The sequence below is a fragment of the Neopsephotus bourkii genome, unplaced genomic scaffold, assembly GCF_033783945.1.
Source record: "Neopsephotus bourkii isolate Nb327-2 ecotype Australia unplaced genomic scaffold, CSIRO-AGI_Nbou_v1 NB_398, whole genome shotgun sequence".
In the NCBI taxonomy this organism is placed as follows: Eukaryota; Metazoa; Chordata; class Aves; order Psittaciformes; family Psittacidae; genus Neopsephotus; species Neopsephotus bourkii.
In genome coordinates, this window is record NW_026900902.1 from 2248649 (window position 1) to 2468758 (window position 220110).

General features: G+C 41.5%; 2 protein-coding genes and 2 long non-coding RNA genes across 9 annotated transcripts; 1 reads left to right on the forward strand and 3 right to left on the reverse strand.

Annotated features, from left to right (window-relative positions):
* Positions 1-3521: 3521 nt before the first annotated feature.
* CLYBL (citramalyl-CoA lyase) lies at positions 3522-173931 on the reverse strand. Of its 6 annotated transcripts, XR_009724879.1 has the most exons (11): positions 173839-173900; positions 108062-108166; positions 84644-84833; positions 31527-31715; positions 27858-27959; positions 25985-26078; positions 24432-24599; positions 19191-19315; positions 16926-16981; positions 4068-4167; positions 3522-3946 (listed from the first exon to the last, which is right to left on the reverse strand). XR_009724879.1 is itself a non-coding variant. In XM_061349299.1 (10 exons), exons 1-9 carry the CDS (start codon positions 173892-173894, stop codon positions 4072-4074), a joined length of 1125 nt encoding a protein of 374 aa, XP_061205283.1. In that variant the 5' UTR covers positions 173895-173900; the 3' UTR covers positions 3522-3946; positions 4068-4071. The 6 variants fall into 6 exon arrangements, 5 of the variants coding, with proteins under 5 accessions (XP_061205283.1, XP_061205284.1, XP_061205282.1 ...); XM_061349299.1 differs by lacking the exon at positions 16926-16981; XM_061349300.1 differs by having other exon boundaries at positions 3522-4167.
* Positions 146518-151701, forward strand: LOC133210140 (uncharacterized). Its single transcript, XR_009724876.1, has 3 exons — positions 146518-146702; positions 149768-149830; positions 151562-151701. It is a non-coding gene; the product is annotated as an uncharacterized LOC133210140 (long non-coding RNA).
* Positions 173932-190290: 16359 nt separating the features above from the next.
* Positions 190291-217787, reverse strand: TM9SF2 (transmembrane 9 superfamily member 2). The gene is made up of 17 exons (XM_061349304.1): positions 217461-217787; positions 213312-213379; positions 212057-212150; positions 211203-211330; positions 207303-207432; positions 204774-204898; positions 203802-203913; positions 202345-202424; positions 202143-202251; positions 201887-202019; positions 201536-201655; positions 199253-199310; positions 198451-198610; positions 196787-196938; positions 195658-195769; positions 194848-195019; positions 190291-190969 (listed from the first exon to the last, which is right to left on the reverse strand). The coding sequence occupies exons 1-17, from the start codon at positions 217593-217595 to the stop codon at positions 190902-190904; spliced, it is 1956 nt and encodes a 651-aa protein (XP_061205288.1). The 5' UTR covers positions 217596-217787; the 3' UTR covers positions 190291-190901.
* On the reverse strand, positions 191273-194819 carry LOC133210161 (uncharacterized). The gene is made up of 2 exons (XR_009724880.1): positions 194510-194819; positions 191273-193936 (listed from the first exon to the last, which is right to left on the reverse strand). It is a non-coding gene; the product is annotated as an uncharacterized LOC133210161 (long non-coding RNA).
* Positions 217788-220110: the final 2323 nt, after the last annotated feature.

A 220110-nucleotide genomic window follows, 5' to 3' on the forward strand; every position in this document is an offset into this window, starting at 1 on the left:
AGTCAGATGCCAGCCCCCCAAAACGGCCCACAGCCCTCCCTGACCCGGGACTCCCCTCTGCGGATTTCACAGGGAAAACCAGAAAATAATATGCTGCCCTCGGGGGCTCTTATTCCCTTCTCCTCCTCTTCCTTACCTTTAAAATAGCAGTTAAAAAACAGGTCTGTCCCGGGACTTTGTCAATCCCTGAACCTGAGGAAAATGAAGGTGGGAGAAGAGGTTTGGGGCAATGTGATGGTTGAAATGTGGTAAAAAAGAAAAGTTTTCTTTCTTCTTTTTTTTTTAATTTTAATTCTTCCCCCCCACCCCCCCACCCCCCCCAATTTGAAATCAGGAATTACTGCCTGAGGAGCAGGTACTCCATTTTACTGGCTCGTAAAAGAAAAAAAAAGAAAAAAGAAAGAAAAAAGTTTTCAAAGTCTAATTTCCACCAGATACATTTATTTTCCGTTGAAAGCAGAATTAAAACAATACGTGCGAGTAGGTACCCATTAAACCTGAGCCACCTTTGGCTGTTAATCACGGGAGAAAAGGATTAGGAAAGTCAGCAAAGGAGCAGTGCGTTTTGAGCGTCAAACCCCAGATTTCAGGAAGAGTCAGTTCGGGGGCGGACTGAAGCAGCCCAAGAAACAAGGAAGGACCCTTAATAAGAGTTAAAATTCAGTGTCGGGTTACTTCTCGATATTGCAGGGAACATGCCGTTCCTGGGAGGGATTTGTGGTTGTGAAATGCATCCCTTTGCTAAAATACCGTTTGATGCTTGTGTCGGAGAGGAAACCAAAACAATCTTTTCCTTTCAAGCCCCGATTTCAAAACAAAACCAAAAGAAAAAGAAACGGAAAAAAAGGCTCCACAAACCCCAACAGCAACAAAAAATCCCTCTACATTTCAAACTGCAGCTTTGAACAGCTTTCCTAGCGGTATTTGCTTCCAACCTCACATGCGGAGTGTCCCTGTGTTCCCGAGTTCTCCCTGCCCTCCCTTCCCCTGTTTCTGCTGCTTGGATGGTAGGTTCAGAAGCAAATGATCTGCTAAATAATTGCTAGAATTTTGGAGAGAGGAAAAGAGGAAAAAAAAAAAAAAAAAGGGAGAGAGGGCATTAAAAAAAAAAAAAAGAAGGGAAAAAAAATAAAGAAAAAGACGAGAAAATTCGCACCAGCATTCAGGTGCTAACCTACTTATTTGAAAGTAATTTCTTTTCCATTTTGCCCGTTTTCCGCCTTTAAAACAGAACGGTGAAAGAAAGAATAAGTGCTTTAGCATTTCAGTGTTGTGCTCTGGTAATTACTTTTTTCACTTTTCCCCTAAGTTCCACGGTGAAAACCTCACAGGGGGGTCTTTGCTGTGGCAGGGCTACAGTTCCCAATCCCGAGCGCAAGATCTGCAATTACAAACCCATTCGGTGCCCTTCCCTATCATTAATATGCACAAAATCCTGCTGCTAATCTTATAATCTGTTTTGTTTCATCAATTGCTTGCCCAGCACCAGGCGGGAAAGGAAAAGAAGGAAAGAAACAGAAAGAAAGAGGTGAAGAATAAAGCCGGAAAAAAAAAAAAAAGAGAAAAAAAAGAAAAAAAGAAAAAAGAAAGCTTCCTAAAGTAAACGAAAAAAACCCAAATAAATTGGATTTTAATTTTTATAAAGCAGAAATCTTTACACGGAAGCAGGATTTTCCGCTGGGGGAAGGGGTGTCAGGGAAATTTAGGGAGAAATCCGAATACATCCAACATTTTCTTTGCATATTCGATTTCCCCGCGGCCGGCTCACAAAGTTCCCCGCGCAGATCCGCAGGCTGCGGAGGTTGCGCGTCAGCACCTCGGGAGAGCTCATTCATGTCACTGCTGCTTCTCGGATGGTTTAAGGAGGGAGCGGAGGAGCCGGGCGGGGTTCGGGCTCCTCCGCCGCCTCCCGCGCTGCCCTACGCGGCCGCGCAGCTCCCGCGCGCTTCTCACGCGTGGGCATCCAGACTCCAGTGCGGCAATGAAGACGTTCATTTTACTGAAATCCTCTCCTTTTTCCCCCCCATCCCCCGGGGGCTGTATTAAGGGAATAAACCAATCTACGCCACACGGGTTCCTATTGAGATTAATGACAAAATTATGCAAAAAAAGCAAAATAGATTAAAAAAAAAACACCCAGCCCCAAAATCTCATATATCTTCTTCTCCGTGCCCTGCGCCAGGCCTCGCCTCCGCCTTGCCTTGCACCTGATGATTTATTAACGCAATCTGTGGGGATGAGTACACATGTGCCCCACTCCGGCTTGTCCCAGCTCATCTTCTAAAGTAATTGTTTCTCATTAGTTCTGATAATGTTTTAATAGCGTTACCCATAATTTACTCAGCCAAGAATTAATAATGGAGGGTGCACGGGGAGGGGTGTGGGGGGGAAGGGGCAATAGAACCAGGTAGTCTTTAATTAATCAGATTATCCTGGAGGTCCCCGCGCTGGAAGGGATCACCCGGCGCGCCGCCCTCGGACAGGACCCTTATTGGGGAGGGGGGGGAGTCGGGGTTTTGGGGTGTGTCGGTCAGCGCTGTTCACCCCCAAAACCCCGCGGAGGGTCCATGGGGTGCTGGAGGGGGGGTGTCTGCAGCTGCTCCATCGGTACCATCCTCTCTGGGCGGCCCCGGGAGGACTCCCCTCTTCACCCCGGGGCTTCCCCTCCACCTTCCCCCGGGATCCCTCTCCTTGGTGATTCCTGGTCGGTGGTTTGGGCGCTCCTCCCCACCCCCCCACCTCTTCTTCCCTTTCTCCTTCTTTCTTCTCTTCTTAATTAAACCCAAAATAACCCAAAAATGTTTTAAAGTGCTGCTCAGAGATGGAGGGGAAACACGCTAAGCGAGCAGATGGGAGGAATGAGCCACTGTGACTCCCTACATAAAATGGCCATGGAGGCGGTGAAAAATGAAACTAAAAAACAACTGTTTTCTATTTACAAATTTAAATAAACAGAACAGCCTTCCCCGCGGTGTTTGTCTAAGTGCAGCAGCGTTGCTGCTGTGTAGGTCATGAAAAGGTTGGTGCATAGTTTAAAACTTCCCATTCTGTTAATTTCTTAAAGAACAGTCGTTCATGGTCTGAGCACAAAAGCTCATGATTTAATGAGGAACAGAAACAAAATCTCTGATTGTTGGTGTTTCAAACTTCATTGGAGTCCTCTGGCAACCACAAGTTGATCCTCTGCAGCTTCAATACCCTTTAGCCCTCCATATAAGAGTACATGCTGAATAGAGGACAATGCCTGGTTGTTATGTTTATTTACCCTTACTACAAGCTGGGTTAACCTCTTCAAAACAGCTTTACTAAGCCCGTTAACCACACGGCCCACATGATCTGTAGCCGTATCCCTAATGTGATGTAAATCTGACTCGAGACCATATGCACAAGTTCTGCTGCATTGTGTCTCCGAAAACTACAAGTTTATTGCTGTCCAGCCCTTCCCAGGCTGGATGCTTCCAGGAGGAAACGCTCTGAATAGCAACCACTTAAAAAAAGGGAAGAAAGTCAAGAGTCCTGCGTTGTCAGAGCAGTATTTTTAATGGCTGTTGAACATTTACAGAAGGGGGGGAGGAGAGCGAAGGGAAGGGATGCGAAGCCTGCACAGGGTAATGATTTTCATCTCGATTATTTCAACTGGTCCGTAATTATTCAAGGCTTTGCCCTTTCTGCCAGGAGTTCTGTGCTGGAGCGGGAAGAATTGTAGATACAAATAGAAGTGATTGACTCGGTTTTCATCCACTTTTTTTTAACAGAGCTCATAGCTTATGTTTTGCCTTTCTCCTTCAGTGAAGTCATTGTCCCATATTCATAGTAATTATCATGATGTCATACAGTTGATGATGTAACTTCGTTGTAGGTTATGAGTAGTACATGGGCTGTGCAGAAGTGAGCAGTGGGAACAGTTTTAGCAATTAGCAGTTCTGGCAAGCAGGCTATGACAGATCTGCAAAATGGAAATGGATTTCGGCTTAAGCTTGACATCTTAAATTTTTTTTACCTCCCCCCAGTATTATATTCATCTTTTAAAACAGCTACTGGGGCCCCATGGCGAGAGCTTCATTTACCAGCTCATTTTTTCTTGATGGCTGTGGCAAGCGTAACAATGTTCTGTGCCTGCTTCAGTAATGGCATGTCGATCATGCTTCCTTGGAAAGTAAATGCTCCCTGGAAAAGAGAGAATGCAAACTTCCTGAGAGGACCTCTAGAAATTGTAGGTGGCTCATCTTTTTCTTTAAAAACACATCCGCTCGCCAAGACACATCAGCTCCCTCAGAAATCCTGAACAAGTTTTACACGACAAACTAACCGAGATGGGCCAACTGCATTTAAAGAAATGCGGTGGGTGCTGACTGCTCCACGGAAGAGGAAAAAGAGGGAGAAAAGAGAAGCCCAGTGTGCAGCCTGCTTGTTTTGACCTCTCTAGCTGGCACACATCAAGAGGCAGCGAGGCCGTGCATGCCAGCTGAGAGTCTGGCAGACGTTGCGCCGGGGACTTAGCTCTGCTCCCCACATCTAGCATTATCACCTTACAGTGCTAGGGCTGTGCTTCTGAGAGGTGGAAGGAAGATTTCCTGACTTGGGGATGGGCTGAGTCTCCATCAGGTCTCCAGTGCTAAAGACAAGCTTGGCCTGTGCTTAGAGACAGTGGCTGGGATGAAAGATGGAAAAAACTAAGTGGCTGGTATGATAATATTGCCCAAATCAGCTCTGGAGCCAAGGTAAAGCACACCTGAGCACTGCATATAGGGTATCTCCTCAAGCTGATGCTAAACTAGCTAGTGTGGCTTTGTGGTGGCTATCTGAGAGTCGTGGCAGGTTTCAGAAATCACTTGGTATTTCTGGGGATTTTGTGTTAGTACCATGGTGACAAGCCCAAAATAATTAACTATGAATCACAGTTAAATCTTAAACAGAAGACATGTTCTAAAAAGGGCTGAACCTGACTCGTTCCTTTGGATGCTTTAATCCACACGTATGTTGCTCAGGTAGGATTCTGAAGATTAAAACCGTGCATCAAGACATGCCAAAGTTCAGTAGGCAAAAAAAAACCAAAACCCAACATCTTATTTGTAATTCTGACAGTACTGGACAAAATCCCCATACACAAATATGCAATCCTTTCTCTGAAGAATTCAGAATTGAAAGCCTGGCCCCAGCGTTGGGGAGGGTGTCTCTGTGAAGCACTGTGCACCCTTTTAATGTCCTGCTGCAATTGATACAGGATCACAGGCTGGCCTTAGATTTGACAGTGAGCAAGGCCAACCAAGAACAGGGTAAGAGCGATAGTGGTGTGTGTGATCGTGTGTGCGATTGTGCGTGCATAGTGAGAGAAATGCAGAGGAGAACAAGACGTTTCTTGTTTACTGGTTTTCATTTAAGGCTCAATAATCACTAGAGGATTCCAGTGAGTAAAGTGAAAATATAACCCAAATGTACAAAAATGTTTAGGAAATGTGTTGCTCCAGTGACATATCTCGCTTGACTGAAGCAGTATTAATTAAATACTAAATCACATTCTAGAATGGTTAAGACAAAAATCCACCTTGAACAGTAATCTAGCACAAATCAATACTGTTGCGTGTAAGAACATGATGTGTTAAAGCCATTAAAAACCTAATAGTTAAAACTATCATTTTATTCAAAGTAGAATTTCCTACTATAGCTCACACTATTTTAGGTGGGTTTGGGAATAATGGACTGGCAGATATTTAAGGGTAGATGCTTCAGCACAAATTTCTTGTTTACAGAGCAACCAATCAACCCTACATTATTACCCAACAACATTAATACGACTATTGCTATTACTATTCATAATAATACACCAGTTTTTATCTTAGCTACATCTCATCCATTTTCACTTATACTTTTAAACCTTTAAAGAAAATGTAGCCACAAACAATGCAATTCATTAGCTATTGTGAAAATAAATTCGTAAATAAGTAAACATTTTACGACATGGGACTTCTTCAGACTAATCCAGGTCTATGCAGTGATCTCAAACAGCAAGATACATTTTTTTCACTGTAAGAAAAGCATGGTTTAATTGTGCCTATTTTTCTATAGGCATTCAGTCAAATAACAGCTATTGCTTAAAAGAGAAATTTGCACGTGGGATGACAGTGACAGCAGAGATATGTTAGGGTCTGGAATTATCCTTCCTAGGTCTGTGAAATGGCTGATTTAGGAGCACAGCTATCCTAAGTACCTGCAATAGTTTGCAGAAAGAGCTGGGTGCTGAGCAGTGGCAATTCTCATTGCTGTGGTCTGAATCATGATCGGGAGGGTCTTATCCCTCCTACTGACTGTATACGGGATGCTCTAAAGTCAGGTACCTCTGCAGGTGCCTAAATTGGAGCATGATGAATCTGGGTCAGAATGTCTTTTTAGAAAGCAGGAGTTAATTAAGTAGCATGCCTGTCCTCTCTTCATTAAAATAACATGTTCAGAAAGGAAACCGGGATAATAGTACTATGTGTTAGTGTGTGTGTGGACACACGAGCACTGAACCTCTTGAGATCTGTCATATGTTCTCTTCTTGTCAGCATGCAGCTGTAGTTTGGGTTGCTAGGAATTTGAATTCTTGAAGGAAAAAATGCTTTTTTGTTTCCCAACACCAAAGGGTAACACGAAGAAGTTGGCTTCTCTTCCTGTTCACTCTGAGGCTTATTTTCTCCCTGCTAATTTGTAGTGTTGAGCTGAAGTCCAGAAAAAGAAATGGATTTTAATGCCATTGAATATACTTTATTCACTGCCTCTCTTTCCACCCACAGGTTCCAACAGATAGGAAATACCAGTAATTACAGCTTTGTCCCCATGCTCTTTTTTTTTTAATTCTGCTAGATGAAATTTGCCTTTAACAGTCTTTTGATTTTTTCTTACATGAATATAAAGAAAACAGGACTTTCTATAAACACCATTTGCTTTGATAGCATTAATCTGGGGATTAATTTAGTCATAGACCTAAATTTTCTTTTTGGCTAATTTTCTTAATAATCTCATGCTTCCAGCCTGTACTTAGACTTCCAGTAGTTCAGCTGTGGGACCAGGGCTCTGTTCCTAAGGATGATTGCAGTGTGAATGGGAGCAATGGCAGGTGTGTGGTGTGAGGCTGGGGTTTGCATCCATTGTTTTTGGTGGCTGTGGTTCTCACTTGCCATGGAACCATATAAATCATTCAGAGGGAGCCTTTTCTGAAACCTGTAAAAGGACCCCAGCTCCAGGCGAGTCAAATGAGTCAGACCTGCCCTGGGAAGAGACAGACCTTCCAGGTAAAGGCTGATGGAGTTGCTGGGGGAAGCAGCATCCAGAAGGTAGAACCGCAGCTGATGAGGGCAGCTTTTGGGAGATGATGCATGGGTGCAGTAACCTAGCTGGGATGAGAAGTGAGGGAATGGAGGACAACTGTGGCACTTACAGAACAGAGTGGCTTGTATTTGCACAACCTTTGGCTTCCCTCAGCCTGATTGCTGTATGCCGCTGTCAGGGAGCCATCAAGGAGGAAAGTGAACAGGCAGCATTTCCCATTTGGGTCATCATGCAGACTAGCTAAGAGTCCTTCCCGGTTGACTGACAATTGAGGAAAGACTCAAAGGTGTTTTCTTCTGGAAAGCTCTGTGAGAGCAGAGCAACAAGAGGAAACAGACAGACCCATCCAGCTTCTCTTCTCTCTGCCCGGTTATTGCAGCTGCCCACAAAGCTCACCAAGTAATTATTTCCCCATCTCCATCTCTTGTATCAGACCACCTTCTCTAGGCTGAATGGTGGAGGACCAGTACCGTGCAATTTGATGCATCCCCCAGGAACCACGTAGTACGTGAACCCGACAAATCCACAATGACATTTAATGTTCTGTTAAAAGAGTAGTAACATTTTAAAAAACATAACAGCTATTTATGCAAGATGCAGGCCATGCTGGGTGAAGTCTTAACAGCTCTACTTTGAATTTCAATATATCCTAAAGTGCTTTGAGAATGGAACAGAGAAGGCTTTTGGCAAATACAGGAAACAGCTGGAAGGGAATTAAAATTATAGAAAACTGCTAGGGTTTTTTGTGTGTTTTGGGGTTCTTTTTTTTTAATTTTATTTTATTTTTTTCCATAAGGGAATGGTAAAAAATTATAGCAATGGAAAAAAAGAAAATTGAGCATGGTCAGCCCTGAGTGATAGACAGATCTAGACTACAGACAGGAGATGAAATGGAGTTGTGCAGTAAGAATAACTAATGCAGTGATTTTCCAGGTAGCTGTGGAGAGACCAAAGAGGTACAGAACTAAACTTTGTAACACATCAGTTTGGCAGAGCTTATGCTTGTACCTTATGAACCTCCTTTTGGCTAAAAGCAGACACTACCGAAACCAACGCAGATTTAGCCAAGTTCAACATGTAAATGAGGGCTCTTCTTTGACAACTTAGAACATATCTCTGGCCATGTGTTGCCATAGATCTTGAACATGCCTCTTGTCATCTCTATATAGTATCCTTAAAGATTTCCTTTACCTATAAGAAATGACATGTATCAAGTTGCAGAAAGAGTTTTAAGTTTTGGTCTGTTATTTGCCATGGCCAAAACATGAACATGTTAATGCAGTCTTCCCAGGAACATGAAGACCTCCTCTTTTTGTGCGTGTCTATGCGTGGCAGCATCCAGGAACATTTGATCTGTGAAACTTTTGGGAGTAGTTAAGAACTTGGTAAATCTATTTGATCGTCTCATAAACAGAGTGTATACACACACACACACACACACATATATATATATTTTTTTTCCCTGGCAAACATTATTTTACCTTTCTAGAAGTTAAATGGATGGGATTCAGTGTCCATGATTTCTGTGTCATCTGGGGATCAGTATGTTCTGGTGGAACCAGGAAAGGGGAAGAAATGATAGAGACAATTCTCTTGCTAGTGTTTCTCATGTGTGGTAAAATTGTATTTAACTACAACAGGGGATGGACGGGATCACAGGTGAGGTACCCTTTATGTTTTTACAGAAGACCAGGGAAAAGTAAAGTTTCACACTTCTTCATCTGTCCTGAAACCCTTTTATATAATATACAATGTTATGTGGGGTTTTACTCCCATTATCTTTTGTCTCCTTATGTGCCACTGGGTTAAGAAGAGAAACAAGCTATCATGATACAGAATGTTTAGGCACCTCGTAGTTATGTGACACAATTCTCCCTGAGCTGTGGATTAAAGCACATGAGTTAATTAAAGTAAAATAATAATTGTTCTGGGACATGTGGGACAGTGATCAGATGAGCTAGTCCCCTTGGGCTGACAAGATGGAAGAATTAGACGTATTTTTGCATCTGGGAATGCTTGTGGCTTTTTCCTCAACATTTGCTCCATCTGTGGTTATCTGTGCCTCTATCTGCATCCATACTAATGACTGCAATGAACTCTTACTCAGGGTTACTGAAGACCCTCAGTTCTTAGACCACTGAAAACTATTAAGCACCTGCACTGGTACTGAATGTGAGGATTTGCTCTCCTAAGGTGTAGCTGTAGCAAGTATATGCATTTTGAAGTACCAGTTAAGTCCTGTAAATTCCAAAAAGCCTACCTGCTTCCTGTTTGATGGCAGATGGGATTCCAAACATGAGCACTGTTTGTGAGAACTCTGTGCTCTGTTTTGGGAACCAATGCTGTCGTTATTAATTACCTCAATCATTGGCAAGCCCTTGTTAATAAACCTTTGATTTGATGCCCTATGATGTTCTATGAGATCTCATCATACACGTAGTCAACAACTTTTAACTCCCATATGACAGTGGCCAGGATTTTCATAAAAATATATTTATAAAGATTACATTAAGCCTATGGCTTGGCTACAGTAGAAAGAAAAACATAAATTGTCTTGCATTGGATGAAAGAAGGCAGCCAATAGCGCTATCTTCATTTCTTGTGTGTGCCAACGGATAGGCTGTCCTGGGCCACTGTGTAGAGACACCCAAATTTTTCAAAAGCAGTTTACTTTGGAAATCTAGTCAGGAAATTCAGATGGCAGGCTTGGAGGTGCAAGGTGAGTAGGTGAGGCTTTGGCATGGGGTACCTGGGCCAGTGAGAGAAAAGGAAAAGCAAGCTAAGGTCATGTGCCCTGAAATTGCAATAAGGACAAGAAAACACCTATTACTGAATTTTGAACAAAGTATAGGCCTAAAATAAGGGTTATCTAATGCTTATGGAACTGCAAAAAAAGTATCTCTGCCACTAGTTAGCTGACTGTTGCTCAGAAGACAAGCACACTCATGAGTGAAGACAGGTCCTTAGATGGCACTCTGTTGTCACAGGGTTAGACATACTGCCCTGCTGATGAAGATCTGGTTTTCTTCAGTTACTTCTCTAAAGAGTTTAGCCAGCAATATTTTCATTTGCAAACCAAATCCCTGCAATGGGTGTGTGGCAGTCTGGTTGTCTCCTTGTCCTACTTCTGCGGGAATGTGCATCTAGGACCTAGGGGAAATGGTCATGGAGGCACCAGTGAGGCAGCCACCCTTCTCTCCTCCACCTCCTTCATCATTAGGAGATGTCACGAATGAAACAGAGCTCCCACACTGCTCTGATAACGCAGGCCAGAGGCTGTGTGTGAATACGGCCATTGTCTAAATAAATAATTATGTAAGAAACTCCCTTCCAAGCCCTGTGACCTGTACCAGCATCCACAGGCAGATGCCAGGCTAAAAGGACACGAGCAAAATGGCTGATGCCAGCTATCGAATGCAAACTTTGTTTACCTTCCAAAGGGGAAATGCAGAACCCATATAGACAAGCATCTTCAAGTTCAAGGGTGCAAGAAATCTTTGATGCAGAGTTGTCCGAGAAACATTAATTCTTTCTAATGGTAATTCAGTGGCTCACCTACTTCTAAACCCCAAAGGTCTAGTTATGACTTTTTGGAGACCACAAAAATATGTTGAATAAACCCACTAAAATCTGCTTACGTATGAGAATATTATCTCTAATCCTGCACAACATTAACTGTTACAAGCAAATAAGAGTGTTGTGTTCTGGAAGAAGGGCAGATTTGCTCTTCTGAGGAGGGAAGGAAGCAGGTGGATAGCAAAGGGGCCCTGTAAAAAGCATGGCATTCAGGAAGATAATTCCCCTTGGATTAATGAAAACACACATTGTTTAAGAGACCCCCTGCAGAGGAAATTTGGAAATCTTTGCCTTGGGGCTTAAAAGGAACACTTGGATTTGCTTACAGGTAATGAACAAAAGAGGAGAGAGTCCTGGTCACAGCAAATGGTGTTGGGTCTGTGCCGGGGGCGGAGGGAGGAGTGATTATCCTGACTACAAAGGAATGACTTTCTCTTGAAACAGAAGGTTGAAGCCATATTTTTGGGGAAGTCAAGAGTAGGAAATAAGCTGGCAGCTGTGATGGTGCTGAATGCAGGTTTAATTAATTTTTTTCTTCTGCAATTTGTAGCCAAAGTGCTGTCATAAAGAGCTGGGTCATGATTCCACCTTTTAGTGATGAACTTCCAAAGGTTAGTGAGCTGCTAGGAGATGTTCAATGATATCTGGGTTAACTGAGCACATTTTTCAGGCTATGACAAGATAATGTCTCACTATCTTCTCTGCTGAGGCCTGTCCCACCTCCAGATCAGATTGACACACAGCTGTGGCCTTCTTTTACATTCTGCAGTATGTAGGAAATGCCCAAATAACTAATGCAGTCACATATGAGAGACTAAAGACCTCACAGAGAACAAGTTACGTGAACAGAGCTTTCTGGGTTACATATTTCTGTACCTTCTCCTTTGGACCTTTTGACAATCGCCACTCTTCTGTAGCAACATTATGGGAGGAAAGACAGTTATATACAAAATCTTTGGGGAAAATAAATTATCCCTGAAAAGGTTTTTCAAGAAATGTATTTTTGCTAAGAGGAGATGCTTTTGTAGGTCTCTGTGATCTGTTGAAAGAAGGGATCCATGGGAGGGAAGTTTCTGAAGCCATTTTGTTGATATGAAGTAAACATTAAGTATCACTACCTTTTGTTTCTTTTTATCACTGTAAACTTCCACCAGAGAAGAAAAAGTTAGTAAGTGCAGAGGATAAATCAGTTTGTAATGCCAGACGCAGGCCTGTTTCTATGAGACAGGCTTCTACCTCTAGGAGCGGACGGAAGGACACAAAAGGTCGAGAACAAAAGAGCAACAACCTCATGAAAGAGATTAATTTTTACCTCAAATAACTCCCTAGCAGCAGTACAAGAACTCTGACAGAAAAAACACTTTCTAAAGCTCAACAGGTAGGAAGGACTTTGTGATCCCTCAAGTCCACAGTGGGGCAGGAAAGATGAAGAACAAGGACCTACAAGGTCCTTTATTTCTCCTCCACCTGACATTATCATCCACAGACCATGGGTAAGGGTCCTGCCCCGCTGTGTGAGCCAAAACCACTGTTTTTCCTTTTTACAGTCCCCCAAGCTGCCTGAACCACTAGGCACAGCCATTCTGGCAGGGATACATCCAGGGATCCTGCATGGTCCAGCTTCAGAAACTCCTTCAGGACACTAAAGTCTCTACCAGCTCTCACTGAGCAAACAACCTGTATAAGAGCCCTGAATGAAAGGCAGACATGACGGGTTTTTTACTGCTGTCTTTGCATCTTCTTTAGTTTCCTTCTCACTGTAGTTGTTGCCTTCCTGTGTGCTCCTTTAGAATAGGAAAGCATTAAATTAAAGAAACAGGAGAAAGTCCTAGAAATCAGGAATATTCTTCATTGGTTTCCATCCCCCACCTTATAACGTATCGGGAGCGGAAGAATCCTAGAGAGCACACTTGCTGCTGCCAAGCAAATCTTTATTTTAAAGCACAAAAGCAGCTTCCTGGACAAACATCTTATCCAACCATGCATTTTTTCCCCCCCTAGTGAGCATCATGGTTATTATATGGAAAAATGAAAAGTAACTAATATTAAGATTTCAGTATCCTCAGATGCCCTTAATTAAGTCATTTAGAATTAACTTGAGGCTTATAGTCATGGAAGTAATTTGTTAAATATAGACTAGAAAATTTCATCTGGAAGTAAATGACTACAGGATACACAAAAGGCATTTGACACTGTAAAATACAACAGAGGAGAGAAAAGTAATAACAGCGAAACTTGTTCTGTCAACAAGGATGGAATTGCCAGTATTTTTGTATTGTATATTTTTTCTAATTTCAGATTCATTTTCTGAATAGGATTGAACAGCCATTTTTTACTGCGATTCTCTATTTCAGCTGACAGAGCTCTTGCAGAGAGCTTCTCCCTGTCCCTGAAAAAGCCAGCCAGCACAGACAGGAGTGAAGAGGCAGCAAGACCGCTGCTACTTAAATTAACTGAAACAGTATTTTGGGTGTACAGGCTTCTGAATTCCCTCAGTAAGCCTTAAAAAGAGCCATCTGGTCAGAACATTACATCTCTGTTTAGATCCTTCTTTGGAAATTGAAACGAGGCTCTTGAGTGCTTGTTAATGCTTTTTAAAGGAGGATTTGGAAGGTGAGTAGCTGCCTTGATGGGTTGCTTCGTGTGGAGCAGGTTTTGGCAGGACAGCGGGCAGGTGTCTGCAGCAATGGGTCTCCTCACCCCATGCTTGCAAAAAAGCATTGACTGCATTGGGAGCATGCTGGTGTGGCATGGCCCTTCCAAAAACAACAGCATTTACTCTCTCTTAGCCAATGCCTGCATGCACCTCTGTGAACTGACAAGGATAAGGGGGTTGTGCCTTGCTGAGGAGAAACCCAGAGAGGTGCCAACCCATACCCTCTGCAGGGCTCATATCCCCTGGGTCAGGAGCTGCCTCCTCCAGAAGCTACTTCCAGGTGGAAAGGCTATGGAGGGGCACAGCATCCATCTTTCTGCTCCCAGCTCGTGGAGAAGCTTCTCCTAGTGGGAAATGTCAAAGCGCCTTCCAAGTCCTTCTCCCCCTGAGTTTTGGACACAGGTCTTTAATGAGTGGAGGAAAACAGATTAAGAGCCACCAAAAGCCTGCTGGGGAGTGGAAGGGGGGACTTGGCAAGAAAATGTTTTGTATGAGTTTCTGCCCTGCTTAGGAGCTTTTGCAGCCCCGCATAGTGAAATCTGTCTCCTTCTCTCCCCACCTGGCATAACTCCCTCAGGACTGATTGCACCAGCATAGGAACCAGTATAGCGCAAGCAATTAGCTATTACAGCCCCTTATGCTCTGTTGTAAAGGTTTGAAATTTGCCCCAGATGGATCTTTCTAACAGAAAAGCCAACTGTGACACAAACCACATTTCTAAAATATAATATTTTTCAAATACTAAAATTCTACAGAGAAACTTTAAAGTACCAATATGAGCTCCTTTGATCTCCATTTATTCATCAGTTTTCACATTAAAATTTCGCTTGGGCAGTTTTAAAAAAGATAAATAATATAACATGGCCCACATGTTATGTTGTTTATATCTCACCAGCCCTTTCCATCCTTGCAGAGAGATGGACCTGAGCCTATACTTCTTAAGGCTGAAGCTCATAAAGGGTGGCAATTTATCACAAATCCCTGAATCCCCCACTCTGCAGCATGAGGAATATACACTGCTTAATTAACATAAATGACAGCAAATGCCCTGGATCCTCAGAGCGAGGGCTGACAGTGCTGCAGCCCAGCATGCATAGAGGTACCCTGTACTGCTGGCTGATGGTTTGTAGCACCTCAAATCTCTGTCTGCAGCCTGTCCTGGGTAATGGGAGAAGGGAACTGGGCTGCTCCCTCACCCACAGGTCCATGTAAAGGCCCGATATATAATGTCCTATAAAACATGATACAAGCCCTGTAGGTTGTTGGGGTCCCACACTGCCTGATGCCAGAAGGATGATCCAGTGCATCCATCCCAGGAGGCAGCCCAGATAAGCCTGCTGCCCTTGGTAAACAGTCATGCCCTCCCAGTACTCATGGGCTGGATTGGGATGGGATGGATCCCTTGTGGCTGGGGTTGTACGTGGAGAGCCTTCGTGGGGGCTGTGTCACTGCTGGGAGAGGGAGGGCAGCGGGGAGAGACCTCCCCCGGCAGCAGTGGGAGCTGGATCTGGCCCAAGCACAAGGGTGCATCGTCTCCAAGATACAGTGTCTTGGGGTAGCTTTTCCTAAACAAAGAGCACTGTAAGGGAGCCACTGCTGGAAATTTCCATTCCTTTGTTGGGTAGATGCTGTGTAAATAAATGCATTCCTGAGATTTTTCATAATCCTAGAAAGATCCATAAACCAAACTGTACAGTTCGTCAAATCACTGGAGTTCATATATATTATCCCTCGGCTGCTGGGAACTTGATATACAATGGCACAGAATATAAGGCAAGAAACATATGTTAAAGGTCTTCTTAGAAGCACTCTGTGCATTCATATGTGGCATGTACAGATACTGCTTTTATTTTGTCTGGTGGGATCTAAAATATCCAACCCATATTTGCAGCTTGGGTTTGTGAATTACTTACCTTAACTCTCAATAATCTTTACCTGACTGGCAACTTTGGTGGCAGCATTTAGCTGTTCCCTGGTTCAATGTGCAGGTGCTTTGAAAGCATTTATAAATTAGTACATAATTTAAATGTGTAAGCAACCTCTTACTTTCCTCTTCTGCTTTTCTTTCTGTCTGAATCTTATTTAAAGACCAGACAATTCAGTAAGATCCTATCATAATAATTATATGGTGCCTGATGTATTTACAAGTGCAAGGGCTCAGAAATGCATTTGCAATGTCTTACTTTCTTTTCATATATAAACACTAACTACATACAGAATAAATTATATTCCTGTATCCAGTGTATTTGTAATGTAAATGGAGGAGTCACTTATATAGTAAAGACTATTGTACCTTCACTGATAAAAGTCAGATGTTTTCCTTGAAATAACCTAGTAACTTTTGCTTTAAACTGCCCTTTACACTACCAGAACAATGTTTATTACCCTTCTTTTTAATTTTGAATACACTTGGACATTCATCTTGTATTTAGACTTTCCCAACAGCTATGCTTGCTTTCTTTAGGCTGATTTTTTAAATTAAAAAATCATACCCCCTAGCAATAAAATTCCATTGGAAAAAATATTGAAATGAGATGGAAATAATACTTTTCTTTTTTTAGATCCCAAAGTTCCAGACAAAAGAGCACTTAATAAACAATTGTACAGAATACAAAATGTACTTTTTCAACAATTGTCTTCTAATTGTCCAAAATACAAGGATGTGATTTATTTCCTAGATATGCTATTTCTCAGTCAGATTAGAAATACTAAATAACTCCCCCAACCCTATGACCAAAACAACCTAGAAGCCAAACTGAAACAATCCCTCAAACAGGACTATCTCTATGAGGTAACCCCAAATACTTTTGGCTAGCTGGTTGGTTCTCTAATTTCCTTCTGTTTGGAGACTGCCACAGCATCTCCAATTCAGCAACACTTATTCAAGATCCTAATTTTTCCTGACCTTGGTACTCACATTTGGGGGCTACTGTGTCAAAGCATTTCAGCCTCCAGAATGAAGCCTTCTCTCAAAGAAAGAACATTACGGCAATTGTAGCTCTCAAACTGGAATAGATTATAAAAGCTTATTACTGTATTTTAATATAAAATATTGTTGAGTAAGGGCATCAAACTTTAAACCCAATTAAAAACAAACTATGATCCTAGAGACTGCAGACCAGTAACTTATCTACCACACAAACAGCTGCACAAATCCCTCACATTATTTTTTCCAGGCTTTCAACTCTGATTAATAACATGGCAAACCCATGCAAGTCTCAACCATATTAACCACAGCTATATTTTTAGTCTTACTGACATGAACGCTTTAATATAATAAAAGTAAAAGGAAAACAGAAGAGGTGTTTCATTAGGACACGAGGATTACTAAAGCCGCTGTGTGGAATATTTGTCAGGAGGTGGTAAGGGAAGAGTTGTTACTTACATTTTAGCATGTCGCTAGGATGTGGAGCAAGAGGATCCCTCAGTGAGAGATGTTTGCTTTGGAAAAAAACCGAGTAATCAGGCTGTCCAAGCTCTTCTTACTGACACATTTATAATACCAAATTGCAAACTTGGTTAAGAAGTTTGCAGCACTACATGGAAAACTGTTTTTCCAGTTTTACTGTGAAGCCCAGCAATATGTCAGTGGTACAAGATCCAGAAGTTCGTGTATTAACCTGCCAGTCCTTTTTTGTTGATAGATGGCTATATGCAAAAATATATGAAGCATGCAACCTGGTTGGTTAAAAAAAAATAGCCCAAGCCATAGACCCTCAGCAGATCTTGCAGCTCATTTTAGAAGCTTATACCCTATTTTAGAAGCCTTTACGAATAAAAAAAAATCCCCAAACCCAAACAACCCCCTCCAAATGGCTGATATATGCAAGAAACCAGGATTATATCAGTAAAATAGTAACTTCAAAACAAATCCGAAGACTAATGCTTGCCTAATACAGAGTGATTTAATATTTAATGTGTTTGGCTTCACAATTGTGTGAAGTGGGAGTAGAATTAAATTCAGTCCATCAATTGTTCCTACGACAGGGGTATTCCTTAGCTGAGTTTCTGACAATAAATTCAGCTGAATGAATGGTGTTATCATGAAAATAAGCAATATTTGGCCGTGTATGTTGTTTGACTTTTCTTTCTGCACTTATCTGCCTACACATTTGCACAAGTAGTATTATAACGATGTGTTTTGTAAGAGAGCCAAGCTTTGTAAATCGGAATAATGGGCAAAACCAGTCATACATTTTCTGTTTCTAAATTCTTTGCATGAAGACAGCTGCATTTCAAACTCAAGGTAACACAATAGATACAGGCACACAGCATCCTAATAGTGACACTGAAATAACTGCTCAGGACAGTACCCAAATACCGTAGTCATGGATGTATTGGAAACACTCGGGTACTACAGAGGGGGTGCGATGGGCTAGCAAAGAGAAGGGCAGAGTAATAGCAAATATCTTCTCACACTTTTACCTTGAGATGAAAGCATCATTTTTGCTGTGACCTTTTAAGTGTTTTTAATGCATAACATCTGCAGTATCAAACATACAGGGGAACAGGGAAGGCAGGCACCACAATGTATTTCTACCCACCGGAAAGTGAAGAAATGCACAGAAAACCTTTATATAGCACCAGAGAAAATGAGACCCTATGCACAGCCTTATATAAGAACTTCACTACCAAAGAGATTTGTCTCTTGTTTGAATGCCACATGAGCACATGTGAACCATTCCTGCTCATCTGTACTGACATTGGGATTTTGCTTTTTAACTAGCCCAGGCTTGGCTGCAACTAAGATAAACATATTTAGCTGCAACTTTTTTTTCTTTCAAAAAGAGGCAAACTGGATTATAGCAAATAACCTTTAAGATAATTAACTGACAATGCCGCAACTAGCATAAAATCTTCCTTCAGGCGACCCCTAATTTAAGTATTACTGGCACAAAGTGGAGACAGATTGTGCATCACCACCGCAATATTTACATAGCAGAAACCCACAGAGCAGGAAACGTGAGACTCAATGATGCACTAAATTAGGAACAATCATATTCTAGTGTTAATTTGCTTTCTCCTCTATCCAAATTTCAGGTCCAGCAATTGGTACAAATGCACATAAAACATTCCCATTTTTAATGATTAAGAAGCACGGTCTGCAAGCAGTTCTGCTCAAAAGTAAATTCACTCACTACTGGGGATGTTTGCAGGATCAAACTCCCAGAAGTGAAACAGGCTTACCAACACAGAGATTTTTAAGAAAACCAACACTTTCTAATCTGTTTATTTCTTTCCATAAATGATGTCTGCAGAAGCAGTCTGAGTTGTCTGCCAGGCTACCTGCCTTTTGATCGCAAGTAATTTCCTATGACAGTAACACCGTGATTCTGAGGGATAATGGAGAAGCGGTTTTAATTCACCGATGCTGTAGACATATGCAGGTACTCAAAAGGCTGTGCAATCAAAGAATAAAAGTTAAAATGGAAGGGGAAAGAAAAAGATAGCTGGTCTATTTGTAAGTATATTGGGAAGTGACATATTTATAATAAATATACACACTATATCGAGACACAGATTTCATGAGCACTATTCTCAGTTACAGCATACTTCATGAGACAAATGCAAAGAACCATCACCAATCTTTCTAAATCTTAAATATTATTCAAATTTGGATTCCATTATGGCATATTAACAAAATATTTACCTTGCCTAATCGCTGATGTTCTTCAAAAGCAGAAATCAGTTCTTGTGCCCACTTTATTTTTTCAGGGCTCGGAGAGAACTGTTCCTGGACAACAGCAATTTGGTTGGGGTGAATCACCTGCTTACCTACAAAGAAGATTAATAACACCAGAATCATGCATCGACAAACAGATGTTCAAGCAAAATGTTCCAACCACTTGAGGCTCTCATACGCCTCGCAGACTTTCTTGCTCTTTAACTAATTATTTTACCTGGTTTCTTTAATTCTTTAAACTGGACAACAGGCAGATAGCCTTTAGCCAGATTGTTTTAAGAATTAAAATATCTTGAGCTATGCTTGCATTCAATATAGTTTGAAAGAACCTACAATTCTTTCTCCTCCCTCCCCATTTCAATTCATACATCTTCTCTTAGTCGTTTCAGGTGCAATTTTTGTTCAGGGCAGTCAATAACACTTAAGTATAATGCATCTCCGAATATAACTGTAGAAATAACAGCTACAGACACTCTTAAATAAATTACATTAAAATGTGTTCAGAAAATGAGATCTGAAGAAGATGGTAAAAGATTTGTAGGACTGAAAAGTTACCAGTCACATAAGGATCATGCTCTAAATTTTCAGTATTGGCTTAGCATCATAAAATCCTCAGTGTTGTTTAAATTGTTGTAATAGTTAGCAGTTGCAGGCAGATTGCAACATTTATGTAGTCACTGGTATATTAAACAACTATCAGTGATGCCCTGAGGTTTTATGAAGTACTTTTTTTAATCCTGTCTTGCATAAACATGCGTTAAGAAAATAAAAATAGATGTTGCTTTTTTTTTTACTAGAGATTTTCAAATGTGAATAGACAGCCACATAATCCGTTTTAATCTGTTATTGTATATAGCTACCTTAAAACAAATATAGATCTAATTTGTTTGACAGTTTTAGAAATGTAACATTTGACATTATTAGTTCATTTCTATGGGAATTTCACAGATGTGTGTGATTTCTGCACTTTGGTTTCAAAGTGTTTCAATAAAGAAAAGCTACTGTAACTCCCAGCTTCCCATGGAATAAATGACTGTGCAAGATAACAAAACTAGTTAGATGGATGAGCCTGATCCTGCAAACCTGCCACTGAGTGAGCAGTCTCCTTCACATGGAGGGTCCCACAGCCACCCGCTCCATCCCATCCCACTGCACGCTGCAGCCTCTCACAGGAGAGAGATTTTTGCACACAAGGAAAAGTTTGCAACACCAGGAGCTAGGGAGGCTTCCTGGCACAACGGGGTCTGCTCCCATGTTCTTTCTGCCATTAAACCAGCTGTACATTAGAAATCATCCCATCACTTGGTCGAAGAAGTTTCACGTATGACTGCAGAGATAGATACACCTATTTTAAATGAAATGACCACTGAAGAAAACCCTGGGATTACTTTTATCAGACTGCAGTGGGTCTGACTGATAGCCTGGAGTACAAACAAAACCTGGGGATGCAGCATCATAACATAATTTAGAGCAAAGAAATAATAATTATTTTAGTGTTGCATGTTTCTCAGCTAAAAAGCCATAAGTAGCTCAATTTTATTATATTTCCTATTAAACAACCTGTAGTTTATGATCTTATGGGCATTCAAATATTCAATTTGACATTTCAATGTCATAACTGTTAAAAAAAAAAGCTTAAAAATAGGTAAAAGCTTTAAACTCAGCAAGAACTACATTTTCTAGGAGAAATTACATGGAAACAAATTTTCTTAACTAATGTGTTTTACATTAAGTCTAATCAAAGTTTTTTTAGTCAATTTAATCAAATTCACCATTAATAACATTACGATTTTACTTATTTGTAATACAACAAATTCTCCCTAGCTAAACTGCTCATTCTAAAACTGAAGGGAATAATTCCTGCAAAATCCTAAGAAGCAACTTTCTGGGAAAAATGTAGAATATATTTTAAATCATATTTAAGGTCAGTCTACAATTATAACAAAATTAAAAACATTTATCCACAATTTTTTTAAAGTGTAAAGTATTTCTCTAAAAAATCTATTTTTGATAGAGATGTCTGTAGCAGTAAGCTATACCTTCTGTTATTAAAACACTACTGCACAATTTACAAAGAATATAATGCAATTTTGATTCACAGCATTCAGTTGATTTTTGTCACAGCTTATGTATCCAAATATCTGTATAATAGACATAATGCCATGCAGGAATGAAGCAAATATTTTAAACAGAATTGTTGTTATTGACAAGTTCCTGAGAGAGTGCAAAATTGGAAGACATTAAAATTTATGACCATGAAATCCTTTTTACAGTACCACTTGATATATTGTGCTTTAAATCAATACCTGTCAAGTCTTTTAGGTAACTGTATGATGGTGTCGTTTCAGTCTTCTACAAAAGACTGCAAAAGGAGAGGAAACCTATAGTGTTTCGTATTTATATCTGGCTTCTCAGCATGTAGCACAGGACTTTCTATAATTACTAAGTCAGATGTTGAAGCTAATGGCAAAGTTTACTTAATTTTTTACATAAATATTCCTAAAAGTGATGACCATTTATGTAGGCAACACACTAAGTAAGTCCGCTGGTTCTGGTATAGTAAAACATCACGCTGGGTGTGTATGCATATGTGTCTATATACATATACTCCTCCAATATATATATATATAAATATATATAAATATATAAATATACATATAAAAGATCTAATCATCTGGCTAAATTACATTTGAAAACATTTTATTTTATGTAAACACACTCACTGAAGGGAAAACAGGCTGCTTCTAAGATTACTGGAAAAGAAAACTGACATAATAAGCAATGAGGGTTACAATAGTAACTAAATAGCTGGTAAATTTTTTGTTAAGTCACTTTGCTTGTTTCACCTTGACTATTTGATTACATTACGCAAGTTCCATTGGTCTAAATCTGAACATGGAGAAATCTAGGGACATAGAACTTTGCTGAGTATTTTGGATTTGCATTAGTTTTGAGGGTGGTGAATTTGGTCCTATGTGTGCAAATAGATGTGCGTTCTCCAGCTAAGAGAGTAATTGGCAATACTAATCTTGTTTTAGTCCTGTTGATTTCAGTGATTTTGATTCTTTGTGAAAAAGAAGTAGGAAGAGATCTTAAATATTTAAAAATAACAAGAATCACGTGTTTTGAACTTGTTATTAAAACACTATTTCAGTATTTTACTCTCATGGTATCAGAGCACTGTCAGTGACAAATATGCTCTGCAGAGTTCTGCTTTATGCAAGGTTATGGATTAATCTAAGACCCATTTGTGATTTAATGTGATTAATATTAAATTGGAAATGTAAAAATGTTTCATTTACATGCTTTTGGAACTAAAAGTTTTTGCTTTCAATTTTGAAATGACATTTTATTTTAATCAAAACAAACAAAAAAAATTATAAAAGCATTAGATAAACTGAAAGCAAAAGAAACAAAAGAACAAGTAAAACATTTTGGATAGACTTCAAACCTTTTTTTTCTATTTTTACAAAAAATATGGAAAATGCTCTTTTGTTTTGACTTAAACATTTTTCTTTTATTATTAAATTTTTTTTTTTTTTTTTTTTGGCCACCAGATCAGGAAAGTCAATATTGTCCCACCTCTAATTATGGTCAGACTGGTTGTCAGGATGTCTGTGGGATTTTGGAAATGTGTTAATGATAGTTGTGGAAAGGCAGGAGGCAAAGAGCAAGAGCTGTGAGTTCACCTTAACGAAGTCTGTACCTTTTACAGACCTTTACTCCTCATATGGAAAGGCAAGGAATATCTATGGCTGAGTTAAAAGTTCCATTTACATCCTAAACTGCTACATATGACTTTTTAATTTGTCTCCTATATGGACACTACCCTGATGTCAGACAACTTCCACTGTAAAGTCAGTGGAGTTCAAACCACCGTCAGCATTGTTTATGCTGAGGATTTCTAAATTTCCTAAATTGTGAGCCCAACTTAAGTATTTAAATCCACATTAAGTGTTCAGAAAGAGTGCTCTCAAAGGTGGTAGGCAACTGCAACTCCATCTTCTGTCAACAGGAGGTTCAGGTGTTTCGTTTTTTGCAAAAAATCAAGCTTTTGCTTAAGCTAGGAAATATTGGTCAAGATTAGGCAGCCATCAGCAGGTGCTACTATTCAGGAGCTCTATTGTTTTCCCAACTTCAATCACAGTCAAATGAAGGGTGTAAGTCCACATGGATGTGGATAATGTAGCTGTGAGGAGCTAAATGGTTTGCCTCTGAAACAAGATCTAGTTTTGCGAATGTTGAAGCTCAACAAGCAGTAAAGCAGAGTTTGCACTGAAGAGCACTGATTGCTATTCTTTCACTGGCATGCAGAGATCGCTTAAAAGAACACTTGTTTTTTTGCTTGGTGTATTAAACTGTCATATACCACTAACTGTAAAAATATAGTTTGCTAGATGGCATTGCCAGGACCCATGCTTTTGGTAACAAAAACCTAAAAGGTGTACTATTACCATACATATATCCTGACTGACGGTCTGAGACAAATAATGTGAAATGTTCAACCTATATGCTAGAATTCTTTAATGCATTTGTCAAATGTCTGATTTCTATTGCAAAACCCCAAGCTTTGGTGGCTGTGCTGTCCCACTGGGGTGTCCAAGTGGTCTGGTACGCTAGTCAGAGGGGTAACAGGCTGCATTACAGGACCATGAGGCGAGGAGCGTCCTGCTCTTGCTGTCTGCCAGTACCCGTAGGTGTCACCAGCACTTACTAGGAGAGGAGCCAGGAGGTGAAAAAGAAATCAAAGAAAATAATAAGAAAATAACTTTGCCCTAGCAATTAGCATACAAGATTTGCTTCTCAACTCCCTCACCTAAAAAGTACTTTTTAACAACTTCTGCTTAAAAAAAATAGGAGAAAGGGATCCAAATGTTTTAAAAAGCAGTCATGGAGTGGACACTGCAGAGTATAGTACTGCCTTCCCCACTGCACAGCCCGTACCCCAACTTCTCTTCAAACACAGTCACACACTTCGTGGGATGCGGTTTTAAAAAGCAGCCTGTGACTTTTCAGGCAAAATTTCCAGCCACAATTTTAAAGGTGGTAATAAACACAGAAGACTCAGGTATTACTGATTTTTTTTCAGTAACATCTAAATGACCTGAAATAGAAAACAAATTATTTGTCTAAGTGACAGTAAATGTAGCAATATATTTAAATGGCAGAAGATATGCATTATTTTGAGACATCATCAGAAAGCCATACCAGTGAATCCCATTGAGGCAGCTTCTCTTGATTGCCTGCGGAGCCCATCTTCATCTCGGAAATCAATGTAAACAAGGTCTATTGCTTGAAGGCCAAATGCCTTTGCTGTGACTACTATTTTTTGCCTGGCATATAAAATATCATGAGTTTCCTTACTGCTTGTTGCACCTATGAAAATAATTCAAAACAGTGAAAAGCTGATGAGTATTTTTGGCCTTTCTATTTTAAATATTTCTTATGTAAAAAAAAAGGGAAGTTTGAGTTTTCATTTAACCATTTTAGAAAGCAAAATGGGGGGTGAGGCTATATTGTCAAAATAATACTCTTCTGAGAAAAAAAAAAAGATACTTTAGCAAAAATTAAAAAATAATCACTTTAAACTCTGGCTTATAAAATTCATATTTTGATTTAGTTCCAATCAGAAGTTATAAGCCTGAAGTCAGTGGAAATTTTGGCTGGTAAGGACTTCTGCTTTAGGACTAACTTGAAGTAATTAATTGATTATATTATTTACTGTATGTACAGTGAGAAGCATTAGAGTAAGAGAAGCTTTATAGAAATTGATATACTGGATACAACTAAATGGCTAAAACATTCACACTGAGAATAGAATTGAACTTTCCTTGGTTCAGATTCTTGTCACAACTGATGTCCTAAGCTGAATATTTAAGTTTTAGTATTTGGATGAAAAATAATGGTAGATGACTTCTGAGAAGGAACAAAAGTATTCACGAGACTTTATGTGCACATAGGGCACCAGCTAAGCACCATGCACATGTGAAGGCTGGTGTGAAATAATAATAATAATAATAATAATTTCCCTTTCCTTAGTATCACTATTTAGACACAGATTTCCAGTAGTAAGGCAATGCTAATTTTTACATGAGTGTCCTAATTTTTAATTCAAATATTGATAGCTCTGCACTTTTATATTTAAATTGAATCAGATCAGTAAGAAGCTAAGCAGCTGCTTATAAAAGAAATCATGAAATAGATTTTATTTTTGAGGAAGGCTAATAGTGCTTCCATATGACTACATGACTGCATTGACATGGGACATACTTAAAGTAAATTTATTAGAGCAAATTTATCAGAAGAGCATTTGTGCACGATGTTAAAAGCCTGACTAATAATTGTCTATAAATTGATGATGAAGAAGCCACCAAATTGTAGGACTATAAATGTAGTTCTTAAAAGCACACATATGTTTCTTATGGATAGCATATTTTTAAATCATTTCAGTTATTCAACAGGTTTGGGTTTTTTTTGTGGTTTTTTAAAATTATTATTATTTTCATTAATTTTTGATACTGCGTAGCAAGAAGGATAAGAAAGTGTCAGTGCCCTGAGGCATACAGGGACCACGTTTTAATTTGCCAGTGACACATTCTGCATTGAAAAAAATCGAGAAAAGTGCAAATGTAAAATGCAGAATCAAGTGTTGTCATTACTTTAATTATTGCTGTCCAAAAAGCGATGGCCATAAATCACATGTGGCTTCTCCAATGCAAACGGAATACGTTAACATTTCTAGTAAACACACAGGTAACAACCTATGCTGGCACGGAAATCCTCTCCTCCAAAGACGACTGCGTCCAAATGAAAGCCAACCTGGGATCCTCTTCTCAGTGCTTCTTCACAGACAGCCTTCAAATGGGAACAGAGTATTAATTTCTACAGAAATGCAGGATGCAGAGCGACCACAGAGGTTATTACAGCAACTCGGTGTTACCAAAATCCTTCAGCTAAAATTGCTTCTATTACATAGCAAAGCCACTGTAGGTGCTCGACCATGCACAATGCTTTAAAATGACTCAGTAAAAGAGAAAACATTATTTTTCCCTAAGCACCTGTATGCCTAGACAATGTAAATACAGGACCTTATAGCACATTCCCTATCTTCTGGTTGACATAATGCCCTGGGTATTACTGTGATCCTTACTGCAGATATTTATATCACAATATGAAAAACAACATTTGTCAAATACTGCTTAAAAGCAAACAAAAAAGTTTGAATTTGATTAGTTTGACATGTAATACAGAAAGACAGATGAGAATATCTGTCATTGAAAAATAATATGAGCTATTTAAAATGGTTGTAGACTACTTATGGGATATAAGGATTCCTTGTAGGATTGACAATTTAAAGTCTTCTGCTGCATATAACTCAGTTTAGCTAAGGAGGTTAAAAATTCAACAAGTGCTGCAGAAAAGTATTAAAATAAAAGCATGACAGATTTTGCTGCTGTAGCTGTTATATGAAAAAGTCCATTTCCAAAATATGGCTGTTTTATATCAGTGTTTGGTGTATACTGATATTTTTTAAGGCTAAGGTATGTGGCGAGGGACGGATGTAATTACCAGCTCTACTAATGCGTGTTCTTCTACATCAGCTGGTGGGACAAGAAATTATTCTTTAATAGAGCGTTTTAAAAGGCAGCTCTCCTGCCAACATCAGGAACTGCAATATTAAAAAATCCAGTATAAAATACTATAGGTGAAGGAAAAACTCAGCCACTTTAAAATATGATGTAATTCTGCGTATGCACACAGGACAGGAGCATGTCTATTTGGTTACTGCTTTATTATGTTTCCAGATACGTTAGAGTGTGCTGTAAGATAAATGGCTGTATCAAACGAGCAGGCTGCCCGTGAGGGCTGCCGGTACTTCTGGAGGTACTTCTGATGTGTGTCCCCTCAGCTGGACCGAAACTTTCCCTTAGAGCTTGGGAGGGGAAAGCTGAATTGCTGGTGCATGCATGAGATCTTCCGTTTCATTACTACACTGCCTTGCCTTTCTGAAAAACCTGGGCCTGAAAGTAAAGTTTCAGAAGAAATTTATGTTAAAATGCACTTTAAAAATAAGATTTGGTCTTAAACTACCCTGAAAAAGGAGCATGTTCTTTGGATAGTTCCTATTTTCAAAGTTAAGTATACCTCTAATCTTAACATTAAACACTCAGAAAACAGTAACATGAAATTTTGTTCTAACCTTATTAGTAAAAACCATGATAAAGATGCCAGCTTTTAGAAATAGTGAAATGATGATTAATCCTTTTTCCTAAAGTTAAGTGTTATACAAAAGTCAAGTTCGATAGCTACTAAATAGCTAAGTGCATTGCAACACTGTGAGTATTCCAAATCTTTGGAGAAGTCCAGTCCAAGTGTGCTAAAAATAACAGTAATGTAGAGAGGTTTTGTTATTTGACATGGATTATCTGAAACTGTTCTGTCACTGAAATAATTTGAATTTATGAAGGCCTTTACATTACAAACATGACAGTTCAATGTGCAAATGTTTTGGGGGATTGAACAATACGTTTAGTATTTTTTGACCTCTGATGAAATTAGGGGGAGACTGGGAACTATTTTGCTTATCCTAGTTTGCTGAGATGGCAAAATATGAATGCTTCAAGACCTGCTTACCTTAAAATTGAGCAAGCCCACTGCAGTTTCCACAAAGGGGATAAAATTCATTGGTTCTACAAGTGTTCGGCCTTTTAGGTGATGTAAGAATTTGTCTGAAAACTAAAATTAGACAGTGTGAGCTATCAGAGAGAGAGGAAAGAAACCAGACCTCAGAACAGTTTACATGTCTATATAATGCATTAAATTTTCACCTGCCTGTAACTACACCCCTCCCCACCCCAAAAACTTGTAATTAAAAAAATGAAACCAGCTTTTAACGAGGCCTGTGATTTGAAACCGCAGCATTCCCATACATTTCTGTGTTTGGAGTCTGGTTTGCAAGAAAAAAAACATCCAGGCTTAGCACCTCTCACCCTGGCTTAGTGAAATGCAAATCCGCGGGCCCTGGAAAACAATGAAGTGCTGCTGTACCTGAGGTCCGGTTTTGTTTCAGGTCCAGCACTGCCATCACTGGAAGCGCTCCCCAGCCTTCTAAGTGGCATCCGTATTATTCATTACGGCACCGTTACCCTTTTGTTCACTAGGCTTTTCTTCATAATTTTTTAGCTTACCTAGGAAGGCCTTAAAAAGGAAGTTTAATTCTTTGAAGACCAAAGCTTGCCAATTTTTTCCATGAGACCAGTTCACAGCTAGCTCTGAGCTGCCAGTGGGGTAGCCCAAATTCCAAAATCTATCATCTGGAAACATACAAAAGCTCTTGCACAGATTTTTCCTCTTTCAAAAGGGAAAAAAAAAAGAAAAAAAAAGAAAAAAAAAGAGGGGGGAAAAAACCTCAGCCCTATATTGTAAATCTATTATGTCTGTCCAGATTGAGTAATTTGTGCGGAGATAAACATATCGCAGGTACGGTGAAAATATGTTAGTAAATAAAGACAAAAATAACATCTGCATATATTTTAAATTTAAGGAATATTCAACTATTAATGGATATCAAAGGAAAGGGAATTTTAATCATCTCTCCATTCAGTCTCAGTTGGGTAAATCATATCTAAGAGATTTGCATAAATATAAACCATCAAAGACTTTTCATCTTCAAAGGGGGTTTCAAGACCCTATAAGCTTTGTACTGTAATCATCGCAGGTCACAACCCTGCAGGAATAAGGCTGCTATGGCAACATAAAAAAACTAATGCTTAAGGCTTAGCATAATATTCTGACTAATAGAAAGGAAACTCATTTTAAAAGCTGGCAGCCTATTTACCAGAAGCTGGATTAGAGGTGTTATTTCCCCTTTTAGCTTCCCCCCACCGCCCCTCCCCAAAAGAAGGAAAATCTAATCACCCAGATCTTGAAAAAAAGCTTTCCATCAATTTGCAGTAACTTTACAATTAGGCCAAAATAAATCACAGCTTTCTTCGATGAAGAATGCTGCCCTTCCCATCCCTGCTTTGCATCGTCACTGTGGCTGTCTCAGTAACTTTTCTTTGGAGAAGAGAATTGAACCCAAAAATGTGCAAGAACGATAAAAATAATAATCAGTGCAATTCACATGTGCGAGTGTACAGTATGGCAGGTACTACAGAGACAGAAAACAGTAAACTTCATCCAGGCAATTGCAGAAAATGAGGTAATATAATGGCATCAGCATATACTCTTAAGACTCCTATCTGATTTTTATTTTTTAAGGGAAAAAAGGAAGTAAAAAGCTTCACTGTGTTCACATTTTAGGTGCAAGTTAAAGCAGCAGAGCTCTTATTTTATTTGAAAATATTTTAAAAGTCACACTCCGGGGATTTTTTGTATCTTTTGTTTTGAAAGTAAATGAAAAAAAAAAAAAAGCAGTTTAATTAAATATCGTCTTCCTTCCTCTTTCTTTCAAAAAATTGCAAGAAGCACCAATACAAAAGGTAACGAGTGGAGAAGTTTCAATTAATTTTTTTTTGTCAAAAGGAGACGATTAAATGTTTCCGGCCCGGTAAAGTGTTCATTTCAGGGAGAAAGGGAGGGAAAAAAAAAGAAGGCGGAGGGAAAAAAAAACCCCACAAAGCTTGGGGAGGGGATGAAGTAGCAAGGCCTCAGCAATTCTTTCAATTCCAGTGCACACCCAATAGTGTGTCGGGAAGAATGCACACTGGTTGGGATTTGTGGGAGAATTGTCCCGCCACAAAGGAGGGAGAGTTACGCTTGTTATAGTCCAATAAGCCATGCCAGTCAAACAAGTACCCACACTAGGGACAAAAGGAAAGCAAGAGATTCTCACACAAAAGAAAACAAGTAAGCCCATCTTTTAGTTGTGCATCAGCCTCCAGGTTTTCTGCTGCACATAAATAAAAATGAAAGGGGGGGGGGGCAGGGGAGTGGGTATATGTGAGGGGAAATAAACAGATTCTGGGAGGCTCAAAAATCATGCCGAGGTGAATTTTGGGAGGACTTGGAAAAAGCGGCAGTGGCGTTAAACAGAGCGCACTCTTTGTGTGTAAAGGTTGGGCAAAGTGAGAGGGAAGTGAAAGGTAGACAATGAGACAGAAGCTGTTGGGGCTGGCTTGTTTTCCATGATAGAAATCAAAGTTAGAGAGAGGGAAGGTGGAAAAGGATGAGGGGACAAAGAGCCTGTGCAATCCCACCTCCCTGGAAAACCTGCCTGGTGTCAGCAAGGGCTCTTCCATTTTGGAAGCATGAATATTCATTACTGACAAGTTATGTCTAACACTTACAAGGCTGTAAACCCTGAGAGGTATACCCTGGTTAATTTAATTAAATGTTGGTGGAAGGGGACGGTGTGCCTTCCATCACAAGCAGTGGAGGCCGGAGAAGCAGTGCCACTGGATGGACAGGGCTCATCACGTACCCAACATATTTGCTCAGTTGTAGGCTCACACCCAGTCTCAATGGTTTGATCATGGTTAGATGCTGAGATTAAAATAGATCCTAATACGTCTGCCTGCCTTTCATCACAGCTTGCACGCGTGCTAGTTGCTCGGCTAGCGGTTTGCAAAAATATAGAAGTGAATAATTAATTCCTTTACTGGCATGTTACAGCAATAATGGTATATCTAAGCAAATGCCCCCTTTCTTGACAATTAAAACAATTATAGCATAATTAGGCCTATTTCAAAGTTTTCTTAAGTAATTTGACATGCCAACCATTTACATTTCAGGTTTTTATTGGCTGAAAAGTCAGTCGTGAAAAACAAACACACCTGTCAGCAATTAAAAAGGAAGAAATAGAGAACTGCTCAGGAAATAATATCTGTGCTAATTAAAAACACTGGTTAAAAGCTTCCTGTTTGTTCCTCCAGTTGCCCCAAGGAGTGACCTTCCCCCCCCAACTCATTTTTTCATATGTTGCTAACATGGTTCCCCCATCTCCTGCTTACAATGCATGTAACTAAGACTCATGGACAGACAGTCATTTTGCTTGTTAGGGCAGTTAAGAGAAGATACTCATGCTTCTATTTTTAGTATTATACTCTGACATCAATATTGGTTCTTGACTGTGGGAGAAAACCCACTGGTTTTATCTATAAATGCAAGGTGTTCTATGTATGCCTTTTATACAGCACATCTTACCTTTAAGTGGATGCATTTCCCAATTACTTTAGCCAAGCAACAACATCATATGGTATTTGGAGCCTTCCTTATAACTCAAGAGTCATTCATCTCTATGCGTGACTGATTTTTGGCCTATCAGCTTCTGTCAAAAATTACTGTGTTGTTGGTACTCACCCATCTTATTTCTTCAACATTTTCAACCTTTGGCAGCATCATGCTTGAAGGAAGGGTCTTGGACTGCAAAAGCACCTCTAGATCTTCTTCTGCAAGACCGCTGGAGACAGAGTTTATCCTAACACACTTCTCAGCATGGCCGAAGTCAAACTTTTCAAGGGTTTTCACAACGGTCAGCCTTGCTTCTTTCTACAATATAGATGAGTTTAGAGGACAAGAAAAGAAAAAGAATGCATGTTTTCTGTTGACAGAAAAGTGCACTGAGAGGACAACTTTTTGAAATGATGCAGGGAAAGCTAGACAGCCAATATACTGGTGTGCCCAAAACCCCTGCCACTCTTGGGCTTTTGCTGAAGCAGTCATCATCAGCACCTCGCAATTTTACCTTCCTCGTTTCTTTATAACTGGTGAATAAAATGCTCAGGTTTTATGTGTAAATACTTCTATACCACCACTTGTAAAAAACAATACTCTTTTGTCCACTACTGATGAATATGTCTAACAAACACAAATCTTTATACTAACTACAATGCGTTGCACTAACTGTCTGCACTCACAAAAATGGCATGTCTTTAAATTCACATAAAATAATTCATGTTTGTAATTCATCTCTATAGCTTGGATGTCAGAAAACACACATGTACATATATTTCTTCGATTTTGCTACATAAATCTTCCTTTTCTCTATGTATACAAAGTGTACTAAAGCCCATGGTAAAGTTCACAATTCACAAGCGATAACACCAAAAAATTTGCAGATTTTTCTTCAACCACATAAACAGCTATTCTCCTGTTGGCACACCCCCCCCCCCAAAGGTATGCATTTCCCATGGCCATTTGCTATTTTTGTGAATGTAAATTTATGAATCTGTTTAATAGTTGATTTTCATGAAGAACACTTGCATGCTTTTCTGAAATGAAATGCATTTCTTGGCCTGGAGAAGAAGGGAGGGGAAAAAGGAGAGTGCTGGGATCCCTGCTTCCTAACAACTGGAGTTTCAACCCCAAATTTCTTCCACTCACCAACAGCCCCTAACAAATTTGCATTGTCAAAACGCACACTTATCAAAAGTCATTTCATTTGTGAAGAGTCTTTATGGGGCTAATAAAACTTTAAAGCTCCTGACTCATGGAGGTATGGGAACAACTTTAACAATATGCAGTTGCTGAATAGGGAGGCTTTTCAAGAGAACAGATAAACTTAAGGGGGGGGGGGGGGAATAATCAAAGTTAATATTCAGGCTAATACCAATCAGCAAGACAGCACATGACAGTAGATTTAAACCAGACGGATGCAAATCTCTGCCAGTGAGAGGAGCAGAGGCAGTTTCCCAATGTGGTCTGAGTTAAACAGTGTGAGGGAACAGTAGCTTACAGTTGTCAGGTCTGATCAGAATAGGGTCTCCTAGGCCAGTTTAAGACAGCTCTGCAGTGTACTGCTTTACAGGTCTGGGACCCCTGATAATTAGGGTAAGTTTAGAGAAAGGCAAGTGATGGCTCTAACTGGTTAAAGGAAGGAATAATGAAGCAGAAAGTTAATGAAATCTGAAGCAAACAGCCTTCAGCTTGGGGCTACTAGCCGTGCTTCTCTGAAGGTTGGGAGCATATGCCCGTTAATCGGACAGAAGGGAACAAGGCGCACATGTACGCATCCCTGTGCTGCGATCAAGGGACACGTTCAGAGGTAATCTCTGGAAAATACAACCCAAAATGTTCAAACTGCTGTGAATGGACTCTGACTGGGGCCATTAGGAAAGCCACACAGAGATGTGTGTAGTTTACTACAAACACGTCCAGCTGGAAGAGAGCTCCAGCGCACAGCCGCCTCTGAATTAGGTAAACTGAACCATATGATGCCAATACCAGGTAATACAAATCCCCTATGTTTTCCTTCTCTGGCCAGGGGTAATGGGTTTCTAGGGCTGGGCTGAAAGTTTTTCAATATGATGCAGAAGGGTAGCTTAAAAACGTGCTCCAAACCAATTTATGCTTTTAATTAAAGTCAGATTATCACCGTTTCAGCACACACTGATCCAATTTGCAAAAGAAAGATCTCCCCAAATTACCCACCAAGGCAGCATCCAATTCCAACTGAAGGCACATCTCTAGCAAACTTACAGCCTGATTTATGATTTTTTTTTCCCCAGATTATAATAATGAGCGGTAGACCATCTCATTAGTTATTTTTCTCCTCAGGCTGCAACTCCCTTCCCAAAAAAGACAGATCATGTCTTTCTAGGTATATTTCCATACAAAGCACTTATTAACAGGCTGTTGCTGTTATCAATTTACATAAACTAAATGTGCAGCCCTCTGGTACATATCCCAAAAATAACCAACAACTTCACTGAATTTATACCAACCAACAAACATGGGGAGGGGGTTGTTGTTTCTTCCCATATTCTAATAGAAAATATGTTGCTATGTTAGTTAACACACCCATGCCATCTGTTGGGTTGAAAATTGATGCAGTTTTTTAGAACCACTATGTTTTAGATCTGTCTGCGTAGATACCCTAGAAATGGAAACGTTTCCCTTCCATAATAAAATACTTCTAGTCACTATAGTTCCCACATCAGGATTCAATTTATGTTTTTCATTGTGGGACAAACTGAGAGGACCTGGCTGCCAAAGTCAGAGCTCGTGAAGGTACTGACTCGGTGCCTACCCTTCCTGCAACTGAGAAAATCCCGTTGATGTTAGTGGGGTGTATCGGGTCCCCAAGCAGGCTTCCAATAAAACATTTCATGGGTAAATAAAAAATTGCACTGAAACTTCAGACTAAATGTACTAAAAACATGCAGGAAAGGGAGTGACCTTTCTGCCTCATTATGCAGGGAAATGTTGATGCTATTCTTATTGAAGGATCCACACAAAAGTTAAAATTTTAAGCTAGGTAAACTACCTAGCTTGTAACAGTAGAGTAAATAACATAACACGTTGTGACTAACTAGCTTGTAACAGTAGCGTAAATAGTAATCGTTGACAAATGTCTTTATGGATGCAAGAATAAACACGCTTTCCAAACACTCTGTAAAGTCCCTCCCAAGAATGGTCAAAGCAGAATTGTTAAGAAATGGTGGAAAAATTCTTTACCCTGTTCTTCACCCAAGAACTGCAACATTGGGTAATACTGTCATGAATGAATAGCTAATAAAGAAATAAACGTGATCATGAAGTAAATTATTCCATCCCCAGATACCCTGGGGATGGTGGTATCCCCATTGAGTCCTGTGTGGATTGGGTTCTTTATCAAACTGAACAAGAGAGAAAGACAACAGAGAGCTTCATGGCAAACAGAGATACTACTAAAATATGCTAAAATTGCAACTTGTGCTGGAAAATCCATGGGGAAAAAAACCCTATTGGTCAGGGTGGCTACTGCAGCATCCCTTCTGTGTGACTCAGGGGAGGACACTGGAAGATGTCCATTACCATGCGCAGCTATGCCACCTGGAGAAGCTAAAGGTTTCAGTGACGTAGCACTGCGGACAAATCCACTGCGACCCAGAAACACAGGCACTGAAATTAAAGATGGGAATACGCATGTTGCTGGCTCGATTGGCACCCATTAAACCTAATAGCTAACCATCCTCACGAGTTCCTAGCTCTGAATTATCAAATCTGCAAAGAAAACAACATCCGTCCACTTTTACACTCCAGTGGAAGAGGTGGTCCCTCGCGGCGGGGCTGCGTAGTCTCGCCATCTGGAGAATAAATCGAGTGTGAAGTACAGTATAGTTTGGGACCAAGCTCCGTGGCGGCAGCCCAGCAGTTAGTTCATTAGTCCCAAACTTGCGGGGATTAGTGCGGTATCAGCTCTACTGTCGGATGGGATCAGGCAGGCAGAGCGCGAGATTCAGGGAAGGGGGTGGCGGCGAAGAAGGAGCCCCTCAGGCTTATTTATAAAACTATGTAGTATAAGCCCACCTAAATAGGTGCCTTTGGTAACAGTAGTATCATAGTCTCCTACCAGCTGAATTGGTACCTTTCCTTCTTTCCTTCTTTTCTTTTTTTCTTTCCCCCTTTTTTTTTTCTCTCAAGTTATATGTCAAGACATAGACATTTCCGCTTTGAAACAGAAGGAATGCCATAGAGCTGGAAGCTCAGCCACCCACTCACCCTGGACACAGCGTTAATACAGCAATTACGAAGCAAACATGGTCAGATTAACAGAATTCTAGGGACAGCAACAGCAGACAGAAAAATTACATTTTATTTCTTCTTTTCAAACTGGTCTGATACCCCACAAGCCAGTTTTCCAGCATTGTGATTTCCAGATCTGCCTGATTTGGGGAAGAAAATCTGTGTTTTGCTTTATCTTTCTTACCTAGCTTTAGCCCCCCCGCACCCTTTTTGTTTTCCTCAAGACCTTCAGGTCTTAATGTAAATAAAGATGGAGGGTATACTTAAAGCTATGTTTATGTATAGATCTCGCCCTATTAACATCTTTAGTAATAATTCTTCATATGGAAATGTAAATATATGATGGCCAGAATCTGTCATCCTCATTGCCATAATAAGTTTGCATGTTTCAAATGGCAGAGGAAAAATTAATTACTATAATTACAATTCCAGTTATTTTTTTGACGGGTCTGACATAGTAAAAACATACAATTACATGTTAATGTTACCTTCCTAAAGTGGTTTGTTTACAGGGCTTGACATTGCTGAATCTTTTGTCACTTAGTGCATACCCTATGGATGCATCTCTCAAATAACATATTGAAGAAGCACACTCATATATCATACACCCACAATGGGTTTTGGGCAAAATTGAGTTTTGGCAGCGGGTAAGCCTGCAATTTTTTACATGCTTAATTCTCCATCAGTGAAGTGATACCATGCAGGATAATACTTCATTTAGTTCAAATCCACAGATGACACTGGCCAGAGAAAAGACAAACTGCATTGTCTTTAAGGAAACAAAGAGAACCATAACTGCGGAGCAGAGCGTTTCTGAGAACAGGAGGTGTTTTTTTCACAAGACCTGCTTCCTACCTTACATGTACCGCGTACTTCTGAAAAGGTATCTTTGAAATGGCAAATATGCATTTCTATTAAACCTGCTGTAAAATACAAATACATTGCAAAGCCTTCAGGAAGCTGTTACTAAATCTTTTCTTATCAGCCAGATAATCAGTTGAGGAGTTTTTAAAGACTTAGGAAGTTCTAAACCACATTTTCTTTTGGTTCAATAGGGAACATGTCATACTGTCCTGGGTTTAGCAGTGGCAGTCATTTTTCTCTTTCTTGGTAGCTGGTGCAGGGCTGTGTTTTGACTTTCAGCTGGGAACAAAGCTGAAAAGCAATGATGTTTTGGTTTGGCCAAGGACTTTGTGGGCCTCATGCTCTTCCAGGGAGGAGGGGAGCCGGGAGGAAGCAGAGACAGGACACCTGACCCAAACTGACCAAAGAGGTATTCCATACCACAGCACGTCATGCCCAGGAGGTAACTGGGAGTTAGCCGGAAGGACAGGGTGGACTGCAGGGTTGGAGGAGGTATCGGTCGGTGCTTGGTCGGGCTGGGGGGGGCAAGTTATCGGTCGCCTGGTGATGGGGTGTTGTATTCTCTTCCCTTGTTATTTCCTTTATCATTACTATTATTGGTGGTAGCAGTAGTGATTTGTGTTATACCTTAGTTACTAAACTGTTCTTATCTCAACCCGTGGGAGTTGCATTCTTTTTGATTCTCCTCTCCGTCCCTCCAGGAGTAGGGGGAGGGCAAGAAGGGGGGGAGTGGGTAAGAAGCTGTCTGGCTGTGGGTTAAACCACGACAGTTCTTTTTGGCGCCCAACGTGGGGCACGAGGGGTTGAGATAACGACAGATCTGACTCACAATGCTGATTTATTGGATCTCAGAGTTGTTCCTCTTGATCTCACAGCTTCAGAATGTTGTAACTTACTTAGAGCCGGTATTTGCTGTGTTAGTGTTTATCAAGTGTGGGGCTTGGGCTAAGGTTCTTGTCTCACTGTACTTTATGGCAATGACTTGTAATACGGGCGAGCTCCAGCAGCAGGGCGGGACGGACGTGGCCGTGGACTGGTACCTGGCCGTCCGGCTGCTCCTCACCGTCCTGGCCCTCGCCCTCGCCTCCGTCTGCGTGAGGCTCTGGGGAGCCGAGGGGGGGCGGCCCCGGGAGCCGGCGGCTGCTGAAGCGGCCCGGGAGAGCGGCCCCGGGGACCGAGCGGGACCGGAGGCCGCGAGGGGACGGCTGCCGGTGGAGGAGGTCGGGGCGGTCGAGGAGCGGGAGCAGGCGGCTGCCGAGCAGCGGGAGAAGGCGGCGGAGGAGCCGAGCCCCGCGGCCGAGCCCAGCCCCGCGACGGCCGAGAGCATTCCCCGGAAGCCGCCCGCCGAGCCCCAGGAGGACGCAGGAGACCCCGCAGCATTTCCCAGCAAGGCAGAGGAGGAAGAGCTGGACTCAGGAAAAGAGAAGCTGGTGGTGGGAGAGCCGGCAAGCACAGAGCTACACCAGCCCCAGTGACAAGCAAGCAGCTACACCAGCCCCAGTGACAAGTACAGCAGCATCGCTTGAGAGTTCTGAAGGTTTTGAATGGCCTTTGGGTACCCTTGGGACCTGCCTGCTGATTGTGATGGTGTTCACTATGTTGGCACACACACAGAGTGTGTTTTACCCACCACCATTGTGTCTGATCCCAAAATTTAAGCAGAGTCAGGTTTGGGTCTTGTCTGGGGTTAGACAACAATATGGGAGGACCAAGAGGTTTTCCCCAAGGCTGGACAGCCATGAGTGGCAGGGCGTGTGGGACAGTATGGGCAAGTATCTAGTCCACTGGGCCCCTCCAGTGCTTTGGAAACATTGGAGATGGAAGGACAATGAATTATTTTGAACCTGGTGGGCCCATGACCCTTAAGGCCAACAGAGCAGAGATGCAACATCGAGATGGACTCATGATCAAGGGGTGGACCTAACAATGGACACTACTGCCCAGGTTATTCATGTGTGTGAACACTGCACACAGCCTCTCCTGCTCTGAAAGACTGTTACAAGAGATGGAGCCTGGCATCATGGACCAGATGGACTCAGCAGCTTTATAGGGACTGGGCCATGCACTACGATGAGAGTGCACTTAGATAAGAGTGAGGGTATATTGAAAATGTGGGATCTGAGCATGACGTGAATGGTATGGAATAAGGGGTGGATAATGTCCTGGGTTTAGCAGTGGCAGTCATTTTTCTCTTTCTTGGTAGCTGGTGCAGGGCTGTGTTTTGACTTTCAGCTGGGAACAAAGCTGAAAAGCAATGATGTTTTGGTTTGGCCAAGGACTTTGTGGGCCTCATGCTCTTCCAGGGAGGAGGGGAGCCGGGAGGAAGCAGAGACAGGACACCTGACCCAAACTGACCAAAGAGGTATTCCATACCACAGCACGTCATGCCCAGGATGTAACTGGGAGTTAGCCGGAAGGACTGGGTGGACTGCAGGGTTGGAGGAGGTATCGGTCGGTGCTTGGTCGGGCTGGGGGGGGCAAGTTATCGGTCGCCTGGTGATGGGGTGTTGTATTCTCTTCCCTTGTTATTTCCTTTATCATTACTATTATTGGTGGTAGCAGTAGTGATTTGTGTTATACCTTAGTTACTAAACTGTTCTTATCTCAACCCGTGGGAGTTGCATTCTTTTTGATTCTCCTCTCCGTCCCTCCAGGAGTAGGGGGAGGGCAAGAAGGGGGGGAGTGGGTAACAAGCTGTCTGGCTGTGGGTTAAACCACGACACATACCCACCACATAATCCTAAAGGAAAGAAGGGGTAGGAGTGAGGAGAGGGAGGTAGAATAGAGTCTCCATCATTTATGTTGGTGCTTCTCTGCGGTTCAGGCAAATGTACATCTTAGAGCACTGCAAATTCTGATTTTTCCACTATTCTTTCTTGAGATCTTCAAATTCTTTAATAATTATTTGGCTTATTCAAGCCTTTTCTTTTTTTATACCGACCTTTTCACTTTCCTGAAAGAGATTCTTCATGACATAATGAGTCATCTAACTCTGTGCATCTCCAGCATCTGCTGCTTTTCTCTCTGCTCTGCTAATTGTCTTTACATGCAGTACATGCTCTAGCAGCCCAAAATGAAGCAGATTTTGGTGGTCAGCATTATGAAATAAGCTGCAATTTAATCATGTTCTGCTGAGGAATCTTAATTTCTTTGCCCATTTTCCTATTAGTTTCATTTAAGGTCTATGAATTAATGAGTGCACCAATCAACAATATTTATCCTGTAGTTTTAAAGGACAAAATCTCTTAAAGCTGTTTATGAATAGCTGGGAGCTGCTTGTTGCCATATAAGCTTACCAAGCTTCTATCTCCCTCTACCAGCATGAGCAATGTGGATCCTGAGGACATTAGGTGGGGTTCATCCAACATCTCCAAGTTGGGCAATTTCCGTATGTGATGATAAGGCAATGGCCTGTCTGAATGTGGGGAACCAGAGAACAAGAACCCACGGTCCACCCAGCCAGCAGTCCCGGATCCAGGCTCATGAATACCCATAAAGGTTTTGGGGTGCTCAGCTATGTAAGCACGACACTTCTGCTGAGCTGCATCTGAGGATGTGAATATTAGTGCAAGAGCAAGACATTTTTACAAGGCGTGTGTAAGATATTTTTCAACTTTCATGTAACTCATACAAATTTAAACAGAGGCCAGGAGGATGTTAGAATGAGTTGGCACATAGAAATAGTAATGTAACATGAGGAGTTAGCGTAACTATCTAAGCAGCAAAAATAATACAGCATGGTGTGTGTGTGTGTGTGTACATAAATATAGCAAGAGGCTTATACGGTAAGACTATGTACAGAAATATTTCAAAAGGGTTTTTTTTTAATGACAGCACTATATACAACAGCTTCAATAAAAGAAGACTTTGTTCACGTACGTAGGCAGCTATTCTTCTGTCTGCCAATTTTTATAAACACTTACAAAAGAGATGTAAACAACCTTTCAATTAAGACAAATCAAGCTAACACTAATTTAAGCTGGCTGCAAGATGTAGTCTTTTTACTTTTTTCCCTGGCTTTCTGAGGATGCTTTTGGTTTTGTGACAGATCAGAATCGCAAATGAAAATCCTTTAGAAGCATTAGTGCTAATTAGTCTTCCTGGACAGTCCAAATTAACTGCTGCATGATGAAATAACATAACAAAATACCCAATTTGATGTATCAATAAAAAATAAAGGCTATAAATTCCTTTCATCTGGCAGCACATAAGGTCAACTGTATTTTATGCTTATTTTTGATTTTAAAATATTCTAGTTTAAGATATATTTACTTGGCATGATGTAATAAGTTATTATGGAAAATGTATACATTTAGGCATCCATTTTTAATTGTTATAAAGGTATCTTTTTGATAAAGCTGACAATGAAATAAATTGTTGCCTGCCAAAAGTACATCTGCTTTAGCAAACTGTCAATCCCTGTTCAGCAGCTGATTTCAGGTGTGGCGATTCTAAGTGAGATATGGATCAAACACTTTGAAAATCAGCAAGTGGGTGCCATCAGGCGCATTGTTTAATTACTGCCTCAATTATTTAATAAATTATTAAAAAAATAATTAAAGCCAAACAAGGTAAACATTAAATGCTGTGGAAAGTTAAAAGCAACCTAAAGGTAAATAGAAGTTTGTCAGAAAGAAAGCAACTGTCTAGAGTCTTAGGACCGCTTGTCCTGAAGGAGCCAGTGTCTGCCCCAAGCTGCTCAGAAGCCCTTGGCAATGAAGAAGGCATTAAGAAAAATCAGGTCAGCTGTGCCATGGCTTCCTTCATCCTCCTCTGGAAGAAATTTTTCCCAATCTACCCACAGTCTTAATAAAACAGGTTTTTCAAAGAGTAAACCTGGAACAACCATTCATGTTTTTGGTATTGTGCAAATACTGATTAAGAGCTCTTGTCTCAGTTTTCATAGCATGTTTTATCTGCATTGGTAAATTAACAAATTAATATTCTGTAATGTAATAAAAATCCCACAGAATTCCCTAAGTCCAAGTGTTTATAGGTCATGTCCATAGTAAAGTCGTACTTCTGCAAAAAAAGCTCTCATCTCTTCATTTTCAACTTACATCTTAAAGTTACACGGTGTTACCACACAGATGCATATGTTTCCATGCAATGGCTTTAGATTTGTGACACTAACTGGTCACTCAGGTGTCTCATGCTAAGCAAGGAACCCCCGGAAGTCCTCCCAACAGACGAGTTCTTGTGCTATCTGGAAAAGGCCTTCTTAAGCCTCCTCCTCTCACAGGCAGCCTTTTAAAGCAGATATTATGTAATCCTGTGTGCCTTTGTAGGAGCATATCATTAGTATCGACGTCTGTTTATAGACCCTCTGAGGAAACCTATACCATCAGGTAACTTAGCTCCCAGTTTCACCTGAAGGTCTTGAGCCCCAGCTGCCCACAAGCCACAACTGCTCATTTATATCCAGACTCTCCTTTGGGGGAGTGAATCTATTTCCTCCAAACCAAAGCTCAGGTGTGGGTTTGGCGATGGATCTCTCCACTCATCGCACCCACACAGCAGTGTATGGGCAAGACTGCGCCACGTTTAGCTGCCTCCACCCTGCTCCAGCAAGGACTGTGCTGGGGCATTTATACACTCACAGGTACCATTTTGCCAACACATGCCCTTAGCTAATGGACACCCCCCTCCCGTTGATTTTGCATGCTGCTCATATTATTTTAGCTGCTGGAACTGAAGAAAAGCCACCCAGGAAAACAACCATACTGTAGGTCCATCAAAGCCCCTCTCTGTGTCACAGGGAGCCCCAGACCCATGTGCTGCGTTGTCACTGCAATTAGTCTGCTTTAGAGGTTTGCCCCTATACAATGTGGACAGGAGCCCCTCCACCCCACTAGGCAAGGGCACCAGGGATCTCTTCTTGGATCTGATGCATTTAGCATTGTAGAAGTAGCCTGTAATTGAAGTAATTACTTCCAAGGGAGAATAATGTTAGGAGATGTTCAACACAGGAATATCTGATCTAGGAAGCTTCATACTAAATTGATACAACTCTTGCATACTCACAAAGCAAACCTGTTTTATATGTATATATTTCTCAGCCAGTGCTTACCTTAACAAATACCCACCTCACTATAGTGGATTTTGCCAGATATCCTTCTTTTGCTATCAGAAGGGCTTCCTTATCATAGAGATCCCACTTGGATGGGTCCCTGGGGTGAGTCAAGGAACCCAAACATACCACTCCAGCCCAAGTGCAGGTTTTAGCACCTCCTGTAGGCAACATTTTCTCAGATGCTCCTAATGACATGACGAAGCCTGTTACAGCCAGCTATTCACTTTTGGCAGTCCCTGAAGGATGGGCAGAGATACAAAAGCAACAGCATCCCCTTCTTTACACCTCCACATCCCCAAAGTAGGAGAGGGGAAACAGCACCAGAATGCCATGTCCCGGTTGTCCCTGCATTGGGAGTGACGAGCTAAGCAAGAGGCTGAGCCCTCACATAAAATTAGATTAACTCCATGACTCATGTGCTCACGGCAAGGAGTAAGGACCTTTTTAGAAATGACTTCACTTATTTTCTGTGGTCTAAACCAAACCTGGCAATGGGAATTTCTCCCTGCCTAGACCTATGATTGGTGTTATTAGAACTGAGATTTTTCTCCAGTTTGAAAGCATGACCTGAAGAGGTGGTTATTTTCTAGGTCAAACCGCTCTTGTGTCACTCCTATGTTGTAGTCTGGTATTTGTACACCGCTGTACATTGCACATTTATACACAGATGTCCTGTACTGGTACAATATAAAACATTCTTTATAGACACGTGCAGAAAAAAAATCTTAATTGTTTATCAGTTTTCTTCAAACCTTTTAAAGTTTCTCATTCAGATATTCCTGATTGCAGTGGAAGAAATGACTGGAACTTGTGGCATTTCTTTCCCTAGGCTTTTCTTCAATTGTTTTTTGTTTTTTTCTGATGAAATGAATTATTTTTAAATGCTAGCCTGAGTGAGAAGGTGCTCCTTAGTGGGGCTTCAGGAGTATCTGTGGAATTTAAAGTAAGGTTGGTGCATATTCTCCAATAAAAGGGTAAGATAAAACAATGTATGTTTATTTCTGCAATATTCAAGCAGTTCCAACAAAACTGTTCCTAGTGCCAACACTCAAACTAGATCACCAAAGCAATCACATTAGAAAATCTCAGGTTCCTTTTATATCTGGGTTGGAGAGTAGGATTTTTTCACCCCAGGCCATTTCAGCAGACCCATTACAGCATGGCCATACAAACAATTGCATCGCTGCATACAAGGGGGTTGCAAAGGATAACGATAAGCAGCTTGGAAGGGTAACATGGTAAGAGGAACTTCTTGAGCTGTTTTTGTTGTTTTCCACCAGAGCAAACCAGCTAAGCACCCATCATTTCACTTGTCTTGTGCTAATGAGAAGAGTAGCAGGTAGTTAGTATTTGAGCAAATGCCTGCATCCCATAACAACAATCCCTAGGAGCCCCCATTTTATATCCATATATATTTACGTAATGTTATCTCAGCATAATTGATCAGGACATCTGGAGGCAGGGTACCTTGCTGAATCACTGATTATTTGACTAACACAATTTTTACCTTCGCTTAAGTTACTCCCTTCGTAACATTTTTCCAGGCCTTAACATGTAGTCTCCTTCATCTGTGTGTTCGTTACCTACTCTTACATTTGTCCAAGTCCAAATGTGACATGGATTTCACCCCTTCAAGCACTCTGCAGGCTTTGATCTCTAACTTTTTATGCCTGGCTTATCAGGTGTTTTCTCTCATGTTTTGGGCAAATGCAATGTCAATAAAAGACTATTAAGAAGGGTTCAGCTTTGGACCATTTCTTAACATATACAGTAAATGCTGGGGCCATCCCGGATCCTGCTCTTTGTACTGGTTTAACTACTTACAATTTAGTTGCCACCAATAGCATTAAATTGACGCAAAGCTTTGGCATGCATCTGTTCACCAAAATGCTGCTATCAGTATAATTTATTTTCCTGTGTGAATGAACTTCATGGACAATCAGGATTTTACAGCAGTGTAATTGCATTCATACAGTACTGCTGCTTTGTTTTTATTATATTGATTTTAAAATGATGATAAAATGGAATTCAGTATTCACAAGTTTGACACCCATTAAATTGCCATTTTTGCTCACTTTTTTTTTTTCTCACATTTTTGCCTGACTTGCTTCATTGTTGTGTAACTGTCTGGACTATTTAGCAATTTTTTTGCCCCTTTGACTTGACATGAATCTTCTTGATCTGAATTAAGGACTGCCAAAAGAGATTCGTGACGTGTTCAACTTACCTAACAGTTTTTAAGGGAGCTGTTCTGCTTTACTTGATAAACCTATTTTCACTTTTTGATTGCCCTGGTAATAATGTGTTTCATATTGAGAACAGAAGGCAGTTTTTCACCCAGACTGCTCAGGGGTGTCTTCTCCAGCCAGAATCCGTACTCCCATCACCTGCATCAGGTGCAGGTTAACCCTAGTGAGACTCAGGTGATGTTCCCTTCCCATTCTTAGCAGCGGTTGCTCCCTCCACTGCCAGCCTGCCACCAAACGTCGTGTCTGTCTGACAACCATGCCTGCCATCTCTGGAAGCTCCCTGGCCCCATTTTCTCCTTCCAGCTGGGCACTGAGGCACTGTCCCCACCAGTGTGCACTTGCTCTGGTGTGTAGTTATGCTGCTGGATACAGCAGGTTGTTCAGGTCCTTTCCTTCATTCACTATCTGAGGGCAAACTACACAGTAATGTTTGGCTTTATCTGTCAGCAAGTTCCCTGTTTCTTTCCCAGTCTTTCATTTAGCATGCAATCATCAACAAATTTCCTAGGAAGTATCCTCTTTAGAGGCAGTAGGTTTCTGCAGCAAAAGTGCAGAAACAAATTGGTTGTTCCTCTTGAGCCCACTGGACTCATCCAGGGTCTGAGGGTGCTGTACAACAGTACCAGAAAACTGTTGTAAAGCACGCATCTTACCAAAGTCTCTTCCTGGTTCCTCATTCAATCTATCACCTTCCCCAATGGACTTCAGAGTCACAGAAACACAGGATGTCTGAGGTTGGAAGGGACCTCTGAAGCTCATCTGGTCCAGCCCCTCTGCTCAAGCAGGGCCACCCAGAGCTGGTTATCAGAACCATGCTCAGGCTGCTGTTGGCTCTCTCTAAGGATGGAGACTCCGCAGTCTCTCTGGGCAGCCTCTGCCAGTGCTCAGTCACCCTCACAATGAAAGTGTTTCCTGATATTCAGAGGGAATCTCCTGTGATTCAAGTTGTCCCCATTACCTGTCCTGTCACTTGGCACCACTGAGCAGAGCCTGGCTGTGTCTTCCCTGCACCCTCCCTTTAGGTATTTGTATACATTGATGAGATCACCCTGAGCCTTCTCTTCCCCAGGCTGACCAGTAACGGCTCTCTCAGCCTCCTATCACAGGAGAGCTGCTCCAGACCCTTCATCATCTTTGCAGTCCCTCCCTGGGGTCTCTCCAGTATGTCCACAGCTCTCATGTTCTGAGCCCTCTGACATTCTTTTCGAAATGATTCACAAGGCTTAGAAATCCTCTCTGCTATTTGTCAGAAATCTTTGAGCATATTAAAACTATTTATGTTTTTATTTTTTTAAAGACGTTAAGGTACATTAAAAAAATCCCCAAAAGCAATTACTGGTATTCAGTACTCCAGATCATTTAGTATTCTTATTTTTTTTTTAATTCCTATGTCCTTTTATGCTCTTGGCATCACCTTTTCCAGTACAGTTCTTGTTTCCGACTGAGTGATTTGATCTTTGCTTTAAGATAATTTTTCATCTGTTGCTTATTTGGCTTTATTTCTTCTTGACCAGGTTTCACAGCTTCAGATTCTGTTGGCAGCTTCTTGGCCAGTTTTCCTTGCCTGTTGACCAGATACAATCTCTGCCAGTAAGGACGCTAAGTCCTCTGTTGCTGGCCAAGCAAGAATCAATCATGCTGAATCTTACTAATATAAATCTACACCTACCACAAACGTAATCCTCTGGGGAATTATCATTCACCCTAACATAAACTTTGGTGCATTTTATGAATGTTTATGAATATTAATTAATTATTCTAGCCCACTTACATGCATGCTTGTAAATAGACAGCTATCAGGATAATTAAAATAGCAAGACAAGAGTAGCAAATGGTTTCAGTCTAACAGGTATATGAATGCATATATTTAAGAACACTGCTTCTGCATGTGTTTCTAAGGACAGGCGTTGTTTGACTCCATATGCATGTAGACCTACTTTCCACCTATTCCAGTTTCACATCTATATTGCAGGATAGCTATAGAGCCACAGGCAGGTTGAACCCCATTGTCCTCTAGACCATTCAAGCTTAGCACAAACGCACGATCTAGCGACGAGAGCTTTTACTCAGCCAATTCTGCATGCCCAGAAGTTCAGCTCAGCTTTTTCATCCTGAACAATGGGGAAGCAAGGGGGATAGTCTAATATTTTATCCTCTGTTTTGCCTACATAGTCTTTGTCCACCAGCGGTTTGTAGCATTAAAAGCGAACTTCTTGCATGTAACAGCTTTCAAAAAGCCTTCCTCCTGTAGACGAGGCAATGATGAGTTAGAGTCACTGTTTGCTGTTATCCTATCTGTTTTTCAAGTGAAGATGGCCTTTTCTATCTCCTGTGTAACTCATTCTGCTCCTTCTGTGTCTTCCCATGCTGTGACCCGCTCTCTTGGTTGAATACAGGATAAAAATCTGAAAATCATGTTTTCTTCTGCTGTCCTGTCTCCCAAGGATCACCCCCTCCCTTCAAGCACTGCTTGTACTTTTTTTGCTGCTCCCAGTCAAACAAGTTATTGAAATGTTGTTGTTTGTTTTTTGCTGTTTCCCTCCCTCACCTTCAGTCGATGTTTGTAAAGCATTTAACACTACACCAGGCGGGTTAATTTACTGCACTGGTAAAACAGGCTATTTGGAGTGTCTCGTAACACTGACATGTTTTCAGCTTGAAAATCAGATGTCTCCATCCCAAAGGAAAGAACTCTTGCCAAAGCTTTGTTTATATCGATGCCAGGTGCAATCTGGCCCAACAGTGGTAATGACATATGAACACTAAACAGTTTGTAAAAAGCATGCTTCAAAATGAAATCTGAATCCTATGTATAAAGACCCAGGTAAGAGTCTTACTAGGAATTTGCCTGGTGTAGGGAAGTATTTCTTTGTAGAAACATTAATTTGGCTTCTGGGCTCCCTTTAGTGTTATTAGCGGCTTCTGATTTCAATTTTTTCATTACAGATTGTTTTTCTTTTGCTTCTGTTGGAGTTTTCAAAGCCACAGGTTTATTGTGTAGAAATATTTTAACAAAAATTACAGTAATTACTGTGTTTAAGACTTTATTTTGTACACGGCTCTTGCACGTATGATTAACAATAGAAATCTTTCCTCTTTTTGCTTCTCAGGGAGCAACCCTGATTTGGTAAAAATTAGAAATACTGTGATGCAATGCATACTGCAGGACCTTTTGAAAGGCAGTGGCCAAAATGGAAATGCATCCTCTTCTTCTTAAACACATTCAAAATAGGCTTTCATCTCTAAACCAGATTTTTTTTTGGTTACTGCTGGCTACACCATGCAGTAAACAGAGCCTGAGTAAACTCAGGCTACACCAGAGCAGAAAATGTTAAACCTGTGTGAGAGTCCTGACCCTTAGATTAACTCCCTGCCCATAATGTGAAAGCATCAGAAACCCTGGAAGGCTGCAACATGCGTATGTTTGTCTGAGCTTTGTGATTGCTGTATCCCCAGCATCACTTTGAAAACTTAGGATAAAATTGTGGAACACAACAGTGGGTTGACACACAGGGGTTTTTTAAATGTGCCCAGATTTTGCTTGCAAATCCGTATTAAACTGACACTCCTACTAAATCAGTGGCCATTTAAATGAAGATCTGTCCCTTAAAAATCAATGACATTTATGCAGGGATCAGATTCTGATCTCTTTAGAGGGTAAACATTAAAATGAAATACCCGTCGCTGCAGTAAGGAAAGTGCTCAGTGTGATCTACATATCATATAGGCATAGAGCAAATAATTTCCCCATAGACCAAACCAAACAAAAGCTGTGAGAACAACAGCAATAAGAGACTATTTGACAAAAAAGCTATTCATGTGTGCAACCCATTACCTCACAGCATAACTAAGTGTAAGCTAGTGGCTTCGGGTTTTGTCTTCAGGAGAACTCCGAGGGAAATTTTCAGGATGCCTTTCTCATGTGTTTGAAGTAAAATCATGAGATCAGTATGCCTTTAAAATGAGAGATAAACCACTTGATACTTCAACTCAAACTTCACAAATCATGATTTTTGAATCAGTGCCTCAGCAGAAAAGGAAAGACTCAGATTTGCAGATGGCAAGTTGCTTGCTGCAATCTGAAAGGGTCTATACTATAATGGCAAAAAATATGACTATATACACTTTCTTCCTCTGTCCATCTGCCACTGTTACAGTCTACTGTGGGGGTGATTTCGTTTAAATTTGGACTGTTTGCAGGCTGATTTCTCATTTCTGCAATCATTTGGTTTGTCATAGACAGAGTAAACAGATAAAAAAAAACCCCAAACTAACAACTGCTGCCTTGGTGCTGTGTGACTTAAATAGTGAAATCATTGCAATAGACTCCTACTGAAGAAATCTACATACATCTGCTGCTGGTCTGTACGGTATCTCATCTAGTGATTGTGTATGTACACCTATGCATGGAGGGCCTGGGAATCTTCACAATGCTTGTAAGTATTTTCTGAAATTGAAGATGCAGAGTAGTGATAATGACCAAACAGGCCAAGAATGAAAGAAGATAAATACAATAATAATAGAAAATGAGTAATGCACATGGATATTTAATTTATTAATAATTAAAGGTCACAGGAAGAGTCATCTTGGTTTATTCACTTATTATACACTTTCATCCAGGGAAATTATTCGCTAGCTTGCTGTGGGTTTCCCTGCACATATTTTGTAAGGAAAATATCAGTGGGCAGAGGTATGTATTTATCAAGACACAGAGACATTGAAAAGCTGTCAGGAGCCATGCCTGCAAACACCAAATCATTCACCTTTCTCCGTGCTCAAGACTTGCCAAGAATAAGACATACAAATGGATCATTTTGTTTTTCAGATGGACTGGATTTGCCTAGAAGTAGCTTTTGTGCCTTCTGCCATCAGACCCTCACCCTTTCAGGGACATGCCTCTTGGAGTGGTGGTCCTCATTGACAAATCCCCCGGCACAGGCTGGTCCCCTGTGCTATCATCATGCCTTTGGGCTCTAAGCAGCACTGATGCACAAAGGAGTTGTCCCCACCACTCTGCAGAGTCACCCCCCCCAGTACACCCCACTCCCAGAAAGCAAGCTGGTGACTGCAGGGAATGGGAGCAGCTGGCTGAAACTGCCAGCTCTGCCAGGCTGACTGCAAAGGAATTGCAGAAAATAATGGAAATTGGCTCCTTAACACGTTATGTTTTTAAAATGGCCTGCAATGTTACAGGATGCATACAGTGCTTGTAGGTCATTTGCTCTGGGGCTTTGAAAAACAAATATCTGAAGGCAGACCTTTAAAGAGTTCACTTTAACCAGCTTATTTTGTGAAAATGAAAAAATATCAAACTAAAATTATTAGAGGATGTTAATTCTCCTCTTTCACGCTTTGGAAGGAGTGTCAGTGTGCAAGCTGGAAACTCTAGCCCATTGGGACAGTAAAGATTCCGGTTCCATGTTTTGTCCAAGCTGGAAGAAAGAGTGCAGCTGCCAATAAGGTTTCATCCTGCTTTGAGTTCCATGGTAACTCCATGAGTGAAGAGGGAAGACAAGTTTGGTCCATTGCTTGGCAGCACCTTGCAAGATATATATTTAGGTATAAGTCATCTGCCCCATATAAATACTAACAGAGTCTAGTTACCTTCTAGATCTTTTTTCTTCTTGTTCCTTTAAAATTTAAACAGAACTTTGATTTTATTATCATTTGTGTTCAATATTTGCCCCCATCAAAACACTATTGATATAATATAGAATACGTGTTGTTCTAAAATCACTGAAAACAGTGTAACAGACCACAGAAGAGCATTATTTGCTGTGTATCTAAACATACATAAACATTAACATAGTTCTTTACGAAAATGAATAGGCAGGAGACATTTTGTTGCACAGTTCTGAAATTAAGATCATTGTCTAAAGCCGATGCAAAAAAAAAAAAGGGGTTTGAGCTAGATAAGATTTAAAATATCTAGCATCTTTGCCACATATTCCATGTCAAATGGGTACAGACTGCAGCAATCCTGATAAGGAGGCTTTTCACATTCACTTCTACCAGTAGTAACTCAAGATGCGGAAGGGGGTGAAGAACAAGGGTCATATTTATAATCTGAAATACTGTAAAATGTATCTCTTCAAGTTTTCAGCTAAACTGAGATATTTATCTTAACAAGATCTAATTAGACCTAATTTCCATAGCATATCAATTATTTTCCTCATTAGAGTAGCTAATGCCATGTTCAGATATCATGGCAATCAAGCTTGCGATTTCTGGAAAAACTGGTTAGAAGGCTTAGTATTAAGTGTGTTTCCAACTGTGAAATTTATCCTTCCGAGCAATGCCTCCCAGTTTACTCACTTTGTTCCAGGATTCTCCGCAGCATATGGCCACTGGAACCCATTAAATAACACGAAGTAAGACAAAGTCAGCGATGAGTCAAAAATAGCTGCACTAGTGAATCGCCTTTCAAAATTCTGTCTCTAACAAGAAAAATAATGAAGAATAAGACTTGCAATTAGAAGAAATTAAGGTCAATTTTCAAGCCGGGTTGCCTATGTGGTAGTTTCAAAATCCATGTTAGGCACCTCAAATAAAAGCAGTCTGATTTAACACCTGCAGCTTTTGGCAATGCACTCACGCTCATAAGGGAGCCAGGCAATTCTTGTACACAAAGTCTCTACCTCTCGGTTTTATTTTCGCCATTACCTAAACCTCCTAAAACTCCAGGTCCTAATAGCTAGGTTTGACATGTTCCTTTCTCCTCCTAAGGAAGACACCTAGTGTTTCCAGTGTGCAGCTATATGTGTGTTGTGTATTTGTTGGACAAGTCCCATTTGCTCAGTGTGAGAGTGAAGGCACTTTTTTAAGTACAGGAGCTTCCCACAATGTATTTGGCCAAATACATTGTCACAATATATTTGGATTCCTCACATTCAGCCTAAGTTATCTGAAAGTTAGGTGTCTGCTTTACAATTTTCCTAGAGTTTTCTACAGTTAATAGTGTGAGGCTGGTGTATCTGAAGGGAGGTTTATCTTCTCCTAGGCTAGCTGCCGAAAGCATAGAGATGATTTGTTCTTTGAAGGCATGCACCTCCCTTGACCGAATATGCAAGAAGCCTCAGCATCTAGTTGAGATTAAGCACCTTCTTCCTAGAGAGCTACAACAGGCAAAGTGAGACTCCCCTTGGTGTTTTTGAGCCTGATGGCTCCTATCCCAGATGAGACACATGACATTTTGCTGACATGAAAGGTCTAACTATAGACATTTTCTAGTAGATACCACACTGACAGTGGATCTTCAGGATGAGCTCAATGTATGGTTATACTGACAAACTTCATGGTTTACAGCAAGGAGATGCTTTCATTCACAGCTACACCTTAACTAAATACTAGACAACTAAATTTATTTACTCCCATTTGGTTACTTTTGCATCCATCTCCCTTGATTTGCAAGCAAAAAGATGCTTCACCTGGCCATCCAAATAGTATATTCAAACAAAATAGCCCAGGACAGAAACAGCTGTGCTCTTCTGACCTGTGTTTATGAACAATAAATGTTATTTAGAGTGCACAGGCTGTATATAACTGTGTCTGTACCCTTATACCTAAGCATGTCTATAGATTTAATGGGCATATTCAGGTATAATGCAGATCAGAATACAGTCACATAACTCTTAATTGATTTTAAATTAAATAGATGGTAACAGTGCCAGAAGACAATTTAGTTTGCTCTCTTTCATACTGAGCTGAAGTTGTTTGGTTTTCTTAAAAGAAATAGAACTGATAATTGTCACTACAGTAAGTAAATATGCCTGAATACATGCAGAAAGCAGATCTATTGGGTAAGAAGGTTACAGAATCTCATTTTGTGGTCCATCTGCTCCCTCTTTGCTTCCCAAGCCAACAGACACTAATCTGGGATGAAGAAACTGACAGGACATGGGGGAGGAGTAGACGGTCACAATTCCGACTCATTGCAGCTTTTTGATATATGTGCTTATGCCACTGTGATATAATAGAAGGAAAATAACGCAGCAGTCAGGAGGACAATTCAAACAATTACATATTACATCAGCATTTTGCTATTCACGACTTTCTCGTTATTTCAGTGCAATTCATATATTTTACCCCTGAGATCGGAGAGCTCAGAATTAATGTTCAAAGGGAAAAAGATGCATTGCTGGAAAAGATTGTTAAGATGATAATCATAAGCTGAAATAAACAGTAAAATAATCAGATTGAGCTAAGAAAAGTGTCCAGGGTACTCCTATTGCTTTTTTTTCTTTTTTTCCTAATTTGCATCTATGCTGACGGTCTTGAAGAAAATGTGAACATAATGCCAATAAAAATGTTCTAGCAATTTTAACATGAAAAAACAATCAAAAGCAGTGCAAGAGGATGAAAACTAAACACAAAAGAGCTAAGGATGAAAACAAAAATCAAAGCCACAGACCATCAGTGAGAAAGACAAAGCCGAAGTGGCAGTGTGGTTAACCACGGATGGCAAATGAGAAAGGCATGTGCTGTGTGACTGTGCAGTAGTGAAAATACAGCCAATGGAGCTATATCATGTCACTTCCATCTCTAAGCAACTCGGGAACAACAGGACTGCCAGTCCTGATTTCTAATTCTGGGCACCTTGTCATCAGAAAGATCATCATAAATAGAAATAAGTTTGTACAAGAAACAAGAACGAGCAAAGCAAAACAGAGATGAAAAGAGATACATGTGTACAGCTTGGCTTAACTATAATTCAGATACAAGACACGTACAAATAATTTAAGTATGCTAACACTCCACGGAAAGTGGTAAGTTCTTCAGGGCAGTAAAAGAGAAGTATCACTATCATTCTGGATAAGTACTATGAAGAAGTTAGAAAAAATAAAGCTGTTGTCAGTGGAAAAGCATGTCTCATGGTTAAAGCACCTAACCCAAAAAAAATTTAAATCCTTTTGACCACACAATGTGAAGCACTGACACAGTGTAAGGCCCCTCTGCTACGTGGAAGCTGTTCATACTTTATGAAAGGGTAACTTTAGCCCACATCAGAGGCTGTGGAGGTGCATAAAAATGACTGGACTCCCCTCATGTAACCATGGACTCTTCATGGGTCCTTTCTTATCCCCTTTCCATTCCCAAAAGCTACCTGTCTGTCCCTTGGATGTGGTTCCCTTCCTTATGTGCAGAGCCAGCTGACTCAATCGCTTACAATTGCAACCCAAGTTAACCACACCAACCTGTAGCACAGTGCTGCCAATGACCAGTGCCAGGGCTGAGTGCACATGCCTTGTGGATACTTTAGGATACTGGAGCAGCAGACAGTCAAGGGAAAGCTTTGAGCCTATGAAATGGTCAAGGGTAATGGCGGAAGTTCAAGGTCAGCATTACAAGAAGCTTGCCTGCATCCAAACAAGGACACAAACACAACTTCAAACACAAAAGGAAGTTCCCTGAAGAAAGAAGTCCTTTGACTGAGGACAACTCAGCTCTTTCCAGAAGAGGCTAATGAGCACACCATAGATGGAGAAGAGACGACTGGAGGGAACCTCTTTGAAGCATTAGTTTCCCCAGATATCCAGAAACTGGCTTGACTTCCATGTCCCTCAATGTGAAAGCAATGGTTGGAGGCCCTTTGTTTCGCATTTTTTCTGTGCATGCTGAGAAGCACTGGGCAAAAGGTAACTTTTTTGCATCTTTGTTCTCCCTCACACACATGTATAGCTGTCTCAACCTTGCATACTCCCAAACAGCCCTTGCCCTGGAACAGGATCTAAACTTTCCAGTGTCTAAGCCCTTTCTCTTTTTGGGCTTGTCCTCCTTAGGATTAATGGTCATGAATCCCATGGTATTGATTCTGTGAGAGCCAAGAATTTCATAGCAAAGCCCATACATAATTACAGATCATCCTCTGAACTTCACCTAATGCATCAGAATGTATAAAAATCAAACCTGAAATTGAGACAACAAAAGGGATTCCCAGCACAGCAAGCTTTTCCAGAGAAACCTGCACAGATCTCTGCTCTTATGGTTTAATGCACCACAGGCACAGTATGCAGTCGCAGAATAAGGGTATGCTTGGCATGAGCGAAGATGCACATTCATCAGCCTAGAATAGCATGGATCCAAGTCACATCCTCCAATCTGTGTGGTGCCTTCAAGTGGTCAGTGATCACCAAAAAGTCAATCTAAGCTTCCTCTCTTCACTCGCTTGTACCTTGGAAGCTGGTCTTGATCCATTCATCTCTTACTGAAGCTGTCAGTAATTCTCTGTTCCTAGCAGTATGAAGAAAATAACTTCCCCCTTTAATCTACACTGGATCAGGAATACCTGGAATGGATGCAGTGTTTTTGTGTTGGATTCTCTCACAAATGGATTGGATTCTTTCATCAATATGCCCCGTTGCTTTTTTGATTCATGTTCATTTCCACACTATCAAGAGGGAAAAGCGCCTAACTGCATTGTGTGAAACTAAGCTGCTTTTCGATTTGCTTGGAATGTGCCACTTGATAATTCTTCTTGTTTGAAGCATCTTGGCATCTGCAGCCAAAGCCAGACAACTCAAGGACACAGCTGGTCCTACAGGCTCTAGAGAAAGCCTGGGAACAAAACCAGGGCTGCAGTGGTCAAAGAAGACTCAACAGAGTGAACGCGCAAAATCAGACTTGGCAGAAATAGCCATCGTGAGTGTGGAGCACAGCTAGGCTTCAGTGGGTGCCTCAGTGGAAAACTTAAGTGCCTTTAGTTTAGAGGTTAGCTAATGAATAATACAGGAACAACACTTTCTCCTCCTCAAAATCCCATGTCCAGCCTTTAGATCTTGGCCCTCCTTAGAAATGAGGGCCAAGAGCTTTGCTGACTTTCACTTTGCAGCCCTGAATGTTGGTAGTGTAGCAGGGAAAGCTGAGCAATCACTAGCTTCCAGGTGGCCTCGGTAGTGTTTTTGTTCACTCTTTGCGAGGGAGTTCATCAGCTATGAACATGGTCCCTCTCATCCTCCAGCTCTTGCTCTGCTGCTGAACCCTCACTATGCTGCTGCAGGACCTCCTGTTGACAGGCACTGGAGTGCTCTGTAAGCCCAGTTCCATCTGCAGCCTCTCCCAGTGTATGGTCTGGACAGCACAGTAGATGGTACTTGAGGCTGGGGACTCTGAGCGCAGACATTTTCCCACCTGTAGGGTCTTTGCTGTTTCCTGGTATGTGCTTCTGCAGCTCGTGAGCTGCTGAAAAGCAAATGACATCCTGAAAATGGCTCAGAGTTTCTCTGGCAGGTTATCTGATGTGGTGGTCAGTGCCTCATACTGCAGCGGGTGGGCAAGCCAAACGCAACGGGGCAGGGGATCCTGTGCACCAGAGCCATGTCCGATTCTGGCAAAATACCTGCTCAGCGGATGTGCCTGATCCAGAGCTGCATCCACTGACTCAGCAGTGATCCTGCAGTGCCAGCCTGGAAGTCATTGGCTTGGGAAGGAGTTGGCTACCGGAGTGGTGAGACCCGACAGGTGGCATGCAGATGGAAAGGAATTAAAGCTCTATTGTTTGCTGCTCTTTGATTCACTGAAAATTCCTTTATGGGGAAGTTAAAAAATATGATGTCTTCTCCTAGACCAAAGATCTGGGTTTGGAAGATCATGAAATACTCCAGTAGTTCAGTTTATAGTGACTTCAGCTTGTAATAATACTTCAGCTTATAGGGACTTAAAGACTAAACAAAACCGAAAGCTTTGGAAAAATTCAAATTCTGTTCCTCTGAACATCCATCTTGGAGCCCACCTTTTGATACAGCCAAGGACTGGAACTATCAGGTGATTTCTCTTAGCTTGTGGCTCTTTTCTTTTACCTTCACACAGCCATTTACTACTGCATATTTTGGTTCAAGTCCAGGTATCTGTCCCAAAACCAGGATGCATGACATCTAAAATCCAGTCAAGTCAAAGCACTGGAAGGATTTACTGCTCCTGCTAAATTACCAGATGCAGTAACTTCTCAAGAAGGAAGCAATGCCAGCCAAAACAACATAGGTGGATGGGGTGAAGGAGCTAAGTAATCCATCCTAACTGGGCAGACCTAGAAGGAACTGTTGCCAACAATACATGTAAAAGAAACTAGTTCTTGTTGTGAAATGCACCCTGAAGACAGTTATAAACAGAAATAACATGAAAACATGGGTGTCCAGATTAATAAAATAAAAGCAAAAGCAATTTTGACTGTTTCATAATTTTTTCTTTTTTTTTTCTGCGGGGAGATCAAAATACAGAGTTTTTAAAGGAGAATCCAAACAAACCTATATGCTTTAGGTCCAATATATTTAGCAGTAGCCTAATTTAAGAGATTTAAATGGAGCTTTACACAAGAGTTGGAGGAGAACCCAGCCCCCTTGGTTCAGCCCCCGCGGGGCTACTGCCCTCCTCTGCCCAGCACCGGACTCCCACCCTTCCCACCAAAATAACGTTTGCTTGCTAATAGCTCTTTCTCCAAGAGGTGTAAACGGGCCCTTGTTTGAGCTCGTCACAGATTCAGCTTTATTCTTTTATCTTCAGTAATTTGGAGATTTTTTCCCCTGCACATAGTTTCTATGTTCCACTCGCTGCTATTTGCTAGAGAAAGACTCTTGGGCTTTTTGCCCTTTGTATTTCCTCTCTTCTTTCATGTGGAGAAGACTGCCAACGTGGGATTTGCAAACTGCTGCCAATATGGGATTTGTGCTGCTGCGGCTGCCAATCTTTAATTTAGCATATGTATAAAGCTAATTTTTGGACACGATGCTAGTGCCTGGCATCTCTGCAGGAGTCAGCCAGGTTGTAATGTTTGTATTGTACTGCACTATAAAAAACAATAAAAAGAAAATATAAAGGAGAAAGCCTTTTATCTCTAGCTTTATAGTACAGATATGGTCTAAATAGTTGTATTCTCCCTCTGCATCTAAAATTCACTTCCTCCTTTCTGTGCTGGAACCCTTTCTTTTAGATTTGCAGTTTGTATTGCCTGCAGTAGGAGCCAATGATAGACTCCTGCTCCCTACTGAGCATATCTTCATATTAAAATGTATAAATGCAACTCTTTAGCTGAAGAAAAAAGACTAGTTTCCCTTTAATTATATTTAAACTACAGTCATATGCGCAAAGTAATACTTTCTCCCTTTTTTTTTACATTTTAATACAGAGAGTTGGAGGAAAAAAGAATCTAGTCATTCAGGAAACATCTTTCTTACAGAAAACATAAGCTTGACTACCCTTCTTTGGCAAGGACATCTGCTGTTCGGGAGGAGGTTCCTGCCATGAATCCTCTAAAATGCGGCAGTGCCATTCCAGCTCCAGCGCAGGAGTGGGAGCAAGCTGAACACTGCATCCAGAAGCCCCCAGTACAGAGGACCCCGCACAGCCCTGGGGAGCTCCTCGTCATGCCCCAAGAGCAGGAAAAGTGGAAAGCTGCCAGGGAAACTGGAGCTGCTGGGTGGGCAAAGGGGAGGAGCTTTATGCTGTCCCAGGATGGTGGCTATAGCAGGACAAAGGCTATAATAGGGTGGTATGGTTTCCAGTGGTCCTAGATGGATTTATAGGAAGAGAGATTCATAGCATGAGCCTCCAGTGACAGCTCACAGCCCTTCCTTATAGAGGGAATTTACTAAACCTGTACCTAAACCTATTCCAGCCCTTGTACTTGAAGGGTGGATGTTCAACGGAAGAAGCACAGGCACGAAGGAAACTCCAGAGAATGGGCTATGGTGTGGAAGAGCATGACAACCACAACAGTGGCAAACTGAGCTGGTGACTTCAAGCACGGCCTGCTGAATGCATCCAGTCTAAGCATCTTTCCCTAAATGCAGGAGAAAAATCAGCAGACAAACACATGAGAAATACAAGGGATTTGTACGCTTGGTTTTTACAAATACTTAGTATTCCTGTGGTCTGCAGAATCTATTTTGATGGGTTTTTTTCTTATCAACAGAGATTTTTGCAATTTCTTGTTCCATGATACGTATTAGATAGAGAAAAATAGTATTGCAGTGTCCTGGTATCATTTTATCATTTTAATTACTGAGCTCTAAATTACCCCATCTACAGAAGTCCACAATATAGCGTTGACTACCCAGTAATAGAAGGCAGTTTTTCCGCACGGCTAGAGTGGTATTTTCTAAGAAGGAGATCTGCTAGCTTGCCTACATTCACAGCGGCAGTGCCATGTGCTGTAATGAGACAGGATTATTGTTGCAACTGCTCTTGAAGGCCTCTCTCCCCAGGCAGCTGAAGAATGACTGAGTCATGCAGGTGATGCATTCGTCGTAATGAGATGGACAAAACCCCCAAACTCACATCCAGGCCTTTGCTTGGCAGAGAACAATCCCTCACATACCCACGCCTCTGGCAGAGGGAGGGGGGATGGAGATGGAGGGTGAGAAGAAAACCACCAATGCTGGGAAAAAAACAAACAGAAAATATTACTATTAAAAAAAAAGGGGGAGGGGGGTTCAGTTGGGTCTAATGCTAATGCACCCTGCACAGTCATGCAGAAAACCCAGAGTTTGATTTCTAATCCCAACCTCTTATTCCCCTGGCTGGCAGGGAGCACGCACAGTGTGGAAGGAGGTGCCGTGCATCATTCAGTGGCAGCCCCTCCGGCTGCCTAATGAAAGGGGTTGACAGGCTCTTGCGGGAGACCCATCCAGCCCTCTTTGGCTGGAAGGATGATGGCCTTGGCACGGAGCATCGCGCCACAGGAGGGGACTTTTTCCCGGCTTTATAAACCCCATCCCTGAGGCCCTGTGTTGCTGCCAACTTCTTCTGCCCAACGCAGGACTGTCTAGGACTCCCTCTGGGGCTCATCCGCTGGTTGGAGAGACTGTTATTGAGAAACACAGGATGCAATCTCTCACAGCGTGCCGAGCCTGGACCACCCTCGCTGAGCTTCCCACACCTGCTGGCTGGGAGACCGAGAATCAGGGCTGGGAATGGTCACAAGAATAGTACCATTGATAGGAATCTGAAGCACAAAACAATTACTTATCTTGTGCTAGGAGTTTGTGAGGGGGGCATCGTGTGGAGCCCTCTGTAAGCTGGAAATCGGCTCTATTCCCAGAGCATCGATGCATCAGAAAAATCTACTGACAGGCACCTCAGAAATATAGAAAGAATTAGCACTCTGAATGCCAGGATGCTGTTGCCAATGTGGTACTCAAGTTAGCAGCAGTGCTCTGAGCCCCCCTACCCTCTTCTGTCATGGGGGAGGTAGAGGAAATGCTGTTATCTTTTCAGTGTCAAGTGTAGCCGGACACACGTGGGACAAACTCTATTTTATAGACCTCCACATAGCTTTAGGATTACAAAGCAAATGTTAATTTCCAATCTGTAGTGAAGGGGGAAGTTTTTCTGCACCCTTGCACTACTTTGCAAACTCCTCTCCTGGGTGGCAGTGAATGCTGTTGGCTGCTTGGGGAACCGTTCCTGGCACCTAAGGTCTCATTTCCACTGTGAGTACCTGCCATGGTTTGGATCAGTCATTTGATTTCATAGCACATGGGGCTGCCCTCTGCTGCTATTGAGCCAGTGGCATCTGAAGCTACTGGAGAAGCAAAGCAAACAGTTAAGGATGTTTCAGGCCTGTCTACCAAGATAAAACCTACCACAGGTGGTGTCTGGCCCTTCCCTTCTGATTAAATCCCGTGATTTATTAGGATTGCTTGATGCAAGCAGAACCCAGGTGACCTGATTTCCCTAACAAGGTATCATACAAGCTCATGCAAGGATTGTTCAGCCCCAAGACAAAAATATAATCCCTGGACTGAAAGCACAGGCCAGCGTCTGGGTCCAACTACTGGTGACTCTGCTAAACCTGCCAGAAAAGGGACTGCCACTGAGTATTGTTGCTGTTAGAGAGTTAAAATCTTTGACAGCACCAACCAGGAATAAATCTGAACCCAGGGACAAGTAGTTAAACTGAATGCTGCATCACGTAAAACCTATTCAGAAGCCTGCACAAAACCTAACCTAACCAAAACAACAACAAAGCTTTTCGGGAGGTCTTGTTATGACCTCATCATTGACCTGCTGATTCACCATTCAGTTGGGCAAAGGATTCATATGACTCTAGTCTTTCCCAATCATGTGAGAAGGGTACCAAGTAAAATGGAGTCACTGGTGTGAAACATGAAATTATCCTCTCACATTTCATCTGTCAATTATTTCACATCAGCAGTCAGGGAAAACAGATGTAATGAACAGCTCATCATTCAAAACAATCACCCACTAAACCCAATTCCCTCACTAAATATATTCAGGGGAAGATCAGCAATGGTTAGATTTACACACGATATGAATCGTGTTCAGTGGCTTGTTTTTTATCCTGGGTCACACCAGCCCATCTGTACCCCACATGTCTGTGGGTCTGGGCAGCTGCCCATTCCCAATCTGTGCCCCCTCACTGTACAACAGCATATCCAAAGGCAACCACAGTTAGAAGCACAGGACTTAACGTCACTTGATATCCTTGGTATCTACCTCTCCTGGTGTACCAGTGTGCAAGAAAAACTGTCTGTGCAGGACAATAAAATACCCAAGGGAGGAAATCAACACAGTGCCATCATTATGGCCAAGGTAGATCGCAGTCAACAGTGAAAGTGAGGGCACATCAAACATGAATGATAGAGCTTCATTTAAAAAATGACTGACGTTCCTAAAACCAATCTAAATCCAAAAATACACATTTAAAAGGCAGGAAGACCCCTCAGTTTTTTTCCAGCAATTTTCTTCAAGTCTTAGCTCTTTACAACCACTGCCATCCTACCCATGTTATGACTTTAGGACTACTGAAGCCTGAATACTGCTGACAGTACCTCAGTGTAAGAAATACCTTAGAAATTGAAAAGTTATTTATCATTGCAGATATTTAAAAATGCTTTTTAAAAACGTGTTGCTACCACTAACCAGGGAAGAAAAAGGGTATTTTTTATTTCTCAAGGTATGACACACACCCCTTTGACACAACAATTAAATGCGGAGTTTTTACACGCAGCCCTTTGCTGATGTGAATATGAGGAACGGATGCTGTAGGGTCAATGGAGCACTGCTGAAGCATGGGCAGTCACACAAGAGCGACGGTTCCTATCTAGTCGCACAAACACGCCAGCATACCGCAGCACCTCGGTGGTCTGGTTCCTCACTGATATTTCAGTTGTTCAGCTGCCACAGCTACAGGGTTTGAATTAAACACTAGTGCTCGGCAATGCTGAAGCTCGCAGTCAAGCATATCTTGATGAAATTAGAGATGCAGAAAACATTTTTTGACAGAGTGCATGAGCAAAACCAGCCAGAAGTGCAGCCAGTTTGGTGCGAATGGCTCGTGCAGACAGAGAGACCAAGGAGATGCTGAAAATTGGACTCTCTGATTTTGGCAGGAAGAGGCGAATTTTATTAGCGATCTCTGCCGCAAACATAACTTTACAACTATTAACAGTTTTTAGTTGCCAAAAGAAAATCACAGTTTCTAACTGCTTCTCATATCTTGCATTTTACAATGGAAAACAAAAAAGAGAAAGGCAAGCAAACTTACATCTCCACTACATAAAATAGTTGATAAGTGGCGAATACAGGAGTATTCCAGTTTAACAAAAGCTTCACAAATGTACACACTTTATAACCTTCTGCCCAAACTTGGGCACCTGTAATCCTGCAACAGTTTTGCACACATGTATTCAAAATGTGCAGGAAAATTTTGCAAAGTGATGTAAATCAGTAGCAATTGGTAAAAATAAGGCTGGGTATTCTTAATGTTGCTATTTATTACCTAGCGTGCAGGGTCTTAAAAGTCTAAGGACACTTTGTTTCCTTGATGGAACATGTTGTGTCCTGATTTTCCCTTGAATTCAATAGAATGCAAATTTTAAATTAATAGTGCAAGAGACCGCAGGATCACTTCCAATCTGGAAAGCACCGAACCCCACCTGTTTTACTGTGTTTCTTCCTAGACCAGAATTAAAATACAGCCTTTCTGGCTCTGTGAGTACCACCATGGTCAACAAGCAGAGGAAATTGCTATGGAACAACACTTTCAGTGTCTCTGACTTAGAGGCTTGGATGGGCTAAATAAGACTTTTAAAGCAGTGTGTCTGAACTCCATTGAAAATATCCTCAGCTTTTTAGAAGGTCCCCAAAGGTTCACTAAGACACAGCATGTAAAAATTAGTCGCTAGCTCCTTTGCAGAGAAAGGCTGGCAGGCTTGATGGGGAAATACCCTTTAGTCACAGCACAAAGACTGACTTGGCTCCCATGGTCAGCTACGTTGCCCAGCCAGAAACACACAGCCTGCCACTAAAACCAAACCAGCTGTTGCCAGCCACAAAGACATATATCTGTTACTTGCAAATGTGTCTTTTTCCACTGCTCTGACCATGCTGGCTAAGAAAACCACACATGTAAGCCTTCCAGCTGCATTAGAAAAGCACTGATTAGCTGCTCCATGAGGTGAGTGGGGATATTTCCTACCCTGCCTTGCCAGAACAAGGGTATCATTTGTACTAACTTGCAGAGGATGTGGCCTTGAAAATGGAATACCAATTCTTCTACATGTCCTCACTGGAGTCACCAATGTTGGAGAGAAGATAATAGAGAGCTGAGAGTGCCAGATGTGCTGTGGTTTGAGACTCATGCTGATGGCAAAGCTAAAGGAGCAACACTGTGTATATGGGCACAAGGCAGGAAGGTACGGCTTGACTATGAGCTACCTGGTCTACAGAGTGCCAGTTAAAGCACACAGCTGCAGCCAGCCAAGCTTTGGTTGGGCACGTGGCAGCAGAGGCTCATCCTGAGACCTTTCAGGGGCCCAAAGGCTGCCTGCAGCATTGTTACGTGGTAACCTTGGGTCAGGGTGCTCTCTTTCCCCTCCTTAAAATACCTCCAAACTGGAAGGGAAATGCAGCTTCCGTGAAACAGTTGACTCTGTCCCCCCTGGCCTTGAATATTGACAAGGGATGGAGCATTCTCCACCTCTTTGGGCAACCCATTCCAGTGCCTCACCGCCCTCACAGTAAAGAACTTCTTCTTTATATCTAACCTGAACTTCCCCTGTTTAAGTTTAAACCCATTACCCCTTGTTCTACCACTACAGTCCCTAATGAAGAGTCCCTCTCCAGCATCCTTATAGCCCCGCTTCAGATACTGGAGGGCTGCTATGAGGTTTCCACACAGCTTCTCTTCTCCAGGATGAATAGCCCCAGTGAAACCCAACCTTTCTTCCTTCCTTCCTTCTCTGGGATGCAGGGCGGCCCCTGCATGTGCTTGAGTGCATTTTGAAGCCAGCCCCTGGGAGATGCAGCAACCATGACAGCCTTTGCACGATGTGCCCCGCCAGGCACCCGCTGGGCCAGTGTGGCTCTGCACCCACCCCTACTGCTAGCCCCTCGCAGTGCAACAATTTACCCTTGAATAAATTAGCAATAACTGGAAATCCACTTCACTGGACCTTACGCAGCATGACTAATGTGACTCACTTTTTAGCTCTGTTCCTTTTGTGTGACTACTCAGCAAAGAGGGTGCCTTAGAAAAGAGAAGAACCAGTAAACTTTATGCTGTGGAAAAAGAAATGACAGTCTCTGAAGAGTGATATAAAGGTTTAATGGGTGCTTTGGATGCACAAGAAGCAAGTGTTTTAAGACTACCGTGGGGCACAATGCTTCTACTGATGGCTTTTTTGCCTTTGTATCCTTGTCTTTACCTTTTAGTCAGTGCATGTTAATTTTGGTGGCACAGGGACAAGGCTCAGAAAAGTACAATGCTGCAACAAAGGGAATACAAATCTGCAGAGCACAAATAATTTTGTGAAAAACAACAGACTTGTGCTATTTACCAGAAACATTGCAAGGGTTGGGTGGGCTGAGGGTAAGCTGAATCTCAGCCTTTGTCTTTGCTTAGATCTCTTATGAGAATGTGGTTAAGCCATTTAAACCCCTCCTTCACAGAAACAAAACAATACAAAAGGATATTTAGAATGACAAACACAGTGAAATCACAACATAAAAAGCTAACAAGCCAGAAATGCATTTTTAAAAAGTGAAAGTATAAACATTGTCATTCTGGTGTGTCCCATATATCAGTGCTCTTTCATGACCCTATTCAAGCTCATTATATTGAGCTACTTGCCAGGCCATTTTTTCCCCCCAAAATAAAAAGAGGAATATTCAGCACATAAATGACAGCATAAGCCCTGCATTATAGCACTGCTACAATACCCAAACAATTTGGCAAACTCTGTGCACGCACAGTAACTTGCAACCTGGTATGTGAAGTAAGCACTGTGAATTGCAATATAGCATTTGTGGCATAATCGGTGCGGGTTTATAAATGTCATATGCAAACGCAGTGTTTAAATATTTATCTTCTGGTACCTGCCAACAGGTATTTTCCATTCTAGGGGGAGTGCTTTTCTCTTGACTTATGCATGTAATTCCTATAACATGAAGTTCAGATATGCATGCAGAAGGAGAGAAAAATACATCCCTGTAGCTACGATTTTTTCTAAGACATTAGTAAGACAAGTGTTTCACAATTTCTGCGCAGGATCCTTAAGCAGAAATTGTGGTGCATGAAACAATCCCAATTTCCAAGGAAAAAATTATAGCTTTTCATTCTCATAGCAGCATGTAACTAAGGTTTAGACGAGTGAACAGATGCATGCAAAAATCAGCCATGAGAATGGAAAACATTCATTTTCACAATCTGCTAAATCTGCTAGGTATGCATGAAATGGAGCCAAAGAGATCTCCAGCAGAACGCAATGTCACAGTCTTGGCACAACAGGGAACTTTCTCAGACGCTGCTTGTGCCAGCACTGGCACTTGCACTGTACAGCTGTGTTTAGAGATCACCGAAATACACTGGAATCTCAAAGGGTTAATAATATGATTACTATTAAAATATATTCTCCCTACTTGTCCAGGAAATTAGATGTGATTCTTTTTTATTATTGCAGCTACTTTACATGAAGTAACAAGTTCAATTGAGAGATTTTCCAAGTGCCTTCCAGTTTCCTTCTGTAACAATGTAAGTCCCTTATCAAACCCTTTCAAATGAAAACTCCATGGTGTTGCCTTCACAGCACCTACATGACCCAAGCCTAGTGACCCCATACAATGCTGAGAAAGATCCCAAATTTTGTATTATTTTTTATATTATTACTGTTCTTCTAAATGCAGTAGAAATGAGCATGTAATTAGACTGGGTAGATTAGATTGAATTAAAGAGTATAGTCAAATCTTCTCTTAAGTAGTGGTTTCTCAGAAATAAGGCTTCTGACTTTTCAGCAGTGAATTATATGTCTTATTCTGTTGAAATGTAGATCTTATCAATTTAACTTCACAGCTGGTGCCCGGCCTCCAAAAGCCTGACTCTCTAAAGCCCAAAGAAAGAAACTGGATTGGGTACCACCCTGTCTCATTTTAGCATGTCGAAAACAAGGGCCGTGGGCAAGAAAGGATATACAGAAAAGCAGGAAGGGAGGAGACCGCTCCCTTGAGCAGCAGGCTTCTTCTGACAGCTCCTTTCTGCCTCCTCTTGGCGTGGGAGGCTCGGGCCCTCCCGTTCCTAAAGAAGGCACCTTTAATCTCTCTTTCCTTAAATAAAATTGCTTGGAAGCACTTGGTTTTAGCAGCACCTTCAGGATGAAGACATTTGTCTGAAGCGACAGGAGAAGTTTTCTGCAGAGGTAGCACTGCTTTCTGGACTTCTGAAGGGATTATTTCCTTTTGGAAATCTGGCATAAGGAGAATTTCATAGCTTATCTTTGGGATCTTGGATCAATTTTCATGGGAAAAAGCATTAAAAGAACTTGTCACATGGCTCCTGGAACCACATGGAGAGTCAAGGATGCAACCGTGCTCCAAGGCTGCCGCTCAAGCACTTGCATTTATATTTCTTGGCAAAAACCACATTTATGCACTCACTCAATTTCCAGAACAGGGTGAAAACCAGATGCCCTTCTTTGCACCATGCAGCTTACTCCATGGGATGTCTACATGAAAGATACTGTGCTGATGGGGTTTATTTTAAGGAGGTGGTTGATTGGTAGCCTAAAGTGTTGCCCTTTTCATGCCGCACTCTGGAAGGGAAAAAAATAACTATGAAAGGAGGGTGTGCTTGAGCCAAGGCACTCTATGAAGTATACCTTCCCTCTGATCTATGACCTGGAATTGGTCCCCAGAGGCAGGGAGGTAGATGCTGCCAGGATGACCCTCGGACTGCTTACAAAACTCTGCTGGAGTCCTGACATGAGGAGGAGGAAAATGAAAGGAGTAGTTTAGAAAAAAATACTTTTGTTTAGGCCAGATCTGTGACCTGTAAAGCTGTCTCAAAAGGGGTACACAGCCTCTATCCTTCCTTCAGAGGCTCCCTCAAAAGGAATGCCTGGAATCTGCAGCTCTGTGCAATGCAATGTTTCACTGCATACTCTTTCCTCTTTGTTTAGCTCCAGAAGTGTCCATTATGATTTTGTATCTTCAGTGATTTATTTATCCTATTCTGATATATCTCTCTTCCTGTTTAAGAACTTTCCAGTGTAATTACTCAGCACCAGAAGAATGGACAAGTTATTTGTGTAAGTGAGATGCAACACCAGCATCCACTTCTCTGGCTTGCCATACAATTGGCAATAGTGATTTTTTAAGAGTGCTTTGTGGAACGAGTACCCTACATTTAGGGAATCCCAGCAAAGCTTGCAAGTTTTTCAACACTGTAATGAAAAGAGTGTCTATTTTCTTGCTGTGGTGCAAAATCACATTTTGGGAGTTTTAAGATGCTGTGTCATGGGTTACAGAGATGCCTCACACAAGTGAAAACCATGTAGTTCCCATTCTGTGACAGCCTACTGCAGCCACTTGGAAAAAACAAAAAGCAATGAAAAGAATTGAACCAGTTCACTGTGGTTACTGCAAAGTGAGCTCTTTACTGTACGTGCTGTGAGGCTACCTTGACATGCCTATAGGTTGCTACTACGAGACTGAAAAATGCTGGGGAACCCATTTGCATGGTTCAGTGAGTCCATAGGAGAGAATACGGTGAGCAACCTTGGCAAGTGTTGAGAGCGTGAGTCAAGGCAACGTGTAAAGTGCCAAAAGGGAACCGGCAGAACATTACACTTGTATGAAATGGGAGTAATCTCATTACCAGAGGTGATAACCATTGCACCCCTGATGGAAACGCATAATTACTGAAAACAGCTAATCAACTGCAAGAGCAGCAGGGTAGCCAGAAGCTCCTATCTATACCATCTACTGTGCTTAACCCAGTTGGAGCTGCTCCTCCTCCTCCACCTTTACAGAAGGATCAGTAAAAGATGCTGCATGTTCAGACATGTGGGTCAGTGCAGCTAAATGATACAGTGCTTTGCATTTTTAATCAGAAATAAAGCATATTGTGAAGTCACAAATAAAACACATGTTCTGTGAAATTTCCTTCCTAGGATGCTCAAGCATGCCACACTTCCAGCTGTTCATTTCATAGCTACATCTGTAGATAAACGTGTTTGAGAACAATAGTTTACCATGCAACTCCTATTGAAAAAAAATGACAGTTTCTTACCATTAATCTCTGACTTTGAGAAACCTTGCCTTTAGTTTCCTAGCAGTATATATGGCTATAAGCAATAAGAAGTGGTAATTCTCAGGCTAACGGTAAGTTGAACTGTTAATGGGATCTGGGGCCAGCTACAGTAGTGCTCTGGTGTGTTTAATGAAAAGAAGTCTGACTTACAGCAGCTACAGCAGGGACATGAACCTCCAAGCTTCACAGATCCAGGGGACAGAAATCAAGGAGACCAGGGGATATGTGGCCAGCTACAGAATATACTGACCAGCTACAGAATATACTGACCATCTAAGACCAGATGTGGCTGCTCTGTATTATGCATGTATAGAGACATATTATACAGACTGTGTGCATATGCATACTACTATACAGAGAGAGCGTATGCAGGACTGGGAACAGGATTTGCCCATCATGCTGTCCATGTTTACGTGACACTGATTTACGTGGCACTGGGTTCACATGAGTGCTGGTAAAGTCACTCCTTTCTGACTGTTTGGAACTGAGTGGCTGGTCATTCAGTTTATTTAGCACAGCAAGGAAGTATGTGTATATATATATACACATACACACACACACACATATAAGTAAATACATGTACTTATGTGCCTATTTGGAACACTTGCTCAGCCTCACTGATGGTGGAACTGGATGTAACAGGCTTCTGGATTCAGCAGCCTCTCATTCATAGTTTTCTTGTCCTGACCCTTAACAGTCCGTCTCCAGGCACCTCCAATAAAAGGAGGAACTGCCTTGAATTGTTCCGCAACAGGTGAAGGAAGAGTACAGAGAGAGGGGCAGAATAGCTGTCAGCAGTTACAAGTAAAATATATAATTTTCCACTTACAACTAGAAAAGCAGTAAAAAATACATTACTTGTTTCAAGGTTTGAAACAAAAAAAAGCTGCTTGTGGAGATGGCGGGCTGTTAAGAAAAAGCATAAATGAAGATTTCCCGGGTAGTACAGCAGTACCTTCAATGGTACCAGTTTCATGAATCCTGTCGAGGATCTGATTTCTTGATTAGGTGAGTAAACTAGGACTAGAACCACACAGGGACACATGCACTGTGATGTCTGAAAAAAAGCCATAGGCTAAAAAGTATATGCTGTCCCTGGAGCACAGACAGAAATCCAGGTCTCTCTTCTCTTAGGTTCATGCCCTAATCACTGAGCTAGAAAGTCAGCTTCAGGCTTAGATTCAGTCTCTGGCCCAGTTAATATCTACTTATTTAAATCAAGGTGGAGGATGTCTCTACCACAGAGATGTGTGCATAGAGACAGTATATCAGAGTTCTAGTCAGCAAGCAGGGTGCTGTTACTTCAGCTAAGGACAAATAGACCACTGCTCCTGGATTCCTGGGAAAGTTGTCTAACCACTAGGGATGACCAGAGGCCTGAGAGCAGACTCTGACTGTAAATCCTGAGGCAAAGAAAGTATTGAACATCTTGGCCTTATTGATGTTCTGCAAGCAGAGGCTGCCACTCAGTAATAGACCGATTTTCCCTGGTCTTTCTTATGTTGCTGATAAAGGTGTTGAAAACTTTGCCCCAGGTCCCTCATCAGTTTTGACTCCAGGTTTTGACCTTCCTCACCCTGCCCTTACATGCCCAGGTAATACTTCTCTATTCCTCCTTGACAGTTCATTTCTGCATCTATTTCAGTATGGTTCCTTTTTGTGTTTGAGTTAAATCAAGAGTTTCCTGTTCAGCAAGCTGGCCTCCTGCCTGCCTGTTCTCCTGCCCTTCAGATGATATTTTTGCATTTTGTGCAGGTTGTCACTGAAGTCTGACTAGCCCTTATGAGCTCCCTTACCTTCAGGGGCAGCCTAACATGGAAGCAGTCCTGCCTACCAGCTGAAGTCTTGTGTCCTTGCCTTCCTCACTGCCTTCAGGACTGTGAAATCCAGCATCTGACAGCTCCTGCAGCCAAGGCTGCTATTGACTGACAGTTCATTTTCATTCAGGAGTCCAGCAAAGCATCTTCCCTAGTTAGCTTGTTCAGCACTTGCATCAAAAAAATTGACTTCCATGCACTCCAGATATCTGTACTGCTTGTAACCCATCACACCGTCCTCTCAGTAGATACTGGCATGGTTAAAACCCTCCATGAGAGTCAGAAAGAATTTGAGATACTTCTTTCAGTGTAAAGAAATCTTTGTCCACAGTCTCTCCTTGATCAAACGCTACCATGACATTTCCCCATTTTGGCTTCCCCTCTGACACTGATCCATCAGCTCACAGTGAGCCTGTTACTCATGCCACCATGGACACAACCATTATTTCTTCTTTCTTATCCTACCCATTTTTAAATAAAAAGGCCATGGCTTCTGTGCTTTGTATGTCTCCTGTCAGAGACACAGGCAAATTTTGATCCCATCTGCTCACGGGCCTTAGACAGAAAATACGTTTCTGATAGCCTAGGCATGAGGGACACAAGCTGCCAGAAGAGGACAGAAACATGTCTGAGTATGCACAAAAGCAGACTTTCAAGCACTGAAGAGCACAGGCAGAGATTAGCAGTGTGGCTAGGAATCACATTCTTGGATGCAGGTGTCTGAATTCAACTCAAAGCAACTAAAATTGTAATGCTCAGAAAGTATAGTTTACTCCACTGCTAAGGACACTTCAAAATACATGACACTGTGAAGCTCTATGATGAAGTATGAATCTTGTTTGTTAGGTCTACTGATTCTAACTAGGTAAAGAGGAAAAGAGGACAAACCAGGTTGCAATCAAGATATCACAATAATCACAGACAATGAAGTGAGGGAAGAAGATGGATAAGTATGTGGGGGTTGGAGACAGAAGGACATCTCTGTCTGACCCATTTACTGGCCTTTTATGACAAAATGATTAGGTACACGGACAAAGAGAGAAGCAGAGGTAATACACCCTGACTTCAGAGGGCATAGCATGCTCATCTGGAAGCTGAGAAAATATAGGGTAGAAGAACTATTAGGTGGGTTGAAAACTAGCTGGACAGTTGATTTTGAAGGTCTGCCTAGCTGACAGTTGGTAACAAGTAGAGAACCCCAGGCTTTGATACTGGGGCCAGTTTTATACAGCGTCTTCCATGTGAACTTCAGTGATGACACAGAATGAACCCCCAGCAAATCTTCCAGTGACACCAAACTACAGGGATATGAGCTGTAGTCCAGAGGCACCATGAGAAACTTGAAGACTGAGACAACAGGAGGCCCAGAGTTCACAAAGGAGAAGCATGAAGGCAATTTGGAAACTTGTACAGCAGCGGCAGGATAACTCCACATGTGTGCCTGGCCAGAGGTGACAGGCTACAGCTGCTGAAAGGGGCTTGGGGCTTTGGTGGATGATAACCTGAATGAGGGACAGCAAGGGAACAGTGTGCTCTCACTGCAAACAAGGCAAACAGCACACCGGACTAGATTAGGAGTATGGTCAGAAGACTAGGGAGGTTATTTTTCCCTTTTACTTGGCACTGGTGAAGCTGCACCTAGAGTGTAATCTCTAGCTTTGGCCACCTACTTCAGGAGAGGTGTTGAGAAACTGTGGAGGGCAGTCAAGATGTGAGAAAGCTTTTAACACTGCTGCTCATAATGACCTCAAAGGAAATGTGCTAATGTGGAAACCTACCCTCTAAAAGTAACAGCCAGTATTCAACTGAGCATCCCTCCCAGAGGGTCGAGGGCATAATTTCAGTATTTTCATTAGCAACTTGGTTAGTGCAGGAGAGATCAGATTTTTGGTATTTTCAGCAGCCTGTAATTTGGAGGGAGATGCAAACACACTCTCAAACTGGATAGACAATAATAAATGAAAAAGACAGAACTATACTATATATGAGATAGAGACATAAGAGGCAGAAACAAAGCTGAAAATGCACTAAGAGTAGTAGGTTGAAGTGAATGAGTGCCACCAATGCAGTGTTAATACAAAAAAGACAAAGCCAGTTCTGGAAATATATTATCAGGAATACCATATATAATAAAATAGGAAGCAATTGCATTGTTTTATATTGCATTTATAAGAGCGCAGTTGAAATATCCAGTTTTGGGGACCAGAAATGAAAAAAGATCAGAGGGGGTTCACAGACTCACAAGAAGAATGGGAAGATGTTCTGGCATCTGCTGTTAAAAACATGCTGATGGATATGCAGAAACTTTGACTAAAAAGAGAAAATCAATAGAAGCCATTAATAAGAATTCAATACACAGAAAGTTTTATAGGTGAGTGTTAGAAGTTTCTGCTTTTCCTTCTGTAAGTGGTCATGGACAATAAAATCCATTTCATTTGCTGAAAATAACATTTATATTAAATTATTAGAAAATTCTGAGTAGAAATTAGGGTGATCAGAGACATCTATGGACACTCTCTACAACTGGTTACAGAAACATCCACTTCTGGGAGACATCAAATTCATGCCCTTTGTGATATGAAGCACATTGTACCCCCATTTCTCCAAAGGTGCCCAGCACCTCAAAGGGCTGTGGTAATGGATAAAAGATACTCACATGCTTCAAAATACTAGGCTTATGGACTGTTCATACTTCTACATATATAAAAATAACAATTAAAAAAAGCATTTGGAGGACAGATATTTGAAAAAGAGCCACAACAAAAGCAACTATTTACAATTCCCAGTAGCGTTCAGTATTGTTAGTGCAATATGCACACAACAGGATAAATCTTGGTCCTGTTGATGCCAAATGGTGTGAGTTTTCCCACTGACATTATGGTGCCAATGGTACTAACTTCAGAGGAGGGCAATTTGGAAACTTAAAAATTTCACACTCTTTCCACAGTTTAGATGTTGTTATATACCGTACAAGGTAAAGTCTATGTTACACATCCACGATTTAATAAAACTCTTAAGGCAGTCACTGCCACACCTTTGGTAATGGATTTAACCACAGCAATGATTACGACACACACATGCTCTGGTAGAAGAGATGCTCAGTAAGAATGTAAGCCAGTAAGTAATAATGGTTAAAGTAGGAGTAGGGAGGAAAATTGCAGAACTTCAAAAGGACCAAACCAAGAATCAACTTGTGAAGCCATGTATTAGGTTTGCAAATCCACAATTAAATCTCTGATAACAAAACCCCAGTCTGACAGTGACTCAGATCTAGCTCTGCTTCACTCAAACCAAGAAACTGGGAGATTGGAAGGCAAAGTTAGAACAAATTGTTTCAGTTTAGCTTTCATTAGTAATTAATGAAATTCTTCATTTGATAAGAAAGAAGAAATTTGTGAGACAAGATGGCAGCCAACAGATACTGTTGCAGTAAAATCTGTATTGGGTCAACACTGAATATGATACTGCAAAATCTGGAAGAATCTGTTTAGCATGTTTTTGTGACTGATCAGTTTATCAAGTGGATTGCTCTTAACCCTCCACACAACAAAACACTACTTCTGTTATTTCAATGCTGCAGCTATGAATAGGGCTCAGATTCTAAACACGGAGCTGTTAAAATAATTTTTATGAGATACATGCTTCACAAGCTTAAGTAATAAAGGTTTGCTCTCTAACTGTGATGGGGACAAAAATATTTTAATTGAAATATGACATGGTATGTACACTTACAGTTATTTAGATTATCAATGCCTAGAATAAGATATTGCAAGAAAGCAAGTTCAATGACCCACTCATCTCCTGTACCACTGCCTATAGCAGTTGTTCCATAACTGTCCTTCAAGATAAATAAGGAGAACTTCATCAGGGTCTTTGTGGAATGGTTTTATGGGCCTGTTCAGTAAAGAAACAAGTGTTTCTTCTGCAGTGCTGCCAGCCCTTGGCTTCTATAGCATCTAGCTGGAATACGAAGCCCTCAGATCTAAGGACAGGAGAAGGCATTTGTGGCTATCCCAAACTCACTGTGAATTATGCACAAGGCACACATAAATCAACGTGTGGGCTAATATATGAATTACCAATTGTGGAGCCTTTTTATGCCCGGAATACTTCTTTTGTACTTGTGGCAGACCATAGTCACTCCCAGATTTCATCTCATGCATGTTTCACTCCATTTTTCCTTCCTGCAGTATTTGTGCCATTTATCTTGTCCTATATTCACTTCCCTTTTTTTCCTACTTTTGGGAATAGCACCTAATATGCCTGTAGCATTAGTTTCTCATTGTTAATGTCAAAAAATGTTAATCCGTGAAGACTTGCTTCCTAGATAATGTTAATTCAGCTGCCAGTTTTATAATAGGATTATGCTTTCCAGGATTTAAAAATCCCACTTGTTAGGTACAAAACAGACTTCCACTAACAGCTATAAAATCTAATTTAATCCCTATTGGCATTAACTAAATAGCTGAGGTATAATTTTTGTCTAGCTACACTTAACACCCTGCTATTGCCATAAATATACAAAATTCCCTTTGAAGTTATAAAAGAAACTGTTCAGCAGGATAAACAGGGTCTCATGAGTCCAATCATATGCTATCTCCAAGGCACAACAAATGTTGTTTACATTTTGTAAGGATTTTGTGGACACTTTATTTAAATAGATTCAGCCATGTTTACATGTATTAATTTGCCCTTTTTCTCAAGAAATGTATAATAAATGATGATCTATAATTATTCTATTTAAAAATAATTGGTTAACAAGTAGAAGATTTGGTCTGTGTGGAATCAAAGTTTAAAATGTAACCAAAGAAGAAAATACCAATTTGTTCAACATGCCCCTTTTTAACACTCAATTGTATTGTGAAACCTTAGAAGATGAAGTTGCCTCAAGCCTGGCACAAACACAGATATTTTGAGGCAATCCAGTAAAAGACTGTAACAAGTAAGGAAGAAAGAACGAGCAAGCCATTGTTTATAATCACCCTAAAATGAACAGCCAGGATCTTTACAACCATTTACTCCCAAATGAGGAACAACACAAGGATTTATGGTCTTCTGGTGCTCAGTGATCAGAAATGAAGAAAAATATTTATAATTCTTTTCTCCCAAACTTGAAATAACTGGCAAGTACATTGTTCTGGAGAGGGTAGCCCTAATGCACCTCAGTGAAAGAAAGATAGCAAAAAGAGCTATTACAAGGATGCACAGTAGATAGCACGATGTTATATCGCTATTCAGGAGCTGAAACAGCAATCTCAGAGCAACCAAGCTGCTTTAAAGCTAGAAATTGTAGTCAGACTCAGAAAACACTAAGATTTTATTTATTCTTTCAGAGAAGTTGCAAAGTGATAATCAGACTCCACAGTCAGCTTATCCATTTTCTTACTGAGAAACAAGAAGACAGATCGTCATCTCTGTCATGATAGTTGTAGCCAAAAGAAAAGATGGGCAACCTCAGCAGATCAGCTTACATCAATGTCCGAATCTGTAACAGGCTGCATTTGTAGAAGTGTGTGTTTGTTTTTGCAGTCAGATATACAACAGGACAAGGAAGAATGGCTTTAAATTGTAAGAGAATAGATTTAGATTAGATATTAGGGAGAAGCTCTTCACTGTAAGGGTGGTTGAGACACTGGCACAGAGAAGCTGTGGCTGCTCCATCCCTGGAACTGTTCAAGGCCAGGCTGGGTGGGGCTCTGAACAGTCTGGTCTAGTGGAAGGTGTCCCTGCCCATGACAAGGGATTGGAACCAGATGAGCTTTAAGGTCTCTTCCAACCCAAAACTTTCTGATTCTATGAATATACTTCTGTCAATGCATTTAGATGTGCTAAAACCTGCACATGCTGCATATATACATAAACCCCACTACCAAAACAGTAACTTTCATATGTAGCTAAAGTTTTGACTTTACCCAAAATGAAGGAAAAAAAAAAAAAAAAAAGGCTCATTTTTTCCATCTTTGCAAAAGAATTCCTTGATTGGAAGCCCAAACTTTGGTCATGGCAATGTGTAACCTGGGGAACATTAAGAGCTTTTGTGCCCCTGGAGCCTGCTACAGGCATAGCAAAGCTATGCAGGTTTAGATGTGAGTAAACAAATGCATGTAGTTTCTAATGCTCTGTCCCTGTTCTTATGGCTTTTACAGGGACTAGAAAAATCACAAGAGTTATGAATTGTAGTCTATTCTGGGATGTAAGTGCTCAATGAATTCATGGCTCTGGATGCTCTCCAGTTTCAGTACGCCAGATATGTGGTTTTGTAACTATTTTGGGTACCAGCCCATTACATGAAAGTGTATTCTTTTGGTGTATAAAGCACTTTTTAACATACAGTCTTTTCACTATTCAGAGAAGAAAGCAATTTGCAGAATATGTAAAACCCAGGGGTTTAGGCAATCGTAATCCATGTACTTTGTCTTCTGTTGAACAGAGATAAATTACTCCACTCTAAATTCAAGGAACATCATGGCATGGGCTTAGTTCATGGTGGAAATAAAAGATTGGGTTAAGATGGTTCTGTGCTTACTTTGGGAATGGTATGTCCTGCAACCAGTACAGCACATGTGCCTTCAATATATGTAGTATATATAGGAGAAAGAAGCTTAAACTCCTGAAAGGCTTAATCCTGAATTACTCATTTACACACAAATGTCCTTCCTTCATTCTGAAATGTCATCTGAATAAGGACTGCAGAATCTGCAGCATCGTTAAGTACTGTGGGCTCCTGCCAACAGCAGCTAACAGGAGCCCACAGTGGAAGGAAACAAGCCTTGCACATAGGTATTGGTGGTTTAATTTCCACCAATCCATGCTAGGATCCTTTTCTCTTGTCTCCAAATGAGTAATACTTGAAACCAAAGGTACAGAGGTTAAATATAATGCTTTGAGCTGACACCTGCCAAAGTTCCCAAACATAGCCCTGACTACACACATACTCACCCTCATCTGCAACCTCCATTTATAGGGCTATTCTGTTCCTTCATCTGACATCAGAAATTCTTTTCTCTTATCCAGCATCCCAACGCTTCCCTGTTTTGCTACCTGTAACTACTACTAACCCCCTGGTAAACAGGTGATGTTTAAACAGTTTGGTAAAATAAACCACAGATTTTTTTTGCCATAATCTCCTAAGTATCTCTTAGGTTTCCCTGACTCCTCACCATCCTGGGACAGGCCCAGCTTTCAGCGTACCAATGCACTGGGAAAAGTACCATGCATTTCCACCTTCCCTTACCTACATATCTTACCTAAACCAAACTAAAGGTCCACTAGACCACTACCTTGACTGTGACTGTAGAGATACCTTGTAGAAAAGTTTATCAAAAAGAGTGCATGTGCTGTATTCTGTGTGTGCCCAGCACTTTCTCATCCATGTCCCTGTTAATGGAGTCTGTGGGTTTCCTTGTGCTTGGCCTGTTTTCAAAATGTGGCCCTTGCAATATGGGAGAATAAGTGGGGTGGACTACTGGTTACAAGCACAGTGGAGTCTTATGTTCAAGGCTAGGTTTCAAGATTAATTGCAATAGAAACTTGGACACACAAACATATTTTTCTGCCAGCTCATGGCCAACAAAAAAGCAAAGGAGACCTGAAGCAAATCGTGTTGAGTGCTGAGAACCACTGTGATGGTAATCTAGGCAGTACCTTTATGTTTTTCTCATCCCCAGTACCACTGCAGCTCTGACAACATAATCCAACACATGGCTCTGCATACAAACAAAAGTCTGCCCAAATTTGATCCAACAGAGTGTTTCTAAGCTACACGTATACTCTGAACTTCTTATATTGGCTTGATTTTTTTGTATCTCCCTTGAAACTCGACTGCTCCCTTCAAACTAAGTGCTAGATGCTCAGTGGCTGTGCAGCCAGGTCTTTCTTGCTACAAAACCAGATGAAATACTGAAAACTGGTCCGGAAATGTGTAGCAGCACATGACTTCTAGTCCTGCAATTAGTCTTCAGTACCCTGGTGGGCTGATGTGCCTGTGGACAGTGGACTACACGTGAAGAGTTGAAGTGCTGTGAATTCCGAGTCCATATAAACATTAACTGTGTGTTTTTAAATATTTTCCCAGGTCTACTCATGTATTCCTACCTGAAATCCTTGTTAAAACTGAGCTAAGACATTTTCCCTAACTTTCTAGACACTGTTCTGTCAGCAGTTATAGTTACATCAGAATATGTCCAAGTCGAACTTAATTGGATACATCTGGATCAGTGGAAAAGAAATAACTGGCAATTCAAAGGCTCTGCTCGAAGAGACACATGCATTACTGAGCTCATTAAGGAAAAAATTGCTGAATATTGCAATTGTCTTTATGAATCCTCAAATCTTTCTGTAAGGAAGATGATTGGCTTGTAGAGTAAAACAATAGGAACAAAACCTGTTATTGTCACAGTTACCACTCAGGAGTGGTAGGTTCTTCCAGGACCATGGTGGGATTAATAAGGAAATGAAAACACTTTACAACTTTCATAAAAATGTATATTCATCAGAACTCTTCAAGGATCAAAAAGGCCTTGCAGAGCTTCACTGTACAGTTCAGCTTCCCTACAATAAACCAGAGAGACTTCTGGACTCCCCAGTTCTTACAGAAGAATTTCCCATGCTACGGAGACTTTTAATAATGGTAAGCCACTGGGGAAAGCAGCATTCCCATTTTAATTTTGTGCATCTTTTGAAGACAAGTCACCCTACTATGTGCCTGTGTACATTTAATCATTCTCTACACACTTTATCAGCAAGCCTTCTCCCTGTAGGAGGAATACAATTAGGTACAGTACTAATTTATTATAAATAAAGCAAAGACCTGGTAAAATAACCTAGTTATCAATGTTTCATGCAACTGTGCCTGTGAAGTACTAGCTAGCATTCTCACTATGTGCCTGGAGAAATACCTGTGGCATTGATAAATCCTAACCAACTTGGCTTTATTAAGAAAAAAAAAAGAAAGAAGATTATCATCACATAACACAGAAAAACTGTTGATTTTAATTGAAACAGCTAGAGGTTTATGGAAGCCAACTGCAGCCTTTTTCCACTGATACTGTAAAAGCCTTCAATTTTAGGAAGATCAGTAAGGAAATGCATTTCAGTAGGAAAAGGATTTTTTTTCTATAGCATGCTGACCCACTGTATGTATTTATCTCCACCCCCAAATTTAGTTGAAGTGTTATTTTATATGCAAGAGCCTCTTCTCATCAGTGATAAGGAATAAAAAGGTCAGAAGGTCTCAGATTAGGGGAAAAATGGTAGGCAAGGATGCTCTCTTGCCGGCATGCTGTTTGTTCTGACCCCAGGATCAGATCACTAGAGAGATGGAGAAGGCATTCTCATAGGGAGAAATCTCCATAAAATCAGCATGTATGCGGATGATCTGCTCTTAACTGTAATGAACCCAGAGTCATCTCTTATGTATGCGTTATTCATAATGGAACAGTTTGAAAAGTGGTCAGGCTTTAATCCTATTTTTTAAAACAGACAATTCAAAAGAATTAATTGATTTTTTTTTTTTTTTTGGAACACCACAGCAATGATCTTTTAAGTGGCTACAAGACATTAAGTAGGAACAAATTTATGCTATGACCCTAGCAGGCCATGCTGTGGATAAGCAAAATAGGTCTTTCCCTATCCATCCTCTTAGCCCAACTGAACTTGCCCTCTCTGCTGAGGGGAGCAGGGAGAACAGAAGATGCTCAGGAGCTGCTGTTTCCCCTCCTGAGGAAGGGATGTGAGGAAAATACAGAGCTGAGGGTCCTCTTCCCCAGCTTCTCTTGCTCGAGTGCTGGAGGAGAAAACAACTTCTTTCTAGAAGATACAAAGTGACACAACCATGATTTGCAGCAAACAAGGTTTAGGAACCTAAATGCTAATTGGTCCTACATCATTTCACAGTGCTCTCCTGAATAACTTTTGCTGGATGAATGAGACCTATTTATTTTCACAGGAACAACAATAAGATTTCCTATTTTTAAGTGCTTTGTGTCAAAGGACCACACAGATGTTTCCCAGCCATATGTACACTCCAAGGGACTGCTTTTACACCTCTGATACAAAAAAAAACATGAGGAGGGGCAACATGGGGTTTTATTTTGATTCTTAATTATAACACTGGCATTCCCCATGGAAAGAAAAGGCTGAAACCTAAACCCTTCAAAATTTGCTTGAGATAATTTTCACAGGTCATCCTTGACAGAAGGGACTGTGCCCTGCCTGGTTTGATGGCACACTAAAGACAGCTACAGAGAAAGGCAGTGTATATCCCAATTATTCAAAATCATCCTAATGACCTCAGTGAAGAGAAAGCCACTATTAACAGTGGTTTGGAAGCATTAAAATGCTCTGAAACTCTTGTCAAAGACTCAGAAAGAGGCATAAACCCTGCAGTAGCAGCTCAAACCTGGTCTCTTGCTAGGCTGACCCGGCAGCTAACACCTGGATGCTCTGAAGAACAGCAGCACTGAAGACAGGATACTGCTGGAAAAAATGCTGCTCTAGAAAGCTCTCTTGTGAGGGTGATAACCTTACAAGACCCATGGGAACCAACTGCGAAATCTTAGCCCACTCTGCCCTTGGAAAATGAAAGCACTGGCATAGAAATCTTTAATCCAACAGGAGGAGACTTTTCCACCTGGTAGTAGGTTCACCTGGCATGGAGGTACAGTAACTGATGCAACTCTACAGAGAAAGCTACACCAGGGAGTGCTGGCTTTGCTGACAGCCCTCAAGGTATCTTCAAACAGCTTTTACACAGAAAGCTCTCAGTGGTATAACATGCGATTCAGCTTTCTGGCTTACATGCTCAAGTGTGTTGGTGCAGCCATATTTTTTACCTTCTTTTTTACAATTAAAATGAATGGATATTCAGGCCTTTTCCTGTGAAATAGGCAGGGGCTATTTTTGCAGGATTTCACAAAAAGTCTCTAGAGTGTGATGCACTGGAAACATTTCAGCAGCACAATCTATTTCTAGTTTTATAGTTTATTTCTAGTTCCTATTTCTAGTTTAATATTTTGAGTTTTATAGTTTAAGAATTCCTACTTCAACTGTTCACTTAGAAATATCACCAAGTGAGACATTCTGAGTAATTTCTTTAAAATGTACAGCAACACCAGAGAAACTTTACATGTACATCAGTGGGGAATTGCTCCTACCTTCATCTGCTCAGGGAAAGTGATTTCCCTTTAGTAGTATTCAATTCTCCCTCCAACCAAAACCTAAATTTCTGTTGTAGAAATTCCCAATGTCTTACAGAGTCTGACACCTGGAAAGGTAGCTGGCAGCCCACACCATGTGACACCATGCATTTGAACCTCTAAAAACAGCGTGTGGAACTCCAACCAGGATTTGCAGTCTATGAACATATCCTGCATATGACTAGCGGGGTATGGTCAGCAAGACTAATACTAGCTTTGTAAAAGATGGCTCAAGTTTTCAGCAATACTGGGATATCTTCCTATCTGAATTCCTATTCTGAATTTCTGAAGACTTCCTACAGCTCTGTCTCATCCCAGAGGGGTTGAAAAGGCCCCATGTGTCCTACTCTCACACTAGTATCAGCTCTCACCCTACTTGCAGGCTAGTATTCAGCTTACTATAACTTTGCTTTTTAACTGTTTCTTCCCATTGGTTTCCCTCAGAAAATTTGCTGGGAAATTTTCTCCTTGTGAACTTCTTGCTGCAAGGTTATTTTTGTTGGTTTTTGTTTTTTTTTTTTCCCTGATTTAGTCAAAATATCAGCTAGAAAAATGATTGAGAAAAAGGAGTCCACAGATGATACCTGAATGATACCTGAAATCATAGCCAGTGCTGTAGCTCTTGAAGCTAAGAAATGCGGCGGGCACCAAAATGATATGCAGTTTGGAGTATGGGTATGTTCTCCCCTATTCTGGTGCTCTCTGTGAGCCATTACAAACCATAATTGTGGGAGGACAGTATCTTCTGAAATCTAATTGAGAGAAAATATTGTTTAGACAATAAAGATTTTTAATTTATAACTGCAGCTTCAAAAACAGCTACAAAAGCAAATGCAGTTTTGCAAATGTAATCAGTTTCAGTCAGAAGAGGCTCATCCTCCTTTTTTCCCTCTAAATGAGCAACCAAATGGAGCTGCCAATATTCCAGATTCTTGATCTCTCCAAACTAACTTAACCTTGATACAAAACACAGAGCACCTTGTTAAAATAAACTTGTTAACATGTTTCAAACTTGCTGCTTGGACTCGATGCAAGTGAAGGCCTTCTGTAGACAGATAAGTTTGACCCAAGGCACTGTGAACCTTCAACCAGGTCCTGATTTTCCCTAAACCTAACATTTCTGCAGCACTTCCAAGAAAATCTGGAAGTATAAATTTTAATGATATAAAACAGTCAAATTCATCAGTACCATTTGTTTTAGAATAATGATTGAAGGATGAGCTCAGTGTTGCTGTGTTTCCCAGTGTTTTCTTTTTTTTTCCTCAGTTTGAAAATCAAGGGTACAGGTCTTGAAACAACTCCTAAACACCATTAAATTAATCAGTGAGAGCAATAATAATTTCAGCTTCATGTTCATAGAACCTAAGTCTCAAAGTCTTCCTGAGCATCTGTGGCAGATATAAACATTAATTCAATCTTCCAGTCACTTTGAATTACACTTTGGTACTAGATCATGCAATCACACAGTCTCAGGAAACCACCTTGTCCATCTGTCTCCTCAAAGAGGGATAACTATCACTCCACATCACGTTGATCATATCAGGGCCTCACCTAGCCAAGGCTGGAATACCCCCATGGAGGGAGGATGCACCACTGCTCTGGACAACCTCTTCCAGTGTCTGACCACCTGCATAGGAAGGACTTTTTTTCCTTGTCTCCAGTCAGCAAAGCCTTCACCAAGGCCCCCTCCACTGTCTCCTGTCCAGGATGAACAAACCTAGATCCTCAGCCTCTCCTCCATGCCATGACCACATTGGTGGCCCTGACTGGGCTCTCTCCTGTTAGAAATTACTATCGACTTTGTCACTTGATCATAAAATTTTGCCTTGCTATCATCCTCTGTTACAAATACATGATTCTGCTATAAATTGTTTGATATAATTAAGTTGCACCTAAAAATACTAGAGTTTAATACACAATTGTGTCTTGTGTCATCTTACAGCAGCAGTCCCCAAATATAATCTAAACAATACTAATTTGCTGTGACAGCAGATATAATCTTAGTCTTTCACGTAGAATTTTAGCAGCAGGAAAACATTTTCCAACTGCCTTCAGCAGTATAGATGAACATCCAGAAATGCTACTGCCATTTTTTAGAACTAAAATACATATACACAAACTCTGAAACCTTTTTTCGTTCCAATATACCTGTAAAGGGCTGAAGGTTAAAGAGAGCACTGTCCAAGAAAGTCCTTCTGGAAAGCATTAATTCCCAAGAAACAGAACAGAATAATCCACATATGTGAGATGACATGGTAAAAATTTCAAGCCTGTTTTCATAACTTCCTGGACAACACATTCATACTGAAACCTAAACACTGTTTGCTGTAGTTTGAAGCACTGTAACTTGGATAGAAAAACTGACGCATATGAAAATAATGTGATATAAGCTTATGTGCCTGTTCAGACACAGTTTTCACTAGGAAACATTTATACCACTTTCTCCCGTACATTGTTTAAGCTGGACTTGGCATAGGTTTATGGTTAGACTTGATGATCTTAAAGGTCTTTTTTAACCTAAGCGATTCTCAGATGTGAAACATTTTACAATGGTTATTTTCATATACTTAAAAAATTTACTTGCAAGCAAACCTGAATGCATGCCACATCATTTTCTTTCAGAGGTCAATGTCAGCGAAAACTTGGCACTGGTACTTGACATATCTCATGTCTTTCTCCCTGCTTTCTTGCAGCTCCTTCTACCTAAACTGCTCTTCAAACCCTGGTACACTCAGATTCTAACTTCTCTTTCCTTCAGAGACATCTCTAACAGCATTTCTTCCAGAAAGCTCAGGAAGAAAATCTTTCTAAACACCCCAAGACTCAAACCCAAACTCATGCTGTTTTGCTCACAATTGGAAGATTATTTCATTTCAGCAGCAACCCCCCCACCTGGTGATTCTGAACTAACTCTTCCTTTCCTGCTTCTCTTCTCTTGGACCATTTCTTCCTCTTCCCTAAGAAACATGCAGCAGTAACAACGTCTCCCACTCTTCTGTGATGAAAGCTTACCCCCAGCTCTGTACTCCTTCAAAACTCCCTCCTCATTTACCTACATGGGATGTCTTTCAGTCCTGGGCAAGCACCTTCACAAAGCCTACCAGTCTTACATTACTTTGTAGATCTTAAGATTTAACCTTGTCTCTCTGGTTGTCGGTTTCCCAAGGCAAAGGCAATGTTTTTCCATAAGGTCTCTTCAACACTGATTATATCACACAGATAATTTCTAATTACCTTTCTGTTCAGAGCCACACCATCTTCACAGTCCAGCACCGCACAATCTACATTTAGTGATGGGATTTTTTGTATCTTCCTTTCATCATCCGCAGGTACGTACAGCACAGCTCGCCTGGGAATGTACTTGTGAGAGGATGCAAAGCGGTAACTAAGCTTAGTAACACCAGCTGGCAGAGGAGAATCCACCCTGCAAAAGACATTTTTGAAATTAGACTCTTGGCTACAATGCTGTAAAGAATATTTGACTGTATTTTAAAAGGGAAACATTCCTACGTAAACAGTGGCTGGTTTTGGGTTATCTATAGTTTATTTCTTCTTTAGGAAGAATCAAAGTAGGGAAGTATCAGTATTACAGCTAATTACAGTATAAAACTCCAAAACTACTATGTTCAACAGAACTTGCAAACTTACAGACTGAGAACTGAAGAACTACCAGGGCTGAGGTTATCTGTGCAGGCTTAATCACGCTGCTCGTTCTGTGCGCTAGAGCAAGTACTAAGTACAGAAGGGTGGTGGCTGGTTTTTCCCCTAGTCATAGGACTCCTCCATAGGATGGAGGCTGTGCTGGGAACAGATCAAGACTGCTTTAGGGAGGAGGCTGCTATCTGCCGTGTTTGCTCCAGGAGCTGGATGGCATGCTGTGAATGAAGCAGGGGTGTTGGTTAAAACAAACATGGGCTTACAAAGTTGATTTTGAAACCTTGGTGTTATGCCAAAAACACATTTGCATGCAAATCTTAAATAAGCAAAATGGATGGAAGGGGAAACAAGGGAAACAGGAATGAAAACCCCATGTAATATGGAACCTCACTAACCCAAACACGTCCTCTCAGAAGTCTGCAGACCTCCAGATCCACAGCACAGACTTCCATCAACAGAGCTCAGAAACCCATCTGTAGACTGTTGACTGCGGTGCCTTTTAAAGCTTATAAATGCTTTGTGCACCACACTCCAGTGCAGGTGTGAGCCTGTGGTGCCACATGGCTTGAGTAGGTGGCATCCGCATGGACTGGAGGCGTCAGGTTTGCGGTAGTCTCCACCCTGTGCCGGTATTCCTGGTGAGGGACCATCTAATCCACCCTAGGCATGAGCCAGGTCGGTGCACTTGGAGGCAGTGGGACTGCCAGGGGAGGCTGCCCTGAGTGCGGTAGGGAGCTTGCTTTGCTCCATAATTATAAGCACAGAGAAATAAATTGCAGAGGGTGCCTCTGTGTTCCATGGCCCTCCAAAAAAATCCCCCTGCCTGCTCCTGTTCCTCCCCGTTTCACACTGTACCCCCCAGGCCCATTCATACATGAAAAATGAGGACAAAGTAATACAATTTGCCTTCTTACTCAGAGCACAAGTCACTTATTCCACAAAATAATCCTACCATATAACACCATTATGCATTCTCATGTATATTATTCAGCACTTTGAGTAATGCAAAGCTTTTCTAGCACCATGCTGAACATGTCATTATCTCATCATGTCAGGGACCCATGCATTTTCCTGTGCCCCTCTTAATAATGCTTCCCAAGTTTCTACACTTGGATGATGTATGGCTACATGCGTACATGGGTTTTCTTTGATGTGAACATGACTAACCCTCTCAAAATGCTTGGAAACGAGTTCAGTCAATCTAAATCACAGTCAACATGGTGTGAGGCTGACAGACCACTATAGTACTTGCCTAAGCAAACCCCATAGAAGAACCTTCTCTTCCCCTAGAGTGTGCATCCTAAAAGCTGAATGTAAGACATAGATTGAAAAGATGAACAAAGCTTTTATTACATTTTATCTCAGTAAAGTAAATTGAAAAGGACAACTATTCCACCCCCTCCTCTGCTGTGTCTCTTCATGTCTTGGGTGGACCTACTAACAAGCCCACAAAAACCCACTGCCAGACTCTTCCTTGTAATATGCCTAGTAATGCTTAATTCAGCCTAAGAAAGGGGGTGGCTTTGCTGTTGAAAAGAAATGACACATTGTTTTATTTCAAGTGCTAGTGCTACCCTAGCTAATAAATCTTCTTCATCAACAGCTTCCAGACTTAGGTGGTGGAGGTCCTGACAACACCTGCAGACGTGCAACTGGGATCCACTAAGTTTCTCTTAAGTACCCTCTTTGCCGCTTTTCCACAAACCACTTCATGTCCCCTGCTTCATGTTGAAGTGGGGATGGTAACACAACTTATGGCAACTCAAGTGGCTGCTAGTTAAATCCACTTAATCCCATTTTCTTCCAGTAGTACACTTTGGGAGAGCAAGGAGGAGGTGGAAGAGTGGTTTATCTCAAATGGAAACAGGAGGGGTTTGTTTCAGTGTGACACAGAGGGCAGTAAAGAAGTCTGCAGTCCTCCACTGAACACATATGAGGGGACAAAAGTGATTAGCTTCTATTCTCTTTCTCTGATGGCTTCAGCCCTGTAGTTCCCAAAGGCACAAAGGAGTCAAAGAGCTCAGGCCATTAATAGTTAACTCCAGCCTAGAGCCAAGCAGCCCCTGAAGCACCCTTAATGACTGCCTCTCACCAATCCTTCAACTCCAGAAACTGGACAGACGTGGCTGATACCATAATCCAGAGTGTGCTGAGATGAGATGCATCTCCAATCACATATTTGCCAGGATTTCTTCTGGGCTGGTGTTGAACCAAGGGATGTTTGACCAGCTGGCTTCCCTCTCACTGCTGCAAGGCCTATAAAGGCAGCTCTGCTTACCGCCCACAATGGCATGTAGCATCTTGTAGGTAAACCTGTTGTTACCTCCAGGCCAGATTTAGTTAGGTGTCACCACTGAGGTCTATGAACTTTCCTTTAGATGGGAGACCAATGGCTTTCCCAGCAGACCACCTGACTCCAAACACATGGCAGATTTAATCCATTAAAATATTAACACCTGATATGCTTAATGCTAGAAATACTATCACTTGCTGACTATCTCCTCCTCAGCTAATCAATATTGTAGCCACATGGGCCTAAACCACAGGTTTCTCAGGACACAGGTTATTATAAAAATACACTGTTCATGTGTAAATTGGTTAGTCCTATGGAACATTTTAGCAAGTTGAAGAAGCAATAATTTTTTCAAGAGGTATGGCCAGAAACAAAGCTGTACAGGAGGAGCTGGTGTCAGTGGGCCAACACAGCATTCTTCTCCTTTCAAAACAAAGCGCTCTAGACATGTACATGTAAAATAAGAGTTTTCAACACATATGCTTAGGTGTGACTACAGTAAATGTTTTCATATGCTATTACTTTGACATATATCCCTAAAAAATCATCTTCTTACTCTGCATTTTCCTTCCATAGTCATCTTTTATGTTCTACAACAAAATGAAACGTAGAGGAAGAAGGGAATTTATTAAAAAATCCATTTGCTTATAAACCTTTTCAAAACAGCAAGACCCAGGGTGCTATGCATATGAGCAGTTAGCTACTGTGGTAGGAAACACTATCCTGATTATCTCAACTTCTGTTATTTTGTTAGAATAAAAACATCCCCAGTGGTTACTGCAAGCTCAGTTATATTGTTAACTGCATGCTGTAAAGAGGAAGAAAATCTTACATATGTTTCCTGACTGCAAGTATTTTAATGATTCAAACTAAGCTTGACTATGCTTTAAACTAAACACACGGACATAAGCCAAAAGAATTTGCTAAGACAATGTTTCTTCCTTTAAGCACTGTAAGTTAAAACAAGGACTAGGCTATTGGGTAATGCTCATTAAATTGTTTTATAGCCGCATATTTTCATTCATAGCATCTAGCAGCATGCTGAATGCTCTTGGGTCTTGGAAATGAAACTAAATTTCTTCGGCAAACATAACACTTTACTGAAGTCTTCATCAAATATGCAAAAGTAGCTGGTGAGTTAAAGTTACTCGTGATCCTCTGAGAACTGTTTCACCCAAGAGCAAGTAGTTCATCCTCAGGAAGGAGAAAATAAAACCTTTTTGATTACTAAGAGACATTGCACTTTGCAATGGCAGCCATACAGTGTGACTGGAACCAGCAAAATTACCCCAAATTATACACATTTCCCTGCTGTAAACTGCATTTTCACATTCCAGTGTTGCTCATACTCACACATATACTTAACTGCACACACCTGTGCAGTCTCATCAGAGCCAACAACATACAGCTCATGAAGTAAAGTGATTTTCAGGATCAGCACTTTAGCCTGTCCCTCTGTTCCCTGCTTATTTGCTAGATGAAAGCATCCCTGGAAGAGACACTACACCACAATCTACCTGAAGCATGGAAAAATATCCATTTCTTAACAGGCCAAATCTCTCCTTCTGTAGTCTTTGGCACAGTGTTGGCAAAGTGTTTTCAAAGAGCTTTTTCCAGCATTTCACTAAAACCATTTAAAAAGACGGATAATTTCTGCAATGTGCATTTCTGACCAGTATGCACGTAGCTGTGTACCAACCACGATCCTGGTGGTGTGTGGCAGAAGGACAGAAGTGAATGAAGACCACTGAACATGAAACAACTAATGCAGCAAAATCTCCTACAAATTATTCCTCTAATATGAGCAAAAAACCCCAAGCCAGAGTAAATACAATGGTTCTCCTATGTTGAATTTTCTAGGGAGTAGCTCACAACCACACACAAATAATCCACCAAAGACAAAGGAAACTACTTCGAAATTACAAAGCCCTGCAATTTGCATAGTAATTCTTTCTAACTAAGAGAAGATATAAGTTGTTTGTTATAAATATCAGCAGGCCCTGTGCAAATAGGAAGGGCTCTCAGCCGAGCTGAGTATTTGTCGAATCAAAGCGGCTCACCAGAGTTTTATTGGTACAGCTGTGGCGCATGCATTTTATCACACATGCTAATAATCCTGGTTATGGCACTAACATTTTAATCATTTGTTCTGTGGGCTTGTTTCTCAAACAATTAGCACTAATGAATGGCCAAAATACCTCAGATCATATATGTCTAATTGCAGTCAAGAGCGGTTATTGTCCGCATGTACATTTCAATTCACCTCTGGGGATAATGTTTGTTAATTGTATTTCTTTATATAGCAAGTGAAAAAAGGCTGTTCACTCAAAAAGGGACTAAGTGTTCTCTTCTTTCCCTTTGTTCCCACAAGAAGCTAAAGTCACTTCAAGAGGCACTTAATCCCATCATCCATGGTTACAATTGCCTTACAGCATCAATCAAAAAGATTCTGAAGTAAAATGATGCAGCTATATTGTGTAATTAAAAGCAATTCAGGTAGTTATTGCTTGGGGCATTTTCCAGGTCCAAATACTTAAAATGGCACTGCGGGGATGCTAAATACTGTAGTGTTTTAAATTTGGTCAACTACAATATCTCACAGAGAAAGGGGAGGAATATGCAAAAAAAAAATCTCCTAGTGTGTATTGTAAAGCGAAAGAAAAGAGGAGGAACAGTTAACGTTTGAAGTGACAAAATCTACAAGTCTCCATATAAAAGGGAAATAAAAATATCAAGAAGATAGAAAAGGGGAGGAGAAAGAAAAGGACAGCATTTTTTAAGGAAAAAGAAATTCCTTGCAATTGTTAAAAAGTTAACATGTGAAAAAATGCTAATGTTTCCTCCTCGCATGGAAAACAAAAGCTCACATCACGAGCTTTACCATCAGAATACAGGTCCCTGAAATCTCTGCGCTTTCCCAGTGGAAATAAATCCAGAGTAAACTGAGTGGTTCTTCTCTGGGGGAAGGAAGGAAGAAAAAAAAGAAAAGAAAAGAAAAAGACTTGTGTTAAAAGTGAAGAGCTACGATACTTACTTTTGAATAAAGCCAGAAGTTCGAGAAGGTATTTTACCTAACAACTGCCACTAACCCTGATCCAATTAGGCTAAAATTAAAACTGGGGTGTTATCAACATATCAAACACTCAGCTTTGCATTTTCATTTCTTCCTTTGTTCCACACCCACTACGGTTATTTCCCTGACCCTCTGAAAACTAATTAAGAACCCCCAAACCCAACCCCTTGCCAGGGCAGGCAGAAGCCACCAGCTCTCGTGGTTTGAGATCTTTTGACAAGCAGCTTTCCTTACCAGTCAAAGCGCTCTGCAAAAGGCTTTGTCTGATTTTAAACTTCCCTCAATAAGACTAATACTATATTGTACCAATGTAACGTGGAGATTTAATTCCCCTGAAGGTGATGAGAGATAAATGGGTGTAAAATCCATCCCCCCCATCCCTCAAGTTGGAGGAAGGTGAAAGAATAAGCCCTAACACTTTCACAGTATCCTTAGGGAGACAGGCAGCCGGCACCCAGCTGCAGGGACTGAGTGCGGTGGGCTGAAGAAGTGCTCCCAAGAAATCAGCGAATTAAGAAATTTAACCCCTGTAACAACCTCCTTTGGATATCAAAAGGGACAGATTGGAGGGGGTCGCTCCCAGGAGCGGCTGCCTGCTGGAAAAACTGTAGCGGGGAGAAATGAAAAGAGGGCTTCCAAGTGACCTTTCACAAGTGCTTGCTCCAACTGATCAGGACACATCACGTTATAGCCAAAAATAGAGAGGCGAACCAAATGGGGAAAGAGGGAGAGCCCCTCTGGTAAAAACCATCACAGTGCAGACGTGAGTGGAAGAAAGCAATTTAGGGTTTGAATGGAAACTGGATACTAAATCCAAAGTTGCTGACTAGTAATTTTAGGAAAAATATCTGCCTTTGGCTGCTATACATAATTTCCAGTAAATTGATGTAAGTCATATAACTGGACACTAGAGAAAAGATCGACTACAGAACACAAACTTACTGACAAAGGCTTAAAATCACGGACCCGTAAGCCATAAAATGATGAAAGGCTATCACAGGTTAAATAGTTAACCAAACTTTCTCCTCCCACCAGCACTAAACGTAAAGAAAAAAAAAAGGACCTTTTATTTACCCCACCATGTTCTTTCAACTACATTTGACCCTGTTGTTTTGGTTCACTTTGAGCTCCACCATGCCTTGAATTGCTTTGACTGAAGATCAGGGTTTCTTTTTTTCTTCTCAGTTCAAAATGGCCAAATTAGACAGCAAGGATAAAAATAAAAGGACCAGTGATAGCTCACATTACTAACACCTCCTGTTTTCACTGCAGCAAAACCAGTCTGTTTGTGAGGAAGAGGAGAGTGCTACTCTTCTGTGACTTAATAAGGGAATTTTTGAAGAGATTTAAATAATGGCTCAGGGTGACAAGGGCTGCTGCTTCCTACTAATGGCAACAGGCTGCTTCTCTCGGGCAGCCTGTGTGTGTGTGTGTTTGCTATCATCCAAGGTTAATTGGTGTCCTGTCTTGGGGAGCTTTAACATATGTGACATACAGTCGAGGGTTCACTCCCTTCCTTACGGTGTGGATGACTCCAAATGCCTCCTAATGCTCACAAAGTATTCCTGAGCTGAGATGCGCTTCGCTTTGCTTTAACCATTAGCAAAGTTTATGGCTCCTTCGGATGCTTTCTGCTGCTCAGTCAAACCCACATCACTTCAGGGCAATGCGAAAACACTCTGTTTGTTTGTGACACATTCACTTCAACACATTTAAGCAAAGGAAGGTGTAGCTAAAACAAAAATTAATTTCCCTGTTTTCCGAAGATATATTATGCATGAAGATACATAAACACTAAATATAAATAGTTTTGAACTTCTAATTTCTATAAGTAAGTTTTAAGTGCTTTCATTTATCTGACTGATGTTGTTTCTGTGTTGCAGTTTTTAATCCACAACACTGCAAACAGATGTTGTTAAATTTTGTTTTCCCAACAAAAGCTCTCGCACTACATATTTTTTTTGCAGAATTGCAACAGCTGAGACAGAAAATTACAACACATTTTAAATAACAAAAGCATCCCACAATAAAGATGAAGATTCAATACCTTTTTTAAGATGTGTGTTGAGAAGTAAGAAGAGATTACTCTGGATGTATGACATCAGTGTATGATTTGCTTCGATTTATCAGTGTTGTGTACAAACCAAGACACACCAAGTGTGCTGAGGGCTGTGTAACAAAAAGGAAAAAACATGGCTTCTGGCGTCAAGTATCTTCCAGTTCAGGAGAAGGATTAGGATGCTCCAGGATTAGCAAACTGTCCTGGACTATCCCATGCCAAACTCTGTTTTAGGAAGTGAATTTATAAACCGCACAAACCTGTGATGATTACACTGTTGTAAAGTCAGACCCATGTTAGTGGCCTCTACAGAAAAACTGAACTTTGAGGAGATTCTTTATGTCACTTGCCTCCTCCGGTTCTCCCCTCCAGCTCACTGCTGGGCACTTCTCTTCCTACCAATTCTGCCCTAATGTTTTCACACACCCCAGCCCTGCATCCATCGTGTCTCTATGTACACATATGGAAAAATTGATAACAAAGTTTGGACAGAACTTGTTTACCCACTGAATGTGCTTTTCCCCTCTTTTCTTTCCTATTCCCCCCTCTTCCTTCTGTGCTGGTGCCAACATGAGGATACAGGGAGCATCCCCATCTCTGAGCTCTCACAACCGGTCTAGCTGTGTGTGCACTGGTTAAATGCTGCAAGGTCAAGATCGAGACCAGGATCTGAAAATTCAGTGCTAATCACCTTCATTACAGTCTGCATCCCAAAAAGCCAGAGCCTCCCGAACAGTTGAGGAGAAGGCTGTTAATGACTTATATGTAAAATAAGAAACAGGCACTTGATAAAGTCAGAATCAATAAAGTGCCCTTCCTGCCTGTTAAATGACTGCTGTAACACAGAGCCGCTATGTTCACCAAAGCCTATGCAGGTTAGATATCCATATCTGCCCAGCGTGAGAGAAAGGGAAAACAGTACAGTCCTTAAAATCAGTTCTGATTTACATCTGAGTTAAACCAAAATTACTCTAAAGACGTGCCTGAAAATATTTAGCAGAAGGAAGAGAATCGAGTCAATATACTGGTGCTGCAGAAGCCATAAGAAAGAAGAAATCTGTCACCCACTTTGGGTCTTTCAAACGTTCTGATTTTTTTTTAATGACAAACTGCAGTCTTTGTAATTTTGGCTGTGAGGGGGTTATTTTATAAACTGGGGTTCCCTTCACACTTCTGAGAATTTTTCGCTAAACAGGCTGTATTTTATCTTGATTTGCAATTTATGGCAGTCTACACTTAGCCGAAGCACAAACAGCTCGATGATGCCTGTACTTAGAAATGTATGTAAATTATGCTACTAAATAAAGCACAGACATTTTTATTACTTAGGAAAAACAAAATAATATTGCAGTCTTCTCTGAACTTTGAGACTGCTCCTGTAAACTCAGTCAAGCATGTGCTTAGCCCAGAGAAATCAAACGGACTAGTCAAAACACTTAAAATTAACCATGTGCTTAAGTGCCTGCAGGACTGGGGATTAATTTTGGATTATGAAACTGTTCCATTTCCATGAGTTCTTAGACTATATGTGAGCCAACCTGCTATTTTCTGGTTTTGGCACAGAGACCTGTGCAAAATTGAGACTTAGATGCACACAGATGCAATCCAGCTGGTGAATATCTTTTAAACAATATAGAGATGCTCAATCTGGGGTGGGGGGGGAACCTGCATGATATTTTCAGAGTAAGATTAAAAGCAAAAATATGATTTATGTTTAGCCAAGAATTATTCTGTATAAGAATTATTATGATGCACAAGAATAATTTTGTGTTATACTGATCTTACTAAGAATGGTTTCTGTGCTCAACAACTGAGCAGTGAAGTACAACTTAGCAAACAATTAGTAAATATGAAACCACTGTAGAACAGAACTAAAATGTGCCACAATTACATCAAAAAAATAAAATGCTGCAATTACATCAAAGCTGATGCAATATGACAGAAAAAAGGACAAATGCACAATGCCATTAGTCCAACGGCAAGTGTAGCGACACTAATTGAAAACCAACCGCTCTCTGCTTTTGAATACAAGCCTGGTGGAAATTTTAAAATACTTCCTAAATGGACAATAAAGAAGAACACTTGGAAATCCTGCAGGGCTCCGGGCAATGTTGAGCTTCAGAAATGTCTACAGGCAGAAATACTACCCTGCAGTATGGCTCAGGATGGCACAGACAAGCATCTGTGTTTATTTTTTAACTAGTCAGATTTATAAGAGCAATGAAATCCCTACATAGGCATTTTATATTGACCTGATATGGACTTACTGTTTTAACCAGCTTTTTAACTAACTCCACAAGTTAATAAAGGCAACTACATGAATCCTTACTGCCTATACATTAAGATAAGAAAAACATTCATTAGGCAATATCCAGACTGTTTTAATTACAAGGAATATCACTCTTATTTGTAGTATAATGTTCGTTAAGTACAGTATAACATTTTCTTAAAATGCCCCAGAGGCAGTTAAACTCTTGATTAGCTATTAAAAAAAAATCTCCCTTAACTTCAATCACAGCAGTTAATGCCCACTGCAATGAAGTTCCAGTACTTTTAATCATACAAAAATGTCATAGTCATATGTAAATCTTATTAACCATGAAAACATTATATAAGATCAAATGAATTTTCTATCACTACTCAGTGTTAGTAAAATGTAGGAATCTTTCTATGGCAGTTGTGGTAGTAACAGTAATAAGCCCAGACCTATTTCCTGTGAGAATGAAATCAGCTGAAACCCAGATGTTATTTCATTAATATCAAAAGATAGCACAGAATGCCCCTAAATTCTGACATCTATATTTTAATGCCTTTAATGATGTCCCTGAACAATTATCCAAAGTTTAAACATACAAAACTAGTAGCAGTAGTGGGATAAAACAACCTTATGGAGACTGCAAAACATCTTGATCTCCAGTAAATAAACACCTGACAAAGCTTTATTATCCAATAGTATTTCCTTTTTCATCTGCCTTATTCAATATATTACAAGAATTAACATTTTTAATGCTTTTGTACAGATGACTATGAAACATACACATTTTCGTCAGTATTTATCCTGTAGCGGCCCATTATTCCACACATCTCTTAAAAAAACCCCTAACTATTAATTTTTTGTTTGCTAATAGTACCAAGAATTAAAAAAATCATGAACAATGTGATGCATTAAAAATGGCAACATTTTTCAAGTGCCCATTGAAATACCATTTTCTGGTTCTTGTGTTCCTGGTTTTGCATTTTCAAGCTTTTCTTTGCAACAGTCAAAGCCAGAATTTTTCTTCAGAAGTAAGATAAAATAAAGGTGAGATTTCAGGAAGCTGTGCTTAAAGGAAATACAAAATATTGTGGAACTAATGATTAAAAGATGACGATTGTCAATCCATTTTGACCTGCCACATAGGCAGCTGAAGGAAGCTTCCATGACAGGGAAACAGGCTTGCTAATCCCTATCTCAGCAGTGGCCCTCCAAAAACATCTCTTTGGTAGGGTCAGTAAACTAAAAATGGTAAATTTAGTGCCTGCCAGCCTCTTTAGGCTTAGCCCCCCTCTAGCCACCGAGTTCCCCTTAGCGAGTGATAAGCCTTGGCATGGTGCTACCCTGAAAGGAACAAAACCCTCACACTGTTGAACTGGTGGAATCGGGTCCTGCCCCCTCCATGGGTGCATATTTAGGGTGTGTGGTCAAAGCCCAGGGAACACCTCTGACGGGGGGAATTCAGCCATAACCTTCCTCTTCACTCAGGCAATTCATTAAGTTCCCTGAGGAGATGGGCATGCTTGGAGGAGATGAACCCCACCCGGGAGTGTCCACAGCAGGGAAATAATGTGAAGGGGCACACTGGTCCTATCATCACAGCCCATCTTACCAAGGATGAGCTTTGCTCTGTAAGCAACCTCAAACACCTTAAAGGAGCCGGACCTACCAGGGCAGATAAGACAAAGGTGTGATGGAGGAAAAATACTGGCCGAGGAACACATTTTAATCCTGAATGCAGCAGCCTGATATAGGAAAACCCATTTCTAAGCTACCTTCGAAATTTAGTAATCTAAACATTTCCACAGAATTCATCAGATTGGCTTTGCCACATCCCAGGACACTTAGAAACTGGTCATAAAACCATGGCTCACAGGTCCCCTCTGCAGATTCCCCCACTTAGTAAGTCCCATCCCATTTGATGGTCAGTCAGTCACCGACATGGGCACTTCAAAATACCATCATCAAGACTGGGAGAGAGACGGGGTGAAAATCAACTCCTCTGCCAATCAGAATGATTTTATTTTTGAAATAAAGGTCAAATTATCAGTTAGCAGTCCCTTTTAGGGCACTGACAGCACCTGACAGGCCTTGCTCTGTGCAAGTGAGAGTGCAAGCTCTCTTATTACATGCTCTGTGGGAGTTTCTTATCTGTGTTTCCCAGGTGAGATTACTCGTGTGGTTATGGTTTCTACAGCATGTATTTACTGTGGCTGCTGAACACGATGAAAAAGCCAACTGAAACTTAGGTAAAGCTCAAAGTTGCTCTCCTTGCCAACAGCCTCGTTTCACAGGATTCTCCTTTTCCACTCACACTTCAGTTTTATCAAATGTGGATTTCCTACCTCACTGCCTTACAACACACATTGTCATTCATCATCTGTCCCCCTCTCTCTTAGAACCAAAGGAGAAAGGGTCACCAAGCACACAGCTTGCTCAGGAGTGCTGTGAAGAAGAAATCCTTCCAGACTGAGTTCAGGAATGAGGATTTTTTTTCCTCTAAATTCTTCACACAGGCTGTTCAATATTTGTTTAAAAATAATTGAAAAACAGAAGTACACTGCATTCCCTGCAACCTACACAAATAAAGAAAATGTCTTTTAGTTCATAATGATATATAATAGATCAGCAAAAGTCCTGGATTGCATGAAAATACAATCTATAAGGAGAAATAGGATTAGGTCTACTCCCATATAACAGTTTTTATGACATTTAAATGAGCAGCTGTGGTTCTCGAAGGAAGTGTTATAGCATTCTACATCTGCATAAAAACTGAACAACATACAGACTCTTTGAACTCACTGATACATAACCTTATGGAAAAAGCTCCCTGAGAAAATCTGTAAGGCATCACTTGGTTTTCCTTTAAAAATCTTCTTTACCAATATCTGACATGAATACAGGTTCAGACTTAAGGAAATGAGATATTTAGATGACATATGTCTTTTATCCTGTACTGGATAAAGAGAAGAAAATATTCCATTACTGTATCTGCCTGCTTTGTTTATTTAGGTATCATTCTAGATATGCTTTAGTACAAAGATGAAATAATATCACTGAGGTACATTTTAATTCTGCATAACAAGTCAGTAATATGCACTAATATTAAGAAACAAAGTTGAGATTTTATATATGGAATTTGGATGGATTGACGTGTCAGTTTTAGTCTCACACCGCTCCTTGTTTGTCCTTACCTGCTTCTTTGCTGATAAAAAGGGTGTCATGGATGTGTTAATTTTTATCTTCGCAAATAACAGTTTAGGTGAGCTAGTGTGCATCAGTAATGGCAAGACATGCCAGAGACTAGCATCAGATGCTCTGGGAGAAAATAGTGGCATATCCACTCTCTTCTTCAGAACACATCCATCAGGCAAACTCTTTCCTCCTTTTTTGTGTAATTTGAGTTTAAAGGAGAAAATGCAAAATAATAACCTCACTAGCACTAGGTGCAAGCAAGAACAAAATGTGAGACACTGGACAGACAGTTTAATATCCCTTTCCTTAAAGGTAAGGTTTTATTTTGGCTTGCAACCACAACAGTCAGAGCTGAACATTTATTTATATGTGTGCATGCTTACATTTATGTGTTTATGTGCAAGCATGTGTATCTACGTATATAACTTATTTAGGCACATATAAATGTGCATATATAATTGTACACATGTATGTGTATAAAAAGACTCAGTGTGGCATAGTACAACAATGGAAAGTGGCAAAAGGAATTATCTTCCATAAATCCAAGAAATAATCAAACTTGTTTTTCCACAACTTTTAGTCTCAAATACTTCTCATACTTTGCTGGTATAAATTGCCTTTTCCTGCATGTCCAGCAGTGGCATTAGAGTGGGAATTCTCCAGTGAAATATGAAGTCTCCCAAGGACTGAATGTTATTCTACCATTAGTTATTGGTGACAGTCCCTTGCTTTTGCAACTTGTGGTCTCTTACCATCATCACACACTTTACATTCACACACTGTGGGCATCCCACATGTCTTTCAAGTACAGGTGTGACCCTGCAGATTTACAGCTGCTGTAGACTGAAGACATGTCTCAGTGAGCCAAAGCAGCTCTGCCCTTAATATTACTGCATTCTGTCTTTGCCCAGTTCCTGCCAGAACAAAGAAAGCAACATGCTATTTCACACAAATGAAACTCCTTCCATTTAATTTCTTGGAGCTCAACATTTTTAGCCATAAGAAAGTAAGAGAACGATCTCATACCCTCCTTTCCTTGCCCATGCTCAGATTATTATTGAAGGGCAAGGAGGGAATTTAGGGTCTGTTTCACCACTACTCCACCAGTATACATTAATATATACATTGCAAGGTGGGAAAAAAGACACCTTTTAGCTAAAATAGCCATTTACAGTGCTAGCCAGATGCACTAAAGTGCACTTAAAAAGGTGAGGGGGGAGCTAATTTCTCTCTTCCCTTCTGAGGAGCAGCACGACATGGGTAGGCATTCCCAAACCCTGATGATCCTAAGGGTATTTTCCAGCCTAAATGATTCTATGAGCTGTTCTCCACTCCACTCCTAGAATGCATGGTTCCTGTGCCCACGCTGAGCTGCACAAACCACAGCTGAGCCATTTGCAAAAGAGACTCAAGTCCCCTGTGGGAACAGTGAAGAGAGGCCTGTCCTTGGGAAGACTTCCATGCCCATCTTAGATACCTGAACCTAAATGGATATGCATTTAGGCTATTTTGCATAGCTTCGGAATAGCTGGAAGGTAATCACCACCACTACCAGTGCTAGTACTGTGTTTAAATCATTTATTTGTCTATATATTACAACAGTGACTTCTTCAGAGTAAATGTTGTTCCATTGCTGGACATTCCTGATGCCCTACAAGATAAGTCCCAGCATTCAGCACCCTCAAAGAGAAAAACACATGTGGTGCAATCTAGCCTGAAACCCTGCTTCTCCTTTCAACAAATAAAGTTGTGTTTCGGTGTCTTTTAATGTTGCCTCTGTTCCTATCATAAGCAGATACAATGTAAAAACTGTTTTCCCATCATGATAACAGTCTTACCTGCTAATTTGAACATTTCAAGAAAGTTGCTAGATTTAGATCCACAGAAAGGATATTATAAATATTAGTAGGTACAGTAGTAGGCACATTCGTGCCTTAGGAGTTTGCATTAATTTGAAATATAAACAACCACTAGTGAAGTTTTATGTGATTTTAGATATAGCAGTCTTAAAATACTTCATTTTATTATTTTCTAATCTCTGCAAAAAAAAGCAAACAGAAGACATGCTTTAGACCAGGATGGACTGAATTTTGGAGAAGTAAAGGTACTTCACTGCCTGGAGAGACAAATAAAGCTTGAGGCAGCTGCAGCCTGTTACTCAACTAAACATGTGTACATCTTACTCAAAATACATTTTTATTACTCTATACACCTTTTCAATTGCTTGGAAACCAATAAGCCAACATTTAACATAGCACAAGGAATATTAGGGTGGCTTTGAATGCAGGGAAGATGCAGGACTCTGGTAAGACTGCTCAGCTTTGAGGGCCAGTAAGGAAGACTCTACAGTGGGAAGAGAATAAATGGGTAATTGTAGGCTGCAAACAGCCAGGTCTGGCAGAAGGGTGAGGTGAGGAAAACCCAAGACCTGGGCAACGTAGACATGAAACCTGGAGCCAGCAACATGCAATGGGCAACTCTACAGATGAGTTAAAATAAGAGAGGTAATCCTGGACAACAGCACCCAGCAAGGCAGGGTGGTCCAATTGGCCAGGAGAGGGGTGACAAATTCGTTGGGTTTTGGTGAGGTGGCTCCTGATGGCCAAAGGGAGAAACTGGTTTTGTGCAAATGGCGAGGCAGACAGTGCCAAAGATGTGATCCTAACCAAGCCACCCACCACTGCAGAAGACCAGGGCAGACTGGGGAGGACTGCAGGGGACACATAAGGACAGAAGGTGAGACTGTGAAACAGAAACCAAATCATCAACCAGGGATGCAAAAAGGGAGCCATGGCAGGTATTCATTTAGAAAGTCAGAAGAAAACAAAGCAAAAAGCAAGACTGAAAGAGTAAGGTGAAGATGTAATTAAAAAGAAAACAAACAAACAAACAAACAAAAACAAACAAAAAAAAGAAGAGGGCAAGGTCAGTGGAGATTTTGGTGAGGCAAGCATCAATAAAAAGCAGGGAGCAAGGAATCTCTTGACATGGCATCAGAGACAGAAAAAATGTATTAACTCAGGGCTGCCAGCTGCATCCCTTAAGGAAACCAAGAGTAGCCTGGCAGAAGTCTTTGAGGATGAAGCAGTGGAAAGGGGTTTCAAGGATGAGGGTACAGGGGAGGAGCAGGAAGCAAAAAGGAGACAGTGGGATCTTGATTTAAGCCAAGTAGCTAAGCACAATGTGAAGAGTCTGAGCACTCTAATAATATCACTTGACTAAGCACCTTCCTGAGTCAGGGCTTGTTTCAGGAGCCTTCTAGTCAAAGCCTGGAGAAGAAGTTGTGTAAAACTCATGGAACAAATGGAGGTTGAGCACACAGAATGGAAATGAAATAAGAACTTCAATGTTGACCCCAGAAATTCTTCTGAAACCCTCTAACTGTGACCTGTCACCTCACTTCACGGAGAAAGCAGGAAAATGTTTTTACTTGCCCTACACTCTGATTTCCCACACACAAGAGATCATTTTCATTTAAGCATCTACATTGTTTTGCCAGCACTTCATGTTGCATAAAAATCAAGTAACTTCAGCTTCCTGCAATGCAGTGCAAGCGTCTGAACTTCTCTTCAGTAGCCAGAAATGCATCCATTAAATGTGTGAAATGCTAAAGGTAACGGTGTCCAACAATAGAAAACGAGGCAAAAGGAATTTAGACCGACCTCGGCAACCGGTTTGCCAAAATTATGGGTGGATGCTAGGGTAAAAGGACAATTAATACAGGGACAGATGGCTAAGCAAAAACAAAAGCCATTATCTAAAACCTGGCTAAGGAAAGCTTAGCAACTGATTGTTTAACAGAAGCAATTAAAGAACTTGATTATATCAATAGTTTGGATTCTAAGGAATAAAAATATGGAGGACTTGCTGCCATTTGTGGCAGCATTAAATACTTGCTGTGCTCATGTTAAATACGAAGGTGTACACATTTTACATATAACGGGCATTTTTCATCCCTGTTCGAGGGTGCATTAGAAAATGCAAACAAACTTTAAACTGATAATAAAAGCTTTACTGACTTGTTGAGCCTTAGAAACAGGGTAACAGGGTAGACTGTAACAGGGTTCTGAGATCAATCTGTTGCTCAGGAGACCCTGCTGAAGTACGACAGTGTTTCCCTTCCATCTTGATTCCTCCCCCAACACATGCAAGCACATACCTCTGGAAAACTGTACTGGGACAAGAAGGCCAGTGCTTTGTCTGTGTCCCCACACGGGCGGAGGGTTACTTCAGAACAGCAGCAGCATTTTCAGAAGGTGCCCAACTTGACTGATGGCCACCATGGCGCAAGACTTGGGAGAAAATCATGGGATGTGGCCTGAGAGCAGGCACGGTACTGCACAGTTAAGTCACTCTGCCCTGTACACCAGAGGATTAATTCCAGATAAATGTCTGAATCTCTATCTGCAGCCTCAGAACACACGTTGCTCTCTCAAGACAGCATGGCACAAAAAGTTGCACAAGTCATGAAAATGTAGCCTTCCATCAGCTTTACACAGCACAAAACGATAGCTATATGTGTCTGCCATCACTGGCTCATAGGAACTGTTTGAACCAAGAGGCCTTATTCATACAAGCAATCCTTAGTCCTTTTTCCATCCTTACCCGTACTTTAATTATTTCACTAACAGACTGACATCCATTGTTTCAACATATCGCGTCTCCATGGTGGCACCATCGGTTTGCAATAAAGGTTTCTTTAAGAACAGAAACAGCTTCTTAATTTTGTTATTAAAAAAAGTTAATAATTACAGGAACACTGACAGTGTTGCTATAGTTACGACTATATCAGCCTTTCACTTACAACACCCTGTTTTCAAGGGTCAATAACTCAGTTGTCAAAAATCCCACTGGGCAGAAGCCTGACACACATCTTAGACATACATTAAACAAATGCATAAATAAAAATCAGCTGTTTCATGCTTGTGAACACTCTGACTCAGGCTAGTCTTTCCAGGTGATATTTTGAGGGTTTCTTATATATATATATATACACTTTTTGGCAGGTTGATAACCTTTCAGGTGCCTGTGTTGCTGGCTGCTGCCAGAGGAAAAGGAAGAAGAGGACTGCTTTTTTCTTCATGCATTTCACCCCCCCACACACACACCAGAAAGGAAGCAATTCTGGATGTGCCCACTACGCTCTCAACAAAACTTCCCAAGGATTTTTAGGCACAAAAGCTTCACGCGCATGTGCAGCAGCTGGATTACCACAAAGACCATAACGGCCCTAAGAGCCGTTACGGTATATCAAGTGAGTAAACCGAAAACTAAGAAGGATTTACACAATGACCATAGTGGCTCCCTGGGAGCCGTTACGGTCTATCAGGTCAAAAATCCACTTTTTAAAGAGCGCCTAAATATGTGTATACCCAACAGGGCCTTGAGTCTCCGGAGCGACTATCACACACGCTTTCAAAATGAGCCAGGGAAGAGAAGAGAGATTACACCAAACAACGAAATAGAGATTTTTTTTTACAATAAATAAAAGATATATCATGCAAATTCAGAAGTCCTATATGTAAAGGGAAAAAAGTGCATGTTTAGTTGAGAAATAGGATGCAGCACTATTTCTTCATTGTCAAAACAGGTCCTTTTAGTTTGTTTAGTTTACTTTAAACGAGAATTAAATGAAAAAGGAAATTTCCCACCAAACCCAATTACTTCTTAAAATAAAAGTTAGGTTTCACGAGGTATAGAAATACTGTCATTGCCGCTGGGTTCTCAGGTGCAGTTCTGCGGCATTTCAAGTCTCCAGCCGCTGTGCAAGTTAGTAACACAGTTCAGCTTTGCCTTTCTTTATTTCTCTCCCATTGTGTCAGAAAACAAACAAGTTACTCGAGACAGTAATTTTCTCTGTAAAAGTCACCTCTATTTTTTCCAAAAATAAATCTGCAATAAATCATAAGCCTACTTACTTTTTCTTCTTCCCCTTCCTTTACAGGCCATATTTGTTCCTGTAGCAAACCTATAAGAGAACACTTTCTCTCTATGACCTGAGATAACGGTAATGTTGAAAGAATGGCCTCACTTGTCAAAGATTAGAGGGCTGTCTGCAGCCTACACTCCTCTTTACTAGAGCCAAATAGGCCCAATAAATGCTAATACTCAGCATGACGCATCGAGAACGCTAAGCCTCAACACTGACTAAGAAGAAAGTATCACAAATTTACTGAAATTATCTATAGCACAATAGAGAAGAGAAGGAATTAATCAAAGTCTCTCTCTTAATGCAATGCTTGATTGAACTATCCCAATCCCTTTTTAAATAGGATAACCTAGTGGCAAGTGACCCCAATGACACATCCTAGAGAGGTACACAAGTACCACTTGTTCGATTTTTTTTCTTTTATGACCTCATTAAGAAGGATTTTGAAGATTGTTCCTGAATATGAGAACAAAGTGTCTGAATATATCTCTAGCTTTTCATGTCTTTAGCCTTTTGCCATTGAAATGGCTTCTGAACAAGTGTTTATAAACTAAGTATGTGCACAAGCAAAAAAAAAAAAGTCCTTAAAATGAAACTGAGTAAAGCTGCCTTTTCTCAAGTGCAAAGACTAGCTAAGTCTCCAAGAAATGAGAAAGTTTTGCCAAGACGAACTCATGATCGAATCTACCCCCCGCCCCGTTCTCCCTCCCTCTCCTTCCCTGCTATAGACCCCATTAATTAGATTTGGCGGCAATTTTCCCTTCCTTATCAGGGAAGACAGAGTCTGCCAAATCTGGTAGTGTGAAAATACTCCATCGCCAGTAACGTTTTTTCCTAAGTGTTTGTTGATTCCATGCTTGGATTTAATATAGAGGATTATATTTTATAACCAGAAACAAACAAACAGATTTATAACTGAAGACCGAAAGGCAAACAGCAAAAAAAAGCAAGCCAAGTACTGAACCTAAATGTAGCACTTTTATTGACTTCTTAGAAACCAAATAACCTGGCATATTAGTGTGTGCATTCTGCAACAGACATTCAGCCCCATTGTACTACTTAGAAGAGAATAAAAAGAAACCCTACTGTTTGAAATCCAGCGGAACATCCCCACAACAGAGCACAACTGTTCCCTCATGCATGAATGGGAAGGAGATGAAAGAAAAGATGGACTTCTGAGGTACAGCAAAAAACAAAGACAACAAAAGTGCTGATCATGAGGGAATGACACAACTCATTGCTGCAAAAAGGATGAGAGAAAGGAGCTCAAACAATGGTGCAGACAGCTAAGTGACATGTAGAAGAATTGAAAAATCTACAGAAGTGTCTTTTCTTTCCACACTTGACGAGAAACAATTAAATGTTGGTACATCTGTCATAAAAAAGATAACTGAAACCTGTTACCATCATTATAGACGGTAACTTAACTACCAAAACTGTAACTGTCCAATTAAATGTTGCCCCCTCTGTTATCTACACCACTTGCTAAAATGAAAAAAATCCCTTTAATGCTTGTGATGATTTACTACCAGTGTAGCAGCTACAAGCCACAGAGCTGAAACTGGCATATTTTATAAGGTAGACATTTAGACTGTAGGGTACCTACATCTACTTGTACACACACAGATGGGGGAAAGCAGGCACACAGGAGTGCATGCAGGCTCACATGCGTGAGCGCACACATTCATGCACACACTCTTGCACACCCACTAGCGAGGATGAATCCTGCAAGCAGATGAGGTTTTTGATAAGGAATCCAAAAAACCACGAATAATTGCCAGAAGCCTCACTAGGTGTTTACCCCCTGAACATCCACCAGCCTGCAAAAACAACGCTGTGCTGAACTAACCCATCGACTGTTGCTTTTTGCTTTGTAACACGCGACATCCCACAAAACTGCAAAGCAGTTATTGACCCTGTCAGAATACCTGATTAATGGATAAATGCTGTAATTGATTAGCAGAGAAGTGTGAATTAAAACAGAATACAGCATCAATAATGAGCCGCTGACAAAAGGTAGCTGACATAAAATGTAAAATGGTAGTCTGCAGCCATAAAATGTAAAATGGTAGCCTGCAGCCATATCTCATCAAAGACATGCATTTCTTAAAAACAGAAGGAAACACCACCCCTGAAAAAAACCCCACAAGCGCAGTGTCCTGTTCTCCGCATTCTTTAGGCTTTTCGCTTGGTAATGATTAAACCGCCAGCAAAATGTTATGGGAACTTCTCGTGAATCCACCTTCATGCATCAAACCAGGCAAGGCAGTTAAATGCCTCCATTATCCTCTGCGCTTCTCTAGCCTTAAAGAAATGCGCTGCTCTCCATTTTATCCCGGTGATCTGTGATTTTGGAGCAGCGCCTGATGCACCCAAAGCTGCCTTCAGCAGAGTGAGCAGGCAATCCCCCAGTTCGTAGGTACATCAGGGAGCCCCACACCGGTGTAATGCTGAAGAGACAACTACAATCACCACATTGTTAAACTCGTTTTCCATTCCCTTGAGGGCCTTAGGAGGACAAATGATCCCACTTTTGTTCCTTTTCCTTTCTGATTTAATCCTACTCTAATGCCCTTCATTATGCCTGACATTATATGAAATAGATTATATAGATTTTATATAGCACCCGCAAACACACATGTGATGTTTCTCCACTGTGGGAATTCAAGTTTAATAACGCAGTGTGAGAAGCACTGAGTTGCTTCTTTTCATGTCACCTGTGTTGGTCTTCCCATTATTTAGGCACTGTGCATTATTACTCTGTGCATTAGGCAAGTTGACTCACCTAATGTAATGCCATCAGACATATCAAAGCTGCTCTGGTACAAGCAGAAAAAGAAAACATTAGCTTGAGTAGAGCACTTAATGCAATTACGTTGCTCTGACTTCCTGAGCTAGCTCACTCAGAAGTAATTTAAGCATTTCTACATGACATTGCATTGTATCCAGCAAACATAGCCTCTGCTCAAAATACTTCTTGCTACAGGGTAAAGCTCTTGGAAGCCTCTGTGTTGTACTTTTCCCCCTTTAAGTTAAATACCAGAAGCTGTTACACTAAAGATACCTGCTTGTAGTTTCCATATGGAAAATACAAATAATGAAAAGCAAGAACGGCATTACTATCTTGTAATGACTTTGTCCAAATTGTCTTTAATCTGATTTTGTCAATTTGATGACTGTTTTACATTCCTCTGCAAAATATAATGCGCTTTTTGTAACAGGTCTACAAGCTCATAGATACATATTCAAGATATAATCACTCAGAAATCCATGTCTTTTCAGGTAATTCTTTCTTTTTTCTGTCAGCTAACCATGAGCTTTATTTTGGCTGCAGAATTGCTTTTCTGCTTCCCCTGTTGCTTTGGGACTGCTCCTTTTCAGTGTCATCATGACTTTTTCAGTTTAAATGATTTCCCAATTCAGGAGTAAACTTCATCCCACCTCACACTAGTAACTTAAATCATTACTTTTGTAGGTTACCCCTACGATCAACCAAGAGAATCACACACGTACAAAGAACAAGTCATCTAGCAAGCAAGCTTGGTATTTTTGGGATAGAGGACCTGCCCTCCTGATGTGCCTCCTTCCCATTACTGACTGTAGAAGTTTCCCCAACAACTTGCACTTTCAAAGCTACAGCTACAGTTTCTCTTAGCACTGTATTGCAGTGCCCTCCATCCCCAGCAGCTGTTTGTGAGGAGCAGGGATGAAGAAACAAAGTGTGCTCTGATGGGTCCCCACCCCACTGCAGAACATCTCCAGTCCAGGATGAGCCCCCTCACAGGCATTTCTTTGTCCTAAAACATGACTGGACAAGAGGAGGGGCAGGTCACTGTGTATATGAGCATGTCCCAGGGAAGGGGAGCCGGGGTCCTCTATTGCCTGTGCTGCCTGAGAGATCCTGCTCTCCAGGATTGTACCTGCTGTTTTCGAGAAAGCTGAGGCATAGGTAAATTCTGGTCGTGTAAAAAGCCATTGGTATTACTTTCTTGCTCAGCTTCAACACAGCAAATGGCCTGATGACTTGGGCCTTTTTGGAGTGGCATGTTTGAACCTGCTTAGGGTGCTGGTGTGACTGAGGCCAGATCTCACTGCCTAGGCAGGTGGGGTGGCACTGATATATCAGAAAGCACTGATTTTTTAAGAATGAAACAAGGAGACAGCTATTCCTTGGAATAACTGCTTTACCTACCTGGCTGCAGGGGGCCTGCTGGTGCTGGATCCTGAGCGCTGGGGTACAGCTGCCCATAGCCCTGATGCAGAAGCTTGCAAACAAGAATGGGAGAGCTCACACCATCTGCAACCATGTAGAAAACACCAACACCCTACTGCTTGTTATCAAACTCAGAACAGTTTGGGTTCTTTTTTTTTTTTCAGGTATTAAATCTTGCCTCCTTTCCTCAGATGTTTTTATATTGTACTGTAAAATATGAAACCTGGTTTTAACCTGAAAGCGTAACACATGCTTCCAGCGGCCCAAAAGAGGAGCCTACCAAAAAAAAGTACCGAAAAGAGACAAAGTTCCATCAATTTCAATGGAAACAGGATTAGGCCCTTTAACATTTTTGGTTGGTTTTTTTTTGTTTGTTTTTTTTTGGCAGGGAAGGGGAGAGCCGAAACTCTGGCAGCTGAAGGTTCAGCTTGATCCCCAGGACTTTTAAAGAAGACATTCTTCTCCACGGCTATTGTCAGAGCTGGAGACAAAACAAGTAGAGGCCCTTTCAGCTTCTGAACTTAGCCAAAAAGCCATTTGTAACTCCTGCGGAGCGGTGCTTTCATAGGTCAGGGCAAACTCCATAAAGATTTTCTCTTGTTTTCACTCTCTTTCGGAAGATCTAGTTAGAATCCAGAAAGTCAGCTCAGAAATTAGAAAAAACACTTCAGCACATTACAAACAGTGGTAGAAGGATCTCTAAGCACATTGTTTTAATGACAGTTTTCTGATTCAGAGTTATATTTTTCTGGCCTCCACACACACCTACAGTGGTCATTGCTTCAGACATTGTTCTCCATGAATTTTTGGTTGTTTGAGTCTTTAGATATCTTGGTGTATGGGTTATAAAGCAGTTTTGGAGTCTAATATTAGTTTATAGTCCCTTAACATTACAGACCTGCAACAGTTTTACAAAAAGCATCTTAATACCAATCAGTAGGTGCTAAACTTTTCTTCCTAATAAAATACAATCAAATTGGCCAGATGAGAGGGGTGCAGGAAACTACAAAGGAAACGCCAAGGTAACAGCCTTGCTCTGTTTTTGTATCCGACCAGTGGGGCCAACTCAGTTTCCTGGAGTATACATCTGACTGCACCATAAGGGCTGCTTGAGTGTGCAGTCTTTAACTGAAATAGTGATTCTAGTACCTGGGGGACGAGATCCTCACCTAAAAATACCTGCCCTCCCCCAATAAACACAACTGGAACTATTTGCTATGGAAAAAAAAAAGGAACAAATCCTACAGAATGGAACAGTATAAAAGGACATGCAGTCAAATAGAAAAAATGAGAGGTACAAAGTGTGATGGAAGGACACCAGAGCCATGTAATTAGTATCAGAGCAGAAAACAAAAATGAGCATTTTATCAATGTAGAACATTTTAGACCCCCCCATCCACTCTTCCTGATAAAACATAGCTCCCATAAAAACTCCATTTATTGTCATGACTGAATAGAAAAAAAAATAGCAACAAAAAATTGTCATTAGCTAACTTATGGTCACATTTAAAGAGAAGCATCTTGTTTAGATACACCTTGTCCCCATGAGAATGCATGGTAAAATCAAAGATGTTTTCAGACAGTGGTGTATCCAAAGCCTGCTAAACCCAAACACAATCTCTAATGTGTGCAGGTGTTGAACAGTTACATTGGTACACAGAGGGATTGGCTGGCCTATATTCATGTTTACAGCAGTGGTGGATGAGTTACATTTGAGTGAGTTAGAATGTTTTCCTGGTGCTTTTGCAAGGTGAAAATACATACCTTGTTTCACTCCAAGAAGCATTCCGCCTTTTTAGCGTATTATTTTCTGTCAGTCCAAAGCATAATAGGTTGCCCTACATTTGATGTATTCCATAATTTCTTTAAAGCACTTTGAATACTACCTAGAGACGTTGTCTATCATTAATTTGCACTCACAACTGAGGACATGAAAGAATAGCTCCAGAGATACAGAGAAGTTACACCATGTACAGCAGAAGGATGCTTCACAAACAATTTTGGAATTGGTTGTTGTTTGTTTTTTATTACATGGGTAAATTAGGGTAGCTAAATCCTGCAAAATGAGGCCTGTTTCTGAAAACATCTGAAGCTCTTAATTCACCAGCTGAAGTCACATGGAAGTGAAGACAACCATTTGGAAACAGGAGTTTCTGTTTCTAGAAGGTTACTGCGGATGAAAACTTCTCACTGCGCTTAGGCAAGCATCAGCCAGTTTAAGAAGCTGCTGGTGTGTGTGCACAAGTTAATCTAAAGTCATGCAAGGGTGTTTTCTATGTAATACTAATGAAATACATTCCAAAGTTATAGATATGTAACATGCATTTACAGGACTTAGGCTAAATTGACATGTATGGTTACCTATAATGCTTAGCCCTTATACTGGAAATGTTTCATGCAGTATGGATCTTTTTAGCTTACCACAGCTAAATGTAATCAGTAAAATGTGTTTCTTTCCCACATTCAGCTCTCCCTCCACTTTCAGGGTAAGTTGGTTCAAGAAAACACTTTTCTCTGCTACACGCACACACAAAGATTTAACACCCCTTTTTCAAAGAACACAGACATTTGGCATAACCCAGCATAATGACCAGCATCTTTACAGATTTTGTATTACACAAATGAGATGGATTTCTGCCCAGTGGAGTTTATAGCAAAATCCTGTGCTGTAATTCCACCCTGGCAAATCTCTTTAGCATGTAGCTATCAGTGTCATGAGATGCAGTAAGATAAGAGGTTTTTCCAGGGTTATTTTTTGTTTGATTGGGTTTTTTTTTTAATACTGTGTCTTTTACTTGTGTACCATAAGATTTATATCTGTATAAAGTCTACTCCCAAAATAAGCAAATAGGAAACTTGGTGACTTTGTTCTAACCTCCTCCTCCCTGCTGCCAAGAAAAAAAAAGCTTCCAGATGAAGTCTTTCTCAATGGGTTACTTAGTTCACCGGTGTCAAACTCAGTTCACTTTTAATTACTGGCCTCTGAAAAAATGCCAGAGCAGGAAAAACAGTTCAAAAAGTCTTTATAATTAATTCCCTGTTATTCAATTCTGCATTAGTGAAGTTCAAATGATTTTCATATTCTGCTTGTAAATTGGAAATTCCAACATGAATGGCAACTGCTCAGTCCTCATGCAAACCCTTCTGCAGTCACAGGGCTAAGCCTGGATGGGTAGTCTCAAAGGGGTGCCAAATATTCTTTAACCCAACGGTATTAGCTTTGTGGTATAATAAAGTGAGTTGCTCTTAGAGTCAGCTGCAAACTGGAAGTCTTTTTATATTTCATCTTCAGGTCAGCGTGCTCACCTTTTTTCATGACTTGTGGTGATCTATCTACTTTTCATATTTAATGTGAGTTCCACATGAGCAACATAAACCTTTTTTATGTTTCTGTAGGTAAAATGAATCACACAACACTCCATATAAAGTTTTGCTTTTTAAAGTCGTCCATCTTTTAGGATAAGACATAAAGATATCAAGTTGAAAAGAAGTACAAAGATCTTAGTAAAAACCACAGGGATTGCAGAAGATTGTTGTCCCTAAAAATGGTGTGAAATTAGGATGCCTTCACTCCTTTAAAAATGTAACAACTTCTGATGCAGAGGTTAGGTTTTTTCCTAATATTCCTACCTGCTTCTAACCTGAGTGTGGCAGATTAGTACTACATACTATGCTACCCTGGTTTGTACCAGACAGTTCTTAATGACTTTGAAATAGTTTTAGTCACACATACTCTGAACCTGCCACTTGCTTTCAATATTCCCATAGGACTCATGCAGGCTCCCAGGCCCTGGAGCCATGCCCAGGGCAAGGAGGGAGCTGCAGCAGGCACAACCTGCCATCCCGAGAGATGCTGCTCGCCGTTAGCCCTTTCTCCATGTTCAACTCCCTGGGTGACAGCCCAAGGCTGAAGCAGAGCCCCAGGGACCCTGGCCGGCATCTCCCCCATCCGGCTGCTGGAGAGGGATGCTGAGGGGAGGCCAGCCTGGCGCCCCGGCACGCTTATCTTCTTCCGCCCGCGTGTGTGGATGCCAACTCTGGCATCCATAAAACTGGGTTACATCAAACGGACCAACCGCCGTCATCTCCCCGTTATTACCCCGACACAAGCACTGACAAAAGGCCGCTGCCAAGGCCTCTGCTGACAGGCGGAACAATAGCGGCAACAAAGGCCTTTTCTGCCTGCGCAGATGACATAAATCTGATGCTATAACGCCGGCGCGACTTCAGCTTGCTCCTTATTTATTTATTTAATAAGCCACTGTCATCCATCTCAGGAAGGTGGCTTCCAAACTCCAAATTAATCAAGCCACTGAATGTGAATTTCCATATTGCTCTGCCAAAGGTCTTCTCCACATCAATTGCTGGGAGAAGGCCCCTGTTGTGCTTTGGTGTATTGTGCGCGGCGCTACTGCTTCTGCTAAAAGCCACTCTGTTTTTAATAAACATGCATTGTTCTTTTTGTAGTAAATCCAGGAAATAATACCCAACTGGGAATTTCGGTGCAGGCTCTTTCTGTAGCGTAAGTGGAGCGGTGGATGCATTTTCATGTCTGTTAGTGTTGTGATGGCTCCATTTGTTACTGCTTGGAAGGTATTTCATTTTGCAAAAATATAAATTAAGCAAATATTGAGGCAATGTTTTCTTGTTTATCTTGGAAAACCCCAAGCTGTGGCCACTGATCCAGCATTTCTGTGTTGGTCACATCACTTAACCAACAGGAGGGTCAGCTCAAGGTGCCCCGTGCTCAGCCATTTACCCGACTGCCAGAGCATGATCTTCCGGAGCACTCTGAGTGAATTACCTCAGCATTACTGAATTCAATGAGATAAAAAAGCCACTGACTTAATGGAACCAGGATTTTGTTTGTCTGCCTTTAAAAATTCTTCAGTTAACAAAATATCAGGTCTTAAGCCTACACGAGTTACTTGTTTCCTTTAGGCAGGCTGTGAAGAGAAAAGGCAGCTCCCCACAGGACAGTTCCTCATCACTTTCTCAGTGATGGGATGAAAATCATGATTTCTTCCTCTTTAATACACACCTACCACCCTGTGTTGTATGACCTGTACCACCTCACCTGCTGACAGAGGGCAAGCAGGAGGATGGCAGCCTCAAGACGGCAGGATTCAAACAAGAAGGGTGGCTCCTGGGTGAGGTGGTGACCAGAGGGACTTGATGCACGTGTGACTGCAGCACAGCCCCATCGATGGGTTTGATTCACAGTCCAGCCACTAGAAAAGTGCTCCTCTGTGGTGTAACAGGGAAGGAAAGCAAGAGGTGGGTCAACATCTACCTCCTACTGTAAGAGTAGAAGGAAGGTGATAGGACTCTTCCATCTGCTTTACTTGAGCATATATTCAGTGCTTTCCGGGTCTTACAGATGAGGCAACAGATCTTACCTAACCCACAAGAGGTTATTTCAATTCCTAAAGATGTGGAGAAGTCTCCTTTCACAAGTTATTTATTTAAAAATGTTTATAGGGAGTTTTCACTAGAAACTGAAGTTGAAGCTTGTCCATTTATTGATGATGAATGATCTTTTGGAAACAAAGCATTCAAAAGGCTTTAAATAGTGCAATTAAAAATCCCTTCACCACTCAGCCAGTCAGCTTCCTCATTTGCACAAAATTTTAGTAGTGTTTTCAGGAATAAAACTGTCTCTGAATAGTTATATTGCTAGACAACGAAACAGAATACAGATGGCACTCATAATACGAATAGAGTTTGACTGACAATTATAGGCAAAATAAGATCTACCAGTGAAACAAGAGATATGATAATTAAAGATATATTCATCGTGTTTTAAACATTCCTACCACATGAAACAGCAAGGTAATTTGTCAACCACATATCCTTACTTGTCTAAACTTTTCACTCCAAAAATACTACAGTTTCAGTCAGGAAAGGCTGGAGTTGCAAACACTGAAAAAGAATACTAAGAGATGGCATGTTTTATATTTCAGTAACACCTTCTGTCTAAACCTCCCCCCAAACCCAGTAGAAAATAGTAAGTTGAGCTTCACAACATATCTCCAATGAAAAGCAGTGTTTACCTAATGAGGGCTAATTGCTTTCTTCTGAAGGACAGGCAGTGCAGAATCTACCCAGACTGTGCCTTCCAAAATGAGAGCTGTGGTTCTCATGTGAGGTTCAGGCCCAGGAGGCTCAAACGCACAAAAACCCACATGAGGAACTTTTACAGGTACGCAATAGGACACCCAGGGTTATCCCTGCAAACAGGCCACTTGGTTTCCAAGAACAGCAAATAGATGGGGGCAGAAACTACAGAGAAGCCTGAATTTGTAAGAGTGAGCAGGACTGGGAGAGAAAACATCTGGGTCCCAACCTGTGCTTTCAGGGCTGGTTTTGCTTTTTATCCTGTGACACTTCTACAGGAAGAAGCAATTGTTCTGTGAAAGCAGTGGGAATGGGAACTGTCCTGCAACCTGTGAGAGCAGGCAATAAATAGACATGCGGCAAGCCTGAACCTTGTGCCTGGGTGGAGCTTGCCCACCTCCAGGCAACTCCATGCAGGAGAAAACATCTGAGGTGGCAGATGAGATTGCACGACTTGGAACAAAGTGAAATCTCCAAAATAAGGAGGGCATCTCCAGCACCGATTTGTACTTTCTAACAGCATCCAACTGTCTCAAGGCAGACAAATCAAAGTGTTAACTATGAGCAAGAGCAAAGCCCTCCAAACTGAAAAACACCTCCACAAAATGCTACTAAAGATGTTTTTTTCCCTGCTTCAGTGCCTAAGTATCTTTCTGAGTAAATATTTAGCATTCATTTTTTTTAAACCATATTGAAGACAACCATAAAAAGATGTGCCAGAAAATACATTATAAATAGCTCTGGTCTTAAAATAATAATGCACCAAAATTAATAAGAAAAAAGTAAATTAATACTGCTCACTGTGCTACAGCCTAACTGATGAAGGGAAATGCATTCAGTCTCCTAAAATGCCTTTCTCCAGGACCATCAGGGTTAGTTTCTGAGTGGCACGTTTTTAAAACATTTAATCAGTGATCTGAATATGTGTCAACACTTTCTGGTGGTGTGCTATAAAACGTGAACCTTGTCAACAGAAACATAAAAAGGTGACACACTTGGGACACGGAGCCTTTATGCCGACACACTGTAATCATATCATTTTAAAATTTATCATCTGTTTAGCCACAAGCAACAATTAATCTTTCTGACTAATCGCACAATGCTTCAAATAACACCTCCGGAAGAAGAAGAAAAAAGTTCCATTTTTACTTTCATTGCCTTCCCAATCGTGTTGCCTTCAAATCCCTACGAAGCAACACACAATAAATTTTGCAGTGAGGATAAAAATGTTAGCGAATAATATGCTTCCCCCTCCTCAGTTAATAAAATTACTTAACACCGAGCCTGCAAGCGAAAAGAAAACCCCAGGAGTAACACAAGCATCAGCGGGTTCAGTTCTGTCGCGTTTCTGTCACATTAAGTGACATTTTATTCCCAAATCACTTAACCTTTGACTTTCATAACTAAACATATAGACCTTGAATTGTTAGCGTGGAGGGGACCAGCGAGTGACACCGCTGCCAGGCACTGAAACTGAGCACCCCACAGTAGTGGATGGCTATGGGATGGAAATAATTTGGCTCATAAGAACCTGAGTTTCTGTACAAAACTTGCTGTGTGGAAAAGAAGGCTGAAAGGGAAATGGGAGGAGGGGAGATGGGGCCTTTCTGCTAACGAACTCTCTGCTATACAGTACCCACAGCAGCTCCCTAGGGGCCCCAGGTAAGTGTTTTTGCAGCATTCCCACCGGTGGTGCACGTGCCAGGCAAAGAAAGGGTTAATAATCAGGAAGAGGTGGGGAAAAGGCACTTTATAATTAAAGGCTAAACCCTGCTGAACCCAGCTGGAGCTGTACAAGGGGATAGGATGGGGGGAGCTGTCAGGTGCACCCCTCCATCTACCCTGCTTGAGGCTGTGCTGGGGATGGAAAGGGAAACCCAAAGGTTCTCAAGAGCAAAAGTGGCGGTGACTATCACAGTCCTGTGACAGGTTTCTGAGTGAGACGAACAGTAGTTCTGTAACATGGGTGGAAGAGGGTTGTTGGGGAACTGCTTTAAAAGTAACAAGGTGAAAAAAAATGTGGCAAATGCCAACTGCCCCATAGCACCCCTGGAGGGGAGGTAGGGAGCCCTGCAGGGAGCTGCAGTATGGTTCACTGCAAGAATTCCTAGAAGCTAAATCACTTAGCACTTCTACTACTGACAAGGCACCCAGAGGTAAGCCCTGGAGAAAAAGCTTGAGTCAGAACATCCATGTCTTTTTCCAAAAAAAAAAATAATGCAGAAATGATGTCAAAGCATATAGAGAAAAGCTTCAGAGACATGTGTGTCCACATAAGCACGCTTGCATTAATAACCAGCAAAGATGAAGGCATCTCTTGCTTCAACTCTGAGACCCTCAGTGCCTCCTCCTGGGTACACGGAAGGGGGGAGACAACAACCATCTCACTGAACGTGACCCCATGGATGAACAAATACACTTGCATCTGAGAGGTGCATTTGTTTTTGCAAGACTATCATGATGCCAGAATCCTTTGAGTTGTATGTATAGCAACTGAGAAAGTTTCTGATTAAAATACAGAATTGCATAAATCACTTTATTCTTCCTTGCCCACTCACAGCTCTACAGCTCTTGTCTACATTGCTGGTGTAATGTTTGCAGTCATGAGAAGGCACGGGGAGGAACCTGACTGACAAATTCAATAAGGTACTGAGCTACTTGTGGCAGGATTTAGTTTCCAAGCATGGTCCTTGTAAACTTACTACTAATGATTTTTATTAAAAGGGTGGAAAAATGAAAATCTCCTGTGCTAAATATGAACCAGTTGCCACCTACTTTAATCTTAAATGACAACTTTATCTGCTTCTCCTAAGATTGTAATTCTACGTATCCATCAACCATAGAAGAGTGGACTCCAAACAGCCTGTGAAAATCATGCCAAACAGAAGTTAAGAAAATTATATATTAATTACTTATGAGTGATGTCTCTTTAGAGGATGGATCACCTACACAAATAGTAAATATTTGGTCTAACACCAGGGGGGATTGCTCTGTGATTAGAGAGTCTTCACACTCTGGCAGAAAGCATGTCAAAGTCCTATCTTGAATTAATGCCCAGTTTGGAAGTCTAAGATCTGGCAAAACACTTCTCAGCTGTACCCACCATTAGACAAGGTAATGATGGTAAGCCAAAGAAACTAACTCTTAAAATCTGTTTAATGAGCAGGAGCTTTGCATGGCATGGAACAAGGGCATAGGCTTCTTGCAAAGCACTTTTCAGTTTACAGCACGCTCTTAATTGCAACACCATCCACAGGAGATGCATTTTAAAATGCAGACATACAGGTAATGACATCAGAAAATATTATGGCATCAGAACGGAAAACATGGCAAATATAAATGTGATGAATGACATGTAAGCATAATTGTTGTGAGATACGGACGGATGGATGGATGGATGGATGGAGCATGATATTTATCCCCCTCATTTCATGGCTGGAGCATCAAAATACTACTGGAATCTGTTGTGATTGCAGATACCTCAACTCTCTCTGCTAGAAAAGATAGTGTTCAGCTGCAGCTGTGAAGACTATACAGGGGAAGTTGGCCATTTGCAACAAATAACTGCAAGAACATTGGCCCCGGACTATAGGAAGTCATTTGTTCCTCATGCCAGATGACATTTTCCAGTTTACAAATCACAGAAGCATGGTAAGACTTCTGCAGAGCAGTGACTAATGTTAAAACAAATATAATTCTACTATGATAAGGAAGGTGTTCACAAACTGCAGGAAGCAGTTTAAAATAAATTGATGTAGGTTTTGAATTGTCCACAAGTTGGGTTTAGCTTCCTTCCATTTACCTTTTACTGCATTAACATTTCTTTTGTGATGGCTGCTGCTGGGAACCTATTGTAAGTTTGGGCAATTAGGATTTTTGTTCCATCTGTCCCTCCCCTCAGTCAATACTGTAGCATCAAAAGAAGCCAATTCAGTGTAGGCTGGCTTCAGCTCTAAAGCCAGCTAAAAGAGATGTTAGAATTCACCACTGCTCCGGGTGGAAAGGATGGGGGGAAAAAAAGCTATAATCATAAAAATGCTGTTTCAGGCTTGTTGAGTTCTTAAAATAATCTGACTTAAACCTCCTACACAATGCTCGCGAGTCAGAGCATGGTAATATACTTCAATGTAGGTTGCCTGTCTCTAAATCCAAACTAAAATAGATGTTAGAAATCATTACTGCACTATGTCAAATACAGACTAGGACTGTAATCAGAGGGCTGCGGCTTCAGGTTTCAACGGTTCTTAAAATAATCAGCCTTAAACCTTCTGCAGGAATCAAAGCCTGGTCATTTATATTTTTGTAAGGCTGAGGATTCCACCGCCTCAGGCTTCTCCCTGATAAAAAAGAGGCTTTTTTTTCCTTTTTTTTTTTTCCCCACTGGAATAACTTGTGCATGGCAGATATTGGCAGGTAGAAAGAAAGTGGAAACTAAGTACTTCATTTTTATCAGAAGGTTAACTCCATGCAGAGTCGGGGTATGACCTCAGATCAAAACCCAAGTGCCTTGTCTTCACTGTGTTTTTACCTGAGCACAGCAGATGTATATTAGCTACCTGAACTCAAAACTGCTTTGCAAAGTGAAGACAATCCTTATATCCCACTATGGAGCACAGTGTTAAAGCAGGCAGCTTTGCTCCTTTCCCAAAGTGTGAATTCCTAGTCTCCTATTTTCATGTATGCAATCCATGGGTTAGCTGTTCAAATACAAACCAAAACAAAATAAGGAGAATGCATGTGATGGGGAGCTTACTCTTTCTCCACCCACCCAAAAGGTCCTTCTGTGTGACCAATTAGTTCTTCCTTTCTCTAATCCAACCCTGCTTCTGCCTTTTTATTTAATACACGTTTTCTGCAGGTGCAGATTAACCACAGCCTCAAGTGTAAGTACTCCTAACAGGGCACTAGTTATCTGTGATGCAGGCTATAGACATGAAAATAAGGTAATCTTCCCATTCTTTTGCAAATGTTCAGGAAAGAATATACTTAACATTGTGTAATAACATCCGGATGGGGGGGTGGGAGGGGTGGGAAGATGCAGGGAGAGCCTCTGATGCTCCTGACACACTGATGCGTTCATTAAAGCTGAATCCAGCCCATGAAAAGAAAACGGGCACAAATAACCATACTCATAGGGGCATTTGCCTCTTCTTGTTTTTGGCAACATTCAGTATGCTAACTGTGCCCTTGGGATTTAACAGCATTATAAAACGTGGTATGCTGTCTTTTGTTCACACTTCCTTTCTGAGAGTCATAAACCTACATGATGATTTTTAAAAGAGGGCAAGCCTCAAGACAGGCTGATTGCAGAGGAAAGCTTGGAAATGTGGGGACTGCACAGTTCAAAACTAGAATACTCTTAGAATTATTATTACACATTTTAAAACCTTGTGGGTTTTAATGTTTCAGCTGGGTTTTCATTGAAACCTCATTCAAGAAGGAAATTAAGAGACTCAGGTGCTCCAGGAGGCACAACACTGAAGCACAGCAACAAAGCAGGGTTACAGCACCAGGTAGGACTACAGGTCAGTGCCACATGCAACTAACAGCTCCAAGCAAACTTGCTCCCCAGCCAGGCTAGGTTTGTCACAGGCAGGTCTGGCTCAGCTGTTTTAAGGTCTTCTCCCACAGCCAAACACCAAGCCTGAAGGCACAGCAAGCCCCAGGAAGCTGGGTTGGGGAAAGACCAGCCTCCATGGAAGTGGAAATGGCCAAGACGGCCCCACCACCTCTTGCACTCAGAAAGGACTTGGGAAAAATTCACATCACATCTCCTTTGCCCTAAGCAAAACCACCTGGTCAGGACTAGAAAGTTTGCTCTCTTTCCCTCAATTCCTTCAGTTTACTCCAACTGTTTTCAGCTCTTGAGTTAATGACCAGTATATATGCATAGTGGAAGGTCGCATTAGGATAATGCTATTTATGGCACTGAAATACAGTGGTCTCCGGGAAGTCACTGAAATTGGAGGAGTGACCACAGTAGAAGTGGGAGAGGCTCCAGAGGATGTTTCTGAGACAGTCAGGTTTGGAAGCCCTCAGAAACAGCTGCAGAATTTCTCCCGAAGTATTGTGCCTCTTGGATGACAGGCCAACATGGTCGGATGGAGGTGGTACAAAGCTGTGAGGATGGTCACAGGCTCACGATGAAATAAAGGGCTCGCTCACCAGACCCTGGGTTGTATTAGTGTAGCAGGAAACTGGGAGCCACAGGCCCAGGGTTGTGTGTATAACACATGAAATCATAAATTCAGCTTTAGAGAAAATACCAGAAGAGGTTCGCCTTGTGGCAAGTGTGGTCGCTGGGTAAAGGGGAAAGATGGTCCTGAACCAGTTTGCACCACCATCATCTCCTGGATCAAGGTTAGGCCGCCTGTTTGGGAGGGAAAAGAAAGCTACAAAAGAGTTAATCCTAAACAAAATGTTTCAAGTTCTGGGGAAAAAGTGGCCGCTGGTTACCCAAGTGACTTCAGGATATCTATGCCACATTAGTCTTGCAAGTATACATGTCTCCTACTTTCAAAATAACTTCCTCACAAAACAAGGTAGGCTTGTCTCAGTAAATTAAAAGGTTTTAAACTTTTCAAAACCTGGAGTTTTTCTGTATGAGAGAAGCAAGGGGAAGGATCGTGCAGAGTTAAGTAGCATCTACCCACACAAACCAAACAGGTCTGCACTGAAGAAATCATGCTATAAACCTTGGAATTTTATGAGCAAGTTTTATATTAATTCTTTAGAAAGCCTTTGTGCTTATGGTTTCAGACAGAATATAAAAGTACCATATAAATATCAGCACAATACAGCAGGCGGCTGTTAGGTACTTTAACCATTCCCAATCAATTCTAACAAACAGAACAAACACAGTGAATCACATCAGAGTGCCTTGCAGTAACCCTCCACCTTTGTCTTCTCCTTCCTGCCATGTAAAATTAAACTTGCAATAAATTACCTGTAAATGACAGAATGTGAAACATTCTGGAAGGTTTTTGGTAGGCTGGGATGGATAGGGAGATTAAACCCACTCTTTTTGACTAACAAACACTCTCTCACTAATGACAGTGAGAATCTCTTTTTGTTTTAACCAAGTGCAAAAGAACAGTGGAATAAACTCAACTGTTCCGATCACAGCAGAAGGGAACTTAAGATGTTGATGCTATGGAAACACTGGGAAGCAGCACAATCTTGCCTAGCAGATTTGGTGATTAGGTTTACAGCAGCCAGAGTAAAAAGAAATTCAGCACTCAGGAGACTTGGGAGATGTAACTGGGTGTCAGCAAAGCCTTCCGTTATGGCAGAGAAGGGCTCACAGCCACCTGGAACAGGCAGCACAGGCGCACAGAAGAAAGGAAAAGTGGGAGCCTTCTGGAAGACATGCACATGACTTGTGAAATGGAAAATCACTTCTAGAACCGATAAATGGGCAATCAGCTTCTTACATGCAGATAACAACCACCTGCCTCCTTTGCTTTCCATTTCCACACTTTTAACTCTATCCAGTTGTATGTGCTGGTTGCTTTGGATGGGCACGGGCAAACTCATGATTGGGATAAAGAAGCACAACCCCTTTATGTGTTTGCTAAACTGCTTTTATCCAAATATACAGTGCTATTCCAGCACTCAGAAAGTCATCCAAATGATGCAAGACCCACAGGCAGTTCTTACCACTACAGCTCTCACTGGCACGCTGGATCTGACTGTAGACATGGATGCTGATCAGTGGGGATCACTGATACAGATCACTCCTGGGTCAGGCATGTGGTGAATCCCACAGGCATTGCTGAAATTATACTTTTATTTACAGTATACTGTGATATGTGAACTGGGGAGGATGAATATGCTGTGCTTGTTCACTGTTTCCAACCCCTCCGCCCCCCCCGACCTTACATCTGGTGCTTTTTTACCACTTCAGCAGTCACGTCTCCTAAAACTGTATTAATTTGATTGAATACTGATTTGAACAGCCAGAGCTATTCTTAACAACCTACATTATTTTCTATGTAATTTCTAATAGTTTCTAAACTCTCCTAGAAAATGTGAAATAGTTTCATAAACTTTGTTTTCATACTGCAAAACTCTCAATTAAATAAAATATCTGGGAGCTCGAACTCCTGTCAGTCTGAGGAACAGTTTATGGGTGTATTATAACGTCAGTTTAACCTATATCAAACTGACAACAAAGACTACTTTTTAATTACACTTTGTATTCATACTACCATATAATATTGTCTGTATCATCAAACAAGTTGATACACATATATTCAAACTCATAAAAATATTTTTACTTACTGCAGTAAGACCTCTAGCCATAGAAGTGATGACTGAATATAGATATCACTCTATGCACAGGAGTACCTTACACTGGGAAGAAAGGAAATCAAAGAGAGTCATGGAAAAAAACATTTTCCCTCTCAACAGGCTGGCTTTTCCTTTTGCACTGGTTTTTGGTTCCTCATATGAAGAGAACACTCCAGCAGAAGAGAAACCGGTAATGCACAGATATTTAAAGATCTAGGAACTTAACCTTCAATGACCCCAATTCAGCCAACGAGGAGCTGAGGAAAATGTATTTAGAAACAGAGGACAATCCGCAACATAAGGTAGAGGTTAACATGGGTGATGACGATCAGAGCACTTTCAGGCCCCAGCAATACAGTGACTGCTGAGCCCTCTATTTCCATTTCAATGTGACAGGGTCAGAACATGGTACTCTTTCCTAAGGGACAGAATATGAGACAGAATTACATATTTTAGGGGACAAAATAATCTTCCTGGAGAACCTTCCCTACTTTGTCAGCAAGTCAATCCTCTCCCACAGCCACAAAACACTATCTATGAGAAACACCTCTGTTTTGGAGAATTATTTCTGACATGGTGAATCAGGACATAAGCTTGAGTCGAATAGGCCATCCCAACAGATTTTCCTACTAAATACTTGTCACGCGCTTGCACTCAATACTTGAATTCAAATCAAGACCTTATGTTAAAAAAAATTACTACTTGACATGCACCTAGCTGTGATATGTGTCTACCTTTGTATCTACCTGTTCTCTGAAACTGTGGTACGTGCTTGAATCACATCCCTCTCAGGTACAGAGTTTAGCAAATTTACAGAAGTAATAGTAGTGGATTTAACAGTAAGTTCTCTCTTTTCCCCATAATATCCTTCCAGAAGCTAGCAATATGGATGTCCCTTGCCCACTGGCATTTTTCTCACAACACAGCAAACACAAACAACATAAAACCTTGTTTCATAAGGAGGCTGTAAAAGGAGAGCTGCAACAGAAAGCCTTAAATGACCTGTGATGCTATTTAATTAGCATCTGAGCTGTAATATAAAGCAACAACGTATTGCCAAATCGGAGTGTTTTAATGAAGTTATAAAGTTAAATAGAGAAATAAAAGTCTGAGCTTTATATGAAGCTCCCAAAAGGCATTGAAACACTCAAAACAGTGACAAATCTTTCTAGAAGCAAGCAAAATCTCATCCAGTAGAGTTTACAGTTGACTTCTGGTAATACATACATTTCACAACACACCAATCTCTCTGATGCTTCTCATTTTGTTGCCATTTTGCAGCAGCAGAATACCTACAACACAAAATACTGCCGCAACATATGCAGCTAGCCTGTCACTCATATTTTGAAGACAACATGAGATGAAAAGGTTCTACAGAGAATTTAAATCAGGAAGAAGCTGAAAGAGTGGTTTCTAGTTTTCAGTTACAAATAAAATTTTCTAGGAATATTTACTTTAAAGCAGCCTTAAATGAAAATCTATATAATTAAGAGAAAGACCATTGCTTCAAACAGATTGACTGTCTTCAACAAATTTCTCTCTTTCTAGCTACTCAGATATGCTATATTTCCTAATTATCACCTTTTAAGGGCCATCTGGGCCCCATTCCTCACCATCAGGGGGCAATTCCATTTGCATTGTTCATAGGCTTAGTCATGATCAAGTAGTCTGGTGGTAAAGTTCATTAGAAATTAGAAGAAAAGCATTAAACCTCACACAGTAAAACGAGTAGCTGATACCTACATACCCACAGGAGAGATAAGCATTTAATGCATATTCTCACACGACTTAACAAGTCTTCAATGAGCATTTTTTTTCCCCCAAACTGCTTAAAGAATCATTTAGCCTGGTCCCTGACCAGGTACCTAATGAAAATTCAATTCAGCCTCTGCACACTTCAAAATATTTATCAATTAGAGAAATAAATAATAAAATCATTATCTATTAAAAAAATCATCATCTATTTACATCTTTAAACTTGAAAAGTCTGATAAATCTCATGTAAAGATACTATTATGTATTCTGTTATTCAGATGTGTTTACTACGTATTGCAAATCAAAGGCAAGAGTTTTCTAGTAATTGAATTAAATATGCAAACAAAGATGTACACACATATACTGTGTTGTTAAAAATGGCAGAAACTTCACTTTTGATTAACTGTATGAGAAAAGTTACTTTCTATTGTGATATAGCAATAAATATCACTCTACATTTCCCAACTTGTCAGTATAAATATGCATGTGGTAGCAGAGGAGGAAACCTGAGCAAGTCCTTGGCCTTGTGTCTGGATCTTTTAATATAGGTCAATATTTCATAAATACTGACTTCTCAAAAGGTTTGAAAATGGTACTTAAATTAAAATCAAAGAAGCTCAGGAAATCTAATTAATATAAATTGTTTGTGCTTTGGGTCATTTTATATGCTGAAGCCTGTAGCTTCTGGGATCTATATGCCCATATTAGAGATGAATTACCATCACTTTTCACTGAAAACCCTGTCTAGCACTTGGGCTCCTGGCAAACTGCTCTGAGACTCACTCACACAATAAAAATGTGGGGATTAAGGGTATCTTAGTTCATGGACACTACCTGACATCTCCCCATGTCATATAATTCCGGAAATTTCCCAGTCAGCTAAAGAAAAACTGAAATGAGCATGTTAACAACAAAACACTTGATGCTATAAAACATGATACGCTATAACTTGAACACTATAAATTTACTTTCCTAGTTCCATAAACATTGCAGAATTGTTGAATAAATGTGATGCATCATGTGCATTTCACAGGTTTTGGGTGAAAATGTAAATGTCAGCATATCATTGGCCATGTTGAGAACCTGTATCACAATATGTTAGAGACTGGAAGGGACCTCAAAAGATCATCTAGTCCAATCCCCCTGCCGGAGCAGGAGCAGCTAGATAAGGTTACACAGGAACGTGTCCAGGCGGGTTTTGAATGTCTCCAACCTGTAATCAGATATTAATGTCTAGGTTTATCTTTTGAGTATTGTAGGCTTCTTAGCATGTCATGTCAGAGATAATTTTGATTCTTCAGTGCTGCCTATAAAAGAAATATGACAGCTGGAAGTTTACTTCCTCAATAACTTCAACTTCCTCAACAACTCAACAACAACTACTGTTACAAACTTTTGTGACAATACCCCTCATTGAGTATTGAATCCTTTTCTTGCAACTTGGAGGACTCCTCTCAGAGGCTATATCTGTGAGCTAACACTGCACTGAGGAGCAGGTCCCAGCCAACAGCACTGGTAGACAGCTTTGGCTCTTGCTCAGGATGACATGGGAGGCCCAGGCAGGGATGCCATTAAAATGCTATCCAGATCATCAGATGGCTACCAGACATTGTTGGGAAGTACAAGATTTTGAAGCTTTAAATCCTCCTTTCTGATTTTAGGCAAGATGAAGAACAGCTGGCATCTGACTTTAATATCATAGATAGGGATGCTGGGGATGGACACTTCATTAGGGACTGTAGTGATAAGACAAGGGGTAATGGGTTAAAACTTAAACAGGGGAAGTTTAGATTGGATATAAGAAGGAAATTCTTTCCTGTTAGGGTGGTGAGGCACTGAAACAGGTTGCCCAGGGAGGTTGTGAATGCTCCATCCCTGGTAGTGTTCAAGGCCAGGTTGGACGAGGCCTTGGGTGATATGGTTTAGAGTGAGGTGTCCCTTCCCATGGCAGGGGGGTTGGAACTTGATGATCTTAAGGTCCTTTCCAACCCTAACCATTCTATGATTCTATCAGACTTCTGTCAGACTAATGTTTGATTAAGATGTGGTAACAGATTTCTTTGGGACCTATCCAGCAGGGCAATCCCTAAATACAAATGGTTGGAGTTCCCATTGAAAGTCCCATCTTTCTGGTCTGTAGGTGAAACAACATCAAATAAAACTGCTTTGCCCTCTTAGAGGTTTCCACAACCCTGATATTACAAAAAAGGCACCAAAACCTTCCAAACCCCAATCCCTCTGCCTTTGCTGATATGCTCATTTTGTAGATAAATTTGCCAAATGAAGAGGTATTTCAGATTGAAAGAAACTGTATTAATTAGATCAGGCTTATCTTGTGGATGGCTTCTTTGCCTGTCAGTACCTCTGGAAAGCACTGGCTCATCTTTTTCCTTGGACAGGGGCATGGCTGAGCAAAGAACTCACCATCACCTGCCAGTGCCGTTGTTCACTGAGAGCTGATTCTGACCCTGGGCTGAGAGCATGGGAAGTATTTTAGGCGCCTCAAACAAATGCCTGCAGTATGACTAACATGCAGGTGATGAGCTTGGAGTCTGCAAAGCTGATTTTGCCATTTTACTTTAAAAGTATATGTAAGCTGCCAGCTTTTCCCAACAGCTGTGCCTTTTACTAGAATAGCCTACACCTGCTTTTGAATATTCCTTTATTATTTTCACGGAACAGTAAAACTCCAGTAAAAAATACAAGCCTTGAGTGGATCTATAAAGCCAACAAATGCAGTAAAATGTCACTGCCATGTCACAGAATTCTTTACTACTTAACACTGCACAAGGAGTATGTTTTCGTAGTTGTGTTGAGTTTTAGCTACCTGGCTCCTACTGACTTTAATGGGAATCACACAGCTAAAACTCCATGCACCACTTTGATACTTCAAAGCAATTTTTCAGTCCCCTGGAGAAGGTCATAGAAATATTAAAAACTAAAGCATTCTCCAAGGATGTCAGATTAAAGACTTGCATCAGACTTTATAAAAGTGATTGGTCAAATATATAATGTACTCTTAATGTTCTAGCTCCTGGTTTGTTTTCTTTAGAAAGAACCTTTGTGATGCTTTTCACAAAAGGCAATATAAAGCGTAAAGAACAGCACAGCAAGGCACAACATGAACAAGACATACGGAAGAGTTACTTGATACATTTTTACAGTGGTAAAGAATTACTTGGGTTTTTGAACATTATGAGCAAGTTAAGGGCAATTCTTAATTAAGACGTTGTTACAACCATTTGATTGCAATCAATACTGTAACACGAATATTTCTATTCCCTTTGGTATATTTCCTGTCTTCTTTTGTCCACACAATATGCAATTTGGCCAAAAAATTCTGTTTCCTTATTACTTTCCTAAAGTGGGTTAACATAACTGCTGTGTCAGACCCAAGCATGGACCTCTTTTCCTCTGTAGTTGGTTACCAGAAATATATGACCTTCTTTGCTGTTCAGAGCTCTGACAGCTTCATAACCTCATTAGACTTGCCACATTGAAAGCAAACCTTTTGTATGATATCAGCTGAACAGATACACAGTGAGTAAAAGAGTTAAAAAATATGATAAAGTAAATATGAATTCAGGAAATCCAGCAACAAGCATCATAATTGTTCATATAAAAAAATGGTATTTATATATAAAATCATCCACTAGTATGGTATGAGCAAAATGTAAACAGCATAGTCTTGCCCAGGTCCTTTCTTTATACTGAACTAGACACCTCAAGTTTAAATTTTAAATCTGTAAAAAAAGTAAATTAGAAAGAAGCAAATGCACATTAAAAAGTAAGGATCATTCTAAACTCATAGCAAGTGCACAGCATACAGCAATGAAACATCTTCAGCCTTCTACCTGGAAGCAAACTGAGAAGCTCACTAGCCACACCAGTTCTCTCAAAATATTACATCCTGCATAAAAGCAGTCAGACCATGTGGAATAAAACCATATTTATCACCAGACAGTCCCAGCTGTAATCTCAAAAAAGATGTGAATCAAAATAAATATAAGCATGTGTAAAGACACACTCACACTTCGGAGTGGGCAGGCATACCCCTCTAACACCACCAAACTACCACATACGTACATTTAAGGAGAAGCAGCATGTACCTATGCACAATTGGTTTCTGTAAACCCAGAGGTTTTGTTTGCATTTCCATCATCCCTACACACAGCTGTCAAGCTACAGACCAATTAGGCTGAAATAACCTTCCACTCAAATCTTGAGCACAAACCAAAGCACTGGGATGAGGCGAAGTAAGTGTTACCATCGCAGCCAATTCGCATGGAAAATGACTGTGGCAATATCATCACACTATAGGTATCCTAAAACAAAACAGGTCACGTTCTGCTTTTTTTGTCACAGGAAAGGCAAATTGATGCATAATTAACAATTGGCCGATGCAAATTCTTTTACATCTTTTAATTGGTGTTAATTAGATTAGAAGTAAATTTTCTTTTATCTTGCCATTCTAATGCGAACTAATCTTCTCAGCAGCATGTCAAAGTTTCCCTTTTAATTAAACTTTTCAGCTGGGAACTTCGGCCGTGCTCAGGCAGCAAAAGATATAATTTAAGATGCATGAATTGTGCTGGGTTTTATGAATGGAACATCAAAAATTTAAAGCAATGATTAAAAAGGCTCAGCAGAAGGTCAGAAATTTGAATACTGTGGAGGCAACAGTGAGCTTTTAAAGCCACTCTGAGAATGTGAAGGAGGCGCTCTCCAGCCACCCCTTCCACATACAAATCCATCCTTTTACAAAGGAAAACTACCCCAAATGTAAAACATCTTCTGTGAATTAACTTCCCCCTTTCATACTGCCTCTCCCAAAATATTGCAGCTCCTCTAAAATTGTTAACATGCAGAATAAACCACAAAATACATTTAATATCTTTTATGGGAAGTTGACCTGAAATAAAATTTTATGTAGTTAAAGACTTTTGATAGTTCTTCATCCAACTTTTTTCTCTCTCTATGGGGCAACAGTGATTGAAACCTGATGTCTGCTGCACAAAAAGGCCATAAAATGTTTTACGCAGAAGTAAAACAGTAGCCATTAAGTTTTGCTATGATGTTTGAGTAGATATGCAGCATGAAAACATGATAAAAGAGCCATAAACTGATTGTGATCAAATGCAATTACAATGACTTCTCTCCAATGAATGACATGTACTAAATGCAGTTACAGTTCCTTGCAAAATTACTTTGGGCAAAGGACCAAGAAAACACTATATCCTCTTTACGAACGGCAGCTTGCCAGGGAAATCGCAAACACACAAGCTTTAACATCTAAGGCCAAAAAGCACTTGGGAACTCATTAGGAAAAGGTTAAAAAGACTCACTTGTGAAAACCAGCTTTTTTGCGATCATAGCAGCATCCCAAAGAGTCCAGCATTTGGGGTGCCAGGAAGAAGTGCTCCCAGGGGAAGGAGAAAGGAGCCCTAGTGAGGGTGGGTGCCCTTTCTCCACATCACGTTTTGATCCGATGACTAAAGTAAGCTGCAGAAGAAAGCAACTTGTTCCACAGTCTTTCCTACTAAAGTTTTATATCCTGTGTGACAAAGGACCAGTGAAAATGGGAACTGTAGCTTAAAACCACAGAAAATGGTTTAAGCTAAAGAAAGCATTTAAGTTGAAGTGATTAAGATACAAGCTGATAGATGAGATGAAGTGGTTTCTTTTTTTAAAGGTGGATGGGAACCAGGATCTTGGGAGTACCATCCTTTTGATTGTGTTTTGGTTTTTGATTAGATAACCTGGTTTAACTTTTACTCATCAGAAGAATTTCTGTATTCTGAGCAGAGAGATCAAACCGCTGGATTTCCTGAGGGGTAGGCTCCAAGGAGAGGATACCCTCAGGCATTTGAAGTTCAAAAGGAGGTGAGCAGTACCAGGTCATTCTCTGACTAGCAAAATTTAAGGAAGATAGTGTAGGGATATTCCAACTCATTTCTGTGTCAAATGCGTTAAAAGAAGTGAAACTGCCCTGAAGTATCACGAAAAGTGCAAAGCTGGTAGCATCATTTCCTGTGTCTACCTGGAAATACAGGTAATCAGAACTAGGACTTTCCCACTGAATATAAAGCGTTTTGCTTTATATAGGAAGGACAAAACAGAGTTGAAGCCACAGATGTAAACTTGCCTGTAATTGTATTTAACTAAAGAGAGCGAAAAAAGCCACCAAACTGTCACTTTTGTTGTCTATGAAATTCTGATTACTACGTTTAGAGGTACCTAGGAAGTGCAGAAGTAACTGCTGATGCTTAGTAGTCGCATTAAAAAGGTTACTGAAACTTAGTATTATGATACCCATGAGCAAGCTGAGGAGAGAACCAAACCTTCTTAGTGAAGGGATAAACTCTACCACACCTATGGGATCCACTTTAATGAAAACTTATGATACTTAACTATTAACAGCTTATAGAGTTGCTACCAAATTGAATTACTTATCAAAGAAAAAGCAAAACTTAAATTCTAAGCAGGATTATTTTAATCTAATACTAACAATGCATAGCAGTTATTTTTTATAGTGGGCTCAGGTTAAGGGCTTATCAGTTCTTTTTATATAAACTTCAGGTTTACAATTTACATAAAAATTAAGGTAACACTTGGATGCTATAGAAGGTGCCATCGAATGCACCTCTTGGTATATGGGAGAGTACAAACCAGAAAGGACAGAAAAAATCCTTCCCAACTAGCACGCTTAGCCTGTCCGAAACATGTCATGTGCGATACCAATACCACCAGTAAGAGAGTGAGGAAACACACAGTAAGTCAAACTCCCTGGCCCAGAAAGCCAATAAAGCTCTCCTCTTAAAAACCAGAGCCCACTCAGCCTTCTCCTGCCTTATTAAATCATAAACCAAAAGCAAATGTTGAAGCACTGCTGCAACTTCATATAATTACTGTAAGACCTCCTAGACTTTATTATAAGCAGGGAGGAAAATTTGGCTGTGAAAGAGGCAATATTCACTGCTCCAGAGGTGATGCTGGGACACAGCACTGGGCTTCGGTGCTGAGGCACCTCCCACCTAAAAAAAGAGCACTTCTGTTCTTTAATCCTGTACATTTGCTATTTAATATTAATTATCAATTTTGCAGCAGTGACCACCAGTCAGTAATTATTAATAGTAATTAAATTCAACTGGAAGTTAACAAGGGAAATGTCTGTACCAAGATGTAGTGCTCTCAGAATAAGCGCCTTCTATGGCAGTGTGTTAAATAACAGAAACTACAGCGTATTTCAAAGTGGGGTTGATTATACACTCGCACACACATATTTATCAATATTAATATAACACATTCACTTTATTATAGATGCAAATTCACTTTATACGTGTATTTGTCTGAACTCTGTTTTTAAATGCTGATATACTTAGTAGCAAAATCTCCAAGTATATGCAGCTGGTAGGACACTTATTTTAAAGGAAACAATAAAGTCTAGCTAAGTCATTCCACTGCAGAAGTCACTCCTTCAAGCACTACACTTTGGCTGTTCAAGTCTTCGACTACTGCCTGTGTTTCACAGTCAGTACATTTTCATTTTAGTAGAGGTACTCCTTAAAACCTCCTACCATACATTTGGCCAGTGGTGTCTGATTATCTGACTAGTTACACTTACCTGATTCTATGCAGATTTCAGGAAAGTGGGAGAAAAAAGAGATGTCTTTCCTAGAAGCAGGTTTTCCTTTTAAGTGTGTTAATATGGTGAGGAATAGCTCTTCCTTTAGGTTTTTAAGAAGAACCAAAATTCATCACTACTAAACTTCTAACCCACAGATAAGTGCAAATCAGTCTTGAGCAACTTGGGTTTTTTTATTTCCCATGAACTGGTCATTAGTGGCGGTGTGCATGGATGTGTGAAACACAAAACAGTGGTGCTAACAATTAAGACTGTACAAGGTACAAAGACTGAAGATGAAGTGACACAGTCTGATGCTACCCAGTGTCCTTCAGTAATGGAAAGAGTTAGACATTTGCTTTGCCAGTGCTTAAGATAGCGTAAGCACTACAATTCTTTGCAAAGGGGAGGGAAGCCCTAGAAACCCCAGTTGATTCCAGGCACACCAGAGAAAGCTCCTACTTCTCCTAGCTTTTTTGAAAGCTGCACTTCCACCTGCACCAAGTCTACGTAACCAAATAAACACTATGCAGTAACACCCAAAAATAACCTTCAGGTAGTTGTCTAATGATGCTTGGTCAGGGAAACAGCAGCAGCAGCTGAAGGATTTTGACAGGCTACTGTTGTCTGCTGTAAAGCTGGAGCTAGAGCTGCATGGATCATGCAGCATTACTTCTTCCCTCATTTCCAGAAATCAAGGAATTGATTGCAGCCTGCTGCAAAAATAGAAATTAATGCAAGTGTTGGACATGCAAATAATATTTGAACTCTCCCAGAAGAAGGACCACTTTGAAATGAAAAGTGAGGAGAAGCCATCAGAGAAACATCTGATTCTGAAGAATCACAGTAATTTGATTGATTAGTTCTCAAAACCCCTGGAGCAACCTCTGCTTTTTGAAGGAAACCCTTCAACTTTCTTTTACTAAACACTCGGCTGTTATAAACCTGTCCATGCCACATCCGGCAAACATAATGTTGGTATTTGTCAGGCATCAAAAAATTCCCTTTTGATGGGAAAAAGAAGATTTGGTGAGACTCAAGCTTATACGGCAATAGTGCAAATCAGCCCCGGAAGCTGTAAAATATCCATGTGCACCAAAATTCCACTTACGGAAATGTTTTGCTAAGCCACTGCTGTGGAGGAGGATACCAGCAGCACCATGCTGCTACCTCCAATGTAAAGGTTCTGCTGGTGAGCTTCTCACAGCCCACTCAGCCCTTACCAAACTACCCACTCGAGAACGAAATGATCTTTGGCACACGCAAGTAAATTGCTGCAGCACAGACATATCTGGACAGTAATTAATCATTTTGAATGCTCAATGTGTTTGGATATAAAATTAAGAAAGTCGGGTTGTTAAAAAATGACAGATTTAAGCACCATCTGGGCTCTGTGGCCACGGTGGCGCGAATTCCAAAGGAAGGCTTAACAGTGCATGATCCGAGAATCCCATCTGTCTCAGCTGAGACGAAACAAATAAATAAATAAACCAGCAGCCTCATTTGCAAGGTTTCCCCAAGTTTCCCCATTTAAAAATCAGCTTGCAACAGGCGAGCATATACAATTAGAGGCACCACATCTTCAAAATGCATCTCGTGACTTTACATTACTGTATTATACCTTTATGGAAAAATCTCTCTATAGGTATACCTGTATAGCTCAAATATTTTGAGACGGCATTTTCTAGTGTGAGTTCATAAAAATATAACGCTAGTAAAGAATCAATGTGATATGACTCTTCAGCTGACTTGGGGAGGCCAAAATGCCTTTCTGGCACCCACAACCTTCTTTAGTTCCTTCCCCAAACCACCACTCACCTGCATCTGCCCTATGGCAGCTCTGCCTGGGGATGAAATGCATCATCCTTGTTTCCCAACAAACCCCCCTCTGGCCACCTTGCTGAACCTCCCTCCAAGGGCAGAAGCCACTCAAACTAAAGTCACTTGCATCTAGTTAACCTGCAGGATGTCTTCAACAAAACCTTCCTCACACAGAAAAGGTAAATAGATCACCTAAGATAGATGAACACCATACAAACACAACTATTTGCCTTGGAGAAGGTTAGCCAGATGGGTTTTCAGTGTAGAAGTGAACCCCAGGAATACTCTGGCAAAGTCCCCAGGAGTTTTTAAGTTTGGTCTGAGTGCCTCCCTCCACCTGGCTGAGCACCGGGCAGGCTGACGCATGGATTATGCCTGGTGCTCAAATACCTTTGTGCCCCACCACTGAGGATGGTGCTTTCTGTGTCAAGGTGCCTCTTCTGCTCTGCAGGAAAGATGGGACTTCCCATCTTTGGCAACTTCTGCCCTCGACGCATATCCCAATCCCCGTGCTGGCCCAGCCCATATGCATCTCACCCAAAGGATCAGAAATTCCCAAATCAGGATGTGCCAAAGCCACACTCTCCTCCTGTCCCAAAGCCGTGGGGTTGCTTTTCCTGCGGATGAGGGAAATGGACATTCATGGGCTTTTCCCTAGGTCTCGGGGAAGGGGCTTCTCCAAAGGTTTTGCATCTGCCACATCCTCTGCTCTAGCCAGCACGTGACCACAGCCTCTCTTGCATAGCCACTCTTCACTAAAACAGAGTCCTCGTTCCCATCCTGCCTTCCTCCAACAGCTGGAATAAGCTCCCAAGATATATCAGCAGGAAATATGACTGCAAAGTACAAATTACTAGTTTTAGACTTAAATAAGATAGCATCATAGTGTATATCATAGATTCTTTCAAACAGAGATGATTGTATCAAGGCATAGTCCCAAAAAAGATTTTTTGGGTTTTTTGCAGTATCCTGATTTTACCTTCAATAGATCTCTTTGCTTTTGCAATATGGAATACGTGGGTACATTTTTCTGGCTTCATAATGTAACACTTCTTTGACTCTGCTCTCATGTTTCAGTTTCTGTTGTACATTTTTGTAGGAGGATTATTTGGACCCAAACAGAAGAACAAATAGGTAATAGATCCTCTTACTTAAAACTGCTTTTAAATCCATGGCATTAAGTTTGCTTATTCTTTCCTCTTTTTTAATTTGTTATGTTGCTTCTGGGGCTCTCCTTTCAGAAAACTCATGCAACTCCCACATTACTGAGAGCTCACCAAAAAGACAGCACATATAATGAATTTCCACATAGCTCCACAGACAAAGCTGCCATACATTAAAAGCAAACAGACCACACTATTTTCCACAAAATAGATATATTTCATAGAAATTTGCTACAAATTATAAAGAATAAAAATAAAAAGATGGAAGTGTGATTATTAAATGTTTTTTCACTATATGTCTAGCAGGAAGATGATCTCTGCATAATCTCATAAATGAAAGCGCAGATCATGGAATCTGGAAAACCGGCACACACCTCTACAGAGCAAGCCTCTGTAAATCAGAGTGACATTAGGGTCTGAAGTGGGCAAGCCACTGCTCCACCAAAGCCACTGTGCTGGGAAGGTCTCAGCACCTCCAGTGGTGGGGCTCTGGGGCCCCATAAAGGTAATCCAGGAGGACTGCCCTGCTACTCTGCACCCCTCAGACACTGCCCCACTGCTGTCAATCCACTACTAAATAAAGGAGATTTACAGAAATAATAACAGAAGCACTGTATATGTAATTGATGTGCTGTCTATATCCCAGGTGATGGGGATTGCTGATGGCAAGCGCAGCACCAGGGTGCAGAGGATGACCAGCAGAGCTTGCCTCAGCATCCCTACACACCCTTCCTGGCAGGAATGCTTATTTTTGAGGTGCCCTATTTCTGGAAGATAACAATAAATGCAAAGTATTAACATAATTGTAGCAACCCACATTTCCATCAACAAAAAATATTTTCTCAACAAACATGACATCTATTTATGAACTTCCTCGTAGTCAGACAAAAGATGTGTTTGTTCTCTCAGCACGTGTTGCTTAAAAATGAATACACTTCCCCAAAATGGGCATTTCTTCTTTTTCTTTATAAATAAACCAGCACCTGCTTACAAATTTTTCTTTGTTCATCAGTTTCATAAGATTCAAACCAAGATGAAAATATATCTTTTTATCTGTAGAATTTTGAAGTCATGGGAAACCTTTGTAGTGTAAAAATAGGGACAGAACATTAAAAATAATCTGAATTACTAGAATACTGTTGGATGGCCTATTAAATATAGTATTTTCACAACATGGTAAAGTGAGCTATACTATAAATAACATAAATTTTATCCCTGTATAATTTAGCCTTTATCACCCTGTGGGTTTTTTTACTATTAAGTCTAGATAAAGGGTTTTATACGTGCAAAACTGGCACAAGGTTCCCTGTAAGAGAGTTTTTCTACCAGTTAGGTAAGAAAATACTGAATTGAACTGAATCCTCATCACTAAACACTTTCTTGGAGACACGATCCTCAGAAACAGTAAACATTTTCATGTTATAGCACGGATAAGCCATGCTCAGTGTGCACCGGAGTGGAGTCAAGACAGGCTACTGATCAGTTTGCGCTGCATTCGGTATCATCTTCTCCACTTACAGAACAGCTGTGTAAATGGAAGGGCAGGGAGAGCAGCAGGGTTTTAGGCTGGGGTTTGAGAGATGTGCACACATCAGAGGGGACCGAGGGAAGCAGGGCCAGACAGCCCAGCTGCAGCTCCATGGCTGGAAACCAAACATCCCTCTGCTATTCCCATGGAAAGCAAACTCAAAGCACCATGGGCTGCTGGATGCGCGTGGGGCCACAGCGGGAACCAACGCTGGGGATCACGAGGAAAGTGAGGGAAGAGTGTAGCCCAGCTCAGCCAAATTATTTCAGAGAGAGCACGGCACGTGGGGCTGCCAGAGACAAAACTATGGCTCTGGATAGAAGACTTTGGACATGGCAACTGCCTATTCTGGAACATCATAATGGGCAGGCACATCTCCATGTCTCCAGGAGCTGAAGCAGGGGAGGATGGGTGGTGCTGGGGCAGCATATGGGGCCTGCCAGGCCTACTTTCCCCTACAAAAGGGATGGCATTCTCTATTTTGGGCTGGCAAGTGTTTTGCAGTCCTGGGACAAACTGCAACCTGCCTGTCTCTTGCAGTTTTATGGCCGATAAAAGGGCTTGAAATGCATGTCTGCTTGGTAGTGCCGTGCCCTTCTAGGAGGAATTTTAAATACTTGGAGACTGTTGGATGAAAGGAGTAAAAATATCATTACCATAAAGCAAAACATATAAGCGTTTTCCTTATGGGGAATGCCTCTCGTTTTACATAAATTTTCCATGCAAATTAACCTGGGGTGATTCTAGCCACATGAAAAAAAATAGATCTCATTAAATATTTGTTTTGCATTTAATGCTGAAATCAGCTGGGTGGCTTTTCTAAAGAGTTTGACTGCAAGAAGTAAACTTGAGGGAGTAAAAGGTAAAATAAAAGCTCTTCTTTAGTGCGGAACCCAAATTATGGTGAAATGGAGTCAAAGAACAGGATGTGCTGGTGCTGATTTCCACTTTCAGAGGCAAATCATTTCTGAAACACCCCAAGCCCACTGTAATTACCCAGCTGATGCTGGCTGCCCATCACCAGGCGCAGCACCATTTCGGCGACGGAGCTTTACAGAAACAGCGATGCCACTGAAGTGATATGAAGATTAATAGAAATCTGAACTTCGCTACATCTTAAATAAACAAAAGCTTTTGTAGGCATGCTGAAAGGCCCATAAAAGTAAACTACAACCTCGGCGAAGCCTTTTAAACTGACAAAACAGCACGGCAGAGGTCAGGGAGGCAGGCGGGTCAGCAGAGCCTTGCCTGCAGGTTTAGTGGTCGGTCCCTCTCCCCGCTTGCACAGGGGCCTCGCCAGGGCTGAGGACGAGCTGCACCACCGCTCCTCCCTCCGCCAGAGCAGGAACACTTGAACTGCCCTTCTGTCTCAACAAAACTTTAGTTTGCTGATTGGGCACGAAACAAAAGAAAGACAGCGGGACGCGATTTATAAGGGGGCAGGGTAGGCTGACATGCTATTGTACTCCAGAGGTATCCACAAGCTGTTAATTCCATTTTAACATTGTTAATAAGGCTGTTAACACATCTGACTTTGTTTAGAGACTTTAAAAACATCAACAAACTAAAGAAAAATAAATAAAAAAACCAAAAAAGCACCCACGCCAGAAGTAAAATATGATCTTTTCAAGCAGCATCAAATACACAAACGTGATGCTTCTGCCTGTCCAGACCTGGCAGCAAGGAAGCGGGACAGCAGGGAGGCTCAGGGACCTGCATCCATGAATGCTTCATCCTCTCCTTAGACTATATAGTTAACCACATTTTCCATGTTAAGTTTAAAGGACTGTTTTCTAGCGCTGCTGCTGTTTTGAGAAGGAGAGGGAGCAAACCTGGGGTGCCCCCTCCGCGCACACCTCCTCTCCCTCGCTCGCCCTCGCACGCAGGCAAATGTGCAGATTTAATCAGTGTGGAATGTTTTAAATGAATAATTGGGTCTGACAGATTTATTGCAGTTAATTTTGCAATAGAATGGAAAAATGTTTGGATCTCAGCCTTTAAAGTATTAGGAAAACAATTAATCCATCACATAACGGAAATTCCTGTATTACACCCTCATGTCCAATTAAATAATGTCAAGTAATCTTACATTGTAAAATGCTAAAAATTGAAGCTTGAGACAGTGGGGGAATATGTTTTAATTTTTTTTCAGGAACCTTGAAACCAAAATCACATCAAATTAAAATCAGATGCTTCAATAAAAGGTTTTTTGGTTCAGATGCTTCAATAAAAGGGTTTTTTTTTGTTTGTTTTATTTGGAGGAGGAGACTGTTTTAAAGTAAAAAAAAAAAAAATCTAACAAAGAAAAATAGAACAGCCTTACTCAAAAACCACTGCTTTCCCTTTTGCTCTGCAGCTTTTGGATTGAAAACGCTGTCTTAGCAAGGCAATCTCAAAGCAATCTCAAATCAAAAGCGTTAGGATGAAGTGTGCGACCGGAGAAAAAAGCCTCTAAAAGGAGATACCCAGCACTTCTCTTTTCCAGCAGGCAGAGGGGCAGGTTCCAAGGTACTTACTCAGACACAACTCTCCGAGACTTCAAGCCGTGTTTTGCTTGAATAACGTCCCATAGGATCGAGTCCCCGGTCTAGGACCAACTGACAGCAAACTTCTGAGACTGGAAGTAAGCGGGATTCATTTGTCTTTGTTTACAGCCCAAAGCTGCTAATGCTGTAAAATTGCTTAATGTCACACTCCATCTCCTTTTTATTAAACGTAAGGAAATAGAAGGAAAAGAAAAAAAAGAAAAAGAAAGGAGAAAAAGCCTGCAAATCAAAGAATCAAAGAACTTTGTCAGAATAACAAAAAACACAGACTTACAAATGTCTTGCCTGCCCCTGAAATTTGAAACTTGGCAAATTCATCCTGTTCGGCTGTTGTACAAAAGGTCCCTGAAGCGTGTTACAGTAGGGACCTGCGAACTTCCCAAATACTTTGACTGTTTCTAAACTAGGGGAGATGGGGCTGCAGTTTCAGGGCTCCCTCAGTTCAAGGGAAATGAAAGCAGTGGTGAAATTTTAATATCACAGAGGTTTAAGAGGAGCACGTTCGGATGGGGGGACTGCAGATGGTCCTGTGGCAGGCAAGGTAGAAAGCACACGGACAAAAAGGGATTGGAGCACGTGTCACTAGAGAAAGGCAGCAAAAAAAAAAACCAAAAAACAACCCACAAAAGTTGGAGGCACTGAAGGAGTGAATATAAAACATAAGGAAACATCCTTCTTCCAGTATGTCAAAGGGAAAAAATAACAAACTGAGATCTCAGGTCACATTTAAGGGCAATAAATATTGCAGTGCCTTGCTGGCACCTTTGTTAAGGTACTGTCGGCATGGCTGGACAGATGAAAATAGGGATTTTACTGAATGAAATAAGCATAAGACTTGGCCACCACCATTCAATTCGTTTTTCCAAATACAACACAGTGCTTATTTTGCTGGTTTCCTACAGCCCTGACATTCTGGATACTCACATTGCCACCTAACTATTTCTGTTGCCATAACAACATTGTCAGATATTTGGTCCTCCATATCCTTCTTAATAAAATCATTTTGGGACTTGGGAGCTTTCAAAGGTGGGGCAGTTTCTCAGTTTAGGCAGCTCACACCTTTTTCACAAGAAGCCTATTTGTTTCTATTTCCCTAAGAAAAAAAAATAAAAATCTTTTAATTTGAAAATGATGCCTTCCTTCCCCCCCCCCCCGCCTTCTTGAAATTGGAAATAGGCCTGATGCTGTAAACAGCTTTTTTGGAGGACTTGGGGTAGGGTTTTCAAGGAATAGGCAACCTACAGCTGTTGGGGGACTATCTCCTAAGGCTTACAAAAAGGAGAGAAGTACTGCACACGCAGCCCAGCATCTGAAATAACAGGCAAGTCTTCTCCACCAACACACCAGATGTCTTTGAACATCTTCAGAAACTAAACGCACAGCCAAAATTGACTTAGAAAGTGCAATAACACTGTATATCTTGCATCTGGTCTTTCGGGAGAGCCTCATCCCTCCCACAAGGCGAGTGGAGCTGTCTTTGGGAACTACCCCTTGGCACGGTTAATATTTTTACTGCTTTCTCAGATCAGCTCATAATGAGTAGAATAAAAAAAAACAAAACCCTAAACCACCAAACCCTGGCTCTTTACCATTAAATAAACTGGATTCCCAGCACAAACTGCAAAACAATGGCCAAGAGGATGTGACTAACAAACGCTGAGGGAAGAGTCAAGCTGCCCTCTCTTTGCATATGCAGTGAAACAGAAGTCACTGGGGTTGGGATTTTTTTCCCCCTCCTATTTAACATATCTGTGCATTTCAATAAGTTGAGAGAAACAATGCCCAGCTTTCAAAAGTTGCAAATTACTGGGAATACACTGCAAAATGTGGCTAGCCTATTATATTGGATGATGTTTAGAGTATTTATCTTTGGGTTTGGGGTTGGTTTTGTTATGGTTTGTTTTTCTTGAAGGAGAGGGAAAAATTATAATCCTTTGGGAAAATAATCCTGGATGGGGAAGAAACTGTACCCATGAGAGATGCAAGAAACTTCATGGGGAAAAGAATGGTTTGAGTGTATAGTTTTTAAAAGAACAAATATCTGTTTATAGTCTTCTCACTCGCTGGTCAAAGCCAGACAAGTTCCCTCTTTCATGTGCATTGAAGATCTTCAGCCAAATGTGAATATTTCTTGTCCTCACTGGCAATGGCAGGCAGACCCCTCTACACCCTATCCAACCACACTTTGAGGGGAAAAAAAATCCTTTTTTCACTGTTACCAGTGGTGTTTCTATATTGCTAAAGGAGCGTGATGGGAATCATGCCCTTTCCAAGCAGCTGGTTTTGCAGCTCACGCTGGAAAGCGCCTGCCACGCTAAGGAAGGAGGGGGCATCCTCCCCACGCGGGGAAAAAACTCGAGAACCCCCTCGGTAAAAAACCCAAACCAGCCAACCACCCAAGCCTTTAAACCCTCTCCCAGGCTTGATGTGTCTGTATCTCCAATTTTGGACACAACATCGGGGCGGCCGGGCCGGGAAATCAGGGTCTCCAGTGACACCCACCGACCCCGACGCGAAGTGCAGCCCCGGGCTGGGTGCCGAGCAGGGGTGCGGGCAACGGGGTAGAGGGAGAAGTGGGCAGGGGTGCAGGCAAGGGGAGGCGAGGGGTGCCGGCAATGATGTGGATGGGGGCGGGCAGGGATGTGGATGGGGCCAGGCAGGAATTTAGGTGGGGCAGGCAGGGATTTAGGTGGGGCAGGCAGAGATGAGGACGGGGGCAGGGCGGATGTGGATGGGGCTGGCAGAGATGTGGATGGAGGCAGACAGGGATTTGGGTAGGGTTGGGCAGCGGGCATGCAGGGGATAGTGAAGAGGTGGCCAGAGGTGTGGATGGGACAGGCAGAGGTATGGGCAGGGGCAGAGAGGAATGTGTGCAGGGGTGCAGGCAGAATGCAGGCAGGGGTGTGGGGGCAGGTAGGGGCAGGCAGGGATATAGGCAGGCAGGGGGGCAGGCAGGGGTGTAGGGGAAGGCAGGGATATGGGCAGGCAGGGGTGCAGGCAGGGGGCAGGCAGGAAAGTCATCAGCTCAGCATTCCTGCCTGGCTTTAGATCTCAACAATTGTTCCCCCTTCCCTCCCGGTGGGGTGAGAGGAGGGAAGCAACCACTTCAAAGAGGAAACTTTCGGCATGAGGCAGAGACAAGAGCTGCTGTCTCTCTGTTACCCGGACTATTATTATTATTAATATTTCAATACTCTCGTTCCCTTTTTTTTTTTTTTTGTCAGCTTGCTAATGAAGCTGTTGTTATTCCTGGGAAAAGAGGAGGCCAGGCACAGCAAGAGAGGCGTGCGCACCGACAACTCCCTTCCCAATTTGTTTTTCCCTGAAGAAAACAGGGAATCTCTCTGCTGAAGGAATGGGCCGGCAGCTCCCAGGGCCCGCAGCTCCCATCCTCACCCCGCAGGGCTCTGAGGGCAGCCAGGCTCTGGGGTGAGCCTCTTCTGTGCCAGGCCGACCCACAGCACCTTCTAGCACCTTCTGTTCGAGGGTTTTCAAAGGGCTGCACAAACACTAATTAATTACCCATGCTCTATACCCATGCAAACGGAGACCAGGGATCCATTTTACAGATGGGGAACAGCTTTGCACCAGGAGGCCCAGTGACTCACCCCTCTCTGTGCTCGACACAGAAATTCAAATACTCATTCTCTCAACTCTAAATATAAACCCCACTGACTATTACATAAAACCTACTTTTACCATTCCAGGGTTCCAGGAGAGACAGGCTGAGGGTGAAATTAACTGCCCATCTTTCCACATTCAACCTTGAGACACACAAAACCTAACAGAGAGAAGGAACATGGCACTCCCCTCATACTCACACCCATTTGCACCACATGTTTTAATCCCAAATTCTTTACACAGTGAAAACACCACCAAGAAAGAAATAAAAGTCATCAGGAGGAGAGGGAAACTAATTTGAAAAATTTGGGCATGCTCACAGCTGCTCAGCTGAGCCTTTAACCAGCTGAAGAGCCAGTTTGGTAGACAGAAAAGAAAGGGATGTTGCTGGTGTTAGGAACTACAAAGGAGGAGACTCTGGCATCAACACAGGCCAGAGACGGAGACAAATACTGATGGGAGGAGGGAGGTCAAGGAGATAGATGGGGACCAGATTTTCCAGGGCAACTGAAGATGCAAACAGGCACCTGGCAGGATTTTCGAAAGCAACTGAGCAAGATAGGTACCTAAATGCCACTGACTTCAGCGGATGGCAGGATGTCTAAACTGCTTACGCTCTTTTGAAAATCCCATTAAGTGCCAGCTGCATGTTTAGGAACACAAACACATTTGAAAATTTATTGTAAGGCTCCAGGATGGATAACCTTTATGAGCACAGTGCTGTTGTGCTGATGTCAAGAATTAAAAGCAGAGTCAGATCCCCTCCCTGCCCAAAAAGGAGTCAGGTGGTTAACAAGTAAGAGGACATTTCTTTTTAATTTAAGAAATAATTTTGCATTTGCACATCCAGCCTTCTTCATTTCTAGCTCCTCTCTTTGTCATTCATAATAAACCAAATAGAGTTAGTAGGGATTTAAGGCAGAAAAGGAATAACACTGCCAGGCTCCTGCAACAAGTGAGTGATTGGCAATGCTGTGGGGAGACAGAGAGGAACAGGGGGACACAGGTAGGTGCTGGGTTATGCAGTGAGGCAGGGACACTGCTGGGACAGCAATGTGCAGTCCGAGACATGGGCAGGCAGAAGACAAGAGGCAGGCATAGGAGAGCAGCTTTGCCACCACACTGATGCAAACCGATGTGACCGAGGACACCCAGCAACATCCCTGTACTTTCAGGGGGTGCATTGGGGCGATGCTGAACAGGCAGTATGTTATCATGAAATAGCTGTATATCACACATACACCATTCAGAATCACAGCATTATTAAGATAAGGATTTATCTTAGTTACCTTAATTACCTTAATTAAGTTTTTTTTTTCTTTGAATCAAGGTTATTTTGGCAGCTTGGATTTTCCTGTAAATTTTGATGCCTTTAAATTTTTTTTTTTTTAGAAAACCATTAAGGCAGGAATGTTGAGGGAATAGCCAGACTTTCCCATGAGCTCACTTTAAATATTTAGGTAGCATCTGTCTCTTGATCACTGATGAACTTCAAAATCCAGAGTGAAATCTCAACAAACAACTGTGTAAAGACAGAGACTTTCTGAAAGGTTCTTCAAAAACCCCCACTATTTCTAAAGCATTTTAACGCCAACAGCTAAACTGACACAGCAAAGCCATTGTGTTTTGCACCAGTTTTGTTTTTCTCTATACAGCTGTGTTTTCACAGATGCAAACCCATGTGTCTTCGGCAAAAGGTCCTCTCTTCCCCTGAGATGTGAAGGAAGATCAAAGGTTCAAACACAGAAATACAAGCTCCTTTTCCCTTTGGAACACGTTTTTATTTTTTGCAGCGGCTCTAAACCAGGATTTCCATCTGTTGTCCTTATGCAATGTACAGGTTACCCTTAGCAGCCCGGTTTGCGATGCCGTTATCTCAACTGAGGAGCACAGAGATGAATCACTCTCGAACGCAGGCTCTGGCCATCTCGCCAAGCAGCACAAGCAGGGCTGCCTCACTCCACCAGCCCTCATTTCACAGGGTTCATGGTTGAGAGGGACTCATCCCTGCCTTTCCAACAGAAAATTAGGCATTTCCTGAATAATTATGTGATTACCGTCACATTTAAAACTCGCCATCCCTACTCTCAGTTGTAATTAACCAGTGTAATTCCCCGGGATTAAGTGGCAGTGCTTCAATTTACAGCATGAGAGATTTAGGCCTACGGCTTTTACACAGTTATCACTTGACGTTCTGTCTCTGCTTCTTCACCAAGCCGGCTGGCAGCAGCGTTGGTATCAGCGTTTTCCTAGCTGGTTGTAAAAGGTACTAAGTTGTTGCTATTTAGATGACTAGCTGGGAACAATTTACCTGTGGTTCACAATAAAGACTCTATAAAAAGTGAAGTATTCCTGGCAGTTATGCCACAGAAAATAGCACTGAGCTGATGGAAGATGATTCTGGGACCACAGAAGGAATTAGCAGTACGGGTCTGTATTTTTGACACAATCGATAAACACGCACACAGCTGTGTATTGTATATAATTACACGTCCCATGTGGTTACAGTGGCGGTGGGACAGGCCGCGTAGGGCCGCACCTGGGCACGGCGGCAGCACCAGCGGTCACCCCGCTGAGCAGCAGGACGCCTCGGTGGGCTCCCGGAGGGTGCAGCGGCCAAGGAGGCGAGGGCAGGCAGTGCCCGTCCTGCGGTGGCAGCCGGTGCCGTGTGAGGCAGCCGGAGGCCGCCCTGCCCGGGCTGTGCCCGCCGCCGCGGCAGGTGCGCGACACCGCCCCGCACCGGCCTGGGCTGGGGAGGGGGGGGGGAGAGGCGGCTTGAGAGCAGGGGGGCGAGGGCGCTCGAGCTTCCCTCCCTCACCACCCCCCGCGGGCCACCCAACCGGCGGCCGCGCCCCCCCCAAGCTCCGCCCCCCGCGCCGCTCCGCCGGGGCAGCACTGCCATCTAGCGGTGGGCCGGGTTCCCCTCCTCGGGGCTGCCGGGCACGTCGGGTCTGGGCATGGACGCGCCCGGCCGGCCGTGCCCCGCGGCTTCGTGGGGCTGTACGCGAGTAGACTCGAGCCCACACGGAGGCCTGTCCCCCCATGGAAACCCTCGGGTCTCCTTCTCCTGCTGCCCCTGGCCCCACGGGCTCAGCTGGGCTTCCACACACAATGAAACGCTACCCCACTTGCCCCCGTGCTCACTGGGGGATCCATGATCACCCCACTCACCAGTTGCCTATGTGCATGGATGAACGGATGGACAGACAACATACTCCCCCTGATAAGAACAGCTGCATGAAAGCTACTTACTTCATGGAGGAAGAAAGCAAAGCAGCGCCATGGCTGGCTGCTGGTGCTGAGAGCTGGTTCAGCCAGGCTGGGCACTGTCACCAACGGGTCAAAGGGCCACCAGCAGATCTCTGTGACCACCCACAGAAAACCGCCATCAGGACATGAGTTGTAAGATGACCACCCTGAAGGTGCAGGTGGGGTGCAGGATAGGGCGTGTGCCCTGCCTTGTCGAGAATGAGCCCACCACTGCTGGTGAGTAGCAAGAACTGGGAGAAGCAGCCACCAGCCACCTCTGGCACCTGCACAGCTGCTTAGAGCACTGCCATGTCCTGTTTCACACTTCTCCAGGTGTGGGGCACATGTAGGAGCCAAAAGAGGAACCGGCAGTGCAGCTGCCCACAGGGAGGTCACTGGGGTGGACAATGGCAGCCACAGCCTCTCTGTGCCCCTGGCAGTGCTCAGCCCGAGTGGCTCCACATTGGCAGGAGAAGCCACAGTTGGCATTGCTCAGGTGTATGGCTTTGCCCATACACTGCATGTGCCACTCCTGACTTGTGCTGAGCTGGAGTCAGTGCAGGCAGCTGGGTTGCTTGGCACGTAAAACAGAACCTTAGCCCCACGGAAAGTGATGTCAGGACCGTGATTTCCCCCACTGCAGAAGGACTCCACATGAGATGGAAATGTTGGGGGATGAGCAACAGTGGGCCACCCCTTTGAGAAGCAGGGCCAGAAGCAAGGCCAGGGGGTGGCACGACTCAGCAGCCCAGTGCCTCTGTGGGCACAAGTCAAAGAGCAGCTATAGCATCACACCAGCTGTCTCCCATAGGACACCAGGACCAGTCGCAAGGCTTAGGCAGCCTGCTGGGATGTGACAGTCATTGTCAGAGCCAGCCCGTAGCTCCGTTCATGGCCCTCCCAGGTAGGATTACTACCAGAGGATATATGCCTCTGCCCACTGTGATGGGAATCTTCTCCAAACTTCCTTGATGCAGTGGCAGCTCCATGATTGCAGCATGAACACCAACCCCCTCTGCGCATAGCATGCTTCCCCTGGAGCTGCCTGGCAAGTGCAAATCTGTACATTTTATAGGCCTGCCTTGAAGGCCCATAAGGCTTTGGATTAGACCTGCTCAGTACTTTAATGAGTATGAAATTAGCTTTGGCAGGAGCATAAACCCCCAAAAGCATGCTATGCACATCACACTCACTTTGAGAACAACACATGACAATGTCGTTTGGAGAAACCAGCACAATTATGGAAGAATAGCTCATCAGTAACTCCTCCTTTGCAAAAAGCCTCCAATGGGCTCAGTAGGATAAGATAATAATCAACAGTTAATAGCTTTTAGCATTGCCAAGTATAGCTTTTGTCAAGTTGAGCCTTTCTTGACTTCTCCAGCCTAAGTCCCTCTAAATATGCAGGGCAAAGACAGCGCCATGGCTCCAGAGCAGAACAAGAGAGGAAGCAAGTGTATAAAGAGGAATCACATGGACACCTTATTTTTGCCATGAGTTTTTCAAGGTTTTTTAAGTCCTTTAAGAAAGATTTATGTAAAAATCAGCATTTATCACCATTCACTAATTCAGATCAAATCCTTACAAGTCTATCAGAAAAGAGATTGCAAAAGGCAACATCTTTTCTTGCTCTGCACAGCTTCAGTTGCAGTTGCTTCTTCTCCTTACAGAAAGAGCCAAAGTTGGTGATAACAGTAAATCCACATTGCATGGCGGGGTGGGGGGGGATGGACACACACACACAACGACACGGATGGACAAGTTCAGCACTGTTTCCCTATGGCCTCTATGCAAAACAGAAGGATACAAGCCTACATACTGCCCTTACGGAATTTCATCACCACTTACTGCTGCTTACCAACAGCCACCAAGAGTACTGTGAAGCCATTACTCACTAGAGCTGGTTGAATTGTTTTTGCATTAAGAATGAGTTAATAAAAAACCCTAATGTCAAAGCTTTGACATATAGCTCTTTCAGCCAATTTGAAAGGCATAGAACATGGGCACAGCCTAGTCTACCATTTTCATTTTACTGGCCCTGTTTTCACAAAGGCAAATTAGAAAAAGGAAAAGAAGGAAAGGGTAAGAGAAAGACTGAGGGAAGAAAGAAAGAAAGAAAAAATAAAACAATGCTATTTTTTCTGTAAACGACATAAATAAAGAGGAAAAAAGTATAATTTTCCAAAACTCTGGATATTTTGTTTTACATTTTGCATCCAGCTCCAATGTTATCTGAACAGAAGCTTAGTAGAGATGTAGTACATCAGCCAGTGGATGAGTTTACTCTCCAAGGAGAATACAGAAAGCCCCTACTTTTATTAAATTGATTAGATATCTATTCTTACTGACTGAGTACCATGTGGGAAGAAAGCGTGTGAAGTTCAGCTAGGGAGAGGGAAAAGAGGAACATGAAATGCTTTCCAGGGAGTGCTGTGCTAAGCAGCAGCCATAAACCCTCTACCAACAGGACACCTACTGCTTTTGGTGAAGGCTGCATGTAGATGTCCTCTTCTGAACATAACCTGAGATGGCATCAACCTGGGGTGTCTGGGATCACCAAGATTACCTTGCAGCCATGCTGGTGGGAAGGGGTTACGTGAATGCCCCCGACCCTGCTCGATGCACAACAAGCCACATTAGTGAGTATCGAACTTCTCTGAGGCAGACCTATGGGAGCAGTGGCCTCTCCCACAGTGGCAGTGAGACAGGAGTGGTGCCATTCTCAACCAGCATGGCTGGCTCCAAAATGCACAGCTATGACCCAGCTACCAGCTGCTGGTAAGAGCAAAACACAGAGAGCTGCTTCAGGAAATCAGTCCCAGTTAACATGCTCAAGCTAAGCAGTTCACTCCAGTGCCATGATTTCACATAGCCCAAGTACACTTTTGCTTATTTTCTCTGCAATAATTAGAATTCAGCTGTGAATTTCCTTCCCTCACACTGACTAATTTTCATTTCAGTACCAATTAGTAAAGGCTAAACTTTAGGGCTCGCACAAGGGAAACTGTTGCACAGCCCAGCACCAAAAAAAATCCTTCTATTTCTTCTATTTCAAACAGAAAGCTTTACTGCCTCTTTGTTGTGAGAGCAACCTAGATCAGAGAAGTGACAACTCATCTTCACAAAGACAGTAATGCCAGCGCCCACTATCTGAACACAAGGTTGTAATTTAACACGATTAAACAGCCTTTTTGCTGTAGAAAGATGTAAACAATTGCTACAATCACAGGACCCAAGTTTTTCCGCAATTGCAGATTTCCTCTGTGCTAATTTGCTAGTCCAACACTTCTGGTGTTCCAATAGCAGGGGGTCTGCGTTAGCAACGTTGGTCTTTTTGTTAACAAAAACCTCAAACCCCCACATTTAGTTAGCTCTGCACCTGAGCGCTGGAGAGGGATGTCTCCTTGTCTACAGCTTAGATTCATTCTTCCTTCTAATTTCTGGAATTTGCAGCCTAAGCAGACTGGAAAAGTACCCATTTTTGTCCATGAACCCTGCAGAAAGTTTTGTTTCTCCATAAACACAGCAACATCATTCTCCACATTCAGCTTCCCTCGTGGAAGTCGACGAACTACAGCAGGATCATATTGTGGTCTATTACTAAGTTGCCAGATAACTCATTTTCAGTTGCACACAATTCTCAGAACTGTCTGTACTGTGTGTCCACTACTGGCTGAAGTTCTGGGAACTTCACAGTAGAAACAGGTAATTGCAAAGAGTGGGTTCTTCTGCATATTGGCATTACCAAGGCCTTGTATAAAGTTCCTTTTCAAATCATTTCCAACTCAGTAAGGAGAACTGGGAGTCCTTTGTATGTTACGTATGTCTTTGTCATGCTCATTAGAAATCAACCAAATCTGGCAGGGTTAAAAACCTCTGAAAAACTGCAATTTAACATAGGCAGGGAAGATTTGTTTCATTTCAGATGGTGATAATGTAAATGTTCTGCTATGGCTCTTCCACTTGCAGCCCTTGGTCAGACCAGACTGTGCAGCACCCGTCCCCTCAAGGGAGCTCCACAGCATGGCTCAGGTACATACCCCAAACTCCTGTCCCATGATGGTGGCTACCAGCAGTTCTGGGAAAACATGGGAAGAAGGTGCTTTGCTTCTGCATTCCCCAAAACCTTCCTGCAAATGCTGAGCCTTCAGAGGAAAGCCAGACCTGGCCTGGCAAGAGAGCTGAAGTGAATGAAAACCCTCAGAAGGAGAATGGGACTGAAACACACTGAGGAACAGAGGACAAGACGGAGCTGCTGGGGAAAGCAAAATGGTCCCTGATGCACACCGGTGTCTTTAGTTGCAGAGATTTCCCCCCCCCCAAAAAAAGCCCCAAAACCCCAGAAAAAATACCACCAACTATAATTCAGTTGTTAGAGAGTAAGTCAGTGGAGCTTTGGCAGGCTGCGGCTCCTATGATCTGCTCGTACTGGGGGCTCATATTCATGTTCTGATGAAAGGCTGTGGCAGAAAGATGGCCTAGGGGCACTACAGTCCCGTTTTCCTTTCACTCCTCACAGTCCTGTTTTCTGACACCCCCCTTCCCACTCTTACAAGGCCAAGGCTCCTGTCTGCCTGGCCTGGCTCCATGCTAAGGAAGCAGCATGGCCATTTCCCTCCCCATGGATGGTGCTGGGCACCAACCATGCTCTGGGGACAAAGGCGGCAAGGGCAGAGGCTCAGTGACACCAGGCCACACTAAGCAGGAGTAACGTATGCGCAGAGGAAACTGATGCCGTATCAGCACCTAATACCTTGGTGCCATGCACACATTGCTAAGTGCAGTACTGCAGTACTATCTGCATGTTGCCCACTGCAGCTTGGTGCTCTCCAGCTCACAAGCCACACTGACAAACCACATGGGGTCCAGTATCACTTCAAGCTAAAACATCCTTTTAGCAATCTCTGAAAACCATGTTAGAGCACTACTGCTAAGACTGTAAGACAAACTGACAGGAAGGAAATAGCCAAGTTGATGATTCTGTGTAATCCAAATTCACCCTTCAGGGCACACAGATTATGAAACTGTCTTCAATAATACATTCCCACAGAGATGTTTTATTGGACAGACCTGAATCATGCATGACTGGATAAGGAAGATTATTGTCTGTAGGAACCTGAGAGGTTTTTGTTTGTTTGTTTGTGTGTTCATTTTAAACTTTTTTAAGGTCTTGCCCTTACCTGGGGACATACTGCAGAAGCAGTGCTATCTGGCATACAGCTCATGTTCACTGGATCAGAGCGAGACGATATAAACAAGCCTAAGCATGACCTTTGAGGCCAGTCTATGGAGATTCATCTAAAAACTACTCTTACTTTAACCAATACTGATTAATATGAATTACTTGGATAACTAACTGAAACAAGGACAGAGTCTGCCCTCTACCAAGGGAATGCCTCTATTAATCTATAAAGTCATAGTTTAACCCATTACTAGTTAAAGCAGTGTTTTGGAAATGTAGGCTTGATTCATCTCAAAAATAAGAATAAACATGCCATTGCTCCTCATCACAGAGCAATTTCTAATGTAAGAGGACAATCCTGTCAGCATTTTTGTTTCTACACTGTCCGGAAGGGTCCCACCTAATTAATCAAGTTCCAAAATGTTTTTGGAAGCAAGAGTTTAGTGACTCAAATAAAGGCCTAAGAGCTCTGAATCGTCAGTGGAAGAAAGCACTTGCCTGAAACCCACAGTAAGGATACTAAATCTATGAAAAGGCTGTGATTTAAGGAATGGCTTTCTGAAGTATTCCCCCTTGTGTAGGTTTAGATGATTCCCTGCTCACTATTTCCAGCTCTTCTCAAGTGCAGCGAAGTCACAGCCATGATGCTCTGCGGGTCTCAGAATTAAAATTATCTGGACATCCAAAAGAAAAAGAGTGCAGGTGAAGAGGATTTGCATGCCCACGGCTTCTGATTTTTCCCCCATGTAAAAGCTATGAGTACAATAAATGGTTATTAGTGCTCCCTGCACAGCTCATCTCACTAGCTCTTCTAATAACAGTAGAGAAAGCCTGTTTATCTAACCTAGTGCTACTTTTCAGCTCTCATGGGAAGGTGCCTCAAAATTGAATGCTGAAATACAAATTTCTACCTCCTTAACTGCAAGCTGACAACTGAGCACCCAAATTTACGGGACATTCATGACTCTCAGCTCCCTATGCCTCAGCTCCCTATTTGTAAACCAGTAGTAATACCAGCTCTTTTCATCGTGAGGGTTTTCTGAAGATAAATTAATTAATGTTTGTTAAGCATTCAGATATTTATAGCAATAAGTGCCATAGAAAAGCTCATGAGGAAATTAACAATTCTGTCTTCACAGCAGGGTTTCAATAGTGTGCAGTAAATAAGGCCTAGGGCTACACATTGAAAAATTAGGAGAAAACAAAATATTGAATAACTGCTCATTAACTCAGCATCGTCCATCCTGTTCACTGAGGCAGGGGTCCTGTGGAAAAACCCATGTACAATCCTGAAATTAAAAGACTACGCCATCATGCAAACATACAAGGGGGTTGAACTTCTATTGCATCAGCTTTCTTAATTCTGACATTTTCTAACTCGTGAATATTTTACTTCCCAGCCTTAATGAGGCTGTTCTTGAGCTGTTGCATGTCTTTGCAGTCTCCCTTTATGAGAAAAGGCTTATAAGAATGCAGTGTGCAGGGAGAGACAGAGGCTGAATGAATGCCAGTATCATAAACGAAGGTTAATAACAACAAATTATCAAAAGAGAACTTCATCAAAGTTTTGCTCCAGTCTTTTAAAAGGCAAGAAAATATTCATGAATCAGTTCACATCTCATGGCAATTATATGCAACCAATGGAATTTCTAGAAAAAATGGAGTCAGAGAGAATATTTACCCACTTACTTAAATAAGATTTTGTCGTCAAGAGGCAACAATGCAGCCTTCCATGCAGCTGGTCTCTCCATCTCAGCATTTGGATGTGAAAGCTGGAAATGAAGTGCCTTCAAAAGCACCAGGTGTTTAAAAGTTGGTTTTGAGCAAACTCTGAAAGTATTTAGAGCTTAATGATTCTTTATCTGCAAAATTACATGGAAAAGGAGAGTGGAATAATAAGGATGTGTTAAGAGCAGAGCCTTTGCAAACCTGTCTCTGGGCAGCAGGAGGAGGACTGCACAAAATGTGCTGTTTGGACATATCCCTCCACACAGTATTCCTCAGAGAGGAAAATTTGTGAGGATATACAACAGCAAAGATACCTATCTGTCCGACAGAGATCACTGAGCCTTAGCTGTCATCACAGGAGCATCTAATGTGCCAATGCATTTCTATGTGACATCATCACAGCTAAAACAAAAAATATTTCTCTTTTAATATATAGCCTAAAAATGAGGAAATTTCATTACAGAACTAATGGATATTTACCTACTGGGAAAGTCCTATATGTCTGTCTGTTTTTTTTGGCAGATGTTTAATCTGACAATCAGTTATTCATTTAAAAAAAAGGGGGGGGGCATTTTAGGGAAAAAAAAACCCAAATAAATCCAAGTTAAGAAATATCCATCAAAATGTTAGGTGCTGAGTTACATTAAAAAGATTATCAGCCTATCTTGTCAAAAGAGAACAAACTCTAAAAATAATGTTTGTAGTAACAAATTCAAAGCCATGACAAGAAGGGGCAATGGGAAAGTGGCATTTTTCATTTCTTTTCATGCTGTTTTGCATCTACATTAACATAGATTTTGCATTTTTAGGCTATTTTTTCCTGCCACTAAAAAACAAAAGGAAAATGGTGAGGTAACCAAAACATACTTGACTCTAAAATGTTAATTCTGCCAGAAACACTTGCTTATTCTTTGAACAGTGACTGTCTAGCTTGAATAGATAAACCTGAGGGGAAAAATCTCCAAGATGTTTTTAAACTCTGCAGCACCAGAAACGTTTTAACACTTGCCTGTTGAGGAAGTTTTTTGCAGTGAAGAGTTTCCCTAGAGAGATTATTTACAATACTAATTTAAGGCTTTACTTTGTAATTCCTCCTCAAAGAAAGAGAAAAAAAAAATCCCATCGATTTCAGAGCAAGCAAGTGGATTGTTAATGATGACTGCAACAACGGCTCAAATCTTCAGTCAGTTATTATGCAGCCCTTATACTACCTCTCCAGAATTATACTAATCAAATACTTAATAAAATTTCAATTAATTAACATATTTGCTCATATTCTTCATTTAACTGTAGCTCTTAAAAATAATTCAATATGAAATTCAAGATCCCAAGCACCTGATTCAGCAGTCAGGTTACACTGTGCTCAGCCATTCAATTCCTTGTGCGTTCTAACAGTCTCACGCTTTCCGTATGAGCAGTGAAAGAGTTCTGTTGTCCTTAGGTGTCCAGGGGTTTTTTGGTCATAGGTACTTTTTGTGGTGTAGCAGATAATTGCATTTTTCTTACTTATCAGACTTTAACTGTGCTTTGAAACCCAAGTGGGAAATCCTGGGCAGCCTGAAGCCGAGGCGAATTTTGCATTGCCTGTGGTTTCATCTCCCTCAAAGGCTTTTTTACTTCAGCCTACATGGCTTTTAGCAGCACCAGACTCTGTTCACAACCACCAGACCGCCACAAAAGACAATACAGAGAAATGATGTTGAACTGGGCTGCAATCTTAACCAGTGTGTGTCCAGCTTTTATCTGTCCTTGTGCTGGTCTGTAAGGTCAGCTCTATGCTTTGCAAAGCTGCACCTGGAAAAGCTTTCCATCGGCAGGAGAGTCTGCAAAGTGAGACTTTCACAGCCCCAGCCGCTTTCCAGCACACCATTGTCTTGGGCTGGTGGTAAACCAGCAGCCGTGGCAAAATAAATGCTGTTAACAGTACAGCATGCAAGGGGAAAACTTGACTTGCACCGCATTAAAACACATGCACGTGCACCCGCGCGCGCATGCAGCCTGCTCAGCGCTGGGAAAATGGACAGACTGAGTAGCATCTGTGCTGGGGGGGGGATATGGAACAAATAAGTAATTGCTGTTTTTACTAAGTAAAGCAGAAAATTACAGCATATCAACAGCCAAGCATGTTTGTTGCCTGGGAAGAACCATTTGTGTTCCAGTTTGGGCTTTTTTACTCATTTGAAGTCTGTGCCTCAAAGCACATTAAAAGCATTTTAATGATTATTATGGGTTTATGTCCTCGTATACATTTGAAGTCTACAAATATAACTGGGGGGAAGGGAGAGGAAAGCAAAATAAATAAATCCAGTCAAAATTTTCTGTATTTTTAAAAGTGAAACCTGAAGGAAGATGCAGCTCTGAATTAATGCCTTAGAAAACATGTAATTCTTTTCAGAGAGTGTGCATTGTATTAAAAATCTGTCTTGGTTTATCAGAAAAGTGTGTGGCTATATGTGTGTTTTCTTAGCTACATTCAACTCTCTTCAAAAAGACGTCCACCAGAATAGCCCTCTTTAGGGACAGTGTTTCAGGGTTGACAAGAACATTAAACCATATTATAATTATCTCTTCAATGAAAACACGGCTTTGTAGTGGAAGCAATGCACAGTTCTCAAGGCGAGTGCTATTAGGCTGTATGTGTTTTCTTGGAAGGAGATTCATGGAAAGAAAAAAGCTTTATAATTTACTGGAAGGAAAAAAATACAGAGGACATGTCATGCATAGCAAAAGGGATTTTACAAAGAAGGCACTAAGTTGAGTGCCTCACTTATCTTCAAGAATGCTTCTACATAATAAGTGTGGGGATTGGTTTAACACAAGCTACAATATAGATATAAGACACGCATGCAGTTCTCTTTGACTATTCATACAGATAACTGCAAAAAATGGTCTGTAAAGTAAGGTAAATATAAAGCAATTGCCTCCTGTGCCATAAATGGGTTCTGCCTCATTCTTTGAGAGGTCACTGCTGAACAGCACACATTCTTATCACAGTTCAGATAATAAAATCTGTTATTAACGTGAATACAAAGATCTTCTAACTCATCTTCCACATTCAAAATACTGTTTTCTCAAATTAACCTGGCAATTAGAAAGTGTCAGTTCTGAAACAGAAAGCAAAGTTACAAACTGCACCAAGAAGATTTTAACACATACATAAATGACCATATGCCTGTGGGAACACATACTATCCGTACGTGCACATTTGGATTTATTTATTCAGATTAAAAGAAAAACAAACCCAAAAGAATACTGAAAATTTTTAACACTTTTACAAATGCATGAATTATTTTAAAACAGGAATTTTCTTCTTGTTTGCAAAAATAAGGTTGCAACTTTCTTTTCTTTACTATGTTGGCAAATGGATAGATTTTAATTCCTTAAAACTTGACTAACTAGAGGAAAGAAACAAATTATGTTAACCAACAGTTTATGTATACCCTGAACACAGAAAACACTGACAATAATATGAAAATCATGTGCACAACATGCTAATGGAGCATTGTAAAGCTGTTGTGCGCGTGCAAGTCCAGGCACACACAGATGTAAGCACAAAAGACAACAGCCCCACTAAACAGCTACCAAAAATATACCCCATTGGTCTAATACTAGACACAACAGCTTGAGCATTCTTAGGGGAAAAAAAAAGTCAGAAACTCACCAAATCTTGGTTTTAAAACCATGCAAAGTATCCAGAGAGAGAGCATTCGGAACAGTCAATTACTTTCACATTTTGTCCCAGGACTTTAAAAGTTAAAGGCATAGTTCTGCCAATTGTGAGATGCCCCATCCAGCACAGACCACCCACAACTACTGATTTTCCATCTGGTGAACAAAACAGACATCTCCCTAATTATTTTTAAAAAGGTTTTTTTTCCTAACATACTTCCTTTATTTGTCTGTGACCTGGAACTTAATGGAAAACCTGGTAGATGCCAACCTCATTTCTTGTAATGAAGCATCTTATTTTCCCTACTTTAAGCACGCTTATTTAAAGGCTGTTTAATAGAAAGTTATTACCTAAGCCGATCTTTGATAGGACCTGAATTACTAAATAGCTTGAAATTAAAACAACTTTATATCAAACCCTAAATGCTCTAGTTAAATATTAACCATTAAAAGTTCTTCCCTAGTATATTAAAACAGAAATCAATGAGGTTTACAGTCTCATATGCTGGGTTCCCATATTGCCAGTGTCAAAATTTATGCCTTTTTTCAGCAATATGGTTACCATTGCCAGCACCATGCTTATAAATGCCAACTGTAATTAAAATCTGGCACCCTCTACAAGCATTAAACATGCCTAAAGATTAAAAAAAAAATAAAAATCTGTATTTTAAAATACTCTTTGCAGCATATGCAGGCTTAAAAAAAAGTTCATCTTCTGCCAGTTTTAGAAACATCATAGAAAAAAGAATAATAAAGAAGGTCCTAGTTGTCCTGAAAATTCGTTTGGAAAAAAAAACCCATATATTGTGCTAATCTTTAATGGTGGATGCACAGGAAGAAGAGATGGCAAAACCTGTATTTTTGCTTTAAAAGGATTACAAAGAAATAGGATGTTTAATAATCTGGACCCAAGGCAGACACACAGGGTAGGTAACACACAGCCTTTACCTCAGCATCCTTTACACTGGCTGGTACAGTTCAATACACACATAAAGCTCTCGCGGTGAATGCCCAAGCAGGGCTGTGGACTCCAGAGCCTGAAGAGGGAGACAGGAGATCATGCAGAGAAGAATGGAGGCTGAGGGGTACCCATGGCCTGTTCATGTTAACGGTTCTGGGGAGGCAAACACCATTATGCACTCCCTTGTTGCCGTCTCCAGCAGTGAGCAGCAGGCTGGGTGTCTGGTTAAGAAAATCCTCTTCTGGGCTCGTCAACAAGAGAAGTGACTAGCAGGAAGCTCCTGGAGGCCCTGGATGCATAGTCAAAATGAACATACAGGGCTTCCTTGGAAAATAATCCTAGGGAAAAGGGGGAGCTGGGGAAACAGGCCATTAAACCCATCAGAATTTCCAGCCATAAATTTATTTTCTACTTATTAATAGGCTACTTCTGAGTTACACAGCTGGCTTACAGACCTGCTAAAGATGAGACACCCATGTTAATGACAGGTTAAAACCTAAAGGAGCTCCCCAGTAAGGTCAAGCCGGGCACTCAGCAGCAGGTGCACAAACAGCACAGTGCTGGAGCACCCCAAGGTCTCCTTCTTGGTCTGGCAGCACTGCACCAAGCACTTCTCTCTATTGCCCTGGTCATTCATCTCAGCTAGGAGGTGAGGAAAGGCCAGCCAGCCATGCTGGCAAATCAGATGTAGGAGAAGGACCACCTCTCAGGAAATCAGCACCATTCATGGACACTGCTTGCGGGGAACAGATATAGAAAATGGGCAGCCTAACCACTGCAAAATTGATCTTTTAAATAGTCAGCAGCAGAAAGTAGTGGGTTTTTTTTCAAAGAATTTTGGTGAAAGTTAATTAATTGGCATTTACAGGAACACCTTCTGATGTGACCAGCAGATGGAGGGGAACCATGATGGTGTCCGGGTCTGAGACACCAAGGACCAATGGCAGCAGGACTCAGTGTCTTTGTAGCAAAGGCACCATGACCGAGATGCTCTCCATCCTGTCCTCCCAATCTCATTGTGCTGGTGCCCGAAGCAACGTTTTTCTCGTGATCCTATCAGCAGAAGAGGTAATTAAATTTCATTGTGGGGTGTCCCATTGACCAAATGTTTATGGGCAGGACTGAAAATTTTATCTTCACGTTTCACACTCTTGGCTGGATTTCTGAATCGTTATGCCACGTTTGCACTTATGTTTATGTTCATGCATAGGCATCTCAGTTATCAATGACTTTCAGCAGGATGAAATCTTTTAAGCTGCTTATTTAAAAATAACGAGTTAAACTACCAAACAGGAAACCTTGAGTTAAATAATTAATCTGAATCTTGTTTTCCCATTTAAATGTTTCAGTTATTTTCTTGGAGAAAGGTTAATTCTCAGTTTGTAACCACTAAAGTATGCTGCTTTGTAACTAAATATAGCTTTTACACTAAATTTGGCACTTCTTATTGCTAGCCAGAAGGATAGAGTAGCTCTGCTGATATATATTTAAGCTTTTCTATACCTCATTATGCATATTTTTCAGATTAATTTTACTGTTTTTATTACAGAATCATGTATGGCACAATTCTTATTTACTAGCTGATCCCTTTGTGTTTACTTATAGTTTACATTTCTTTGAATGGAAACTGGAATGCAACTTAAAATGCAGCAAGACAGTTCATCACTTCCACAGCACTGTCTTAAAGAGGCTAGACTTCTACAGAAAAATTGGGATTTGATTAAAAATTTATCTATTAAAACAACTTGGTATTACCTAAAATTAGCCCTGATCTAGTATTTGGTCATAATATCCTTCAATAGTGTAGTATTTGCAAACCTAATCCTCTGATAATTAGCTTTTGTTCACAGATTGGTAGAGAAGAAGCAGCTTTTCTGCTGCTTTCAACATCCAATTGGTCAAGTTTGAATAAATTAGTCATTTAACTGAACTAATTGAATATACTGAAGAAAATATTCTCTTGGCACTTGCAGAAGAGACTACTGATCTCAAAAGCCAACTCAGTACTTCAAAGGCTTCGGGTTTAGAGAATTTAGGCAGTGACTTTCATCAGTTGAATGGTCTGACCAACAACCTGGAAGTATTGTTTCTATTTTGTCTGTTAATTTTTATGATTCAAGCAGATTGCAGTAAGCTTAGGCCTTAGCATAATTTTAATTGATGCATTTTAAAGAAGAAATACACTCAACATACATTTTGAAAATTGTTTTTGTTTTTACCATCTCACTGACTCAGGGTTCAGCTCTTTGCTTATCATTTAGTTTCAGAATTTATTTTTTTTAATGGAAGAATGTGCCAGCATCACCATTACTAGCGGCAGAAATCAGCAAGACCCACTTCTCAAATACTTGATATAAATAAACAAATACTTTTATCAGTTGTAGGACAAGCCTGTCAAAGACAGTTTTCAGGCCAACTTGACAGTGGCCTGAAAAAAACACCTGGAAGTGTCTAAAGTGTTAAAAAAACTTCAGTGTCTTTCTTTTCTAAACTGACTCCCTTCATGGTTGTGGAATGAAGATATCCTGCAGCCATCTCTCTCCACACAGATGCATCCACTGAAACAAACACATCAGGGACGCGGTGCATATTTCAGCCTCTGAAGTCAAGGCCTCCAGACAGGTTTGAGGTCCACAGTACCAGAAAGGCCCAAGCTATCACTGTTTTCCCACAGCAAGTTTATATTTGGTTCACAAACATTTAATGTTGCCATTCCCATTCCATAATGAACATGTGATTTTCTACAGTCACAGATTACGATAAAACTCCTAAACCATCATGCCTTCATTATTCCTTTTTTGATTCTGCCATTTGTTGGTTGTGTTTTAAGGTTAATATATCATTTTCCAGGCATAAGTGGTCAAATAAGCTAATAAAAAAAACCCTACAGCTGCTGAAAGAACTGCAGCCCTTTGATAGCATATTCATTTTCTGGTTTATCTTGTTAAGGAACATCAGTGCTGAGTTTCTGCGGCACAACAACCTGCTAATAGCATGTGTCTTAGATAATGATACTGACCTTGAAGACAAGGTTGACTTAAATGAACTCTGTATGATTTCTGATATACTCAAAGGAAATCCATCTTAACTGCATAAAGACAACAGTAGACTTCAAATTTGGTTTAGAAATTAAAAAGCTGGAAATGCCAAGTCAACTTTCTCACTCTGAACGTGTCTTTGGGCATAAGACCGGTTTTTATCCATACCAAATGTTTCAAATCACTGAAGCTATAAAATTTTTTCCCTATTTTAAGATTCCATATTGGAACAACAAAAAAAAGAAAATAAGAAATGCCATAACACTTTCTGGTAAGTAATTTTCTTATCTTTCCAGTATGCCTCTAAGTACAGATAAATGTGAAGTGGAGCAGGAGATTCAGGCTTGAGAATGCTCATGTGGTAAGTAAGAAGCACTGCTCAGGCTGTTATTTGTCAGAAAGGGTAAATCATGTGGAGAAAGGAACCCCTTTGATTTTTAACCTCAGAAAGCTCTATAACACCAAAAGCTTTGACATCAGGTCTGAGGTTTTGTACCTTCAGACAGAAGAAATCCTGTGCAACCAAATTGCTAGAGAGCTGAAGGGTTTATGTGGAACCAGCCTTGCTGGAGAGAAAGAAACCTTTCCTCCTAAAATAAAACCCTTCCTCCTTAGGTAGGGAAAGGGTAAAAAGACCAACTCAACCTGTAACCTTGTCTATAGAGCACTAAAATGGGCACTGTTTAGCACCACTGTGCTTCATGTGCTGTGGAACTAACTAGTGTAAACCAGTAAGCAGACAGCATGTAAGTTAAATGTTCATCCACATTGAAAGAATGAAACACAAGGCAAGAGGGGGACTGTCAGAGTGAAAGAGGACATGGGTTAGAAAATGCAGTTAGCCAGCAGCAAAAACAAGAAGGGAGGGATAAAACCTGCCCAAACCCAGAAGAACAGAGACCATCATCTTGCAGCAACTCACTGAAAGAGGTGGAGAATTTTGGCATTTGTCTTCCTCTTGCACAGCAGCAATTGGCTCCACCAAAATTTCCCTCACTGGCTTCCATATGGTATGTGAATGTACCCTGCACAACAGCCCTACTGGCTGACAGGTATATAAAAGTATATGAAAGAGGTTGAGAAGTCCAGAAAGAGAGACTATTCCCCTGGAAGACAAGATTTGCTAACCTAACACCATTAACTTTCAGAGCCTCATTCACAAAAATAACTACAGAAGACAAAAACAGGTCAAGGAAAGGACCAACTTCGGAGGAAACCCCAGAATTACAATTTCTGGTAGGTGTGATACCTGAGCAGGTCAAGGCTAAACTAGATACAATGCTCTTATTCACCTTGAGATAAACTCTCTTGCAACAGGCCATCACAGGAGGTTATCTTGTAGCACTAGAAACACCAGAGTCACAAATGTGTGAGGAAAGAAACAACCTCTCATTAAAAATGTCATTGTATATTCTCATTATTTATGGGTACTATGAGACATTGCTTTCAACAAGTAAGTGAAAGTATGACATAGAAGGAAAACATGCTTTTGGAAAATTATGTACTAGCTCTATGCTGAGCCTCTGGTGAAGGACTAGAAAAGCCCTGCTGCATTGGGTCTTAGGCAAAGCTAGCACAGCAGGAGGAGAAACCACCATCCAACCCATACAGTGTCACATCTCTTTTCCTGTGAATTAAGCTAGAATCAGATTTACTTCATGTTTTGAAGTCTGGTTGGAGGAGAGAGGGACTCCAGAGCAGCAGCTCATGCTCCGAGCTCCCTGTTCCATTTTATTGTGCTGTTTTTTAATTATTCAACAGATGTTTGCTGGTTACGATGGAACCACCGGAAAGGTCAAAAAACACGAATGTGCTTAGAAATTAAACTGTTGTCTCATACTCGTGATCACAGTTCATCTGCTCTAGGTTGAGACAGGGCAACGTAGAAAGAAAATCTTGCATTTCCATTGTCACTGAAGCAGCTGTGCCACGAGCAGAAAGCCTTAAGCTGCAGAAGGGGGTGCCCATCTGCAAGATTTTACAGGCCCTAAAAAACTCACACTGTACATAAAGTTTTCAAAACCTTAAGATTAATCACGAGCTCTGCTTTGCACGATGCCAGTTTGAATTACATCCTATCGCTGATACTACTTTAAAGCTGTTTTCAAAAGGCTACTGCTGTTCTCACAATGCAGAACACCAAGAATGATTAAAATATGAATAAATCCTGTTTATTATTTTCCATAATTTACCTATTTATCTTAAATGCATGTGTTCCTTCAGAGAAATTTAGTTCCCTGCTGCCCAAGCAAAATAGGAGCACTGTGTATTATATTATGTTATATCATAAACTTTGGTAACCAGTATCTCCCTTCAGGAAAAACGGCACATGTTGGCCTCCACCTTTAACAGGAACACATGGGTTCCAACTGGCTGCCATTAAATTTCAGGTTTTAAAACCTGCAAACAAAACATACGGTAGAAGTTAAATTATGCACTGCTGCTACATTTGCTATGTGTGCTGCAGGAGGATGGGCTGAAAACCGTGTTTATGGTTCAACATTTAAACAAAAAATAAACAAATTAAAAATAAACAAAAGGAGGACATCGTTTAAGATCGTGTTTTCTATCTGCTGCATCTCATTTCTCCTTAACTACCTATCCACACTAAGAACATTGCAACTGGCCAAGAATTTAGGTGAATCATATTGGTGAGATAAATTATGGGACACAAACCAACAGGAGCCTTTTCTTTATTTGGAGTAGGAAAGCTGCTGCTGGGTGAGGTGGGAGCAGGCAGCAAAGCGAGGCGGTGTGAAGGGAACTGGCCATTAACTTATCAATTCCAGGCCTTGGCTTTCTAATTGACAACCTCAGGGCTACTTTCATCACTTGTCGACTTCAAACCCACACTCAATTTTTCCTTTAGATAATGATGCAACTATAACATAATGGTGTTTCTGACATATTGCAGCGTGTAGCAGTAGGAAGGTTTCCTCAGTAGCTTAGTTTAACAGGAAAGGGGGAAAAAAAACCCAACTCAACTGTTAAATGGTTTTCACATCTATCAACTTCTCAAAGAAATAGTAAGAAAACAGATTTTACACTTTCAGTATGCTGAAGTTGCTATTTGGTACGGATCCAACCCAAAGCACCATCAGTGCTTTAGTATTGCTATGATTTAACAGAAAATAAGCAAATGATTAATGCAATAAGCCTGCAAAGCATGCATTCATACACAAAACCCAAATAAATGAACCCTCCAGAACTAGAAATGCACTTCATTTAAGTTCTCAAATTTGCAAAAACTACAAAAAAGTAATTAAAAATATATTGACAACATGACATCTAGAAATCATATGTCCTTGAAGCAACAGGAATGCTGCCACAGCCATACCCCTACAGAGAGTTAAGAAGTCCCAACTTCCATCCTCCCACAGAAACCTGAGTGGCTGCTGAAGGCAGCCAGACCATTTGCAAAGAGCAAGGTACTCATGTGAGTATGTTTATCACATTTTGACCATAAAGAAAAAAAAACCCCAAAAAACTGTCAAGTAACAGCATGTCCACAGGCAAAAAGCACCTGGCTCTAACATAAACAGTCACATAACTGCCTTTTAATAGTGGATTTAAAGGTTTGAGTCCTGCAGTCCACTCTGCAAAGGCCCTGGAGTCATACTAAACTCAGCACAGTGTCTGGGGCCCTCAGCACGTCAATCGAGTCAACAAAAGCAGTGTCAGAAACTTGAATAATATCAATACACTTCTGAAGCACAGCCACTTCTCTGGCTTTTATGTGACTGACATACAGAGGGACACCAGTTTGGATACCATGCCATATAGCCAATTGCTGCTGAAATCAGTGTGCATGAAGACACAGGTATTGAACTAACACAGATTAATAAAGCAAAGATGCTGCAAGAAGACTTGGCATAAAGTTGGCTCTTGTCTTCACTGGAATTTAGGCTCTGCTGTTGCAAATTGGCACCCAAGTAACTTCAGTCATGGCATGTTAAAGAGGCAATGGCTTATGCTGGCTGTACTAGAAGAGATCAGGCCCAGCCATTTAAGATTAGAGATACGGATGCCTCATTTCCAGGTAGCAATGGCTGCATTTTGGTAACAAGCTTAAAAATGATTGCTCCAACTCTCATTTGAGGAGTAGTGCTGAAGCACTCAAGGACAGCAGTACCTGTTTTAAGAATGAACACTGGACTCAACATTTCCTTGGGCTGCCACTCTAGTGCTTTTCAGGCTTTCTAGGTCCATAAAGCTGCAGCATATCACGAATTTAGCAGATCACATTGCTGGTTTAGAGCTGTAACAATCAGTTTTATGAAGACTGGGTATGCTGGCGTATCACCCACTTTCTTGAAGACCTCTCTTCATTTTAAGCGGTGCACATGCTGCTACTCCTTCTCAAGCAATAAGGAAATACAAAATGCCTGGGCCACATAAAGGGCAAATGTCACTGTTTGCAAAATATTATCAAAAAGTCAGGAGGAACTTTTTTTATAGCCAAATTAGCAGCTCAGCAAAACAGTGGGCTATCGTAGGGAAGATAATAAGCCCGACAGCTGGGTACTACAACTGATCAGGTTTTCACTGGGATCATTGCCTGGGATGTTTCAGAGTTTTTTTGGACAAAAGAGACATCAACACAAGAAGTGTGAAACCCAGGCTATTACATTAACTTCTAGAGGCAGGTGTTCTTTCATTTTCTCAAACCAAATCCCTACCACCTTTCCAATTTTGTCACTCCAAGGCTGCAACCAGCAGTACAAACCGGTTCCCTTTCAGGGTTTGGAGTGCGGGTTTTACAAGCCTGTTTTGCCTTCCTGCAGGCACTTTGCGCTTATAAATGGCACCTTTCAGTGTCCTGAATTATGAAGGGCAGCTAGTCCTGAATTCTCCTGTTGCTTAATGATCTCACATAAAATGAGGTCCACAAAACTTTTATTACCACTGCGGTTCGAATTTGCAGGTGAAGAACCACCAGGGAAAGGATGCGGACATCTTTTGCTCCCCTAATTTTCCAGGTGCAAGAAAGTTTCCCACTTGGACTTGAACAATTAGTTTACTCTCAAAGTGAAGCCTGATCTAAATAAAAAGACTGCAGTATGTTACTGTGATAAGCACTGGGAAAATCCAAGGGGAAACCACTTGAGAGCAACATACAACAGCATCAAATTTAGGTTGAAAAAAACCACCCCAGGTTAAAAACCACTTATCTATGCATTTCTTTATTGTCTTTTGGTTTCCACCTAATTTTATTCACTTGTCACCACTAAGTATATTTAACACTCAAGTATTATACATAATGTTTATTTAAACCATAAATTAGTTTCTCCCCTATTCTGGTAATAACAACCACTGATTTAAAACCATACTGTACAGCAATCCAAACGGAGACTCAAAAGCAAGTATTAAAAAAAAGGAATTTGTTTGTTACAAATTACTTCTGCATTTATATACAGTTTTAGTGATTCATGGCATGCCAAATACAGTGCTAATGAGCTTTGGGTTGTGTTTCTCATTTTTGTTTGACATCTTTTTTTTCCCTTCTAAAAACAATTACTAGAGGCCATTCAAATGCCACTGCGTAAACCAGGAAACCTAGTAAAACTGTAGGTAAAACTGGCATTTTGTTTCAAGCATGGCTCAGGAGTCCAATTCACTTGTTGGCAAGCTGCATATTTCAAATAGCACTCGCATCTCCTCCAAAGAGGAAGCTGGGTAAGATGGTTTCAAAAACCGACATTTACAACACTCATTAATGAAAAACAAAAATTAAAGAGTGTAATAACCTCATTGCTTAATTCCTACCTTCCAAGAATGAACCATCTTAGTCTTCCAGCTTTATTCTTCACTTTCCAGTGAAAGGTAAATAAATCAGCAGAAGTATAAGCTCTTCATTCTTAGTACCTCTTTAGAGGATACACATGCCCATAGGAGCCTAAAAACCTTCCTGGAGAGCATCATTAATCTTGCTCCTAGCAGCAAAGAATTTTTAAAGCCTATCTATGACTGTCTAGTCTTGCATTTTTGTGACCTGATTATAAGAAACAAACAAATGATCAGTATCAATTATGCCCAATTATCTTTCATCATTCAGTTATGCAGATCACTGCCCACCTCAATTACTGACTAGATACTAAACATAGTCCTTCTACAACAAAACTGGTCATCTAACACACAATCACAGGACGGTTTGGATTGGAAGGGACCTTTAAAGATCATCTACTCCAAACTCCTTGCAAAAAGGAGGGACATTTTCAACTAGATCAACTAGATCACATGCTGATGGAAGTCCTGCCTTGACCCTGCTTTGTCCAGCCCCTCCAGCTCCGGGCCTAAGAATACTTTCAGAAACCTACAAACAATTCAAACTGCCTGTGAACAGCTGCTACCTGGCTGCAGCCACGCTAAAGCCCATTTGCACCACTGCAAGTCAAGTCACTATCAGTCCCTTGGACTTCAGTCTTCCAAGCAACATGTGTGTTACTCCAAAGGCTTTCAGATGACTTTTTAACTGAAAACATCCAGGATGTTGGGGATTTTAACAAATCATCATAGCTGATGAAGCAGCAGCTGATAAAATTGGAGTTAATTAATGCTGCCAGGAAATAGAAATATATCTGCAATGAGCAAGGCTTGTTATGCCCATACTCAGTATTTCCCCTCCTTTCTTTGAAGATCATTTCACCAACTTAAAAAAACACAAACATAAAACCAACACAACCCCGCACCCCCACTCCACAGATCGAGCAAATGAAAGATATTCATACTAACCAACTAACTAACTAACCAACTAACCCCACTCTCTACTTCCCCCACCGCCCCAATCCCATGTACAATATCAAGAGTGGGGAATCAAACCCCTTTATGACCAAGTCCGCAGCAGATAAAGCAGCAATTGTGCTTATACAGTATTGGAAGTGTAGCTACAACATAGCGTGACAGCTTGTTAGTGTTGAAAATATATAAGCTCTTTGTAATTGTGCCTTTGGAATGCCATCTGTCTTGAATTAACATCCACCTGGGATCATGTTTCGATGACCAATATGGACAGATTACTGGAACTTTAAAACCTCGCTTTCTTTGTAATTGACATTTAAACTGTTTGAAGTTTCTCATTAAGTCCTTTTTTACAAATTAGGTGCAGATGTATAAAGCTAAATGTACAGTACTAAGGGAAATTAGGTCACCTGAAAGCTCAATCATAAAATGTATCAACTGTTTAAGTGCAATGAGTACATTAAAATTTAGAGATCAACTTTATCCCCCAAATTCTTCAAAGTTTCATCATTTCGCTTTCATCGCTGTAGAGCCCCTAATGTCAACCATTTTTAATTAAAATGGCAGAGAAGAAAGAGGGTTTGGCCACTCAGCCTGTGACAACTGGTCAATCTTGGCCCACAAAGGGCTGGAGAAGGCAGGCAGCCACAGAGAAGCCCGTTTACAGGGACAGGGAAATCCTCTTTACACCAATGATGCCAGGAGATTTAAAAATCACAGGGAGACTTGAGGAGTAAACACAGCACCAATGAGAAACCAAGGAAAAAGTTATGAAGGGGACTTGTTGAACACCCAGGGGCTCGGTAACCACACGGCTGACCTCCAGATCCACTCGTAGTCAAAGTTCTGCAGACCTGCTGTGCTCCACAGCCTCATGGGATGGGAGAGGAAAGCGTGAAAAGGGCAGCAGCTGGAGAAACACCTCCATGCACAGGCTGGCTGACAGAATAAGGGCAATCCGAGTACTTCCCCTTTCCAAATGAGGGGGCTCAGAGCTCAGGGAGGTGTGAGAAAGGGGTCCAGGAGAGACCACCGCCAGGAGCCCACCTGATGTGCAGAGGACATGAGGACATACCACACTGGGGTTCATCAGCAGAAGCTCTACAAAGCTCTTAGCATCAAGGGGCTTTTACCTGTCAGAAAGGCTCTTAAGAGAAAAGACTTCAAGTACAGCAGCCTGTCGTCCCCAAAAGGTGTGGAAATCCCAGAGACCCCACTCACCCAACCTGTATGAGTAGCCAAGAAATACTGCACAAGCATGTGAAAGCTCAATTCTGGAAAGCAGAGCATCCCCAAAGAGAAGCAGCACCCTTCCGTCCCCATGCAGGGCCACCGAGCAGGGGTAGCCCCGGGCCTCAAGAGAGCAGCATCCTGCAGCTGGTATCATTTAAACTCAGTGCTATCAAGGAGGTTTGGTGGAAGGTCCATGAAACTCCTTTCCCCCAGAGAAAGGTCTCCTGGGATAAGTTAGGACACCACCCACAGAACCGCACATCCTTTAGACACCACAGCATGTTGGTTCTTGCTTAGATGCCAGGGGTGTACCCTAGCTCCCTGCTCATAAGCACGGAGGTGCAATGGAAGACAGTTCTCTGAAAAGCTGCTTAACAAGTCAAATACACTGTCAACCACTTCTTTTTTCTGTGCTTAGACTACATTATCGCCTCTTAAGCAGACTCTCTTCAGTACTGCTACTTATTACAATGATTTTAAAAAGCTTTTCTGCTCACATCCCCTCATAACCCTATTCTTGTGAGCTACTAGAACTCTTTTTGTGAAAGAAGTGTAAACTTTGCGCTGGATACCTTTCTGCTGCTTCTGATAAACAGCCAAGTAACTTTGCTGTGAAAGTGGCTGTGCATCTATTTGCAAGATGAACAGCAGGTCTCAGCTAGTACCAGAGCAGGACAGCAGGGGATTTTGGTTTCCTTATCCATGGGCTCTTTCTCCATGTTCATACACACCTTCAGTTCAAGGCAGAATTTGGAGAAAAATGATGGACATTTTTAATAGAAAGAAAAATCAAACCAGCCATGTTATTAAACTGCAATACCTGGGAAAGAACAAAAACTGACCAATACAATACAGTGAGGTAACAACATTTTCCAGAAGGGGACTGCCCAATTAATTTATAAAGGGGAATGAGAGAAAGGAGCAATTCAATAACCACATGTATTGAATAAGAAAGACTTCTAAGGAAAGTGTATTTGCACCCAATTCTGTTTTACTTATGCATTTTTTGAATACTGGCTTTCATTTAGCTAACAGGTCCGCAAAGACAGGTACAGGACTGGGCAGGACTGTCCACAGAATGGTTTGGGTTAGAAGGGATCTCAAAGATCATCCAATTCCAACCCCATGGGCAGGGACACCTTCCACTAGACCAGGTTGCTCAAAGCCCCATCCAACCTGGCCTTGAACACTGCCCGGGATAGGGCAGCAGCCACAACTTCCCTGGGCAACTTGTTCCAGTGTCTCACCACCCTCACAAGGAAGAACTTGTTCCTCATATCTAACCTAAATCTTCCCTCTTTAAGCTTAAAGCTGTTACTCCTTGTCCTGTTACTACTTGCTTTTACAAAGAAGTCACAGTATCACATTATCACAGTATGTTAGAGATTGGAAGGGACCTCAAAAGATCATCTAGTCCAATCCCCCTGCCGGAGCAGGAACACCTAGATAAGGTTACACAGGAACGTGTCCAGGCGGGTCTTGAATGTCTCCAAAGAAGGAGATTCCACAACCTCCCTGGGCAGCCTGGCCCCCTTTATGTATTGGAAGGCTGCTGTAAGGTCTCTCCTGAGATTTCTTATCTCCATGCTGAACAAGCCCAGCTTTCTCAACCTGTCTTCATAGGAGAGGTGCTCCTGCCCTCAGAGCATCTTTGTGGCCCTCCTCTGTACTCACTCCAACAGGTCCATGTCGCACTTGTTTTGGGGCCCCAGAGCTGAACACAGCACTGGAGGTGAGGTCTCACGACAAAGGGTGTAAAGGGGGAGAACCACCTCCCTCGACCTGCTGGTCACAGAACTGCATTAGCTTTAAGCAGACAAGTTAGGGTGCCAGCGCCGATTAGCTGGACACATTTAAGATTTGCACCCCGCTCCTCATTAGCATTAATTAGCCAGCATCATACCTCTGCTGCTGCCAGGATCAGGCAGTAGTTCCACAGTGCTTAATGCCGAGTATGGAGCTGCCAGAGCATGCAGCGGGGAGCTGATGTCAAGACCCGCATCTTTCTGCCAAGGGCAGAGGAGAGCAGAGACCCAGTTCAGCAGAAAGCTGGAGCAGCGTGGACAGATAACATCTCCTTTGGCACAAAGCCTCCCAGTGTAACTCCAACCTGCCAAAAATGCATGAGTGAACACCAGGGCTAAGGCTCAGCTTTGCAATGTGCTTCTCCTGACCCAGTAGCGATGGCTGATGAAAGGCCCCATCCTGCACACCCCCTCACACGTGGCCTGGTGATGTGGTTACAAGGTAAACTGGGGCTCCACCAGGTCCAGCCCCAGAGAAAGGATTGCAACACGAGTGACTGGAGCAGGGGTGTTCAAGATGTCACCTCCCTCCCCAAAGTAAGCCGCTATCAGGTTCTCAGCTTGCCAGCAACACAACATTAATTTAGGTGAAACAAAGTGACCTTGTAGAAAAGCAGATTCTGCAGATACGGCTCAATAGTTCTGCCAGATAGAGTGTTTTTATCACTAGAAAGTCACACTTTCACCCCGAGGCCATAATCTCAAAAGACACACTTAAAAATGTGTAGAACATAGAATGAGTGATTTTTTTCAATAGAGGTTCAGGAAAGAAATCCCTCACAGACTTAACACTTTATTGATATTCTTGGTTACAGCTCCACACATGCCAAGCAGGATCAGCTGCTGGTAAAGGCCATGATTCATGTCTTTCCATTTAAAGGCTGCAACAAAGAATAAAACTATTTCCCAACTAACAAAGGGGAAACCTTCAATTCGCTAGAACGGTTTCAGCTCTCATTGCATTAGCACCCTCCAGTGTCCAATCCATGAAAAACAACACTGTCACTAATTTGCCAAGTAGACTCAGATTCGGGAGTGTGAAGCACAAGAAAGAGAAGTGATGGATGAGTGGGAGGAAAGATGGCAACAGGAGAGGAGAGGAGAAACTCCCAATGCTAGAAGTTTTAGGTGACATAGATGCAGTCCCTGAACAAGACCTGACACAGGATCATTACTCTTCTCAGACTCCCTTTTTCCCAGCAGCTGTTCTGGTGTCTGCACCTTTGGCACACTGTACTCCACATGCCCACATGGTGTATTCCATACTCAGCAGTGCTCCACCAAGATGTGAGCTTAATGGTGCAACTTTTGATTGACTTAGCATGGGTACGTAGGTACAGATCTGCCTGGAATATGCCATGCAAATAAATACATACAAAAAACCCTCTCGTGCATGGGAGGCAGGGAGAGCCCAAAAGCTCTGGAACATCACAAATAAGCAAAACCAGTGCTGAGTGCAGTAGGTTTCACCTGCCTGCTAATGAGGCAAATGCTCCATCAACATTCTCATGGCAGCACTGCCCAGTGGCTTTGCAGGGGCAGCAAAATCCACATGAAAAGAGGGTGGTGGCAGCTGGGAAGGCAGTCACACTGCATCAGTGGTACCTGCTGTAATTCAGGTCCCAGCCCAGCATTGTGTCAATGAACACTGTGGGACCCAGGCACTATGGTCCGGACCCAGTGGACTCCTGCTGAGGACCACAGAGCTGCTAATGAAATCCAACTGTGTGCATTGACTGGTGGTATTTGAAGTCATCCCTGTATTTTCTCTCTCCACGGCACACAGTTGCCCAGCTCAAAGGTGAGCAAGGCCTCCTCATGCCTCATCCTGCCCAGGTCTCTGACTGGTTCAATGCCCCAAATTCTCTGGTCTCCACCTGAGTGGTGGCTTCTCAGGCATCACAGCAGCACTGAGGAGCAGGGGCAGGCAGTCCCACTGCAGGGAGGCTGTCACATCTCCTGGGAGTCATGTGAGAGGGTGCTGGTACTTGGTATCTACATCCCATCCCATAGCAGCACCAGCCAGGGAAGTCCTTTCTGACCGCAGCTGGAGGAGAGCAGCCTCACCATGGGCATGTGGTCAGCCTCCTCTCCAAGCCCTGAAAGGTGCTATGCAGATACAGTGTGATCATCTGATTGCCCTCACACTGTGCAGGCTCCTCCTCACAGTATTAATACTCAAAATTCCTCATGACCCGAAACAGCAAGGCACAGCATTGATGATTCTTCTGCAATAATGGGGCAGGAGAAGGAAAGAAAGAAAAAGGCTTGTACACACATGCATCTTCTCCAGAAACAGACTGTGAAAGCAAGCTTACAGGGCTAGGCTGGAAAAACAACCCTGGGTGCTACGCAGGACAGCATTACTGTGGGCAAGAAAGGCTGACATGGATTTTATGGGCTGTTCACAGCACCTCTAGCACAGCACAAAGCAGTCCAGCTGTTCCCAAGGTTCCCCAAGAACACCAGCATCAATATTGCATGTTCACAGTAACATCTATGTTACAGTTATTACAGACTGCTACTCTTTTATTACTCAACTATAAAATATTTATAGTATCATGGTCTCAGCAGAGACTACAAGAATTTAAAGCTTTAAAGATTAAACCAAAATAACACTTGGTTTCCTGCCTAATAGCAATATTAAAGTATCTGTTCTCCCTCTAGAACTGCTGTTGGAAACCTCCCTTAAATCAGCACAGACCCAACAATCAGTCCCTTGGGCAGAAGGCATCCTCTGCCTGCAGGTAATACGCAGGCACACACCAGCAGGCAGAAACCTGGACATTAAAACCACACAGATCTCCAGGAGAAAGGTGTGGTGGAGCTCTCATCTTTACACAGTCCATGTCACTCATGGCCTGATTCTGCAAACTGACCTGCATGGGGACCGTGTATTTACAGTGGAGCTTTTCCGAGCACCGTGCCCCAAGTCCATGCCCTGACAGCTACCTGACCAGCTGTGCGAAAGCACCCGGTGACCTTGGGCCCTTTACAAGTGCACATAAACCACCTGTGTAACCCTCCCTCGTCCAGCCACTGCTGTGGCAGAGAAAAAGGAACGTCACCCCTCTGGACCAACAAAGGCCCCTTCAAACCTGGGACGAGGGGCGCTGATGGGGCTGCTGACAACCCCACTCTGCCCAGATCACGATCTATGCTCAGCTCTATCAAGGATGATTTATCAATGAAAAAGACAACACGGCATTCCCTTGGAAGGAGGGAACCCAACGGTACCGATCCAGCCCGAGCTGCACCAAACCAGGCACCCGAGCCAGCCCAATTTCGTGGTAACTGGAAGAAAGTTCTGTTTTCACACTGCTTGTGCCCCGAGGGACGTGCCTTACCGGTGCCCTCATGGGGAGGCACCGAGCGGCGGCAGGCTCGCCCACCAGAGGCTCCCGAGCTGCTGCCGACCACGCCAGCGGCAGAGCCAGGGTCCCGCGGCTTCTCCCGGCCGCGACCCCAGCAGGCTCACCCCGCAGGCGGAACCGGCTCCGCCACGACCCCGCTGCCCCCTGTCCCGCTCCCGCCGGGTCACGGCGGGCCCACAGCCGGGGCCGGGAGGTGTTAAGGTGAGACCCCCCCCGCTGTGGCGGCTGCTAGGGAGCGGGGCGGTGCCTGGGGTCCGCTGGGGTCCGTTGTCCCGCCCCCCGCGCGCGGCCCCCGTCACTCACAGCCTGCACCTCCCCCGGCGCAGCCCAGCCCGCCGGCAGACCCACGCCGCCGCCGCCGCCATCATCACCGCCTCGGCACCGCCTCCACACACCGCCCATTGGCTGCGGTGGCGGCGTGCCCCGCCCCGCGCTGCTGATTGGTGCCCCGCGCCACGCCCCCCACGTGCCCGAGACGGCCGCGGTCGGGCAGGACCCGGGCCTCTGCACAGAGCCGTTAGTGACCGTTGGGGTCTGACGGTCGGGGTATGCCCCTGCAGCAGCACCGGGGCGGGCCGCGCTCCCTTCCGGGGTGGTGTGTGAGGGGGTCAGCTGCTCCCCGGGCAAAACCACAGCTGCCACTGCAGCCAGTTCCCCCTCCGTGCAGCGGTGGCTGTGCCGGTACAGCCGTTGTGGTAGCGCACCGTCACCCAGCCGGGTGCTGGAGCAGGCCTCGGTACACCGCGGTACAGTTGGGGTGTGTGTGTGGTGGTGCTGGCTGAAGCTTTGTGGTGGCTTGCGAGGCGTGCCTCTGACGCCAGGGGTCAGTTCTGGCTGGGATGTGCCTGCTCTGCATGTCTCAATATGGGAATAACGGCCACAAGTGGAAATAGCTCATTCTTGCAGAGGATAGAGGCAAGACTAAAGGTAACATTTGCACTCTACAACTACCTGAAAGGAGGTCGTAGTGAGGTAGGGGTCGGTCTCCCAAGTAACAAGTGTTAGGGCAAGAAGTAATGGCCTCAAGCTGTACCAGGGGAGGTTTAGATTGGATATTGGGAAAAAATTCTTCACCAAGAGAGTGCTCAGGCATTGGAACAGGCTGCCCAGGGCAGTGGTGGAATTGCTGTCCCTGGAAGAGTTCAAAAACCGTGTAGATGAGGCCCTCAGTGACATGGTTTAGTGCTGGACTTGGCAGTGCTGGGGTAATGGTTGGACTTAACGATCTTAAATGTCTATTTCAACCTGGTTGATTATGTTATTCTATGAAGTATCAAGGGAGGGGGCAGGAAGGAAATGAAATTTAGAAGGAAAGGGACCTGAAAATGTAGCAGAGATTCTGCTGATTTGCTTTTTCCCACCAGTACAAAGCTAGACTTGAGAATGTTTTGTTCTTGCCATGTTGCTTGAATGTGCTGGAGTGGGCACAAAGCATAATCCTAGCAAGCTCCTCCAGCAGTGGTGATTTTTCGCCCAGGTTTCCTAAGGACAGGAGCTCGGATTTTGCCAGCTGTCTGTTCCAGCGTCTCCCATCCCTTCCCTCCCACAACTGCTGAACACATTGCCCATTTTGGAACAAGCTTGGCCATAGGTTGAGAAAGTTGGGGCTGTTCAACCTGGAGAAGAGAGGGCTGTATGGAGACTTCATAGCAGCCTTCCAGTATCTGAAGAGGGGCTATAAGGATGCTGGGGATGGACTCTTCATTAGGGACTGTAGTGATAGGTCAAGGGGTAATGGGTTAAAACTTAAACAGGGGAAGTTTAGATTGGATATAAGGAGGAAATTCTTTCCTGTTAGGGTGGTGAGGCACTGGAATAGGTTGCCCAGGGAGGTTGTGAATGCTCTGTCCCTGGTGGTGTTCAAGGCCTGGTTGGACAGAGCCTCGGGTGACATGGTTTAGTGTGAGGTGTCCCTGCCTATGGCAGGGGGTTGGAATTTGATGATCTTAAGGTCCTTTCCAACCCTAACTATTCTATGAGGGATCCCAAAGACACTCATATTCAATGGGTTTTATAAAATCAGGAAAAGGATAATTAAACAACACCCCAAAACAGTGCTCCTGCTCCTTGATAGGCCTGGGCTCACATCAATGTAGGTCAAGCTCAAGTCCTCATGGAAGAGCTTTTTTATTTTCTAGTGTTGCTGAGTTTTGCTGTATAATTTTGTTCTTCCCCTGACACAAAATTTGATTTTCTTTCTCATAGGGCTGTGTAGGAATTTTCCAGTCTGGCTTAGCATCACTTTACTGGGAAGCGGTGTCAGCAAGTGTGAGTTTCCCCTTCTAGCAAAATGAAATATGCTGTTTTGAAGAGCTGTGCTCAAGCATGAAAGTGACCTGCACTCAACTTCCCCACCTTAGTAATCTTGCTTGCTTAAATCTGACATGACTTGATAACAAAGAAACAGTTCCTGGTACCACTAGCAGCACAGTAGGGTTAACCCTTTTCTGAGTAGGTCCAGAGAACTGTGTGTGGCAGAGACTCTTCCTTCTCCCTCCTTTCACTAATGCCTCCCTCCCCTTGCCCTCTCGTCCCACCAGAATTAACTCCTTGGGGAAGCCTTCCTCATGGGAGATGATATGGCATGAGGTGGTGGAGGAGTGTTTGGAACTTGTCTCCTGCCCCTCTCTTACTTCTGCAGGGACAGGGAATTTCTTTCCTGGACCTCTCTTGTCTTGTCCCTTTATGACTGCAACACTCCCATGTGTACAAAGTGTTCTCCTTCCCCACTTTGCTGGTGAGACTGGCCAGCAGTGGGGAAAAAAAAAAGATGCATGGGCCCTGGCAGACCATCTTGGCTGTTACCTCTCTATGATTCCACATGGCAGCCTGGAGAGGATGAGAGCAGTGGTACAGTCAGCTAGGAGCAGCAATCCCTCCCCCCTCCACCCAAAACGTGGATCTCTTTTGCAGCAACAGCATTTAGTGCTGCAACATCAGATGGAGGAGGACACCATGGTGACAATGGATCAGCACTGAGCAGCTTTCAAGTTTTGTCAGACTTTCAAGTTTTGACTTGTCAAAAGTGCAGACACTTTTCCAGCACTGGTAGTGGAGTATAGGTTGTGTTCGAATGTCAGAAAGCCTGAGGTAGCCTGTTCATTTCCAAATGATATATGCCTCTTTGACTCATAAATGATCATAGGAACACAGGGATCTCAAGTAAGTCTCATTACTGTCTTTTCCCTTCTGTATTCTGGGAAAAAACACTGTTTGTCTGTCTTGCCCTTTTAAAATTGGAAGCCTTTTAAAGATGTTGTGTTTTCCATTAATTGGATTAGGCCAATGTAACATTTTCCAGGATGCACAGAAGGTATTTATGAGCTTAACTCCCACTGACATAGTCAGGAGTTAGGCACCCAGGTGCTTCTGAGGATGCGAGTCTTGCAGCAGCAGGATCTTTGGGGTTAAGATACTTGGAGGTGCATATACATGAAGAGTATGTGGAGAAAAAGGTCTCTGAGCTCAGCTGGGGCTGGTGTTCAGGTTTGATTTTGTTGGTGTTGTTGGTGTTTGTGTCTTCTTGCAAAACCTCAAGGGCACAAATGTTCCAGCTGCACATATGACACCTACACACAGAAACAGATCAGAGAGAGGGATTCTGTAAGTTCTCAGACAGAAATCAAATTATGAAGATTAAATGACTCATCAACTGTGCTGCTGAAAATCATTTAGCAATTTTAACAGACTGGCCAAAATAATCTAAAAAAAGATAACTGCCTACCCGTGTTCCTCCTGTTATGTCAATAAAGCACCAGAGCCACCCCAGTGCTACAACGTACATTTCAAGTACACTAGTTTTTAGAACTGTTTCATTTCAAACACTTTTTTTGTTTGTTTTTTTGTAATGGTGGTTTAGTATCCTTATGAAAGCATAAGGTTGCTATGAAAAAGCAAACCAAATATTCTGGAAGATAATATGGTTGTCATTGTTCTACACTCATTTTCTAACTCTTTAATGATCTCCTAATGGTATGACTAATGACTAACAGGTATTTTTGCACAAGAAAGGGAAAAAGCAGCAATGTAGCACAGAAATATTGTGGAACCACTAATGAGCCATACTCATAAAAATAAATAATCTTTTATTGGAGTCTGAGTAGAAAAAAAGACCTTTGGTGCTGCCTGAAGCTATTGCACATCAGCATCCTCTTGACACTCGTTTGCTTTGATTTTTAACAAGGGAAGTGAACATCGAAACAGCCAAGGTATGACGTGCCTTCCCCTTGATACTGTGAACACAAACACATGTCCTTGTTGGGTGAGAATGGGAAATAAGTAACTACTGGCACCAATCTTACTGATACTTCTGCGCCTCTTTCTGACAGACACCTATTTTTGCTGGCCAGCAGTGTTAAAGTGCCTCTGTGGTGAACGTACTACTTTGGGCCTGGTCTCCTACCTGGCCAAGTGCTTGCGGGTGCAGCCGTGTACCTTGAATGCCTCCTAGCTTCCAGAGCACTTGTCACCTGGTGGGAGCCTTCTCCTGCAGTGCTCCTGTACCACACAGAGCCAACATCATGCCCATGGGTAAAGAACATAGCTGTGCCCAGGGAGCTGCCGAGGCTGTTTGGCTCTTCCTATAGGAGGTGAAGAGCCCAGAGAAGAATCTGCTTTTCAGCAACAAGAAAATCTCAGGGAATCTCCCTCAAAACTATTGATGTAAAACTAGAAAAAAAATCAGGAAACACTGAATAGCTTTCATGGGTGCAAAATGAATTTTCCAATGTCTATTAATTGCATCATTATGTTTAACAGAATCACAGTTATGGGGTACATGTTGTATCCCAGCAGTGCATAGTGGTTTAATCCACCATAAATCCATGTAGAATACATCAACTGGAGTCTATCCATTTAGCATGACTGAAAGTGGATTGAATAGTCCTGGTACATAAAGACGGGGTCATTTTGTCAAGAAAAGCTCTCTCTGCAGTGTTGAAGGGCTTGAAGAACCCCACCTTCCCTTTTTCAACCATCTTGAAAGCACGGATCAGTCACCTGCTTCCTCCTCCTGCGGAGGGCAGAGTGCCCCTGTTACCAGCGTCCTACTGAACTAGGGGAAATCTGCATGTGGATCCTCCACAGGTCACAGCAAGCTCCTCAGAAAGGCAAATACCCTTTGCCTATCTCAAGCTCCTCACCAGTGATGCTCTATAAAGGTTGTTTTTCCAAGTCTGTTCTCCACATTTGAAATCAAACCCTTCCCTTCCCCAGGTGAACTGTTAGCAAGCAACATCAACAGATGGAACAAGAAAGTCAAAAAAGTGAGACACATCTGGAAAAACTGCAGGGCCAGTAGCTGAGGTGAAGCTGCAGGGAGCAGAAAATATGAGAACAGGTCCAACCATAAATCGAAGAGAAGTGCCCATTAAGTGATCTCAAGAATGAGAGGCCTGTTTTCAAGCATCAGGAGGAAATAACAGTGAATTTGTTGCCGTCCAATTCAGATGCTATTACGTACTGTGCAACTTTGGGAGAGGATTACTGAAAAGTGGCCGCATGAAATCACTGGAATTCAGAAAAGTCAAAATATTTTCATGCTGGGAAGCAGCACGTACCCCATGTGCTCTATATGCTGTCTGGGAGAAATTAGAGGAAAAAAGGGGGAGGCAACTGTAAAACAGAGTTTGTAAGAGGGTTTGCATCAGAGGGATGTGCTTGCCAGTCCTCCAGGTGGGAGCAATTGATCTATTAGAAAAAGTGTGTGGTTCCAGTACTGGTTTTCTTCTTGATTCCTTACAAATCACCACATTTCATTTGGTTCTGTAAACTGTGCAGATCATAGAATCATATCATCATGGAATACCAGGTTGGAAGGGACCGCAAGGATTATCTGGTCCAACCTTTCTTGGCAAAGCATGACCTAGACAAGATGGCCCAGCACCCTGTCCATCTGAAACTGGAAAGTGTCCAATGGTGGGAGATCCACCACTTCCCTGGGGAGATTATTTCAGTTCTCACTGTGAAAGATTGTTCTCTTGTGTCCAGTCAGAATCTCCCCTGGAATAACTTGCATCCATTACTCCATGTCTTTTCCATGTGACTCCTTGTAAAAAGGAAGTCTCCATTGTGTTCACCCTTTAAATACTGGAACATGGTGATCAGGTCTCCTCTGAAATGTTTTCACTGGACTGCAGTGGGGCTGTTCCCTGAGCATTAGCCAGCGATTTAGTGATGAACAACACGAGATGGTTTAAGATGTTCTTCCCTACATGTGTTACCTTGGGCTTGCTTCCTGCTCTGCTGCTGAGGAGAGGGAGTCTCAGTGCTCTGCCCCAGAGCAGAGCCTGTGAGCAGTGCCAATACTGCTCCTGGGGGATGTCGTGCTGTGTATGGGCGCTGAATCCAGCCGGGGCTCATCCTGCTCGACACCTTCCATGCTCAAAGAGAAAAGGGCCCCTCAGAGAGACAACAACTCGTACCTGAACTGCCATCTGCAGGAGCACGTCCTTTCCTACAGGCAGAGGTCAGGAAAATTAACCTTAAATGTCTAACGTGAGTGTCAGGTGAAGGTAGGTGGTGGGGACATTTCCCTACCTCACATGGTGCTGGAGAGCCTCTGCTACCAGTGCACCTGTGGTTTTTACTTAGTAAGAGGGAGGTGATTATAACTCAGAAGCAGACATGGAGCTATTTGGAGTATATTTCTTTTAAAAGAAGTAAATCCATCATGACAGGTTTCCTACCTGAAATACTGTCAAGCTGGGAGAGGGAAATGAGGATGCTAGGAGAAAAGTGTGATACACATGTAGATGAGAAGGAGGCCAAGCAAGCAGACTGTCCTTCTTAAGGTTGTTATTTTGACAGATTTCAAAACCTGAAACAGTCTGTGTATCTTACAGCGGCTTATCTGTAAATGCTTTTTGGTATTTAGATACCCTGCTAGTTTATGTTGAAGTCCTCTCCCCGTACATACGATAGTGTTTTCACCTTTGTGGACGTTCATTGAACTCACGGCTGCAGAATGCTTTGAAAGCCGGTAGATAATCTGCAGGCTGTTGACACTATAATACTATGATGGCTTGTATGCCATTAAAATGGATCACAGCAATGTTCATCTATAGAACCCGAACTCAGTACATTGTGTCAGTATACTGTATAGATCCCTTAATCCATAGACTATTATTAAAATAGTGGATTAAGGCATTGTTTGGGATCAGAGCGTGCTGTATATGTAACAAAACAGTTTAGCTGAGATTAGTATTTATTACTCAATGCACAATTGATTGAAGGATTCATAGATGCATCTAATATCACTCTTCTTATTTGATCACTGAATTACTGCCTTTTTGCCATACGAGTTCTTGTGAAGACCGGCAAATAAATTATCATTGTGTATGAAAAGTAAAGACTGAATAACTGACATAAATCCGTTATTGATTTAAATATTTTCATTTTGTACTAATATAAAATATGGTATTTAGATGGTAAAAATGCATTGTATGAGAATGTGCATGGAAAGCACATTCGGACTTCTGAAATAATAATTTGTCAAATGTTAGTTTTTAAAAGAGCTTGCAAACTGCTATACAGATCAGGGTCAATTTAACCCAAAGCAAACTGGAAACCAGAAGTCTTCTTGTCATACAATTTTCTTCTGCCAACAGATTTGTCAGAAGGGGAAGTTTTATTCAGCTGTGTGGTAAAGTTGAAGTGAGTAAGACAGTGGCAGTTCTGCAGACTTTAATGCAACAGAAGGTTGTCAACAAGCCTTTTTGGTGACATCTCCCTGTGAGCATGGCGAACAGATGATTTGAGGATTACCAGGCTGCTTGCTGGACAGGTCAGCTGGCATCTTAAGAATCTCTTCTATAAAGGACCAAATCTGCAGCCAGAAGCTGTTTACTGGCTGGAAGGGGGAGGGAAATGGGTTTGTTTTGAGAGGCAGAGACCCTTGGGTTTGTTTGTGTGCCTGCCACAGATCCCTGTCTCTAAAGCTGGCTCTGTATAACAGGGACCTGAACTCTGGTTGACATTTGTTTTCAAGCAAACTAGTAAGCAAAATAAAATTTCAGTAGCAAAGTGCCAACATGAAAAGAAAAAAACTGTATAAAAATTAGTATTTACTAAAAGACAAGTAGAACAGAGACATTTTTTTTCCAAGGTGTAACATGTTTGTACCAAATTTCAGTTATACTACAAATCATATTTAAAATTGTTTCTAATCCCCATTTTAGTGTTTTGTTGGGATCTTGGGTTTTTTTTTCTGTTTTTGTTTTGTTTTTGTTTATTTATTTATTTGTTTTTAAATCCTGTCATTGCTAGTCCAGGTCCCTGAAGATCTGGGTATTTCTGAATGGAGGTTCAGATGCTTCCATATGAAGCAAATGAAACTGTCTGCAAGCATGTCTGTGCTGGCTATTTGTCTTCCCCAGACTATCCATCAGCTGATCATGTCTGTGAGTTTTCAGGTCCACTTCCTACATCTGTACAGCCCCTGGACATAAGATGCTGTGGTTTATAAGAAGCTTATGAAACCCCATGCAGAAGGGCATAGCAAATGGAGGTGGCACAAGACATCCTCAGAGTCATCGCTGTTAAGAGCAAGCGTGAGTTGCATGTAGGGAAGACTATAGTACTTAATGATGCTTGTGTCCAGAGTAGTGCAGTGGGGACTAGAAAACTCCGTATTCTAGTGTCACCTGAATCTCATTGCCATGTGCCACAGCAAAATCAAGTAGGAGTTCTTGACCGTGTCTGAAATTAAATGAGTTTGGAGTGGCCTGGTGAACATTTCAGCCTGCAGATCTAACAGGAATATTGTCTCTGATGCGCCACCTTTTGTACACCTGATGCACTCTGATGTACCACCTTGTGCACCTGGGAGTGAAGCTCCCAGCCTGGCCTCACAGAACATGGCCACAACCAGAAGAGGACACAGATTTCAGACTCCAGGTAAAGCAACACAGGTTTTAGCAATTTAACAAGTGATTGAATATTCCTAAAGGGAGAATATTTTACCAACATACCTACTGGACTAAAAATCTGCATCGTCAGACCTGTATTTCTCCCTGTGCTAATAATCCAACTGCCTATAAAGGAAACTCAGCTAACGAAGTACATCACACTCACAGAATAACCCTACAGGCCAGTTACACTTGACAAAAACACTTTTGACAAGGAGGTGTAATTCATTGTTTAGAATCACTGAAATGTGTTTTATAACTGTTATTCCCTGGCATTCACCCCAGAGGAGCAGCTGTGCTGCTTCCCCAGCTGCTGCTGAAGGCGTAGCAAATCCTGTACATAGAGAAGGGCTGAACATAAGAAGTGAGAAATTTTGTCAAATTTTGGAAGACGTTTATATCACACAGGAATTCCTTACATGTATCTCCCATTAGTCTGCTATCTCCTATTTATAAGTTTCACTTTCCTAGTTTCAATCCATTCAAATAACTTCACCTCAGACCTTGTTTTTTCCTTTGAAAACCCACTGCCATATGGAGGAAACATTAAAATTATTGGATCCAAAGTAAAAACAAAAGCAGCTTAGTGTTAGTGCAAGAGGCTTAAATCAAGACAATTAAACTGAAGTTAAACTGAAAGTAAAAATGGCAAATAATTTTGGCTATAACGTATACCACATGCCACGCAGAAAGCCACTGTCATCCATGGTGAAAGCATACGGTCATCAGAAAAAGATCATCATCTGCAGGAATACCAAAATAAGCTTCCAAGAGAAATTTGTGCACTAAATATACAAGAACAATCCCTAGCAGGAACGACTTTGGGACGACGCTGCCTTCCAGAGTTTCACCAGGGCAACGCGCACTGGTACACAACCAAGTGATCTTCTTTGACTACCATTTTGTGAAGAAGGTCATGTGGTGCTTTCAGTATGGATGGGACAGGATAATCCTTCCACAGCCCAGCTTTCCTCTTCTGTTTGTTACTTTAATGCTTTAGTAATTTATACTTAGTGCTGCTGTGAGTGACAGCTACTGTGGCAGACACCCATGTACCTCCCAGACAGCAATGTTTGGCCTGATTAACCATCATGGCATTAGGATATTTAGGAGTAGCCTTCAGTTGCTCAGTTTTTAACAGAATAGCTGGAAATGAGACTGCTGCACTTAATGGCCATAGTAAGAATTCAATCTCTTCCACATGTAGAAATCTTGTCAATGATCATCTACAGGAATAAGCCTGGCCTCTCAAAAATGCCAGGTTTTTGAAACCTATTTAGTAACGTTACCAGCTGGATGACACCAATCCATGGTCCTTTGCTACAAACTTCCACACTGATTCCCCAGTACCACTAGGTCACCAACCTGCAGATTCTAACCAGAATTTTGGCAGGCAGCTCTGGGAGTTTCTGTGATAATGAGCAACAGCTAAAAGGGGGAGGGGGAAACAAAACAACCCCCAAAGTTGCTCTCAGGGCAGGTAGTGAGATGATGGAACATCACGCTATCAAATCTCGGAATGATGCCCAAAGTTATAATGGAAGGGATAGTCTCCAACTGTGCTGGGCTGCATCAAAAGGAGCATGACCAGCAGGTCAAATGGGGTGATCTTCTCCCTCTATCCCATTCTCATGAGACCCCACCCACAGTGCTGTGTTCAGCTCTTGGGTCCCCAACACAAGAGGGACATGGACCTGCTCAATCTGATCCAATGATCAGAAGGCTGGACCACCTCTCCTATGGAGACAGTCTGAGAGAGTTGGGCTTGCTCAGCATGGAGAAGGCTCTTGGGAGACCTTACAGCAGCCTTCCTGTACTTAATGGGGGCCTACAAGAAATCTGGAGAGGGGCTTTTTACGAGGGCAAGTAGCGATAGAACAAGGGCTTTAAGATAAAAGAGGGTAGGTTTAGACTAGCTATTAGGAAGAAATTCTTCACTGTGAGGGTGGTGAGGCACTGGCACAGGTTGCCCAGAGAAGCTGTGGCTGCCCCAACCCCAGCAGTGTTCAAGGCCAGGTTGGACAGGGCTTGGAGCAAGCTGCTCTAGTGGAAGGTGTCCCTGCCCATGTCAGCAGGGTCAGAACCAGGTGATCTTTAAGGTCCCTTCCAACCCAAACCATTCTATGACTATGATAATTACTACTCTCTAATTTGTTAGCCTATCTGATCTCTTCTACCCTGCTGTGAACGTTGCCACTGCTGGCAAGATGTGGCAGCAGACATCTGCTTCTTCCTGTGCCTCCACCCAGCAATACGCAGTGACTGCCTTGAAGATGTGTTAAAAAACAGAAGAAATACGTGTCTGCACCCCCACAGATCAATGTGAAGGGCTGGAAAACGTCTATACCACACCCTCCAGCTTGGGCTACGTCTGGAAAGCCTGGCCTCTCCTAAGACAGGCTGAGCTGCTGTGCTCACGCCAGCCCTTGTTACCTAAGAGCTATGGCCAGCACCTGTCTGCCACAGGACTAGTTTGGGATCTGCTGGCCCTGGCTGCTTTGCAAAGTATTAGTTCAGCTCCTGAATAAAAAGGATGTTTTGACACCTAACACACAGTACGAGCATCAAGCCTGGACTGGCAAAGTTTGTGAATTTTAGGGAGCTGCAAAGCACAGGAGGCCTTCTCTGCGATGGTGGGGATGTTGGGAGTGGGAAGTGTGCTGCCACTGTACCCAGGGGGAACTTGACAGAGAGAGAAGGTCAAAAGGGTCCCAAAACTGTGCTTGATGGGCAGAGGGGATGCTGTCTGGGTTTTTACTGTCGTCAGGGATCTGTAACACAAGGGGGTAAGAGCGGTGTGAGAATATGCCTGAGACCAAACAGTGGTCTTGCTCGAGCTGGGTATGACAGCACCTTTCTTCACATACCCTGTCCTATTTACAAGAACAAAATTCCTCAACACCAACTTCTGCATCATGACTTTCTGAAACTGCCCAATTTCTTGATATGCACAATAAATTTACCAAAGTGCAACAACAACTCAGTAAATTCTATGCACCGACAGAATTATCTTAATACAATTTATATTAAATTCTCAGATTATCCCAGTTCCTTTTCCCTTTAGCTCCTGTCAACTCAGATTTCCCTTTGGAGCTTAACTGGTAAGCAGAGCCTTTTCATTGACTCCTGTAAACTTTTAAAGAGTACATTTACCCGTTCTTCTGTGACCTTCTTTTGGTGTGACTAGCCCTGACTTAATTGGATTTCTACTTTATGCTGTATATGAACAAATAGTGTTGCAGCTTTCTCTGTATTTGCTTAGGCTGTGAGATTCAAAGTTGATTCAAAGAGGGGGTATTTGTCTTTGTTGTAATCTATATGCAGCCCTAGAACTTTCACATTTTTCATGCAAGTTCTGTTTCCTATTTATCCCACTTTTCTTTGGCAGTGCTTTCATTGCAGACTCCAAGGCTACAATTTTCCCTTCCCAATCCAGACTGTCTCTGTCTGCAGGGGCTGCTGCTGGGAATTTACTGTGCGCTGGGACTCCTCTTAACAGCACACAGAATTCCATTTCTGCATCAAGTTGCACAGCATATGGCTTGCTCAGATTACCGGCAGTCCTCTGAAGTGTCAGCAGAGTGCAACAGGAGAGAGTGATCTGTCCAACAGGACACCAAGACTGCAAGAAGTTCTGTCCCATTTTGTGTAGCAAGAATCTTCACAAACCTGTCAGCAAAGCTGCTTCTAAAGTCAAAGATAGACATTTTAACACTAAATACTCCATGGGCCAGGAAAATCTCTGGGGATTTAGAGTCACAATCCTAATCTGCCTGAATTTGTCTGCTTGTCTTGCCATCTTCAGAAATTCTGTTCTGGATCCAAGATGTCTCTTCCAGCAAAACCAGCTTCAAATTGGGTTTAATAAACCAACATTTTCATGGTATATTAATCAATTCTTTGTTTGGGCTCTTCCCCCTGGGTCTGGATGCTGTCCTTGTGGAAGGGAAAGAAGCCTCTTTCCCTTTTGCAATTTTTGTCCAGTTACTGCAGAGAACACGCATGATTGTGTGATTTGTCTCTGTTGCTGCCACTATGGCCTGTAAACAGCAGGAAAAGGGTAACAGAACAAAACACCCATTTCTTCTCAGCTCTCTCACTACAGCGGGCAGAGACACGTAGTTTCCAGGAACATCTTGTGAGAACCTGCAGAAAACAGTAGGAAGCAGACCTGACCTTCCAATTGCTCTATTTTGTAGCTCTTAAGGTGGAAGAAGAAATCTCACAACCCTACAGCTTTTTGGGCCACTAAAGGAGAGAACAGGTCTCCCTGCCAGCCCGGTGACTTCCTTGCTGGTATCCCAGAGCAGCTCATTCCTCGTGCATGCCATAAGCAGCAGCAGAATACGATCCACCTGCCTTTACTTACCTCCAGCAAGGGAGAAGCTCATCCCTCTCCAGCAATGCTGAGGGGAAGCAGAGGCTGGAGTGTGTACATGCAGGTGCCTGCCCTGATGGGAGGTCACCACACGCAGTCGTAGCCAAGTCAGTTTATTCTATGATTTTACATACCTCAACTGAATAGGTAACTGTGAACAACTCAAAAGATAGTTATGGGAAGCTGAGAAAAACATCAGAATGTTTCCTCTACCTTAATAATTTCTGCCAAATAGAGAAGAAAAAGCTACTGCATTCTTGATATAATAAAAAAAATCCAACAAAACCAACAACCAATCAAATAAATCCCCCAAATCCCCCCAGATGATTTGTGTAATTACTGTTGCTGTTCTTTGCCTTGGCTTTTGGCTGCCAACCTCCAAGAACTTTAAAATAAGCATATACATTTAAAGATGTGGCGTCAAGGATTAGCCCTTCCAGTAGACTACTTGGGTAAAACCGTCCTATCATCCCCTTAACTTTGTTCCAGCACTTTACAGTTTATACGTGCTGTGGCCAGCAGGTGCTGCTAAAATACCTCTGAGGGAAGGAAGAACTTAACTGCATTTCCATTGAAACTGCTGGAATCCTGTGGCTGGAGAGGAATGTGCCATCGCCCAAATGTGACAGGTTTCATTTGTAATCTTGGTGTGTATCTGGTTTACAAGCAGTTAACTACTCTCATCTCATCAGCGGTGAGATCCAGATGTTTCAAGTAAGAAAGTGCATGATGGCAGCTATATAATAATCAACTGATAAATTAAATCTCTCAGTAGTCCCTGAAGATTTGTGCTTTAGCCTGAAGCATCATGCACTTGTCTATGCACATCTACCCAAAGTCATTATAGGAGGCAATAGAAGAGTCAGATTTATGGAGATGCATAAATAAGTAGATAGCTATTAACTGTCTGACGTAAGGAGGAACAACAGGATACTGAGAATAAAAAATGAAATTGGAGCTGAATTGTAGGCAACAGTTTGGGAGAAGATGAGACCATCTCTGCACAAGTAATCTTCTTTCCTTTCAGCAAATACTTCATTGTGATGTGCTCCTGAAGTGGAGATACTGCTGCCCCAGAAATGACTGGTGTTGTCAAAGACCGGTGAAGCATGGAAAGAGAATGGCACGTAACATCATAACATAAAAGTTGTGGTCACATGTATCCTACACCAACTAAGCTTATCAAAGTTCTAGCTCATACATTCCTGGAGCAGCAAAATGAAACCCAACACTGCAGTAATGTTCAGTTAAAAAAAAAATAAAAAATGGACTGGTCTACAGTTCTATGATTCTGCCACAGACTCACAAAATACCAGGCTGGAAGGGACCTCAAGGATCATCTGGTCCAACCTTTATAGGCAAAAGCATGACCTAGACAAGATACCCTGGCACCCAAGTCCAACCAAACCTTACAAGTGTCCAGCACCAGGGAGTCCACCACTCTCCTGGGGAGATTATTCCAATGGCTGATTGTTCCCATTGTGAAAACTTGTCCTCCTGCGTGCAGCTGGACTCTCTCCAGTAGTAACTTGGACCTATTACCCCATGTCTTTTCCATGTGATGCCTTGTAAAAAGGGAGTCTCTGTCTTTGTACTCACCCTTTAAATACTGTTGGTATTTTAAAACATGGTGATAATACGATATGTCTACTTATTTATATGTCTATTTATAATTTTACATATATATAATTAAAGAGAATGTCTACTTATTTATGTATTTCCATAGAAATCAGGTAGAAAGATTTTAGAAGAGGCCTGTATTTCCAAAGTTTAGACAAAAACCCCAGGCCTCCAAAAGAGATCTGAAGAACAATATAGTACACAGCAGCACATTTGGACACTGTAACACACACCAGAAGCCTCAGTGCTAGAAAAACCTGTAAAATTATCCGAGGCAGGAATGGGTTCCAAGGGAGGGGCCAACTCTGGAATAGCTCTGTGATGTATGAAACTTCCTGGATTGTCTCAAGTACTGTGCACTGCAACCTAACCATCTCTATTCCAAAACAGCTGCAATTGTTACAAAACAGCCTGGAAAATTGTGTATGCAGGAGGTTTAGATTCCAGAAGATAACAATACACTTCACAAACTCCCTTTAAAGGTGAAAATAAAGCTCTTGAGAAGCTGCCATGACTTGTCAAATAGCCTGCAGGAAAAAAACAGTTTCAAACCCATACACATAACCACAGTGGCTACATATCTCTTCTGTTAATCCAACTTCTAAACACCAGTTGTAAATACATCACAAAAATCCATTTTCATATCACTACACTGAAATTCTTGAGCACCTATTATATTCATATTTCAGTAACAGACAACTGGTGCATGTCTCTCAAAGTAAGCACTCCCATTTGTGTAATAGCAACTGATGATTTTAAGCAGCAACTATACATACAGTAGGTGATCCCAAACCCAGGGATATTATGAATATTCAATTTCATACTTTAAAAAACTTAAACCAAGAGTCAACACTACAGCTCACTGCATTAGTGCGCAAACAAACAACAAAGAACAAACACCATACTCACCCTTTTCCTGTTTTGAACCTAAACCATGGAAGATTTATCTGAAATCAGCATTTCCTAGTGGCTGCACACAGGGAGGGGCACCTGCACCAACCTGTCCACAAGATCTGAACACAGCTGTGGTTGGGGACAGGCAGAGCACAAGAGCAGTGTGGTTCACATGGGAGGGGCTGTGGAGCACAGCAATTCAGGAAGTGTCACCTGAAGCCTTTTTTACATGCCAGCTTTTAGCAGGTTAATAATGACAAGTTACCTTAACCAAAGATATTTTTATTGGGTTCAGTATTCAAGCATTGTTAGGTTAAAGTCTTTTCTAAACGTAAACCTTGCAACGTTATGAATGGCAATTGGTACATGAAGTTTAATTGAAGCAAATTTGTATCAGGCTTGTGAAAACATGCCAAAAGCCAAATTGTGTCACAAGTCTAAAATTACCAAACAAGGTATGAACAGAATACTCCATCTTCAGAAAAAGCAAATATAGGTTTAATGCTAGTCATCCAAAATTGACTTTAGTCTCTTAGTATAACGCAAAAAATAGTCATTTCTTTTATTTTTTAAACCTACATTAAGTACAATCAGCAATAGTTGCCATGTAGAATATGCATCATCAAGATCTGAAAGCAGGATCAGCAGAGAATGCTGACTCATGCACTGCAAGATCTTCTCAACATACTTACAGCTCCACAGCAATCTCTGAAAACGTACCTGTGTGAAGGACTGGGTTAGTTCTGCGGAGTGGTTCTGTTACACGTGGGTATAGTGTCACTCATGCGCCACAATCACGTTGCTGTGTCAGAGCCATGTAGCACAAATAACATTTCTGGCACATCTAAGGGGGTGTCAATATACATTAAACCATAGAAAATGCCATAAAATACTCTAGGCAACCATCTTCAATGTAGTCGTATTTGCATATTTTTATGAATTTGTAGTATGTACTAAGCCACTGAAGAGATTTTTACAATATTTATTAGATTATGAATTTATAAATTCAAGGACTCAGAGGCACATAGTTTAAAAGGCCAAGAACACCGAAACTAATGAAGTCACAGAAATCAGAATATTTATGGATGTAACACCAGTAAAAAATAAAAATTAAAAAAAAAAAATCACATCCAAACTAAAAGCAACACTTCTTAAGAGTCATCCTTCAAAGTCAGCATAATAAAAAGTTCATTTCCCTCAAAGAAAAATAATTCATCCCACCTACCAAGCTAGAAAAACCTATTTACAACTGAACTTTGATCAGAAGTATCATTAAGTTGTGTAATGCAGCCACTTCTACTCTGCCATTAGAATTTAACATTTCTTTTGAAGGACGGTTGTATTTACAAATGCATAAATATCATAACTCTGATCCTCATAAAGATCTGACTGAAAAGAGGTTGTTAATTCACAATACAAACGTGTTAGTGGGAAAAGTAGGTGCATATTCAGTATCATTCTCAAAGAACAGGAAGCCAATACTTCTGATAAAGCTCAAGTTCATCAACCCGACCAGGTCTTTAAGTTACGTTAATGAAGATTAAATCTCTTCTCTGTAATTCTCTACATCGGTTTCTTCAGTCAACTTTCACCACGCTGTATATTTTGGTTACAAACCAGAAGCATGCGAAGAACCCGATTGTTCCTACAAACAAACAAACGAACAGTTACTGCTAATAAAACTGACACAGAACACCTCATAAAGGAACTGTCATTTTCTGCAAAAAGTAGGGCAGGAAAAAAGCCCTGCCGATTATCTGATTTTTGCCTGATTACCTCTACACAAATCACAGCTTTCTCCTATGCAAGAGCCAAGCATGTTCTTTAAAGAAAAAAACAACCCTGCCTTTATGTTAGATCTGATAAGAAGTACAACAAACACTGTGTGCTCATTCACTAGGCAAGCTTGGGAGGAACCACGAATGATATCATGGTAACTTTCCCCCCCCCCCCTTCACGCTTGCTAAACTAGTGATGTTTAACTGACTCATTTACTATGATACGTAGTAGTGGGCCCAGCTGTGAGTCAAAGATTTGTCATGTAGCTCCCAGTATTTTGCCCGCCGAGTCTGATCAATGACCTGGAATGCAGTGCGGATGCAAGCGCCTGAAGCATGTGTTACACTGACATAGCAGCAGGGTACCATCAAAACCCTTCCTGATACTGACTGCTTTTAACAGATGAGTAAGCAGCAGCAGCAGAGTTTTGATACAACAATTACAATTTTCCTTCTTTTTAGCTTCTTTATCACACTGACACAGAAGTCGGCTGCCTTTAGGAGCAGTTTTTGCTAAATTGCTAATATGTTTTTTCATTTAAGAAACTGGCACAGAACTGCCTGTCCCTTTGCCCTGCCTCTTTTTCTGTAAAACCTTTTTATCAGATCACTTCAGTGAATCTCAGAGAACTCAACATATTCACCTTTGAATGTGCATCAACCTGAATGGACAAAATCACTCTTAAGTCTTTAGAAATAGGACAATTCTCTCTAACTAAAGGATAATTTGCACTTCATCTTGTGGAAAGTAGATTAAAAATAAATCATTAAGCATATGATGTTTCAAAGTTCTAACATGTGGTCAACTTCACATATATTAACCTCTAATTTCAACATAATTTCAATAGAGAGACTGAAGATTTCAAAACCTGAAAGCATAGAAACCCTGAAAGCATAGTTCAAGTTGCACAGTATAACTCACATTTCACAGTTCCAATTACATACAAATGACTACCACAGAAAGCATCTGAAGCAGTCCAAGAGTAAACCACCTCTTCACTGCATGCTTGTGAACCTACCCTGAAAAGGACTCCCCAAATTTGCTGGCAGATACTCCACAGCCAATTGGTCAATTGAAAGTGAATGTGTGAGCAAAGGAAAATGGGGATGCACTGGACATGTCCTAATGCCTCTAAACAATGACATGTGAAATTAACTTGAAAGAATAAGGGCAAAAGATGGAAATTGTATGGGCACCTGAAGTGCAGAAAGGCAGATAAGCCAAGCCTCAGCATAGAAAATTTACTGTAAATCTCCTTTAGAGTGAATGTGTGCACTCCAGAATTACTGCACAAGTCCAGAGTAAACAGACTGAACAAAGGAGACAGGGTAAACATCATTCTGGTTCTGGCCAAAACTGCTCACTATTAAAGCCAGACATGCTGAGTATCAGCTGGAAAAGCTAGAAAAACTAAATTAATTGACCCTACACTTAGGTAAAGCCTAATTATTTCTGCATGCTACTTTGTGAGTTTGCATCCATTTAAAATGGATCTGCATACAGCAGTACACATTTGTTTCTACATGAACTACCATGCATTCCTATATTCTTTAGTGCAATAATATAATCGGTAAACCCAGAACAGAGATAAAGGTTAAGAGAAAGGCAGGATGAGAAATAAAAGGGACTGAGAAAGAGAGGCAGAATCTCTGATCTACTAATTCAGAATGACCTGGTTATCAGTACACAAAATATAAATAGAAGTAGAGATGATGTGTAAATTGCAAACTATTCGCAAGCAATGCCAAAACACATCAGACTGACTCAAAAAGGATGAAAGATAAAACTGTTCTGGAAAACAGCTTGACCACTTTGCAAAGAGATTATATAATGTACCTAAGTCCCATTCCTCCTTTTAACAGGCAATGACCCAAGAAACTCCTTGCAGGCTCTTACTTCTGCCCATCACCATCTGCATTCAGTTGTGGTGCACAAACAGCTTCAGTATTTCCTAAGCTGAAGCGGCAATGTTTTTGAAATGAATATTCGGTTGCACTTAGAATGAACCATAGAAAATGAACCATCATTCTCAAGTGTCAGTTCTCTTCCCATCAGGTTTCTTTTGTTCTCCTACGTTAAGTGGAAATGAAAATTCTACTTACAGTTACACAGAGATCAGTATTAAAAGCTCCGATTACAAGCCACTTGTGTGCTAAGAGGCCTTAAAATACAGCCTGGGTAGCTGCACACGTAAGTGCACACGTATCAAAGCCTTAGGAATCATTAAACTTCACCATAAACGTGAAGCTTGAAATTATTTAAAGCACCAATCAGTTCAAAATAGTTTCAAAATTACTGCCCTGGAGAGTAAAGTCCACACCAACATATCACATCCTGCTGGAACAGAATTCAGACTTTTTAAGGTTTTTGAGGAGTTGGTGGTTGCTGCTGGCTTGCACAAGAGTTTGAAAGGGGACTTCTTGCATTTTCACTGCCATTCTACCACCCTAAATAAGGGATATGTGTGTCTGAAGATTCCTTCTTAGTACTGAAGATGACACCTTCATCTTGCTTATTGAAGAGGTAATTAAAATGCAGCATCCAAGACAGGTGCTTTTCCAAAAGCTCACAGTAAAGATGAAGAGATTCTGATATGATACATTAAAAAATGATTATGAAATTCTATCTGCTTCCTGTGCCACTTCAATGCAAGCGGGAAAGAGGGTGAAGAAACCTTGGAAGACAGCAAATGGTGGGGGGAAGGAAGTACTCTGTCAACATGTACTCCTCTCTCCCTTCCTCCTATTCCACAAAAGCTGCATTTTTCCCTTAATTGACACAGTAATTTTACACTTGATTGTGTGTGATTTGAAGTGTCTTTTTCCAAAGACAACTGTCCTGGGTTCAGCAGTAGCAGTCATTTTTTCTCCTTCTTAGTAGCTGGTGCAGTGCTGTGTTCTGACTTTTGGCCTGGGAACAGTGCTGATAACACTGATGGTTTTAGTTGCTGGTCAGAATGTTTACTCTGACCAAGGACTTTGTGAGTCTCATGCTCTGCCAGGGAGGGGGGAAGGCGGGAGGAAGCAGAGACAGGACACCTGACCCAAATTAACCAAAGAGGTATTCCACACCACAGCATGTCATGCCCAGTATATAAACTGGGGGCAGTTACCCAGAAGGGCTAGATCACTGCTCAGGTTGGGCTGGGTATTGATCTGCGGGTGGTGAACAGCTGTATTCTCTTTCCTTGTTATTTCCCTTATCATTATTATTATTGGTGGTAGCAATAGTGATTTGTGTTATACCTTAGTTACTGGACTGTTCTTATCTCAACCCGTGGGAGTTACATTCTTTTGATTCTCCTCTCCATCCCTCTGGGAGCTGAGGGAGGAGGTGGGGGGGAGTGAGCGAATGGGCTGCATGGCTGAGTTGCCAACTGGGCTTAAACCACAACAACAACAACAACTACTTAAAAAACGGTAAATTTGTCACATGACTAATCTAGGAATGAAATCTGGAGAAGCATTTATCATGTTTAAAGGTGTTGTATTTGAAGACCTCATCATAGGCCACTCCTCAAATTAGCAGACTTTTCCCTCATCCCCACTTAATCTTTCACTAAAATTTGTGATTACAGAGGTGCAAAATGATACACAAAAATCAAATACATATGGAAAAAAAAATATCAAAGACACATGAATCTATAAGCCTGTGTCAAGATAAGTTTTGCCACAAATTTTGCCTGTGGTGAAAAGGTAGTAATGGTAAAGTCAAAACTTAAAAGTTCAGTTTGAACATGCTTACCTGTGAAAAGGAAGAAGATCAAAACCATAATCATGGTATAACCGAAATACAAAATGGTGCTAGCTGTTCCTGTGATTTGCAGCTTAGAAAAAAAATAATGTATTGCATATATTAGGAAATAAACTGCAGTGAAGCCGCTAGTGAGAAAAGAACGCCATTGCCAGTGATAGTCCTAAAAGGGGTGGAGAAAAAAATATATATCAGTAATATTCCATGTATCTCTAGCACTCTGACCCTATTCCTGAATGCAGAGCTGCTTTTTCTACTATCACTTTATCCAAAAGTGAGGTTTTTGTAGTTTTTATCTACAGGAAAAAGAACTATATATAATAAATACTGCTTTAGCTATACCATTCACAATTAGAAATAAGACGCCTGAAGATCAAAACCTGAAAACCCAAGTAAGCCAGACCTACTAGTGCCAGCCACAGAGACCTCCCCCCCCCACCAGTACTGACCATGAAGTTTAGCATCTTCAGAAAACATGGATATCTGACTTAGCAGTATATAAAATCACAGAATGGTTAGGGTTAGAAGAGACCTTAAGTATCTTTTAGTTCCAATCCCCTGCCATGGGCAAGGACACATCCCACTAGACCAGGTTGCTCAGAGACCCATGCAGTTGTTCTCGTTTGTTACAAGTCCTGCCAAAAGCAGTCTGCTTCACTTTCTAAGGACATGGTTTAAGTACATCTCATCTACTAATGGTGTTTATGTTATTATGTTTATTATTTTCAATTACAAAAGCCTTAAAAATTTTGGAAGCATTCTTAAAACAGTATCAAGTATGAATACTAAAGAATACCTCACCTCTGCACATAGATGGAAGTAGCAGAGCAATATTGTAGCCTCAGAACATGTAATAACCAAAATAATGAATACCAGAAACAGAAAGCCAAACATGTAATACATCTGGTGAGACCTGTAAAAGGGAGTTGAAAAAAAAAATAAAATTAAAATGGACACTGTGCTAATATTATTTCTTCACATGCAGTAATATCACCTTCACCTTAAGTATCCCCTTCCTACTGAAACACTGTCAGTTGTGTGGCCATGCGAATGACTGATTTATTTTCTAACTGAACAGGAGCCTCAGCAGCTCAGTCTGGAAACAGTGAGAAAGCAAAGCCCAAAGCAAGCCCCTGTGGGCATTCGGGGAAAGAACTGACTAAACATAATGAGGGAAATTACAGCTCCAGTGAAGTCAGCGTGACCTCTTCCACTGACTTCAGCAGAACTTGGATTTTACCTCACATTTCAATCAAAGGGGCAGAGCTGCAAAATAACACGAAATGTCAAATGCTGTAGCTGTCTGCGCTGGGTAAGGCACCTATTCAAGGTTCAGAAACAGTTTAACAAGATCCAATAATTAAACTGTGCCAGAAGGAAGACAAATGCCTCACAGTAGATTGGTTTGTCAGTGTGCTGTGAGCTCACATCAGGGTTCACTTATGCTGGACTAGTCTTTGGTCTTTAGTTTTGAAAGTAATTACTCTCCGGTGCCTTTATAAAGATTTTGCAAAATCTGTTCTTGATTCTTTTCTTCCCCCAAGAGCAGTGATACTTTTCTAGCCCAACAACAACTACAAAAACCCCCTCAAGTCAATTTTAATATATTTACTACTTTCAACTTCAGAGCCACTTCTACATGAAGTCAGAGGAGTAGCATGAGAAAACTAGCTATTTGAATATCATAGGAGAGCTGTAAAGTGCTAAGCATAGCAGTGCCACTGCTCTACGCACTCAACAAGCCATACAGGCACTGGGTATCATCTAAACTATGAAATACTAAAAAGACATTAACATTTAAATTTTTATTGAACCAATATTCTGGTAATCCTGAATCACCAAAAATCAAAGCATCCTGAAGAAAAACTTACGCAAAGGACTTACTGCCTTTTATGACAGCGAAAATTCAAATAGGTGGTGGTGAACTTACCAAATACTATTGAGAATAAAGAACAACTGTATAAAGATACATCCAAAAGGTAGAATCCCTCCCATGATAATGCCAGGTAACGGCTTTGTATAGAAGGATTGCTCAGGAATCTGACGAGGAATTTGGTTTGTGCGAACAGGGTGTTCAATAGCCTTTAAAATAAAGAAATTGTTACAGTAATTAATTTAATTGTTAAAATAAACTGCTAAATAAATAACATGTCAAACAGCAGCACTCTCGTTTTCCTTTCTTTGAAATGAGTGGCAACAAGAGTCTAATGTTTGTTTTGAGCATGCCCATACCCAGCTACCACTAGAGTTGCTTTTGCTACCAGCCTGGGTACAAACATCTGCTAGTCAAACAAGGTAGAAGGGAGCTCTTACTGAAAACATAGGAACAGAGATTTTGGACTTCCCTTTTTATGATTACCTATCCATGATCTGTTACAAAGCCCAATTTCTCGCTTGTTAACTGGGGGGTATTGGTGGTGCAGACCGTTACCTTCCCCTTCTAAACATCCCTCTATCTTGTTTTTCAGGACATACTCCAAGAATCACGTTAGGATAAACTTACAAACTGAGAAGATTCAACGTAGCAATTAAATCCTAATTTAAGATGCACGCATAAATCAGCATGGTGGGAGAAAAAAAATAAGGCAGGTAAATGCACACTTTTGCCATCTTTTCACTTTCATAAAGACTACATTAAGAGCATCAACAGACACTTGCAAGGTACTTGCTTTCTGATTTGATTTTAATGAATTTGCGACATCTGTCAAGTTGCCTTACAGGCTATCAAATCCTCCTTTCTTAAAGGAACTGCCTCTGTACAATGTGGGGGGGGGGTTGCTGAAATTTCAATACAACTATCAGAAAACACCCTGAACTCTGGTTAAGAAAAATGGGATAACTACTAACTTGTAAGATACTTAAATATTCTCTGAAGGTATTCGAAGAGAGCTAGAGAGAGCTACAACTCTGACTTCCTATACAGGAAAAAACAAACAAAAAAATATCTGAACTTACAAATCTTTACGTTTGTGGGGCAGAGACAACCATTTTTTAAGCAAGAAGAGAAACCAATTTCATTATTTAAGATGGTTTGGTCACCACTGTCACAAAAAGCCTCATATATACGTAAAAATTATTAGTTTGGGAGTAAATCCCAATAAATGTCTGCCAAGCAGTGATAACCATTTGCAGAACACTTATGCAAAGAGATTTTACAAGAGCTCTAGCAATTTGATCAGAAAATATCCTTAGTGTAGAAGGTGGACAGGAATTAAAACCATGGGGGAAAACCAGAAATGCTTAAGTTGCTTTGTTATGCTTGGCTGAGTTAACTGATTTTTTAGTAATGAAAAGGATGCTGATAAAAATGCCCAAATCATTCCTTTATCTGGAGCAGTCCCTCAATTAAATACAGTAACAACCCTAATCATTGCAGAGAAATATTGCCGCCGTCAACCGAGTATCAAAATCTTGGAATCCCCAGATCAAATATTGAATGCAGCTCTAAAGCAATTGAACAGAACTGGAGCTGACTTCAGTCGTAGTCTATACAGTGAAAAAATATACATGCATTTTTTTATATATACATATATGTGTGTGTGTGTGTGTGTGTGTAGACATACACCTACAAAACAATTCCTCAAAATCACTTACGTTTTTCTTAAAACCAAAATAGGCACCAATAAATGTCAGCGGTACAGATATGCAAAACCAGAGTGCCAAAATGGCAACCAAAGTACCAAACGGAATAGCTGCTGAAGAGCCTTCTCCCCACAGAATGAGGTTCATGATAAAAAAATCTGCAAATACGATTCTGAAAAATACAGAACACACTTAAAGCACAGAAATACTCCTTAATATTTAGCAAAACAATAGCACCGTATTAAGATTTTGGGGTAAATCTGTTACAATCAGATGAGACACACAGAACATCAAAATCAAGAGGTCAAACAAGCAATTCTTTGTTAATCTAGTGGGACTGTGCTCCAGCAGGAGCTGACGTTCCAACTAAGCAATTTCAAATATATGCTTGTCTTAACTACACTTCAGGGTAAGACTGCTTGCTGTGATTATGTAAGAAAGATTTATCACAATGCTTCTACAGCATATGACACTATGTAAGACCAACTACAGTGTGGTCAGGGAAACAGCCAAGAGAGTAAAAGAAAGCAATGAAAAAGTGCACCTGTCCAAAACTTCCTACTATCATTATGCTCTTTCTTAATCAACCTTTTCAAGTGGTGAGAGGAAACAAATGCTGACTAAAAAAAAATAATCCAAGGATGCTATGCCATTAACATATTCATCTTAGTCAAAAGTGACATGATATTCTTGTAGCTTCTGGAATAAAGGGGTGATGAAACAGGATTTACTCATATAACTGAAACTTCAAAATTAGCTTTGCATGTCAGAGAAGGACTTTAATTTTTTAATCATGACAATATTCTCAGCTTACCCAGGACAAAGGAATGATGTCAGCAGGACATTTGTTTTCCATTTCTCGCCTCCAAATGCTGTATTAAAACATTTGACAGTTACCAGAACATGCATTTAAGCTCCTCACAACTATTAATTTTCCAGTCCATCTACCTGTTATAGTTAGCTTGCAAATGCTCAAATATTGTGCTCAAGTCTAAAAGAGTAAAATAAATCTTCAGGAATAAAACTGAATTCCCATCTCATATTGCTTAATCATAGAGCTTCAAAGCAAAGAAAAACATTGGACCCAGGCTAGGAAAAGCATCCAACTAAATAAACTGGGTCTCTGACCACTTTATCTGCTAGAAGGTGGAAGCAGATTTGCAGTACTTTGAAGTCTTAAAAAGAAACACCCCAACAGTTTAAAGCTGGAGTCATTAAGCAGTTTTAGTTTTCTAGCACTTGACTGCAGGTTTCACTAGGAATACGCAAGTATGAGAACAGCAAGCTTAACAGTTTCCTTGAAATAATTCTTGTCTACACATCTTACAAGTCAGGACTAACACACAGGAAGCAGTGATGTCGAGTCTTAACAGCATTAAGAAGTAGTGATACCAAAAGACCAAAGATTGCTTTATTAAGAAAAGCTTTGTGAATTTGCACTATGCTGATAAAAATTCTAGGCACATACTTTCAAATGGGAATATCCTGCTGGAACTCAATGAAGCTGACAATTTCATCTGAGCACTGCCATAATGACATGCTGCTTTACTTCAAGAGTCAGAAGTGATTATGGTTAGAGTGATTTTAATTAAGTTTCTATTTCTTCATAAAATCTTGGTAGAACACGGCACCAGTTATTAAAATTAACCATTTTATTTCAACTCAGATTTCACTTTTTAAATGCAGTGCTGAAAAAAACCCCACTTTTAAATCTAGATATCCATTTCAGCTGCATTTTGGTTTATGTCTCATACTATCTGCACACTATAAAGAGAAACATTTATGTTTACACGCTTTGTACAGTGTATGGACTCATGTTATAATAAGTGTATCGCCGATCTGTCGCTCACTATCTTAATATTTAAACACAATATTCAAGTATCAACTAAATGATTCTAATTAGGTGTAATATGAAATATAACTATTATTAGCTGTGTCTGCACCAAAATGTACAGGATTAAATTTACCACCAATACACTTCAAAATATCCTTCAAAACACATACCGTACAGCATGATATAAAAAATAAGTCTGTCCTCAATTATGCTCTTAGTCCTAAAGTCTCCTTCCATTTAATCCTAATTGAAGATTAGAAAAATGTAGAGTTCACTATCACATCACTACAACTGCAGAAAAACTTACAAAATACAAACCCTCTTTCCCCAGTGGTTCTCCCCACATGAAAATTACAAAATAGTTAGAAGAACTCCAACACCTACAGCAAAGCTCTAAGTTGAAAAATAAACTCCTTCTCTAGCACTGTATGTTCAGAAATAAACTAGTCCAAATGATCCAGCTTGCTCAGTCATAAAGAGCTTTATCCCTTGATTAAGAGAATTAAAACAAGCTGTATGTGGAATGGCATGCTTCACCTTAAAACAAACTAGAGGGTACAGGGCAAACTATTTGAGTTTGGTAAACAGGCCCTAGCTGGGATCAGTGAAGGAAAATAGTACCAACTAGCTACTGAGAGGTGCACAAACATCACTGGGTTGATTTCTGCAACTACAGAACATAGAGTCACAGAATCAGTCACAGAATGGTCTGGGCTGGAAAGGACCTGAAAATCATCTAGTTCTAACTCTCCCACCATAGGCAGGGACACCTCACACTAGACCATGCCTAATAATCCTTGTCCCTGCACCCCTGTCACAGGCTGATAAGCACCGTTCTCCCAAAGATCAAGGAACTAGCTGAAAAGAGGTGACAAGTCTCAGGCATGCAAGAACAGAAGTTCATGACTGGGCAAGTGGGGAGAATTAAAACTAAATTCAAGTTAACACTGCTCCTGCCTCCAACTGTAGGAAACACAAGTACAAAACTGTCTGATGTAATGAGCTTGGTAGTGATAAAATCGAATTTGCTTCCTTATTCCATAAATATGTAGTAGCAAGAGCAATTCAGGGGCTGTAGGCATGATCACATCAAAATCAATGTAACCATGTCAGTGTTCTATATGTGTTTTCTGCTGTTAACTACATTTCACCAGCTTGCCCTGAGGGAAACTACAAACTGTACTGCAAAATACAAATCAGTTCTGTGATGATAATTTACCTTAATAAACTTAAGCCTTGTCAGTTTAAATAACTTTTACTCACATTTGTAGAATCTGGCAGCAACATAACCAGCTGGAGTTCCAAGCAGTACCCACAAAACTACAGCACAGGTCATTAGAGCTCCCCGGTTAGCAGGTGACAAAAATCCCAGGCAAGCAAAAACTGGGAAGCAGAGATGCACAATTTTAGAAAGTAATTACACATTGGACTTAAAGCCAGTATACCAGCTACCTTAATCTCTGTGTATACTAAGCTGCCTGTCTACTATATCAGCTCAGCCTTAAGACTTTTAAGAAATTTCTAGACAAAAATATATACTGCTATTTTTACTAGTACTATTCAATTAGCAGTGAAATATGTATTGAACTAACTCCTCCCCATTTCATTACTTACATAGGGTAACAAAAGTCATTATTAAGATCTGTGTGCCAGAGCCTAGAAACACAGACAACAGCATTCCTTTTCTTGGAGGCCTGAAAATATCACCATGAACCAGTTTCCAGCCAAATTCCTCTTGAGCATCTTCCTGTGAAGGACATAAACCTGCTTTAATACAGCCAATTGCCATTTAAACAGCCTGCTACAGAAATACTTTTAGCTTGAAAAAATACATTCCAAATAAACTTCAAGAAGTACATTTTAGACTTACAGTGGAATCCATCTGATTGTATCTTGCAATGTCTTTATGCAGCGTCCTCAACATAATCATGGCTACCATTCCAGACAGAAAGAGGACTATCACCAATGAATTCATAATACTGAATTAAAAAAAGAAAACCAAACAAATGATGATTCAAACTGCAATGTAAACATTTCAGTACAGTACATTTGAAGACAAACTTTCTTCTCACCTAAACCACTGAATGTGAGTGTGAGGCATGGATTCCAAAATATAATCCCATCTTGATGCCCACCTTATACTTTTTTCCTCCTGAAAGAGTAAATGCATCAGTTTCAGATACAGTCAGTATCCAGCTTGTAAATTTACAACTTGACACTCATGCAAAGCATCCTGAAATCTCAGGACAAATTGATATTTCACGTTGCATGCCTTAAAGGAATAGTTCAACATATACAACTAAATAAAACAAACCTAAGATTTGACCACAGAATCTAACCCAAAACATTTTCTGAATAGCATTGACCACCCCTTTCTTCTTAAGACATAAAGGCCTATCAAATTTAATTATTTGAGCTTCCTGCCTTCAGAAATTACATTAATTCATCTGGAATTCAAGTGACTTGCAGAATAATAAAAAAACATGTAACTCAACACTACAGACACTGAGAAACTTAAGCTCTGCTATACAGTCTCCAGGATAATATTCAACTTTCTAGACAGTGCCCTGTCCAAATTATCCTTTGCTTTCATACAACCTGCTTTCAGTACCAAATGCAGTTACATTCAGCTTAGACTGCAAGACAGATGGGGAGACAATATTGCAGAACTTAGACCATGACTTCATCAGAAACATTTAAAAAAAAAAAGCATTTATTTGTCTTACTTTGCAGAGTACACATGAAAAAAGCAATAAACAGTGCTGATCAATCTGAAGACTGCTATTAAACAAACCATTAACATCAGTGTCAATTAATAAAAATGACAAGGTAACTTTCTGACAGGATGCTATTTCAGTAATTTATAACAAGAGCAAGAGTGCTTTCCGGTAAAGCTAGTTTTGAAAATACCAAAAAACCCAACAGGCTAGAAACTCTGGGAAACAGTTTGTCCAGCGAACTCCATTAAAAAAAAAAAAACAACAAAAAAAAAACCAAACCAACCAAACAAAAAACTACCCACAACAAAAAAGCCCAACCAAAACTAGAAAAACTCTCTTGCTTGTGACCAGAATAAGACAGTTTCAAGTATCACTGTTGCATGCAGTTCGGCCACTATACTGCTCCTCTGCTTTTAAAGAGGACAGAGGATTTCCATGGGAGAAAGAAACTTGACAGAAGAAAGCTTTTGGAGCAGAACAGAGAATTATCAGCTTCAACCTACCTACAGCAGTGATTCATTGAGATGCACAATTCCTCAGATTTAAGAACAATCTACCAGACAACCAAGGTAAACACGGAAAGTGGGGCTCTTTTAAAAGCACATAGGCATTTCACATTCAGCATGTGTGGTACACAAAATTGTGGGGTAAATGGGGTAAATCCCAAGCCATCTCTGACATACCAGTTCACATACAGTTTTAAAACCTCAAATTTACTATTCTGAAATAATTTTAGATGTCATTTTTATAACTCAAACTATCAAGGCATGATTTTATGATGTAACTACCATAGAAAGCTTAGTACTCACTTGAAAAGAAACTGAGTATGTATAAGCAATTTTGACTTCTCCGTTAGCCTTATTACTTATATCCATAGGTACTCCTGAGCAATCAGGGTTCTCTGGATGAGTATGTTTGTAACTGTGGGAAGAAAAAACACAGAATGAAAGCTGATCACTAGCAACACTCTAAAGAAATAATTAATTTATCGTACAACAGCATCCATTTCATCCAAGATTCTTCCCTTACATATAAAAATTGTTCTTAATGCCTCAAATTTCAGAACTCATAAGGAACATACAATAAGCACAGGACTTTTTGATACCTGAACTTGAATGTAAGTTGTCTCTTCTAAAAAGAAAACTTTTTAGAGCACAGTCTCTAAAGCAGAGCACCAAAGTTTTGAAGTCTGAGTATTGTGAAAAACCTTCAAAACATTCAGAAACTTACAACAGAATTACTAACTAAATAGTTTCATCATACTGCTGGACCAAAAATTTAACAAGCTTAGTCATACCAAGAGTACAAAAGGAGGAAAGACAAGATGCTAAGAAATAATAAGAGAGATGTCAGTTCTGCAAAAGCCACACGGATACCAGAAAAACTGCCGAGTTTATTTGTGAACTTATTCCATTCAAATCCTGACTGCTGAAGACATCAGATCTTGCACTTTGATTACTCCTGCATCACGTACTGGTAGCCTGCTCCATCACAACACAAAATGCTCCCCAAGGAGGAAGTGAGGGCTGCTTCACTGAACACACACCACTTCCAGATTTTATCTTTTTTTTTTGTTTTTCCCCGAATAGGAAATAGCAAAAAAAGATCTAATGAATTCAAAGACAATTATGTTACTGTTCTACATCGCACTACATCAATCAATAGGAAAGCTAATCTACAGGTCACATATCTGAAAACATTTCTGATTAGCAACAGGTCCCCGGATCAAAGAAATTATCTTGGAATGGGCCACTGATGACAAGTTACTTTTGAGTACTAACCTTTTCGGTTCAAGTTTAGCGGCAACTAGTCTTGCCCCCAGAGCTTCATTTTCCACAACATGGTAATATATTTTTATGTCAACGTGGTTGAAGATATAAAAGGTATCTTTTTCATGAAATTCTGACTGCAACGATAAAAGATGTTGTTAAACAATTGTCCTTGTTTCAGCTGGGGTAGTGAATGTTTTTCTTAGTAGCTGGTGCAGTGCTGTGTTTGGCTTTAGTCTGAGAATAATGCTGATAACACACCAATGTTTTAGTTGTTGCCAAGTAATGCTTACTCTGATCAAAGACTTTTCAGTCTCTCAAGCTCTGCCAGTGAGGAGGAGCACAAGAAGCCGGGTGGAAGCAGAAACGGGACACCTGACCCAAACTAGCGCAAGGAGTATTCCATACCACAGCATGTCATGCCCAGTATATAAACTTGGGGGGAAGCTGGCTAGGAACCACCAAGTACTGCTCAGGGATGGGCTGGGCATCAGGCAGCAGGTGGTGACCAATTGCAGTGTGTATCACTTGTCTCTCTTGGGTTTTGTCTCTCTCTTTCCCTATTATTATTACATTATTATTATTATTATTATATTTATTAATATAATATCATATATAGAGGAAAGTAGCCAATGGGTAACGGGTTCAAACTTAAACAGGAGAATTCAGGTTGGGTATAAGGAAGGTGGTGTTTACTGTGAGGGTGGTGAGGTGCTAGAATAGGTTGCCCAAAGCGGTAAATAATCCACCCCTGGCAGTGTTCAAAGTCAGGTTTGTCAGGGCCTTGGGCAACATGGTCTAGGATGAGGCCACAGCAGAGGGGTTGGAACTAGATGATCTTAAGGTCCTTTCCAACCCTAACCATTCTGTGATTCTATGCTATTATAATATTACATGTTATGTTATTATGTATACTTATTTCAATTATTAAACTGTTCTTACTTCAACTGGCAGGATTTACCTTTTTCCGGTTCTACTCCCTATCCCACTGGGGCAGGGTGGAGCTAGTGGCAGCATGGCACTTAGCTGCCAGCTGGCGTTAAACCACAACAACAATCAAAAAAAGGCATCTAAAAGCCTTAGGCAGAAGCTTACGTAACAGAATTTTAGACTGCATCCAGTTTTTCTGTCAAAAAGTTCTCCTACAAAATTAATTCAGGATTCTGGGAATACAAACACAGCAACATGTTTCCTTGCATTAAGAAGACAAATCAGAAAAGTTAATGTTAAGAACTGTCTACTACAATTTAAAAATAAAAAAAAAAATAGTGGAAAAAATATAAAATTTACAAAGATATTAAAATGTATCAGTAACTGAAGACGTCCTATTTAACTAAAGCAGCAAACTGAATAGGTAACTACGTGATAACTTTCCTATCAGTAGTATTTCATAAATATCAGCTATTTCAAAACAATGCATATTTTTTCATAGATTCAACAGAACCTTCCAAGACAAACAATGCAAATAATTGCTTCCTGTGACAGAACCACCTTGACGTTCAAAACCAAAGATGCACAGGTATGAGCTGCAAGCAGCAACCAGGAATGCTGAATACAAACCCTGGGTGAAGGGAAACTTCAACTTGGAATTTAGTCAGTTAAAGAGTTAAATCACAAGCATTATGTCTGAAGTTCAATTAGTAATTCTTTAGAGTTCTACCCCACCCTTTTTACAAAGTAGCCTAATGATAAGAACAGTGACATAAACAAAGTGTTCCACAGTTCTTCAGTTAGGCCCTCAAATGTTAATAAAAACAAATACTTAAACAAGACAAAAAGAGTATTGCCAGATTACATATTCGATCACAAATGCATGCATTCACATGGAGCCTCTGAAACTAACCCATTACAGAGGCAAGGAAACAAAATTAGAAACTGCAGAAACTGTCATCTTTGGTAAGATCTCTTAAGTAAAACCACCCATTTTGATAAAACCAAAAGCTTATTTCAGGTTCTCAGTGACCTCTCCATGGAAGAAGCCTGTGGTAATCTGAAGACATCCAGGAATTTTTATTGCATTCTTATCTCCATAATGCTTACAGTGCATTTATCTGGACCTCCGCCAGTAAAACCAACAGATCTGTCTCTCACAGAAGCAGCTTTGTTCACTCAAAAATGTTACATTCTGCTTTCTTCCAGTAGCCCACACAGTCCCGAGGAAAGCAATCCTTCAAGAAGCATTAATTTACATGCAGAGGTACAAACACACCTATAAAAACCTGCTCCATGAAAACACTTCTATCCCAGAAAAATGTAAATTCCAAGCTTTAAAATGTTTAGACTTCTTAGGCAATGAAGGATGACGTTGTTCTTATCCTTCTTTTTTTACATGTACTAAAATCTCTTCTTTCTTTTAGAGCTCTTCTGTATTAGAAGAGGCTTACAAATTGTGGTACCTGCAGAAGTATCAGAATGCCTAGTTTTAGGCAACAAGGGTCCTTAAGATAGTGAGGACTCACCATAGAAATATGACACTGGAGAAATAAGTCTTTACATTAGTAAAAAGGGGATAGCAGAAAAAAACTAATTCCATAAACATACATTAATAACACAGGCATCTTTAGGACGGCCATCTTCTGTAATGTAACAGCCAATGGGAAAACCAGGATTGCAGAACCTCTGGCCATCTTCAACATCGTAACACCAGGTCACAGGCATGTTGTCCACAATCCTGTAAATGGCACAGTGACATTTCACAACCTTGCAAAATATGGAGTGCAGTGGAAACAAAACCATATTGATATTAACCTAAGTTGGCTACACTCATTACCAGAAGATTAACTACAAGAATAATACCTCTTTCAGGTCTTAACCCATGGAACTGCACTGACTGCCAATCCAATTTCCAAATGAGACCTAAGCACGTAGCTATTCAACTGAAACTTATCTTTTTTTAGAAAAAAATAAATTAAAAATACTATTTCTTCAGAAGGTGTCTTGGAAGCAGGAGGCTCATTCTGTGTCCACTAAAACATTCTATTCATTGGACTGGTTTCTGAAGTCTTCTTACAAACATGGCCCAACACACAAAACTCTCCCACTCTGAAGTCGTAACAATTTAACATTTCATTATTTTGGCTTTTAAAACCATCCCCTAAACCAGCTAAAATGAGCTAGATAATTTCAAGCTTCAGAAAAAATACAAAGTAATAAAAATTTTGCCTACACACACATAGTATTAATTCTCCAGCTTCCTCATGGCTCTTCTGTTGCATGATACATTTTTCACAGCACTCTGTAATCTTTCATTTTGTATTACAGCCGAAGAACAAGTTTTGCTTATTTGTTTGGGTTTTTTTGCTATTGAAGTGTAATTTTGTGCAACTGTGACCCCAGCCCTTAGAGTATGGAATATTGTAACTAGATTGTTCACACAAGCAAAAAATTGTAAGCCACCACACGTTTGGGAAAGTACTCACATTCAAACTTCCCTCCACTGTCTACCTGCTGCTTCTGAATTACTGCCTCACAGGATTTATTTCATGCACCTTGAATACTGTGTTCAGTTTTGGGCCCCTCACTATAACAGAGGCATCAAGTTGCTGGAGTCAGTCCAGAGAAGGGCAACAAAGCTGCTGAAGGGCCTAGAACATAAGTCTAATGAGGAACGGCTGTGGGAAGCTGGGGTTGTTTAGTCTGGAGAAAAGGAGGCTCATGAGGAACCTCATCACCTTCTACAACTACCTGAAAGGAGGTTGTAGTGAGGTGGGTGTTGGCCTCTTCTCCCAAGTAACAAGAGATAGGACAAGAGGAAATGGCCTCAAGTTGCACCAGAAGATGTGAGAGAAACAGCGCTGCAATCAACAAGGTTAGTGCAGAAGGAGGGCAGGAGGTGCTCCAGGTACTGGAGCAGAGGTTCCCTTGCACGACCGTCATGTTGACATAGGTGAGGCAGACTGTCCCCCTGCAGCCATAATATACGCTAGAGACACCTCTTGGTTTTGTTAGTATTTTGATTTCATAATCAAAAACCAGGTGAAGCATTAACCTATTACAAATGATTTTGGATGGGGTAAAGGCTTTCCCTTGCATCTTCTGCAGCAAAGAATATGGAGGTGCCTTCAGGCAGCAATGCTGGAACAAATTGATAGGTTAAGAAGCAAATCATGTTTCACAGTTAATCTTCAAATTTAAAATGACTTGAAGAGATTATACATGTAGGGCAAATGGGCTATACAACAGTGTTCTTATATGTCTCTCAAGAACATCTGGTGACAAACATTGTCAGTCAAGAAGATATCAGTATAGCTGCTGAGTCCAATTCAGTATGTCAATTCCTAATCTTATTAAGTGGTTTTTAAAACCTTAAAAGTACTTTGCACCATCTGTGTTCCCCAGGAATTTTATGATAAATTGAAGCTGGATAATAAACCTCTATTAAATCCTGACTTACACTACCTTGGCTGATCCCTGTACAATATACCCTTGTACCATACTCCTTGAGCATGCATCAATCATCACAAAAACCAGCCACTTCCACTCCATGAAGCCTCGGCTGAGAAGCACTATTTATTACCAAACAGACACAAACGGGGATTCTTCGTATCACTGGTTCTACAGTTTTAGGGCAGTGGGCCTAGCAAAAAAAAAAAAAACCCCAACAAAACAGTAGAAGTCCTGTTAAAAGAACTAAGAATATAAAAAGTACCCTACATTTAAAAGGTAGTTTTCACCCTGAAAAACTGAACTAAATCTTACTAAAATCTCATCAGTCCTATCAAGCTACCTGTACAGGCTAAAAAATAAGTATATTTGTAAAACAATTTAATTTAAGGGAAAAAAACAGTCTAAAGTACTTTTTTGTGTAATTAGTTTTACACAGTTCTGCTTTAGTTTCTGTCAGATTAAGTGTTTGTATTCCAGAGAGGGACAGGATCACAGCCTTGGGAAACTAATTTTCATTTATACACCAAAACACACACTTTTAAAGCTGAAGCTTTACACCAGACCAACATGCATCATGTAAATTCAAAATGGTGTAAATGTCATAAATATATGCAGTATTTAATAGGAATATAACCCAATCCAGCATGTTTGAAGCTGTACTTATTCCAGCATTAGGCATATGGACTTCAAATCCCTGCAAAAGTAGCTGTACCTTTCAGGATTTCTTTACTACTTCCCTGTTCACCTACATGAACATATGGTGGCTACTGCCTGTGAACCCTTCTGACCTCACCTATCAACTTCCAACTACACTAATGTTCAAGATGTTCCTGGAATATTTACATCAGTGAGCCACAGTTTATCCCTGAAAAGGGATATTCTGATCAGCTCAAAAGAGCAGTAGAAAACTCACTCATTGCCTTTCCAGCATGGGTGGCTGTTTCAAAAATGAAGAAATGTAATGTGGCATTACAGAAAAGCATTTAATAATATTGGCAACATTTAACATTTCACCTGCATTTTTACTAACATATCCAGAAAGTCTGAATATAACTAGATGAAGACCAAAACGTTTCTTTCTGTGAAGTAGGGAACACGTATTTGGAACCATACTGCCACATTAGTTAATTTTGCTCATGTATTACTTGCAAAGACACGCTACAGGAATTCTGACAACTGCATGCCCAAGTCGTTCCTTCTACCCTTGCACCCAAAGGCTGCTGTTAGCACAATGTACCAACAAGCACTACATAAACACTGAGAGCGTGGCTGGGTATTTCCAGTGTCAAGGTGGAGCCTGCTCACAGACATTTTCCCAGCTCTTGGATGTGGGTGCAGAGCAGGGCTACATCCTAACTGAACATCAGCACAGGATTCAGCCTAGGCATTCAGCCTTACCCCACTCTTATTGCCCAATGGAAGAGGACCTCCATGGCCAAGCAGAAACAGAGCCCCAGGGTGCTTCAAGATGACTCAGATAGTTACAGAGGGACACAGAAAATAGAAAATGACCAAGTGTTTATGAGTTCTTCTAAATTATTTCATTTTCACTGGCCACCTTTCACTTCCATATCCTATAAGAGAAACAAACTGCATAAAACACTTTCAGAACCATAGATCCTATCTTCTGGCCACACATCTGAAGGGGAGTGCAAAGGCTCTCAAGAAAAACAAAAACAACACAGATAACAGAATGAAAGTCCCTTAAGCCTTTTATCAAGATAGGGCAGGATTAACTCCTACATTTATAGATGCAAAGAAATAGCAGTGTTTTACAGTAAGCACAGAGGCAGCACAAAAACCACACAAAGCTTTGCGTTTGGGAACAGGCTTGTCTTCATTATACCTGGTGCTTATCCTTCAGGGAAGGAAATTTTTCATGACAACAGCAATATAACATCTTTTGCAGAACAGAAGGGAATAGAAGGGGTATTTGCAGAAGTGACAATACCTAGTGCTCAATCTGTATTAAGTTGCAATGACAAAATGATAAACTAATTAAATTATCACCGACATAATAGACTAACTCATCTGTGAATTCTGATTCCAACTTACCAGTGATGTTGATAATTCAGCAGCATACTTTTTTTCAAAAAGTCTAATTTCTGTTTATCTTCTGGCTTTGTGGTATCATACGTTTTTGTACAAACAGATTTACATGTCTCTTTCTTGTTGAACGTGAACTAAGAAAAATGAAAGACACATAAGCAAAAAGGTTGTCATGACCTTTCTGTCATTTTAGTATTTATCAAGTTTCCCCTATGCATTTATAATTGCCTGTATTGTTATAATAAAAGCACCTAACAAATTACCGAGACTGTGTATATTAACCCCCCCAGAGGATGCTTTTATATTGGTGTGTGCTATGAAACCCTCCTGTGTTCAGTGTAGGAGCTCTACACTAAGACCTCCTTGTTACTGATTAAAACCTGTTTTCTGCAATGATTTACCAGACAAATCATTTGACCTCACAGCACCAATGCTGTCCCAGGCAGATTCAACTGATAACTTTCTCTCCTACTACATGTAGTAGAAAAGGGCAGGAGCTCTAATCATCAGAAAAGAAAAGCCAGCTAACACCACTTCTAATACTTCAAACTTACAGCTGTTGGTATTCTCAGATCTGGTTCCAAGAAATAAGAGTACTCAATTCACTCTAACAAGGGGACACCTGAGGAGCAGGAATCAGGTTTTGGCAGGTTCCAAAGAGAAGACAACCTCCACAGCACTTCACGGTGCAAAGCGCATAGTTACAATTAGGTTAAATTGACAGATTTCTCTTATGTAGAACATCAGATTTTGAAGCTCTTTGAGATAAAGCCCTTGTGAAGAGGATCTTCAAGATTTTGATCTTCTTTGGCTACATTTGAACATATGTATTACCAAACACCCCTTGTCAGAGAACGAACCCTGTAAGGAGACGGTTCTATCCTCTCTCCAAACAATACTTGGCCAAGGTTTTCAGATGGACGCTTCTTTCCTTCTGCTTGACAAAAATCAAACCTGTCATTAAAGATACAAAAGTTACCAAATTATTCTTAGCTGAAAATATTAGACCTCAAATAGTGCTTTCAAATCAACACCTCATCACAAGTGAAGGAACTATACAGCTTTACTTCTAAAAAAGTTTTTTCTTTGAGCCTACAAGGCAAAGTGTGAAAAATCACAGTACCATTTTGAAAACATTAACCAACCAAACAACAACAAAAGAAGAAACAAAACCAACTGCCAAATCTCTTAGTCAGCTATTTTGGAACTCAGTTTATATTAAGTGTCCTTCAGTAATTAGAAGTTTCTTATTTTAGTGGGGATTTTAGCCATGAATTAAACCTTCACATAGAGTTTCATTGCAGATCCGAGACAAAAGCATACAAGCCAGATTCTTGGGCAGGGGAAAAAGGAGGGAGGGTAATAAAAACCAAAATATGTACATATATACACACACACATACAGACAGCTCCTTTACAACAACTGCTATTAAATAAACAGGATATTGCAGTTTTATTCCCCCCCCACATTTAATGGCACATCCTCCAAGTTTTCCAGTCTAATTTCAAGCGTATCACAGTTGTGTTCAATAAAGTGTAGACATAACTAGTGCTTAACCTCTTCAACAGTAACAATAAAAACGTTCTTTGAAGCAACAACTTTCCATAGTTGCACCTGACACTGAAATATTCTGTACACTATGATGAGTACCAGGGAAAATAATTAACACCTCATTAAGATAACTGATCAGGAGTTCACATCTCATTACCACTTTCACTCATCTGGCTACAGGCTACCAAAGACTGCAGTAATACTTTGGTCTATAAAATGACAACTAATGCAGAACAGTAATATTATATATATATATATAAATACATACACACATTTTAACCTTAAGTTACTCCAAAGCAATGATCAGACCTACATGAGTGCCTATGAACCCATGCACTACTTCTAATGTATGAACAAAGACAACTAAGGAGAAGGAAGCAGTGTATGTCTGCATTCATCTGCTCAGTTGAAAATTATATGTTTGTAAACTTATATTAGCAAAATAAATAGACATTCCTCACTGGTAAACTTCTGTAGCAAATGTAGATAATACTTAAAGATAAATTGAATTCATATGTTTGGAAGAAGTAACAACTAAAACAACACACACACTAAAATACTTACGCTGTATATTCATAGGGAAGTACAGACTCTACAGAGTCAAGCCTGTTCACAAACAGCTCGATTCCAGACTGAAAGAATAGAGATAATCAGCAATTACATGAAAGCACTTCTTCAATTCTGACAGATATAGGCATAAATAGATTTGTTTGAATAAGGTAAAGAAAAGCTGAAAATGTAAGATTTGTGCAATTATATGCCTTCAAATGCAGAATTACGTGCAATGAGCTGTACCTGCTGATACCATAAGTAAAACACTGTTTAACCATCACAGAAACAGTGACAATATGAAAAAAAAAAAGCAAGCCAAGTCCCAAAAAACAAGAAAACAAACCAACCAACCAAAAAACATTTTCAGGCTAACATAATATTCAAACTACAAGATAGCAAGAAATCATGCACAAGAATAATAGTTACCACAGTTGCCAGTGGTTTAATGTACCAAGTTACAGCTATATTAGCCATCACTGCAACTTACCTGTAATAAAAGTCTTAAAAGAACATGAATAAAAGTACAGCTCAAATCAGTACTTCTCCCTATAATTAAACTGCTCAACGATTTTACCTGTGTAACAACTTAAAATTGAACTATGAGAATATAAACAATGTATTCAGACTGATATTATTATTTTTAGTTTGAATAGCAGCTCTTGCCAGAGAAAAGGCAAGGATATTCACATTTACCTTCTTGTGAAAGTTGCTCAATAACTAAAAACTGAGTTACTCTGCTGCGGTTTCAGACTAGTTTGGTCTGTACATGTTAATTACAGATGGGGTGGCCTGCTGCTACAGAAAGGAAGAGGTCTCTCACTCTTCCCTCTTAGTCTCAAATCCCCTTCCCTTATTCTAGTCCCACAGTCCCAATCCATTTCAACTGTCTGCCTTACACTGGTTTTGGCAGTTATCTGCTTGCACAGTAAACCAATTCAACTGGCTCAAATAGCAGAAGAGTTACCCCCCAAAAAAATGTAAAGAGCAGTCTTAGCAACTCAGCAAGTTGAACTGTCTTACTGGGCAATCAGACAAGGGCTGGAGACAGCAAAAGGAAGGCAAGTGTTTTCAGGAACAAGACCTCTCCCTTTCAAGAGCAAGCCATCTCTTCTCACCAACAGCAGAGCTTTGCCTCCCCATGAAAACTGACTCAAGTTTAAGCAAAAAAATTCTGGAGGGAAAAAAAAAGAAAATAAAAGGAATTGTTCATATGCATGTGTAGCTCAGGTACTTCAGTATCATATTTTACTGATACACTATAGTTGTCCATGGGCAAGTTAGACAGTTCCGTGAGAGACGGCAGCTGTGAGCTGTCAGGTTGACTCACCAAGTGAGGACACACCTTACTGTTCCTCTTTCCTCTGCCCTAAGCCATGCAGACCTGCTGCTTACCTCTGGGTAGTGTACACTTGCCATAATTCTTTAAGCCACTTCAGTTCACCAGCACAGCAAAAAACTAGCCTGGCAAAAAAAGCTGGGTAGTTTCTTGTCATGTAAATAAGCTTCAAAAAGAATTAGCAGGTAACACAGCTGGGAAAATACAGAGGACAGGGCCACATTGCCCAGAGAAAGCCAGGCATGAAATCTCTCACTTCCAGCAGCAATGGGTTAGACTGCCTCAGCTGGTCACAGAACCACAGCCTATTAGATTAGCTATTTTTCATTGGAGGAGATTTACCTGAATGCCCCGATTTTCCACAAGTATAAGCATTAATGCAGATCAGCATCTATGATAAACAATTTTCATTCAACAGCAAGTCTCCTTGGAGCCATCAGTATTGTTTTAAACCGAGTAAGGACTCTGAATGTTTGGCCAAGAGTTACCATGTCTGCACAGATCACATTCAAATTTCTGATGATATTTCAACCAGAAATGGGAAAACCAGCCAAACTGAGTTTGCTCACTTGGAGGAAGGGGGCAATTTATGAATTTCATCATTCTCGTGCTGCTATGTGCCCCAGCATCAACATTCCACCCCATCTCACTAACATAAGACAGGAGATCCACAGAGATCATAACACACAAATATTTAGAGACAAATATTTATAACACACAGAATTTAGAGACCTGCTCTGTGCATCTAAATCCTCAGTGCAGAGGAGAAATCAATATTATTACCAATATCATAATCAACAGTGACAGCTGTAAGACCTCCTTAAGGTCATGTAAAAAATTAAGGTTCTTCAGGGAAGCTTAGTTTTACCCACTTAGGTAAATATTATGATAGATAAAGAAATTATCTGATCACATATTGTTTCTCCTCACCAGGGACCAGACTACATTCAACTGCAGGTTATGTGGAGCAAATTAGACCTGGGAAGTGATTTAGACTTCTCAATATGCTTCACTTAGCATACAAAGTGGATGACATAAAGTAGAGTAATAGAAAAGGTGGCTAATTTCAGCAATTTTTTGCAATAATACACTTGTTGCTGTTATCCTAAAATGTTCAGCTGGCCACTGGTAGAAGATCTCCATTACCTAAGTACCACATTTCACATTTAAAACATAAATCCCCAGGATGAGGAGACAAACGTTCTGTACACATTATAGGAGAATGATCACCCCATAAATGTCTCTTTATCAGCCCACAAACGTGGCTGGTTACAAAAGAGAGTAGGCAACCTAGTTTACTTGACTTACAAAAAACAAAACATCAAAAAACTTTCTTCCACAACCCTAGTTTTAAAACAGGAATAATTCAAACACAGCTATGTTTTTCAGGGATGTTGTGAAAATTACAGACTGCAGCTTGAAAGTCCTAGCCTGTATTTAAAGGAAAAAAAAAAATCCTTTACGAGGGAGTGAGGTAGAGCTGAGCTGATCTAGTAACAACAGTTGCGTTTCAACCATGAGGCTGGACTATGTGACCTCCTGAGGTCATTTCAGTTTCTACGACCCTATAAAATAACATTCACAAAACATTTTACTACTACAACAGAAGCAGCACAGAAACAAGAGTGAAAAAATCCACAATGATGTGTTAGGTGCAAGATTTGGCCAATTTGAACAGAACAATACACTTGAAGGGAAATGACATTTATAGCAACTGCACCTTCACTACTCATTTGGCTTATTATTTGCTCTACTGATTCGTGACAGGAAATTAATAAAGTCAGTGCAACGTATTTATGAAAAACATATGGTTTAAACAGACTCTTCTTCTGAAGAATCATGGACCAGAGTTCCATGTAGTACAGAAGAAGAGAGCTCAGAGAGTGTGAGATAGCCATTTCCAACAGCACTAAGATAATGGATCATAAACGTAATTGGTCTTGAACTTCCTCATTCAAGTCTTAAAGGATGGTCTGGTGTAACTGCCATTACAGCAGCAGCAGACTTCTAAGGCTAACCCAAAGGAGCAAGGGCTATTTTAAGCATGTACCCTCGGCATGCTAACACAGAATTACAGCATGGTTTGAGTTGGAAGGGGCCTTAAAGCTCATCCAGTTCCAACCCCCCTGCCACAGGCAGAGACACCTTCCACTAGACCAGGCTGCTCAAACCCCATCCAACCTGGCCCTGAACACTGCCAGGGATGGGGCAGCCACAGCTTCTCCGGGGAGCATCCTTACAAATAAGCAATCTACTTATGCGAACTTGGCTTGTCACTTATCTAGACATGAAAATAAGTTTCAGTTTCACTCGAGACTCTGGGCCCCAGAAACCCCTACACTTCAAGGTTCTAGGAACCAGGACACCACAGCGAGGGAAAAGTCACTGCCTGCTTGCCTCGATTTGTATGTGCTTGCAGCCCTCGGCTGCTCGCTCCTGCCACGAACCACAGACACCCCCAACACGACCTGCCCCTGCGGTTATTACCTCTTCAGCTTTCCAACAAGTATTTAAAAGGGCCCGAAAGATAAGCGGCCAGGGCTTCCTATTTCCCCAACGTGACCAATACTCACGAGGTAAGCTGACAGCTTGCGAGGGGCAGCGGGCGCTCTACCTTTCCCGATGACGGTGGGGACACGCTCCGAGTCCCTGCAGCCACAGAGCCCCTGGGCCGCGGGGGACGCTACAGCCAGACAGCTAGAAAGCCTCCGGGAAAACAAATACCCGCAGGCCCAAACACAAGCACCGCTCACGGCAAAGCCGGGCCACACCGCAGCCCGGGCCCAGGGGCCTCCCCTCCCCTCAGCGGTGCGGGCCCTCCTCACCTTGCACTCCGGCTTCTCCTTGCCAGCCTCGCAGAAGTTGACGGGCGCCAGGCCCGGCAGGTAGAAGGCGACAGCGCCGGGGGGCGCGGCCGCCACCAGCGCCGCGGCGATGCAGAGGAGTCGCCGCAGAGCCATGTCGGGGCGGCGGAACGGCGGCGGCGGCCTGCGGGAGGGAGGGGAGCCGAGGCGGGGGGAGGGTCCCTGGGCGCCCGCGGCGGCAGCAGTCGCGGTTTCGTCTCTCCCCCCGCCCTCGACGGCCGCCACTTCCGGCTTCTCCCGCGCGCGACACGTCACCCCGCGCGGACCGCCTGACGAAACGCGAGACGGGGCGGGCGCGCGAGGCGAGCCCAGCCCAACTCAGCCCGCCCGCTCCCCGCTCGTTCGCTTCCGGGGCAGCGACCCGCCTGTCCCCGTTGCCATGGCAGCGCGGCGCCCTCCGCTGGGAGGGGCTGGGCCTTGGTGCGGGAGTCACAGCCCCTGGCCCGGCCTTCCCTCCTCTCTTCCCTGTCCCTTTCCCACCAGCCCCGCCACTCCCCTGGAGGGCGAGTGGCCGGCCCGGCCGCTCAGGAGTGGCGGGATATGTCCACGGGCGTTCAGCCGCTGTTTGGGACTCCTCCGGCTGGCCCTGGTCACGCCATGCTGCCTTCCCGGTTATGCAGCGGTCCTTGCTCTTATTAAAAATATATGGGGTTTTGTTTGTTTTTGTTTCTGTTTTTGTTGTTGTTGTTGTTTGGGTTTTTTTGTTTGTTTTTTATTATTATTATTCTCTGGGGTTTTTGCTGTGAAGAGCTCCCACGGTTTTCATGTACAGGGCAGTGATCATCCCACGGTGCTTGGCACTGATAAGGCTGCCCTTCAAGTCCTGTGTTCTGTTCAGGGCCCCTCACTGCAAGAGAGACATTGAGGTACTGGCGTGGGTCCAGAGGACAGTGGAGCTGGTGAAGGGTCTGGAGCACAAGTGTGATGGGGAATGGCTGAGGGAACTGGGGGTGTTCAGTCTGGAGAAGAGCAGGCTCGGGGGAGATTTTATCACTGTCTATAACTACCTGAAAGGAGATTGTAGTGAGGTGGGTGTTGGTCTCTTCTCCCAGGTAACAAGTGATAGAACAAGAGGTAATGGCCTCAAGCCGCACCAGGGGAGGTTTAGATTGGATATTAGGGAAAAAATTTTCACCAAGAGAGTGCTCAGGCATTGGAACAGGCTGCCCAGGGCAGTGGTGGAATCACCGTCCCTGGAAGAGTTCAAAAACCGTGTAGATGAGGCCCTCAGTGACATGGTTTAGTGCTGGACCTGGCAGTCCTGGTAACAGTCGGACTTGATGATCTTAATGTTTTTTTTCCAACAGAGTTGATTCTGTGATTCTAACTGAACTTCGAGCCACACCACAGACTGAGTGGAGGGAGGGGAGGAGCCAGCCAGATGTTGGCTACGGTGGGCATCTGTTACAGCTCAACATTCACAACAACCCAGATGTGCGTTCCCTTTGTGTCACTGATGGCCACTGTCATGTGGCATGATGTGATGAAAAATCCCCACCAAAAAAATACCCAAACCTATAGAAGGGGCAGGCATAAAAAGCCTGTTGCTTTGATAAAGTAGGAGAGGACATTGCTTGCATTCCTGTTTTATCTTTTCTCCTTCCTAACGTTTTCCATCAGTTGAGGTTTGGGCAGCTTTAGAAACACCAAACAGCCTTTAATGAAAATCTGTATTTATGAATGTTACAGCCTTTCCACCAATTTCCTTGATTATCACAGAATCATAGAATAGTTAGGGTTGGAAAGGACCTTAAGATCATCTCGTTCCAACCTCTCTACCACAGGCAGGGACACCTTACACTAGACCCTGTCGCCCAAGGCTCCAGCCTGGCCTTGGAAACTACATTCTATTTATCACTGGGTTTGGAGGACTCACCTGTTGCTTGCACAGGCCTATAGCTCGCCAAGGTCTTTAGGCAGGGAAGGTACTGCTGGTAAAGCCAGTGAGGAATGAGCAGGGCCGTCCAAAAGTACATCCCGTATGTAACTTGCAACACAATGTGCTGGTGCCTGAGAAAGCAATAAAGGAGATACCTGGCTGCAAAGACCAGCCTGGCTGTGGTGGGTTAATTCACACAGTGTCTGACCAGATACAGAGTTGAGCACCTAAGCACCTAGGGCACATAAGCTAGTTCTTAGGTAAGGTTATTTTGATATGTTTTTACATGTTTTTCTACATTAAATAAGCCACTCTTAGCTTTAGGTAAATACATGTTAATTTATTACTTTATATACATTAGAAATTAAATTCTATATTTAAAACTGGAGTTGTTCACCTTTCTTTTTTATTCATAGGCCTAATTCCTGCTTGTCTCATCCTGCAGATCCTAAGAGCACAATTATAAGACCAAGCCCTGTGACGAGCACAGCTGGAGAAGAAATCCCAGTTCCCTCTTTTTATTTAAAATTACTCATGGTTAGGGTAATCAGGTTGTAAATGACCCAAGTTCAGTTTCTCTTCTGCCACAAGGGAGTTCAAACATATCTCCCATTTCCCAGGTTAATATTCCAAGCAAATTACTTTTGTGGGCCTAATTCCATTCCTTCGCATGAGAGAATATTTAAATGTGGGTGCTGCATATCAAGTCTACCGTTACTCTCAGTACCCAGT

Bases quoted from the DNA above. Each gene is read 5' to 3' on its own strand.
- CLYBL (XM_061349299.1), bottom strand. From the start codon at position 173,894: ATGATGGCGGCGGCGGCGGCGTGGGTCTGCCGGCGGGCTGGGCTGCGC. The intron at 84,834-108,061 runs GTAGGTAAAGCA...TGTCTTTTGCAG, and splicing joins AGCAGGCCCCCTGCAGCCAG to GGTGGATTCTCCTCTGCCAG. The intron at 4,168-19,190 runs GTAAATATTTTG...TCTCTTTTCCAG, and splicing joins AACATCAGCGATTAGGCAAG to GGAGCATTTACTTTCCAAGG.
- TM9SF2 (XM_061349304.1), bottom strand. From the start codon at position 217,595: ATGGCTCTGCGGCGACTCCTCTGCATCGCCGCGGCGCTGGTGGCGGCC. The intron at 211,331-212,056 runs GTTCGTTCTCTG...CATTTTTCTTAG, and splicing joins TAGAACCGTCTCCTTACAGG to TTCACGTTCAACAAGAAAGA. The intron at 196,939-198,450 runs GTAAGTGATTTT...TTTATTTTAAAG, and splicing joins ATTTTGGTTTTAAGAAAAAC to GCTATTGAACACCCTGTTCG.